General features: G+C 36.5%; 2 protein-coding genes across 3 annotated transcripts; one reads left to right on the top strand and one right to left on the bottom strand.

The window, feature by feature from the left end:
* Positions 1-60,261: 60,261 nt before the first annotated feature.
* On the top strand, positions 60,262-173,261 carry SERINC5 (serine incorporator 5). Of its 2 annotated transcripts, none has more exons than XM_031965963.1 (12): positions 60,262-60,432; positions 111,353-111,520; positions 127,402-127,580; positions 129,094-129,176; positions 130,238-130,331; positions 138,180-138,391; positions 141,175-141,270; positions 144,492-144,618; positions 161,123-161,189; positions 163,753-163,792; positions 165,589-165,736; positions 167,676-173,261. In XM_031965963.1, exons 1-12 carry the CDS (start codon positions 60,406-60,408, stop codon positions 167,821-167,823), a joined length of 1,389 nt encoding a protein of 462 aa, XP_031821823.1. In that variant the 5' UTR covers positions 60,262-60,405; the 3' UTR covers positions 167,824-173,261. The 2 variants fall into 2 exon arrangements, with proteins under 2 accessions (XP_031821823.1, XP_031821827.1); XM_031965967.1 differs by having other exon boundaries at positions 60,263-60,432; positions 165,592-165,736.
* A 28,868-nt stretch (positions 173,262-202,129) lies between these two features.
* On the bottom strand, positions 202,130-255,046 carry THBS4 (thrombospondin 4). The gene is made up of 22 exons (XM_003759415.3): positions 254,708-255,046; positions 250,832-251,035; positions 237,163-237,410; positions 234,386-234,494; positions 232,088-232,170; positions 231,529-231,580; positions 229,970-230,154; positions 228,145-228,282; positions 226,891-226,959; positions 223,664-223,816; positions 218,098-218,202; positions 217,384-217,491; positions 217,015-217,174; positions 214,776-214,894; positions 213,820-213,872; positions 210,369-210,562; positions 208,853-209,031; positions 207,296-207,344; positions 206,974-207,170; positions 204,983-205,155; positions 203,229-203,368; positions 202,130-202,356 (listed from the first exon to the last, which is right to left on the bottom strand). The coding sequence occupies exons 1-22, from the start codon at positions 254,793-254,795 to the stop codon at positions 202,295-202,297; spliced, it is 2,868 nt and encodes a 955-aa protein (XP_003759463.1). The 5' UTR covers positions 254,796-255,046; the 3' UTR covers positions 202,130-202,294.
* Positions 255,047-288,358: the final 33,312 nt, after the last annotated feature.

Genomic DNA, 288,358 nt, shown 5'->3' on the forward strand with positions numbered 1-288,358 from the left:
CTACTTTTAGCGTAGATTTAAAGTTCTTCATTTAAACACTTGCTTTAACCTTCATGATCTCCATTGTTCTAGCATCTCACAGTGAAAGAATGATTTGGCTACCTGGCATCTGGTAGGTATGTGAAAATATTGAACTTATTCTGGAAATAGATCTAATAATGAGAAGAAATGTGGAGGAGTGACTACAGAGCCATCTCAGAAGATAGAATGATCTGGATCCAAGCCTTATCTCCAAACATATACTGTATGATCCTAAGTCACTGCAATGCCTCAGTACTCTAAGCAATTCTCTTAAGATTATCAGTTGCACAGCAGTTACCAATTCATTAACAGAGGGAGTTTTTACAAGTTGATTTATCCTTCTAAACACTAGTCCTCTAACCCCATCCTCCAGAGTTAGCATCTGTTGTCCATCTAACCATGCTGTTTACAAGTGCTTTTGCAAGAGAATTTGGTCTTTATTATTATTATTATTTTTTTTTTTTTTTTTTGCTGAGGCAATTGGGGTTAAGTGACTTGCCCAGGGTCACACAGCTAGGCAGTATTAAATGTTTGAGGCCGCATTTGAACTCGGGTCCTCCTGACTTCAGGGCTGGTGCTCTGTCCACTGTGCCATCTAGCTATCCCAAGATTCGATCTTTAAAGACATGTCACTGGCTCTCCTCAACAATGAGGTGATTCAGGCCAGTTCCAATGGTCTTGTGATGAAGAGAAGCATCTGCACCCAGAGAGAGGACCACAACATAGTATTTTCACTCTTTTTGATGTTGTTGGCTTGCATTTTGTTTTCTTTCTCTTTTTCTCATTTTGATCTGATTTTTCTTGTGTAGCATGATATATGTGGAAATATATGTAGAAGAATTGCATGTGTTTAACACATATTGGATCACTTGCCATCTAGTGGAGGGAGTGGAAGGAAGGGAGGGAAAAGAATTAGAACATAAAGTTTTATAAGGGTGAATGTTGAAAATTATCCATGTATATATTTTGAAAATAAAAAGCTTTAATTTTTTAAAAAAGAGAATGTTCTTAATAAAAAAAAAATTAAGTGGATTTTCAGCCCCATTTGCCTTATTAAATAATTCAATAGAAAAAAAAGATATCACTTCATTGTCAAAAGCACATTCACATGTGAGTTTTCTGTTTGTTTTTATTCTATCCACAGCTACTAATTTTTATAAAAGTAACCACAAGTTAATTATAGCTTTTGAAAGTTTGGTTCCAAAGTGTACTTTAAAGTACTCTGAAGATACTGCTTTGTGGGGAAATGAACACCTCAAGTTTATAGTCTTAAGTCTTAAATTGATCAATCTTGAGCTTGGATCCCAAATTTAGCATTGAAAGGGTCCTTAGAGAACAGAGAAGCCAGCATTTTCATTTTACAGATAAGGAAAGCAAGATCCAAAGAAGCAGTTACTTGTTGATGGTGACACAGGAAGGAGCAGAATTAGGATTTGGACCATTGTCTGACTTCAAATCCAGCTTTCATTACACTGGATCACAGTTCCTCTAGAATTAGTCTACCATTTGTGATAGGAAATAGAACAAAAAGGCATTAGGAATTCCCATTCTGAAAGGGACCTGTATGTGCACGAATGTTTGTGGCAGCCCTTTTCGTAGTGGCTAAAAACTGGAAACTGAATGGATGTCCATCAGTTGGAGAATGGCTGAATAAATTGTGGTATATGAATATTATGGAATATTACTGTTCTGTAAGAAATGACCAACAGGATAATTTCAGAAAGGCCTGGAGAGACTTACACGAACTGATGCTGAGTGAAATGAGCAGGACCAGGAGATCATTATATACTTCAACAACAATACTATATGATGACCAGTTCTGATGGACCAGGCCATCCTCAGCAACGAGATCAACCAAATCATTTCCAATGGAGCAGTAATGAACTGAACCAGCTATGCCCAGAATAAGAACTCTGGGAGATGACTAAAAACCATTACATTGAATTCCCAATCCCTATATTTATGCACACCTGCATTTTTGATTTCCTTCACAAGCTAATTGTACAATATTTCAGAGTCTGATTCTTTTTGTACAGCAAAATAACGTTTTGGTCATGTATACTTATTGTGTATCTAATTTATATTTTAATATATTTAACATCTACTGGTCATCCTGCCATCTAGGGGAGGGGGTGGGGGGGTAAGGGGTGAAAAATTGGAACAAGAGGTTTGGCAGTTGTTGATGCTGTAAAGTTACCCATGTATATATGCTGTAAATAAAAGGCTATTAAATTTAAAAAAAAGGAATTCCCATTCTGCCACCACTCCTGAGTTCTGATAGCTGCTATAGAATATCACTCAAAAAGTATTGTTTAAAAGATGGACTTTTTTTTTCTTTAGAGCAGTTTAGGATTGTTGAAAATGGTATGTGATTTCTCAAATATGTTCCAGCCTACTGTCATCCTCATATTAATATCTAGACTCAGACATCTGAAGATAAGTGTACTAACAAATTAATTCAACTTTCTCCATCTTGGTGTTATGGTCTAGGTAAAAAGACAATTTTCATCCATTTGGTTTTAATGTATGAATAGTTAATGAATGATTGATTCTTTTGACTAAAATCTGTGTTGTGGAGCTTGATGTAAATAACATTTTTTACAAATATGAACATAGAACTCTCATAAATAGGGAATTCCTTTTCCCTATGGACTCTGCATATCTTTGACAAACATTTGTTTTATGTTTCCCTTGACGTTGATAATATGAATTTTTGGATTATGTTCTCTCTATGGTTATATTTGTGAAGGAATCTTGTAATGAGATATATTAATATATGCAGTGGTGATATTTTGTTGGAGAAATGCCATTGAGGCTGCATTTTGTTCTGACATCCATTTTTTTTGGTAACCAAGAACAATAAATAGTGAAAACTCTTTCAGTCAACTGTGACAGATTTTCAGCCCATGAAGAAACTAAATAGAATTTAGTAGCCACCCACCTCAGAGCTGCAGGCAGGAGCCACATGAAAGGAGATTGACCTATCAAGTTGAGTCAGCCATGTTAAGGTTAGATTTGACAAAATTCCACTAAACCTCCAAATAGAAGTCTTTAATGTTGGTAGAAGTTTTGTGGGGGAGGAGGAATAATCGGGAGAGGTGACCCCTTTCTACTGCCACTATATCTCTTTAGGGATGGGGAAGGATTTTTTTAAGACAAGTCCCTAGAGATTATTTAATAAATTTTTTTTTTTTCATTTTGTTTGGGGGAGAGACTCAAGGAGATATGGCAAGTACAGTTATGGTGCAGTTCACTCTAGTGTATGTAAAGAACTCAATACAATTCATTTTTTATTATAATAGAAATAAAAGAAAAACTAAGAAAGAAGGGAACAAAAGGAGCAAAATTAGAGCAGAACAAAGAGATAGGAAACTTTTATGATAAAGGTAAAACAAGGATTGGAGAAATAAAACAGTAGCCATGGGACTAGGTTAGGTAATACATATGAATTTGGGTTATTTGAATACTCCATTTACACATAAAAATGAAGTAGACTTAGATTTTTAGAAAAAAAACTCAAGTTTAAGACTCAATATTAGTGTTTTCATTTTCCCTCTACAAATTCTTATATTTTTTACCTGAGGATATCCAACACATTTTGGAAAAGATTTTTGTATTTTAGGAACAGTAGATTTAGAACTAGAAGGTGCATTAGAATTCATCTGATCCAAACTCATTTTCCAAAGGAGAGAACAGGCCACAAAAAGTTGATGTACTTGCCCAAGTAAAAGGCAAAACTAGAATTTCACTCAGGCTCTAGATATTTGGCCAATTACACTAGACAATACTTTACTCCCAAAGCATTGTGTGAGACAGCAACATAACCCCTGACTCAAAATGACTATTCAGAGATTTCTCAAACTGAAGATTAGAAGTTTTATTAGAATCTCTCGAGAAGTGGGCAATCTGCTCACTGAGTGCTCAGAGAGGAAGCTGATGGTTATAGAGTTAGAAACGACTAAATAGTCAAAACCATAGGAACCCATGATCCCCACCCCTTATCCGATTAACTTTTACTGCTCAAAGCTTGCTCAAGTGGAGGTAGCAAAGGTTTGCTAAATTCTAGTGGAGCAGATATGGTTGACTTGTTGCAGGTGTGTTTGCCTAAATTTATTATGGTAGCTTGTTATAATGTTTGCTCAAGCTTGCAAGTGTGTTTGCCTAAGTTTATTGCTTGTTACAATGTTTGCTAATGCTTGCTTGAAGTGATGTGAGCACTCTATTGTAATGCTTGTACAAAGAATTTCATTCTTCCCAAACCCTTCAGACCTTCATAAACTAAAATTTAGGCTATAGATTCAATCTACCTTCTTAATGATTTTATGAGCAATTATACTAATCGCTCACAGCATCATGAAATGGTTAGAGAACAGACCCAATATAAAGATGAAGAGCTATTAAGACAATATTGACAATGCAATAATTAATTTCTAAAAACTAGTTCTAACTACATGAACAAAATTTCAGAAGACTTTAAATGCCATCAATAATTAATCTTACTTTATTATTGATTTTTCTTGGCTATCCACTTTATTGCATAATTTCTGAAGATATGTCTGAGCCACTGGTAAAAAGATGTCTAGAAGAATCCATTAGTTCTATACTTTTGCATATATCTTGTTGTCCATCAAAGTTCTGGCTGTACTTAATCTGAATATCAAAAGGATTAACTTTTTCTGGGAATGGAAATAGCAAATTTTTATATCTTTTAAAATATATGTGTATGTATATGTATGTATAAGTTTATAAGTGTATGTCTACACTCATCTTATTATTCATATTTTGTATTCTTTTGGCAAGGTTTTGGGATTTTAAGAATAGTTATCATACTAAACTTCCAGTTTCACATTCCTTCTTCAGATCTTGTGATGCCCAAGTAAAGCTTTCAGAGAATAGAATGGCTTTCATATCCAATCGAACATCCTTGCCATTTTGAATGTCAGTTATTTAAAACTGAGTATGAGAATTAAATGCTCACATAGTTAGTCCCCAGTATGTTCCCCTTTCTCAGATAAAAGAATTGTGGGTGAATGAACGATTGAGTCTTGATGGTAGTTATACTGTATTTAAAGAAACAGAATTAACTCCAAATTTCTGGATAAAGTCTAAGATATGTATATATCTAGATCTATATCTATTTAGTTATCTATACCTATAGCTATAAATAGATATAGATATATCTCCAGTACAGTGGTCAATAATAGCAAAGTTTTCTGACTTTTGAACTTTCACTTTCTGCGTATTCTAATAATATTACTATGGATTTTTTTGCCTCATTTTTTCTGCCTCCTTTATTGAGGCTACAAGAACTAACAAACCACAACGTCCTAGTTAATAATCACCTTCCCTTTTTGTCATTACATAGGGCTTTGTTTTGAACCTCCCTAAATATTGCTGCAATGTGTTACAATAATCCACACTTAATTAAAATATGTTGTTGTGTATCATGCTAATATGGCATATTATCGTTGTCCAGTGTTTGTATTTTATTATCCTCCATGAGGGCTAGGATTATGTCACATCTAAACTTTGTACCACATCTAGCACCTAAGACTGCTTTTTTCACAGTACCTAATAAATCATCATATTTAGGATTATGGGATCCCTTCAAAACTACAATGACAAAATATTTATATATTATATGGAACAAAAAATCCTCATTATATGAAGAAAAAAAAATTTATACCTTATGTGAAACTGAAAAAAAAAGATGCCTATTTATCAAAATCCAGGTGCTATAAAGAAAAAGAGTATACATGGTAAAGAAAACTGTCTATCATTTACCACAAAAGATAAAGGAGTTATTTTCTGAATATAACCAATTTTACTAAATCAAAGACAATGTCCTGTCAGGCTAGACAAGGGAAGATGTTCCAAGTTCTCTGGAATCCCCCATCTTCAGCAAATAAGTCTTGTTTATACTGATAAGATGTTCAAAGACACGAGCTGCTGAAACTGGTCTTGTAATGAATAAAAGAGTCACACCAGAATGGGAGAAACAGAACACGATGGAGTTAGTTATGTTCTTCCCCAAAATTCACTTTCAATAGTAGTGACTATGATTCTGTATGAGGATGTATTCTGATGAAGTGGATTTCTTAGACAAAGACAAGATCTAACTCAGTTTCAATTGCTCAATGATGGACAGAAGCAGCTACACCCAAAGAAAGAACACTGGGAAATGAATGTAATCTGCTTGCATTTTTGTTTTTCTTCCCGGGTTATTTTTACCTTCTGAATCCAATTCACCATGAGCAACAAGAGAACTGTTCGGTCCTGCACACATATATTGTATCTAGGATATAACTGTAACCTCTTTAACATGTATAGGACTGCTTTCCATATGGGGGAGGGGGTGGAGGAAGGGAGGGGAAAAATCAGAACAGAAGTGAGTGCAAGGGATAATGTTGTAAAAAATTACCCTGGCATGGGTTCTGTCAATAAAAAGTTATAATTATTTTTAAAAATAAAATTAAATAGTAGTTACTAATGAGAATCTACATTATCTATTTATTATTATTAAGTGCTCAGTCCTTGAAATAAAATGTCAAAGCAGTTACTAAAGTGAAAAAATATTTTAGTTACAATGAAGAAACATTAAGAAAATTGGTATCTAAGTATAAACTCAAGTTAATTTTTTCTTCTATAGAAAAAAAATCAAAATAAAAAAACATGCCACACTATTTTATAAGAAAGCATTTTAGCAAAATATAGAATTATATTCTTATCATTAAGCAACCTATGTTTTAATAAAATATAGTAATAAATATGGATTATTAAAGCAAACTATAAGTGATTTACAGTATAGTCAAGTAGGATATAGATGATATATAACACAAGCAATTAATTACAGTTGAGAAATATCTATTCAAATAATATATAAGGCATAAATTTTTCAGAGGTAAGTATTGTTGCATTTCTTTTTTTTTTTTCTTTCTCAGCAAACTATAATAGTTCTGTAATTGCTCAAAGTAAAGACTGAGTTACTTAGGCTCAAAATTAGTTAAATGTTATTTCAGAAATCAAAAGTGATAGCAAACTACAGTAGTTGAATTATTGAGTAAATGATTAGGCTTTGGGGGGAAAAGATGAACAGAAGAGGACGGGGGTGGGGGATGAAATGAGAATAAGAGGACGGAGGTGGGGGAATGAAATGATAATAAGTTAACAAAGCATTTTGAATAAAGATGAAAGAAAAGACTTGAGTAATCAGGTAAAATTAAAGGTAACAAAGTAAATAGATGCCCATCAATTGGAGAGTGGCTAAACAATTTGTGATACGTGAAGGTTTCTCAAAGAAATAACAAATAAGATGAATGAAGAAAAGCACTGAAAGATTTATATGATGTGATACAGAATAAAGTTAGCAGAGCTAAGAAAACAATATACACATTGCTGCAATATAAATGGAAGAAAACAATCACAAGATAACCAAAAGTTCATGTTACAAAGTTATGAAAAACAAGCATTGCTTCAAAGAAGAGATATGAGAAAATATCTCTATCCCATTCCTTTGCAGAGGTGAGAATTCCATAGGGGTGGCACATTGCACATATTTTCAAACTTTTTCTATATTTTCATCAATTTTGCTGATTTTTTCCTCTTTTTCTTTAATAAACACTCTAGTTACCATTTAACTGCCTTTATCTTTCTGGGCAAAACAGCAATCATTTAACAAGTATAGAAGATAACTAAAATTAGACAAATGCAAATTAATTAGACTTACTATAAAAAGAAAATATTATGGAATTCATTTTTTTAAAAATTCACACAGAATCCAATACTATGTTGTCTCTGAGAAATACATTTAATGCAAAAAGACGGATATGTTTAAATGTAAAGGTTGCACTAAACTCTATTATTCCACAGCTTGGGAATTTATATTGATATCTAAGTTCATTTCAAATCTCAAAGCACTCACTCGTTCTTTCAGTGAATGCTTTATCTTAATGATAAACAAGAATGCTTTTTCCCAAACCACAGATCACAAACTATCCATGCAGTCTCATCCTATGAGATTTTTGTCCAGGTCCTGCCATAAAGCTTTTGTAGAGAAACTATCCAACATGCTAGAAGCTTTTTTTAGGTATTTTAATATTTGGTTGATAACAATGCAGGTTGGTAAATAGTCCCTTGCTCTTCAAGTATGGCCATCTCTCTTATCTTTCTTCTTTTTAAAAAAAATCATTTTTGTTTTCCTAATTACATGGAAAGATAGTTTTTAACATTCATTTTTGCATGATTTTGAATTCCAAATTTTTTCTCTCTCTCTTCCTCCCTTACCTCCCCAAGATAACAAGCATTATGATATAGGTTATATATGTACAATCTTTTTAAACATATTTCCATATTTCAGTTTTCTTTCTAATCATATAAGATTAGATTCTTGTTCCACAAGTCACCACTGGTAACATTCTGCACCTGACAATCCATGCTACTTTTTTTCTTCATATATGTGTGTTATACTATTTTATTTCATTGAATATTGTGTGTTCCATAATGCAAAGCCATAGGGCATCATCATCATCAAGAAACTAACCAAGCAAGCTATATGATGATTATTGACATAATTTTGACTCCATTTGACATGACTCCAGGCCTGGCACTTTATCCGCTGTGCCACCTAGCTGCCCTTTCCTGGCTCATGCTAGGTATTAAATTAATGTTTTTTGACTGATCTCTCCGAGCCTAACTTTCCACTTATAAAATAGGGATAACTCCTTTTCCTGCCTCACAGGATGGTTGAGAATAAAGTGCTATATTAATGTATTATTTTACACTTATAAAATGTTAGTATTATGATAGCAGTTTAAAAAGAAAAAGTCCATAGTTTGCCAGGAAAAATGGGTATAAAATTTGTAATAAAAGATGTTAAAATCTGTCAAAATATGTCACATCAAACAAACAAAATAAAAAAAAATAAAAAATAAAGATGAGCAGAATGTGGACAAACTGGATTTAGGAGATAAATCAGATAATCTACTGGAAAAAGCAAAGATGCACTTTTTTTCAGTAGTGCATATATTAGTCCAGTTAGTATCCTCAGGTAAAAGAGTCTCAGCTAATAAGGTTGTGATCATATTTGCTCAGATATTTATTATATGGAAGCTATAAAGCAGGAACAAGTACCTCCTCAGTCTCACTGTCACTGTGTCTCAGTTTCCCCCAATCTATTTGTCTTCTAGGGCCAAAAGTGGCAAGTGGAAATCTCTTTAAGACAGTTTTTAAAAGTACTGGAATACAAGCATCATGTTCTCCAGAGTTGTCTTTTTTCTAGGCAAAATGTACCCATTTCTTTCAATAGATGTTGTCAGAAAATTCACCAACCAAGAGATTGTTTGGGATAGCTCAAGATCAGCTGAGAAGTTGGCTGTGGGTTCTGGCTTGTTACTTAGCTTCAGACAAAATCAACAAAAATTACAAATCATATACAAATCACTTTTAGGCATTAAGGAATACTCCATTGAGGGATTATGCATTCCAATATGACCAGTTTTGGGGCCTAAGAATTGCATTGAAGCTTCCTAACTCCAAGACAGGAATTAGGCAGCATCTGATTAGAATTGTGCAAGAGTGTACCTGAGTCCTATTACATATTTCTTCAGGAAAACAAGCATCAATTGTCTTGGGCCAGAAGTCCTTATAGGGACTAGATGTTGGGTGTAGACATAAAAATAAATAATACTAGGAATATAAAGTGGAGTAGAGTAGATCAAAGCACAAGAGGATTGTTAGTCAAGACATAAACAATCTGTGACGAGCAAGTCCCTACAAAATGCAAGGAATGTTTGTCCAAAAAGATCTTGATCTCTGACATAGAGAATGTTAGGTAGGTAAATTTAGAATTTTATATGCTGTATAGCCCACAATGCAATGGAATATTAATTTGATAATATGACCTAAAAATGTTGCTCTGAACAGATTGAATAATAATTTAATTTTTAAAAAAAATTTATTGATATTATTTTGTTTTTACTTTGGCTAAATTTTTCCCTCCAGCTCTCTCCTTTGTCCTTCTCAGAGAACCATCCAATACTGCAAAAAATTAATTAATTGACTAATTAATTAATTACTTTGAAAACAGATTTTTATTTTCAAAATATATCCAAAGATTGTTTTAAACATTCACTCTTGAAAAACCCTGTATTTCAAATTTTTTCTCCCTCCCTTCTTCTACCCACTTCTCTAGACAGCAAGTAATCCAGCATATGTTAAATATATACAATTCTTCTATATATATTTCCCCATTTATCATGCTGCACAAGAAAAATCAGTTCAAAAAGGGGGAAATGAAAAAGAAAACAAAAAACAAGCAAACAAAAACAAAAAGGTGAAAAAACAAAGTTGTGATCCACATTCAGTTCCTATAGTCCTCTCTCTGCATGCATGTGGCTCTTTTCATCACAAGTCTATTGGAATTGGCCTGAATCATCTCATTATTGAAAAGAGCCATGTCCATCAGAATCGCTCATCGAATAATCTTGTTGTTACTGTGTATAATGTTCTCTTGGGGGGAAAATTAATTTAAAAGAAAAAAGAGAAGAAGAGAAAAAAGCCAATCATATAGTAATACACTCAAATTGGGGGAACCCACATCCCTTATGGCATCTTATTTGTTCATCCTAATTGTTTGGGAGTTCTTCCCGATATCAAGCCTAAATTTGTCTTTTGCAACTTCCATCCATTATATCTTGTTTTGTCTTTTAAGGCCAAAAAGGGCAAGTGAAATCTCTTTAAGACAGTTCTTTAAGTGCTTGAAGATAAGCATGATGTTCTCCAAGTTGTCTTTTTTCCAGGCTAAATGTGCCCATTTCTTTTAACTAGTTGTCAGGAGAAATAATCTATAGGGGCTTTTATCATTCTAGTTCCCCTCTTCTGTATACGCCTCATCTTATTAATGTCCACTTTGAACTGAACACAATACTACAGATGAGCTCTGAAAAGGGGAGAATAGAATGGAACTATTACCTCTTTATTTTTCAAATTTGGCTTCTCTTAATGCATCCTTGACCTGTTGTTGTTGCTCTATTACACTACTGACTCACTGAGCTTGCAGTCTACTAAAATCCCCAGTTTTCCCCAAAATTGTTTAACTATGCCTCCCCCAACTTGTACTTTTGCATTTGATCTTTTATGCCCAAGAATAAGACAAGACATTTAGCTTTATTGAATTTTCATTTTGTTAGATCAATCCAATGCATTAGCCTAGGGTCATTTTAGATCTTATCATCCATATCATTTAGCAGAGTATCTGCCACAAAGTAAGCACTTAATAAAAATGTTTATTGATTGACTGATTATGTTAGCTATCCATTCCAGCTTTATGATATCTGCAAATTTGATGAGCATGCTATCTGTGGCAGAGATCTCTACAGTCTTCCATTAGATATCTACCTCCTTCCATGAAGACACTGAATTATTATTATTTTTTTTATTTAATAGCCTTTTATTTACAGGATATATGCATGGGTAACTTTACAGCATTAACAATTGCCAAACCTCTTGTTCCAATTTTTCACCTCTTACCCCCCCACCCCCTCCCCTAGATGGCAGGATGACCAGTAGATGTTAAATATATTAAAATATAAATTAGATACACAATAAGTATACATGACCAAAACGTTATTTTGCTGTACAAAAAGAATCAGACTCTGAAATATTGTACAATTAGCTTGAAGACACTGAATTATTAACGATTATTCTCTCAATCTAGTCCATCCAGTCAATTCTGAATTCATGTAATTGCATGAACATAGTCCATGTCTTTCCATCTTCTTCACATATTGAAGGTTTTGCTAAAATCTAGGTAAATTATATTGAAGAATTTCACTCATCTACTAGTTTAGTTAGCCTATGAGAAATGGAAAAGTTCATGGAAATGACTTTTATTAATTAACTCATGCTGGTTTATTTTAAGCACCACTCCCTTTGTTAGCTGTTCACCAGTCATCTCTTTGGTCTTTTATGAAATTATCCCAGGAATTTAAGTCAAGTCCATGGAATTAACTTGAATTTTCAGGTTATTCTCTCCATCTTTTTTGAAAAGGGTACATTTGCCCTTAGTCATGTGATATGACTCCAATTTTCCATGATCTTTCAGTTTCATAGATAGTAGGCTCAGCAGTCACATGGGCCAATTCTTTCATCATATAAGGATGTGGTTTATCTGAACCAGATGACTTAAATTCATAAATAACCAGACACTTTCTTACTGTCACTCTACTTATCCCAATTGGGTGCCAAGTCTCTTTACATCATTTTTTGAATTTCAAGTATAAGGATTACTTTTGGTAGGGAAAGAATAAACTAAAGAAGAATGGAATAGTATTGCCCTCTATTGTCACTTGTCATCATCCCAACCACTCCTTGTAAAGATTCTCTTCTTTCTTTGATCCTTCTTTTTCATGTAATATATTTAAAAGAAAAATCCTTTTTTTATATATCCTTAATTTCAGACCCCAATCTCAGCACACTTAACTGTAGATTTCTTTTCTCTCTCTCTCTCTCTCTCTCTCTCTCTCTCTCTCTCTCTCTCTCTCTCTCTCTCTCTCTTTATATATATCACTATGCTGTACTCATATTCATTCTCGTTATCTGTCATCTTCTTTACAATTAAAAAAAAAACTAAATTGGTGAATTCCCTGAACATTAATACTAATTTCAAATCCCACTCTCTACTCTCTCTTGTGCTAACTTTTCCTGGAGCACTTCAATCCCTGGAATCCAACCAATATTTCCTATGAACCTGTTGAAGTTTACTTTCCAAAATTAAGGATGAATTTCTTTTTCTCTATCAAAAACTCTAGGGAGGGAGCCGTTACTTCCCCATGAATTCCCATCATTTCAGCCTCAGAAACCAGTTCCTTCTTGTTAGTGAGAAATTATATTCAGAATTGAATTTTTCCTTATTGGTTCCTCCTCCTTTAGAAAAACAAAATTATCACTATGGTAAGCCAAGAAATCACTGGTTGGAATAACCATTGTCAAAGAAGAAACAAAATTATTATTTCTTGCACAGGAAATGATGGTGTACTCAGAGAAATCTAGAAAATCAATTTAAAATGAAATAATAACTTTCATCAAAGTTGCATGATAAAAAATAAATCTATCTCAATCATTAGCCTTTTTACCAAGAAAAACGCAGAAGGGAATGTAAGAAAGAGAAATTCCACTCAAAATAATTACAGGAATTATCACACTTTAGAGACTGATTTATTCTGAAGTTGGATTTATATGAATCCAACTATGTGATACTCTGCAGAAATAAAGACACCTGATAACTAGAGAAACATTAATTGCTCATAAGTAAATCAAACCAACTTAATAAAAATGACATTATCAACAAAATTAACTTATTCAGTGCTATATCAATCAAACAACAAAATGAGCATTGTAGGTCTAGAAAAAAACAAATAAGTTCATATGGAAGAACAAAAATTTAACTATTTCTAGAAAAGGAGCAACTGGGTAATGAAGTGGAAAGAACACTGGAATCCAGAGGATCTGAATTCAAATCAGATTTCAGACATCAAATAGTTGTGTGACCCCAAGTCAATCATTTAACTCTAATTATGATCCCTTCTCCTCCTCCCTCCCCCCCAAAAAATAATCTGAAGGATAATAATGAGAAAGGTGGAAAGGAATGGGAGTATACCATTTCTAGATCTCAATTGTACTACAAAGCAATAATCAATAATTTTTTTTTAAAGGACCAGTAAATTAGTGGAACAGATCAGGTACTCAACATACAGAAGCAAACAAACACAGTAAGATAGTGTTTGATAAACTCAAAGACTCTAGTTACTAGGGGAAGGATTCATTATTTGGCAGAAAAATTCTGGGAAATCTAGATAGCAGATTTAGACCAAGATCACATACCATCTACCAAGATATATAAATATATGGGTATAAAAATAAAAGATCACATGATAAACATAGACAATTTTTAATTTTTTAAATTTTAAAGTTTTTGCAAAAATAAATCTAATACAACCAGTTAAAATTAGAAGGAAAACAATTAAGGGTGGGAGGAGAAATCTTTGCAGCGTGTTTCTGATAAAGATCTCATCTCTATGAAATCTAACGATCTACTTTCTGGAGGAGAAAATGAAGGTATTCAAAGAATACTTGTCTGGGTAATACTAATCTCCAGATTGTTAGCGAAAATGAAAGAATTCTGCCTGTCCCTTTTATCTTTCCTGTTTCTTCTGAATATGGTATGCCTATCCAGAATCAAGATCTAATCATGGGTTTCTTCCCACTAAGTCTCAGGAATACAGTTGAGGTTAAATTTGCCTTCCTGATTTAGAATTTCTATTTCTTCTTATATATTACCTAAAGCTTGGTCATTTGTACACACATAAAATTTGAAACCATGAGTTTTACTAGTGGCTCTTTTTTAGATTTGGTCTCCTGGAAACTTTCAGGTATCTCAACTCATCTTCTTTCTTTGTAAATACTCTCCATGGTATCTAAATTGAGATGTGCATAGTCAGTCTTCTCACTTCCTTATCCTTTTTAACTTAAAGCTCTTTTAATAAGATTTGTAAGACACCTGGAAAATACCTTCTTTCTGGCCTTTATTAGATACACTCCATCTCTGGCCAAGAATCTGTCATTCCTAAATTTAATATCGTCCTGAAGTCCAAATTCCATTCTCAGATAACATCTCATTTAAATATATATATATATATATATGCAAATGTTTTTTATTATTCATTAAAAAAATTCTTTGAATTTTAATTTTTTTCAGTCTTCCAACCCCATTCCCAGAATGCAAGAAATATGATATTGATTAAACATGTGTAGTCTTAAAAAACATTTCCTTATTGGACATGTTTCAAAAAAAAAAGCACATAAACTGAAAAATAAAGGTTTTTTTAAAAGTATGTTTCAATCTGTATTCAGAGTTCATCAGTTCTCCCTTTGGAGTTAGATAGCATTCATGGGGCCTTGGATCATTGTCTTGATTAGAGTAGCTAAATCTTTCACTTAATTACCTTTACAAGACTACAGTTGCTGTATACACTGATCTTACTTTGCATTAGTTCATTGGTTTTCTGAAAGCATTCCCCCTTGTTATTTCTCATAGCACAATAGTGTATTATCTCAGTTATATATCATATCTTGTTCAGCCATTCATTCCCCAATTAATGAACATTCCCTCAATTTCCATTTTTTCCACAACAAAAGAGATGATATAAATACTTTGTACATATAGGTCCTTTTCCTTTTCCTTTCATCTCTTTGAAATATAAATCTAGCAATGCTATTGTTGGGTCACAGGATATATACAAATTTTATAACACTTTGGACATAGTTCCTAATTATTCTCCCAAATGGTTGAACCAGTTCACAACTCCACCAGCAGTGCCTTAGTGTTTCAATTTTTCCATATCTCATCATTTGTCATACCATTTTCTTAGCCCTTCACTTCCCAAATTAATTTCTCTTCTACATTCCTTGCTTTCAGTAGACAGCAATGAAAAAGTACAACCTGTACTTCTAGTTTCTTTTCCAAATTTAGCAATATTTTAATAACACTTTAGCAATAAGTTCTTTATGCTCATGTAAATCACCAAAAGTGGGGTAGTTGTCACCTTTTGATAAATCTTATGAAGTTCCCTCTTGCATATTAAATATATACTCCAAGAAAATAATAGACCTCTCTCTTGTTATATGTCAGGTTGAAAAATAACTCCTTCAGTCATCCAGAGCAAGAAATCACCAATGAACCTCCCTTTTCTCTTCTTTTGGACTCTTATTGGGTGATTTTTTTTCTTTTTTTTTCTTTTATTAAAGTTTTTTATTTACAAAACATATGCACAGGTAATTTTTCAACACTGACCTTTGCAAAGACTTCTGTTCCAAATTATCCCCTCCTTCCCCCCCTACCCTACATGGCAGGTAGGGTTACATGTTAAATATGTTAAATCCAATATATGTATACATCTTTATGAAGTTATCTTGCTGCACAAGAAAAATTAGATCAAGAAGGAAGAGAAAAAATGAGAAAGAAAACAAAATTCAAGCATACAACCACAGAAAGAGTGAGAATGCTATGTTGTGGTCCACACTCAGTTCACACGCTTCTCATTGGATGAAGATAGCTCTCTTCATCACTGAACAATTGGAACTGATTCATATCCTCTCATTGTTGAAGAGTATTACATTCATCAGAATTGATCATTGTATAGTCTTGTTGTTGCCATGTATAATGATCTCCTGGTCCTGCTCATTTCACTCAGCATCAGTTCGTGTAAGTCTCTCCAGGCCTCTCTGAAATCTCCTGTTGGTCATTTCTTACAGAACAATAATATTCCATAATATTCATATACCACAATTTATTCAGCCATTCTCCAACTGATGGGCATCCACTCAGTTTCTAGTGTCTTACCACTACGAAAAGGGTTACCACAAACATTTTTGCACATGTGGGTCCCTTTCCCTCCTTTAAGATCTCTTTGGGATATATTACTGGGTGATTTCTTACTGAACAGGTTCTATGGCTCTACTATATCATCTATATCATTCTTTTTGGGGGGTATTAGGTGTCTTTGTTGAGGTTCAGAAGGGACCTCAAAAGGTTGGGGTCATAGACCAGTGCACAAGGTGTCTCAAAAGAATTTGCAGGCTTGAACCCACCTCCAAGTCAAGGGGTAAAGTTTATTGTAATTGTAATGTCAATTGAAGTGCACTAAGTTCCAAAGGAATTTTGCAAAGAACCAGGAGTAAGGAGACAAATTTGTCCAGTTCTTCGTGTCATTGATATGCTAATTTTAAGGCCTAGAGACAGAACTGAGGAATGGTCTTAAGAATTTGGTTATCACTGACCAGCAGACCTAGGACTATCCTAACACCAGAAGACTTTAGAATCATTGACAGATTATTAGAACAATAGCATTCTAAGGTCAGAGGGCCAGAGGATCCCTAATTTATCTTCCCTAAAGTCTAAAGGAAGAAATATTATTATATTCCTAGGCCAGAAGACTTTTACAATCATTGACTGCAGATTGCCAGAACAATAGCATTCCAAGGTGAGGGGGACCTTAGGTTCACCAATTCCAAAGCCAGAAGATTTTAGAATTACTGACAGATTGTTAGAACAGAAGCACCCCAAGGTCACAGGGACATCCCTGTTGCTATCTCCCCTAGAAGCTATTCTCCATCAACGCCATATCGTCTTGATCTCACTCAGGTAAAAATATAGTACTTGGTCTAGTACCCAACCTCACTGTGGAATAACATGGAAACTTTGATTTACTCCATTTCCTAACTGGGCCAATTCAGCTCTCCTTAGGTAGTCTAATAGTCTCCTGCTCTTGTCCCAGGGGTTCACCATATTTATGCCAGACAATCCAGACACCTTTCATCAATCTAGAACTCCTAACCTCAAGAGATCCAACTGCCTCAGCTTTCTCCAGTAGCAGGAATTACAAGAATGTGCTACCTTTTTTTATCATTCCTGAGAATTCCTGAGGAAGCTTCTTCCTCCTCAGAACATTCAGGTCTTTCATCTTCAGGAAAAACCTTGTCAGTTTTTAGACTCTATTTATATACCCGTTTATTTCATGTCCTTTAGATAATATTTTCCGTTCTCTTATATGTTGACAAGAATCAAATTTCTAGTTTACTTTAGATCCCCAGTTTTACATTGAAGTCTCACTAAAAACCTGGAGCATGAAGAGTCCTTTGAATCCTTCCATTTTCTTCTCCAGGAGAGAGATGATTGAGAAGGGGATGAAGAGGAAGGGAAAGAGCCTACTATGTACCAGGCACTGTGCTTAGAGCTTATACAATATTTCCTCATTTGATCTTCACAACGATCCTATAAAGCAGGTGCTTTTATTATCCCCATTTTACAGTGGCAGAGGTTAACTGACTTGCTCAGGATCACAGAGCTATGAAGTGTCTGAGGTTGGAATTAAATTCATCTTGTCTTCCTCCCAGTGCTCTGCTTTCTCTTCTGCTTAGCAATTACTCATCTGTGGCAGAAATACAAACACCATATTGTGGACGCAAGTCACTGCACAATTTCCTCTATTTTACATAAAGGTTAAGATTTTGAGCTTAAAAAAAATTACTTGGGGATATTTTTGCCTCAACCCTAAGCACCTGCTCAAATCTTTTAGCCAAACATCACCTCTTGATAACTTGACAACCCCATTCCACTTCCTTTCTTTAGTTTTAACAATCTGACAACCACTTCTTCAACTTTGCACCAACCTTCACCAGTGTGCCCCATTAACCAATCCCTTCCATCAGCTCCTTAATTGTCCCACTTGCCAAGTGATCCAGTTGCTGGGCCTGGACACAGGAAGACCTAAGAGTCCCAGGGGTCCTCAGACTTTTTAAATAGGGGGCCAGTTCACTGTCCCTCAGACTGTTCGGAGGGCTGGACTATAGTAAAAACTAAAACTTTGTTTTGTGAGCCTTTAAATAAAGAAACTTCATAGCCCTGGGTGAGGGGGATAATCATCCTCAGCTGCCACATCTGGCCCAGGGCCGTAGTTTGAGGACCCTGCCTAAGACAATTCCTTTTTTTTTTTTTTTTTTTTTTTAAATTTAATAGCCTTTTATTTACAGGATATATACATGGGTAACTTTACAGCATTAACAATTGCCAAACCTCTTGTTCCAATTTTTCACCTCTTACCCCCCCCCCACCCCCTCCCCTAAATGGCAGGATGACCAGTAGATGTTAAATATATTAAAATATAACTAAGACAATTCCTAATGGAGTAGGCCATGTAACATCTAGCTGCCTTCATTTCCTCCACTGGGAATAAAATGGGAATAATAACAATAACAATTATTCCTCTGCCTCTCAAGGTAAGGAAATCAGTGAGGTAATATTGCACCTCATGCAATGCCTGGCACTCAGTACGTGCTCAATAAATGCATTGTTTCCTTTCTTCTTCTTTATTTACTCTGGTCTTGTCAACTATCTTTTCTGTTTCCTTCTGGAGTCTTCCTTGGTTCCACTTCCTAAACCTTCTTGATGAATGGGACTAATTGGATGAAGAATTTCTCAGCGTTGAGACTGGGCCTGGGTCACATGATCCCTATTCCCAGAGCAGGAGGATGAGGTCTTGGGGCTCAGGTTTCTGGAAGGCACATGATCCCTATTCCCAGTCTTGAACCCTAGGTTTCAGGGAGTCACGCGGACTCTAAAGATCACACTCTCAAGTCACATCCATAGGAAGCAGACAACATTGGTCAAGGATGGTGACTTCCTTTTAGTCTATCCAATGAAAGGGCTTGGGGCGGCAAAGAACCAAGATGGTTGCAAGGACACACATTTCTTTCTGATCTTCTCCTACAACCCTCAGACTAATAAGCAAACCCAGCCTCTGAATTAGTTCTGGACCAGCAGAACCCACGAATATTGGGAGTGCAGCAGAAAATAATTTTGAAGATCGTCAGAAAAGTTCTGTTTCAATTGGAAACAGAGGGAGGCAACCAAGCACAAGCAGCTGAGCACAGATGTCAGAGCAGAGTCCCTGGGCAGTGCAGACTCTGAGGGAGGGAATATACGGGGAGGAATCTACCCCAGTGTTGGCCACTCTGCCCTGGCTGCAAGTCAGGGGATCAGCAGAGAAATTAGAAAACATCCAACACAAACACAAAAGGTAAAGAGTGAACCCTGGATATGCCCAGAGAAAGAACTCTGGGAGATGACTAAAAACCATTACATTGAATTCCCAATCCCTATATCTATGCCCACCTGCATTTTTGATTTCCTTGTAAAGTTACCCATGCATATAACCTGTAAATAAAAGGTTATTAAATTAAAAAAAAAAAAAAAAAAAGAGTGAACCCTGGAAGGCCAGAATCTCATGAGACCTGGCTATGCCCACTCAGCACCAAGAGTGAGCCAGCACTGACCCAGTGCAGCCGCAGCAGCTTGAAAAAGAAGCTTGGAAAACCTCCCGTGCCCTAAAAGCAGGCCTTAATATATATTTTTTAAAAATGAGTAAAAAAGTAAAGAGAACTCTGACAATAAACAGCTTTTATGGTGAAAGAGAAGAACAAATTTCACACCCTGAAGAAACTAAAAGCAGATTGTCTCCAGATGAAGCCCTAAAGGGTGATATAATCTGGTCCCCATCACACAAGGATCTCCTAGAAGAAATTTAAAAGTATCTCAAAAGAGAACTAGAAGAAAAATGGGGAAAGGAAAGGAAAACTTTGCAAGAGCATTTAGAAAAGACATATAATTCATTAAAAGATAGATTTGCATTTCCAATGGAGCAGTAATGAACTGAAACAGCTACGCCCAGAGAAAGAACTCTGGGAGATGACTAAAAACCATTACATTGAATTCCCAATCCCTATATTTATGCCCACCTGCATTTTTTATTTCCTTCACAAACTAATTGTACAATATTTCAGAGTCTGATTCTTTTTGTACAGCAAAATAACAGTTTGGTCATGTATACTTATTATGTATCTAATTTATATTTTAATATATTTAACATCTACTGGTCATCCTGCCATCTGGGGGAGAGGGTGGGGGGCGGTAAGAGGTGAAAAATTGGAACAAGAGGTTTGGCAATTGTTAATGCTGTAAAGTTACCCATACATATAACCTGTAAATAAAAGGCTATTAAATTAAAAAAAAAAAAAAAGAAAAGATAGATTTGAAAAAAATGGAAAAAGAAAACAACTCCCAGAAAACATAATTTGTGAAACAGAAAAAGAAAATAACTCCTGAAAAGGTTTGGGTCTTTTCCTATTTAACTGGCTGTTCTACTTCCTACTGACCAGGTTCAGGAGTACATGGTGGGAGTTGGAATGGCTCCTGGGTATGTCTGGGCTTCTCCCTGCAGGGTTTAAATAAATGCTTTCTCTTTGTATCTGATGATGTCTCTGATTAGTTAATTTGGGAAAGGGGGTCTAGCACCTGTCCCACACATTGATCCTTCTTAATTCTTTTGTGTCCTCCTTAATTGTTCTTTTCTTTCATCCTGGAAAGAGAATATAGACAAGTACTTGGACCTGGGGATTTTTCCTCTTCTAATATCCCTCAGTTTCTCCTAATTTCTAACAAATTTCTCTTCTCAAAAATCAACCCCTGACCTACTTCATTATCCTACACAATTTTCTTCACTTTCTTATGTAACATGTTTGACTCAGGATGTACTTTCTGAGGGCTATTTCTGTGACACACTGAGAGGATTCCAGAACCTCTATTCCCCCACCATTGGTTTGAGCCCCCTACTGATTGTTTTCCCTCACTTTAGGGGCCCAATGATTAACATCCCAATTCCAATTATTGTTCTGTAAGAAATGACCAGCAGAATGAATACAGAGAGGCTTGAAGAGACTTACATGAACTGAAACTAAGTGAAATGAGCAGAACCAGGAGATCATTATATACTACAACAATGATACTATATGAAGATGTATTCTAATGGAAGTGAATTTCTTTGACAAAGAGACCTAATTCAGTTTCAATTGCTCAATGATGGATAGAATCAGCTACACCCAAAGAAAGAACACTGGGAAATGAATGTAAACTGTTTGCATTTTTGTTTTTCTTCCCAGGTTATTTTAACCTTCTGAATCCAATTCTTCCTGTGCAACAAGAGAACTGTTTGGTTTTGCACACATATATTGTATCTAGGATATACTGCGACATATTCAACATATATAGGACTGCTTGCCATTTAGGGGAGGAGGTGGAGGGAGAGAGGGGAAAAATCGGAACAGAAGTGAGTGCAAGGGATAATGTTGTAAAAAATTATCCTGGCATGAATTCTGTGAATAAAAAGTTATTATAATAAAAAAAATAAAACTAAAAAAAACAAAAACAAAAACAAAAAACCCATCCCAATTCCATTTAGCCATTGAATATCAAACTAGCTTTTACATAAGAATATTTATCTCAGAGATAAAACATGAACAAACATAAAATCAATCTTCTAACACTTCAGTGCATAATTCTTCTTATACCACTTCTCTAGGAACTGAGGGGATTATACTCAAGGTTTAACTTAACCTACAAAACATCAGTCATATCACATTCAACTTCAATCCTTCCCTTTTTCCTTCCTCACCCTCACCCTAGCACCCTTTCCTCTTCAGGGCTTCATTGATGGACTGGCTGCAATATCTAGCCAATATTCTTGGGACTCTGAATCTCTATGGCTTAAGCTCCTAGGTTGGAAACTTCACTGCTTGCACCTAGAATTGAAAAGCTACAAATGAAACAAGGACTAAATCCCAAGCCTCTTTCTTGGGGCCACCTAACTCAAAGGGGCAAAAAAGGAAGAAAATGACCTGCAGTCCCACACCCTCATTGCCTGGTGCTACTTTCTGTGAGTGAAGAATGTGAATGAGGATGTGAATGCAGGAAAGAAGCCTCAGTTATGCCCAGAAGACAATTGTATTTGTGAATTGGAGTTTAGGAAGGGAAGTATTGTAGGCCTAGGCAACATCCAGTAACAAGACACAGAGATAGGAAATAGTAGTAGCTTAAAATATAGATGAATAGATCATGGAGGGCTTGGAGTAAAATGATTTAAAGGTTCTTTCCAGCCCCAAAAGACATAATCTTATAATAGGTTGAATAAATTAGAAAACCCAGAAATGAAATGAAATTTATACAATATAGGGGTGCCTGATAAACCCAAGAAGACAGTTTTGACTGATGGAAAAAGACAGCTGCCCAACCATTTGGTAAGGCAATGAAGCTGTCCAGGATTATGTCAGTTCTCTTGTCTCCCAGAAGTAGATCTACATCTTCCACAAGAGTGATGCCATTTTAGCTAGTTTAGACTTCTGCCAAATCTCTATTACACTTGTGTGGTTCAAGTCCTCTTAGTTCCCATGCCTTCTCCCACAATCTTCTGTCCCCAAAGCCCAAAGAAGAATAAGATTTCTCGATATTAACTTATAGCTTTTCGTATTAAAGCTTTTTATTTACAAAACATATGCATGGATAATTTTTCCAACAGTGACCCTTGCAAAACCTTTTGTTCCAAATTTTCCCCTTCTTCTCCCTATCCCCTCCCCTAGCTGGCATAACCTTTTATTTTAATAAAAGTTTGACAGAAATGAAATAAGAACTAAACACATTGAAAGGATAGTCTTTGCCTAGGATTAGGTCAAGCCAATAAAATGTCAGCATTCTCAAATTAATTTATAAATTTAATTAATGTAATGCCAATGAAAAATTAATATGCTATTGTATTTAACTCAAATATATATGAAAAACAAAAAAGTATAAATTGTAGGAATAAAACTTTGAATTTGAATTTATCTTACCTGATTTCAAAATATACTAAACAGTATTATTTATGAATTAACCAATCAACAAGCATTTATTACTTAGTATTGTTGTTGCTTGTCCTTTGTTTTCTTTAATAAATTTATTTATTTAATATTTTCCCCCAGTTAAATTTACAATGATTTTTTTACATTTGTTTTTAAAACTTTTGAGTTCCAGATTCTCTCCTTTATTCCCAATCTAGTCCCCATTAAGAAACCCCATATGAAGTTATAAAAAACATTTATCCTTTGTTTTCAAAGAGATCCAATGACACCACAGGTGTTGTCTTGACTAGCTTTTGAATTGGATTTAAGTGAGGAGAGTTGTACAAAGTCATCAGCTTCACTCTCTCTTCCAGAGTCTTAGAAGTCAATGGCAGGACAATAGTCAGGATAGCCAGTGATGACCTAGGATACAATGGATGACCTTGGCATTTTCCATGTCTGATCAAGCTCTGCATGTTCTACAGGACCTGCTTCAGCCTCCTTCATGGCCATTGTAACAAACTGTTCTCATCTGTCCATTCTGCTGGGGCAAGTCTTCACACGTTTGGAGTAGACACTCCTCCCACCAACTCATCAGTGGTTTCAATCCTGTAACCCTCAACCTGGTTTAACCCATCTGCTGAGACAATTTATCAGGGTGTAAATACTGTGCATACTACAGCTTTTTGGAGCTATAGTGAGAGTTGGGTGAATCAGATGGACACCATAGGTAGATGAGCAGCCCTGAAAAGGACTCAGCAAGCCCTCACAACAAAGTTAATATGAACACCACTACTTGGTACTTATACTCACCAACATTACAAAGAGAACAAACAGCTGCTTCTCTTAAGGAGTTGACATTTCAATGGGGAAAGCAATATGTATAAATCAGAACAAATTATATAAGGACAGAATAGATAAAAGGTAATAACCTCTGAGGATATCAGGTAAAGCCTCCTGGAAGAGGTGCATCTTAGCATCTTAAAAGAGCATTTTAAAAGAAGCTAGGAATTCTCAGAATTAAAAATTGGGAAAAAGAGCCTTCCAGGAAAAGGAAACAGCTAATTCAAAGACATGGAGATGATAGAGTATTATATTAAAAAGTGGGAAAATAGAACACAAAGTGATTATAGGAGGTGATCTTTTTGCTTCTCTTCAGCCCTAAATTATACAAACATATGATCATATCAATAAGCTAAAGAATTCAGAAATGGAACCAAATAGGTACAAGATAAGTAGTACTTGATAGACCCAAGTTTGGAAAATAATGTGAAAAGTTATTCAATAAAAAGGAACTGTATTCAATTATAAAACTATTTGGAAATTTTAAGTTAGGGGGATGAAGTGTTTAGTCGCTTCTTAAAAGACTTCACTACCATAAAATCCAACTGGATCAATAAAATAAAAATTAAAATAATAAACATAGCATGACCTATTTCCTTACCTCCATTTAGCATACCTTTCAACTATTCGAAGTGTATTTTAACATTTGGAGAAATCTACAGCTATGAACCTCCTAGAATTATATTTCATATTATGCTAGATGAATTCAGAGCAAATGGCCTTTTCTGAAACAATGGCATGGAACTTAATGAAGTAAAAGTTCTCTGTACCTGTGAGAAATGGATGTCAACTCCGACACTTCCAGAATAGGGGTAGTCATTTTCCACTTAATTCTGATGTCTCCCTAACATAGCAGGGACTATGTGTCCCTTGGGACACAGTTAAATTACTCATGGCAGGATGCTAAAGATTTACATTTGAAGCTATTCTGCTTAATCACTTCCTTTTCTTTCTAATACTCAGCATTGATTTTTCTCAGTATATCAGCCAAAGAGGCACCAAATGCTCAGTGAGACAGTCTGAAGACAGGCTGACTTCTCTTGTAGACCCAATTCTTTTCTACCATCATCTGTTTCTTTTCTCTATTTATATCTAGCTAATGTGTTGTTAACATGTGCAATCTTTTTCTTCCATTCAAAAAGGTCAATAAACATTTATTATGTACCTACCATTTGCCATCTATTGTGTTAAGTACAGGAGATGAAAAAAAAAGGTAAAACATGGTCTCTACTCTCAATGAGCTCGTAGTCTAAAAAGATTCTATAAAGAGGTCAGGGGAACAGTCAGCCAGAAAAGAGAAGTAATGAAATCCTGCAGCCAGATAGGAAATGGTGAGATACCTGCCCTGGGGAGATTCTCCTTAAACAGAGCATCTAAGAGGAATTCTAATGAGAGGAAGGGATGGGGAGGATACTTTTCCATCAGGCTGAAAGCATCTAGAAGGCACACTGTTCTGCGTCCTGGGTCTTCCTTCATTGGTTGGGTCATGGAACCTGTCCGAAAACCAGTCTGTTTGGAGAGGATTATCACCAGTTCGGCCACCAGATGGAGGTGTTGCAGCCATTGCAATTCATGAAAACCTCTTTCCACGTTGTAAGAGAAGTTGCTGCCTATGAATCAACAGACACAAAAATGAAATTAAAATTCTTTTGAAGCATTGAAATAAATAAAAGTGATAATTTTCTTTTTATACTACTTTAGGAAGAAAGAACCTATTAGCACAAAAATGATCATTGTTACTTTATTTGAAAATAATCTATATACTTAATGATTAGAGAATGACTAAATAAATATGTCAACATGGTGGGATATGTGCAAAAAGAAAGAAGAATTAAAGTATCACACATATAGCGAATACATTGTACTTTATTCAAGCTAATATTCTTATTATCATAACTTTTGTCTATACTTAGGATTTTATTCCTTTTTATTTCATTTGATGAACTATGTTGGGGGTTTATTGTAATACAAATGATTAATTTAAAAAGCAAAGGTCCTTTGAGCCTTTCTGATGTTCAGAAACTCAGCCCTTTGGGACTTTTGTTTTCTCTTCCCTTTGAAACTGGATTTTTGCTTTCTTTGCAGTTTGCCATGAAATCTGATCTTTTCCCCTTTATTTTCAGTGACTCTGGCTTGGGCACTGTTATTGGCATCCCTTGAGGTTAGCTTCTAGTGTGAGCATGCTTATCTAAAAATGTACATGAAAACACCATTATTGATTCACAAGATTTGAGAATTTGATCATCTCCCTGATCTTATGAATTAATTCTTCCACTAACCAAAAGGAAATCTTTTTCCTGTTCTGATTTATTTTGCATTTACTTTCTTAATCACCCAACCATGTTTATTCAGTGACTGTTCTAGAGTGGATGGAAATTCACAGATAAAGTCTTCACCAGATCTGGGAGAATATTCGAACATTCTTTGTTTGTTGTTCATTCCTTTCAGTCATGTCTGAGTCTTCATGACCCCATTTGGGGTTTTCTTGACAAAGATATTTTGCCATTTCTTTCTCCAGGTCATTTTATGAATGAGGAAACTGAGGCAAACAAATTTCTTGCCCAGGGTCATACAGCTAGTAAGTGTCTGAGGCCAGATTTGAACTCGAAGATGAATCTTCCTGACTTCAGACCTGACTCGCTGTGTAATATGACAGCACCTAGCTGCCCTTTGAATCTTTGATTTTTAGAATTTTTAAAAATTTCTGACTACTAATGTTTTAATAGAAATGTGTGGGATGTAGGAGACCCTTACCCAAAATGACTACTCAGAGATCACTCAAAATAGAAAGCAGAAAGGTCGTTTATTAAACCTCTGGAGGATGAGTCGTTCTATCACGAGATATAGAAAAAGAAAGCTCGAGGTAGGAGGGCTAAAATAGTAGTAAAGATACATAGCTTTTATACAAGAGATTACATCACAAGTAAGAGAGCACTGAGAAGGAAAGGGGGAGGCACCTAATTGGTTGTTGCTCTTCAGAGAGATTGGAATGGAAGGTTTCTGTTTCCTTAAAATCACCTGATTTCTAGGAAAGAGAAAATCAGGCCTTCAGGCTTTTAGATAATTAAACAGACAGTGGTCAAGCTAATAGACTAAATATCGATAAATGTCAAATACTGATAAATATCATCAGCTCAGGTTAAGTAAATATGTTTATAGCTGGCCAAGGCTCAAGTAAATATGGGCCTGCACATATTATACAGGTCATAGGGGAAACACAGAAATAATGAAAATAAAATACAGAAAAAGAATTCATACATTCCTGTAAGTTCTTCACCTTATCTCTCTATTCCACACAGAAAGACTACTGATTTGGGGGAAAGGAACATCAAGAGACTCTGACCTTCTGGGTGACCTCAACCAGTGAACTCAAGCTTCCTGTACTTTAGGTCTTCCTATTCATGTTTCTATGAAATGCTTAATAGAATATTTAAAATTTTCTAACATTAGCTCCACACAAAACTGAGTATGAGAAATAGAACCTCAGTTGCTTGAGGGCAGAGACTGAATCATTTTGTCCTTGAATTTTTAAAAATGTATTTATTTTTTATTTATGAAATAAAACAAGTATCAGTTTTGCAAGTTTTATAAATGAATGAAGAGAAAGAAAGATTGAATGAATCAAAAATTGTGAAGGCATTTTTATTTGGAAGAGGAAGCCTTTGGCTAAGTAGGGCAGAAACCTTTTTGACCTGATATAGACAATATCATATACACCAAGAGGAGAGCAGATAGTTACATTACCTAATTTCTTCTTTAAAATTAGGGTGAATTATGGACTTTTTGATTTATTGTAGATGAAAGACAGTTGTCCAGAACTCATTAGCTGCTTCAGAAATATTCTAGAGACTTATAAGTTAAGGACTTACCAATTCATGAAAGGAGGAACTGATTCTTCTATTCTTGTGGGATATTTTTGTTATTAATATATACTTTGCTAGTGGTTTACTATCATCAGTAGGGGTTTTCTTTTTAAATATACTAATTATTCCTGTAAGTAACTCTGGGAACTATACCTTTCAGGCCTTGGTTTAGTCAGTGCTACAATGAGGGGGTTGAACATTTGATCATCTCTACCATAATTATCTTCTCCATTAGAACATAAGTTCCTTCATTGATGCATTGTTGGTGGAGTTGTGAACGAATCCAACCATTCTGGAGAGTAGTTTGGAACTATGCTCAAAAAGTTATCAAACTGTGCATACCCTTTGATCCAGCAGTGTTACTACTGGGATTATATCCCAAAGAGATTATAAAGAAGGGAAAGGGACCTGTATGTGCACGAATGTTTGTGGCAGCCCTTTTTGTAGTGGCTAAAAACTGGAAACTGAGTGGATGCCCATCAGTTGGAGAATGGCTGAATAAATTGTGGTATATGAATATTATGGAATATTATTGTTCTGTAAGAAATGACCAACAGGAGGATTTCAGAAAGGCCTGGAGAGACTTACACGAACTGATGCTGAGTGAAACGAGCAGGACCAGGAGATCATTATATACTTCAACAACAATACTAGATGATGACCAGTTCTGATGGACCAGGCCATCCTCAGCAACGAGATCAACCAAATCATTTCTAATGGAGCAGTAATGAACTGAACTAGCTATGCCCAGAAAAAGAACTCTGGGAGATGACTAAAAACCATTACATTGAATTCCCAATCCCTATATTTATGCACACCTGCATTTTTGATTTCCTTCACAAGCTAATTGTACAATATTTCAGAGTCTGATTCTTTTTGTACAACAAAATAACGTTTTGGTCATGTATACTTATTGTGTATCTAATTTATATTTTAATATATTTAACATCTACTGGTCATCCTGCCATCTGGGGGAGGGGGTGGGGGGTAAGAGGTGAAAAATTGGAACAAGAGGTCTAGCAATTGTTAATGCTGTAAAGTTACCCATGCATATAACCTGTAAATAAAAAGCTATTAAATAAATAAAAAAAAGAACATAAGCTCCTTAAGAGTAGGAATTATTTTATTCTTTGCATTTATATCTCTAGCACTTAAAATGGGAAATGCCTGGAACATAATAGGTGTTTAATAAGTGCTTATTGATTGATTGACTGGTATCAATTGATTTTTGTTGAGTCCTGGCCCAGTGCAGGAGTGGTAAAAAGGGATCAGTCATTAAGGGCAAACAAGAGAGTCCCCAATCTTCTGAGGAAATGAGGCTTAGTTTAAATCATGGTTAGACAGAGTAAGCTCAGATTTGATGGACAGAATCAGAGTTCACCAGAACACCAAGTTGGTGTCAATATGGTCCCCTCTGCCTGTTTCTGCACTATGAATTTTATAGGATGCCTTTGAAGAAAGTCAAATTGATCCTCTAGTGCCCAGTTTCTTAAACTGTGGGTTGAGATCCCCTATGGGGGTATTTCTATGCCTATATGCCCAGGGTCACGTAAAAATTTCTCGGCCAAAAAAGGCTTGTCACAGGGGCAGCTGAATATCTACCTTCAAATCCAGTCTCAGACACTTAACATTTACTAGCTGTGTGACCCAGGGCATCACTTAACCCTAATTGCCTTGCCCTCCAATTCCCCCCAAAAGGAGGGGATAGTGAGTGGAAAAAGTTTAAGAAGCCCTATGTCTAAGACACTGAGACCATTGTGTAGATACTACATGGGATGCCTTATTTCCCATAAAAACAGCACTTAAAAAAAAAATTTCACATTTGTCACTTTCCAAATGCCCATCTCTGATCTCCCCCCAAAACAAAGACAAAGAATGAAACAAAAGCAATTAGCTCACTGACCATATGGGATGATATATGGCTCATTCTGCTCCTATGGTTGTTCGGTTTTGTACATGACCTGAGGACTATGGCTCAGCAGTGCTGTCTGTGGGGGTTTCTTGCAAAGAACCTGGAGTGGGTTTCCATAGTTCACTACCTCTCTTCTAAGGAGTAGTCTAATTTCTCCAAGGATAGTAAACCTTTCAGCCTATATTCTTGTCAAGGCCACAAATAGCATCTCTGTTTCTTAATGCTAACATCCCCTGCCTGTTTAAGCTTGCTCTCCGTCTTTCTCCTGAGAGAGGGGGATTGTAGCCATTGGTGAAGCAGGGCCTTGAGGAGTAAGTACTGGGGGAGAGCAGCTGCAGCAGGATTTGTGACATGAGGCTATCTCTGCAAGGGCACCCCCAGATCTGTCGGGCAAAAACAAAAAGAAAGCCGATATAAGATCCCGGCAGGGCTTTTCCAAGCACAGAAAATGATAAATATGTGCAAGATAAGCTCTTTGAAAGTGGGCCTAATCTAAAAAAATCTCCCAAAACTGAATGTTGTGTAGTTGATTATTAAGTGTGACCCTAGAGAAAAGCTGGGAAAATATTACCAGCCCTGTTTTTTGGCCCAAGTGGAAAAAACTGGATATGGGCCACTGGATATCCAGACTTCTTTAACTTTTTCCACTCACAACCTCTCTTTGCCTGAGAAATTTTTATGTGACCTTGGGTATATACAAATATAAAATAAGTATACAAATCAAACATTTGCTGATAATAAATCATAATTTCCCAACTTCCATATTCAATTATGCTAACCCATATGGGATTGAAACCTACAGTTTAAGAAGCTTTGTCTCATACTATAAAATCTCTTGATTTCACAACTATCCCCACTTTGGTGCTAATCATACTCATGGAGCAGCTCCATGATTAGACCTATGTGGATCCCTTATCCTCCAATGCCTCTTCTTAGTCTTGTCTGTTTGTAATTTGGGCCTTAGAAGTGATTTTGCACACTAGGGAAGACATCGTAAACATATACAGCAAACAATCCTTGTAAGGAAAAGTAATAAAAAACATACAAACGTACTGTTTCATAAAAAAAATAGGTGGCCATGATGTTAGCCACTCACAAGGAGATCAAGGCTCCTTCTTATCTGTCTAGAATTTATTTTAAGTCCTCAGCTTCTAGGTAGGTATGAAGGGATCAGGAGGGCAGCCAGGTAGAGCACTTCTGACCTATGAGGGAGCATACTTGCCCCTCTCTGCCAGGAGTAAGTCTATAGCCAGCCTATTTTGCAAGGAACTACTGAGTATCCCCTGCCACAACCAGCACTTAAGTTCATCCTCTTCAGGAAGGGTAGAATGCAGGCTGCCCCATTCTTGTATAGTAAGGTGCTAGAGGATTTGCACTCAGGTCTTCCTACCAAAAGAGATAAACCTAAAAAAAAAAGAGATTCTTTAGGTAATGTTATTAAGGTATGCAAGTGATAAGACAGAATTTAATGAAACATGCTAAAATCTAATCAAATTGACCTTCCAATAATTCATATGGTAAAAAGCAGCTCATATCTTATGGATCTAATTCAAATACTAAGAAAACTATAAGAACACCAAATTAGGAACCCATTATTCTCTTGAAACTTCAGAGAATTTCAGTTTTCATATAGATCTTGCTCTTTTAATCTTTACCTAGGCCCTGTATCTGATATGGACAATGCCATCAATGGGTTGAATGAAGAGTATTATAAGGATTGAATTAGAAAATGAATCCTTCCTTTAATATTTTCAGATATTTCAAAGATATTTTCACAATGAGTTAGCTAGGTTTGCTAAGCTTCCATTTCTTTTTTCTTTTTAATGGTTCTCTGGAGGGGTGTGTGTAGTAGAGAAATAGAAAAGAAGTTGACATAAAAACAAAAGGTATCTGTTAAAAAAGCTGTTTTAGAGTTGTTTACCCCTCTCCCAAATAGATGTGGTCAATGAAGCACTGAAATAACCTCGATAGAGAAGACCCTTTAAAAAGAAACCTAGAGTTACCAAGGTAGGAATTAAATCCCTACCAATTGGGCAGGAAATGAAATATTAGGAAGGATAAGGATGTAGGTAAATTTACTTCTGTGAGATGACAGTTTAAGAGAAGCGGCCTGCCCAGTAAGGAGCTAATAGAGGAAAAGTTTGGGAATTACTTTGATAACAATCACATATTTTACAAATAAATTCTTTTAAGAATTCATGTCAACTTCTATTGATATCAGAGTGGGAAGAGTGGAAGCATTGAAGGGAGGGAAGGAATTTAAAGCTCAAAATAATAATAATTTTTTTAAAAAAGAATGTTAACTTTTTTATATATAATTGAGAAATATTTAACCAAATAAATAAAATATATTATTAAGAACTCATATAAAAAACAAATAAATAAAAACACAATCTAGAGTTAACTACCCCAGCTCCTTTGAGAGATGGCTACTATATTCTATTTAATGAGTTGTTACTGAGTAGGAGGAACCAGGAAGGCATTCTGCCTCCACGATGACTAGTGATGAGGGTGGGAGAATATCTTTGTTTCTCCTTTTCCTTCTTTCCCAGTAGGAGAAAATGACAACTAAATTGAGCATGGCTGGTGAGCTGCCTACCCTTGTTCAGGTGGCCTGAAAAGAGAGTTCAAGGATTCTGAATTCTTGGCTGCCTTCTTGTGCCTATATTGTTGCCTTTTTTTTCCCCCTAAGAACAGATCATAAGCTACTTTGTAATTTTCTGCTTGAAATCTTGGTCTAAAAACTGAAAGAAATCTTTAAGCATTTTCAAAATCATGACCAACATTTGGTAACTAATGAAATGACATTTAATTACTGTTCAAATTTGCAAAGCACTCAAAATATATCATCTCCTTTGATCTTCATGATAACCCTTTGAAGAAGTCATTACTCCCATTTTACAGATGAGGAAACAGATAAGTTTCAGAGGTTAAATGACTTTCTCATAGTCAAATGGCTATTGTTAGAGGTGGGGGTTTGAACCCAGATATTCCCATCTCCACATCCTACAGGCTGCTCACTGTGCCATTGTAATGCCGGAGAAACTGATGCAGGATAAAGATTAGAGAGTATTTAATAATTTATTTGAAAGGGAGAGATTTACTGGGACCAAATGATCAATGGTTTGGTCCCAGGGCTGAATGAGACCATCATCTCCAAGAATTCAGCAAACAATCTGAGTTCTCAATGTCTCAGATACAGGGGTAGCCCGAGGCAGGGTCGGAGTCAGGGTGCTGAGAGCAGAAACAGGGTTGGGGGAGCCACCAGAGAGGGGGAGAGGCATCTTGATAAAACAGTATCTGATATTCTGATAGACTGGGATGGGGAGAGGCATTCTAATATTCTAAAATATAAGATCTTTTATCCTTATCAAATATTCTGATGATTAAGAGGGAGGAGTGGTTGAGCAGAACAATTAGGGGAAACCAAGGCAGGACAATTTAGGGAAACTGAGTCAGGACAATTAGAGAAACTGAGTCAGGAAAATAAAAGGTGTTGTGCCACAACACCATGCTGCCTCCCTAAAAATTCAAATGTTTCTATCAGTATTATATACATTTACCACGAGTAAGAATTCTGGAAAAGTTTATGCAATTCAAATCTGAAAAAAAAAAAAAAAAAGACAAATGTAGTCCTCTACATTACCCAATCAGATTGCCCATTTATTTTTAAATGCCTCTCCAGAGGTCAATCAAAAGAGACTTCATTCATTCATTAATTCAGGAGCTATTAACATATACTATGTGTTAGGCACAATAATAATGTCCTTACAAACAAGGTCATGTAATTCTGCTGGGGTTCAACGGAAACATAAAAATGTTGGGATCCAAACCAGCGCTGTGAGGTGTCTCAGTAGAATTTGCAGGCTCAGACCTATTTCCAAGTCAAAGGGCAAAATTTATTATAATTGTAATGCCAATTAAAGCAGGATAAATTCCAAAGAGGTTAGCAAAAAGTTAGGAGCAGGAAGATAAATTTATAGAGAAAAGGTAGAGAAACCAGGTGCTTCATGTCACCCACATGCTACTTTTATGGCTTAGAGGAGTGAAGAAGTGGTCTGGTTCTGACTCTGTGCGCAGGTGCAATAATACCTGTAGTGCCCTGGGCAGAACTGGTGAGGGTGGGGAGGGGACCTTTCAGAGGTATGTTTTTGGGCCTGAAACATCACTAGGTCAAGTGACAGACAGGCACCCAATTATGTTCTGCACTTGCATTAACTCTAAGTATCTCATTATTGTGGCTCCTTGTTCTCAGAAACCTGTTATCACTAACCAACAGGCTGTTATCTGACAACCAGCACGATCCGTGGGCTCAGCATCCTGGTCAGATAGAGGAAATTGGAGCAGGATAGCCCAAAGAAAGAAATACATCATTTCTAACTGTATCACTCCCAAGGCCTGTGGGCTTGGGGTTACTGATACATCCTTCCTAAGGGCTGTACCACATGAGCTTAATACCTCTAAACTCCTCAAGTCTCAGCTGGTGGTCTCAGAAGTCCTAGGAGCCTCTGTAGGGTATCTCCTTGTTGAGGATGAAAGACACCCCAACAAGGTTAGGGGGCCCAGGTCAGTGTCGCAGGTATGGTGAAAGAATTCTCAAACTTAGTTTGTTTCTGAGTTAAGGGGCAAAGATTTCTTACGCTGACAACAGCAGGGCTAAGTTTCAAAAAGTATTAGCAAAGAACCAGGAGCAAGAAGATAAATTTACAGGAAAAAGACAGAGATCTGGTGCTTCATGTCACTGATTTTATTTATTAATTTATTTATGCTCATTTTATTATGTACCTCAATATTGAATTTTATGGTTTAGAAAAGGGAAAAATTGGAAAGTAGTCTGGTGTGCATCTCACTATTTGTCTCAGAAACCCTGTTAGCACTGACTAACAGATCGTTATCTGGAAGCCAGCATTCATTGACCCACAGATTGTTATCTGTTATCTGTTGAACTAGAGCACTTCAAGGGCTCCGTGGCCTTAGGGCTACAGCCACATTTCCCTAGAAGTTGTATCCCATCATCCTTAGATCACAGAGGCCAGTTAGGCCAGTTAGGTCAGGCCAGTTAGTAGAGGGTGAAATGTTGTCACCTTAAGGTTTTTTTGCTCTACACAAGACTACTCTAGAGGTCCCACCTGCACTATTATCCATTTTACATATGAGGAGACTCAGTAAGGGGATTTTTCCATAATCCCAAGACTGATTAAATGAAGGTATTTCTGAATCCAGTCCAAATTGGCAAGCAGAATGAATGCCTCCTTTCTTTTCCCAACAAAAAAACAAAAGATAAAAAGTTTTTAAAAAGCTTTTGAAGCCCCCTCATTTCCAGCTGTAGTTCAGAACAAAACATTATTGTTTTTTTCCTCTTTGGGCCAAGTCTATACTGATTTTTTTTTTTTTTTTAACAACAAGATATCAGTGTTTTACATTCTCTTCTTTCAAAGGAGTTGCTGGAAATAGCTGATGGAGTGTATGTAGCATAAGCCCAAAACAGCTAGGAATCGTGACCTTAATAGTTGACAAATTTATAACGATCTTAGAGTGCTACAGAGAGGCTATTCTATATAAGCAATACCCTACTCCTCAGGATACACTAAATTATTTTGAAATTATAGGCTCAGGTCTTTGAGGCTGGCTCCAGAGGAAGCTGCTGGGGAATAAGGGACAGTTTTGGTTTCCAGAACCCCTCACATGACCAGATACTAAACAAGATGAGACATGAATGTTTCCAGCATTGTCAGATGTGAGCTGGCCAGGAATAATGCTTGACACATTGTCACAGATCTCTGGTCAAGAAACTAGCCTTGTTTCCTTGATTCTCCTAGATTTAAACTAGAGTTTTAAAACCAGCAGAGCTATCACTAGGAATTATGGATTCAAGGGGGTAAGAGGAGAGACAGGAACCAGAAGCCATAGTCGGAAAGGTCAACCTTGCTGCTTTTATTAGTGATCCTGTTATTCATCCCTGGAATATTATGTGACAAAGGTCCCCAAATCCCACACTGAAAGGCAGGTAGTGCAACCCAATTGGGTATGGATCTATTTGTCTCTGGTGGGAATGGGGGTCTCCCCAAGATAAAGGTGTGTTAGAGGGAGAACCTTTCAGAAAGGAGCCGCTGCCTGAGGTCAAGTGAGGGAGCATGTTATCAGGCTTTCTGGAGGACAGGCACAGGAAAAATAACAGGTCTCCCAGATGTTGATGTCCTAGGGCGAAAACCAAGCCAGTTACAGCTCTGCAAACAGGCTTAGGTGCTATATTTTCTATATTTTCCTTTTTTTTTTTTTTAAATTTCATTTTATTGGGAACATTTTAACAATGTCTTATACCAGTTTTGCCCTTTCTATCCTTCCACATAACCAAGAACATCCAAGCAGTTAAGCAAAACAGGACCAAATCAAATAAGACTCCATCCCATATTACTCTTAGTCCACAAAACGATCTACAAAGGGGAGGGAAATGTTTTCTAATTTGTTCTATGAAACCAAAATTGGTACTTGAAATTCACATGATTTCAAGTGCCTTTAAATGTTTAAAAAAAAAAAACCAAATATTATTGTAATCCTTTTTTATACCATTCTCTGTTTTCAGTCAGTGTCTACCACAGCCCTCCTTCACTTAAACCCAATTTATTTGTATATCATGGCATTGTCACCACCAGTCTTTCAGAACAAAGGACAAACAGATTCTGAGTTGCTCCACTGGGGACCCAACTGGAACTGGCCAGTTTGAACTTTCTTTGGTTAGTTTTTCTCTTCTTTTCTTTCTTTTTTCTCTTTCCTTCCCTCTGTCCATGTAGGGTATCATATTCTTCCTACAGGGCTTTGCCCCCCCAAAAGTTTAAATTTTGATTGCTGAAACCTCACAAGATATCTTGGGGTTTACAGGCTAGGACCATACCTTAAACCATATCATTCTGGCTCTCACTGATTGATCAAAAATGGTATCAGCCCAACCTCCAAGTGGTCATTGGGCTCTGATTGGCTTAGAGTGAGTGTAAAGACCAATTCTATCTGTTTTGGCAAAAAAAAAAAAAACAAAACTCTTCCCTTCTCAGAATAATTTTTTTTGAAAGTATGTACAAGAAGCCTTTCTCTGCCTCATTTTTCTTTTTCTTTTTCTTTTTTTTTTTTTTTTTGCTTAATAGATCTTTTTTTTATTTTATTTTATTTATTTATTTTTTAATTTAATAGCCTTTTATTTACAGGATATATGCATGGGTAACTTTACAGCATTAACAATTGCCAAACCTCTTGTTCCATTTTTTCACCCCTTACCCCCCACCCCTTCCCCCAGATGGCAGGATGACCAGTAGATGTTAAGTACATTAAAATATAAATTAGATACACAATAAGTATACATGACCAAAGCGTTATTTTGCTGTACAAAAATAATCAGACTCTGAAATATTGTACAATTAGCTTGTGAAGGAAATCAAAAATGCAGATGGGCATAAATATAGGGATTGGGAATTCAATATAATGGTTTTTAGTCATCTCCCAGAGTTCTTTTTCTGGGCATAGCTGGTTCAGTTCATTACTGCTCCATTGGAAATGATTTGGTTGATCTCGTTGCTGAGGATGGCCTGGTCCATCAGAACTGGTCATCATATAGTATTGTTGTTGAAGTATATAATGATCTCCTGGTCCTGCTTATTTCACTCAGCATCAGTTCGTGTAAGTCCCTCCAGGCCTTTCTGAAATCATCCTGTTGGTCATTTCTTACAGAACAATAATATTCCATAATATTCATATACCACAATTTATTCAGCCATTCTCCAACTGATGGACATCCATTCAGTTTCCAGTTTTTAGCCACTACAAAAAGGGCTTCTCTGCCTCTTTTTCACTTATCTTTAATCACTGACTGGACATTGCCCAGTCCAACTGAGACCTGTTAAAGATCTTAGCTTGAAAAGTCTCCCACTGCCTTCAGAGACATCTCCAGATTTACTAATCTATATCTTGCCATTGGACTCAGATGACTCTAGAGGAGAAAGTGAGATTGGTGATTTTTTACAACCTTCACTCACTTCATTCCAATTCACTTGCAAATCAAGCCATCACCTCCCAGATGTCAGGGTCCTTTTCAAGAAGGAAAGACAAATAACAACAAATTTTATTTTTTAATTAGCAAGCATTTAATCTCTCTATCTCACTTCCCTTTTTCATATTAAGAAGGGAAAAAAAAAGAAATTTTAACAAATTCACATAGTCACTGAAAGCAAATTCTTATATTGTACATATCTAAAAATATTTATCTTGTTTTTCAACTGGAGTCTTTCATCTTTTTGGCAAGAAGTAGTAGTATGTTTCATCTTTGGTTTTCTGGAACCGTGGTTGGTTTTTGTCTTGCTTAGATTCTCAAATCTTTCAAAGCTGTTTTTTCTCTATAATGTGATTGTTATTATATAAATATTCTTCTGATTCTTCTCGATTCATTCAGAGGTGCTGAATTATTTAATTACTTCTTAGGGTATTTGAAAAGGCTTAGAACTAGCACATTTTAACTTTTACCTTTCTCTTCCCTTTAAATCCAAGCATGCATATTAGCCAGTTACCAAATCTGACTTTGAAATGTAAGTATTACTAATAAATGCTTTTTTACTAACTGACTGACAGGATTATGTGAAGTGATCAAAGGAAAAAAAAAACACACACACATTTATTACAGCAATTAAAGACAATACTTCTAAAAGAAAAAAAAAGAAATATAAACCCTGTATCTTTGCTTTCATACTTAGAAATGGGGTTTTCCAGTAACTAGAATGAGAAAGAAGATGCAAGGGGTGGGGAATTTGTCAGTGTGATGCCAGCAAAGATGTTGGCAATAGCATCATGAAACAAATGATGGACACTGGTATCAGGAAATGGACTTTAGAGGTCCTAAGCCAACTTCTCTCTTATGGTGATGTTAGAGTCAGCACAACAAATGGGCTAGTAATGGTGGTTGAAAACAAAAAGATGTGGTTGCTGATAATTCAACAGATGTTTAAGAGAGAAATCATGTTGCTTATATATATCTTAAAACAATGTTTTTATGAAAAGCATTGTTCTGTAACCAACCTTGGTTTCTATTTTCTATGATCTAACTCTCTGAAGCGTGTTGTTAGTTTTTAGGGACTCAATCTTAAAGTTCACGATGTCCCAGTAATTGTGTCAGAACTTATGTTTTCTTATTATTTCAAGCTTAAATGCACTTTTGATTAATCTTAGGAGGAGGGGAACATTCCAGTTACTGAAGTTTCTAGCTTTCTGGGAGTTCTCTACAGAGAGATTTGAAAAAGTAGAATAATTTGGCCAAATGTACATTTTGTTAGTGGCAGAGTAGATCCCAGGTTTCCTGACTTCCTGACCAGTATTCTTTTTTTTTTTTTTTTTTTTTTTTCTGGGTAATTCTCTTTTTTTTTTTTTTTTATTTAATAGCCTTTTATTTACAGGATATATACATGGGTAACTTTACAGCATTAACAATTGCCAAACCTCTTGTTCCAATTTTTCACCTCTTACCCCCCACCCCTCCCTAAATGGCAGGATGACCAGTAGATGTTAAATATATTAAAATATAACTTAGATACACAATAAGTATACATGACCAAAACATTATTTTGCTGTACAAAAAGAATCAGACTCTGAATTATTGTACAATTAGCTTGTGAAGGAAGTCAAAAATGCAGGTGGGCATAAATATAGGGATTGGGAATTCAATGTAATGGTTTTAGTCATCTCCCAGAGTTCTTTTCTGGGTATAGCTAGTTCAGTTCATTACTGCTCCATTAGAAATGATTTGGTTGATCTCGTTGCTGAGGATGGCCTGATCCATCAGAACTGGTCATCATATAGTATTGTTGTTGAAGTATATAATGATCTCCTGGTCCTGCTCATTTCACTCAGCATCAGTTAGTGTAAGTCTCTCCAGGCCTTTCTGAAATCATCCTGTTGGTCATTTCTTACAGAACAGTAATATTCCTTAATTTTCATATACCACAATTTATTCAGCCATTCTCCAACTGATGGACATCCATTCAGTTTCCAGTTTCTAGCCACTACAAAAAGGGCTGCCACAAACATTCGTGCACATACAGGTCCCTTTCCCTTCTTTATAATCTCTTTGGGATATAATCCCAGTAGTAACACTGCTGGATCAAAGGGTATGCACAGTTTGATAACTTTTTGAGCATAGTTCCAAACTACTCTCCAAAATGGTTGGATTCGTTCACAACTCCACCAACAATGAATCAATGTCCCAGTTTTCCCACATCCCCTCCAACAATCATCATTATTTTTTCCTGTCATCTTAGCCAATCTGACAGGTGTGTAGTGGTATCTTAGAGTTGTCTTAATTTGCATTTCTCTGATTAATAATGACTTGGAGCATCTTTTCATATGACTAGAAATAGTTTCAATTTCTTCATCTGAGAATTCTGACCAGTATTCTTTAGAAAGGAGGAAAGTTGAGGATTGGATTTGACCATGGACTTCCATGCAAAAGTTCTGGGGAACAACAGGAGCCCTGGAAGGGAAGGGCTATTTTTCACCCTTTTGGAAGAATTGTAGAGGCAAAGAAAATGAGATCATAGGTTCATAGGATTTATAGTTGAAAAGGACCTTGGAAGTCATTTAGTCCGGATCTTTGTCTCTAGCTCTCTGTTTCTTTGTCTGTCTTTTGGATGGGGTGATCACCTTTTCAAATTTAAATTTTTTTAAAGTGATAACTTTTTTGTGGTGACAAAGAATTAAAAGTTGAGGGGATGCCCATCAGTTGGGGAATGGCTGAACATGTTGTGCTATATGATTATGATGGAATTATCGTGCTATAAGAAATGATGAGGGTGATGGTTTCAGAAAAAAAACTGGAAAGACTTACATAAACTGATGCAAAATGAAGTCAACAGAACAAGGAGAAATGATACAACAGCAACATTGTAAGATGATCAACTGTTAATGACTTCTCAGTAATAAAAAGATCTGACAATTCTGAAGGACTTATCATAAAAATGCTATCCACATCCAGAGAAAGAACTGATAAAAACTGAATGCAGATTGAAGCATATTAGTTTTTATTCTCTTTACTTTTTTCATGGGTTTGTTTGTTTTGTTTTGTTTGTGTTTTCTTTTATAACATGACTAATATCTTTTCTATGACTGCACAACTATAACCTGTGTCAAATTGCTTTGCCCTTTTAGGGAGAGGAGAGAGGAAGTAGGAGAGAGAAAATTTATAAGTAAAAATTTCTTTAAAAATGAATGTTAAAATTTGTTTTTATATGTGATTGGAAAAGATAAAATAAAATAAAATAAAATAAAATAATAAAAAAGATAAAAATAAAATAAAAAAAGATAAAAAAGTGCTATCTTTTTCTTTTACATCTTTTTCATTTCTCTACATCTCTCTCTCTTGCCTCTAACAAGTGAGCTTTCTCTTCTAAGAGAAAAAGAAAGAGAAGAAAAAAGTAGTTTAGTAAAACTAAGCAACACATTATCTGAATCTGGAAGTACAAATAATGTTCCAAATCCAGGAATAGTGACTGGTTTAAGGCATGGAGATGGAATATAAAATGTTATGTGTGAGGAACAAAGAAAAGGGCAATTTGAGTATGTGAGTACACTAAAAGATGTAATGTAAAAGATATTATGCATACTCAAGGCCCTAATTACTGGGGGAAAAGAGTCGTTATTTGACACAAATCCTGAAAAAGCAATCTGATAGAAATTAAGACTAGCATTTTACATCATATATACCATAATAAATTCTAAATGAATACACAATCTAGATATAAAAAGTCATATCATAAGCAAGAGGATTAGAGAAAGATATTACATTACTATCCTATGTCTGATCTTTGTTGTGTCCTGCTTTCTAGAGCCCCAAAGTTGGGGTGACAAAATGTACTGTGCTTTCTAGAGCCCCCATGTCAGGGTGATTAAAACATACCATGTTAGTGGAGGAGTAATGAGGCAAAACTCTGGAGGTTGGTTAAAATATGGACTCCATTTATTCTAAGGTCTCTTCCCCTTATATATCCTCATACCCTTATATAACCAAAACAACACTGCTCATGCACTAAGTATATACTGCCCACGTGGGACCACATAAACAACTTGCTATTGTATGTAGTTTGCCACCTGCTGTCACTCTGCCTCAATCTCCACACAGGTTGTCATTGCCCCCTGACTTTTCAGGAAGGCCTAGAGCCCTTAGGGGAGATGGGGAGCAGAACCAGACATTGTCAGCAGGTTCCCTCTGGGCTGAAGGGTCTTATACCTCACCCAGAGTTCCCCCACTATCTGTGGCCTTCTACAGTTCTTGACTAAACAAAAGAGAGATAGAGTCTCACAGTAGTTAAACAAGATAATTTTGATTAATTAAATTAAATTAAATAAAAAGGGTTTGCACAAACAAAATCAATCCAGCTAAAGTAGAAGAAAAACAGTTAACTGAAAAAAATCTCTAAGGCAAACTTTTCTGCTACACACCATCAGCCAAGATAATAGGGAACTGATTCAAACATAGAATAAGATCCTGTCTACAAGAGATAGGATATAAGCAGGCAGTTTTCAAAAGAAGATATACCAGCTACCAACAAATACATGAAAATGCAACAGATCACTAATATTAGAGAACATTAAATTAAAAAAACTCTAAGGTTCAAGTTCACACTGATCATATTGTTTAAAGATGACAAAAACAGAAAATGGCAATTGTTGGAGGGGTTATAGAAGAATAATGGAAAGTTCTTATGGGCCAACATACCATCTCAACAAGAGAAAACAAAAATTTAGGAGAGAGGCCCATTTCATTTGTAAGGTAAAACAAAAAAATAACTCTTTTCCCTTCATGACCAGCCATGAATCTATCTTCTCTTCTATTCCAGCATTACTTTCACCATTACCAATCAATTCTATTATTCTTTTGCTTATCTCTTCTTTCATTTCAAGACGACCCCTTCATCATAATCTGATTTATCTTATAACAAAAATGTGAAGGGAATTAAAAGGTGTGGGTGTAAGAGAAAAAACACACAACATTTATCCTAGCTCTGAATCCTACCCATTCCTGGGAATGGTCTTATTGTTATCTATCTTGCTTTGGAGATGAGAACTGGGTTTGTGATATGAAAGTCCCACTGGAGTCCCCATTTCTAATCCTCATGTCAGAAGATTTCTTTGGACATAAAGAGGCCAGGTAAACTTTGGAGGAGTTCTCACTTACCTTTACTCAATTGGAATTTCAGTATTTCATCCTTCCCCATCTCAGAATGTGATTACCAAGTCCTTTCAGAAGCACACAGGCTCTAAAAGGAACTTTTTTCTTTTACCTTATAAATGGGTCTCTCTCCTATAATTTTGTTGACTCACAATGACATAGAGTTTGTATCCTCACTATCTCAGGGATCTTTAGTGTACAACTTCTTCATGGGTCTAAGGGCTTGAAGGGATATTCCATTTTCATTTCTCTCTCAATTCACAGTTCCTACTAGGTAATTTGATGGGTTATTCAACTCACCCAGGCTCGTTTCTTCTAGCATCTGTTGCTTGTCCTTCATTCTTAAGAGGACCATGGATTGAACTGAGGGAGGCTGTGCAAAGTCACCAGTCTCACTTTCTCCTCTGAGCCATCTGAATCTGATGTGTTATCTCTTTCCCTATTTATTTAGAATTTATTGTGGCACATGGAGGGTGGTTTAAGGGAACAGTGGATAGATCATTGGCCTTAGAGTCAAGAGGATCTGAGTTCAAATCCAGTCTCAGATACTTAATACTAGCTAAGTCACCTCCATTGCCTCAACAACAACAGAGAGAGAGAGAGAGAGAGAGAGAGAGAGAGAGAGAGAGAGAGAGAGATTGCTCTAGCTTTAATTTCTGTTGGATCATTTGTTCAGAAATCTATCCTGCATTTAGATTCTTGTAGATATTGAGCAATGTGGTACTCTCTTTTCAGACTCAATGTATGTTATACTCCTTCATGCATTCTTTTTCTCTTTTTCTCACACATAGTACTTCATTTCAGATCTCCATGTCATACTATCCACTCCCTATTCTAAGAATACATTCTCTATTTACCTCTACCTCTTAGAAATCTTTTCTTTTAAGATAAAGCTCAAGTACAATATCCAAGTAATTCCCAGGGGATCAGTTATTAATAATTTATAATAAAATATAACATTATGTAATCAACCATTTTTATATTTCCTCCCCTTCCTTTTGGATTGAGAAACAAAATTCCCTGAAGGTTTTGTTTTTTTCTTCTGGGAAACTAATCTTTGTATATTTTTCTTTATTCCTAATGTTTTCAACTTTCTCCCTTTTTAATCATCTACTAGTGGTTGAAGTCATCTCTCCTTACTAAAATTCTATTATAAAGTAGATCAGTTTCTTCACTTGCCCACTCTAGGGAGTTCTTTCTTCACAGTCTTTCTGGCCTTTATAAAATAACATAATTTTTTTTTTAAATGGCATTTTTTAAAATTCAAACATGGAGTCTACTTATAGCCTATCACTACTACATTGAACCTATTTTAAATGCCATCAAATAAAAAAAAAATTATGAACGATAGAGACATCTTTAAATTGCAAGTTAAATCTATTTATATACATATGTGTACATATTTTTATAGCAATGTAATATGTTATATATATGTTTATGCTATACATACATACATATATGTATATTAAAAGATTTAGATTTTGAAAAAAATTATTGATATCTGTTGCTTTTACATCACTTTCTTTTTGAAAATATTCCTTTCTATCTTTTTGTGTGTGTATATAATCAGTGCTCTTTTATTGACCAAATATCAATCCTTTTTTTTTTTTTTTCTTTCTGCCAAGTAACTTTCAGGGAGAGGACAGTCTGCTGGAGCTTATAGGACTAGATTGCTTCAGGGAGTAAGCATGACAAAAGTTCTTTAGTCCCTTTTTGACTCCCTCTCCCCACAAAGTCAAATATATTTTAATTTGTTTACTTGAACTCAGGAAGATGACTTTTCAAGCCAAAGAAACAGGGGCAATTTTCAATGGTATGCCTTTGCAGAAGAGCCAGATTAGCTGTTTTTATACATGACTGTTTCTTTTCCTGGGAAGTTGAATATAGCAATTATTTCAATTACTGTTTGTCTAATGTGTCCAAAGATTTCTTTCATTGAAAAGGGTGGTAGAGTTTTATTTTCCATTCCTTCAAATCCTTAACAGACTTTCATTAAATTCAGACTACAGAAATGATTAAAACTCTCTGTTCAATATGACTTGGCTGAGAGGATATGATCTCTAATGAATGAACTTTAAAGTATGGCAGTTGAAGTAAGCTAGACACTAGATATTTCCCACTTCAATGTGCCTGAGCATACAGTTTATTTGGACTGCTTGTTTTTATTTTGTGATATTGTTGTGATTATAATTATCAGACATTGTTGGAACAAGATTCATTAATGGGGGTTGTTCAACACTTAAACTTTTTTTGGAGGGGGAGGTTTTTTATGATATTTTAAAATTTTTAATAGTATTTTATTTTTACAAATATATATAAAGTTAGTTTTCAAAACTCATTTTTGTAAGTCTTTGTGTTCCAAATTTTTCTCCCTCCCTTTTTTTTACCTTCCCTCTCCCTAAGACCAGAAGCAATCTGAAACAGATTAAATATGTGCAGTTCTTTTAAACATATTTCCATATTTGTCATGTTGTGAAAGGAAAATCAGAAGGGAAAAAAACCACGAGAAAGAAAAAAAATAAAGAAAAATATGAAAATACTATGTTTTGATTCACATTCAGTCTCCATAGTTCTCTCTCTGGTTGCAGATGGTATTTTCCATCCCAAATCTGTTGGAATTGTCTTGGCTCACCACATTATTGAGAAGAGCCAAATCCATCACAGTTGATTATCATACAATCTTGTTATTGTCTATGATATTCTCTTGATTCTGCTCTCTTCACTCTATCAGTTCATATAAGTCTTTTCAGACTTTTCCAAAATCAGTCTGCTCACCATTTCTTATAGAATAATAATATTCCATTACATTCATATACCATAACTTATCTGGCCATTCCCCATCTGACGGGCATCCACTCAATTTCCAGTTCCTTGCTACTACAAAAAGGGCACATTTTTGCACATGTGTTCCTTTCCCTCTTTTATGATCTCTTTGAGATATAGAGCCAGTAGTGAGACCGCTGAATCAGAAGATATGCATAGTTTGATAGCCTTTTGGGCACAATTCCAAATTACTTTCCAGAATGTCAACACTAAAACTTTATTCATATCTTTTGAACCCAGAAAATGGACCACTATGTATACATCCCCCAAAGACAGAAGGTAAAAGATAAAGCTATTCATAGCAGCATACAAAGAACTTGAAACAAAATAATTCTCCATTGGTTGGAAAATGGCTAAACAAATTGTGGTATGTAAATGTCATGGAATATTATTGTGGTATAAAAACTATGACTATAAAGCAGTCAAAGATGCATGAGAAGACATAACTCAATAGAGTAAAATGATGAAGAATCAGGAAAATAATATATACAATGACTACAAAATGGAAATTAAAATATAAGGGTAGGAGTTGCTTGAATAAATCATTGCAGTCACCTTCCCCTACTTAAAGGTAGTGAAAAGGTGCTAAGCCTGTTACATTTACACATCTAGATAAGAACATATCTAAATAGTTCACTGATGTTGCCATTGTTGCTGTTTGTCCATGACATCAAGGAAGTGATGTTATGACATATAAATTAATTGGATTTAAGTAAGGAAAGGCCGTGCAAGGTGACCTGCCTCACTTTTCCCTCCCTGGCCATCTGTAGATCAAGATAACTAGAGATGGATGCAATGGGAACAAGATCTGGATACTTAACTTCAGCTGAGTTAGCTAAGAGATCAGTTCTGATTGGTAAGAGACTTGTTAACACCATGTAAACCTATAATATCTAGAAAACCAGGTAGGTGGTTCAGAATTCAAGAAATCTGAAAAGTAGAAAAGAGAAAGCTTTCCAGCTAAACTTCTGAGAAATTGAGGGAGTGGGAAGGGAGGTATAGAATGCTAATTCTTGGTGTCAGTCTTAATTTCCCCACCACTTTTGATAAAAGTAGAATGCTGTAAACTTCAGAAATCTCTTTCTTTTCCTTAAAGTCCCAGCAGCACTCTCAGCTCAGCTGATGTTAGTCTGCATCAGAAGCCAAAAGTCTATTAAATGAAGTGAAGAAAATAGATTCAAGGGTCTACAAAGCATTCAGAAATATTGAAGGGGAACATTTTAAGGACACGAGCAAAAGAATTCCTAGGAAGTATGAGTTTTCCTTTTGATACATGGCATTTCTAAGCTTGAGTTCTAGTTGGACATCTAGTTTCTAGGACAATGTGCCAGGACTTTTGAAGCAGGATATTTTGTACCAATTGTTCTTCTCACACCACCTGAGTAAATTAGTTATTGTTCAATCGTTTCAGTTCCGTCAACTCTTTGTGACTTCATTTGGTGTTTTCTTGGCAAAGATTTGGGAGTGATTTGCCATTTTCTTCTTCAGCTCATTTTATAAATGATGAACTGAGGTATAGATGGTTAAGACTCATGCAGTGTCTGAGTTCGGATTTGAATTCAGGAAGATGAATCTTCCTGATTCCGATGCTCTATCCCATTTGTCACCTGCTTATTTGAGTAAATATCCACTTCTTAGAGCTAATTTAACGCATCAGACTAATTCATATTAACATAATCATGGTGGGAAGCATACCACTATAATTAACATTAACTGAGAATCATGGTAGAAAGCACAATAATGGGGCTCGTAAATTACAATACGGAAAGCCAAACTCCATCCTAAACCTTCAGGGTTAATCTCCTGAGGAGATATAGTAGACACACTCTAGTGACCTGTCTTGTCAATGAAATAGAAGCCAGAGAGTTGCTATATGTGTGTCCCAGAAAGAACAATAACAAAACAATCAAAACTGAATGCTGTGAAATTGCAATAAGTAAGAAGCATCATCCTATAGGAGAGATTAAAAAAAAAAAATCTCAGTCTTTTTTTTTTTTTTTGTAGAATTGGGGATTATGACTATGGAATAGTGCAGACCCTGTTTAAAGTGTTTATTTTTTGAAAATTTAAAAAATATCCTTTGTTTTTTACCTCATTTTTATTTGTTTCCCCTTTCCTACCTAACAAGACATTGTAACAAGGAATTTTTTTTTACAAAAGAAAGAAAGAACAAACAGTTCAGTTGATGTATCTGTTGGTTTTGCTGAACTCCTTTTTCTTTCTATTTTAAAAAAAATTCTTTGTTTCAAACAATGTCATATTGAGTAGGGGAGGAGAAGGAATAATTTCAAAATGAGGGCAAGGTAAAAACAGAAGATATCTACAAAAATTTAAAAAACAAATATTTTAAATTGAAGTTCAAAATAAAACATTTTGTTCAATGTCTACTCAATTGAAATTGTGATTCGTGGGATGTAAGGAAAATTATTAATTACTGAATTGTGGGGAATATTATTGTATTATTTGAATCTGGCCTTGCATAGCAAGAAATTAAACTTGCATTGTTTAAAGATCAGACTAGTTTGAAATGTAACTCAGGACATGCTGACCTTAGAAAACAACAGGGGATTCAAAGATTAATATTCAGAATTTCCAAGTTCCTGAGAAATAAATTTTAATTTATCTATGCACTTTATTTGAAAACACATTACACGTCAATCAGATGACTATTTCCTTGTCCCTTTGATTCCTACATAGTGTGTAACTTATCAAGGTTTGGGGGAGTGAAACACCTTTCAGCTCTGAACAATTTAATAAACTTCTTCCTAAATTTTTCTAGTTCTGAGTTTTATTTTCAGCCAAATGAAGAAAATATATATCTATCTTATAGGGAAAGTTTAACTAGATTATGTATGTGTGTATGTAAATAAAATATATCTATAACCCTTTATGTATGTTTTCTTCTCTCTCTTTCTCTTTTTCTTTCTCTCTCATATTTACTTTTTTCTTTTTCTTCTACAGGTTTCTTAAATTAATAATGTAAAGAAAATTGAACAATGAATATTAAAATGTCAAGGCCTTATTTGAAGCTTTCTGGGTCTACTCGACATTCTGATACTCTAATATCTGTGATGTCATTGATGTGATAGCCCCTCCATCCATGCAGGATACAATACATCTTGGCAGTTAAATGTTACAGTAGATTGAGCACTGAGAAGTGTAAGGAACAAGCTTTGTATGCCTCAGTTTCCTCTGCTTGTTTTTTTCCTCCTTTGAGGAACTGGGGTTAAGTGATTTGATCAGTCACACAAACTCAAGGCCAATGCTCTATCCAGTGCACCATCAAGCTCTCAATTCCTTTCAGCTCATTAGCTTCTAGATAGAGCATTGTGGGCACTTAATAACTGTTTATTGAGCTCAGGTTTAAAATGGGTATAATAATAACAAACATAAATAAAGCTTTGTAAATCTTAAAGCATTATAAAAACATAATTATTATTAACTTGCAAGCCTGGATGTCCACTCCAAAAGTTAGAGGTCTTCTTTGAGTTCCTTTAATATTTCCAGAATACCAATAGATACTGTTTATTTATAGTATTCACAAAAGAGTTGATAATGCTAATTACAAATCATTTAAAACTTTTTCACTAAAGGCATATTTCCTAAAAGTCGTGAAAATGTTTGATAATTCAGACTTATTCCTTTCAATTAATAGAAATTATACTCCTGTTTCCCATTTTACTCTATTGCCTATAAATACCAGCAGGGAGAAGGGCAATAAATTCGTTCCTACTCCTACATTAAGCTTACATTCTAGGAATTTAAACTCCATTTTATAAAAGAAGGCACAAAATACTGAAGTTTATTGACTTAGTGAAGTCCACACAGGGAACCAGTCTCAGAACAACAATTAGAAAACTGGAAAAAAAAAAATACTTAGTGTTCTACTATACAGTTAGAACTGCTTCAGTTCAAAATATTCCAATCCTTTTCCATATATTATGTCATGATTTGGAAAAGCAAAATTTTTTTTGCATCAAAAATTGTATAAGTAAATTTGAAAAAAAAATAATGTGACTCTTTATCAACTTCCTATATATTTGTTGAATTGAATTAGATTATTTTTCTTTTTCTTAAAATCAGCTAAAGAGTATCTATAATATTTCAGAAAATCATTTTGACAAGTGTTCTCAAATACATTTCAATATATTTAAAATTTCCTTTAGTCTCTAAGAAGTAAAAGAAAGAAAGAAAGAAACAATACAAAACTGCAATGTAATCATCTCCAAGTAGAGAGCAAGAATATGTCCATAGAAAGAATAATGTATAAAAAGCAATGAAAACACCAGTTACAAAGTTCCTAATTAAAAGAAGTGAAGGTCAGGGGAGGAAGCAATTTATCTGAATGAATGTTCCTAACCCTATCATGAACTACTCTCTCTATTATTGTTACTGAGTTTTTACAAAATAAAATGCAAGCTCACGTATAATTCACAAGAAAAGGACTGCTTTCTAAAATATTTCTTAAATTTGCTAGTCTTTAAGAGCTCAAGATTCTGGTAGAGGGCTCTTTTACTTGGAAGGATTGTAGTTTTTCTAAGAAGCATAATGATGCATGATGAATGGAGCGCTTACAGTCTGGAAGACTAGCTCTATTTCAGGCTTTTTATGTATTACCCTTTGTCACGATTCCGCAGTCCAGCCAAGATGGTATTCTTGGTGTTTCTCAGAAATAACATCCCTTCTCTATTCTCTCTGCCTTTGAGCCAGATTGTCCTCCATGTCCATTATCCATTCTCTTCCTACCTTCCCTAGCTGCTGCTAGCTCAGAAAGTCTAAGCCCAACCCCCCCTCCCCAATTCCTATTGTTTTACCCCAGCCCCGCCTCCTACTCCCCAGGAACAGCCTGTGAAGCACAGCCCAGCTTAATCTGGCTCTTATTAATTATTGACCACCCATGGGAAGCAGAACAAGACCCCTTGGCCATTGTTTGGGCCCTGATTAACTCAGAGTGAATATAAATAGCATTTTTTTTCCTGTTTTGGCCAGAAACGCTGAAGGTCTTCCTCTCCCATACTGGATTTTTCTTTTTGACGAGGTACTAGAAGGCTTATTTCTTAACTACTGATTGGATATTGCTTTAGTCAAACAGATCTGTTATCAACTTCAGCTTAAAAAATTCTCCCACTACATCCAGGGCCATCTCCAGGTGTCCTGATTTATATTTATAGTTTTATTTATGTGACTATGGAGGAAAAAGTGAGACTGGTGACTTTGCACAGCCCTCTCTCACATAAATCCAATTTACTTGCATGTCATGGTATCACCTCCCTGATGTCATGGTCATCTTCAAATAATGAAGAATAAACAATAACAATAATAATTTCACCACTTAAAATTCTTAATTTTCTTCAAAATTCAGCTCAAAGGTGATCTGTGATGGTAACCTTTTGGTCTTACAGTAGAACCTGGTATTGATTTGGTAGATTCCCTGTTCAAGAGGAGTCAAATTCAAAAATTCTAAAGTAATTGGGTATTTTTGTAAAGGCATCAGAAAGTTTCTGATAAAGTAGAAAAAGGAGCTCACTGCCTGGAATTCAATTGTTTGAATTTCTGATAACATTTGTAACTATATCTTTTCAAATTAGTAGACAATTCAGGTTAAAGTAGAAATTTCAAATTAGTAGACAATTCAGGTTAAAGTAGAATTTGAAAAGATATAGTTACAAATGTTATCAGAAACTTTCTGATGCCTTTACAAAAATACCCAGTTACTTTAGAATTTTTTACATCAGCTAAACCCTCAAAATTCTCAACGAAGATCAGATTGACTCCTTACTGACTTGCTTACTAGCCACATGTTTCATAAGAATGATTCAAGATACAAAGGTAAATATCAGAATTGGAGCTAGGGAAACAGGTTCTTCCAAGTGTTTCCTTAAGTATACATGTGGCCCAAGTAGGCTTCATGAGAGATCAGGGCTCTGGATCTGTTTATTTTGCACTTAATATGGGGTTAGGTATTCTTTCTAAAATCTGTGGTATGTTTTTGAAATACTGAGGAACTCTTATCAACCCAATGGTCAACAAGAACACATAATGAAACAGGCTACCCACCTTCAGATAAAGAGTTGGATGAATTCAGGATGCAGGTTGAAACATTTTTTTTCTGGGCAGGGAACACGACTGATTTAGGAATTTGTCTTGACTATCTATACATGTTTCAAATGGGTTGGAGGAGCAAGAGAAGTGGGAGTATGAAAACTTGGACCTGAAAATAAAATAAAGTTGAATTTAAAAATTCTTAATCCTGCCATTGAATCGTACTTTAATAATATTCATTTAACAACAACTAAGTGTTTATTTGTTTTTCAGAGTTATGTTGATGGAATCTTAGCTGCTGCCCCAGCTCCAATGTATACAGATTTTTCAAAAGTATCTTTTACCTTTTTCTAAGCATATCCTGAAATATATCCAATCATAGGAATTTTTCCCATGTCCATCTTATAGGTTGTCCAAATGTATCTGAGATTGCCCAATTTCCCTTTTTCCTATCCTTCTTTCTTTCTTCTCTATACAATCCTTCATCTTTCTGTGCTGCTGTACTGAGGTGCATCATCCCTCACTTCAAGTAAATGTTCAAATAAATGTCCTTACTTGATCTGGAGATGGTTTGAGCCTGAGTTCTTCCAGAGATGACACTGCAACATACCTCAGCACCCCAACATTTGGGGGTACCCTAACAATATGACTTTTTTTTTCAAAGTTATCTTTTAAAAGAACTTTTATGAATGTAACTTAAGTAACTTAATGAAATCTAAACAATTTGTATTTCTCCAGATCCCTCTCTTCTTCACTTTTTCTCACTTGACAATTATTTCTTATACACACACGATTTCATATTTCCATTTGAGAAGAGAGTCTATATAACTAATATCTTCAACAACTATGGGATATTCCATTTATATTTTCCCATTATAGTTGAGTTTTTGAGTTGTTTCTAAATTTTCAAAGAATTTCAAAAACTGAAAATCACCCAATAAACAATAAAGAGATGAATTGTGAGTGCCAGCACTATAAAGTGATACTCAAAAAAAGTAGTAAAAGGAAAAAATTGGAGAAATATATGACCACAAAACAAGGTGAGCCAGTCACATTAGGAAAGCAAATGATTAAGAATAATAACTAGCATTTATATAATGCCTTATGGTTTGCAAAATACAATTATGATCTTATCTGATTCCCACAACAATCCTATGAGGTGGATGGTTCTATTATTCCCATCTTACAGGTCAGGAAATAGAAATTCAAGGTTAACTGATTTGCCCAGGGACACATAGCTAAGGTAGGAAGTGTTTGAAGTTTTATTTGAACTCTGACATGAGTATGTTGGAGCAAACTTCCAAGAGCCATTTTGTTAAATTTTCAATATAAAATTTAACAGTCTGTAAATTCTACAAATTGGGGGTTGATTTATTGTTAATTTTCTAGATTTAAGTAGTGGAGAAAATGTTAATATAGATTAAAATTAAAAGTATGTCAAATGTACCATTTTTTCCTCCTAGAAAGCTGGTTGTTAAATATTTATTAGTGCATCACTGTATCTTCTTGACGCCAGACCCAGAGTTTACTACTCCATGCTCCAATGGTATCCACACTAAAAAAAATTCACAATTCTCCAGTAAGTTGGGTGGACCTCTTGGGGAGAATTTTGGTGGGGGAATGGATGAATTGCTTTATATGTAAGACTTCAGATCTGCCTTACTGGAGAGAATAGTCATCTTGTGTCATACAGAGAAAAAAATGCTGGATTTCATGAGCAGATGGATTTAACTTCTGCCTGTGATATGTACTGCCTGTGTGGTCCTGGACAAATCCCTCTGTGATCCTCATTCGTAAAATGAGGGGATTGGATTAAATGAGGGCCTTCAGTTCATCAAAGTATAAATGTTACTATCATGAACCTTTGTATTGGTTACTTTTTCCCTTCAGGGTAATTTCATTGAACTATAGATCCTAAAGTAGAACTGTTGAATAAGAGCATATAAAACGATTGTATAACTCTTGTTACATATTGGTCAATTGGTTTCCAGAAAGATGGATCCAATTTATACACACTAGAATAGAAGAGTGTATCTGTTCCTCAAAACTTGGCTGATCTTGGGTTTCCAAATTTCTATTCTTTATTTGGCTAATTTATGGTACCATAAAGTTGATTTATCTTTTTTTTTTTTTTTTGGAGAGGCAATTAGAGTTAAGTGACTTGCCCAGGGTCACACAGCAAGGAAGTGTTAAGTGTCTGAGACCATATTTGAATTCAGGTCCTCGTGATTTCAGGGCTGGTGTATTCTCACTGTTAATCTTATAGTGAAAATTAGATTGATTTCTAGTTTTGTATTATGTGACCTTCAGCATAGGAATAAATTATCTTAATCCAAATTATCTTAGTTTTGAGAGGGAATTTAAAAATATTAGCTTTTATTTCTTCTCAGCTACCATGCTAACAAGATCTGGAATTAATTAAAGTTGTCAAAGGGAAAGAAGTAGGTAGTAGGTGACTATTTTCTAATAATACACAAATCAATGTTTATTGACTTGTACAGTTTAATTTTTGTTTTTTTTTTTTAACTCAAGATTGTTCCCCTCCCTTCAAAAACACTCCAAATCTAGGAGTGAAAGCTGGATATTTATAATATTATGAATGTGTGCATGTATACACTAGAGTTATGATGTATAAAAGAAGCCAACTGAATTTTATTTCAGGAAAATTTTGTGGGGAAGAAAATCTTGGCCAACTTGCAAATAGACTGTTTCTTGAATCGGAGAAAAAACACACATCAAAAGATATCCATCCAAACTCTACCTACACCTCAGAACACTATGTTCAACTTTCTCCCTCAAAAAAGAAAAAGGTAGGGGCAAAGTCTATGAGGCTTTTTAAATTAAAAAAGAAGCAGCCTCTGTTGTTAAACAGTATTTTTTGAGTACTTTATAAGCAAGGAGGGTAGATGCTCATTAAATATTCCCACAGGATTTCTTTTTCTTTTTAATGTTTTGTTGATATCTTTAAAAAACATTTCTTGTTACTTTCTGATGAGTCCCTTACCCAGTTCTGAATCCTGAAACATATATAAAATATAATCAACATATTAATAATTTCTGACAATTGTAGAAATATATTAAGGCCTCTTTTTTACTTACGGAAAATATTAAGAAAAATTATTTTACTATAAGTCTTTAATGGACTTCCCTGAATGGAAAAAAAAATCACTCAATATTAACCTTATTATTAATACTTAACTTCCAAAGAAGTAAGGCCCTTTTGTTTCATGCCTATCAAAAATCTTATCAGTTTTATAATGGGAAACAAATCACAATTTTCTTGAAGTTAATCAGAAGAAACTCAAATTCTCTGAAATTAAATTAGGATGGTAAGATTAAAGGGACTCTTCTGATTGATGAAATCAAGAGTAACACCTCTTTTTTCACCCTTGAACAACAATACCATGGTAAAACCATCCCAGCAAATGTACTATATTGAGGGAAACCAACAGGCTTTAGCGAGTTAGGGGATGTTTATCCCAAGCAAATGGTGGAATGGACAGATAAAAACAATTTCTTCCAACAACCATGGAGGCAGTTGAAGCAGGCTGTGAAATGTGGAATGCTTAGAACTTTGTCAGACATGGAATAGACTCAGACAGTCATCCACTGCATCCCAAGATGTTGTTAGTCACACTGACTTTTATTTTGCCTTTGGACTTTAATGACTCATAAAGAGAGAGCAAGACTGATGAGTTTGTGAAACTCTTATCTCAGCTGATATGAAGATTAAGACATCATCTTGTCATTGGTTTTCTGAAAACAAAGAACAACATTTTATTACATGGATTTTTCTTCCTCTTTTTTAGGGATGGGGATAAATAAAAATAGATGAGAAGGAATGGGATGACTAGATTAGGCGCATTATCAATAGGATAGCACAAATTTTTTTTGAATTTTTAATAACTTTTTATTGACAGAACCCATGCCAGGGTAATTTTTTACAACATTATCCCTTGCACTCACTTCTGTTCCGATTTTTCCCCTCCCTCCCTCCACCCCCTCCCCCAGATGGGAAGCAGTTCTATACATGTTAAATAGGTTACAGTAGATCTTTGATACAATATATGTGTGCAGAACCGAACAGTTCTCTTGTTGCTCAGGGAGAGTTGGATTTAGAAGGTACAAATAACCCGGGAAGAACAAAAATGCAAGCAGTTTACATTCATTTCCCAGTGTTCTTTCTTTGGGTGTAGCTGTTTCTGTCCATCCTTTATCAATTGAAACTAAGTTAGAGCTTCTCTTTGTCGAAGAATTCCACTTCCATCAGAATACATCCTCATACAATATCGTTGTTGAAGTATATAATGATCTCCTGGTTCTGCTCATTTCACTCAGCATCAGTTCATGTAAGTCTCTCCAATCCTCTCTGTATTCATCCTGCTGGTCGTTTCTTACAGAACAATAATATTCCATAACATTCATATACCACAATTTACTCAACCATTCTCCAATTGATGGGCATCCATTCATTTTCCAGCTTCTAGCCACTACAAAGAGGGCTGCCACAGACATTTTGGCACATACAGGTCCCTTTCCCTTCTTTAGTATCTCTTTGGGGTATAAGCGCAGTAGAAACACTGCTGGATCAAAGGGTATGCACAGTTTAATAACTTTTTGAGCATAGTTCCAAATTGCTCTCCAGAATGGCTGGATGTGTTCACAATTCCACCAACAATGTATCAGTGTCCCTGTTTTCCCACATCCCCTCCAACATTCCGTGTTATCTTTCCCTGTCATTCTAGCCAAACTGACAGGTGTGTAGTGGTATCTCAGAGTTGTCTTAATTTGCATTTCTCTGATCAATAGTGATTTGGAACACTCTTTCATATGAGTGGTAATAGTTTCAATTTCATCATCTGAAAATTGTCTGTTCATATCCTTTGACCATTTATCAATTGGAGAATGGCTTGATTTCTTATAAATTAGAGTCAATTCTCTATATATTTTGGAAACGAGGCCTTTATCAGAACCTTTGACTGTAAAAATATTTTCCCAGTTTATTGTTTCCCTTCTAATCTTGCTTGCATTAGTTTTGTTTATACAAAAACTTTTCAATTTGATATAATCAAAATTTTCTATTTTGTAGTCAATGATCTCTAGTTCTTCTTTGATCATAAATTCCTTCCTCTTCCACAGGTCTGAGAGGTAAACTGGATAGCACAAATTTTTAAAAAGAAAAAGAAAAGGTCCAGGAGGCATCTTTAAAAAATGCACCAAAAACCCAGCCCAAAACCCAGGCAGACAGGACAGCTTTGAAAACTACAGGCTGAATTTACTTATTTTAAAAAGAAAATCAATCTAAACCTGTTTCACAGATCTACAATTTTCACATAAAATCTTTTTTTTCCTGTCCTAGCTAGATGAAAAATATTTGCTTTATGTTTTTTAATTTGGAATAAAAATGAATTTTAAAAAAAGTACTTGGCATTGAGTTATAGAAAAATCATACAAGAAGCTTTTTTTAGGCAGGGATTCTTTATAAGGATTATCAGTCAAAGCCAACTATATTGATTAGTACGCAAGACCCTAGCAAGGATTTGTGCTTGAGTAAAATATCTGGATCTTTTCCCAGATCCCCTAAAAAATGAAGGGGCCAGTAAGGGGCCAACAAACCCTGCCTTATACAAGGAAGAATGACTCCTACAGAGCTCTGCCTTTACCTCTTTTTTGATTTTGTTTTATTGTTTCTTGATATCTCATTGATTTAGTTTCTACTCCCCATTTCTAAATTTTTAAGGAATTATTTTCTTCAGAGAGCTTTTGTACCTTTCTTCCATCTGACTTTGCATAGTTCTGCCTCCCTTAAATCCAATTCACTTACAAGTCAAGATACCATAATCCTTTTGCCATTGATCCTCTTCAAGGATGAACAACAGCACCAATTGACCAATTCTATTTTTTAAAGGGTTCTTCTCTTTAGTGTTTTTTTTTTTTTTTGTGTGTGCCTCTTTTACATTTGGACTATTTTATTTTGTAAAGTGTTATTTTCTTCAGAATTTTTTTGTACCTCCTTTACCATGCTATTGACTGTTTTTTTTTTCATGATTTTCTTGCTTCATTCTCATTTCCTTCCCCAATTTTTATTCTACCTCTCTTATTTGATTTAAATCTTTTTTGAGCTCTTTTATGACCTGAAATCAATTGACAACTTTCTTTGAGGCTTTGGATTTAGCTTTTTTGACTTTTCTTTTGAGTTTTTATGTCTTTTCACTGTAGTAATTTCTAAGATCAGATTCTTTGTTGTTGTTGCTTGCTTGTTCATTTCCCCAACCTACCTCTTGACATTATGTTAAAGTTGGACTCTACTCTTCAGAAGGAGAGTATCCTTCACTACCCGAAGTTTCAGGGTTTGTGTGTGTGTGTGTGTGTGTGTGTGTGTGTGTGTGTGTGTGAGAGAGAGAGAGAGAGAGAGAGAGAGAGAGAGAGAGAGAGAGAGAGAGAAAGAGAGAGAGCGCAATTATTTTCAGAGTGGTCTGGGGGGGGGCATCTATAAATTTCAGTTTTTCCAAAATGGTAGAGATGAGATTGTAATCTCCAATTTGTTGTGTCTAAGAAACACTGTATCTTAGTTTATACTTTGGCTCAAAGTTGACTTGTCTTGGAAAAGCTGTATTTTTTAGATTGCTTTAGTTGATATTTTATCTTTAAGTTGTCTTGTTATAGGAATATTGTATCTTACTTTAAATTATTTTAGTTTATACTTTTATGGCCAGGATGCTGGCTATATTGACTTAGTTTGTGGCTGGGATTCTGGCTCTGAAAGGAAGATGCTTAACCCTTAACTCCCACTAATCTCTAAATCAAAATTAGTATATTAGTGGTATCCTAAAAGCTAATAAATCCAATCCATTAGCATATCAGCGATGAAATTAGTGAGTCTAAGCCATAAAATTAGCACCTTAAAATGAATGAACAATAATAGTGAAATACCTAACCTACACACCCCAATTCTACCTCTGTAAAAGTTTGTTGCCCACTTCTTAGCTAAACGTCCTTTTGGAACTTAGCCAGTCGCCAATAAATGAAATCTTTACTTATTGATTTGGAAATGATCTAAATCTACAAAATCATTTGAGACACCTCAGAGACCATCTTCCCCATGGGGATTCCCCATGGGGGATCCTCAATATTTTAAAGGTTCAGAGCATCTGTACCCCGGCAAAAGAATCTAAGGTATGATCTCTGATCTCCTGGTCTGTCCTCTAAGTCTGTGCAGGACCACAGGCACCCTTTCCACCTTGGATTGTGACTAGGTTCCCTACTGCTAACATTAGTTCTCGTTTTGGAACTAGGACTGTGACCTGCAATCTCTTATGGGCAATACAAGAGTCCTGAATTCCCAAGGTTCCTGTAATCTTCTGACCAGCTGCCTGACCCCCTTTACTATCTGTGGACTGAGGAGCCCCCAAAACTGTTGGTATGCTGACTTATCAGGTATGGCCTGGCATAGCCTTATGACCTTTAAGTTGTCTTGGGCTGGAAAATTGTTTTACTCCGTCCTTTTAAAAGTCATTTTGCCGGATAATTTTAAAGTTGTGTGGAGTGGAATTTGGGAGAGCTCAGGGGGGACTCTACCTAACTTACTTCACTGTCTTTGCCGTTTCCTAGCTAATGCCCATCATCTAGTTAATGGAACCCTCTGAAATAACTCCAAATTATATCTTAACGTTTTACGGAGCGCTCTTAAGTGGACAAAGCGCATGGCTCACAGGTCTGCAGGATATGTGGTGCAAGTATAATTATCCCCATTTTACAGAAGTGGAAATTGAACCAGAGAGAGAAAATGAGTTGCCCATGCTGCACAATGTAAGGCAAGATTTTAAAGCAGGTTCCCTGTTCTACGCTCTAGCCCCTCCAAAGAGCTGCCTTTTCTCTGGGATTTTGTTATTTCTAGATGATTTTTTCCCTTAGAGATCTGAGTAAAGAAAAGACCTAGGGAGAAAAGCCGCATTTCCTTTAATCCGTGCAATCAGCCACTGTTTGTTTCATCCCGGCCCCCTACCCCGTTCTCTATGTAAGCACCGGAGGAATGGGGAGCTCAAAGACCGCTCTTCTACAGGGATGTGTGGGGGAAAGGAGGCAAATTTGGGGAGCAACTACTTCTTCCCACCGGGAAGTAATTTGCCAGCCCAGGCTGTCCTGACGACAGCGGAAGTCAAGGGCAAAGCTAGAACCTATCACTCCCCGGCTCCAGAGAGGCAAGGGTGGGAGGGGGCGCATCGCGGCTCATTGTCTGTCCGGGGAGGGGGGGGGGGCGGAGCCGGGGGGCTGATAGAGGGGGCGGGGCTGACGGGCGTTTGTTTTTCCTGGGCTGCCCCGCGAGCTCGGAGCTGCTGTGATCGCTGGGAGTGGGAGGCGCGTGAGGTTTGGTGTGCACAGTGTTCCGGCCGCGGGAGCCCGGGAGCCGTCCGGGCTAGCGCTGCTCCTCCGCGGCCGCCGCGATGTCAGCCCCCTGCTGCGCAGGCCAGGTGAGCTGGGCCGGCTGGGACCGGGGGTGGCTGTCACCGAAGCCCCGCCGGAGCTCCGTGCTGGGAGAAGCGTCTCCCGATTCGTTTGCCCTGGGGGTTAGTGCGTGCGGGGCGACACCCTCCAGCCTCCCCGTCCTGTCCCGTCCCCTGGGAGCGGGGTGAGAGCTGCGGTGCAGTCCCTTCTCTCTGGGCCGGGGCTGCGCGCACGCGGGCCGTCGGAGGAACGGCCCGGCCTGGAGGTGCGCGCGTCCCTTGGTTCGGGTCCCACGGCCGGGCGGGGGGCAGATTGGAAGGGCTGAAACGCTCTTTGGAGAAGACCTTATTCGGGGCGGGTCTCCTGCCCTGCTTTTATGAGTATTTCGCTTTGGTATCTCTCCTGCTGACCTCATTGCAGCCTAGTTTCTGAGTGAATCATGGAATCCCAGACTGCGTGGGAGGGGCCACCCGGGGCGGGCTAGTGTATCCCCCACCTGTGAGGGAATCCCCGCCGCTGCCTCTCCGACAGGTGGTCTCCCGGCTGTAACTGGAAAGCTTTCGAGGACGGGAAAGCCCGGACAAGTTGCACTTTCCAGTCCTTTTTGGCCAAAAAACTGCTCGAGTTCACCCAGTGACCGTCCTCCGAAGAAGGAACTTGTGAGAGTACCCTTTGGGTATTTAGACTTTAAATATGCTATAAAGACTGGAGCTCTGGAGTGCGCAAGCTGATTTTTAAATTTATTTTCCTTAGTAGGACTTGCCTTAACTTGTTAATGTGAGCCCTTCCCCTTCGGTTCCTTTGGGATTGGTGCATTTCCAGCTCATTAGTTTTTTATTCCCGGGACACAGTGGATTGATTCGGGACTTGTTCTTTTCATTTTATTTCATGCCCAGCGGGCCTTTGGTCTTAAAGGATTTATCCTACCTTTTCTTTTTTTTTTTTCTGAAATTGTGTCCGCCTATCTTAATTCAATAACCTTAACCTTAACTCCTTAACCAGGAATTATCTTGGTTAGCGAATCCTGATTGATTTGGGGAGGCTACTTGGTGTATCCACATATAGTGTGTGTGTGTGGGAGGGGAGAGGTGACGTTAGCAAGACCTAGGTTCAAATTCTGTCAGACACTTAAAACTGCCTATTTTCAGCTTCCTCCTCTATTAAAGGGAAGAGATTGGGTGCAAGACCTCTGAGATCCCCAAATCCTTATCTGGACTTTGAGAGATACCCCTTCTAGAGTGAAGACTTCCCTCTTCTCCCTTTCCTCAACATCTACCAAAGCATAGGTGCTTAATAAATGCTTATGGCCAATGCAAGTTGTTAAAAATAACCCATTTGGGGAATATAGTTGTATAGTTTATTGTTAATAGGTGTAGTTCATATCCACAAATGAATTTGACGTTGGAATAATAATTGATTTGTTCACACTGGCCATATTTTAGATGATCTGCTAACTTCAAGAAGGTTCTGAAGTCATCACCTGTATCTTAGTTTTAACACCGTACTTAATATTCATTCAGCCAGGTCTTTTTACACATGAGAATTTTAAATCGAGGTTAAATAACTGCCCTGGGTCAGAACCAGGTTGACTAATGTATTTTGAGACCAAAGTAATGTTGTAAAACTTTACTTCTGGAGAGTTAAAGATTCCCAAGCTTGTAAAAGCAAACAAAAAATTTTTGATGGGAGGCATTGATGGTTTATTGGTACCAAAGAGTAGTAGCTAAGTTAATCGGTATTTTGGGTGAATTGTATTTTCATGTTTCTAAAACTCCCCCTTTTGATACCTTGGAAGGAACCAATTACTAAGATGTTCATCAGTCTGTGAACTTGTGTTTTGTCCCAGTGTATTTTCATGGCTGTGAGTGAATCACCACTGTGTCTTTTTTGGGTCTCAGCAGTAATGGGGGTGTATGTGGTGTATGTGTATAAAAATGTTTGTAAGGAGCAATGGGACTCATAGCAGTTACAGTGAACAGCATCGTACTGAAAACAGTATGATACTGTAAACAGTAGAAAGGAAACCTCATTTGAGAGTTCCCCAACACTAGCTTTACTGTACCAACCAGTCTTTTTTTTTTTTTTTTCCCATGAAGGCAAAGGAAGCTTGTGTTCTTAATAATGATATTAAAAGGCCACTTTATATAGTGATTTTCACTTTTCCCAACAGCAACTCTCTTCATGTTATCTCCATTTTATAGATGAGAAACTGGAGTTCAGAGAAATTAAATATCTTGTCCATAGGCATAAGGCAGAGTGGTATAGAGTGGCTGGCCTGGAATTTGGAAGACAAATTTTCATGAATTCAAATTTGGCCTCACACACTAGTTTTGTGGCCCTGGGCAAGTCACTTTACCTGTTTATCTCAGTTTCCTCATCTGTAAAATGACTTGGAGAAAGAAATTGCAAACTGCTGCAATGTATTTGCCAAGAAACTCCTAAATGTTGTCATGAATAGCAGCAACTATAACACAGTCACATAAATGTGGGGAGGAGAGTAAGCATCTTTCTCAGAGTTTGATACATAGTAATCAAGCAGGCAAGCAGCATTTATTAAGCATTTACTCTATGCCTTAATAAATGCCCAAATGACATAAGTGGCAGAGCCAGAACTTCAGCCTATGCTTTCCGAGTACCAGTCTTGTGTTGTTTCTATCACACTGGGACCAAGGTAGCAAATAATTCCTTTAAATTATCTGGAATTTGTCAGACATATGAGGTCCCCTTTTATTGCTTTGATCATATAATTATTTTGATTTTTTGTGTACACACATCCAGAATTGGAAGCTGTTCCCTCCCCCCCCCCCCTTTTTTTTGCTTGGTTTTTCTGCTGCCTTACAATAATCATGTTTTTCTCTCTGTTAGGCTAAAGTTTTGTGTCAAATGCACATCAAACCCCTATTTGGCTTAAAAATACATTTCTAGATCTAAAATTAAGCACACATTTTTCCCAGTATGAATTAATCAGATCACTGGAGAATTTGTAATTATGTGAATAATGTAACAATTTTGATGCCATTTGTCTTTTAATATATATCAAGTGCAAGTTTGAGATTTTAAAAATTGAACTTGGCACTTATTCAAAAGACATTTTTTTGAATAGCTACTTAATACATGGGTGCCCAGTACTTTGAAGGATCTAAAAGATATATTTCCTATTTCTCTCTTCTGTCTCTCCATTGAGATTTGTTCCTTTTTCCCCATCCCTCACCACCTGAAATTAAAAAAAAAGAATTTATTAGTAGAAAATTGGACTGCTAGGTGGAATTATATATATAACCATTAGTACTGGGTCTGGATTCAGGAAGATATTTTCCTGAATTCAAATGTGGCCTCAGGCAGTTACTACCTATGTGACCCTCAACAAGTCACTTAACCCTGTTTGCCTCAGTTTCTTCATCTGTCAAATGAGCTAGATAATGAAATGTCAAACCACTCCGGTATCTTTGCCAAAAAGCCCCAAATGGGCTCACTAAAAGACAGACGTGATTGAAATGACTCAATAAACAAATAGAAAACCAGAGGGAACCCTACCATATTCCATCTGTACCCCTTCTCATCTCTGCTGGATTTATTTCCTTTAATGATCTTTCCCCAGGCTGTTTGCCACTGTATTCCTGGAAGGAACACCAGCCTAAAGGAAAAGGGTGGAGAGAAAGGCCGTACATTCCACCTGGGAGCCCCAACTGTGTCTCTTCTCATTGAAATACTTTATCCTTTCTAGGTTTTATGGGAACTCTCATTGTTCGGTGTTTTTTCTGAGGATAAAGGAGGTGTAAGGTTATTGTCCCTTTGAGCATTCTCTTTGGCTGGAGAGATAGTAGTGTGGGTGTCAGTGGGAGGTATATGAATATTGCTTATAACCAGATGATCACTATTCTAGCACATCTTAGTTCTTATTCAACTAAGCTATTAGGGAGCTGCCCCAAGAATCCAGCTTAGTATTCAGAGCAATTTAAAAATATATACATATTTTTGTTGCATTTTGTAGATTTTGAATTATTCTAATGATTAGACTTTATTTTAAAGACCTTGCCACTTTTTTTTTTTTTTTTTTTTTTAAGTGCAGGTTTGTAGATTTGATCTGTTTTGTACAAGGTTCTCTTTGTTTTCCTTAGGCTTAGTAAGGTGGTGTGTGTGTGTGTGTGTGTTTGTGTGTGTGTGTGTGTGTGTGTTTTTAAAATTTCATTTTAAATCAAAGGCAACCAACTCCCAAGAGCTGATATCTGGCCAAGAGAATCAGACCTAAGCAAGGTCCCTCCCTCCTCCCCAGTGTTACAAAGAGGAGAAAACCACTTCTGATGTTTAGAGAAGATATATTCAATCCTTTCTTTAAGAGAGACAATAATAGCCCACATAGAGTTTATTAGGTCTAAAAGGGTAGATTAACTCTTTAGTTTTGCTCTCAATCACTTGGTATTTTAGTTAGTAACCTCAGGGTATTTGAAATTGAGTGAAGGAAGGCAGATATACTCTTGAAAAGACATTTTTTTTTTTTTTACCTTCCAAGTGACATTATCTTAACTCTTTTTATTCTTCATTAAACAATTTCATTTGCCATGGCAGCATTGGCAGCCATATTGCTCATTAACTATGTTCCTCCCCAGGAAATAACTAGGAAATATTTCCAGATTTTATATATATATCTATATGTATGTATTTTTGCTGAGGCAATTGGGGTTAAGTGACTTGCCCAGGGTCACACAGCTAGGACGTATTAAGTATCTGAGGTCACATTTGAACTCTGGTCCTCCTGACTTCAGGGCTGGTACTCTATCCACTATACCAACTAGCTGTCCCTCCAGATAATATTTAAGCAAATAAAAACCACTTTGTGAAATCCTTTGGGGATCAATTTTATTCTTTCTTTGCATCCTCAAGCACTTAGTAGGGTGCCTTAGCATGATCGCAGATTTAGAGTTCCTCTCTTTTTTTGCAGGTAAGGAAACTGAGTCCCAAAGATAGAAAGTGTCACAGAACCAGTATGTGTCAGAAACAGTACTTCAAAGACCAACTCTATATACTTCTGCCAAGCTGCTTCTCCATTCTCCCCAGTAGTAGGCACTTGAAACACAATTTGTTGGATTGGAAGGAAAAGGTCATTTTGTAATGGAGTCCTTGGGGAAGGAAGGTTTCATAAAATTGTATTCAGTTTTAATTCAATAAACATTTATGAAGTGCCAGGCATAGTGCTAAGCCTGGAGATAAAAATAAATCTTTGCCCTTTAAGGAACTTACAGTCTAAAGGGGGAAGACAATAAACAAAAGGAAACTGAAAAGAAGGGTAAAAGGCCTGGGATGATGTTCTGTACAATCAACCAAGCAAAACTGCTAGAGGAAAATGGAGAGTAATTTTATACTTGGAAAAAGATCATCTTAATCTAGTCTCTTGATTTTTTCATATAGGAAAACTGAGGCTTAAATAGAGTGGGCTAACTCGAGGTTAAGCAGGTGGTGGCTGAACCAGAACTAGAATCCATGTCCATCAATTTTTTTCATCTATATTGAATTAGTTGCCTCATCTGAGTCTTCAAGGAAATAGCTGTAGGATTGACTTGACCAAGAGGTGGGGTGATTGTGGGTTAGTATTGTTATTTATCTATTTATTTTTTGATGTTTCTCCAAATACATGCAAAAATAGTTTTCAACATTCACCTTTGCAAAACCTTGCGTTTCAACTTTTCTCCTTCTTTCCTCCCTCTTTTTCTCCCCAAGACATTAAACAGTCCAATATAGGTTAAACATGTGGAGTTCTTCTAAATATATTTCCATGTTTATCATGCTGTGCAAGAAAAATCAGATCAAAAAGGAAAAAAAAGAGAGAGACAAGCAAACAAACAATAACAAAAAAGTGAACATACTGTAGCATTGTTATTTGGAGCAGGACTTAATAAAACTTTTTTTTCCACTACTGACAATAAATCCTAAAGAAATTTATTTAAAACAATTCTTTGATATACATATAATTTTACCATTAAACAAAAACATTTGCTTACCAATAAGAGGGATGCGTTTGTGTTTACATAAAGAATTAAATCTTGCTAGAATATTAGATATTGCAGGACATAGAATATTCAGAAACCTTTTATTGTTGCCAAATGTGGGGTAACAATGTGAAGGTCACTCAATATTTGGCAACAATAACACTTTTTTGTTATTGTTTGTTTGCTTTAATTTTTAAATAGTTTTTTATTTACAAAACATATGCATGGGTAATTTTTCAACATTGACCCTTGCAAAATATTCTGTTCCAACTTTCCCCCTCTTTCCCTCTATCCCCTCCCCTAGATGGCAGGTAGTCCAATATATGGCATTTTAATTCTTTTGTTTACTTTCTGTATCTCTCCCTCTCCAGTCCAACCTTCATTTTGAAAGGGGGTGCAGTGTCTAGGAGAATACAGCAGTATTCTTGATCCTCCCCCCCCCCCCCCCCCAGACCTTAGGAGTGTTATTAACAATGATCCTAAAATCTCTTGGCTTTAGATAATAGTCCTAGAAGCTTTGATGACTGACAAATAACAGTCTGTTTGTCCATGATAATAGGGTTTTTGAGAAAAATGGCGAGGTGCATACAAGACCATTCTTCAGTTCTTTATGACCTTTGGGCCATAAAATGAGCATGTCATTGACATGAAGAACCAGATATCCTATCTTTTCCTATAAATTTTTCTTGCTCCTGGTTCTTTGCTAAATCCTTTTGGAACTTGGCCTGCTTCAATTGCTTTTACAATTTTAATAAACTTTGCCCCTTGACTTGGAGATGGGTTCAAGCCTGCAAATTCTTTTGAGATACCTCGAAACATCGGTCTGTGACCCCAACCTCTTGAGGGAGGGTCTCCTTTTGAACCTCAACAACTTAACTGCCACGTAATTTTTCTGGGAACTGGGACTATGTCACTTCTGGTTCAAAACCTAGAGTAGCTCATTCATTGTAGACTATAGAAAGAATATAAAATCTTAGAGTGGCTTTTAAGATTACCTTTCCTTCCACCTACTTTCCTAACTTGAAATAAACAAGATATAATATTTCTTTAAACTTTCTTTTCATTCCAGCTCAATTGGACCAGATGGGGTCACAGAACACTGCCCTCAGAGCTTACAATGTAATAAGGGAGACAGCAAACGTACAGGAAAGCTATAGATAGAATAAATAAGAATTAACAGGGAAAGCAATAGAATTAAGAAAGATTGAGAAAGACTTCCTGTAGGAGATGAGTAGAGATGAGGCTTCACCAGAATTAAGAACCTCCAGAAGTCTCTGAATTTTACCTGTAAGATTGGGAAGATGGGAGGGGGCTAGGTTAAGAATGGTTTTGGGTGCTAGAGGATTTCATATTTGATTCTGCAAGAGAAATGAGAAGCCTCTGAAGTTTGTTATTATTAGCAGAAGCTGTTTCTTCCTCACTCCCCACATCTGTGGCAGAACTGGGCCTTCATCTCTGCCTGGAAGAAAACCATTCCCTGTCTTTAGGGCCCAGCTCTGGTATCTGTTCCCTCCGGAGACTTTAGGATTGTTAATTTGGAGTTGGTGGGCAATTAAGAAACCCAACTAGTTCAGCCTTTTTTTAAAGAAGAGAAATTTAGTCTCTGTAAGATTTAAGTGGCTTGCCCAAGGACAAACAGCTAATGAGGGCTTCACCTCTGCTTTTGACTTTCCCTGGTGTTCTTTCCCTAGTACTGATGCTGTTTCCCTTCCTTTATATTTGTATTATTCTGAAATTTAATCTTTGTTCTCACGTTTTCTTTGTTTTTGAAGCTCTTTTTCTGAAGTCCAGACCTCTCCTTTTTTTCCCCTTACTATTTTCTTCTGAACATTTCCTCCTCTCTTTTCCCCCCCCTCCCTCTTTTTTTAGATTATAAACTCTTGGATTATTTCCATTTTTATACTCCAGCACCAGGACCTAGAGTCAGGAGAACTCATTGTAATGCCAGAGAAACTGAGGCAAGATAGAGATTAGAGCGTTTTTAATATTTATTTGGGTTTCTGAGAGGGTTTACTGGGACCAAAAAAATCCATTTTTGATCCCAGGGCTGAATAAAACTTTCATTCTCAAAGAATTCAGCAGTGAATGTGAGTTCTCAATGATATATATGGCTCTAGGCTCAGGTAGATAGACAAAGGCAGGGGAGATGGAGTCCAAACTCTGGTGAGCTGGAATCTCCAGGCAGCGACTGTCAATTTAGTTCTGACAAGTTGGTGGGGGGGAGTGTAGGACCATAAATTCCTACAAATTGGGAGGATTAAAAAGGTGTCCAACTAGAGCCAGGAAGTCTGAAATTTAGAGATAGAAGATGCCAATTAGGTATCTGAGATAGAACATCTGGAGTCTTATCTTTTGGAATGCCAGATCTCCACAGCCCTAATTATCTCAGTTCTAATGAGCAGAAAAGGGGCGTTGCAGCCATGGGGATTAAAGCAAAACAATTCAAGGAACTGAGGCAGGACAATTTAGGGTAATCGAGACAGGACAATTTAGGGAACTGTGGCACAACATCATCTGTTCTCAGACACTTATTAGCAGTGTGACCTGGGCAGGTCAAGGAACTTAATCTTTTTTGCCTTAGATTCCTCATTGTCAAATGAGTTGAAGAAAGTCAATATCCCTGCCAAGGAAACTCTAAATTGGATCACAAAAAGTCAAGACAGAACTGAACAACATCCTCAGTACTTCTAAGGGTACCCTCTACCAATGGGTCCTTATAGCATGTTTGTTGAACTTAAGATGCTAGAGCAATAGTAGTTTTTTGTTCAATACATTCACTTTGTGTACAGAGATTTATTCTTTCTGTGGCAGATTGTGGAAACTAGTGGTAAGCCTTTTATTGCTTGCATGATTTTTATATGTTTACATTGAGATGCTTTAAATTTCTTTTCCTTGCCTTAAATTCTAAGAAGGGGAAAGTACATGGTACTGGTTGACTTGTCATTTTGTATAAAGTTTATTTACTTAAGCTGTTTTTCTGAACTGACCTTAGTTGTCCTGCATGAAACTGGCAAATAAACTGAGACTGAAAAAATTATCTAGCGGAGTCCTTTGCTTCTGGAGGGAAGAATTTTGGGAGTGGCAGACCTGTAGAAATAGTAACTTTTGAATCATTTTAAATTTTGCTTCAATTTTTACTTTGTTCTGAACAAATATATGTTGACAAACAGTACTCACATATAGAGAACAGAAAAAGGATTGGATGTCTTTGCAAATCTATTATGTAAAGATTTCATTAAAAAATATTAGTTTCAAACTTACTCTGAATCTGTGTCTCCTTCTGAACCCTTATGAGCATTTTTAAACCTGTTTTTATCTCTCTCTCTTCCCCTCTTTCCCCTCTCAAATGACTTGCCCAAGATTACATAGTAAGAGTCCAGATGTGAATTTAGGTCTTCTTTAATACAGGCCTGATACTTTATTCATCATTCGACCCATTTTAAACAAATGCTGAAATAAGCTCCTTTCTTTTTGGTACCACAATTTCTAATCTTTTTTTCCCCCCAAACTCCTCCCTCCATTAAAAGTGAATAATAAATAAATATAGTCAACTAAAACAAATTCAGATATTTGCTATGTCCAAAATTTTTTTTATCTTAGGTATAGATTTAAGGGAGAACTATCAATCAGATGGTAGAGTAAAGTTATTTCTCAGGTGGCATAGTTGATTGTATTGGTTAGAATTCTGTTCTATCAACCAATGTTTTTCTTTACAGTGTTGGGGTTTTCGTACAAGTTCTTCTCCTGGTTCTGTTTATTTCACATTGAATCAGTTCATATAAAGCTTCTTAAGGTTCTTTGAATACATTTACAGCCCAGTAATATTCCATTATCTATATATGCCCTTAATTTAGTCAGCCATTCCTAACTTAGTTTTTGTGCATATGTGAAAAAGGTGCCTTTCTGCATTGGTAAATAAACACTTTCCTTTCCTGATAATTCCCTGAACTAGTGAGATCACAGACCTTTATCCCCATGAATTCTGACTCATTTTTGGTAATGGTCTTTTTTGCTAAAGGGTAAAATTCGGGACTGCTCCTTTATTATTATTTATTATTAATAATAATGATACATACTTCATAAATTCCTTTTATAGTTTTTTAGTTTGAGATATGAACCCAGAAAAAGTAAAAGGAGCTATCCTTAGACGCTTAATTATTCTTCAGCTCTTTCAGGCCTTCTAATCGAAAGCCCTGGTTTTACAAAAGAGAAAAACTAGGGTGGGGGAAAAGGGATGTATCTTGTCCAACATCACACAGTTGTTAAGTGGCAGGACTGAACCCAGATACTCCAAACCCAGTAGAGTCTTTTCTGCTGCATCAAGTTGCCTCCAAGATGCCCTGATCCATATTCCAAATAAGAAACCTCAATTGAAAACATTTACTTAGGTGTCAGACCAGTTACTAGCCCCATCTATCTCAGGTAATTTGGCCTCTAGAAGAAAATCCCCTAATAAGATAGGATGTCTAAAGAGTCTAGTCTGATGCTTATCTCGGTTTAGTAAAGCCCTATTGAATTGCCCTATTGAATAAGTCAGGGTCTCTTGAATTTGCTGCTGCTTGCATGCCTTAGTCAAATGAATACAGAACTGAGATTTGTTGTTGAGTAATATTTATGAAGTTATATCCTGTGCCTAGTCATCTTAATGATCCTATTTTAAAGACCATTTTTATTGGCGGGGATATCCCTATGACCTTTTGTTATTAGCATGTGGCTTATTCCTCTCTTCAGTTCTGCCCCTATCTTATAAAATAATACGGCGTACAGTAGATGGGGTGGAGCTTCACAATAGTGGTTTGATTACATAAAACATCTGTTTGAATTTTACAGGAAACAGGATTTTACATTTGGCTTTTCCTTAGTAGTGTGCCTCATGAGACGAAAATTGAGCTCGCATTGAAGGAAAACAGCTGTTGTGGAAAAACTTAGTTACACTGAACTTCTTATTGTAGAATAAAATTTACATGAAAAAAGAAAAGCTTTACTGTACAGTGTGATTAGATTCAGTCCTATCTCATCCCTCCCTCCCCCTCAATCAGGAATGCCTAGTCAAAACAAATTTTTTTTTAATGGTCATGTATATACAGAGATAATTAGGAGAGATTTAGCATAGCAGACTTCTGTTTGTGTCTTTAAACATTTTTTTTAAACATCATTGTAATTTTCTCCATGGTCTCTTTCTCTCCCCCTCAGAGAGCCATCCTGTATAACAGAATTTTTTTAAGACAAAAAAAAAAAAAAAGAAGAAAAATTAGCACTAGCAATCAATACATTGAAAAAGTGTTCATGCAGTTGCATAGTGTAGACCTTTTGACTCTGGGGTGGTCTCTCATCTTTTTTTTGAGTTTTGCTTGATATTTATAATTTTGCAACCCTCTCTTGATTTTTGAGTGTGTGATGGATTTACATTGTTGTAATTGTGTGTGTGTACATATATATATATTCCCCCCCCTCCCCTGGTTTTGCTTACTTCATTCTTTATCAGTTCCTTTGTATCTTTCCATGTTTTCATGTATCCATCACATTCATAGTTTCCCATAGCACAAATATTATTTGTGTACACTAGGGCATGTACATAGTGCAGTGGATGGTGTCCCAGATATAGAATCAGGAAGACTCATATCTCTGAGTTCAAATCTGGCATCAGACACCTGCCAGGTGATGCTGGGCAAATTCAAGGGCAACATCAGTTTGCCTCTGCGTTCTCTTCTGCAAAATGAGCTGGAGAAGGAAAAAATTATCTTTGCCAAGAAAAATCCAAATGGGTCATGAAAAGTCAACAATGATGAAATGAGTCTACTACCTTCACAGACCACAGTTTGTTTAGTTATTCTCCAATTGATGGGCATTGACTTACATAGCTTTTATAAACAAATCAGCTCTACTTTAAATTATAACCTACAGGGTTTTTGTTGAATTTACATGGTCTGGTCTGTTGCTTTTGTAGAATGTCTTCTCACAGATGGAAGAAATCTGCTGTAGGTATGAGTTTGGATTGGTGATCTGATTGTCCACATTGCCTTCATTCTTGGCTAGAGTTTGACTCTCATTAGGAGCATCAAGTGATATGCTGGTAGCCAATGGGAAGGTGGTATTTTGTCTGTTATATCTTGGTATTCATTGAATCATTCTAACAACTGTGCTTTCTAATAAAACTGGCAACAAGTAATAATAAAAATGCCAACAAGCATTTTATTAAGCAACCCCTGGGCTCTCTGCTTTGGGACATAAAGAAACAATTTTTGCTTTCAAGGAACTTACACTTTATTAGGAGAGTTATGTGCATAAGATATGACCAAAAGGTAACGGAAGGCGTAGTATGTGACTAGAAATAGTGGTATGTGAGCAGCTCTTTACCTTCTTTCACTACCAAATATTGAGTGTTTTTCATGATTTCTATACATTTCAATGACCTTTTAATAAAAAAAAAAATCATTAACTTAAAAATAGCAAAAACTTGACATCAGTATTAAGATGGGATCTTTTATTTTCCACAGTGGGGATTGATTTTTTTAAAAAATCATTCTTCATTCTGAATTTATTATTCTTTTTAAGCTATTCTTTATAACACAAGGAAAAAGAAGGAGTTAGTGGGGGGAAGATTGGAAGCAGTTTTAGTAAAATTAACCAATTGAGTCTATTAGTCATGTCATGTTCTGTACAAAGAAGGATATATTTTGTATAAAGTAGATAATTGTAAATATGAAATGTTTTTTTTTTTTTGGTTGATGTTGTAATAGTTCTTTTCATTTGCATTGTTGCCCTCACTTAATCTAAATCAAAGCTTCTTAAACTGTGGGTCAGGACCCCAAATGAGGTCAAGTAATTGAATGTGGGGGTTTTGAAATTATGATTTATTATCACTGAATGTTTGAGTTGTATGTCTATTTTATATACCTCCATACCCAGACTAGAGGAAAAATTTCTTGGACCAAAAAGGGATTGCGAGTGGAAAAAATTTAAGAGACCCTGGTCTAAATAATGTGCTTTGCTGGTTCAAGTCATAAGAGTGACTGTCAGGAACCTACATCAAGAATACTTTTGTAGGTGAAAAATGATGGGCCTCAAAAATTAGACCAAGGAATATGGAGAGGGATTTGGATGCCTACACCCAGTTTACCAGCCTAGATTTCAGTCATGAGTGATTTTTTTTTTTTCCTCCTCTTTGTGTCATTTTTTGCATGTAATACTTGTGCAAATATATTAGTATAGTTGAATTTTAATTGTGTATAGAAAGATACAGAAAAATAGGCAATTGAGTCGGTGATAATACTGGAAATAATTAACCAGGGCTTCTGACTCAGTGTTGAATGTGGGGTCACTAGATTGTCATTCTTTTATGTAAATTTAATCGCTAGAAAGAAGCTCTTTCTTGCCTAGGACAAATGATAAGAGAACTTGGTGAATGTGGAGGAACTTGGCGAATTTTTGGATCACCAGTACCAAAGGGAAATCTTTCAGAGGTGGAAGGAAGGAGAGATGGAATTAAATTTTCCCACAACTAGAATTAACAGAAAAAATCCTTACTTATTGATATCATGTGAAAATCCCTAAAATCCTTAAGTGTTCTTCATTGGGCACCAGAGAAAGAAGAGAAGCACTTCTGGTGACCCTATAGTTGTGGTTGGCAATCCTGAGAATCACTTATGGTGGTAACCAATGGAATTTTTTACAAAAATCAGGTGCTTTGCTGATGGAAACTGACATACTTTTATCTGATAAACCATAGGTAACCCTTGATTTACCTCAATAATAGAAGGAAGTAGAGGCTGATAATTATACAGAGGATTGGTCTTAGTATTAATTATACAGTGGAGGTAGCATAACTGAAATAAACAGAGGCTATGGCCCTATTTTTTTGTCATTCTACAAATTCATTAACTTTCTGTATCTAAGGCACTTCAGTTGGGGCTTCCCTAGCTCTAATGGAAAAGAAATGAAAAAATTATTTCTGTTTTTTACTTTTTGAGTTAATCAGGGTTAAGCCTGTGACTTTGCATATATAGTATAGAAAAAAAAGTTAATTATCCAGTTAATTGCAATCACAGAATCACAGAAACCCAGAGCCTTAAAGAACCATATAATCCATTTCTCTCATTCTGTTGATGAGAAAAATGAGCCCCAGAAGTGAAGTGACTTGGGATTTGTGCTCCTAGTCTGGTTCAGCAACCATGGCGTGAGTCTATGCCTAACTCTTTGCTCTCTAGATTTGACTTTTCCAGTCACCTACCAAAACCCTAAATTTTGAAGGCAAGACTTGGTTGTGATGTTCCCAACCATTCTTGGTGGGACATTTCTCCTAGGTAGCACAGAAGGGTAATACAATCTATTGTTAAGTCCAGGAAGACATAATGAGGACCCTGAGAAGTTACAGTATCATAAGATTTTAAAGGTGGAAGGGATACATAATTTAGATTCAATGCTAGAATGATGTATGAAAAAAGAAATTTAAGTACTTACAATATGCTAGGCTCTAGGGGTAAAAGTAGAAAAGTAAGATAGTTTGTTTGCCTTCAAGGACTTACATTCTTGATGGGGTGGGAATAATAAATATGGAAAGTTTCAGCTACCAGTCAGATAGAAAGGTCTTATGGACTTAGGATATAGTGGCAAAGCATTAATGCTTATTTTTAATGTCTTTTGCACCGATTAAAATCGCATCAGTTTCTATTGTTGAACTGGGAAGTCTTGAGTTTGAATTCCAACTCGGACCCTTACTAGATGTGTGATCTGGAGCCAAGTCCCTTACATTCTCTGAATTTCATTGTTGTCTTTTATAAAATGGGAATAATAGTACCTCTTAGGGTGAGTAAAAATGAAATGTAATGTTTGTAAAGCAAACTTTAAAGCACTAAACAAGCATCTGTGAAGTATCGTACAGTAAGAAATACCACGTTTCAAATATTCTACTACTTCTAATAAAAGCATTTGTCTGATATGATTTGAGTTTTGAAAAGCATTTACAAATATCTCACCTGATACGAAAACCCTGAGAGAAGAGAAGCACTCCATTATCACTTCAAAGGATACCTAGATGGCTCAGTGGATAGAACACCAGCCTGGATTCAGGAAGATTCATCTTCCTGAGTTAAAATCCAGTCTCAGACACTAGCTGTGTGACTCTGGGCAAATCACTTCATCTTGGGTGCCTCATTTTCCTTATCTGTAAAATGAGCTGGAGAAGTAAATGGCAAACCATTCTAGGATCATTGGCAAGAAAATCCCAACATATCACTGAAATAATCAACTGCAAACATCTCATGCCTGAATATTTTGCTCATCTCAAGTTCTTCAATCTAGTCATAAAGCCACTAAAATGATTTTCTTAAAGTGCAGGTCTGATCATGTGATCTTCCCTCCTCTTCCAATAAACTACATTGGTTCCTTGTTGCCTCCAAGCAGACACAAAATCCTGTTTGTTGTCCCAAACTCTATAATCTAGTTTTCTGCTGCCTTTCCGGGCCCATGAACAATGTACTCTATCTCTCAGCAGGGTTTTTTTTTTTCTCTGCCTGTTGTCCAGCCCTGGAGTATTGTCTGTGAGGGATTCATTGACTTCCTTCAAATCCCAGTTAAAATCCCATTTTTTACTAGAAGCCTTCCATAATGCCTCCTCTAGTACCTTTTCTCTTTTAGTTATTTCCTGTTTTTTCCTATTTATAGCTTATTTGTACATATTTGCTTGTCTTCCCCAGTGGATTATCAGCTTCTTAAAGGTAGAAATATGGGGACTTTTATCTCTTTTTGTATCCTTAGAGCTTAGCCTTCCACATAATAGACCCTTAAATATTTGTTGGCCTTTTTTTTTTTTTTTTTTGACTGAAGCAATTGGGGTTAAGTGACTTGCCCAGGGTCACACTGCTAGGAAGTGTTAAGTGTCTGAAGCTAGATTTGAACTGAGGTTCTCCTGACTTCAGGGCTGGTGCTGTATCCACTGCGCCACCTAGCTGTCCCTTGGCTATTTATACAGATGAGGAAACTGAGTCAGATGTCCAGTATCATGCAGCTGGGTATCTAAGTATTGAGATCTTCCTGACTCCAGGTCCAGGGCTCTAACCACTAGGATATTAAACCTCTCAATCATTTCACTTTTCTAGGCCCCAATTTCCTTAGTTATAAAATGAAAGAGTTGAAGTAGATGATGGATGGGGGCCCCTTTCAGCCCTAGATCTGAAATCCTATGCTTCCCTCACAAAGGCCCCTAGTTACTATTTGGGATTGTGTAGAGGGTAAAATTCTGGATCTCAGTAACTTGTCATCACACAGCTGGGTCTCTGGACTTCAGCTGAGGCTTCTGGATTGTCTTAGTTTGTTTTCTGACTTCAGTTACTTTCTTATGGTAATAGCTGGGAAAACAGCCACACATTTTTGAGCCCAAGTCTATGTAGCTTGGTGAACAAGAATCTGGGCTAAAAACGGAAGTATCTTAGGACACAAAGACCATTTGCACCCTGGGATGAAGGAGAAAGGAACTCTTACATTACCCTGAAGAAGGGGGCTCCTAAACCCTGGATGGAGTTTGCTATCCACTTTTGTAGCGTCTATAATGGTTCTGCCTTCTTTGGAATTAAGGCACTAGTTACCTAGCTTAATTAGATCATCAGCGGCAGGCCCAGCTGGCTAAAGCTGCTTTAAAATATCCCTGTTCTTAAATGAGTAACACTAGGAAATAATAAAATATCTTCCTCTAGGAAGTCTCCTTGGAGTCTCCTCTTATGGTTGAGAACCTGCCTTAGAAGTTGGGGTGTGGAAAGAGATTTAACTTCACACACAATATAAATATGTATACTGTATGTGTCCTGTATGTATATAGTGTGTGTGTATATATATACTGGCCAATAGTCTTTTTCTTTTTCTACTAGGGAAGCCTTCCACCATTTTGCTTTCTTGTAATTAGGACTGGGGTATTAAAAGTTCTTAGTCTGTGAGTGAGTACTACACTGATAGCCCCTTGTCTCTGCCCCCTTCCCAATTCCTTGGTAACTCCAGCAATTTAAAATGTTTTTTCCTAAACCTTTTCACATTTTGTGAGCTGAGTTTCCATTTGGATCCCCACCTGCATTGTTAAACTTAAAATGAGGCATATGTCACTTAAAGTATCTTAATTAAATTAATTTAAATCTCTAGGATGAGAGATCCAAATAATGGCTGACATTTTGTTCAGAATTTCGAGACTTTGAAAGGGAGCATCCTTTCTGAGATGCCTCTCCTTAAGGTGATTTTATAAAAGTTTCAAGTGGTTGATTATTTTTTGCTAGGACTACTTTGGGGAAGTGTGGTTAATGAATTGAGACCTGGGTTGCAAATTAGTTTAAACAAATTCTATCTAACCAAAAGTTTCAGCTACAAATAATTCATGGGGAGGGGTTGGGGGGAAGAAGTGCTTAGGAGGAGATAGAAAAAAAAAAAAGAATAAAAATCTCAGGGGTGTTTTGTGTACTTTGTAGTAAAGCGATCCTGTTCAACTTGTTCTTTCTCTTCTGTAGGTGTGGAGAAGGGAGGTAAGATTCTAATCAATGGGAAACCAAACAGGCTTTTAGCTTGTTGTCAATCCATTTTAGCAAGATGAGCAGAGAGACAAGATCATGTAGACATTTTTATGTGAAAGATTCTGAAACTCAGCCCATCAGCGTTTGAACTTTGTGTTTAAACTAGTAAAGACTGGTAAGAAGGAATGTTCTAATCTGTGCTCCTGAAATTACTAGCTTGAGATCCCCTTGTAGATTTTTTAAAAATTTAAATTAAATTTTATTTGCAAATTAGTATCAGCCATCTTTCCCCTTCTTCCTCTGTCATCTTGAGAAATTGAGGAAAAACAAAACTTGTAGTTAAAACAAATTTTTTTCATTGGCCATGTCTATACATACATATATGCATGCAAACCTATACATGTACATACATGCCAGTCTGTTTTCATTCTGAACCTATCAGGTGTTCCATCATGAGTCCTTAAAAATTATAGTTGGTCATTGTGTTATTGGAGTTCCAAATTTTTCTTTTTTTTTTAAATTTTGTTTTAATTACTTAAGATCTACCTTCACAGGTAGATCTATCCTATCCTATCATTTCTATCCTAACATTTGCATCCTATTATTATTTTAAAAATAGGAATCTAAGAGAATGCACATAAATCGGACAAAGCATGAACAAAGTGATCCCCCCCCGACAAAAAAAAGCCTTTTACAAAGCTGTAGTCAATCAAAACAAATTTCCATATTGGTCAGGTCCTAAAAAAATTTGTCATTCTATACTCTGAGCCCTTCATCTTTCTAATATGTAGTATCACATTTCCTCATTAGTGCTCTGCAATCCTGATGGATATAGTAATAGATTATATTTTATAGTATATATATATATATATAGTAATAATTATGATTAAGTGTTGAGTATACAACTATGATTGACTTAGCTCTTCTCATCAGTGCAGTAAACCAAGAGAATTTGAAGACTCAGTGGAAAATGCTACTTATATCCAGAGAACTGTGGAATTTGAATGCAGATCAGAGTATCCTATTTTACCTTTTTTGTCTTTTTGGATTTTCCCTTTTATTCTGTTTCTTTCACTATATGACTAATGTGAAAATATGTTTCCATAATTGCAAATGTATTAAAAAGACAAGTACAATAATACTCTATTCCATTTATATATCACTTTGTTCATGCTTTGTCCGATTTATGTGCATTCTCTTAGATTCCTATTTTTAAAATAATAATTAGATTTCTATTCTTTGCCACTTCAGAAAGAGCTAAATTTTTTTGTATGCCCTTAGAATTTTTTTCTTGGGACTTTTTTCTTATTCTTTCCCCTTTCCTTCTTTGATCCTATTTCACTGCTGAGAGAAATGTGTGTGTGTGTAGATTTCAAAGACTATTGCATTACCTCCTGCTACCAACCTGCATCACTCTCAAATTTGGATTTCCAGGGGAGAACAAAGCTGTGTTCCTATTTCTTCTTCTACTACACTGAAGGGTGCTAATCAATCAGCTATCAGGCAATCAACAAATATCTATTAGATTTCTGCTGTGTGCAGAGAAGCACAGTGCTCCCTGCTTGGGACACAGATGCTAAGAATAAAGTCATATTTTACTCAAGGGAGAAGGAGAAACAAGCATTTAAGTGCCTACTACTTGTCCCCATGGTGCTAAATTATGTTATTATATCCTCTCAACATCTGTGGGAGATAGGTGCTATTTTTGTATCTATTTTCTTTTGTAAGCAGTTGAGTAAACCAAGAGGGAGTTTTAGTATTTTGCTCAGGGTCACATATCTAGTATTTGAAACTGGGTTGGAACTCAGTTTTTCTTGATTTCAGGTTCAATAATCAATCCATCTAGCTACCTAGCCACTAAAGGGGAAGAGGAGAGAGCAAGTACTATTAAGAAGTAGAGCTTAAATATAAAGAGAATAGCAAAATACATAAAGTAGTTAAATATTAGGTAGTGGACAGAAAGGCACTAGAAACTGGCATGAGAAACTTTATGCCCAAGATGGTGTTGGATCACCTAGGTGTTAAAGAAAAGGGCCTTTAGGTGAAGGTAATACCAGGCTTAAGGAATGACCTAGATAGGAGTGTTAGTGTGAGGAACAAGAAAAAAGCCTGCAGGCCCTTCCTGGTGGAAAGGAAAAGTTAGGACTCCTGGTGTTCTCAACATCTGTGTGAAGTTAGGTTTAAAATATATGGTTCAGGGGAAGGTTAGCAGTGAGTCAGGCAGGCCATATCTTTAGTTTGGGTTCTGGAGCTAAGCTTCTTAAAACTGTGGCTCTCAACCTCATATGCAGTTGCTTAACTGAATATGGGGGTCATAGGAAATTTGGCAACAGTAAAAATGTTCTGAATGTTCCATGTCCTGCAGTATCTAATATTCTTCCAAGATTTAATTTTTATGTAAAAATAAACATCTCATTTAGTATGTAAATTTGCTTTCATCTTTAATAAATGGTAAGATTATATATATTATGTATGAAAGTTTTGCTTTAAAATAAATTTCTTTATGATTTGTTATCAATAAATATTTGATTTGTGTACCTGTTTTATATAACTATATACCTGGGGTCAAGTAAAAATTTCTTAGGTGAAAAGGGGTGGACAGTGGAAAAAGTCTTTGAAGCCCTACTCTAGAGCATCATTTTTAGAACTTGCTTTGGTTTACATTTAGCTATTATATTTTTATTTTACAAGGAAGGAAAATATTCTCATCCCTCTGTCAAATATACCCATAATTTATAGCTTAAACTGATGTTTTCCCATCTATGTTGTAGCCCAATGTAAATAGCATTGAAAACGTCAGTGCTGCTATTATTTTCTCTTTCAAAATATTATTTATGAAATCAAAGATTTAAAGCATATACTTCACCCCACATGCAGCAGTTTCTTAACAGTAGACTTATTTTCATCTTACCTTGCTCTTAAAGTTTCTTCACCTTCTTTTTAAGTGGTTTAAGAACTCAAAAACTTGGGGAGCTTTTGGACCCCTTGCAACACCATTTATGTGTTTGTTTTTTAATGTATTCAAGACCAAAAGTGTTGGATGGCCAAGTGAGTGGTAATTGAGCTTACTTTCCACCAAATTTACCAGTATCTTTTTGAAAAGTGAATGTGAAATTGGAAAACCTGGTTTTCTGAAGTAGTATTGACATCCTAAGAGTATCTCCCAGTATTTTCTCCCTTGAATCCTACCCTACTCCTCTTTGGGGGTGGAGGGAATGTCTATGACAACATATGGCATCGAATCTGAGAGGTTGCCTACTGTGGAAAAGTTGAGGCAATTGGCTTGCTTTTCTTTTTTTTCCATCTTCAAGACAATGCAGGGAATTTTTTAACCTCTCTTATCCTTAATTTACATATCAGCTGATTTATAGGAGAAAAGTTTTAAGATGAAGTGGGAACTGAAGAAAAACCATCCTTGCTCATAAAAATGGGGTGAAAGATTAAATTTAGCAAGAAAATCACAATCAGACGCAGTGGCTTAATTAGCTGCAGATGTCTTAGGGAAATTCTATTAAAAGAGTCTCCATGGACCAAAAACGAGGAAAATCCGTATTGGTGTGAAGTGGGGCTTTGAACTAAAACTTATTTATGTGAAATGGATAAGCTCCTAGGAAAACAAAATGTCCAAATCATAAAATACTATGGAAACTTTATGAAAGCATTTTACAGCAGAGTTGTAACTTCAGAAACAAATGAAAAATTATCTTAACTTATAAAATATAGGGGATTTGCCCCAGGGGGAGGATCTTTATTCCTTTATAAATAAGCAGGTGTACCAAAAAAAAAAAAAAATCCAACCAGAAAAGCTCCAAACATTTAGTCTTAAATTGTGGTTGGAGAAAATGTATTTTTTCCCATTAATTCTTATAGTTCAGAAACCTCAGCAGTTCTCTAGGTCTGGGATATCCTATAGCTGAAGAGATCCTCTCTTCTGTCCCCTCTAATAATGTCCCCCACAAATGATTTTCTAGTGTCTGACTGAAATATGAGACTGTCTCTCTCAAATGAGAGAGGCCGGCTTTTCTCAGGTTTTGCCCATGTACCATGCCTTTTTTTTTTTTTTTTGCTGAGGCAATTGGGGTTAAGTGACTTGCCCAGGGGTCACCCAGATAGGATGCGTTAAGTGTCTGAGGTCAGTTTTGAACTCAGGTCCTCTTGATGTCAGAGCTGGTGCTCTATCCACTGTGCCACCTAGCTGCCCTCCATGTACCATGTCTTAAATCAGCTTCTTTGCAACTTTCATCCTTTGTTTCCAGTTCTGATCTCCGGGGCTAAAGCAGACCCTTACAATCCTTGACTGATGCTCATGGGGTATGATGTTGATACCATCTGGATACTTCTCTGAAAACTCTTAAGTTATCAAGGTCCTTGCAAAAAACTGCCACGAAGAACGAAATAAGAAAGTACGAGTGGATCTGGATTGACCAGGGCAGAGCCGTTATATCATTAACCCCCTAATTGCTGGACATTATTCCTTTCAGTGCAGCTAGATACCTTATTAGGCTTCTTGGCTGCCATATGACAATATTGGCCTATATTTTAAACCACTAAAATCCCAGCTCTTTTTCAGATAGACTGATATCTACCCCTACCTTCTTTATCTTGTAGTTTCCTTTTTTTTAAAGCCATGTGAGACTTTACATTTATTTCTGTTACATTTTTATTGATATTGTTTGTTTTGCTATCACCTAGATTTCCTCCTGTAGCACTCCTTATGACATCTATAAAGAGCCATTCCTTATAACAAGAGTTTTAAAAAAGAATAAAAAAAGGCAGTGAAACAGATGAGTACTTACAGAAAAAAAATAAACTCCTGATATATGCAATATTACATACTTTTAGACCTCTGACTTCTTCAAAGGAGTGGGAAGAGGTATCTTATCTCTTCTTTGGGACCAGTTTTCTTTATATATGTTTTGTTGTTTTGTGGGGGCTTTCATTTACATTATTTTAGTCTTTGTATATATCGTTTTCATGTCTGTGTTTCACTTTGCATTTTTTCATGATTCTTTCCACACTTCTGAAGTCATCATGTTTGTTATTTCGTATATTATCCCATTATATTCACTTTTGATTTTTTTTTTTAAATGTGTGGTTGGTTGCTCTTTCCATTTACATTGTTTTAATAACTTTTATGTATTTATTTTTTGGTTCTACTTTCTTCCTTCTGCATCATCACTTCATGTAGATCTTTCCATATTTCTCTATATTCATCCCATCATTTCTTACAGCACACTAATAATCCTTTGCAAGCATATACCACCAGTTCATTTATTCTTTGTTCATCATTCCTCAGTTGATGGTCATCTCCATTGTTCCCATTTCTTTGCCATCACAAAAAAAAATACTGTTTTATTTTGGTTCAAATGAATGCTTTTTTTTTTTTGGTATGGTTTTGTTTTGTTTTGTTTTGTTTTTTGTTAATATCCTTGAGGGACATAGATATTACTCACATAATTCTAAATTGCTTCTCAGAATAATACCAGTTAGACCGGTAATGCATGAGTATGCATGTCTTTCTATAACTGCTCCAACATTGATTTTCATCTGTTTTCCATTTTGCGTGTGTGAAACAAAGCCTCAGATTTATTTTGAATCGGTTTCTCTTATCAGTGGTTTATAGCATTTTTAGCAGTATGTTTAATAGTATACAATTCTTTTACTCGTATTCACATTCCTTGAGTACTAATCAATTGGAAATAGCTTTTGGTTTTGCAGATTAAATTTTATCTTAATAGATTTGGTTGGACATTCCTGTCTTGCAGGACCCTTTTTTTGGACTGTTACCCTTTCATCCCTTGTATTAGCTCTCTCTCCAATTTTCATGGAATCTGCCAATTTGATGGGCATGTTTTTATCCAAACCATTGATCAAAATGTTTAGCACAGGGCAAATGACAGATTCCTGGGGTGCTCCACTGGAGTTCTTTTAAGTGAGCATGCAATGATTAATCACTGCCTTTTGGGTTTGACCATTCAGCCTGGTCAGTTTACCCAGTGGAATTTTTGTCTAATTTATCTCTCTTTTCACCTAGAATAACATGAGAGTCTTTTATCAAGTGCTTTTGTTAAAATCTAGCTCTATACATGTTAAGCATTTTTATGACTTGTCAGTCTAGTAACCCTGTCAAAAAAAGGAAATGCATTTAATCTGGCATGACCTGTTCTTGGGGAAGCCCACTTTGGGATTGCCACTTCCTTTTCTAGGTGTTCACTAATTTTTCCTTTAATAATAATATTTCTAGAAAAATCTTACAAGTCAAGTTTATTGACCTATAGTTGTAGTTTGCAAAAATCGGGGAAGACCTTCTCCAGGGACAATGAGGAGATCTTAATTTTCACAATCCTTAGATCCCAGAAGGTCCAACCCCTTCATTTTATAAATAAGTACAATGAGCGCTTATCTAAATTCTTGCAGGTAGAGCTTCTATTTTTAAAACTAGACTAGGGTTGGCCTTTAAAGAGATTACCAGGAATACCTAAGTATCTAGTTCTTTCAAGTTACCCCAGGATTTTAGTTTAGTGACTTGATGTCTTGAGAAGCTGGGTGAATTGTCTACTTACTATTCTATTATCTCAATTTTTAGTAATAGGGATCGTTTTTATTCTGTTCTTTCCAGTCCAAAAAAACCATTCTCTCCAACAACAGAAATGCAATACCCGGTACATAATGAAACTCTTACTAATCTATTTATCATCATTTCTTCCACATAGCCATTCAGGGCCATCTCTAGCCACTCAGATCTGTATCTTGCCACTAGAGTCAGGTGGTTCTGGAGGAAAAAGTGAGGCAGATGACCTTGCCCAGCTTTTCCTTACTGAAATCTAATTCACAAGAAGACTCTTAAAAGACCTATGTAATTATCTAAAAGCAATCCATTCCATTTTTATCTTATCCAATTCTGGGCATACTGTTGGATCGGATTGCCATTATTTGGACAATAGGCATTTTTCATTTATTTATTTTTCCTTGTGTTAACTAGGTTGAATTTTTGAATGATTGTGACTATCATTTAAGAAGCTCAAAAATGTTCCAAGTTTGATATAGTTAGCATGATATCATTAATATATCATAGCTTTTGAAGGACCTCTCCATCTTTAGGGAATTCTTTTTTTCCATTTGAACTCTGTAATAAACCTGCTCCAGGATGGTGGAAGACATCTTTGACAAGCATTTGCAAGCAGTTTTATGTCTCACTTAATATTTACCATTAATCAATTAAGTGGATTAAAAATCCACTGAATCCTACTCCTCTGCCTCATTCTAGTGCCATGTGCTCCAGGATGGTGGAAGACATCTTTGACAAACATTTGCCTTTCAGTTTTATGCTTCACTTAATATTTACCATTAATCAATTAAATGGATTAAAAATCCACTGAATCCTACTCCTCTGCCTCATTCTAGTGCCATTGTGCTATGGTGACCCAGATTCTTGGAGGGAGTGCCAGCAGAATACAGACTCTGACTCTCCCATGTTAGAAAGGCTTAGAATGAGATCCTAGCTACAGTATGCCTGGCTAAGTGGATTAGTGTATCCTAAGCACTGGCTGCTTGAGGATGAATTATTTGAGTGTGACAAACCCTGATACAGTGAAAAATGGAAAATGGCCTTTGGCTCTATCCTGCTGCCTTCCATTGTTGCAGAGATAATGTCATGGAGACAGAAAAAGGTAAGAGGAGGAGACCTAAGAACTACATTTTTAGACCATTTGTAAATATTACCTTGGGCAGCTGGTGGTACAGTGGGTAGAATATCAACCTTGGAACCAGAAGACCTTAGTTCAAATGTGTTTCAAATACTTCCTAGTTGTGTGACCCCAGGCAGCTTTCTTAACTGTGCTTGCCTCAGTATTCTAGATCTCACTCTTGTTGATCAACGTAATGGACTTAACAACTGGAGCAATTGAACCAGAAGGCAAAAAGGAGGTTGCCATTGCAGCTAATGGGAAGATGACCAGCTAGACCAAAAGATGAGAAATTGATATTTCTTGTCATTCTGTTTTCATTGATCACTGCTGAAATATTCTCGATATTTATTGTTGGTTGACTACTTCTACCTTACTTCTGGGGATTTTTTCACAAGTTTATCCTAATAATCTTTCTATTTACCCACAATTTGCTTTGAATAAGGTATATCTTTCCAGAGCTATACTGTAGTCATAAACTCATTCTATCAAGTCTCAGTGATAATCTTACATTTAGAATTTTTAAAATTCACATTTTTCTTTTTTTTTAATTGATATTAATAATAGCATTTTGTTGACCATATTCTGTGTGGTTATGTACCTTCCACATTATGAACCATAATGTGGTTTTGTGGTTTGTAATCATTGCCACTTTCTACCTCTTTTCTAAAGCAATTTTCTTAAGCAATTTTAGGCAACCAGTTTTGAGTCTTTCTACTTTGTAACTTTTGTTCATTTTTGTTCTATAAAATTAATTCCAAGACTGTTTCAAGATGATGTTTTATTTCAATATGTTTGAGTTTTTGTGATATCTTCTGGCATGATATTCACTTAAAAAAATTAAAGAGAATTAAATAATTTTATTTTGAGCTTTTGAGAGGATAACTCCTTAAGATAGTTAGACACGTCGAGGATAACTCCTTAAGATAGTTAGACACGTCAATGCTGCTAGATGGGAATTGTCAGCTATAGCAACAGAGTATAGATGATGCTTTCTTCTGTTAAGCTCATTGCTTTTCTCCAAGCATCAGTTTAAATTTCTATTGATAGAATATCTTCAGCACTAGATGTTTGGGGGATGGTAGTGCAGGCAATCATACAATACAAATAGTAACTTATTTTCTTCTTGATCCAAACCGGTAATTTCATTTGAGTGCCAGAGAAGAAATTCCCATTGGTAACTTGCTCTGCCTCTTAAAATCTTAGTAAGTGACTTGTGACATTGAAGATTTTCATGCTTGTCCAGGATCATATAGCTAACAAATATATCAAAGATAGGCCTTAACACCTTTGACTTTAGCTTAGGTCTGGCTGCCTTTTAGTAACCTGAGGTAAAATTCACATTTTGTAGTTGTGTTACCAGATAACAGAGCTGACACAAATGGACAAGCTTCTTAGCCAAGTAACATAACAGTTGCTTAGTTAACATTTTCATTTAGCTAAGTGGTAATTTGAGAGTAAAGTGAGGCTTTTTTTTTAACTTTCCAAATCAGTTATTTTTATAATCAGTTCTGTTTTCTTGTGACTTTCAAGTTTTCTCCTCTAAACTGTAATTTTTTAATCTTGGTCTGATAGGTTTTCTTAAGCTCCCCATTAAAAATACATCATTCCTCTTTTGTAAATAAAAAATTCACAAATATAGTATAATACAATAATAGTATTATTGTAATAGTAGCTTCTTGGTTATCATTTAAAACTTGCAAAACAAAAAGCCCAGTTTTTACTGCTATTCCAGTCTGTTAAACAGAAAGCAGGCTATAAGCAGGAAAATAGCCCATATTAAAAATTCAGGCAATACTTTGTTTAAAGGAAATATGCTCATAAGACACTTGAAATCTTCCTTGAGCTTATTATTATTGATATACTGAAGAAATAGCCATAGAAATATTGTTAATGTGTCTTCTATTTGGAGCCACAAATAAAAATTGGTTTTTCTTCCCTAAATTTTTATTGACCGAAAAGTCTTTTATTCTTTTCATGTAAACATATTCCTTCTTGAATGAGTAAGTAGGGAATTACTGTCATGACTTTCAATACAGATTCCTGTGGATGCTGTGTAATTTCTCTATTTGCATTTATAGTGGAAACTTCTATTTTTTTTTTTTTTTAAACTATCCTAGGTGGTAGGCCTGGAGTCAGGAAGATTTATCTTCTTGAAGATAACTCATTAGTTCTGTGACTCTAGAAAAGTCTCTCAACCCTGTTTGCATCAGTTTCCTCATCTGTAAAAAAGGAGTTGGAGAAGGAAATGGCAAAACCATTCTTGCATCTTGGCCAAGAAAACCCCATATGGAATCATGAAGAGTCAGACATAACTGAACACCAAAATCCCTTTTTAGAAATGTTCAGATTGTACATAGGGCAGGAGTGTGTGTGTGTGTGTATGTATGTATGAGAGAGAATCTATATAGTCTTCTGTGTGTTTTACTTGAAAAGACTTTCGAGTCAGGGGTTTGTAATCATTTGTAATCTTTTGGAAATTTGGTAAAGCCTGTCCTTCTCAGAGTAGTGGTTTAAGTGCTTAAAATACATAGAATTACAGGCAAGAAATAATGTTGAAATACAGGTCTCAAAAGGCTAAAAAAAAAAAAAAAAAAAAAATTCATGGAGCTCAGGTAAAGAACTTCTGTTCTGGCAGAGGGTGTGGGGGTGTGGGTATGGGTGTAGGTGTGACTGTGGATACTCTGATTCCCAGTCCTTGCAGTCCCACCCTTCTCTCAAAATATATTTTGAAAACCCAAACTGAATTCAAGTCAACAAACCTTTATGGAACATTTACTATTTGAAAGAACACTGGTTCTTTAATCCAACTTGGCTGAAATGTAGAACCACATGAAAGGGGAGTAACTAATGGGAAACAAGGCTGGAATAGTAGGTTTGAGCCAGATTATGAAGGGCCTCTAACATCAGGAGCTTTAATTTCAGTGAGAAGCAAGTGCAGGTTTTAGAGTAGATGAATGATATAATAATGGAATGGTTGAATTAGATGATCTTGTAGGCCCTTTTCAGTTCTGGATGTCTGATGTCTTTGATTACAGGATGACTATAAAGGGTTAGGCTGTGTGTAGAAACATCTGGGAGTCTAGATTAGACAGTACAGACCAATAACAGCAGCATTTTTCTTGATGAGCTACCTTTATTCTCTTAGGAGCCTCTCTTCCCCAAGTCAGGATTTTGGGAATTTAGAGCTGATAACTATATAGTCCAGACATTCTGTGGTCTAGAGGAGCCTTGGGGTTTCTTAGGAGCTTTTCAGTAGATCCATGAAGTCAACTTTTTATAATAATATTAATAGAAGTCAATTGATAGATATAAACCCATACAAACAAAAGTTCTTTGAGGACCTCGAATTGTCAATCAAGAAGTTATTAAATCCTATGTGTCAAGCATTTGCTATATCCTAGGAATACAAAAACAAAAACCATTATCTGGTCTCAGGGAATTTGTGTTTATCAAGAGAGACAGTACAAAAATAAGCAAATATAAAATCAATATAAATTACTTTTTTTTTGGTTGGGGGAAGACCCTAGCAAGTACAAAGATCAGAGGTTTCATTAGAAGTCTTCTTTTATGTAGGTAAACTAGATCATGTCTAAAATCTCTTTTTGATCTAATATTCTATGTCAGGATGGGAAAGGCAAGACTGGTTGGATGGAAGCTTATCTAAAAAAAAAACCCTGGAATTCAGAAATTTTTAAGAGTATAAAAAAGGCATCTCAAGACCAAAAGTGCTACTAATACTGTCCAACCTTTTGTTTCCAAGATGATGAAGTTAAGGTCCAGAGAATTTGTGATTTCCTCTAAATTTTATCATTGCAGAGGAGAATGATGGGTGCTGAGAGTTTATAAGTTTAGGGGTACAGAGATCCCTGCTGCTGCTAAACTCCTCTTCCCCTCTAGGAATTCCTGTGAGCACTGAGTGGGGTGTGCCAGGAATAAGCAGTCTCACATAGTTATTTATATATTTATATAGTCTTCTTGTTAGGGTAGCTTGGGACAGATGATATCTTTGCATCTTCATGTGACTTTACAGACTAATAGATTTTTTCCCCCTCTACATTTAGGAATCACATTTCTGGTATTTATTTGTCTAGACATCATTTCCCCTGTTTATTTAAGTCTTGTTTAATAGTGTAGGAGGAGGCTGATTTCCTGTTTATATTTGTTTGTAACTTTCCTGGTGTTGGGGACATCTAACCTTTAGATATCACAAACATTGTTGAAAAGCTGTTGTATCTGTGAACAATAGAGTGGTAGAATTGTTTGCTATAAAATAATCATGAGGAAAAAAGTTGACTATGATTGTCTTTCTGACATCTGAAATATTGTTTTTTGAGACCCAATGAAAATTTTTCCAAGATTGCTAAAAATTTTGTTTCAAGTCTAATATTTTACTTTTCCTTTTAGGAAAGGGTCAGCTTTTATTCCCCTCCTAATTCACTTTTGATCATTGTGCACCATCACCATCTACTGTGCTATCTCCCTTCTCCCATTCCATGAGTTCCTTCTGCTACCATTGACTCGTGTCTAAATTTTCTTTAAAAAGTCATTAGAAAGGTACTCATTAATATTCAAGGTGGGTTTAGTATAGAATGGCTAAGATTTAATCATTCATGGACATAAAGTTAAAACATAGAACAGTAACTTGTAACTTATGTTACTTTTCTGGGAGATTGGTACTTAAAACTTGTAACTTCTGTAACAGTAAAACCCCAAACCTTTAGTGGGTGTTTTGAAGAATCATTTCATCATCATTTCTGTCAAGCCAGAGCAGCCTTTAGTGTCTGGTGGGCATTTCCTTCTTTGAGAAAGAGAAGATGGTACCAAGGAAATTTTATCGCCTGCCACTCAGCCCCGGCCAAGGAATCCAAGAACTAAAAACTCCCGAGATGGTCAAGAGAATTCAGTTTGTTGCCTGAGTCCAGGCTCAAGCTTAGACAATCTGTAGCTGCAAGCAATCTTCATTGCTGAAGTAGGGATGGGTTAGGGATATCCAGCCATGGTGTCTGAAAGGTGGAAAGGAGGTGTCAGAGGGTGTAATAATTCCTTTTAAGATCTATATTGACTGGGCTGTTCTTCCTGGCCTTTGCCATCACGGAGATGAAGAAGTTTCTCTATTATTTCAAAGTACTTCAATATGAACCCAATTCTCTCATTAAGTAAATAATTATTAAATGTCTACTCTGTACCAGTTATTGAGCTAAATATGTGGATATTTATGTGGAGTTAAATCTGTGGATGTAAAGACAGTTGCTGCCTTCAGAATCTAATGGGGGAAATGGCATGCATAAACAAGCTATATATATAATAAATACTTAAATAAAGTGTCTGAGTTTGGATTTGAATTCAGGTCTTCCTGACTTCAGGACTGGTGCTCTATCTACTAGATAAAGTTATAAAATAAAATTAAGCTGTAACTTATGTTATGCTTGATAGGATTGGGGGTTGGGAAGCTAAACAAGTTTTATTCTTCATATTCATATTCCTCACTTTCTTGATTTTTTTCTGTAGTTCAGGAGACTGCCTATTTATTTTATTACAGATTGTGTTCAGCTTACAAATGGAATGTGGCTTTTTTTTTTTTTAAGTTCTTGTTAGATCTTGGGGTTTTTGAACCTTCAGATGCTAAATATGGATGCATACCCAAATAATGTTTTGTCTGGTTCCTGGTCCAAACCACAAATACTTTTATTTTTTTTAAAACCATAATATCCCAGAAATATATACTTTACTAATAATGTCTTAGGTATTAGTTAACCACCACACAACTGTATGACAATGTATTAAAAAAAAAAAAAATCTAAGCTAGCATCTTGTTCCTTCAACCCAGAATTTAACTGGATTCCCATGGACACATCTTAATTTGGCCAAATTCCCAGTCACTCAATTTTTTTTTTTTAAACTCCAGACTTTTGTCCCCTTCCTTCCCTTTCCACTCCCACCACCTGTTGCTTTGGACCTCTCCACCCTTCCACCCCCACTTTCTGGCAAACTGTCAGAACAGACCACTACTTTTGCTATTCTTTGCCCTGTTGTGCAGTAAGCACATGGCAATAAACCCCCCATTAAAAATGCTCCAAAGGGCTAACAGTAATAGGAAACAGATGTAGTGAAAATGATCATGCATGGAAAATGATCCCTTCTTTTTTCCTCCCTTTGTGGGAAAAAATAAAGGGATGTTCAACAAGTATTTATTAAGTATTAACTGTATCCCTTCTCCCCATTTAACTTGCTGATTAGATACAATACATAGTGATAACTAGAATACAAAATAATACATAAGAATATTAGAGGAATTTTAGTGCTGTCATCTAGTCTAATCTCTATAAATGGGAAAACTGAAGCCCAGAAATGTGACTGAACAACAATGTGGACATCACACTATTTATGGCTAGTTACTATTCATAACAGTAACCATTAAACATAGTAAATGTCAAATTTAAATTATTAAATGTTCTAAATTTTGTTGATTTATAATACTAAACTATTTATATGTACCCAGTCTTTATTTTGTAGTTTTGTTGCTCCAAAGCTTTAAAGTTTAGACCAAATGTTCTTAATAAATAGGAAATGTCAGGATAGGGGGGTGACTTTAAGCAACTCATTCAATGTCTCTGGGCCTCAAAATTATTATTATTCTTTTTATTGGGGAGGGGGAGAGAGTTTCATTTTCCTCAAAATTATTTATTATCTGGAAAATGATAGCATTGGACTAGATGCCTCAGGTCCCATTTAACTATAGTATAGCACTGTGATATTATATATGACGGGACTAAAGCATGAATGAATAAGCATGCTGAATGAGTGAATAAAACTGAGGGTTAATGAAGAAGAGGAGAGAATAATAGAAGTATCTCTTGAATATTCATTAGATATTGGCACACACAGTGATTATTTAATTTAGTTTTAGTTCAGTTCATTCTCTTTTGGGCTGTGCTAAGGTTTTATTTATTACTGGCTATTATCTCTTTCTTTCACTGCTCCCACCTCCCAATTAAACAAGAAATTCCACCTCCAATAAACTGTTACAACAAACAAGCCCAACTTATTGGCCCAATTTGTTTAACTTGATTTTGTACTTATTGTGAAGCTTTTAAAAATTTGTTCTGTGAGGGGAAGGGAATAGGAAAGACCTAATAAATTCTCATTAAAAAAACACCACTACTATTTTTATGAATTTTTTTTTTTTTAAACAGTGCTAGATTTAGTGTCAGAAGCGTGCTTGGTCCAAATCTTGATTCTGATATTTACATATTGTCAAACTGGATGAGTTACCTACCCTGTAACACCCTCCTTTTTCCCCCTGACAAATTCACATACTCCAGCAATTTTGCCATGTTCAAAATTTTTTTTTCTTATTTTGTATTTTCCAACTGTTTCCTTTCTGGTAGGAGAGATGGGTAGTGTGCTTCACTTTCAGTCCTAGACTCCTGATTTACTTTGATCAGGGTTCTGAAGTCTTACTTCCTCCTCCCCCCCTCCCCCCCTTATAATGTTGTCATTATGTGAATTATTCTTCTTAGCTCTGCATCATTTCATAAAAGATCTTTCTGGTTTCCTGTGAAACTGTCCATTTTTTAAGGCTCATGCCTTATCCGTTACATTCATATTTTAGCCATTTCCCAATAGGTGGGACACCTTATTTTCAACTTCTTGGCTACTACAAAAAAATTGCTGTAACATTTTGTACAAAGAGGTCCTTTGCCTCTTTCTTTGATCTCTTTGGATATAGGCTTATTAGAGATGCCAGTTGAATTTTAACAGCATTAACAAAAAAGATTTTATTTGTATACTTGATAAGTCTGGACAGGTAGCTGCCACCTAGGGCTGGGCTGCCCTTATCAGAAGGAAAATAACATATCTTCAAAGAGGTCCCAGTTAATATTCTTCATCTGGTAACTTCAGTGAGGTGTTAAACTAGAAGCAGCCCCACACCTTTAGGGGTTGCTGATAATAATCTATTTTATGGAACTAAACTTGCCCTAAACTTCCAGGTAAATGGGGATTGTCACTGCTCAGATTGAAAAGATTAGTAGCCATGGAAGCAGAGAGCCAGCAATAAAGTTAAGTAAGCCTAAAACTTAGGCTAAACCTAAACTATGGCTAGTTACTATTCATAACAGTAACCATTAAACATATTAAATGTCAAATTTAAATTATTAAATGTTCTAAGTTTTATTGATTATAATACTAAACAGTATTATTTTCTGTTAAACAGGGCTCTGTGGGTCTCTCTACAGGTGCCAAGGGCTGGACTATAAAGGGCAGATGAAGAAGCCAAGGGGATTATCCAATGGGAGCATATGTAATAATTCAAAGTATTTTAGTTGAAATTTAGTTCAACAGTAAACTAAGAACTCCTGACAAGGTGTCCAGTAAGAAGAGCCTGTGGAGAAAGTTGGAAGCATTTCTTCTCTTGATTTCCTCTTTCCAAGCTTGTCCCTGTGTAGAGATAAAGAGGGATATTGTGACCCTTCAAGGGTGTAAAGTAGGTGTCCAGTTTTTTATATATAGAAGGTAAAAGATGAAGATAAAACTGCCAATCAATTCGGCAGTGTTTTTTTTTTTTTTTTTCCTTTAGGACTGATTATATGTAAGGCATAGTGCCAGGCTGCTGGGAATATCAAGAAAGAAAAAGTTCACAAAATTAAAAAAAACATACTATTATATAAGAAAACTGAAGGGGAAGCCAGCTAACCCTAATATCAGCTGTGTGGATTTGGTCAAATCACTTTTAACTTTTTTTTTTTTGAGCCATCTTAGTTTCTTCATCTGTAAAATGTGGGGTGAGATTAGCAATGAGATCCCTTCCAGCTCTGCAGTTCTGATTCTTTGAAATGGAGCTTAGTCTAATCAGATGCTTTTGCCTCATTTATATATCAATGACTGCAGTCAACTTACTGTGTTTCAAACTATAGAGCTCCTTTATACCTTGCTTGATTGATCAGGACTAAACGTACTAAAGCACAAAACCTTTAGTAGCCTGCCAGGACTCGGAGAGTTGGGTTGAAATGGATACCTGATGGAAGGACTGGCCAGATCTCACTGTTGTAGTGGACTCCTTACTCACCACTATTATTCTCTAAGTCTTAGTGCTTCTCATTCTCATTTACAAGTCTAGAACAGTAAAAATAGCAATTTGTTTGGTCCCTTTCCTTTACCAGTAGTTGTTTTCTGTCCATTTAGTTCTTATTATACTTTGAACAACTGAGGAAAAAAAAGACTTGTCCCTTATTTCCTATATCAAAGGATTCTGGTTTTGTTATTTCTGTGTTGTTAAAGGCTTTTGATTATCAGGAGTGCTTTTTGTTTTGTCCTTCCTTCTTAAAAAGGACCATGACATTATTGGGGGATGAATTGGATTGAAGTAAGGGGGAGTTGTGCAAAGTCACCAGCCCTTTCTCCTCCAGAGCGAGGATCCTGTGGGAAGATATAGAGTAATATGACTGGATATGGTGCTGGATGCAGTGGGATACCTTGATCTTTTTAAGCCAAGGCCTTTTACAGGTCTTAGTTTGTCTAAGACAATTCCCATTCAGTAAAAGACTTTGTAAGAAATGAGGCAGAGAATGGACTTTTTTTTTTATCTACAATAAAAAACAAGTGAACAAAAAACTGAGGGGAAGTTTGTCCCCAGTTTGTCCCTCAATGTCTACCTTGCTAAAGGCCTTTTATTATCAGGAGTGCTTTATAGGTTCATAGGAAAAGAATTTGGGAAATACTTCCCCTTCACCCTCAGATTCATCTTAGGAAAGTCACGTTGTACTTTCCAAGATACTTAACTGTACTTCATGAGTGACTAGTAAATTCAGTGTTTTAAATTTTATTGACTGTCACTGATATGCTCCAGTTTGGAAGTCCTTATTACCTTTTTTTTGTTTGTTTGTTTGCCATACTTAAGATTCATTATTTTGGGTTTTTAAAAAATTTTCTTCCATTTTCAAAATTTTCTTTTTTGTTCAAAAAATTGAGTGCTTAGCTTTTGTGATTTTTTTTTCTTGTTTGCTTTTTGAGAGTTAGTTATATCCTATACTGTTTTAGATTTTGAGGCCTTTGGTACAAAAAATATTTTGACATTAGAAAGAGTTTAGTTACTACAGAAATTAAATAAAAAGAACTTTTCATTAGTGTTATATTTCTTGTTTTCACATCCTGAGTAGTCTTTGCTTTCTGCTATGCAGGAAGTGTTTTGATTTCATTAGACCAGCTCTCTCTAAAGTGCTATACTTTGAGCAGAAGAGGGAGGGCCGGGGTGAGGTAGAATGGGACAGAGCTCTGAATCCCAGAAGTCTTCTATTAATCTGAGAATCAAATGAGAACTAAATTGCTTTATAATCCTTAATGGGCTAGATAAATTTTAGTTATTGATTTTTTAAAATAATTTTTCTCTGCAGGAAAAAGAATAAAAAGAATATATGATTGTTAGCTTTAGTTTAGCAGTCAATAAATATTTCTTAAGGGCCTGTTATGTACCAGACACCCTATTTTGCTGAGTACTGGGGATACAAATAAGAAAAAGACAGCTCTTGACTTCAATGAATTTATAATCCTGGGGGGAAGACAATAAAGAAACTAAAGGAAACTAAAAAAAAGTTTGGAGTGGGAAAGAGAACATCAAGTTTGTGGGCCAAGCAGAGCACCTGATGAAGAATGAATAGTTAAGAACTTCAATTGTACCCCAACAAGAAGGAGTGGCTGAAAAGTCTGAACTGTTAATAAAGGGAAGGCTTTGGGAGGAATTTATTGCTCTGCCCTTCAACCCTTCAGTCTTTGGGAAGAGGTTATTATGGGTACTAAGATGTGTTGAGTATCAAAACTTCGTTAATCTCAGTGATGATAAGCTTTGGGTTGGGAAATGATGACCTTTCTTTCACTATTGATTTATATATATATAAAATGTAAATAATGTAATTTGTGTGTGTGTCAGAGAGAGAGAGAGAGAGAATGTGGCACAAGAATGATATAAAGTATAACCAATTTATCATATACACACACATGTATGTATACTATAGATTGAAGTTTTTCTGTGCTCTCCTGAAATACCAGAAATAGAATGGAGAATTTTTTTCTCAACCTTCTATATCCTGAAATTCTTTGATCCTGCTTTAGACTTAATTGAGACAGGCTTTATCATTAAGTGCAGTTTCAGGCAGGATGTTGACAATTTGAACAGCTCTTTAGATGGAAATATTTCAGTAGAAAGCAATATACTTGAATATGCAGTTGACCCTTACCTAGGAGATGACCTGTCACAAAAACATCCCATTATCTGAAGAACAGTGTGTGGGTGGTGATTCTTTTAAGGTAGTTTTATTACGTATCATACATACACATAGATTTTTAAATGGCAGAGTAGATCTGTTTAAGGGCTTGGTCAATTGTTAATGGTGAATAGTAACATTTCCTTAGAATAGCCATTACTGTGTAGAACGTGAAGCTTCACAACATGGTGTTTGTGCCTCTCCATTTTATTTTTCTTTTGGGACGGGTGACATGACTCAAAACCTAGGACAAGAGGAATGCTGTCTGACCTAGTTTCACACCTTTCCCCACTGTGTGGGACTTTACCTGAAAGAATCACTTAGGAAGTTTTGGGCTGAGAGGAATGATTCTTTTGAATCAGTGGAAATTTAAGTAAGTGCTATCTCATCTAAGCTGGGTTGCATTTGTTTAGTCTATTTGATTAGAAACAACTCAAAAGAACAAACCCCTGCTCAGATATTTGTGTGCGAGGCTTTTTTTTTTTTTTTTAAATCATTTAATATGCATTTAATTGTAGTCCCTGTAGTCACCCTGAACTCTTGAGCCACAATTCAGAGTTCTAAATCTTAATTGACTAACTTTTGCTCAGGATCTTGTTGCAGAAACAAAGTAACTAACTTCATAAATTAAAAGAGGAAAATAAGACCTTTTTTTGTTGTATTAGTTTTACCATATTCTATTCTATTCTCCCTTAAATTTCTGTTTTATTCCTTGTAGATATTTGTACTTTAGGAGAAAAATTTCTGGCTTTGGCAAAATGTTAATCTTTTCAGATTCTTCTTTAAAACAAATAGTTTCTGGGAAAATATTTTTACAGTCAAAGGTTCTGATAAAGGCCTCATTTCCAAAATATATAGAGAATTAACTCTAATTTATAAAAAATCAAGCCATTCTCCAATTGAAAAATGGTCAAAGGATATGAACAGACAATTCTCAGATGAAGAAATTGAAACTATTTCTAGTCATATGAAAAGATGCTCCAAGTCATTATTAATCAGAGAAATGCAAATTAAGACAACTCTAAGATACCACTACACACCTGTCAGATTGGCTAAGAAGACAGGAAAAAATAATGATGATTGTTGGAGGGGATGCGGGAAAACTGGGACATTGATGCATTGTTGGTGGAGTTGTGAACGAATCCAACCATTTTGGAGAGTAGTTTGGAACTATGCTCAAAAAGTTATCAAACTGTGCATACCCTTTGATCCAGCAGTGTTACTACTGGGATTATATCCCAAAGAGATTATAAAGAAGGGAAAGGGACCTGTATGTGCACGAATGTTTGTGGCAGCCCTTTTTGTAGTGGCTAAAAACTGGAAACTGAATGGATGTCCATCAGTTGGAGAATGGCTGAATAAATTGTGGTATATGAATATTATGGAATATTACTGTTCTGTAAGAAATGACCAACAGGATGATTTCAGAAAGGCCTGGAGAGACTTACACGAACTGATGCTGAGTGAAATGAGCAGGACCAGGAGATCATTATAAACTTCAACAACAATACTATATGATGACCAGTTCTGATGGACCAGGCCATCCTCAGCAACGAGATCAACCAAATCATTTCTAATGGAGCAGTAATGAACTGAACTAGCTATGCCCAGAAAAAGAACTCTGGGAGATGACTAAAAACCATTACATTGAATTCCCAATCCCTATATTTATGCACACCTGCATTTTTGATTTCCTTCACAAGCTAATTGTACAATATTTCAGAGTCTGATTCTTTTTGTACAGCAAAATAACGTTTTGGTCATGTATACTTATTGTGTATCTAATTTATATTTTAATATATTTAACATCTACTGGTCATCCTGCCATCTAGGGGAGGGGGTGGGGGGGGTAAGAGGTGAAAAATTGGAACAAGAGGTTTGGCAATTGTTAATGCTGTAAAGTTACCCATGCATATATCCTGTAAATAAAAGGCTATTAAATTAAAAAAAAATAGTTTCTGTGAGCCATTGGTACCTGCATAGTGGTGAGAATTAAAGGAATTCCTCAGGGACTTTGGGGAGGGCTAGAGAATTTGGGATGAGTTGCATATGGATGAGTGTGTATTGGAGGGTTTTTCACCTGCTTATTGGAGTGAGTACCACTTTGGTTGTTAATGTCCCTAGAAGTGCTTTCCCTGGCCAGGACAAAATTCAGTTTTCTTAGAGAAATTATGATTTCAAAGCTGGTTAGAAGTTAGTCGGGGGAGGGAGATTATTGGAGTAAAATATATATTTTTAAAGTTACTTTGGGACTGAGGAAAGAAAGAATAAGAAACATTTCAGAAGGAAAATATGATGAGTCAAGATATTTGTGTTCAGTACTTATTCTAGTATCGGCTTCTTTTTCACAAAATAAATTCTTAGATAATAAAGGTCGTTTCTCTGTTTACCAAAACTTTTGTTACAGCCTCTAAAATAGAGATTTTTAACCTGGAGGGTCTGAGAACTAAAATTATTTTTTATTAATAACTATTTCAATGTAATTGGTTTCCTTTTGGACCTACATATATTATGCATTTAAAAGTATGATTTTGAGAAAGAGTCTCTAGACTTTTGCCAGTTTGCTAAAGAGTACCATGATCAAAAAGATGAAGGAATTTTTTGCTCTGGGACTGGACTTCTTACCTTTTTTTATTTTATTATTATTATTTTTTTTTTTGCTGAGGCAATTGGGGTTAAATAACTTGCCCAGGGTCACACAACTAGGAAGTGTTAAGTGTCTTAACTTAATTTGAATTCAGGTCCTCCTAACTCACGACCTAGCTGCCCCTGGACTTCTTAAGTTTTTTACACACTTGACCCCTTTTCGCCTAAGAAATTTTTACGTGACCCTGGATAAAGGGATATAAAATAGACGTATAAATCAAATATTCATTATAATAAATCATAAAGAAATTTATTTTAAAATTATTTTTTGGTATACATATAATTTTACCATTTATTAAAGATGAAAGTAAATTTGTATACTAAGGATGGATGTGCTGTTTATTTTTACATAAAGGAATTAAATCTTGGAATATTTGGTACTGCAGGATGTAAAGAGCATTCAGAAACGGTTTACTGTTGCCTAATTTTTTTCAACTCCTCTCCCCCATATTGTTATGCAACTCTATATGGGGTTATGACCCACAATTTAAGAAGTTATGCTCTAGGAAAGGTAAGGCTTTAAATCAGGGTGGATCTTAATAGTATGTAAGAGTCAACATGAAGTCTAGCTTTTGGTTGATGATATGAAGGTGTAGTTCTAATCACTTTTTAAAAAATTTGTAAGGATGTTGAGTAACTTACTTGTAGTGAGCCCTTGTTCAGGGGATCATAACTGCAAAGGTGAAAGGCTATTGAGACTATTAAGCCTAACGCCTCCTTTTTGCTCCAGATGTCCAGTGATTTGCCCCGGAGGGGAAAACTGCTTGGTAAGCTTGGATCACCCAGGTAGTATGTTAATGAGGTAGGATTTGAATTCTTTTCTTTCTGACTGCACAGTGAAGAAGGCAGGGCAATTGAGTAGTGTGCCTACTCTCTCTTACACTGTGGGACTGCATGCCATGAGCTCATAACATTATCTGACAGCTAGCACTGGCGGCTTTTTGCTGACCAGCTGCTTAAGAGCTGTCAGGCTCAGGAGATATCCTTCTCTCCTACATCCCCAGTCCTTCCAGCCCAGCTCTCACAGACAATATCCTAGAAAGCAGCTCCACTGAGAAAGAAACTGTCCCCATCATCTGCCACACATAGGACAAGCAGAATTCCTCAGCTAAAACAGCAAGGGGAGAGAGAGAGAGAGGACCTCCCCTCAGACTCTGATGAAAACAGCCCAGAACCCTGAACCCAAGAGCATTGGGATAATTTCCATCCTAGAGAGCCCTGAGGAATGATCCGGGAAAGCCATCTCTAGGGGTGCAGCCTGCCGACTGCTCCTGCAGGGGCTATAGCCACATCGACAGCAGACTCATAAAAGAATGTTTTTGCTATCCTAATCCATGGCACTATCTATGATTCAACTTTATAAAATGATCATTTTATGATTGGAAATGAAAGCAAATAAGAGGCATCCTTTAGGGACCATGGGGGCTTTGTCTCTCCCATTAGAACATAAGCTCTTAGAGACTGGCTAATTGTATTCTCAGTTATTAGCACAGTATTTTGCCCAGAGCAAATACTTGATAAATTCATTCATTCATTCATGCATTTGTTAGTATTCATTCATTCATCAGAGTACCATTGTGAGAGTAGCATTTAGGTGTTTCTGGATATTCTCCCCATTCTCTCTGGAGTGTTGGACAAAGAGTTGGTGACAGCTGCTTCGTTCTGAACCATTTCTTTTTCCCTAAAGTGTGTTGGTGTTAGATATCAAGGGATCCTGCCAATAGTTTTTGGCTCCATAACCTGTTTCTGTGCATTTTTGAGGTCCAAAAGATTCTGTGCCGCTACTGCCTTAGACCTAGGGGAAACTGCTTGTTGAGTTTGGGGAGACTGGAAAATGTGTTTATGACAACATTATTGCTGCCTAGGTGTTTGCTTGGCTTTTGATTAGTTATCCCATTTTATTGCTGTAGTTTAAATAGTTACTTAGCCCTGGGCAAACAGAGATAACTCTAGCATCTACTCTCCTAAAGGAGAATTGGTTTAAAAACCTTGTGTGATTAAAATATAGCATGGAAAAGTGAAAAGGATGCTAGATTGGAGACAGAAGACCTGGCTTGTACCATTTACAACTTGTGTGTGTGTCTGTGTGTGTAAAACTGGACATTTCATTTTATTTTAAATAAAATATTTGATATGTAAGTAAAAGTATTTAATTTATTTAAAGGAGGTTGGACTCTATGGTGCCTCTCAAAAATTTTCAGTTTTGACATTTTTATTCCAAAGAACTGCCCAGATTCCCAGTTATGGAAAATATATATATAAGAGGAGGAATCCTGTATTTTTCAATTTTCCAGTGCTGGTGACAGGATAGCCTTCTGCTGCCACTCTGGGGATGATAATTACCTTCTCCAAGCAGGATTCCTCATTGACTTTTTTGCCAGATTTTGCATGCTGCTTTATTCTTGTGCTAATCTAAGCATGATTGTCTTGAGTATCTTCCAGCTGCTGACACATCTGGCTTTCATCTTGGCTCTTGCTTTCTGCTTTATAGCTATGGTGGAGATTGACACAAAATGGTAAGAAAGCGGTACTCTCTTTTGTTGGCCGCTTGCCTATTTTGAGAGTAGCTCAGGTGTTAATGGTAACAATAACAAAGGAAATGCTATGTTAATTTCCTCATGTAGTTATGTTTAGGTTTAGGTATAGTTGCCTTAAATTGGACAGTCTGGCAGGGGTTTATTTATAACTTTTCTGCAGGCTAGCAAGGAGGATAATGAATTCCAAGATTTTAAAGTACCGCCCCAATTTTGAAAAGTGTAATTGCTACATTTTTGCTAAACTATATGGAAAACACTAAAGAGATAACCAAAAGATAATCAAAACCCTCTATATTCTTTTAAGGTTTTGGTAGCAAAGTTTGAATCTGATTAAATTAGCCTAGCTTTCCTTTCAAATTTCCCACAATCACATTTCATTTGCCATGATTTGTCTGACTGCCAATAACCAATTAGGTACACATTCTATGCATTCATTTGTGTATCTGTTAATAATTGGGCCCAGATGCTCGGAAAATTGATTTAAATGTTGAAGCTACTGTGGGGCTGGTGAGAGCATGCATTAGCTTCCTTTAAAAATGTTTCTTCATAATGTGAGGTAAAATTACCTGTATTGATGTAGTAAAAGCTCCGGTGCAGATCCTGTCCTTCAGAAAAGAAGAATTGTTAAAAGTAGGAAGAGAAAAAGAAAAGCCAAAAATAAAGGAATAAGGAGAGGATGAGTTGAAACTGTGGAAGATACTTCTGAGAACAGGGTGGGGGGGGGGGTAAAGGGAGTCTTGGGGGGAAGAAATCTATTTCAAAGAGACTCTTCAATATATATTTTAGGATTGATAACTATGGTACATTATTATTATTATTATTTTGGCGAGGTAATTTGGGGTTAATTAACTTGTCCAAAATCACACAGCTAGTAAGTGTCTGATCTGGATTTGAACTCAGAGCCAGTGCTTTATTTACTACATCACTTTGCTGCCCGTTATCATTTTTTAAAATAGCTATTAATGTCCTTGAAACATATTTACCTTTGTTACTAAATTTGGATACATAGTACTTAGAGCTTCTATAACATAAAATTAGTGGTGTTCTTGCTGTTGTTTCTGAAACAGAATATTGTGAATGTATCTTTGTAAAGAAGAGGGGAGGAAAGGAAGGAAGCTAGTGGAAAGGCTGTTCTCATACAATATAGTGTGTTGAATAATTCCTTTTTTATCCACCGTTTTACCACAGGGTACTGAACCATTGGTTTGGCTTTTAGTGTTGAGGCAATTAGGGTTAAGTGACTTGCCTATATTCCCATAGCTAATAAGTGTCTGAGTTCGGATTTGAACTCAGGGTTCCCAATTTGGCTTTTAAAAGCTTTTATAATGTCTCTTATTTCCCCTTCTTTCTAAAACAAGTACTACCTCTGAAGTTCATTACGTCTCACCTGAAATGTTGGAATGACCTTCTATGGACTTTCTTTCCCCTACTAACCCTCAAGTATGCTGTTGTTTCTTTGAGCAGCAGCTGGATGAGGTGATCAAAAGTCATCAGTGATTCCATGGTGCCTACTGAAATTAAGTCTGAACTCCTCAGCCTGCTGCTCAAGGCTTCAGTTAATCTTTCTAATTTTCAGTTAATAGCCAGTCTGGAGTACTTCGCTGTCTCATGCTTTCCTGCCTGTGTTTCTTTGCTTATATCTTTGCTTATCTCTTTTTACTCATCAAAACCCAAACCATTTTTAAAAACCCCTAAATGCAACCTTCTTTCCTGATCCTAATCTTCCTGAACTTCCATATACTTTAGGTAGCTAGATAAAATATTACATTCTTATTATGAATCAGGTACTGTGCTAAATGCTGGGGATACAAATACAAGCAAATGAGATAATTCCTTCCCTTGAGTATATATTTTGTACATTTAAATGGGAGAAAACAGCCCTTAAAGGGAAGCTAGAAAAGGTAGGGTGGAGGGAGAGCCAATACAGAGACAAGGAATATCTATGAATAGCAAGGAGTGATTTACACACCTGTTTCTTGCCAAGATAAATATTAAAAGTGAATTTAAGGAAGAATGTAATTGACTCATCTTATTCTGTATTAATCGTTTGGCTGTGTATCACCCCTCATGAACTTCCAGACCAGACACAGCAGCTGGTTTCCTTCAGTTTTTCTTTCTTCTTATTGGTACAGAAAGACTTAAAGGTGGAGTATTCTGGAATCCTAGGAATGTTATCTTCCCTTGTCTGGCCCGATTTCCAGTTTGCTCTGAAACTTCAGAAAAGCTGTTAAGAAGATAATTTCCTTATCTATTTCCTAGAGCAAATGCTATAAATTTTCTTTTACCAAAAAATACTATTTTTATTTGTATGACCTACCTGCATTTTAATGATGTCATCTTTTTTTTTTTTTTTAATAATGTATAATTCTTGCTTGCTAAATCACAAATGGTGTATTCCCTATCAGTTGCTGGAAGGAGAATGACAGCTTCTTTCTGATTCTAAATTCTGACTTAGTAGCATCTTAGTAGCGGTAACTACTTAAACTGATAAATAAAGAATCCAACATAAAGGAAAAACTTGCCTATCAGAGCCCAGGGTGGTCCAGGTACAGAGACCATGGTTTTTGTTTGAAGGATGAGAGTAGATCACTGGCAGTGAGATGCTTTTGGCACATTTACTTGTGTGTCTGTCTACTTGTACACCTCATCTACATTGTAAGCTCTTCAGTATCTGGGACTTTTTTGTTGTTTATCTTCAGGTCTTTTTATCAACTAGCCTGCTATTTAAACAAATATACAGAAGGCAGGTAATAAAAGTGTGGCCTAATGGTACATGTGAGGAGAAGTCTTCTCATTAGGGTGAATTTGAAGAAATCCAGAAAAGAAACCACATTAGGACAAAGTCTTGTAATGATGGATGCTTTTTCCCTTCAGAAAACTTGGTAAAATAGAAGAGGCGTGGAAGTCAGTAGGGGGATTGAAGGGATACTAATGATACATGCATTGAAGAATGCTTTTGCTTTTAATCATTTGAAATGGACTGAGATTCCAGGGAGGAAGGTTAAATAACTTGAGAAAAGGCAGCTTGATAGTTTTCCTATATAAGTATTTTAATAGACAGTTATTGTATGCCTAAGTTATGTTAAGTCACAATTTATTTTTGTGCAACAAAGGCACAAGAACCTTTTTCAGGGATTTATTTAAGAAATCTATGTCTTATGATATAGTCAACCCATTTTCCTATACTTTTTTCCCTGAGGCAATTTGGGGTTAAGTGACTTGCCCAGGGTCACATAGCTAGGAAGTTTTAAGTGTCTGAGGCCAGATTTGAACTCCTCCTGACTTCAGGGCTGGTGCTCTGTCTACTGCTCCAGCTAGCTGCCCCTTTCCTGTAATTTTGATACAGTCAATGCTAGAGTTAATATATTGTTTATAGGATAATATATCGATGTTAAGGGACAAGTCAGTTCTCCACAGCTGTAGATCATAGCATCTGAAGGAGCTGCAAAACAGCCTTTGCTGACCCAGGTGTTGTGGACTGGGAATGAGATAAATTGGAGGCAGAGGGAAGAGGAGAGAGATCAGTTTCTCAGTCAGAGAGGTCAGAGAACAGCAGCTGTCTCTGTCTCTTTGTACAATTCTCTCATAAGAGGAGATCCATTCTAGGTTGGAATTCCAGCAGCCACTGTCAGGTGGCTCTCATATATTCCAACAACAGATTGAGAATTAGAAGGTACCCAGGAAGCCTTATAGACTAATATTAATTTTACAGATGAGCAAAGTTAGGCCCAGAGATTTTGCCCAAGATCTTTTGTACCTCAGAGGCTGTTTCCAGGTTCAGAGTAGCTGGCTCAGCTTTGGTGTCATGGCCACCTTGGGATTATGCTGGTTCTTCTAGGGAGATGATCTCTAGGGAGATCAATCAGCTCAGATGTTTTATGAGGGTGGCGGGAAAATCTGGTTAGTTTCCACCCTGAGATCACAGGCAAAGACACACCTGTCAGCTAGGTAGCTGGGATTTTTTGACTACAAAAGATCTAGCTATAAGGGTTTCAGAAAAGAAGATAGGGTGAGAGTAAGGACATTTCTGAAGGGAGAGGAGGAGAAGGAGGAGAGAGAGACCATTCTGGAAAAATTCCAATAGCTTTTCAGAAGTGGTAGAATGAATTGTAATTTATTCTCTTGGTGTGGAGAGCAGCAGAAAGGGAGAAGAGAGATGAAGGGAGATAGGTATGGCTTTATTTGTTTGAAAGGCTCTTCAGTCATCATAAATCCCCTTGCTAAATTTCAAATAATCTAGTATAACAAAAGAGGGTTTGACTTGGCTACTGGATGAAGTTCAAAATAACTTTTTTGCCATCTTGGGGCATAAAAAAGGAAGGTGATTTTTCTGGATCCTACCTTCTCTTCCTACTCTTTCCTTTTCCTTTCATAGTCCTTACTTCCACCTTGTTCACTATAATTTATCAAACATAGTTGGTTCTCAATGCAGGAATACATTTCATTTTTCTGTTTTTGTTCTGGAGTTGCAATTTCTTTGGTGTAAGATCTTCCTTGACCAATGCAAATTGGTAGCAATGCAGAGGGCTGATTGTCTTCCTGCTATCCCAATGCTGCTTCCCTCCATCCCTCCCCCTTTCTCCCTTCCCTTCCCTCCCTTTCTTTTTAAAACTATAGGGTGAGAGAATTTGGAAAAACGAATTACATAGAGTTGAGGTTTTTGCACCTATAACTTCACAATAGTTATAATCACAGAAGTTTAAAGCCCTGCACAACTTTTTGAATGTCTATTGCTGTCTTAGTCTCTTTTAGTTCAGAGGTTCTGACCTTTGGGGCTCAGGAACCTCAGACTTTATTTTCCATCTAGAGCTGCTAGAACATTCAAAGAACATTGAATTTGAAGTCAACACACCTGTGTTTGAACTTCCTGCCTTTGTGACTCTCAGCAAGTCATTTTACCTCTTGTGAACCTCAGTTTCTTTATCTTTGGTGTCTCAGAGGCAGGAAAATCTGACTTTAATTTGGCTTCAGACCCTTATTTAGCTCTCTGATTTCTAGGCAAGTCACTTAACCTTTGTGTGCCTCAGTTTCCTCATCCGTAACACAGGGATAACAGTTCCTATGTTACCTATTTCCTACTTTCCAGGATTGTGGTGAGGAACAAATGATATAATATTCATAAAACACTTCATAAACCTTAAAGTACTATGTAAATGCTATTGTTGTAACCAAGAGATTGGTTTCAGAAACTTGTAAGTCTTGTATAAACTAATCCAAAATGAAGTGAACAATACCAGAAGAACAATTTATATAATAGCAACAACATTGTAAAGAAAAACCAACTTTTAAAAACTCTAGGAATTCTAAGAGTTATAGAAGTACTAGGCTGCTAGTATTTATGCCACAGCTCTTTTATTGTCCTGACTCGGTTTCCCTAATTATCCTGATTCGGTTTCCCTACAGTTCTGCAAAACCTCCCCTCCCTCTTTTTCAGAGTACTTGATAGAATATCGGAATGCCTCTCCCCATCCCAAGCTATTAGAATATCAGATACTATCTTATCAAAGATGCATCTCCCCATGTTTTTGCCTTTAGTCCACTTAGTCTCTGGAATTTTAATGTCTTTTACTGCCTGCTTTGCACGTACCATCTGCTTCACTTTTAGCTAATATTTATCCCAAACACTGATAAGTACTTATTTTCATGTAGAGCCATCTGCCTTTACACCTGGCAGAAATGTAAAATTTAAAGGAGTCTGACCTCTTGGAATTCAAGAATGTATTTTTTATCTAAGATCTTTGTATTTCAGTTTTGGAACCTTGAAGGCTTCAGAAAGCTCTGTAGGAATTTTACAAAACTTTTCACACTGGGAATACTTATCACTCAATAACTAGTGCTATTTCCCCATCATGCTTACAAATAAATTTTGTTATTAATTTAGGTAAAATTGTCATTTTTACTACATTGGTCCAACCTATACATGAACAATTACTATTTCTTCAATTATTTAAATCTGATTTTATTTGTATAACATCTAAAAATTTTTTTTTGTTCACATAATTCCTAGATTTGTTTTGCCAACAAACTTTTATAAAATCTAGTTCCCAAAGAGACCATGTCTTTTTCAGTCTGATCTTTACAGTAATTTTTAAGGTGATTTGTACAAGTAGCATTCCCTTTTTACAGATAAACAAATTGGAATTTACAAAGGTTATGACTTGCTGTCACCAGCTAGTAGGGGAAAATATTCCATTTAACATCAGAGTTGTTTCCTCCATATGAATTGTTTAGACTTCACAGCCCAACTTAAGATTTTAACATTGTAACATCCTTCTTTTTCACATTTACTTTGGGGAAAGGTAATGGATTTTTTCATACTGTGTGGTACAGCATTTAATAAAAAAAAGCTGGAGAGATATCTAGAAGCAAAGCGAAGTTTATTATACGTTCTCGAGAATCGGGCGTCCTATGCATGGAGCAGAGAATCGAAGGGAGGAAGCACTGTAGGGGGCAGGGTCAACACTTTTTATCCCTAACGCAAATACCCCCTCCCACCACTGACCCTCATCCTTATTGGCTGAGGATCTTACATTCTAAACTCAGGAACTACCCAAGAAATTGAACTTGACCAATAAGTACATAGTTGCCCATATTTGACCTAACAGAAAGACACTGATGTCATAGGAGGATAACAAGGGGATTTAAGTATGCCCTTAGGGGATAGCAGGGAGGGAACTTAAGTATGCCCTTGACTTGAGGCTTAAAGTCCTTCAGGCCTACTCAAACTTTGAAATAGATGGAAGCCTTACTGGATTTTCACAACTGTCTTGAAAGATCTCACCTCATCTCGTTCAATACTGTGAATTAAGGTTTATCACGTGAACATTTTTGGATTATCAAAATACAGCAGGGTCATTTGGGAGATGTCTGTGAAATAATCTAGGGAGGTGTGTGGAAAACAGATGGAGATGACCTTCTTCACAGTTCTGCTAACTGTAGGCCTTTCTTTAACCCTGGCTATAGGGCCAGGATTAATTTAACTCCAGTTAGTTTGGTTAATTAGTCAGAATTTAATAAAGCAACCAAGGATCTAACCAGAGATTTCACCAAGAGGAACAAGTTCCTTAGGAAGAGTGAGGTGTCTGGGCTTTGTTTCCAAGTCTTTGTGAAATGTTACCTGACTTATTAGCAACTAACCCAATCTGAGGAGTGCCTTGGGCCCTGTGTGTGAAGGATGATGTCATTCTTGCCTCTTAAAGAAATCTGCTTCCAGTATAATGGCCATTAAGTCAGATTCTACATTATAAAATGCTTTCTCTTTCCAGCATATAATTATTTTTTAAAAAAATAATAGCTTTTTATTTTCAAAGTACATGCAAAGATAATTTTCAGCATTCATCCCTGCAAAACCCTTGTGTTCCAAATTTTTCTCCTTTCCTTACCCTACTCCCGAGACAGCAAGCAATCCAATATATATTAAATATGCAATTCTTCTATACATATTTCCACATTTATCATGCTGCACAAGAAAAATCAGATCAAAAAGGAAAAAAATGAGAAAGAAAAACAAAAGTAAGCAAATAGCAACAAAAAAGATGAAATTACTATGCTTTGATTCATACTCAGTCCCCATGATCCTCTTTGTGAATGCAGATGGTTCTCTCCCTCACAAGTCTATTGGAATTGGCCTGAATCACCTCATTGTTGTTGATCATCATATAATCTTTTTATTGTCATGTACAATGTTCTCCTGGTTCTGCTCACTTATAGTCTCTCCAGGCGTCTCTAAAATAATCCTGCTGATCATTTCTTATAGAACAATAATATTCCATAACATTCATAACTCATTCAGCCATTTTCCAGCTGATGGGCATCCATTCAGTTTCCAGTTCATTGCCATTACAAAAAGGGCTGCTATAAACATTTTTGCACACAGCGTATAATTCTTGTATGTGGTTCAGCTCTATTCTTTTTTTACACCATTCTCAGCCTTCTGTATTTCATTCTTATCTTTCCCAGACTCCCTTTGTTTCTTTCTCTTCTCTTAGACTTCTACTGTGTTCTAGGTGCACAATATCCTTACTTCTGATTTCCTAAAGCCTCCTATTGTATCTAAACCTGTGATCCAGGAAGTACTCCAGTATTCCAAAATGATCTACACCCAGCCTTCCTTCCTAGAATGTTAGCTTCTTATCAAAGTTACCTAGTCATTGCTCCTGTGTCTCTCCTGATATTTTTACCTAATTATCTTAAAGCCCAGTAACGGTGATGTCACTGTCTTTATTGTAAATGTTTATTTCCTACTGACATCTAGTCTTAAAGCTTTCTTGTATAGCATGTGCCCCAAATCAGAGGATTCGAGCAGACATTTAATCCAAAGCATCTGTGAAAGATACTCCCTTTATAACATATCTGACAAGTGGTCTTTCTTCCTCTGCTTGAAGATCTCCAAGGAAGAGGAACACAATAAGCCTTGAAACAGCTCATTTAATTTTTCAACAATTCTAATTGTTTTTCCTTATAACATTTGCCCTCTGTACTTCTGTTCTCTGGGATGAAACAGGACTAGCATTATCCCTATTCTAGGTGATAACCCTTTAGATAACTTGAAGACAAGCTCTCATGTCCCCTTTGAGGCTTCCTTTCTCCAGGATAAACATAGCCAGTTCCTTGAAATGATTTTCTGCCATGATTTCAAGACTTTTTAACCCTCCAGGTTGCCCTTATACAATTTCCAGCTTACTCCATCCCTAGCAATCATTTCATCCAGGAAAATAATTTCTGATGGCTCCTGGGATCCTTTGTTCAAATTGGATGATGACTCCAAAAACCTCCATTTAAAGAAATTCAAAACTAGCCATCTCTTTGTTTTCTGATATTGGTAGTCTTTTCCTCCTCCCCCGTTCCTTTCATGTCTTCCCCATTAGAGTGTAAGCTCCTTGAGGGCAAGGATTGTCTGTCTTTTTGCTTGTACATGTATTTCCAGTACTATGCAAGTGCTAGACTTATTGACTTAATTAAAGGCAGTGATTTAGTATAGTGAATAAAACTCTGGATAATGTTCTTCCTAAATTTGGGTGGCACCCAAATAGGAACATCGTGACTACAATAATTTTTTTTTAAAGCTTTTTATTTTCAAAACATATGCATGGATAATTTTTCAACATTGATCCTTGCATAGCTTTGTATTTCACATTGTCCCTTCCTTCCCTCACCCTCTTCCTTAAATAGCAAGGAATCCAATGTTATGCATGTTAAAATATATGTTAAATCCAATATGACTACAATAATTTAATTGAAAAGCTTGATAAGCTGAATGCACTTAGATTTACTACCAGAAGCTGTGGGTTCTCAATACCTGTACTTAAAGACATAAGAGCATTTTTGTGTGTATGTTTTTTCAGTTGGCTTGCTGCTGTGGATATGCTGGGTGTGCCTTGTGCTGCAAATGTTGCCCCCGGATCCGGCAGTCCAGGAGCACTCGCTTCATGTACGCACTCTACTTCATCCTCATCTCTATCATCTGCTGCATCATGATGTCCAGAACGGTAGCCACAGAAATGCGGAAACACGTAAGTCCATTTAGATATGGTGGATGCATTTTTAGTCCAGAGACCTGGGATATCGGGTTCTGCCTCCTTATTTGAATTGTTCAACCCAGGACAAGTTCCCTCACCTGTAGAATGAACGTAATACAAATATATTTAAGATGAGAAATGAATTTAGATTAGGGTTAGAGTCGATCAGTAGTTTTTGTCAGTAGAGCTGCCTATGGCTCTGATGTTGACTTAGAAAACCACATTACTATTATCTACTGTTATCTACATTTATTTTGTTCAATATTTCCCAATTATGTTTTAATCTGATTCTGGTTCATTGAAGTCTTATTTGATGATACTTCCGTAGTGGATAGAGAGTTGATCCTGGAGTCAGAGAGGCAGGGGTTTAAGTTCTGATTAAATTATTTAACATTTTTTGAGGGGCTTGTTTTGGAGGCAACCTGGGTTAAGTGATTTGAACTCAGGTTCTTCTGACTCCTGTGTCACTGCCCCCATTTAATCTCTTAATAATGGAACCTAAGATATACATGATTTGTCAGTTTTCCTCAATGATAACTATTTCTGTGATGGAAGTTTTCTGTATAGGTAAGAACATGGTTTTAGAGGGGAAAAAAAAAAGAAAGAAAAATGCTTTTATTATTTTCTTCAAAAGGTTGTCAGGAAACACACACAAAACCCTATTTATATTGATGCATTCAGTGTTCATGAGGGGTGCAAGAATCCCAACGGGTTGAATAGCAGCATTATTTGGAGTGGAAAGATGCTCCAGCTACTCTTTCTTATCTGTCTTGTTAAGGACAGGCTGTTGCTGGTGGGGTGGGGGGATCCTTTCCAGTTCTCTAGAACAGTAAATACAGAGCTAGGCATATTGCCATAAACTCAGCCTATTTCTGGGTTTCATTCTCCCTGCTTCAAATAGTGGGTTCTTTCCATATTGCAGTAATGCTGTGTTTAAATAGTCAGCCTGGGAAAATCATGTAATTTGGGATTCAGGAATAACAAAGGGGCCTGCACTCAAGTTTATAACGCCATTTTGTCTAGAAAGAAAGGGCAGAGTAAGCATAATAGAGATAAGATTTCAGGGAGAGTGCTTTAAAACTATGAAAACAACAGAGCCATTTCAAGCACTTAGGAAACATTGCTAATATCAAATTCTTACCTAATCAGTGATTTAAGTGATTGGATTTGAGGGGCTTTATTACAAAATACTCTATAATTGTGGTTGTACATAATGTAAGTACTATAAAGTAATGAAGTGGGCTTTCAAATATTCTATAATCCAGATTCTTCCCTCTCCCTTGGATGGACTTGTTAAACTGTTACTATATGCGTGCTTTTGCCATGACTTATTCTTCAATACTTGGGTTAGGAAATTATAGAGCAAACAAGATCCTCATGTCCTATTTGGGGTCAAGAGCTTTTCAGTAAGCATTTAGGGATCTACTATATGCCAGTCACAAAGCAAGCTATGTATTGGATAATTAGGAAATAAGTGATAGAGGAAAGGAAGTGGAATTAAGAGGTGGAGAAAGGCTTCCTGTAGAACATGGGATTTTTAGTTGGGAGTCAGCATGATTTGCAGGGAAATTCACATAGTTGACCAGCGCCCTTCTCACATGTATTAAAATTAGCTGAAGATTTTCAAGCATTTCTTTTTTTTAAATTTCTTTTTTTATATACAAAGCATATACATGGGTAATTTTTCCAACAATGATCCTTACAAAACTGTTCCAAATTTTCCCCTCCTTCCTTCACTCCCTCTCCTAGTTGGCAGGTAGTCCAATATATGTTAAATATGTTGAAATACATGTTAAATCCAATATATGTGTGCATATTTATATAGTTAACTTGCTGCACAAGAAAAATCAGATCAAGAAGGAAGGAAAAGAAATTGAGAAAGAAAACAAAATGCAAGCAAGGATCCTACACAACTTGGTGCATCTATGTTTAATATTGATAATGCTTCATTATCTATGGTACCCTTTAGCAAGATATAGTTTCTTTTCTTTTAATCTTTTAATCGGATCAATTTTTGCTTTTGCTTGATCTGAGGTCAGGATGGCTACCCCTGTTTGTTTGTTTTTTTTTTAACTTCACCTGAAACATAATAGATTCTGCTCCAGTCTTTTATCTTTCCTCTGTATGTATTGCTCTGCTTTAAACGTATTTCTTATAAACAATATATTGTTGGATTCTGGCTTTTAATCCAGTGGGCTATCTGCTTATGCTTTATGGTAGAGGTCACCCTATTCACATTTACAATTCTGTATTTCCTGCCATTAAACCCAAATTATACTTTTCTTTTTCCTTTTTCCTTTTCCCTCCTTCCCAATATTTTACTATGAGCACTACTTGCCTCAAGCAGTCCTCCCCCTTTAGTGATCCTCCCCCTTTCTTAAATCTTTCCCCTACTATTTCTGTTTTCCCTTCTATTTAGCCTACCCTTTCCCTTTTTGCCTTTCCCCTCACACTTTTCTATAAGGTGAGAGAAGTTTCTCGGTGAAACCAGATATCTAATATTCTTTTTTTGAGCCAAATCTGATGAGAGTAAGATTCACACAGTTATTCGTCACCCTCCCTTCTTTCCCTCAATTATAATAGGTTTTGTTTGCCTCTTCCTGAGATGTAATTTCCCTCATTTTACCTACACTTTCTCCCTTTTTTTTCTATTACAATCCCCTTTCCAACTCTAGTGGAATTTTAAATATTATTGTAACAGTAAAATCAGATCATACACGTATTCTTTATGTATACCCATAACAAAAATAGTTCTCAAGAACTATTTTTTTTCCTTTTTATCTTTTTATGCTTCTCTTGAGTTCTATATTTGGAGGTCAAATTTTTTGTTTAGCTCTGGTCTTTTCATCAAAAATGAATGGAATTCACCAGTTTCATTGAGTGTCCATCTTTTCAATCATTTCTTATTTAAGACAAGGAATCATACAGGAAAAAAAGAAATTTACATATCTTATGGGGCAGCTAGGTGGTACAGTGAGTAGAATGCTGGGTCTGGAGTTGGGAAGACTCATCTGGAGTTCAAATGTGGCCTTAGACATTTATTAGCTGTGTGACACTGGACAAGTCACTTTAACACTGCCTCAGTTTACTTATCTGTAAAAAGAGTGAAGGAAGTGACAAACTACTCCAGTATCTTTGCCAAAAAAAAAAAAACAAACCCAAATGGGGCCAAGAAGAGTTGGAGAGGACTGAAAAATGACTTGACAACAACAAGCTTTATAATCACCTTCCTCAAAAACTCCCAACAGATATTTTCTTTGTTTATTGTTGGATCCACCATCAGCTCCTAGCTGTGAAGTTATCTTTTGACAAATAACTTTTCCTCTCAATTAGCTCTTTGTAAACTCTCTAGATATAGCCTTGAAGTGTAAATCTTACAAGCTTAGCTTTGAAAGGGCTTAGCTTTGAAAGGTAATTCTCTTTTATCTTTTTAGGTCAAAGTATTTGTCTTTGTTTTTCCTATTCTTGGGTAAGAATCTATTTCCACTTTAACACAAATATAAGACAAATAAAAAAATTAATAATTATTAAAATTATTTAATTTAATATTTTTTCCATAGTTACATGTAAAGCATTTTTAACCACTTGGTTTTTTAAAACTTTTGAGCTTCAGATTCCCTTCTTTCTTGCCTTCTCACCCATTCCCTTGGAAAAGGAACATTTGAAGTTATGCAAAACAATTTATTACAATTATTAAAAATTATTTGTCTTTCTAATTAAATTTTATAATTAAAATTATATAAATCTTGTCAACTCTCTCTCCAAAGTTGACTAATTCTAGTTCTGAGCTTAACTTAAAAAGAAACAAAAAAAAAAAAACCCAAAAACTTTGGTTTTTCCTCTTGGCAACAAGAGTTATCAGCTGACTCCAGATGTATTTTCCTTTGATAGTAATAAGGCCCATTCCCTTTCTGTTAAAGTATGTTTCAGACATCTGGCTTATATAGTAGGTCCTATTTCCTATCTTTATACACAACTTCTGAAGCCTTGATTTAGTTCAGTGAGTGTTGATTTAACATCTTTGATGTATTCCAACATTGTCCTGGGCACCCTAGAGATCTATGGCACGGCCCCTCAGAAACCTTTCATTGTTTAGGGGTGAATGAAAGAATTAGAAGAAAATAAAAATATGCAAAACCTGTAAATTTAAATATAGTAATATATTTGTTTATGACAGATGCATTTGAACAACCCACTTCAATGTCAGATTTTGTTACCAGAAGTAAAAATAATAAAATAATCAATGTTAAGTTTCTTGCTTTCTGAATGGGGGAGGGGGAAGAATAGAGAATTTAGAACTCAGACTGTTAAAAGATTGTAAAAATCTTCTTTACATGAAATTGGGAAATATTTAGCAAAATAAATAAATAGATTAAAAAACAATATTGGAAACATAAGGTAGACCCTTCTCCTCCCATCTTTGGAGTGCTGACCTCTACTAGACTGGATTCTTATTTATCCTAGAATTTTTGCAAATTAGCATAACGGTCTTTTCCTCTTTGGTCAAACCACAGACCTAACCCTGAGGAACCAGAATTTTTTCCAATTGTCTCTGCATCCAGGCTGGATATGAATAGTAATTAGTCAGGCACCATTAGGTGCTGCCTAATGTGGACTGGCGGCCAAGATAGTTCATCTGCAAGCATTTATTAAGTGCTGTCTTTGTGTTGAGGTCTAGGGATACAAAGGAATGAAAAATGCCCTCAAGAAACCCCTTCTAATGGGGAGACAACATGTAAATAGCTAGATACATATGAAATAAGAGTAGATAAAAGATAATCTTAGAGCAGAAAATACTAGTTGGCCATTGGGGAGTGAGATGCAGTTTACCTGAAGGGAGATTTTTGAAGGAGGTGAGAATATTGCAGAAATAATCAGAGGCACTGAGTTGAGAGATGGAGTGTCATATATGAGGAACAGCAAGTGGGTCAGTGTGGCTGGATTATAGAATATATGTAGAGAAGTAAAGTGAAAGGCTTCCAAGATGATAGGAGAAAAGACCCAGGTGGAAGACTTTAAATATTGAAAAAAAAAATTTGATCCTGGAAGTAGTAGAGAGCCATGGAAGTTTGAGTGGTAGCAAATGGGGTGACATGGTCAGAGCTATGCTTTAGGATTTTGTTGAAGTTGGGAGAGACTTGAGGCATAGACTAAAATCTTGTTGTCAAAAGAAATATTAATTCACTGCCCAGATATATGATATGAGCTAAACACTATAAACTTGAAGAAAGAGATAGTTGGAAGTAGCATGAGATATAATGTTGTATTCTAGTGTCAGAGACCTTGTTTTGCAGCTTGCTTCCTGTATATCAAATTACTTTTTCTCTGATTCTCAATTCCTTCATCTACAAGAGGAGGGAGTTGGGCTAGATTACCACTAAGGTCCCTTGTAGCCCTAGGCCTTTGATCCGTTGATAATTAGAAATAGAATTATCTGGTTAGCTTCAGGAGTAAGGTAATTTTTGAGATAGGCTTTGAAGGATTGGATTGTAAGATTGAGATTGGTGGGGAAATGGAGAAAAGGAAGGAGAGTATTCCAGATTGGTTGGGTAGATGGAAATGACATGGGAGCAGCCAACTTGACTGATCTCAGAGAGATGAGTCTTGCTGACTCAGCTTCAGCCTTCTATATCCATTTTGTAACCTAGTTGCCCAGAATGTTCCCTATACTTAAATATTAAATTCCATTGGAGAATTCTCTCCCAAATCCTTCATTTGATGGGTCAATGCCTTAACTGACTGGTCAGTTTTACCAAAATAAATATTGCAATATGCCATGTAGACTATAGAAAATAGAATTAGACTTTTTTTGTTTTAGGCAGCAGGAGCTATTTCAAATTCTTAAGAGAGAAAGGAAGGGAAGCAAATTTTGGAAGCCATTTGCAGGATAGATTGAATGTTAGACTGGCAAGATCAAGAGAATTAAAAGAAAAGGTGATAATAATGAAAATTTCTGAACATTTTTTACTGATTATAAATATGACTCTATTAAAATTCTTAAGGGTTCTTTATCCCCTTCTTGAGCTTTTCCCTGGAGCAACAACTAGAGTATTATGGAGATTTTCCAGCATGCTAACCTTGGCCCACAGTCACTTTTGTCTCATTGGCATTTTCTCCAAGTTTAGAATAAGAGCTATCATCATCATCATCATCATCATCATCATCATCATCCCCTCATTATTCCTTCTGAATGGGAAGGCTCTCAATGGTTCAGAAGTGAAAGAACTCCTTGTGGAGACTTAACTGTGAGCCTTTGCTTTGCTTGACCCTGCTTTGAGAGCCTATGGAAATTTAGGACCATGTCTGAGAAAAGAAGAATGAAAATTGTGAAATTGCCATTGCTGGGAAGAAAAACTTCTTTCACACCCACACTAGCATTCTTTCCTTTCTGTTAACTGTATGCATGCTCTGTCTATAGTCACATGGACCTCTGGTGTGTGGGAGTGATCAACAAAAGTACAGTCCTTTAGCTTGATTTATTTAGAGCATATTTAGCTTGAAGAAGTCATAGAGGGGAAAAGAACAGGAGAGATCATCTAGTCCAGGAATTTTTCATTTTTGGGGCTCACTGGCCCCTTGGACAGTTAGTTCATTGAAAGCTATGACTTCTCAGAATAATATTTTTAATGCATAAAAGGATTATAAGAGAAACTAACTCTTCTGATGTACAGTTTTCAAAATATTTTTTAAAAAAGCTCATATACTTCAATCTAGTCCAATTATATAAACAAGAAAATTAAGGCCTGAGGAACTGTGGTGCTCTCCCAAACTACCGAATTCTGAAATGACACTTAAAGGATTTTTTTGTATAATTTGTCATACCTGGATATCTTGATTCTAGGTAAATTCGGTATTGGAAAGAGCTCTGTATTTGGAATCAGGAGTCCAGATTTCAAATCCTAATATTTCTATTTACTAATGTAAATAGAATTGTAGGATCCCTAGTGTTTTCATTTATAAAATGAGAATGAAAAATAGGTGTGCTACACTAAGATGTAAGATGATAGATGCCTCTATCAAATAAGGCAGTAAAAATAAATTGCTATATAGCTGACTGCTGTTATTTTTCAGTAATAGTTTGTGTCTTTTTACTTTTTTACACATGCTCTTCTATTAGTTATTTGTGCATAATTCTTGGTCTATCTTTCCTCTCTTAGATTACAAAAATCTAATGTAGTACGTCAAAAATGTTTGTTCAATTGAATTGAATTTACAATCAAGCACTGCAGAGAGCTGTAGTGGTTTCTCATACCTTCTTCCCCTTTCATTTTAATAATAATATTTATATAGTTCTTTACTATGTTCGAGGTGTGCTTATAGATATCTCATTTGATTCTCATAACCACCCTGGCTTGTAGGTTATTATCCTCATTTTACAAATGAGAAAACTGAGGCAAAGAAAGATTAAACAGCCTGTCCAGAGTCATACATCTAATTAGTGTTTGAACTAATTGAACTCAGTGCTCTGACTCCAAACTAGGTGCTCTAAACACTAGCTGCCACTAAAGAGTAATGTGTATACTTTTTAAAATTTGCAATTTTTAAATTAAATTATTTTAAATTTTCAATGTAAAAATATTTTTTAAAATTCAGAAATGAGAAATTCACTTTGGTAGTTGATCATTTCTTTTGTGATTTTCTTCCAAATCTTAATCTGTACCTTTCCCTTTTTTTCAGGCCTGACTTTGCCAGAAATCATTGCTGGCATCTTCTTGGATGATGGTTCTTTGTGTGCCTTTTCCTCTCTTCTTCCTTTTGGTTCTCACTAATTTGTGAATTTCTTGGGAGTAATGTCATTTTGGCTCCCTTTGCTGTCCTTTACCACGTGATATCTCCTTTTAGGAATGAAGTTATTTTGATAATGACTTGCTGAGGCTGAAAGGGAGGGTACATGACTGCATACTATCCATAGCACATAGTTATTTGGCCATGGGAGATAAAATATACTCTTTGCTCTTAAGATTAATGAGTATAACGAGATGAGACATATTCACTTTATAAGGATGTTATATCAGGTTCTTTGTAAGTCTTTGTAAGTGTCATATAATAAATGTCAATTATATAACTTATTTGTACAATATATAGTATGTTTTAAAAATTCAAGTGATTGTTAAGACATGATTATAATGATAACTAACCTTAATATTTGAAATTACTTTCATCACATATCTTACAGTATATATTTGGACAGTTCAACCTGAGTCTAAGAAATAGTTCCCTGAAAAACCCATATCCCAGACTGCTCCTTTTTACTAATGTGGTCTAGGTTTCTGAAAATGTTTCAGAATTTTTTGAGACCCTCATTCTTCCTGAAACATCTCTTGGTCCTAATGCAGCCTTCTGTAGCCAGCTAATGCCCCCTTTTCCATCCCTCTGGTTGAGTATTTGTGGAGAGGCTGTCTTTAAAGCATGGTTGTTTTATTAGGAAGGAGGAGGGATGAAACTGTCACCTTCAGTCTGTATTTGGTGGCTTTCTATGTGAAATAGGACTTGCCTTAAAGTTGCTCTGAAAACAAAGAAATTCTTCATTGGCAAATAATATTCAACTTTAACCCAGTATTCCCTGTACCTCCCCCAAAACCAAGCAAACCAGATCTGTCTGCTGAATGTGTTAATTTGGACTCTGGTTTGAATGGAAGACCCTTGCCAATTTAAGTGAATTTTGTACTTGAGACTGAGTGACCATAGATGCTAATGGGAATGTTGAAACCCCTGGTGGAAATGGGTATTCTTAGGCCAGTTTCCATGTAAAATATGAGAGCCAGACCAGCTTCAAAAAAGAGTTGTTAACCCACTGGATTCTTTTGTCTCAAATTTTTTGAAGATTTCTTTTATTCCCCTTCATTATATGCTTTTCAAAAATTTTCTTAATGAATTCAGAGAGGAAAGTATCCTCAGAGATGAACATGTTGAGGTTCAAGTTGCCAAGGGTAGAAGGGGATTTATGCTTTTTGCTGGGGAACATCAAAGATGGGGCGGAAGATTAAGGGGAAACTCATTAGGGATGTGTGTGTGTGTGTGTGTGTGTGTGTGTGTGTGTCTGTCTGTCTGTCTGTCTGTTGGCAGGCATCTGGGGGGGACCTCTGTTCCTTCCCTCCTTGTCTAGTTAATTGTGAGAAAACTGGTTTCTAAACAACTTTCTCTCTCATCCAGATATCATCCAGACATAACACTGTGTGAGAAAGCAATAGTTTCCCATAAAGAAACTTGAATAACTTGAAAGGGTTTCTTTTAACCTCTTCCCCATCCTCCCTCCCCCTACTTTCTTGCCTCAAGGGATATCCTTGTCCCCTCTTCCCCACCTTCCACCCCGGACCCACAGAAATGCCTGCTGGGAGAACAGCAGTGGAGAATGAGTTCTGTACTAGATGCACCAAAGTGAACTAATGCTATCCTGCTGAGATTCTTTTTGAATCTGAACCAAGGACAATGAGGTTTGATTCCTATCCAGTAATTAATAAGGTTGCCAGGAAGTAGAAGAAAAGAAACAATACTTATTGTCATGAGCTGATGAAGATAATTTGTCTTTTTTTTGGTGTCAGATGTTAGCTAGATCTCTGCTTCACAATTGGCTTATATTGTGGCTTTGTTTGGGGGAAGAAGAGGAAAAAAAGATGGTCAGAAATTGTCTTCCTAAGACTTTCCCTCCTCCTCCCCCCAAATTAAAGATGCTTTTTGCTCAATGCTAGCATGTGACAAGGAAAACAGGCCCAATTGTCAGGCTTTTGTGACTTCTTACAATTTGTATCAGAAAGTATTATCATTTCTTATAGATCTTTTGTGTAGCAAGAAGAGCAAGAAGGTGACATTAAAGAGCAAAAATGAAGACCTGTGAATTTTAATATATATTTGATTGTGTCATACTTTTGATCACTCATATTCTGGTAGAATGCTGGGCTTAGGAATCCAGATCATTTAGGTTCTACTTCGGCTTCTGACACTCTTCCCCTTTCTCAATTTGTCTTTTTTGTTTCCCCAGCTTTTACTATTGATATTAGTTTCTGGCCTTTTTTTTTTTTAAAGTCTGTTCTAAGACCAGGTTCCCCTTCCAGCCCTAAAATTCTCTAATATATAATGATTTCATTTATATTCACTAATACCAGTTGGCAAGTCACTTAAATCCACTTGTCACAGCTTCATCATCTGTCAAAAGAATTGGAGAAGGAAATGGCAAAACCATTCCAGTATTTTTGCTATGAAAGTATCCCAAAAGGACTACATAGAGTTAAGTATGACTGAAAACCAACTGAACAATAACAATACAGTCAAGGATAGGGTTCAGTTTTGTGTTGCTGCCTCCCAGGATGCCCTCTGTGATAAGATGTACTATTTACTTCAAGTTGGAAATTTAAAATCAGAAGGGGTTCTGAGAATTGATCTAGCTCAGACAAACAGTATTTTAAAGGTGGATTTAAAAAGGGTATATAGATTTTAGGACTCGGAAGTGCTGAGGGAGGATTGGCTTATACTGCAGTGTTTGAGGGAAAGGAGGAGAAAAGATGATCAGAACTTACCTTTAGAATGGTCAAGAGATCTAGTTAACATCCAAATACCTCTCCCCTCCAAAAAAAAAAAAAGATATAAAAAGAAAAAAAATTATCTTCACCAGCTTAGGACAATAACTATTGTTTCTTTTCTTCTATTTCCTGGCAACTTTATTACTTTGACTGGACAGAAATCAAGCCTCTTTGTCCTTGGTTCAGATTCAAAAAGATTCTCAGCAGGATAGCCATTAGTTCACATTGGTGCCTGTGGTGGGAGGCTGGGAAAAAGTAGATTTGGAGGCAGTGATGAAGATTCCTGAAAGTGGGGCCATAGGTTCCAGTTACCAAAGGCTAGGATATCAGGAAATATGTCTGGTTTATCTCTCTCTAGTAGTATGTCTAAGGATTATCATTTTCCTTCATTTGTTGCTTCTGACCTCTCTCCTAAATAGTCAGGCTAGAATTCACCCAAAATGAAAATGTCATATAACAAAACCCAACCCAGTCAGGTGAGAATCCCAACTTTGAAGGGTGCCAGAAAAATAGCTTTTATAGTTTTGATTGGCCATCCTCATCACTGTTGAACAATTTTGAATTGCTAGGGAATAAATCTTTATGTTTAATCTAATTCCCTCTCCTTGCAACTTGAGCCAGTTTTCTCTTACTCTATTTTTGGTGGAGATTAAATTCAGATGAGCACCATCTTGGGTGAGAGAGCTCTTCATATGCTTCACATACTTGAGTATTACTATTCAGCCCTTTCTTATTCATGTTGAATAATTGAAAAGACTGAGGTCTCTTAGTTTTAACTCTTTAATTTGTTTGTTGAGAGCCCTGGTATCTCATTCTTTTAAAAAATTGATAAACATGTGCATGTATATGTTTATATATATGTCTATAAATATGTATATCACTTTGATTTCTAAATAAAATCATTGATTCCTTGTAACCAACAATTTTAAAAAGAAAATGATAAAATGAATAGCAGTTTAGCAAATATAACCAATGCTTCAACTAAATCTGATATTAAGCACTGTTCTACTCCCCTATCCTTTTATCTCAGTAATGAAGGCACAGAGAGGTACATTTTCTTCTCTCTTTTTTCATGGCCAGTCTTGATCATTATAATCAAAACAGCATTCAGTTTCTTTCTTTCTCTCTCTCTCTCTCTCCCATTTACATTGTTGTGATTGTTTTCTGATTTCTTTTTTGACTGTGTATCATTTTATGGAAGTCTTTGAGTCTTCATTTTTAATATTCTTATTGTACAATACTATTCCATTACCTTCATATACCACTATTTGTTTCTGCATTTGCCACTCCATTAACATCTATTTTCTTTACAGTTTTTATTGCTACTGCAAAATTCCTTCTGTCTTTGATCTCCTTGGGTGTGTGTGTGTGTAATATATAATATATGCACAGGAGTAGGATTTTTAGGTTAAATGATATGAAATAATAAAATATCATATGATACAAAATAAGTTTAATTCCAAATTCTTTTCCAAAATAATTGGACCAATTTGTAGTCACACCAACGGTGAATTAATGTACCCATTTTTAAAAAGCTTATTTGTATTCCTGTTCTTATAGCATTAACTTTAACATTGCAGGTTAAACCATAGCAGATAATTTTGCAGAATTTCAGTTCCCCTTTGGCTGTCAGCTGAAGCTAGCAATGTAAGGGTCCTGTCACATTAATGAAATCTGTCCTAGGAAAACATCTTTGTTCAGCCCTGATATCCCAGGAGGATCTTTTTGCCTATTAGTGTGGGAAGAAATGTTATACAGAAACCAGTTTTGATATACGGAAACCAGATATAAGTTCTAAGCCGGTTGAGGACAGAGACTATTTCATTTTTCATTTTTGTATGTCTTGTGCCTTAATCTCGGTGAATTTAAGGTCAAATTTATGTTGTGACTAATCCAAAGTGCTAGGAGTTCAGTGACATCTATTTATCCTGTCCCAACAAAAATGTACATAACTGGGAGAACTACAAATACAAACTCTTAAAATTAAAAAGGATCTCAGAGGTTATTTATGGCAATTCTTATCTGATTAGGAATTCCTTCTACCAATAGATACCTTGTTTCAACTTCAAGATTTCCAGTCTTCTTTTGGATAAGAATATCCCTAAGTCATTTAGCCTATTTCTATATGACTTGGTTTCACTTTGCTCTTTCTATTGCCTGTTAATATGGCACCCAGATCTGAACATTCCAGATTCTGAGGAGACTGGGGCTATTTATTACTTTTGAAGATCCTGCTTTTGGAAATGGGAAGGGTAGCAGCTCTGATATAATATCTATGTGTAGTACATAGTAGGTACCTATTGCTTATTGACTATATGCTTATTGACTTCTGTTAATAGCCTAATGTAGAATTGCAACAATATAGAATTATTATTGTTTTTTGGCTTCGTTGTCAAATTAGTGATTTCTATTGATCTTATTACCTGTTAAAACTCCCAGGTTCTCTTCATGTAAACTCAGATGCATTTGGGGAAATTTTAATTAACATTTACACATAAATAGAATAGTTTAATTAAAGATGAAATAGATTTTGCTTATATATCATTTTAAGGTTTTACATGGTATTGATATTAAAGAGCTACAGCATTTCTAGAATAATTTCTCTAGAAAAAATTTCTAGAGAAAACTCCCATCTTTCTTCCCTTTCTGCTGCTTTTCAATCTTTATATGACTTTTGTTCTTAAAGTCTCCTTTCAAAAGCTATCTAAATAGCTGGCTCTCTCTCTCTTTCATGTCCCCCCCCAAAAAACAAAACAAAACAAAACAAAACAAAACAGTATAGTATCCACAACTATATTTGCTGTTTGACCAGTATGCTTTTTCTCTATTTCTTGGCCTATCTATCCACTTTTTTCTCACTGGAATGCCAGAGATCCTAGAAATTAAGAACAGAAAGAGATGTTTGAAATTTAGTCTTGCCCTTTACTTGTTAGGCATGAAAAAATGAGGACCTAGAAATAGTAAGTGATTGGTCCAAATTATAGGTAATAGAGCCAAGGATTTAAAGCCAGATCTTTGGATTATTTGGGACAGTTGATCTCATAGGTGCACATATACGCTTTTTTCCAGGTATCATCTCCCTTTCACAATCTATAGTGTTTCAGTTCACAATACAAAAACTTTTCTATTAATAAAATACTTGTCTATAGGCATAACTTAAAACTTTTCATGGACTCCTTTGTATACAAATTTGCTTTTATTGTAAAACCAAATGGAGTTTCAATGTACTTATAAAAAACATCTTATGCTAAATTAATATGTAAAGTGAATATCTCCTAATTTGTTGTGTGAGCCTGAAGTAGTTTTACATTTGTTTAAAGTGAGGTATGCTTGTAGAGGTCTAGAATTGGTTATTTTCTGCTGGATGGACAGAGACCAGCTATATTATTTTGAACTGAGTATTATTTTTTAAAACAATTTTTGACCTTGAATTTGTTTCACCCAACCTTCCATGTGGTCATCTTGCTTGCAGAGAAGTTGATACAAGGCCAGACAAATCAGACAGATCAGTGACCTTGATGTTCAGGAGAGGTTTCTTCTGAATGTTTGGTCAGTCTAAGAAAGTAACACCCTTTGGCCTGAGATATATTTATCTTTAGTATAGAATATGTGTGTAGCCTGTGTTTTCTTTGTTAAAAATCAGGAAAGGGCTTGGAACAACAAATACTTGACCAGAGCAAATTATCCTTGTTAAACTTTAGCCTTCTTTCTCCTGTATAAATTTAGCTTTTTATTTAAGACTAATACTGTATTAAGTCATGTCTAGAATGTATAGAAGGTTTGGGTAAGTATTTGGGGGTGGGGTTGTCTTTATTTTGGCTGAGATGTGTGAATGACCCATTGATTCAGTGTGGTGGAGGCAGAGTCCACTTTCACTGCTAGTTCTCTTAGAGCTTTCATCCATCTCCATGTTAGACGTACATACTCATAGTCCCCCACCTCCTCTGTTCTTTCCTTTCTATTGTGACAGCCCTTGCTCTCAAACTCCCTTTCCATGTTACTTCTACTCTTGTGCTGTTTCCATCTTTTTGCAATCTTGGAAACTTACTCTTCTATGGAAGCATCTTTTTCTTGTCACTTCTGTGACTTCTGCTCCTTCACTTCTGCTCTTAGATACACAAGAGTCAGAAAATAGTTACCTTATTCCTTGTTCCTTACTTCCCTCTGCTACTGTCCCTCAGGACCCTTGCCTTCCTTAAGGCCGACAGAAACAAAGCTCAAAAGTAAACTGGAGGAGGAGGGATAGGATACCCCTCCAGCCCTAACTTAGGTACCCATGCTGTAGATGAACTTAGATATTTACCTGGATGCTGTGGGAAATAGAACACCTTTTGTCTTTATCTCAGGGTCGGACTCAATTAATGAATGCACTTAATGATTTGTTCATTGATTTGAACAGTGGGATAGATAAGTAATCAGGAACACTATAAAGTTGAAATGATCTCAGGGGGTCAAGAAGGGGAAGGGCATGAAGCAGGAACAGAAAAAGGGATGATGGAGGTGTTTCTCTGTGTGAAGGATAACTGTAGGAGGAATGAGTCACAGGGAGAACTGGAGGGACAGGAGCCCATGTTCAGTGACAGGAATTTCAGTCTTGTCAAGGATAAAGCTTTCTTTCCTTGTCTTGTGACATTTGGATGGCATTACTGACCTAATGATATGAAACTTGTAATAATCTGATACTTAAGCATTTGCTTATTGGACTGAACAAAGAAAAGATGTTTTCCTAGAACAGATTTCATTTTGTGTTAGGACTGTCTACAATTGCAGACCTCAGCTGACAGCTAGAAGAGGAAGTGAAATTCTGCAAAACTCTGTGGTGTGGTTTGACATGCTGTGTCTCAAATCAAGAAGTATTTCCCAAAACAGTATCAGCATTTAATAATAATTCTCTGTAATCTCAAAGTTAATGCTATAAAAACAGTAGTACAAAAGAGGCTATGAATTTGTCCAATTATTTTGAAAAGGAATTTGGAATTAAGCTTATTTGATATAATATGAGAGGAAATGACTTTTTTTTTTATCTTCTGCCTGCCTCAGTTTTCTCCACTGTAAAATGGAGATAATAATAGTACTTACCCTCTGGGGTGATTGTGAGAATAAAATGAAACATTAGTAAAGTGCTTTGTACCTCGCACTGAGTAGGCTCTTAATCAGTTCTTGTTTTCTTCTCCCATTCCATCCCCCTAAAGAATTTAAAATCTTTCAGAGGAAAAAAAAAGTTCTTGGAAAATAATTTTGTTTACCTTAAACCTTGTTTCTCCATGCCTTTTCCCCCTTAGTCCTACCCCGTGGCTTTGATGTGGAAGCATCTATGTTGCCTAATTTTAAAAATTATTTCTTCTCCTTTCCATTCAGATTCCTTTTTTTGAAGACATTTGTAAAGGCATTAAAGCAGGGGACACTTGTGAGAAGCTGGTGGGCTATTCTGCGGTTTACAGAGTGTGTTTTGGAATGGCCTGTTTCTTTTTTGTCTTCTGCTTATTTACAATCAAGATCAACAACAGCAAGAGTTGCCGGGCCTACATTCACAATGGGTAAGTGGCTGTTATATGGGTTCCTGTTTCCTTTTGTTATTAAAGTTTAGTCATTTTAGTCGTAACCATTTTACAGATGGGAAGACAAGGGCAAGCAGGGTCAAGTGATGTGCCCAGGGTTACATGGTTGCTAAATGTTTGTGGCTGGATTTGAATTCAAATCATCTTGACTCTGGACTAGACGTTGTCCCATCTAATTGTCCCATTTCCTTACCTTGCTAATTTCTCTACAGTTCTGAAGAATCTTTTTGATTCACTTTGAAAACACTTTCTCCCTGTTTTTTCAGCTGAAATATAGCTAGAAGGTAGTATGTCATGGGGGCTATCAGGGCATCATGAGGTCTTGAGAAATTTAAGTCTGAAGGTGCTGAAATCTTCTTTGTATAGGGTGAAAAACACCAAGTTCATTTCAGGTATCAGGAGTTTTATACAGCTTCTCTTTTTTTTTCTTTCTTTCTTTCTCAGTAGTATTTTGTTTTTCCAAATTCCTGTAAAGATCTACATTTTTGGAACATTTTGTGTTCCAAATTTTTTTTCCCTCCTTCCCTCCTTTACCTTTTCTTCTCCCCAAGACAGCAAGCAATCTGATACAGGTTATTCATTATGTAGCTTATCTTTCTCTCTGTTGAGTTGTGGTATTTTTGTTTCCTGTAAGACTCCAAAGCCTATATCTCTATCATCACAGCTATGATCATATATTTAGTTTCAAGAGGCTATTAAAATTTTTTTTATTTTATTTTAAATTATGGAATAAAATAAGCATTTTCATAATGTAATATTTTTAAATTTATTTTTTATTATAGCTTTTTATTTACATTATGTATGCATGGGTAATTTTTTAGCATTGACCCTTGCAAAATCTTCTGCTCCAACTTTTCCCCTCCTTCTCCTTCCCTAGATGGCAGGTAAACCAATTCATGTTAAATATGTTAAAGTAAACACAATATATGTATACATGTCCATACAGTTATTTTGCTGCACAAGAAAAATTGAACTTAGAAATAAGGTAAAAATAACCTGAAAAGGAAAACAAAAATGCAAGTGGATAAAAACAGAGGAAGTGGAAATGCTTTCATAATGTAATAGTAAAAAATTATACATGAAACTGCAATTCTATTATGTATACAACTTGCTGTTCCCTTTAAATATATTATAATCATGTCGATTTTTTTTTTCCTTTATGTCCCACTTGCTCTGCCCTAGAGATAGTTACCATTAGACATAAATATGTATATATGTGTGTGTTTATGTAAATGTATGTAAAAATCATTCTGAACTTCTATTAATCAGTTTTTCCTCTGGATGCAGATAGTGTCTTTTCTATACCTTTTCTAGTTAATTTGAGAGACTAATTTTTTCAAAGAACAAGGTTGAAAGTATCCCTAAAGTGAATTGTTGCTCACTTTCTTTTAGAATATTTCTTTTGTAAGCAAGTTACCTGTCTTTTTTCAAAATATTTAAATTGTATTTTTATTTTATACTTAACATTTAAATTCCTTTTCCTCCCTGGCAGATTCTGGTTCATTAAACTTTTACTTTTGGTGGCTATGTGCTCAGGAGCATTCTTCATCCCAGACCAGGACACATTTCTGAAAGGTAATAATAGGCAGTTTGGCGTCTCCATTTTGTCTTGTATAATTAACCACTGGTGCAAGCTAAAGGGAGTTTATTGATCAAAATGATCGTTTTCTTGGATCTTTTTCGGAAAGTACTTGCTTCTTTCCTTTGTTTCTTTGTTTCCACCCAATCTATATATTTTGCTCCTATTTTCATATTATTTACGTTCTTGCTCCTTGACTGTATATATCCTGTTAGTTCTGGGGTAATTAGTAAATACTATGAAACTATAACTAAGAAACTCCCAGAAAGTAGTTTAAGAAGTATTTATTTTCTTTTTCCTCTCTCCTCTGAGTTCTCAGCTTCCTGGGGAAAAAAAAGACAAAATCCTTTTTAACAAACATGATAGTGAAGAAAAGCAAATTCTCTCATTGCTCATATTTTAAAATGTATATCTCGGTGAGCAGGCTGATTTCAGAAAAGCCTGGAAAAACTACATGAACTGATGCCAACTGAGAAGAATCAGGAGACCATTGTACCAGCAAGATTATATGATTATCAACTATGACAAACATGGTTCCTCTCAACAATACAATGATCTAAGACAATTCTATATACTTGGGATAGAAAATGACATCTGAATCTAGAGAGAGAACTATAGAGATTAAATGCAGATCAAAACGTAATATTTTTGCCTTTTTTTTGGTTGTTGTTTGCCTTTTTTTTCTTGTGGTTTTTCCCTTTTGTTCTTATTTTTCTTTCACAACATGAATAATGTGGAAATATGTTTAAAATGATTATACATATATAACATATATCAGATTTTTTGCTGTTTTGGGGAGGGAGGAGCTACGGAAGAGAGGAAGAAAAAAATTGGAATTCAAAATCTTACAAAAACGAATGTTGGAAACTATCTTTCCATGTAATTGGAAAAATAAAGTACTATTGAAATTTTAAAAATTGTATATCATTCAGAAATGTAGCATAATAAGCTATGAAATTTATTAATTTATAAGTCCTAAAATGCAATTAATAATATATAGATGAGTTAATCTTAATAATTTATTGATTTTGTGTATGTGTTGGTTTCTGCTTTGCAGCATGGCGCTATGTGGGGGCTACTGGAGCATTTCTTTTTATAGGAATACAGCTCATTCTACTTGTGGAGTTTGCACATAAATGGAATAAAAACTGGTATGTATTATTATAGTAAAACATTATAATGGTACTTGTCAAAGTCAATTTATCTTACGCAGAAATGCTTCTTTTTTCTTTTGAGAGGTTTCTTAGTCTAGTTATTATGTTCTTTTAACTTAAATTTTTTTTTCTCATGTGCTCTGACAAAAAGTTCAAAATCAATTTATGATCTCCTGAATATTAAATATATTTAGGTTCTATTAAGTAGTTATGGAAGCACTTAAGATCCTCATGGTGGAAAGCTGAGTAAATGTATATGCTGGGTGTAATAAATAGATATACATTCATGTGTATAATATATATGTATATAATATCCACATATACACATACATGTTTGTAATGTTGGATCTTTCAGCTATACTGCTGACTACCTCTTTCTTTAATTATCTCTATTCCAGATTCTGACTCTTTAGTTAAAATTATTTCATGTCACTCTATTTAGAGTTCAGTCTTCCTACCTGTCTTGGTAGTTCTTTATCACATTTAGTGGTTTCTGTAAAAAAAGAAGTAGTATGCTTAAGTGGAAAGAGGTATGTATTTAGAGTAAAAGAACCCAAGTTCAAATTCAGGTTGTGCCTCTTATATAAATGACCTTGATCATCAAGACAGTTAACATTTCTCAGCCTTCATGTCTTCAATTGTATAAAATGAGACAGTTGGAGTCAGTTGGCATCCTTTCCAGTCCACTTAGGACTGTGATCCCAAGTCATTTATGTGCATTTATTATACAGTTTTCACAAGACGTCATTAATTTTTTTTCCTTGCAAACTGTTTTTTCCCTCAGAAATTAGGTACATATTTCAAAGAGGGAACTTAACAATAAAAACCTAGTGTCCTTGGCAAAGTATCATTTATTTGTCTATAAAATAAATAGTGTTCTCTTGAGACTGCCTGTTGGTTTTTTGGCTCTGTTATGTTCTGATTACTTCTGAAGCTATTTTTTTCTGGACCTGCAATATCCATGCTGTTTTGTTGGCTGGCACTTCTGAAAATGGTTGGTTTATTTTAAAACTTTTTAGAAATCATCATGTGAGTAGTTTAAGCCTATATATGCCACTTGTGCCTTTCCTGACCTTGCAACTGATATCTCAATGAAAATCCTGTATTAGCATCTTATTAATAAAATTTATACTTAAGTTTTTAAAATAAAGAATTAACTATCTGAGCCAGTAATAATGTTCCCTATAGTGATCCGGTTTAGTAGGATTTTTCTCAGCTCATGCTGCAGGAAATGGGTTTGGTTCTTTCTTCCATACATTTCTTTCTTTCTTTTAAAAGTGATTTTGAGAAAGAAGATTTCACATAATGCAGTGCTATATAAACTTTTGTTTTAAAACTAGAATGTAGAGATCATGAAGATTTTTCCCTCCCTCTAATGAGAACAGTCTTCTGGATTTTCAGTTAAGATTCAAGTACTCCCTAACTGATTTTCCCAGTCCTGCTCACTGCCCAGCCAGCCCTTTATATGTCCAGTTTCAGTTTGCCAGCACTCTGGTGCTGTCTGCTTCTGGACCAGCCCCTTTCCTGGCCCTTCTTCCACCGGGCTTGCCTATTCATAGAAGAACAGCGAAGCAAATATATTTCAGAAATCTTAAAAGACACTATCCTGACAGGTTTCTTGAAATGTGTGATATTCAAAAAAAAAAAAAAATTTTTTTTTCCCCCTCTACTTGTGAATTGAGAACACCAGGGTAGACATAGAATCAACAAGGCCTGAATTCTTATCCAGCCTCAGAAATTTGGTAGCTTTATGACCCTGTTGGGCAAGTAAGTTAACCTCTGTTTGCCTTAGTTTCCTCAACTGAAAATGAGGGTAATAATAACACTCACCTCTCAAGACTGTTTTGAGAATCAGATGAGAAAATGTTTGTAAAAAGTACTTAACATAGTGCCTTCCAGCATAGTAGTTCTATAAATGCATATTCCCTTTCCTTTATCATCATCAACATTATTTTATTTTTTATTTTAGTTTTTGATAGGGAAAAACTCAAAACAATTACACTTCCAGGAAATGTTAATTCGAATTGGGGGAAGTGGGAAGGTGAGGTCCTTGATAATATTCATAAGTCCTTTTGGCTGTTTATCATTTTAAAGCCTGGAAAACTCCACCATCACCCCCTCAGACCTTACTTTAATGCATTGAGGTGACCCTGAGTTCTCAAAAGGTATGACAATAGACTATAAGCAGTGAGCAGAGGAAAGATCACTGCTTTCTAGACTCAGAGGACTTGAGTTCAGATCTCTCTCTTTTTTTTTTTTTCTTCCAAATCTTACTTCTGACACTACCTGGTAAAATTGAAGAAGTCACTTCATTATTACTGGGTCTCCGTTTCTTTGTCTGTAAAGTAAAATTAGACTAAATAGTCCCTGAAATCTCTTCTTATCATCTTAAATTCTCCCAACCCAGAAAGATTTCATGAACATTTGTCTTAGAGTCATTATCTGAATTCAGATCCTCTCAGAAATACTAATTGAGTGACTCTGGTCTCTCCATTTTCTCATCCATAAAAAGAAGGTGTTGGGCTCTATAGCCTGTAAGATCCCTTTCAGCTCTGAATAGAAATCTTTCACCTTATGAATATAATCCTAGTGATACAACTTGGCAGTTAAAGATCTAATGATCTAAGCTTTGAGGAAGCTTATCACCATAAATTGCCCACTGATTTGTGTGTGTGTATGTGTGTCTGTGATAATTTATTTTAAAAAAAAAGATCAATATGGAATCCCATTCAATTTGTGACTCCTTCCCTTCTCTAGTGATGGTGGGAGAAGGGGTGAAGATTTTTTTTAAGTTTTAAGACATCATTTTCTACTCTTAATGTATGATTGTTGTCTGGTAACCAGTGAATAATTTTCGTATGCTACTGTGGAACCAAACAACATCCTTAACATCACTTTATATTGTATTGAGATTGTTAGTCACTTTCCTGTCGTGCAGTACATTAGCTGACATTTACAGTTTCATGTCATCTGCAGATCTGACTGTGTGCCTTCTATGACTTTAATCATTAAAAACTAATTAAATTAAATAAAATTTCATAATCTAATGTACAGTGTATATATATATATATATATATATATATATATATATATAATACATGCATATACAAGTCAAAGTAAAGATCAAATTAGAAAAAAAGGTTGTAATAAGATTATAATTAGAGTAGCTCCAATCCAACCTGTTAAAATGTCCCAAAACTCTGAATAATGAATAGAAGCAAGAACTATTGTTTCTCTTACCATTCTGTCATGACCACAAGGAGTCTGAAAGAACCCAGAAGCCTCAGTCAGCCAATATTTAATCTCCTTATCCAAGTTCGAGATTGATATACTTTATAGCTTAATTTGCAAAAACATCTTAGGGGATGATGGAAAATTAAGCTGTGTTGCCTCATAAAACAAACCCAAGATGATAACTTGACATGAGATTCAATTGAGTCATTATCACAAAGACATTCATAGATGAAACTGGGAAGGGCCCCGGATATATTAGCATTTTAATAGCAATTTTATAGTCATCTGTTTTCATTACAGTGATGGGGAAACGATAATATTAGCACTCTCTTACCTCCCCACTTAAAATGCTACGTGTGGAAATGGAAATGACTGTGATGAAATTGGGAAGAGCATCTGGTTCTGACCAAATACATAGAAAGGAAACAAGCAGTTCAGGCACCACACTTCTAAGAGCACCAAGAATCTTTTCTTTGTCTTTGAGATACCTCAGAGCATATTCTAAAAGAATGGGAAAAAGCCTTAGCCATTGCTCCTGCTCTGCTCCAAGTCCTTTGTACAACAACCGCAACAGTGAGACAATAGCAATTATTGTTGATACCTACTTTATTATCTTGCAAATTTTAGTTCTTCATGAATGCATGAGGTTAATTATTTTATAGAGTAAATAAATTCCATTTCAAGGGTCATGTAACTCAGAGGTTTAGAAAATATGAAAATTTCATTGTGTTATTTTTTTGTTTATTAAAAAAAAAAAAAAGAATTGGTAGCAGGGCAACTAGGTAGCATAGTGGGATAAAGCACTGGCCTGGAGTCAGGAGGCACCTGAGTTTAAATTCAGCTTTAGGCATTTGACACTTACCAGCTGTGTGATCCTAGGCAAATCACTTAGCCCCAATTGCCTTGCTTTCACAACCAAAAAAAGAAAAAAAAAATCTGGTAGCTTGGTGCAGTGGAAAGAAGATTGCCTGAAGAATATTGAATTGAGACTTCTAATTTTGTCTCTATTTTTTATTATCTGTAGGCCTTCATGTCCTGCTCTGTAAAATGAAGTGAGACTAGATTACCTCTGGGAGGTCCCATACTCAGCTTCCTAAACATATGACTGGACAAAACAGAATATAAGCTTGGAGATCTTCTCCAATAAAGGGTCTTCCATACATACATATGAGACTCTAGGGTATATGTAACCACAAAGGCAACCTTATTTATTTATTTTATTTATTAATTTTTTTTAAGCAATATGTTGAATCAATGGAGGTGCAAAGTGCAGAAATAAGTGTTTTCCTATGCTGTTTTATATTGTCACAGAAGATGATCTGTGCAAAGTTTAAACAAAGTGTGCATTCCCTATTAATGGCAAAGCTGTCTAAATTCTCCTATTTGCATATAGTAATAACAAGCCCCAGAATAGCCTGGGAATACCTATTTCCAGAATAGTTTGGAAAGCTTTAGTGAAATCCATACCTAATGTGAAAAATGTTGATGTAAGCCATCCTTGTTGGAAAAACAAAGTGGATGAAAAATTCAAATAGTGACATAGCTGAACTGATAGCTGAATGAATTAGTTAATGTGTCTTAAACAGATCTTGATATATAAATTGAGTAGGAAGAGATTGGGTTGAATTTCTTTTGTAAATTGTCCTGTGCTTTCAGTGATCCCTACACAACAGCACATTTCTTTACCTTCAGTGTCTTTTAGGGATAAGGCATAACTTTCTATCACAGAAGACCACTGTTTGAGAACTATCAAAATTATAAAAAAGCCAAAAGGGCAGTGGAAAGACTGTTGTAGAACACAGTAGTATGTTCCTACATTAAAATTTTTCTTTTCCCTCATTTGTATCTCTAGCACTTAACAGAGTACTTGACCTAGGTGCTTAATAAATGCTTATTGACTAACAGACCATTAATTTCATATGAATTGTAGTATAAAAGACATAATCAAGTTATTTTTTTTTCTAGGCAGTAGCCACGAGTTGGTCATGAAGCAAGAATTCTAATCAAAAGATGGGTGATTGAGGGTGTTATAATAATATTCCTTAAATATGGAAGGAGCCATAATAAAAACATTGGTTTTCCTTTCTGGAAAATATATGGAAAGACGAAATAAGAATTTTATAGGATAAGAAGGTGCCTGAGGGGTTGTAAGGGGTATCTTTAATGGTTAAGAGTGGGTTATGCCAGAACCCTGTTAGTTTACTTTTGAGATCTCAAAATCATTGAACAGTTAACAAGAGATTTTACCTAGATAGGGCCAAGAAACTGTATCAATGTAGATACACTAGCACTTAGAAGCCTCTTTGTGGAACTTGTCTCGTCATCTGGACAGTGTTAGTGACTGGTGGTCTGAAAGCACTGAACTCCATGTAAGTGGGATACTAGAATGGGGTTGGTATGTTGAGGGGGGCAGAGAGGAGGCAATTTAACCTAGTAAATATTTATTCTGTCTCAAATGTAGATTACAAATCACAGGTCCATCAAAGTAGTGAGTATAAAAGACTGGAAAATATAGCATAATAGACCAGGAGAAAAAAGGGGTGAACTCAATAAAATATTATCTTAATACAAGTCATTTTCTCTCACTTTTTTTTTTTATTGTTCATCTGATAGCACAGTAAATAGATCAGAGTATTTACTCTAGTGTCTGACATATAGTAAACACTTAAATGTAAATGTTTTCATCCTTGTCAAATTTTTTCCTACTTTCTTGTTTCTTCTTTTAATTGGGGATAATTTTGTGGTCGGTAGTTTGAATCATTGTAATGTTATTTACCACAGAGTGATTGCCATCTCATCCTTTCCCGTTTTCATTTATCTTTGGTTACGGTAACTTTTTTTTATCATGGGCTTCCTTGAATGCTTTCCAATTTTGTCAAAACAGTAAGAAAATTCTTATTCTCTTTCTCTTTCTGTATTCTTTGAGATTGAGGTTGCAAGAAGCAACCTAATTTTAAAAGTCAGAGGATAATGATTCATGAGATGTTTTTCTTCCTTTTGTTTCTCTCTCTTCAGTTTTAAAGGTTTGGAATCATGTCTTTTCCCCTTCTCTCTCCCACCAACATTACTTTTTTTGGTGCACAAGTTTTTTTTTTTTTCCCTATCAACATTTTTATTGAGAAACAACAGTTAGTGCCACTTTGCTTTTTCTTTGCCCGATGTTCTCTCCTTGGTTTTTTTTATGTAAAAATTCTCCTTGCTTCCTCTTCTAATTTTCCCAGGCCTATCTTTGTCTTCATTATTATAATTTGAGTTGTCCTGCTGTCCCTCTTACCTGTAGTCAGTAGTAAGGTGTAGAAAACATGACTTTGTGTGATGGTAATTTGGTCACAACCCTGAAGAGAGTAATGCTGTCCAACAGAGCTTCCAAGGCAATTCTGGAATCAATTTGGTTCACCTAGCATTTCTTAATGTGCCTGCTCTGTGCCAAAAACTGTGGAAGATGTAAGGAATACAAAAACCAAAAATGAGACAGTTCTTGCTCTTAGCAAACATAAGAGTCCTTTGGAGGGAAGTGACACCTGTACAGATAAATAAATAGAAAATACATACAAAGTAATTGGAGAGGGCAGGTTTCTTATCTAGGGGATTCAGGAAAAGGTCTCATGAAGGAAATTGAAATTTGATGAGATCAGTGAGCTCCTAGAGACAGAAATGATGAGGACTTTCAAGTACACAGGATGATGTGTGCAAGAGAAAGATGCAAAGAGAAAGACCAGTGTGAAAGTGGAGTGTGTAAAGGGGAGTAATGTGTAATCTACTTGGAAGTTAGCTTGTGAAGGGTCTTAAAAGCCAAGGGGACTTTGTTTAGGTATTACAGTGGATAGAGCTGAGTCAGGAGATCCAACTCCAAATCTGGTCTCAGATACTTTCTAACTTGGACAATCACTTAACTTCAATTTCCACATCTTTAAATAAGTAGAATAATAGCGCCCACTTTACAGACTTCTTGTAAGGATCAAATGAGATAGCACTTAGCACAGCGCCTGGCCCATAGTAATCACTACATAAATGTTATCTATTGTTTGTCCCAGAGGCAATAGGAAGCCAACCATTGAAGCTTTTAGAGCAGGGGAATGATATGGTAGAACCTAATAAAATCACTAACGTACTAGAATAATAAGGAAAGCTTCTTTGAACAGAGCTTGGAGAAGAAATGCTGTAAGTAGTACTAGAACTCTACTGTATCATGTAATCATGCCATTGTTATTAATGGTTTCCTTTTAGGGCTTCGTGAAGATGTCCCAGAGTAAAAATATAAAAATATCTTATGTTTCTAAATCTCAAAAGTTCTAAATACAAGTATCCCTTTAAGGCGATGGGGATGATAGTGGTGGGGCTGACTGTCCAACTTGGACCTGGTCAGAAGTAGAAGGCCGAAGCAGTTTCCAGTGGACATTTATAAATCCCTTAGACCAAATGGGTCAAATATTTCCCAGCCATCTAGCATTGTCATGGGGTGCATTCATTTCAGAAAGCCTTTTGTAAGACTCGTTACATCATCCTGGGGGCTGAATACAAGGGATTTATTACTTCAAGAGTATTATAAGACAAATGATCCTCTGACTAATCTTCCTCCCTCCTTCTCTCTTCTCCCCTTCTTGGCAATAGGACTGCAGGCACAGTTCATAACAAAATGTGGTATGCCTTTCTGGCCCTGGTGACTCTTCTCATGTATACGATTGCGGTGGGAGCGCTGATCCTGATGGCTTGGTTTTACACCTGGGAGGAAGGCTGCTTGCAGAACAAAATTTTCCTTGGTGTGAGTGGTGGCCTCTGCTTACTTATTTCCCTGGTAGCCATCTCACCCTGTGTACAAAACCGTAAGTATGGGGACAACTTCCTTCCCCTCCTTCTGCCTCATTGTCTTGAAAGTCCTAGAACAGCAGTCTCAAACTCAAATATTGACGCAGACAACCATCAATTAGCATTATCTGTTTTGCATTTTTGTCCATTTTGTTAAATATTTCCCAATTACATTTTAATCTGTTTCCAGCATCAGAAAATAGCTATGTTTAGCACTTCTGCTCTAGAAGCTTGTGGCTTTCTATTTGAAAATATTGTCATTTATTCTCCAATGCGGTTAGATTGATGATAATAGGAGAATTGGAAATCCTACCTGAAATTCCATAAGGGATCCTATCTTTAGGTTGCATCCCCTATATTCAGACTAAATAAGATACACGTACAAATATGTGGCAGTTAAATATTGTTAAACTGAATTTGCAAAAATCATTAAATTAGTGGATTATTCAAATACATATTCCTTATCTTCAAGGAATTTGGAGGGCATAGAGATATGGAAAGGCACGTATGAATTGTTAACTAACAAATGTTCACATGTTCTTCTAGTCACCTATAGCCATGAGGTTCTGGTAGTTTCTCCTGTAGGAAACTGATAATATTTTAAAAAAATTTTTATATGAAGCTTTTTATTTTCAAAACACATGTATAGATAATTTTTAATATTCAACATTACAAAACCTTATGTTCCATCTCTTTTCTCCATCTCTTTCCCCCACTCCCCCATGGCAAATAAGACAATATGTTAAACATGTACGATTCTTATTCATACATTTCAACAATTATCATGCTGCAATGAAAAAGAAAAGAAAATGTAAGTATACATCAACAACAAAAAAGTGAAAATACTATGTTGTAAGCTGCACTCGGGGAAACTGATAATATTTTGTTCCTATTTCAGAAATAATATATTGGAAGGACATGGTTAAATTTACTTTAGTCCTAAAACTCCCCTCATATTTTTATGATCCAAGCCAGTATTTTTATCTTTGGGGTAAAGAAAAATAGGGTGGATTCCCATGATGACATGACCTTTTTGTCATGTTCACTCATAACTGCCTTGCCTAACAGTTTCAAGAGGGTGGAGAAGAATGTTGTTAGGTTAATAAACTTGTACCTTGAGTGTCTTAGAGGCTAATACATTGTTAGGATTGATTTATTAGCTAATCTACAAAGTTTTGGGGACTAAGAGAAGTTTGGATTATTATAATTGAAAGTGTTTTTCTTAACGGCTTGAACAAGGCCTATTGTGATTTCAGCTTGTAAGTAAATTAAAATATATGCCAGGTTAAATATTCCTTTCCATTCTTTTCCCCATCACTACTTGATAATTTTGGCCACTAAGTAGGACCATCCCCTATGTCACAAAGAGACCATATCTATTATGAACATTTTGTTTGAATTTTTTATGCAGGAGTCTATAGAGTTTGTGATCCATGAGTAAACTTCAGAGAATCCCATGGAATTGGATGGGAAAAGAAATACATTTTTATTTTCACTAACCTCTAACTAATTTTAGCATTTTCTTTCATCGTGAATTTTTTAAAAATACATAACATTCTGGAAAAGATCCATGGACTTCAGCAGGCTACCAGCGTAGTCTGTGACTTAAAAAAATAAAAAAACTTCGACTTTAAACATATTCAATGGAGGTTCTAAATCATGATGACTTTATCTGAGAAGGGCACATGTGAGAGTTGGCTTCCGTGACTGGCAGCACATTTTTCATTTTCGTTTTAAAGATTCAGTAGCATGATGAGTAATTTGTGAACCCCTTGTCATAATTGTACTGTCATTATAAATCCAAAAAAATGAAAACAAAAATGATTAGTCATGAAACAAGTTTAATGTTCCTATGCAGGAGCTAAATACTCTAAATTGTAGCTGAATCAGTCTGTTCGTTTAAAATCCAGCATCTTAGAAGCCAAGGAGACCTTTCTTTTTTGGAGCCTGGGTCCCAACAAATTTCTTCCTTAATTGGCACTTGTTCTGTTCTTCACTTAGAACTCCATCAAGCATTGGTACCTTTGCTCTTTACAGATGAAGAAACGGAGATGTCTTTGCTGTACTTTTCCAGGGGGATGATGTGCATATAGCTGTGGAATAGAGTTTGTAGTGCTTTGTTTATTCCACTGAGCTACTGGGGATCTCTAACAATAATTGGAGTGACACTTTACTTCTACTGTGCTTAGGAATCAGATTAGCTTTCAGGATGTCCCTGGAGTTGGTTACATCTTCAGGTGTTGGCAAAAAAACTCCATAGTAGTATGGGCCAGGGTTCTGCTTTTCATTTACGCAGGTTCCCCTTAAAAAAAAAAAGCATAGTAATATATTACAATGTATAATAAATAATATAATAAGTAAAATATGTAATGCATAAATATATAAATACACATAAAAAAGTTTTAAAAACTTAATTATTTTGGAAAATTCTCAATAGTAACAGAAAGTACCTTTTGTGTGAGAGCATTTGTAATTTCTTTCTTTCCAGTTCCTTATAAACTGTGACAGGCCTCTAATTTCAGAATCAGGAAGTTAAGAGTCAAATTCAGAGGATATCCACTGGGAAAAAAATGATGTTTCCCCTTTCTTGATGTTTGTACCATCTTTATAAGAGCATAGTACAACATAAAGTATTGGAATTTGGAATTGGAGATCCTTGGGTTGGAATTTTGGCTTTTCTCTTGACTTAAGTTTGGGAACTTGGCCCTTAATTTCTATTTAAAAAAAAAAAAAAAAAGGCGGTCAGGCCCCTTCTGGTGTCCTAGAATTCTCTGACCATGCATTTCTTCTCCATTTTCAGGGCAGCCTCACTCAGGCTTACTGCAATCAGGCCTCATTAGCTGTTACGTCACTTATCTCACCTTCTCAGCTCTCTCCAGCAAACCTGTGGAGACAAGTGAGTGATTCTTTGACTTATTACTTGTGTTGAGTACATGTCTTTGTGGGGGAAGGATGTTCTTTCACATTTAGAAGTTGTCGTTTGAAAACATAAAAACTCAAATGAATTGTTACTTGGAGGTCTTTTAACTTAAGGAAATCCTTATTTAATTGTGAATGCAAAAATGGCAGCTACTTGTGTGTGCTGAAGCAAAAGTATCCATTTGGAAGCTTCCTTTAATATGAATTCATTTTTATTTTTAAGTGTCTGACTTAGCCAAAAGTTTCTGTAAGAACATTAGAAAGGACAGGTAGGTAGACTTGAATTAAAGTCTGGCTTCAGACATTTACTACCTTAAGTCATTTAATCCTGTTTGCCTGGGTTTTCCTCATCTGTCAAATGAACTAGAGACTGAAATTGCAAATTACCTGGTATCTTTGCCAAGAATACCCCAAATGGGGACATGACTAATAGATTAAACAACAAAAGTCTTGCTGTGATTGAACCCTGCAAATAAAGTTCTAAGTTTTTTTTCTTGCTTTGAATATCAAGCCATTCCCTTTTCCTTTTAGACAAAGTAGTGATTCATTTTTATTAAAGCTATCTTCATAGTATTCATAGTAGCTTGAGCATGGCTGCTGGATTGTGTATAATAAAACAGACAAATCTCCTGTTGTATGGAACTTTAAATTCAATACCAATCACATAGTCTACATCTTCCCTCTTGGAATGAGAAAATTTTGGAGGCTCAGTATGCACCATACCTTATTTTTTTCTCTATGTATCTGTTCAAAAGAGGAAGAGTTGTAGATTTGAGTTTGTAGATTATGGCATTAAAGCACTTACTCTCATTTAAAAAAATAAAGAGAACAAGCTGGATGTTTTTGCTTTAAGTTTAATTTCTTTCATGGCTTTTCACAGATGCAAGATTTTGACTGTTGTGCTACTTGGTTATGGCAAAATCCTTGAAGTATTGCACCAGCCCTGGGTGCACAATTATTTTAATTTCAAATGGCTCTACTTAGACAGAATAATGCCTGTTTGTGGCTGAGATCAGACTGCTATTTAGAAAACGATTTTTTCCACTGGACTGAAAACCAACACCCTTCAAACCACTGTGTGCATAGCTATTTTTAAAGTGCAATTGCTAATAATAATTTTAGTGCAACTTCAGATACCTAGAATTTGCATGTTTGTGAAATGGTTTCTAGGGTGTTTCAAATCTGTGCTAATTATATATGGTCAGAGCTAGTAATTAAGCCCAACTTATTTATTCAGAATTGGTGTCTATGTGCGCTAGGACATTGGGTAGTATTAAGTAAGTTATTTGTTATGGTAAAGTAGATGATAAAACTTTTTTGATAAGTTTTTATTTTTAAAGGGCCTCTTTTAAGTATTTTCTTTAAATATCCTGCCTCCTTTTTAGGAGGTATAAGAGTACAGAATGAAATAAAGGCACCTGTTTTACAAGGTATTTACAGGGAAGTAGCCTCCAAAATGACGCCAAGGTTTTTTAGTATGATTGTCTAATACAGAGCTAATTGAAAATATATGCATCTCCTCATCTTTTTTGGAAGAGATGGGCCTCCAAAATTTATAAAGAGATAAGGGAATGGGATAAAGTGAGGTATAGAAGGACGTGTAGATTTATCGCCTGTGGGATATGGTGTGTAGATTAATGGGAATTGGGATAAAGAGGGAGGGGAAAGGTAGTTGAAGAAAATAAGGGAAGGATTTATGGGTGAGGGGAGGTTAAGCAATAACAAGGCAAGTTAAGGAGTAGAAAATTAAGCAGGAATAAGAAATAAGAGATATGTACAAACATAATAATAAAGATCAGGAATAGAATTTATTAGAACAAAAAGTAGAGCTAGTAATCATTGGTCTTAAAAAGTCACATTTAAAGTTTCAATCAAGAGAAATCTACATTATATGTCAAGCCATATTAATATTGTTTTAGATGCATGTGTATGTATTTGTAAATATGTATTTATATATGTGTGTATATATGCTTGTGGGCATATGTGTATGTGTGTGTGTGTGTGTGTGTATGTATTTAAACCCACCCACCCACATACACACATAAATATATCTGTGCTTAACTGTAGCCTTCTTGGGAGACGTGGTGGGTGGGGGAATAAGAGAAGAGAAAGAATAAAGTAAAAAGTGCACAGCAAAGAGCAAAAGAGTAATTTACAAGGAAGCAAAGAAAAGATGGATAGTCAAGAATATAATATCTTCTATTTTGTGCTTTCTTGAAATCGAAATTTATTGTTACATATTTTGAATCCACCCTGATGTTCTGCTAGGCATTTGACAATGTGGTGTTTTTTTCCTTTTTGACTTTATTTTCCTATTTGTTTTTTTCTTATTTTGTCTTTAGTTTTAAACAAATAAAATTTAATAAATTTTACAAAACGAAGAGATGAGAACCAGAGTTTCTGGAATGGTAGGATTCATGGTCACTTGAGCCTGTTTTTAGGGCAGACCCAGCCAGAATGGAGTTCAAGGACTTGTTCCAAATGGGAATGTAGATCTCTTGCATGCCAGCTCCTCTTGGTGAACCCTCAGTAAGGAAGTGGGGTAGGGTTGACATTCTTTAGAGAAATACTGTAAAGTCAATCCTGTACAATGTTAGACTTTGAGGAACAAAGCCACACCCTTTGCTCAGTCTTTGGGATTCTGAGGGAAAGCAAAAGTTAGGTTTTGTTGTTTTTCAATCGTTTCCAAATCTTCATGACCCCATAGACCACTGCATGTCAGATTCTTTTATTCTCCACCAAAGTCTATTCAAGCTCATGTTTACTGCTTCCATGACATCTGTCCATCTTCTTCTCTGCTGTCCCCTTTTCCTTTATCTTTTCCAAAATTGGGGTCTTTTCCAATGAATCCTGTCTTATTACACGGCCAAAGTATTTTAGCTTCAGTATCTTTTTAGTGAATAGACTGAATTAATATTTTTTTAAAAAATTTATCAATATAATTTTATTTTCCCCCCAAATATACATAAAGTTTTCAACATTCATTTTTGTGAAACTTTGTGTTTCAAATTTTTTTCCTTTCTTCTCCCCAAGACAGCAGGCAATCTGATATAAGTTAAAAAATGATTGATTTGATTTCCTTGCTGTCCAAGAGATTCTCAAATTAGGTTAGCTTTTCCTGAATGTTATCATCTTCTTCTGTGAGTTGATGATAGATTCCTCCCCACTCACTGTGGTTACTCTGTTTTTCCTTTCAAGTTTTGGATAAAAACCAGAAGAATATAACAATTTGCTCACCTAACTTTGGCCAGGAATTCCATAGAGATGAAAATCTGGTTACAGGTCTGGGTACCACGCTCCTGTTTGCTTGCATCTTATACTCTTGGTAAGTACTTGATCCTATGAGCAGCTTTGAGGAATTAAACAGAGGTGCTGGAGGGGAATATTTGGATCAGAAGAAAGGAAGTATCAATTTGGTTGATGATACTGGAAATTAAAAGAGAATGCTAGAGTGAGATAGTTTCTTCTTTGAGCTTTTTTTTCATGAATCAAAGAGAGGAAACTTGATGTTTATTGCTTCCATTGACTTACACCTTTGGTCAAAGACTCCTAATTGGCTCCATTTGAAGTTCCATGTTCATTGAGTTGGGGAATACAAGGGAAATATTAACAACTTTCTTATCCAAAGACATTCCTTTGGCTGCCATCATTTTGTAAGCTGTCCAGAAAAGATGGGAAATTTTCTTAGTGCAAAAACCCATGATGCAGTCCCCTCCAGTAGTTTTGGCAAGATATAGCAAACACAGTACTTCTCTGCTGTGAATTGTGAAATTGGTTTGTGTGTATTGGTTTGAGTTGTTCTGTCTTTTAAAAAAAAAATAACCTGAGAGAAGAAATCTGGATCAGAAAAGGGGAGTGGAAAAAAAGGTAAGTTTTCAAGATACAAATTTCCTTTAGCATGGCATTAGCCTGTCTACTGTTGTGTTTTGCGCCACATATTTGTTTTCTGCATGAAATTCAGTTTTTCCAGTGAGCTATTATAACCCTCCCATTTACAGAATTCAAATAATCATGATGGTAATGGTGTATTGATGGAATCCTTTTTCCTTTTAAAAAATTAATATTTTAAATATTCTTTTCTTTTAAAATTTTGGGTTCCAAATTTTCTCCCAATCCTCTCTCACCCACTGAGAAGGCAAGCAATGTCATATCAATTATGCATATGAAATCATTAGCCATATTGCAAAAGAGCAGTAAAAATAAAGTGAGAAAATTATATTTCAATTTGCACTCAGTTCATTTCTCTCTCTGGAAGTGGATAAGTATTTTTTCATTATGACTCTTTTGGAATTATCTTGGATCACTGTATTGATCAAAGTAGCTAAGTCTTTCAAAGTTGATCTGATCATTTTCTTTATTTTCTCTCAGAGAATACTAATGATAGATAGCTCATATTTACATAGCCCTTTAAGGCTTGCAAAGTGCTTCATATAAATGAACTTCATTTAATTTTCACATCAGTCCTATGCATTAGGCCAGTATTTTTAACCCCATTTTATTTATTTATTTTTATAATAGCCTTTTATTTTCAAAATACATGCAAAGATAGTTTTTAACATGCCTTTGTATTCCATATTTTTCTCCCTCCCTCCATCCCCTCCCCTAGAGAAAAAGTAATCCAATATAGGTTAAACATGTGCAGTTCTTCTATACATATTTCCCCATTTATCATGGTGCGCAAGAAAAATTCAGATGAAAGAGAAAAAAAAAAACAGAAAAAAAGCAAGCAAACAACAACAAAAATAGTGAAAATACTATGTCGTGATACGCATTCAGTCCCCACAGTCCTTTCTCTGGATACAGACGGTTCTCTCCATCACAAGTCTTGGAATTGGCCTGAATCATCTCATTGTTGAAAAGAACCAAGTCCATCAGAATTAATCGACACATAATCTTCTTGTTGCTGTGTACAATGTACATTCTTAGTTCTATTCACTTAGCATCAGTTCAAGTCTCTCCAGACATTTTTGAAATCATTTTGCTGATCGTTTCATTCATATACCATAATTTATTCAGCCATTCTCCAATTGATGGGCATCCATTCAGTTTCCAGTTCCTTGCCATTACAAAAAGGTCTGCCAGAAATATTTTTGCACATGTGAGTCCTTTTACCTCCATTAAGATCTCTTTGGGATATAGACCCAGTAGAAATACTGCTGAATAAAAAGGTATGCACAGTTTTATAGCCCTTTGGGCCTAGTTCCATATTGCTCTCCAGAATGGTTGTATCCCTTCACAATTCCACCAACAATGTATTAGTGTCCCAGTTTTTCCACATCCCCTCCAATATTTATCATTATCTTCTCCTGTCATCTTAGCCAATCTGAGAGATATATAGTGATGTCTCAGAGTTGTCTTAATTTGCATTTCTCTAATCCGGAGTGATTTAGAACATTTTTTCATTTGACTAAAAATGATTTTAATTTCTTCATGTGAAAAATTATCTGTTCATATCATTTGACCATTTATCAATTGGAGAATGGCTTATATTCTTATAAATTTGAGTCAGTTCTCTATATTTTAGAAATGAGGCCTTTATCAGAGCCCTTAGATGTAAATTTTTTCCCCCAGTTTTATGTTTCCCTTCTAATCTTGACTGCATTGGTTTTGTTTGTACAAAAACATTTTAATTTAATATAATCAGAATTATCCATTTTGCATTTGCATTTTATAATGTTGTCTAGTTCTTCTCTCTTCACAGATTTGAGAGGTAGACTATTCCTTGATCTGAGAGGTAGACTATCCCTTGTTCTCTTAATTTGCTTATAGTGTCACCCTTTATGTCTAAATCATGAACTCAGTTCGAGTTTATCTTGGTACAGGGTGTTAAGTGTTGGTTAGTGCCTAATGTCTGCCACATTATTTTCCAATTTTCCCAGCAATTTTGTCAGATATTGAGTTCTTATCCCAGAAATTGGAGTCTTTGGACTTATCAAACACTAGATTACCATAATCATTGATTATTTTGTCTTGTGGATCTAACCTGTTTCACTGATCAATTACTTTAATTTCTTAGTATCAAATGGTTTTAATGACCACTGCTTTATAATATAGTTTTAAAATCTGGTACAACTAGGTCTTCTTTATTTGCATTTTTTCCCACAAATTGTACGAAATTTTTGACTTTTTGTTCTTCCAGAGGAATTTTTTTTATTATTTTTTTTCTAGCTCTGTAATTTGGCAGTTTGATTGGTATGACGCTGAATAAGTAGATTAATTTAGGTAGAATTATCATTTTAATTATATTAGCCCAGCCTAACCATGAACACTTGCTATTCTTCGAGTTGTTTAGATCTAACTTTATTTGTGTTAAAAGACTCTTATAACTATGTTCATATAGTTCCTTGTGTTGTCTTGACAGTTACATTCCCAAATATTTTTGTATTATTTATAGTTATTTTAAATGGAATTTTTCTTTGTATATCTTAGTGCTGGTAATATAGAAATGCTAATGATTTATGTGAATTTATTTTGCATCCTACAATTTTGCTAAAATTTATTGTTTCTAGTAGTTTTTTAGTTGACAATCCATCATATTACTTCAAAGACATTTTTTGTTTTCTCATATCTACTCTAATATCTCTAATTTCTTTTTCTTTTCTTATTACTAAAGCTAACATTTTTGAATGGTGATAGTGGGCATCCTTGTTTCACCCCCGATCTTATTGTTAACCCTATTTTATAAATTAGGTAACTGAAGTTCCAAGAATATGAAATAACTTGTTCAAAGTTACTTAGGTCTTATATAAAGCAGGATTCAAAGTGATGTCATGTCCAGCTCCTTCTCTAATCTGCTGCTTTGCTCCTTGTGATCTTTTCCCCTGTTGAAGTAATGAGAGGGAACGGAGCTTAAAAGATTTATAGTAGAAGAGAACATTAAAAGTTACATAATATATACCCTCTCATTTTAGGGGTGGGGTAGAATACAGGTTTAGAGAAATCAATAGACATGATCACATATCTAGTAAATTGAAGACCTGGTGAATGAAGACTTGAGTCATTTGAATGTGAATTCTAGGGTTTCAGTTTTTTATTTTTAATAAGGAGACTTGGTTATCTCTCCTACCTATTTCAGCTTGTATTTGGCAACAAAGACCTCTCTAAAAGAAAGGTTAAGTGGTAAGTCAAAATCCCATTAAGGAAGGAAAAAGGAGAAAAATGTGTGTACAAGAATTAGATTTTCCAGTAGGTCTTATTAGAAGATATTTTCTACAACCAACAACTTCAGGAGGGTTGGAATTGGGAGGAAGGCCTGTAATTGAGATTATGGTGTGATATACTTCAAGATTTGCAGAATGCTTTTTATATGTTTATCTCATTTTGTCTTTACAACAACCATATAGGGGCTGTCATTATCCCCATTCTATAATGGCTTCCTAGCTTTCCCCTTTTGCTTAGGAAAAGTCCCTTCTCTAATGCATATTAGAAATGACCTCTTTGTTTTCTGGAATTGTGGTATGATGGTTGGTAGTGAACAAGACACTATTTGTTATTATTACTTTGAGAGCCACACTTTGGGATTTGGGGACATTATAGTTGGTTGAAGGGGATGAGAGGCATAGTATTAAATTGCCCGCTTTGACCATCTGCTTGAGAGCTACTAAAGGTAGTAAGTAGAGAATGGATCTCAAGTGCTATGAGGCTGTTTGGGCTCAATTGAACAATTATCTCTAAAAAGACTGAAAGGTTTTAGGGGTGACAGCAAAGGAGAGTGAAAAACAAAACTATAGAGCTAGGGTTTCAGGGTAGTAACCACTTACTATGGAAAGGATTGGGAAAGGCAACTAGTGGTTCAGTAAGTAAAGTACCAGGCTTAGAATCAGGAAGACTCATCTTCCTGAGGTAAAATCTGGCCTCAAACACTTACTAGCTGCATGAACTTGGGCAAGTCATTTCACCCTGTTTGCCTCAGTTTCCTCCTCTGTTAAATAAGCTGAAGGAGAATATGGCAAACCAGCCCAGTATCTTTGCAAAGGAATCCTTAAATAAGGTCATGAAGAGTTATTTACAGTTAAAATAGTTGGACAACAGTGAAATAACAACATATATGCACAGGAGCTTTCCTAGAAAGTTCTGTCTCTAAATTGCTTGGCCATGGTCAGTATGAGTGCCCTGGGTTTGAAATCTGAGAAAGTCTTTCCTACTCTATTTGTCTTGAGGTCATTTGGTGACCTGGATTTTTGATTAAACTCTCATGAACTGTTCCTCAAGTTCTAATCTAATCAACCTACTCTAACCTACCATAGGAATGATGAACAAGTTTAATGTTCATTCAAGGCCTTGGGTTCATTAGTTTATATATCGGGGTGTTTTGCATCTCTGAGATGGCTCAGAAGGCTGTTTTGTGGGTCTAGGATAGATTTTAACACAGGATCTCTAGTTCTAAATCCAACCCACTTTCCACTGTAGTATGTGCACATATAATTAATACATAACATGTCATTAAGGCAGTCATGTAAGTTACTATTAAGGCAATTTTTGTTTGCAGTTCTAACTTTGAGTCTGTATATGACATAGAGACTACTTCAAAAATGTTAATGACTAGTTTTCCAGGTTGAACTATAATCATCATAGTGGCTATCATTTATTTACACTTCAAAGTTTGCCAAGTGATTTTTTATATGTTATCTCATTTTATCCTCACAAGAACTCTATCGGTGCTCTCATGATTCCCCTTCTATAAATGAGGAAATCGGTGTCCCAGGCAGGATTCGTACTGGGGTCTTCCAGTCTCTCCATTTAGCCCTCCATTCACTATATCACCTAATCCATAAAAGGAAGGGGTGGGGAGGGGGAAGATGATGAGCAAGAATTATGAGTGCTACCAAAGATAAGGGAGTAGTACAGGTTCTAACCATGAACCCCTGGGCCTGTGTGAAGCTGACTTTTAGCCAGAGAAAAAGGCAGGGCTTATGTTGACTTTAATGTTTAGTGAGTGAGGGTCCCTATAGGGTGGGAACTGATGATTCATTAGAGACAACTCCCCAAAAAAGGATCCAGGACTAAATAAAATTCTTGATCTCAAATGCCTGTACATAGAGGCCCAAATTTAGCTAGTAAGCTAGAAGCATTAGAAGCCTTATTAACACAAGGGGACAAAGTCTCGTAGGAATTACTGAGTCATAGAACCCAGGTTTTATAGACATCTTGACTAGGGTAGACCCAAGTTCAAATCCTGCCTCAGACTATTAACTAGTGATGTGAGTCAGTCTTTTAACCTCCCTTCATCAGTTTCTTATCTATAAAATGGAATAATAGGGCTTACCTCACAGGTTTGTTGTAAGGATCATGTAAAATGCTTTGCAAGCCTTAAAGCTCTTTAGAAAGGTGAGTTATGGGACTGCTAGTTGGTGCAGTGAATAGTTCAAATCTAGTGTCAGACACTTAACACTTCCTAGCTGTGTGACCTTAAGTCACTTAATCCCAATTGCCTCAGCAAAAAAAAAAAAAAAAAAATATTATGGTGAGGATGATAATAGCTGAGATGTATTTCTGAATGAAGGAAAGTCTTAATCTAAAAGAAATAGGATAAAAAAGGGATGATTGGGGGGAAGGAGGGTTTGGTTGATTTTGTTCACTCAGGTGAGGAGGTCCAGAACCTAAATAGGGGAGCAGAATAGAAAATATTTGGGTGAAGAGCAGTAGAAGCAGAAACAATTTTTTTTTCTCTCACTCTACTACAGAGTGGGCAGAGGTGTCGTATAGTAGTAGTGGGACACCCCAATTATCCAAACGTCTACTGAATACTTTTCTCTAGACATGTATTAACCAGTAAAGAGGAAGCAGTGATTTGGAGTTAGGACTTGGAATCCAGTCTCTAGTGACTTTGGGCAGTCCCTTAATGTTTATGGACTTTTCCTCATCTTTAAAATGGTGTTGTGCAAAATTTGACTCCAAATGTACAGATCACTTTGAGGTTCCTTCTCGTTGGAATGGTCCTACAAACAAATTTCATTCCACAAATGGTGGAGGAAGCAGCAGGGGAAATCTATACTAGATCTGATTACCCCTGATTATTGGGATGGAAATAATGGGAACCTTGGGGAGAAGTGACCCTTTCCTCCTATAACTGATGATAAAAAACAAGAAGAAAACCAAGTACATTCTGATTTAATAATTTAGATTTGAGGAGATCAGATTTCAAAGGGTTTGGAGGGAAGAAAGGTGTAGGGTTCCTTGTCAACTAAATTTCTACATGGAAAGTCAACTGACTTGGATTTGAATGGAAAAACTCATCATATATAAATACCAAATGTTACCAGATGTTCTGTTTGGCATTCAAAGCCCTTCATAACCTAGTACTCTCTTACCTTTCCAGTTTCCTTACACATTATGCCCCAAAATGCACTCTTCAGTCCTGTGACATTAGTTTTCTGGTTGTTTCATGAAAAAAAAAACACTCCTAGCATATTCTCTCTGACTGTCTCCCATGTCTGGAATGTTCCCTGTCCTCCTGGGATTTCTTTAAGTTCTAACTAAAATCCCACCTCCTACAGAAAGCTTATCCCACCACCTCTTTATTCCAGTGCCTTTTCTCTGTTAATTATTATGCTATATATAGCTTGCTTTGTAAATGTTTGTTTATTGTGACCCCTATTAGACGGTAAGCTTTGGGGGCAGGAATTATCTTTTGCTCTTTTGTAAAGAGCACATAAAATCTTTGGCACATAAAATGAATGTTTATTGAATTGAATATAGAATTTTCCCTATGCTCTTAATAATGTGAAGAAGCAGTTTGGATTTTTCTCTCTTTTAAAAAATCTACAAATTTTTCTTCTATAGAAGGTTTAAAAAAATTGCTCATTGACATTTATTTTAGTGACAATTTTTGTCCCTTCCAAAACTTAGAACCAAACAGTGGGATATAGGAAAATCTAATGTGGTCTTCTCAGAAGTTGTCAATTTTTAATGCTGACACCTGATATCTGCAGATGCTGAAGTGTTAACAGTAAATCTATAAAAGCTGTATTAGCAGAAGGAAGAGAGGAGGCAGAAGCAGCCACATGTAGCAGTGGTGGAAATTATAAGAATCATGAATTTAGAGCTGGAATGAAGTTCAGTTTCTTCTTTATTGGTGAACTAAGGAATATTTTCTAGAATAAGTGACATGCTCAAGGTCACCTAACTAAGAAATATCTGAGGATGAGATTCAAATATAAGTCTTTAGGACTGCAAATCCAGTTTTCTTTCCCCAATGGTAAACTGCTTCTCTGAGAAGGACGATTTTTCTCTGTGGAATGCTAACATTTCCCATGAGTGTATCGCTTGTTGGAAGTTGGCGAATTCTCTTGGCAAGAGAGAGAAGCAGCTTGTCAGAGAGGTCAGTGATTAATATTTAGAGTAATAGCAACCTCCTGCAGATCTGCATAGACTTCCAGAAACTTTACTAAGCAAATAGTTTTTCAAGTTTGTGGAAGGAAAGGATGAGATGGAATGGAATTTAGGTTTGGAGTGGGACATGGTAGAAAGGGCACAGTAAATCAGGCCCAGAGGGAGAGGATGGAAATCAGACTGATTGGGGAGGCCTCCAATTATGAGTGTTTTACAGTTCATTTTTACTTGCCTTATTCCCACAAGTGATTAAAAAAAAAAGTTTTAAACAATAGGTTAAAGGATGGGGAAGAAGGGGTCTCTGTTAAACTCTAATGTTTGAAAATTATATCTTTAAGATTTAGAAAATACTCATAGAAAAGCCTTAACTTAAAAACCAGGAAGCTTAATGACTTTTTTTGGAAGGCGGGAGAGAGGGGAGGCTATCCCTCCTTCCTTGGAGTGTTTTGGAAAGTTATATTTTTGACTCATATCTTTTGGGTCCTGACATTGAACTTTCTATTTTTTTTAAAAAAAAGCATATATATAATCTTTCATATTACTGGTATATAAATATACTATTTGCTCTTGGATTAGAAAAGTCTTCCTGCTTTTTTATTTAAGTGGTGATACCAAAGAAACTTCTAGCTCCTCATTTCCAGCCTGTTCACTATGCCTTTCTTTGGGGCCTGCTTTTCTCCTCTCCCGTCTGCTCTAATCTTCATACATACTATGGAGAAATACTTGATGTGTAGCACTTTTATCCTGGCACCTTGTTCTTTGATCATACTTTAGTCCAGACTACAAAATTGTGCTTCATTCTTCTTGCTCATTCACATTTATATTACCAGTATTTCATAATGATCTGTTTGGGGTAAATAGTGCAATACTAAAAATGATGACAATATTGTGTATTGTTCGTGTTCCCCTTCTCACTTTTAGATTGTAAGCTCCTTTTAGTTATATCCCAAATGTTTAGGACTGTGCCTAGAATGCAATAGGCAATAAATGCTTATTGACTGAGTGATTAATAATTAGTGGCGTGGGGATTTCTCATTCTCAGCCGCCACTTTGTCCAGTATGGTTCTGTACTGTTTCCTGCTATCATTTGATCCAAATATGATGCAAAAAATATACTAGCCAAAAGTTCTCAACTTCCTGTTTAACCTTTTTTAAAACATTCTTGTACACCAGAGCTTCTTGACCTGGAGTTCCTTGACTCTTGACTTTTTGTTTTTGCTATTTTAATGCAATTAGCTTCTTCTTCTTTCTTCTTTCTTCTTTCTTCTTTCTTCTTCGCATTTTATTTTATATATTATTGTGAGAAGGGGGGACATAGATTTTCTTAACTGGCCAAAGGGATCCACTTAATTTTATGATAACTTTTTGTGGAAATTTTGCCATAAATACTGATGTATCAGTATGGCCAGCCAGCTTGCTTCAGCCCCCTGCCTCCATCATCATGCAGTATCTATCTCTACTCTTTTGAGAGACCTCATAGGGAAAGGTAAACACTGTTTTTCGGTGATGGTTTGAAGTTCAGACTTAGAGACAGGAAGGTGAACTGACCTAAATGGCTTCTGTGCTTAAGCACACACAATTCTATAATTAGAAAACAATGAGCTACAGGAAATATTTCTGTAACACTTTGAGCTTTAACTTGGGTTAAGGAAAATGCTCATTTGCTGTTCTGCTACTTTTTGGGGGCACTGTCATTATAGGTATCAAATTGGTGTCTGTACAGGAGTCTGTATATCAAAATTCTAAATGGCATTTTTTGGTGTTTGGGGTAGAAAATCAGCTGTAGAAAAAGAACGGGAATGTGTTGGGTTTGGAATGGAGTATGATTGGAAGAAAGGAAATAGTCAGGAGAAGAGATTACAGGAGCCAGTGGTATGTGGTGGAAATGGGGTGGAAATGTGAGGAAATGGAAATAGATAGACCTCTCCTGGATCACTTATTATTTGTGTGACTTTAAGCCAGCCAGTCCAGGCCTCAGTTTCCTATTTGTAAAATGGGCTGATTGGATTGGATGATTCCCAAAAGTCCTTCCCAGCTCTTGAAGACAGAAAACCTGGATTCTAATCACGCCTCAGTTATTTACTAGTGTGATTATGAATAAATTGCTTACCCTTTTATCTGAGCTCATTTTTCTCAATTGTAAGAGAGAGAGATTATTTACACAACCTATCTCACAGGATTGTTAAAAGGAAAGTCCTTTGCAAACCTCAAAGTGCTGTCTAAATGTGAGTAGTTGTTTTTTCGGGGCAGTTAGGTAGGACAGTGAGTAAAATGCCAGATCTGAAGTTAGAAAGACTCATCCATCTTCCCAAGTTCAAATTTGGTCTCAGACACTTAACTAGTTGCTTGACTGCAGTAAGTTACTTAATCCTATTTGCCTCAGTTTTCCTGTCTTTAAAATGAGGTAGAAAAGGAAAATAGCAAATCAGTTCAGTATCTTTGCCAAGAAAATCTCAGAAAGAGTCAAACACAACTAATTAGCAAAATAACAAGAAACCACTTCAGTATCTTTACAAAGAAAAACCACACGGGGTCATAAAGTACAAGATATGTTATAATTGTGCATGCTTATTAATACTTCTATTTTTGGTGAAATTTGGCTCACTTGATCTTATCACCGTAAATCTCTACACTTAGAAGAGAATTCTAGTCTCTCCTTCCTCTCTTTCTTGCCTCTCTTCCCTTCTTCCCCTTTCCCTTTCTTTTCTCTCTCTTCCCTTCTTTCACCTCCTTCTTAGACACATCTACCTTCTCTCTCTTTTTTTGCTTGCCTGCTTGCATATTCATTCATTTATCTATCCATCCATCCATCCATCTATCTGTCCATCCATATCTGTTTATTTAATGAGACAATTGGGGTTAAGTGACTTGCCTAGGGTCAAACACCTAGGAAGTGTTAAGTGTCTGAGGCTGGATTTGTACTCAAGTCCTCCTGACTTCAGGACCAGTGCTCTGTCCACTGTGCCATCTTGCTTCTCCCTTCTTTCTTTTTGGTAGTGTGATTCTGGCCACCTTCAGCACAAATGAACTTCTCTTAACCAATAATACCAGGTTATGGACAACAGTATTAGAGAGTCTTAATACGTCCACATCACTTCTGGACAGACTTCTATTCATTAAGGAGATTAAACTTTATAGACTTGGAAGGGCTCTTAGAAGTCTTAAGTCTAACCCAGACCCGAACAGGACTTCCCTCTGTAACATCCCTGCCAAAAGTAGTCGTTGGGCCTCTCTGTTACAGAATTCCAATGAAGTGGAACCCATCATTTCCCAAGGCACTCAGTTCTACTTGTGGATATATCTAACAGCCAGGAAGTCTTTCCTCACATCAAATTGAAATTTGCTTCTTTGAAACTTCCATCTCAAACACTTAAAGTCCCATCCGCATTTGATGCTATGTGATCCTTTAACTTTTTATTTTTTATAATAGGTTTTTATTTTCAAAATACATGCAAAGATAGTTTCAGCATTCACCCTTGCAAAATCTTGTGTTCAATTTTTCTCCCTTCCTTTCCCTGACCCCCCTCCCCATAGACAGCAAGTAATACAATATAGGTTAAACATGTGCAATTAAAAAAAAACCACATTTCTATATTTATCATGCTGCACAGAAAAAATCAGATTAAAAAGGGGAAAATATGAGGAAAAAAAAACAAGTGAACAACAAAAAAGGTGAAAATACTATGTTGTGATCCATATTCAGTACCTTAGTCCTCTCTCTGGATGCTGATGGGTTTCTGCATCACAAGTCTATTATGGAATTGGCCTGAATCATTTCATTGTTATAAAGAGTAAAACTCATAACAGTTGATCATCACATAGTGTTGTTGCTGTGTACAGTGATCTCCTGGTTCTGCTCACTTCACTCAGCACCAGCTCATATAAGTCTTCCCCAGGTCTTTCTGTCATCCTGCTGGCCATTTCTTACAGGACAATAATATTTCGTTATATTCACATACCACAATTTATTCAGCCATTCCTCACTTGAGAGGCAGCCACTCGGTTTCCAGCTGTTTGTTGCGACCCTTTAACTTTTTAAGAAAAAGAAGTACAAGTGTCAAATTACACATGTGTCCAGCACTAGTATCAGGATCACCATTGGGTTCTTGGGGAGATTGCAGGTTGCAGGGTGTACCAAAGCCTCTGTTAGAAAAAGGTTAGTTTTAGATGTAATTTTTCACCATCCCTCTCTAGTCTTCTGAAGATCTTTAGAAAGGTTGAAGCAAGCAGGTTATTTTTGGGTGGAAGGAGCAGTAAACGGACCTTGGGTAGCAAACCTGCCCTATTATATATACCCAACAAGTCATTCTGCCTCCAGTGAAGAGGTCTAGGGAGGCTTGAAAGGCTGCAGGCAGAATTGTTGAGTTCCCACCTACATTGCTATAAGAAAGCTGACAAGTCTTAGGAGAAGCTGGAGTGCTACAGGTGAAAATTTCCTGGGTTATAGTCATTGCAAGTAATAACTACGCCTACCCTTAAATTCTGTGTTAGTCAAAGTTAGAATGCTGTAACTAACTTTATTTAAAAATAAAAAAATCTTTATCATAAAACCAATTAATTGCCCCAAGTTATATTCCACTAATACTTATCTAAAAATGTTTTCTAAGAAAAAAGAAATTAGTATTATCTTGTACTTGAGAGTACAGGCCCAGAAAAACAAGTAGAAAATTTGGAGGGAGAAGGGGCAGGCAGAACTCTTACTCAATTTTCCCAAAGATGTTTTTTATTTTGAACAATTTCTGGGTGATGGTGAGGGGAAAGCAGGGTAGGGATGGGATGGGGAAAGGAAGGATAGGAGAAATAAATTTTTTTAAATTTTTATTTTTTTACAAAATTTAAATTGATGAAGGAAATAGGTCACATATGACTGGTTCTGTCACTAATTTGATCTTGCATCAATCATTATATTTCGTTGGGCCTCAGTTTCTTTATCTGTAAAACAATGAGGTAAGCTTTATAAGGTTTCTTTCAGCCTCCACATACTAAATTTTATATTTGTCTATTGCTATCAAGTCTTAAATCTCCCCTTTTCCATCAAATGACTTCTAAAAACTGGGTAATAGGGAGTTTTTACATAGAAGAGTTGTTCCTGTTAGATCTCTTTCCTTTTTTGTTCATCATGGACAAACAGAAATAAAAGGGTGAGAAGAGGCATTTCTTTCTGCCCTCAGAGGCGTTACTATTTTAAAAGGAAAGGAATCTATGCCTTCTTTGCTCATGGATTTCCTTTTCATGATTTAATTCTAAAGGTTTTTTATATCATAGACCTTTTGGTAGTCTTATGAATCTTTTAGAACTTTCTCAGAAAAATAATTTTAAATGCATAAAATTAAAGACATAGGGTTCCAAAGGGAACCAATTATATTGAAATGCACTTAGCACATTAAAAACATATTAGGCATTTGTGATCTACTTAAGAGTGGGCAGAGGTATACTGCAATTATTCCCCTCGCCACACCCAGACTCCCTCCAGGAAGAAATACAAGGGATGATAACATTTGGTAATATTTTCAAGCAAGCAGCACCCCTAAAACCTGAGGCTGGGAAGTTACTTCTCAGTATTATAATATACAGAACACCTTCAATGCTAGGTGCCAGAAGGTAAGCTATGATTCTTTCTACTGTCTCACCCCTGCAATGCAAAGTGTGACACAAGCTCCTTAGTTCCTTTGGCCAGGTTCATATTCTGCCATCTTTTACATACCATGAAAGAAATTAATCTAGGTTGGGAAATGTTTGTACCCAGGTTAAAAATACCATACCAGGGGAAAAGGTAGAAAACTTTAGACCAATCCAGGTGAAGCTTTATTTTTCAGAAAGTTTTCAAGTTAACTGTGACCCATTGGTATTCAGGGCCCACTGATAATCAGAACTCAGAAGATACTAGTGTCATTAAAATCAGTATTTTCCTACTTCTTTTCCTGAAAATAAGTGATACTTTCTATATCTTTAAATACTTAAATTCAATGCCCATGTTTAAATTCTCCTTGTCTTTTTTTTTTTTTTATTTTTAAACTTTAGGGGTGAATTTTCCTTCCAATGGCTTAAAATTTTCTAGGAATATTTTTATATTCCTAGAATATTTATATATTCTTGAGACTATGGAGGACATATGGAGACAGGAAACAGCAACTTTCTCATTGCTGATATTTTCTTGTCAGCCCAAGTTTTAATCTGCTTCTTATAAATTCAAGAATCTGATATCTGAGATTTTTATTTAGATTTTGGTAGCATGCCTTGGTAACATAATTTAAAATATTTAAAGCCAAATTCACTTAGTAAGCTTGTAATTCTATGAATAAACACTACTTTTAAATTAAGTATCATAATTTGGTTTGCCAGATTAGACACAGATAGTGTTTCAGTTAAAGTAGGGTTTAGAGTCAGGAAGACGTGAGCTCAAAATTAGGGAGTTGGAATAGATGACTTCTGCTTTTCCTTCATTCTCTGAAACTATTGAATAAATCCTTGCCTATCACATGTGTAAGCCATTTATGAACATGGCCAAGTCACTTAATTTTTCTTGTCTCAAGCAACTCTCAGAGACATCTACTGATCTTCACTGATGAAGGGGGTTTCTATACCAGGAATCCCCTTCACCAATGAAACTGAGAAATAAGAATCTTGAACTACATAATCTCTGAAGGCTCTTCCAGGTGTAGGTAACATATCTTTTTGTTCTTAAGTCAGCAGTGGTTTTTAGAACTACTACAAAGGTTATTGCCTGATCTGTTCATATATTCTTTTCTTCACATGTTCTTTATTTTTAAACATTCATTTAAAAATTATTTTTGAGTCTAAATTCTCTCCCTTCTTCCTGCTCCATCCTTACCCATTGGGAAGGCAAGCAATATAAAATTAATTCTACAGCATGTATATCTTATTAAAAATAGCTTGCATTTCTATAATAGCCTACAAATTCTGAATTGATTTCAACAGTCTTTGGAAATGATGATGATGATGATGTTGGTTCCTTTTTTATGGTTGAGGGACTTGAGGCTGGTGGAGCCAGGATATTAACTCAGGATTCTTAGTTTATCATTCTCATTTTTTTAAAAAACCAAAGCAATTTTATTCATTTGTTTTTGATGGATGTTGCTTTATGAATCATGTTGGGAGAGAAAAATCAGAACAAAAGGGAAAAACCATGGGAAAGAAAAAAAAAACTGAAGTGAATATTCAGCCTCCATGGTTCTTTTTCTGGATGCAGATGGCATTTTTCCATCCAAAATCTATTGGGATTGCCTTGGATTAGTTTATCATTCTTGATACCACCTCTTAAACATGCACCTTATATGTTTGCTTTTGATAATAACTGAGAAACCTTAATATTCTTCTACTAGCTAATTCCTATTATTTGCATCCCCTCATGATGGGTTTCTTAGGACTCAGATTTCTTATGATTAAATCTGTAGCTCAGACATGCATTTCCTTTCTTGAATACCAGGTTTTGTTTAAAAGATTTCCTCTTCTCCCAAGTGTATAGCTTCTACCTTTTCTGTCCCCAAACTTAGTTGTCCATATTTAAATTCTTAAGATGTTTTCGCCACCTCCCTCACCAGAACTTTGCTGAGGTGGAGGTAAAGTTTATTTTCTCCCAACAGCTAAAAATTTTCTAGGAACACACACACACACACACACACACACACACACACACACCAGTTAAAAATTTTGTAGGAACGAACACACACACACACACACACACACACACACCCCTCTCCACCCTGAGAAAAATCACAGAATTTTTTCCACCTTACTTGCTATTATTTGCCAGATTCTGAAAGGAAAACTAAATATGGGTGTGTCAGTTATGCATCCACCTTGTGAATTATGTAGGCATTTGTTTCTGTGCCGTTTGTAAATCTGGTTTGCCCTTTCTTCTAGCACCTCTCTCTAGCAAAAGGAAAATGAAAAAATTGCAACCCAGACAGAACTTAGATGATCACTATATGAAGGGGCAGAAAAACCAAACCAATGTAGGCTGATGATGGAGGAGAGGTTTAGCCAAGAGTGGCTATTCTTTAAAAATGCCTCAAACAGTGGATGCTTATGAACAAATGAAATCTTACTACCAACCAATCAACTTCCCTCCTCCTCAAAAAACTCACCAAAAAAAAAAAAAACCCCCCAAAAAACCCCTTTCTGTTTCTTAGTTTCTTCATCTGTAAAATGTAACAGTACCGACCTCACAGAATGGTCGTAAGGCTCAAATAAGTGAATGTAGGCAAAGCACTTTGCAGGCCTTAATACATTATAAAATGCCTTAGAATTTAATACACTTAATAGTATTCTTAATTATTCTCTTTTTGTATGAAGTAGAAATTTAGGGTGATCCATGCTTTGACCTAGGTGTTAGCCCTCCAGATGACAAGATAACCTTTGTGACATTAGGAAACCTTCACCAAACAGGTCCCACTGGAAGAGATGTTTCTTAATGACTTTTGTATTGACAAAATGATTTATATTGGTGACTCTCCCTTCTTTTTCTGTCTTCCCAGTCTAACATCAACAACACGGTCCAGTTCAGAGGCTCTTAGGGGAAGATACGCTGCTCCTGAACTGGAAGTAAGTTTATTTCTTTCCTCTGTTTTTGCAACTTCTTTGCAAACTTTTTTTCCAGGAATGCATTTAGTCATTTTAAATCTTATTTATCTACCCACGTGTTTATTTAGCTGTGCATTTTGTATGTTGCATCCCTGTTGGTTTGTATTCGTCATCCACTCCTCTCCCTGGGAAAGAATAAGAAGATTAAAGACAGCGCTAGTTGGCACTTTCCCATGTGTGCTGTGGGGGCGAAGTTGTTTAAACAGTTTTGAGGCTCCCACCACCAAAGCTGGCTCTCTGAGCACAGCTCCTGCTGCATGGGCCCCCGAGCAGATGTTTGATTAACTGCTCCATGCTGTGCTCTTGAAACTCTCTGCTGCTTCCCTCAGCGAACAGCCTGCTTCTGGAGGCTCCGAGCTCCTCGAGCTGTAGTGCAATGTTTGATTCTTACATCCCTATTGTCCTGGGTGAAGAGCTGAGGGCTTGGGACAAGTAAATGAAAGAGTGGAACACCTTGGGCTGCAGGGAAAATACCTAGGCAGGTGAAGGGGAAATAATGGTGCAACAGGGCGATAGCCTTCATCTTAGGTCTGGGCCCTGAAACCCTCTGGTTCTAGGCTTCCCAGTTCTGGTATTTTGCTTTGATAAGTCCATTTCCTCTTCCCTACAAAATAGTTTTCCAGTCCATCCAGAAACAAGCCCTGCAAGAAAAAACAAACAAAAACCTGAGCTCACAATACCACCACATTTGGAAGGAATTTTGACAGTATAGAGAGGAACAGTGATAGCAAAGCCTAGCTGCCAGCCCCGTAGAAATGCAAACTTTTATAAAGTAGGGCTAGCCTGGACTCTGGCCCCGGGTCAAAAGCATGAGGCCCATTTTGACCTTTGGCCGTTCGATAATTTTTCCTGCACTTAAGCTGAGATGGTTGAGGTTGTTTCCCAGCCAGTACATCCAATTGGATCTTTCTGGCACAGAACTGATTACATAATTGCCCATCCTTTATGAAAAGAAAAGCCTCCCTTCTTGCCACTGAGTGGGTGACCACCTGCTGAGACCATCCTGTCACATTTTCAATATCTTGATTGTGTTTAGGGTTTAAACAAAAAGCAGCAGCCAACCTCCTGATAGATTTTTTTTTTCCCCTTCTGTACACAACATAGGGGAAAAAACCTATTATTTTCTTCTTTCTGAACTAGTGAATATATGATGTGCTGTTTTCTTACCAGGGACATTTATTTTATGAATGCGTGCTTTTTGGGGACAATAATAATTTATGTTAAAGCTCTGAAAGGGACTTGAGGCACTGCTGGATTAAACCCAGGTCTGAATCCTGCTTCATATATACTTATTTATATGTCCACAGACTAGTCATTTACACCCTCTGCACATTCGTTTCCTCATCTGTGTAATGAGAATAATAAAAATGTCCATCTCTCAATGTTAACTGAGGCTCAAGTGAGGTGTTTGGAAACAGTTAATGCACTTCATAAACGTGGTCTATTGCTGTTTTAATTAGGAGTGGGATTTAAAATGCACTGACATCATTGGACCTCTAAGAGAAATGAATGTTATTTAGCTTTGGAAGAGTGCATCTTGTTTTCATTAGGGATAATGACTAGAATCTTCAGGAGAGCTTTCCATTTCTCAACTAAAAGCGGAAAAAGTTGGGTTTCTGGGGAGGCTATGAACCCGGCTGCCTGTGTTTTACTTTGACATTCTTTGTTCATTAGTTCACCATGACAATCTGGGTCATTGTGATGCAAATAACAGCCTTGGCTGGATCCATCTTGAAAGCTGTTAGGATCCCAGCCCAGATCCAGTCAGGAGGACCCGAGTTCAAATTTGGTCTCAGACACTTAACATTTCCTGGCTGTGTGACCCTGGGCAAGTCATTTAACCCCAATTGCCTCAGCAAAAAAAAAAAAAAAAAAAAAAAAAAGGCTATTAGGATGAATATAACTTTGCTCCCTTTGAGCATCTTTCATTGAAAAAAATTTCATTGGACTGCTGGGACAAAAGCAGAATCTTTCACATGCACGCTGGAGATGGTGTTATATATTGGGAACACTGAATTTAGAAACGGGGACCTGAGGTTTCTTTTGTTTGTTTGTTTTCTTTTTGGACGGGGAGGTAATTAGGGCTGGTAAGTCTGAGGCTGGATTTGAACTCCTGACTATGGGGCTCGTACTCTAAGGGACTCTGCTACCTCTAACTTTGATCAAATTAAATTACCTCCTCAAGTCTTAATTTCTCACCTTTAAAAATAAAGGAATTGGACTTAGAAGCATAGTAGATAAAGTGCTGGGCCTGGAATCAGGAAGGTCTGTCTTCAGGTCCTGCCTCAGATAATTTACTAGCTTTGTGATCCTTGACTTCGAATCCTGTTAACTTTTCCCAAGCCTCAATTTCTTCCTCTTTAAAATGGGGATAATTATGGTACTTTCATAGAGTTGTTTGTTGTGAGAATCAAATCTGTAGTTAACATATAACTTTGTTAGCCTTAAACCACTATGTCTTACCTTAAACCACTGCTGATCTTATAACAACTCTCTGTTCTGAAAGTTTTATTTTGTCTTATAGGTAGCTCGTTGCTGTTTTTGCTTTGCTCCTGATGGAGAAGGTAAGTGGGAAATTGGGTTTATTTGTTCCTAAGTCTGTCTCACCCACAAGACCTGATATGTGGACACTTTAACTTTGGGTAGAATAATTTTGTCAATGGTAGAAGTGTTTGATATGTTTGCGTTCTCTCTCTCTCTCTCTCTCTCTCTCTCTCTCTCTCTCTCTCTCTCTCACACACACACACACACACACAAACACAATTTCCCCATTTCTCTCCCCTTGGGGATTATATTAATTTCTCTTATTCTTTGCCAGGGCTTTTGTTTACATTAAAACAGTTGGGGGGATTTGGAGGAATTGCAAGCCACTTTAAAAAAAAAAAAGGTTTGAAAATAAAAATGTCAGCAGTTCTTAAAGTCTTAGGTTTTTTTTCTCACTTCCTTTCTTTCTCTAGAGATTTTCCTTTTCCTGTAGAGTTCTGTAGTGCAATGGCAGGATACGTACTGGACTTGTGATTGCATTGGTAGAAGGAATTCCTAGATGAGGGAATTCTTTCCACCAATGCAGGTCAGCACTTTGTCTGGAATTTGGTCCTGGAGAGAAGCCTTAAGTGCCTTGCTCAAAATCGACATAAATCCAGGGCTAGACTCCCTGGCTCTTAGACCTGCTCTCTGTCCACTGTGTAATATTGTCTCTCCTTAGATAGCTAGAGCACAAGGCCTGATCTAGAGACAAGAAGACTGGAGTTCAAATCCAGTCCCAGGCTCTTTCTATATCAGTCCTCCTGGGCAAGTCACTTAAACTCTGCCTCAGTTTCCTCATCTGTAAAATGGAGAGCATAATAATAGCATCTACTCCCAGGGTTGTTGTAAAGATCAAATCACAGCACAGTAGCTAGCACATTGTAAGTGCTATATGTTATTATTGTTGCTGTTATTGTTTTTGTTATTATAATTGAGAGGGACACTAGTTTAACAGGAAGGATATTGGCCTTTGGCGTTAGACATTTTACCTTGACCATTTTATTAGCTCTATGATCATTAGTAAGTCATCCCCATTTTTGAATCTTGGATTTCTTCATATGTTATATGAAGAAAATAATAATACTTAGATTGTTCATTTTATAGATTATTGGGAGAATCAGCGGGCTCCTCCCCATTCTTTTCCCTTCCCTCTTTGTCTTTCCATTCATTCCTCTCTCCCCTCCCTCCTTTTCTTCCTCTTTCCTTTCCTCTCTTCCTCCTTTTCTCTCTCTCGTCTTCCTTACTTTCCTTCATTCTCTCCCTTCTTCTCCTTTATCCTCCCCCTCCCTTTTTCTTTTCCTCTTTCCATCTCTCCCTTTGTCCCTCCCTCTTTCTCTCTCTCCTTCTCTTCTCTTTCTCCTGTCTTCCCTCTTCCTCCTCTTCTTTTCCTCTCTCCTTTCCCCCTTTTCCTTTCTCCCTCTCCTTCCTCCTTCATTCTCTCCCTGCCTTTCTCCTTTACTCTTTTTTTCTCTCTCTTTTCCTTTCTTACTCCCTCTCCTTCTCTTCTCTACTTTCCCTCTCTTCCTCCCTTTCCCTTTTCTTCCTTCATATTCTCCCTCTTTCTCTCCCTCTCTCTCTTCCTCCCCTGGGAAGTTGTACCAAAATGAATAGGGCTCTTGAGTGAATCTCTTTTCAGCCAGAAAGTGCTAAGGACAGTCACCCTTTAGTAAGGGCATTTGAGCCAGGCTGAAACTTGCACTAAGGGCCCATGGAGCTTCCTTCCGCATTTCTTCCACGGTTAGAATCAGGACAACCTGGGGGGCCAAAGACAAGGAGCTGGGGGTAGGAGCTGCCCCATAGCAGCACAGCCCTTCACTTCTTCCCTTATTTCCAGCAGATGTTGACGAATCTGATGGTCGGAGGGGAGGACAGCAGGTCATCTATGATGAAAAGAAAGGCACTGTCTACAGCTATACCTACTTTCATTTTGTCTTTTTCTTGGCTTCCCTTTATGTGATGATGACAGTCACCAACTGGTTCAAGTAAGTACCCTTAGGGGTTTTTCCTTAGAGGTTCAAGGTGGGTGGAGGAAAGGTTGCAGGAGCAATTTTGAATGATGTAATAATAATAAATAATTAATGACACACTGTAATAACAGTATTACACAGTAGCTAATTATGGCAGGGATGGGGGGAGGAACAGATTCTGGAGAAGGAAGAATTTTCTTGAACGTTCCTAGGATATATGTTTCTTTGAGGGCAGCACTGTACTGTGTCACCTATATGTAATAGGTGTAAGTTTATTATTTATGGTGTAAGTGAATTAATATAGCTTTGAGATGTAGTTTCTGGGTGATTAATCATTTTATTAATGGGGCCAGCACATTTATTAATAAAAAAGAAGTCATTTGTCCATCTCAGACCAAAGACAATCATGGTGGAAAGCTTACAATTTATATATCCTTTCAAGAGCAGGTGTTCCTCAGGATAGGAATCAACTCTGAGTGATTAGCAATTAATGAGGGAATATTGAAATGAAGGGAGCTGAGAGAGATATCATGTCACCCTAGGACTAAAAGATTATTTCTTTTCTTTCTTTCTTTTTTTTTTTTTAAATTATTAAAGCTTTTTATTTTTCAAAACATATGTGTGGACAATTCTTCAACATTAGCTCTTGCAAAACCCTGTGTTCCAATTTTCCCCCTTCCTCCATGCCCTCCCTTAGATGGCAAGGAGTTTAATATATGTTAAACATAGTAAAAATATATGTTAAATCCAATATATGCATACATATTTATACAATTATTGTGCCACACAAGAAAAAAAGGGAACCAAAATAAAATGCAAGCAAACAACAACAAAAAAGAGTGAAAATACTATGTGTGTCCACACTTAGTTCCCATAGTCCTCTCTCAGGGTGTAGATGGTTCTCTTTATCACTGAACAATTGGAACTGTTTTGAATCATCTCATTGTTGAAGAGAGCCATGTCCAATCAGAATTGATTATTGTATAATCTTGCAGTTGCTGTGTGCAATATTCTCCTGGTTCTGCTCATCTCACTTAGCATCAGTTCATGTAAGTGAGACTATTTCTATACCCAGACCACCCCATCCATGGGCAGTTTATTCAGAGAATTTATTCTCCACCCAAACCTGAGTAGAACACAAAGCTACTCCATCTGAGTGGAGTTTGAGCGAGAAAGTTAGTCCAGTGTCATTATTAGCAATATCCCTAAACTTTTAAAAATTGGGACTTTAGGGGAAAAAAAAAGAGTAGCCTTGGATTTCCCTAAGTCATTGGTTATTAATAATCATTTTTCTCAGTTGCCAAACTATACACACTCTTAAGAAATCTTGAGAGAAAAGGGGCAGAGCCAGGGTGGTAGAAAGCATGAAAAAAAGAGGTAGGGCTGTGGAAGACCCAGACTTGGGTCATATCTCTGACACACAAACTATTTAACCTTGATCAAGTCCCCTACTTTCCAAGTCACTAAGAACGTGCAAATCTGCCTTCTCTCCGGGGCTTGCTTTCTTATAATAAAATTACAGATGGAGTTTTTAAAAAGATGGCTTTAAAAAAAGCCACAAATTGAAAGTAAGGGATAAAACGTAGGAGCTCCACATGGCTCTGTTGGTACCCACACAATGTCAAGAGAATGAGAAGACCCTTCCCACGCTGCTGGACCCCATGGGGGCTGATTTAGGGGAGGATATCAGGAGTCACATGGGATGAGTAGACATAGAGGGAGTCTGAGCATCAAAGTTGGAAAGGATGCTGACATCTTTCTGTAGAATACCAAGGATGTATTAAGCTCCTATAATGTGACCTTCTGTTCTAAGTACAGGGATACCAAGCTGCCATTTTAATTATGAGATTGAGGATGGCTTGGAGCATGATTTTTACAACAAAGAGAGTTAAGAGGAAAAGAACTAACTTTCAAGAAGGCTTAGTCTGTTTATCTTTTTTTTTTCCCCCAATAGCTATGAAGGTGCTCACATTGAAAAATTCTTCAGCGGAAGCATATCTTTCTTCTGGGTCAAAATGGCATCTTGTTGGATGTGTGTTTTAATCTATCTGTGGACCCTCTTAGCTCCTCTCTGCTGTCCTACTAGAGAATTCTCCGTTTGAAAGATCTGCAAGCCCTTATCAACAACCATCATTCAGTTTGACCAGTTTGCCAACTAAAAGATTGTATTTTTTTAAAGGATTTTTTTTTTTTTTTTTTTAATAATAATGTCAGTAATGATTGGAATCCTAAAAAACTCTGTGAAGTTGCTATAGCACCAGATTGGCTCAACAGGGGTCAGGGGAAAAAAAGCATTCGATAAGGATGTTTGGGTTATATTGAGTTTTTTCCCTGTGAAATTGTGAAAGAAGCTACCATTCACTATGGGAAACAGTCGATTTTTTTTTTTAAATCTCAGAAGAAAGAATTGTTTGGATTCACACTGATCGTACATATGCTTTTGACTTTCATAACCTTTTATAATAAGATGATGCCATTAAGTTCAAATTCAACAAATATTTATCAAGTGCCTACAATGTGCAGAGCACTATATTAAGATTTTGGTAGAAGTGTTGTAAAGATAAGTAAGACGTGGTCCCTGCTTTTGTGAATTGAATAGTTTACTAGGTCTCACTTGACATACACAAGTAACTGGCTGTAATATAACTTTCAGAAAGCAGGATATCAAAAGATTTAGTGGTCTTTTTACATTTATTTTTAGTTTCTTTTTTTTTTTCCTTAGAAATCAGGCTGGTAAATCTGAAAGTTATTATTGTTGTAGCAAATTTCTCTCCCTCCCCAAAAATAGAGATCAAGGGTTAAGGATATTTTTGTAGAGGAAAGTAGTCCGAAATCTGTTTTCCACATACAAAAACATTTTAAGCAGTCTGAAGCTCAGTCTTTGGTCTTCTCTATAACACTAAGATGATTTTTGTCCTTTGTTTCTGGGATGAAGTATGTTTGAAGCATGGAGTTCTGGTCATATTCTTCATAGTACTCAACTTCCTAATATTTAGGGATTGAAGGAGGGAGTACTTACTTTCAAGGCAGGTGAAATCTATCTTTCAACACAGGTGAAATGTAGTGATTTTAATCCTTTAAACAAATCCCAGAGATTTTGTTTAAACATTTTTTTCAGTCTTGTTTCCCTGTGGACATGTACATGTCTTTCCCTGAACTTGTGATGCTGGAAATCACAGGTATCATTTATTGTCTTCCTTGTTTTCCTGGGTCCCCTAACCTATTGTCTGCCACTTCTTTATTATAATGTGAATAAGCACAATTTATTGACAATGTGGTCTCACCTTTTTGTTATTACTTGATCAAGGTATTGCAGTAATCACAACTATTATTTGTGCTGTTGCATACATAATTTCAGGATAACTACAAGTTGTCTTTTCTCCTACCTAAACTATGGATAGATGCTTAGATAAGGTATTTAAAAAAAAACAAAAACATGTAAGTACTTTAATAATATTCTTAAAAGGGCTTAGATCCCAAAATTGCTTTTTTGGCTGAAACCTGCTAGGCATATGACTATTTTTTTCTGTCCTTTCCAATAAATCTGATGTTTTTGTGCCTAAGAAACAGCTTTGATTATGTCCCCTAAACTATTAGCACCTTTGTTATTTCTATGGGATATATTATGTCCCAAGAGAACTTTGGGACCAGAGTCAAGTAGGTCTGTTGTGAATGTGACCCTTAGATTCAAGAAATTTGTATTATGAGAAAGTATAGTATTTGTCCAGTTTACATACAGCATCCTTGGGCATTTAACTAGATCAATGCTTTAAGTTATTTCCTGTAAGAAATTGGATTTCTAGCCATTCACAAGAAAGACATTAAAATCGGCTGAAACAGGTAACGTGATCTGCTGGATTACTCTGGGTGCTTTATGCTAAATCATTCTTGCCCTAGAAATGAGAGTTGGGGCAAGTATAGGGCAGTGTTCAGAATAGCTTCAGGCTCAATCTAGGAGCTCTTTTTTCTCTCCTGTAAATTGAGAGGGCATTCTAAACCACGAGATTTCTTAATGATGCTCTCAACCTTCCGAATGAAAGCAGTTTTTTTTGTGTAAAAGACCTAGAAAATTGAAGTAACCTAAAACATGCTAAATGCCAGTGTTAGAAGTAAGCAGCCAGATAATTAATCTAATGGGAGCATATATATTCCATTTCTTCTCTCTCCTCCATCCATATTATTCTCCTCTTCCCCCTCTCCCTCAACCCCATTCCCCAGACTATAATAAAAAATAGATACTTCTAGAAGTATTTGTATCACACACATAACATACATATATGTACATGTATGACACACATATGATACATATAATATATGTGTTATACACAGTTATGCATGTGTTTATATTGGCCACAGTATTCAGTTTTTAAACAGTCATGTTAATTTTTTCCCCTGTGAAATGATGATAGAAACAATTATCAGTCACCATGGAAAGCACTTTTTTTCATCTTAGAAGAAAGGTTTTTAATCCATAATAATTATGGATAACAATTATGGATAACGTATGTTATCCATATGTATGTTTGTTAATTCTGTTACATTTTATAATTATGAAGTATCACAGGAGCAGAGTAAAAAGGGGGAAAAATTAACACTGAATGATCACCATGTTTCTTGGATCCATTTGGGGTCATAACTTGAAGCAATTAGATTTATACTAACTCCGGAAGCCTCTGCTTGCATGCAGCTTGGTAGCTTTGCAAAGAATCCATAATCATGGTCATTATTTATTGCCTCTAGGGCACGGTGTTGTCTGAGAGTCAGGTAGTTCATCAGTTTAGGACCTAGATTGGATAAGGCTTAGAAGCAGCCTGCAATAGAAGTTAAAAGGAATAACTTGAACCTTTTTTGGAGAAGACATGAGTAAGTTTTTGTTATTGATGGTGGTGGTAGTTTTATTCTGTGAGGAGAATATTTCTTAGCTTTCCCTCACATTCTTCCTTTCTCTGGGCAATAAAGACCCTATAATCTAAAACAGACAAAACCAAAATTCAAGCAGTATCTTGAAACCCTTCAATTATTGGGTCTTGCTCACTTGAGAGAGTGGCCCTTTTCCTCCAAGAACATCCCTTGGCAAAAGTTCAGGGTACTCTTGGCGAAGGACCAGTTCAGAGGGACCATGACCTCAATTTGGATATTCCATTGTCAATCAGTCTTGTTCTATTCCTGAGTGTAACTTATGAAGATTTGGTATGTGGTACATGACTTTTAAAATCTGAGGTGCTCAAGTGGGGAGATTCACACGCTGCTGCTTTGGCCACTGTTTAATTTTTTCCCTCTTTTAAAATTTTAAATATTTGCATTGATGCTATAAACATGAGGTTGATGTGCAAAGTACTGGTGGCCTAGGGGACATTTGTAGAAATCTACCTTATTGTAGTACTTAGATGAGTCAATATGTATGTATACTTGTCTTTTTTGTGCTATGGGATGTTGTGATTCTGGTGATAAAGAAACTGGAAAAAAAATCTGTGCCAATATTAGTTACCTAGTCTACTTTCAGTGGTTTGAACTCAATCATCTCACTAGCCTTTATTTAAAAAAAAAAAAATGAAGCTTCTTATGACTATTTAAAGACCATTACTTTTAGGTTATCTATTTTGCAAGATTTTCTCACTTGTAGAAGCTAGAAAATTTCCTCACTGCAAAATCCCTACATTCTTTTCTCACTTGATGTTCAGATTGTTGAAGAATAACCCTTATTTTTTTTTTTCTGCCTGTTTTTTATGATACAAACACTAAGATGGAAGGTCTTTGGGGATTATTGTATATAACATATAAGAATATTACATCTGATGACCATATGTCCTTGTAGAAACCAGCCTATAACATATAAGCTATTAAAGGATCTTACTTTATAGATCATACTCTGTGCCACATCCAGCATTGCCTGACACAAATTTTTCATGTCAGATTTTGGAAATACAGATTTTCTTTCTTTTTTTGGGGGGTGGGGTGGGGCAGGGTGGGATAGGGGGAAAAGCTTGAGGAAACTTTTGCAGAAGAATTGGGAACCATCCTTTTTGGAGAAGTTAGGCAAAGGGTTATGCAATATAGATGGATTGGGGGGGTGGGATTTTGAGGATCTTAGTTTCTGTGCCTATGAATAGGTTTACTAGCCAGAGGTTTCCATTTCTTTCTTCCTAGTCTCTTAGTGGGATTTGTAAAGTGAGCAGCCATGAACTTTGGGATAGAATCTCCCAAAGACTATCTTTACCCTATGTTAGTAAATAGTCACATGTTTTTTCTCCCATGAGTTAACTACACTGGTGCTTCATGCTATCCTAAGAAAGGAAATTCCAGGGATTGTATTTAAACTGCTGTGGCTACTCCCTTTTCCCCTTTCCTTCTCTCTAAATAATGTCAATTTGATGCATACTTGAATATATATGTTCTTTTCAAATCAAAGAATGTTCTTTTGTGAAAGGAAAAGATACAGTTTCAGGAACATCAAGCCCAGGAAGAAAGCTGGGTGGTAGGACCTTAGATTGGAAGGACAGGGACAACTTGGGATTAGAACCTTAGTTTATAGTCCACGTCCTGAATTTAACCTTCCTGTAGTATTGTTTGTTTTCTTTCCATTGTCTTGTAATCATTAAGCTTTCAGCAGCTTTAAACTTAGTGCTATATTTTGGGTGCAATTGGGATCTTCTCTGGGCCTTTCATAACATGAGACCCTAGGAGAGCTATTCACATAAATTATGGGAAATATTGTCCAGTCTGAAGTTTTCTTATCAGCTCTCCCAAACTCCTCCCCAAATGGGTGCTTAATCAGAACCACAGAGGCAGTCATTTTGGAAGAGGGGGGGTAGTATTTTATTTTTAACCAAAGAGTCCCCTTTAAGAATTTTTTTAAACTCAGTCATTTTGATAAATAACTTAAAGGAGAGAAACAAAGTGGGGTAAGAATTCAAATGTAGATGAAGTTGGATCTTATTTATATGAGCAAAGTTTAATGAAAGTAAGTCAATAAGGTGATCCTTTCTGGTGAAGGAGCCGTGGAAATTCTTGCAGGGGAAGCTTGTGGCAGATTTATAATATATGTCTTTAGAGGATATTTATAAGAAATTTAAGAGGATGCTTTTTTTTCTTCTTCAATAAAGATTGAAATTTAACTTTATTTACAAAAATGGCTGCAAAAAAGTTTTTGCAATTTTTAAACTTTGGTGATAAGTTTTACAAGAAATTTTTTATAAATGTTTTTACTTTCCTGAAACAGAGACTTTTTTTAAAATGTAGTTTTTGGAATGTTTTTACTTAGCTGTAGTCAAATAATGTGGACATGTTTGCTAGATTAGAGTTTGAGGAATAATTTGTATGCTAAATGTACCACTGTTTTGAAGTTTGTATTGGCCTCTACTCAGGTGAGGGTTTTAGCTTCTTACTGACAATTGGATTTGTATGTGTTAGTTTCTTTTTTCTTTTCTTTTTTTTAAGCCAAAAAAACCTCCCTGTTTTTTATAGTGTCTAAAGCAGTCTTTTATGTATAATACTTAGAAATTACTATGTACAAAATTGAATAAAGTTTAAAATGTAAAAATTTGTGTTTTTTTCCCCCCTCTATCAGGTACAATTTATAAAGTTATCGCCTTGGTGGTGAATTGTTTTCTGGTATAGAAAAGCAATATTTTGTTGAGCGCAAAGGTTGCCAACCTTTTTGGTTTGCTGCTTTTTTGCCTTGTCCTTGTGATTTTTGTGAAATAGTTTAAGAGGGGAAGAAGAGAGTGAGAAATTTACTTCACCCTGGTTCTTTTCAGGGTTGCTAAGTAGAACCCTTGGGAATGATTTGCCAAACCCAGGGAATGATATGGTTTGAAAATTCTTTTTAATCCTTAACTTGGGGGGGAGGGTAGGAAAGAAGGAAGAAGGGAGAGAGAGACAGGGAAAGAAAGGAGGAATAGGAGGAGGAGGAGGGGAGAGAGAGTGTGTATTTCTGCATCACAAAAGATCTTGTGCTATAAACTAATAAGGAGTTGGTAGATGTCCTACTGCTTTGTTCCCTGTCCCCCTTTCTCACAGAAGAAACCACAATGCATTTGAAGACCACCCAATGGCAGTCAGCTAGCATTTATTAGGCACCTACTATTTGCTAAGCACTGTAATTATAAATGCTGAGACTAAAAAAATGGCAAATAATAATAATTCTTCCCTTCACAGAGCTCAGTCTAATTTGGGAGACAACATACAAACAAGACATAAGATAAATTGGAGATAACCTCAGAGGGAAGCACTTGGATTTGAGGACTGGGAAAGGCTTCTCAATGAAAGTGGGATTTTAGGTGAGTCCTAGTTAGGGAAGCTAGGAAGCAGAAATGAAGAGGAAAGGATTCCAGGTGTGGGGAGGTGAGGACAATTAGTCTTAGGGAACAGATAGAGGCACCTGTCACTGAATCACAAAGTCTATGTAAGAGAGTGAGGTGTTAGAAGATTAGAAAGGTTTTGAAAAGAACAAAACAAAAAATACAGGCTTGAGGGATTTAAGCCAAATGTGGAATTTTACAGTTGATGCTGGAGATAGCAAGGAGCCACTGGAGTTTATTGAGTGAATAATTAAGTGATTAGAATTGTGCTTTTTAAGGAAGATCGCTTTGACAGCTGGGGACATGTTAAAAAAATTATTTTTATTTGTTTTCCCCAGTTATATGTAAAAAAGCTTTTTTTTTTTTTTTTTTTTTTTTTTACACATTTTTCCTTATGAATCATGTTGGGAGAGAAAAGGAAGAAACGACAAGAGAAAGAAAAAGGAAAAGAAAGTGAACATAACATGTTGATTTACTTTGTCTCCATAGTTCTTTTTCTGAATGAAAATGATGTTTTTCATCCAAAGTTTATTGGGATTGCCTTGAATCACTGAATTGAAGAGAAGAACCAAGTCTCTTGTAGTTGATCATTACACAGTTTTGCAGTTGTTGTCTACAATGTATCCCTGATTCCATTTGTTTTGTTCAGTATCTTTCATGTGAATCTTTCGGGGATTCTTAAAAATCAGCCTGTTCATTATTTTTTCAATAGAATGATAATATTCCATTACTTTCATGTACTATCACTTATTTAGCTATTTCCCAATTGATGAGCAACTACTCAATTCTTTGTCAGCACAAAAAGAGCTGCTACAAACATTTTTGTGCATGTGGATCCTTTTCCCTTTTTTATGATTTCTTTGGGTTACAGAAGCAATAGTGGTGCTGCTGGCTCAAAGGGTATGTAGTTTGATAAATAAAAGATAAGTATATAAATATATATATATATATATAAGATATATAAAGATAAGATAAATAAAGATAAATAAAAGGGATTTCAGTCCTCTTAGACTTTACTTGCCTCCCATATATTTTGTGATCCAGAGAATATGGCTCCCTTTCTGTTCTTCAAATAAAATATTTCATCTGACTCTAGACCTCCTCACTGACTATTTCTCTTGCCTGGAATGCTCTGCCTCCTGCCTTGCCTGGATTCTTTCAAGTCTCAGCAAAAATCCCTCCTTTTAAGGGAAAGGGACCTGTATGTGCACGCATGTTTGTGGCAGCCCTTTTTGTAGTGGCTAGAAACTGGAAACTGAATGGATGTCCTTCAGTTGGAGAATGGCTGAATAAATTGTGGTATATGAAAATTATGGAATATTACTGTTCTGTAAGAAATGACCAACAGGATGATTTCAGAAAGGCCTGGAGAGACTTACACGAACTGATGCTGAGTGAAATGAGCAGGACCAGGAGATCATTATATACTTCAACAACAATACTAGATGATGACCAGTTCTGATGGACCAGGCCATCCTCAGCAACGAGATCAACCAAATCATTTCTAATGGAGCAGTAATGAACTGAACTAGCTATACCCAGAAAAAGAACTCTGGGAGATGACTAAAAACCATTACATTGAATTCCCAATCCCTATATTTATGCCCACCTGCATTTTTGATTTCCTTCACAAGCTAATTGTACAATAATTCAGAGTCTGATTCTTTTTGTACAGCAAAATAACGGTTTGGTCATGTATACTTATTGTGTATCTAAGATATATTTTAATATATTTTAACATCTACTGGTCATCCTGCCATTTAGGGGAGGGGGGGGTAAGAGGTGAAAAATTGGAACAAGAGGTTTGGCAATTGTTAATGCTGTAAAGTTACCCATGTATATATCCTGTAAATAAAAGGCTATTAAATTAAAATAAAAAATAAAAAAAAATCCCTCCTTTTATGGGATGCTTTCCCCAATTTTCCTGCATCTAGTGATTTCCCTTTATTTTTTTTATCGACAGAACATATACATGGGAGATTTTTCAACATTGTCCCTTGCAATCACTTCTGTTCCAACTTTTCCCTTCCTTCCCTTCACCCTCTCCCCTAGGTGGCAGGCAGACTAATACATGTTAAACATGTTAAAATATATCTTAAATATAATATATGTGTACATATATGTGTAACATATCTCTTGTTGCACAAGAAAAATCAGATTTAGAAAGGTAAAAATAACCTGGGAAGAAAAACAAAAATGCAAGCTAGTGACTTCCCTTTATTATTTTCAAGTTATCTTCTATATAATTTATTTGTACATAGCTGACTACCTGTTGTTTCCCTAAATTAAGAGTAGATTGTTTTTTTTTTTTGTTTTGTTTTTTTTTTTTTTTGCTTTACTTGAGGGGGACGGGGATCCTTAGGATTTAGCACAGTGCCTGGCACATAGGAGGCACTTAAATGCTCTCTGATTATGTGGATGATCCTGAATGTATAAGATATTAGACCTGGAAGTATCCTTAATCATTCAAGTACATCTCCCCCACCCTCTCCATCTACATGATAGGAAACAAAGCCTTATAAAAATCATTAGGACCCTCATTTTCTCCCCTTCCCTTTTCTTCTTTAACCCAATACACATTTCTAGCTTAAGTCTTTCTTCCATCCTCCACTCAGCTGTCAGTGATCTTCCTAAAGTACATGCCTGATACATCACTTCCCTGCTCTATAAATTCCAGTGTTTCCCCATTGTCTCTCTCTTTGAGATTTAAATCCCCTTCTTGCCTTTCCTTTCTTTCCTAACTTAACAATCTTATCCTTTATTCTCTTCCATGTTCTATAGTTTTTACACTGGCCACCTTGCTGTTCCTTCCTGATCAGAGTGTATCTCCTGACTCACTCCCTCTTTTCCTTCCCTGCTCCCCTCTCTCTGTCTGTTTCTGTCTTTCTGTCTTTCCTACCCCCATCTTTCTTGCCTTCTCTCTCCTGACTTCCTTCAAGATAAATGCTTACATCCCATCTTCCCCTGAAGGTCTTCTCCCCCTCCTACCCACTCCCAATCCCTTCAGAAGTTTCCTTCCATTTACACTGAACACATCTTATTTGTACATAGTTACTTAGATGTTTTCTGCCCCATTATAACATTAGCTCCTTTTGCCTTTCTTGATAATACCCAGGTTTTAGCACCGTGCCTGTTATGTGGTAAGCATTTAATAAACGCTTCTTGACTGACATGTATTTGGCAGATAGATACCTCATGGGAGGATAATGAATGGGGATAGCATTCCTCTGGAAGGGGTGGGGTGTGGAGAGGTTTGCTTTGGGTGGGCCCCTTAAAGAAACTTGATTCCAGAGAGCATCTGCCCCATTCATGCTAATCCTTCTTGCTGAACTTATGGGAGGCCCCTTAATTATAGCTTCTCAGCCAGTTGTCTTTTCTAATGTCTGATAATTTGTATTAAGCTGGAGAATATCCTTTGCCAGGTATCCCACCGGGTATGAAGGATTCAGAGAGATTCAGGAGATCATCCTTTATTTGGGGAGGCAGGATAAACTCCTAAGAAAATAACAAAAGAAAGTATGTGATGGGAAGTACTATAGCTAGTGCTTCATGCTAACATGATCGCTGAGCACTGGGGTTGCCAAGAAAGATTTTGTGGCTTGTGAAAAATGAAATGACTGAGGAAACAAAGATTTGATCTTCTGATAATATTAAAAGTAAAGCATGGCAATTGCCCAGCAAACTAGGACTCAGATCTCTTCAGCATAGTTAATACAGGGGGACACTGACTTTTGTAAATTAAAACAATCAAATAAAACCAATTAATTAAAAGGAAACTATATAGCTATGTGTAATCTGAATTCTAATTGGATGAAAGACGTCCAAATTGGGAGGGGGAGAGTGAACAGGTAACTTCCTGAATTCAGAAAAAATGTCCTATTCTCCTTACATATCTATAAACAATCAATGAAAATGATAACTGATTAATCAGTATGGGACTACTTTTTAGATAAAGAATATAGTTTGTTTGAAATGTACAATTGTGACAAAACTCTGCATCATTCTTTAGATTTGACTGGGTTTCTGGTCAGCATAGACAGCCTTTGTCAAGGATCTCTAAGCAGTAGTAAGGGTGGTCCAGCTTCCCAGCTAAGCTCAAACAATACACTAAGATTTTCTCCCAATTCCTACAACTGAATAAAGTTTTCTTACAAGGAAAAACATTGGCTAGACCCATAATTGAATAGAAAGGGAACTGAGCTAGCTCTAGAATTGACTCATAAGATAGAGTCATCAGATAGAGTTCATTCAGTTCCTATGATTAACCACTTGCTGTCTTCATCTTCTCAATTTAATGATAAGGTACAGCTTCTAGGGGAAATATAGCAGTAATCCTGAGGTGCTCTGACCTAGAATGCTTTGTTCTAATGATCTGTGTGTCAATGATTCTAAAGTTTTCCAATCTTAGGATAGTTGTGTAAACATTGCTGACTGTGGGGTAGATAATCTGCTGGTCAGTGGTATCCAAATTCCTGATTCCATAGTGAATAGACTACTCTTTGGTTCTCTTTGAATCACAAACAATTATCTTTTTGCGCTTGGTTCTTTGCTAAATCTTTTTGGAACTGAGCTTGCTTCAATTGGGTGTTAAAATTACAATAAACTTTGCCCCTTGACTTGGAGATGGGTTCAAGCCTGCAAATTATTTTGAGACACCTTGTGGACACTGGTCTACAACCTTCCACCTTTTATAGTCTCCTTTGAACCTCAACATTCAGTTAGATTCTGATATGAGTCTTGAGGAGACTTCAACAATGGATAGCATTTGCACAGGTAGGAAAAAGAGGGCACTTGGAAGCAGGAATCAGTCTTCTACATTATCTCAAAACTAGCCGTTTCCCCAATGCAGAAATCATCTCTATAACAGCCTGCACATGTTTATATCCTCCTGGGGACAGGTAGCTCACTACTTTGTAGAGTAGTGTATTTTATTTTGGGATAGCACTCGTTATTTGAAAGCCCATTCCTTTTATAAGACTGTGTTACAAATGTTTCTCTTTCCTTCCCTCTCCCCAAGACAAATAATCTGATATGAGTTAAATATATACAGTCCGTTTTAACATTACCATATTTGTCATATTATACAAGAAAAATCAGGCCAAAAATGGGAAAAAACCTAGGAAGAGAAAACCAACCAACTAACCAAACAACAACAAAAAAAGGTGAAAACACTATGCTTTGATCCACATTCAGTCTCCATAGTTCTCCCTCTGGATGTGGATGGCATTTTCCATCCCAAGTCTATTGAAATTGCTTTGGATGACCACATTGTTGAGATCATCACAATTGATCAACATCTTGTTACTATGTACAGTGTTCTCTTAGTTCTGCTTACTTTACTCACCATCAGTTCTTATAGGTCTGAAAGCCCATTCTTTTAATGATCTGAGATCAGGCATTTCTACAGTGGTGCCCATTGGTTCTAATTTTCCTCCTAGAGCAACAGAACATTTGTTCTCTCTCCCCCACATAATGGGTAACTATAATGGTATCTTCCCCTGGATCCTTCCTGCTGAGTACTTTCTCCAGGGTCCAGATGCTTCACCATCCTAATGACCACCTTGTGGACAGTGCTCCTCTTACAAACGAGTGCCCAGAGCAGGACCCTGAATATTCAGGACTTTTTTTTTATGGAATGACCTATAAACAAATGTGATTGGAGGGGAGAGTTCATGTGGGGGAATAATGGAAAACAGGACTGGAGGGTAGGCGTAGGGTAAGATTTTGGAGATCCTTAAATGTTTAGTTAAATTCCTTAATTTTAGAGAGGAGCTATTGAAGACATCAGAAGGTTAAGCTTCAGGATCAGTTTTAACTCCTCTTTGGCATAATCCCATCATTTGAGTATTTTTAAATGCCTACTATATTCCAGTGCTATGCTAAATGGTAGGGATATAAGAAAATGATAGGGATATATAATCTGGTGAGGTCACTTTGGTATTGTTCAAGAATGAAGAACAACCTCTGTCATAGTGTAGTTGGCTTTGAAAATTTTTGTGTGTGTGGAATATAAAGCAAAAGAAAACCTTTTGGCCTCCTCCCTTGTACATCTCATTGCATTCTTTTGTGCTGATTTTGCTGATGTGATGGAATCTTGACCTTCAGCAACAGGAAAAATTGATTTTCTTCTTGGCATGAATCTTCAAACCCAGCACAGTTTAGATTGTTCTGCATGTTGTTTCTCTGTAGAACAAAATGCTTAATGACCTTATGGTTTGGGAAAACCCTTCACACAAAATATTAATAGGATTTTAGAGCCATCTTAGAAATTATCCTGTCTGACCACTCCATTTTCTTTTATGGAGGAAGAAATCGATACCTTGAGATAGGAAATGACCTTTTTTACAGTCATATGGGTGACAACTGGAATTCAAATTCAAATCCTGGCTTTAAATATAATGTTCTTTTCATTATACCCATTTGTCTTTTGTTTTGTCTTTTTAAGGCAATCGAGATTTAAACTCGGGTCTTCCTGACTCCAAGCCCAGTGCATTATCCCTGTACCACCTATCTACCCCATACCCTTGCATCTTTTCTCTTGCTTTCTTAGTTCTAGTCTATATCAGTTGTTAGCAGGCTAGAGTGCTTATGAAAAGCATCGGAGACTTTGTTCTAGATTCTTTGTGATCCCGTTGGAGATTGTCTTGGCAGAGACACTGGAGTGGCTTGCCATTTTATTATCCAATTAATTTTACAGATGAGGAAACTGAGGCAAATAGGGTGATTTGCTCAGGGTCACAACTAATAAGTGTTTGAGATGAAATTTGAACTCAGGAAGATGATTCTTCTTGACTCTGAGCCCAACACTATTCACTGCACCACCTAGATGCTCTAATGGCTAAAGATTGCATCTAAATACTGAACCTATCTCATGTTAGGTTCATGAATCAGTGAGAAGGATTGAAAAAACAGCCATATGGAGATGGCGTTTGGACTTTTCTGAAGAAAAGGGAAACTCGTAGACCTGGTTTAACCCCTTGGTTAGTATTAGTACTTGAAACTTGACTAGTGAAGGCTACAGGGCATAAGAAATGGGCTCCTGGATTTACATTTAGGAAGGCTTGAGTTCTGATTTCACCAAGGATGCTTATTAAGATCTTTGCACCTTTACATTTAGGAAGGCCCAAGTTCTAATTTCACCAAGGATGCTTATTAAGATCTTTGTACCTCTCTGAGATTTAAATAATGTTCATCCTTTGAAGAGGACCAATGATATCACAAGGGTGATATTTTGACTCACACATGAAATGGATTTTATTGAGGATTTTATTTTATTTTATTGTACAAAATCATCAGACTCACTCTCTCTTCCTGATCTTCAAAATTCAGTGGCAGGACAAAAGTCAAGATGACTAGTGATGGCCTGGGATGTATTCACTACATCCCAGCCTTGGTGTCCTTGATGTCTGACCCAGCTCTAAGTGCTCCAACTACTTCTTAAGCAGCTTTCATGGCCCTTGGAACAAATGGTTCTCATCTACCCGTTCCACCTGGGGAAGTCTTCACAAGCCTGGGGTGGACATTGCAGTGTATGCTCACAGATCATCAGCAGAAGCCTGGGTGAGAGGCATCCAGAAAGTACAAGGGAGACCCTGGAAAAGAGGGGATGATTTGTTTGATTTCAGTCCCGAGTGCAGTTTACAAAGCTTTTTGATCCTGTTCTTTCTCCCACTGAACAGAAACTGTCCGTTTGGGATTCCTTTGAGATGGAATTTAATGTTCTTTTTTCCCCGACCACTCCTCTTCAGCTCTTGGTAAAGTTACAGACCCAGAAGGAAAGTCAGGGGGGAAAGTACTCAGAGGAGAGAGGGGGAAAAAAACCATTTTTGGCCCCCAAACCTGGCAGGAAAACTTGGTTTTAGGATCAAAAACTTGATTTCACATGTCTTGCTTTTCTCTGAAGAGGAGAGACAGGTCCAAGTATGAGAGAAGCCAAATGTCGGGGGCCTATTTTCAGATGACTGTAGAAAAGGAAGGACTTCTTTCTCTCTTTTGCCAAGGCAACAGCCTCAGCCTTCCCCGTCAGATTTCCCAGATGTGGTCCCAGATGTAGGTTTCGGAGTCTAGTGTGGAATGAATTTGGATATTCCTTTATGATACTAATTTCTTCATATTTTTAGTTTGTTAAGGACCAACTAAATAATGTTAGCTTAGGTTCATCTTCATTCCCAGGGCTGGATGAGTTCCTGTATTTTCCCTTTGAAGGAGCAAGTATATTATATTGATGGCATAGGGAGTATTTCCAGCCCTTTCTTCAATCTGAGGTGCTATTTTTTCCTGTTTTACTTTTAGCTTAAAATCAAGGAACTAATAATAATAATCAGCATTTATATAATACTTCTAAATATGTGAAGCACTTTGTATATGTTATCTTATTTGTTCTTCATAACAATCCTATAAGTGGGTGTTATTATTATCTTTATTTTACTGATAAGGAAACTAACAGCTGGAATAAAAATAAAATTAACATCTAGATAGCAATATGTGCCAGATCTTATGCTAAGAACTTTACAATTATCTCATTTCATCTTCACAATAATCTTGGGAGGTGGATGATTATTATTGTTTTATTTTTTTCTGGTTATACATGTATATTAACTTTTTAAATACATGTTTCTTTATGAATCATGTTGGGAGAGAAAAATCAGATCAAAAAGGAAAAACCATGAGAGAAAAAAAAACAACAAACAAGATGAAAGTGAACATAACATGTGTTCATTTATATTCCATTTCCATAGTTCTCTTTCTGGATGCAGATGGTGTTTTTGATCCAAATTTTATTGGGTTTGCCTTGAATCACTTAACTTCTGAGAAGAATCAAGTTTTTCATAATTGATCATCACACAATCTCACTGTTACTGTGTACAATGTATTCTTGATTTTTATTTTGCTCAGCATCAGTTCATATAAATCTTTTCAGGCCTTTTTAAAATCAACATTTATTATAGAAAAATAATATTCCAGTACTTTCATAAACCATAATTTATTTAGCCATTTCCCAATTGATGAGCATCTAAATAGGTGATTATTATGATCCCTATTTTATAGGTGAAGAAACAGGCAAACAAAGGTTAAACGACTTGGCCAGGATCACACATCTAGTAAATGTCTGAAGCTGGATTTGAATTTAGATATTCCTGATTCTAGGCCTGGCACTCTATCTAGTTTGTCACTTAGATGACTAGCAATTTGTCTAGCCACAAAGTTAAGAAGTGTGGGAAGCAGGACTAAAATTACATATTCTGGACATCAAGTTCAGTGCTCTGTCCAATGTGTCATTTATGTGTCTATTTAAACAATATCTCTTTTAGAGAGAGGAATTTACTTTGGCATACCCAATAACTGGAATAAAGACTTTACCTTTTCTCCCGTTTTTTCTTTCCATAAGGAAGATTTTTCTGTTCACAGAGTCTTGGCTAAAATTTCTCTTCAAAAAGAGTTTCTTTGCTCTAAAAACCAAGCTCTTTGAAACACAGAACACTCTAGCTCTTTAATGCTCATAGGCTTATCTCTATTTATATTTTTATTTTACTTATATTTTATTTTATATTTTTAGATTTCCATTTCCTATTCATTAAGAGCAAGATCAGAAGCCATACTTCCTTTTGGTTCTCTGATTAATTATGTTAACTAAACTGCAGCTAGTCAACATCTGTTTGGAAGCTGCTCTTCCAACAAATTGTGAAGGGATCTCTGGCTCAAGAGTCCATCAGTTTTTAAGCTTTCAAACTGGACTCCCATACAATAAATAATAAAGGAAAAGGCACAGAAGTAAAGACCACTAAAAAACTTGGGACCAAGTTTCTTGTCTTCCTCTGTTAATGGTACATTTAATTCCCTTACACCTTCATTTCCTTTTCCTTGACCTGGCCATAGTGCTGTATGTAATAGTCCTTCTGAAGTTTTGTAAAAGCCACTGTAGAGTGTAAATGATTCTATCTTGTTAAGAGAATCAAGTATGTTAATAATCACCTTTATAAACAATGAGATCAGCAGCTGGTACTCTAAATCTACAAGGGAGTCAGCATGGCCCCAAGGAAACAACAAAGGCTTCTGATCCTTGTGCTTCTCATGCATGGTTGGCCATATGTAATGAAAATATTTCCCTTGACTTTTTCCTCTAAGAAAAAATAACCAAAAACCCTGCCATCGGCGTAGCATTTCAGAAATATTTGGAAACAGGTGAAAGGTTGTAAAATGGTGCCACAGGAATAGTGCTGGATTATTTGGAGTTGGAAGACCTGACTTTGAAACTTAATTCTGTTGATTTTGTTGTCTTTGTGGGACGAGAGGGGGGTGTTTATGAGTGTCTTTGTTTATGGCTTAGTAGGCCAGAATCACGTAACAAAGATTTTGGTTGAGACATTTCACTTCTGTAGTCCTTAATTTTTTTCCATTTGTATTTGAGTAGGGATTCTTAATTTTTGTGTGTGTCATATACTCCTTTGGCAGTCTGTTGAAGCTTATGGACCTCTTTTCAGTAACATTTTTAAGTCACTTAAAGGAATGCTAAATTGTAGTTAGAAGTTAGAAAATATTAATTTTTTCCCCTCTTTCTTATCCAAGTTCACAGATTCACAGAAATTGTTTGACTTTTGGCTAAAAACTTATAGATTAGATCAGAGGTTCAGAGATGTAGTCAGCAACCTTACTGAGGGCCTCCAGAGTACCCTTGAAGCAGATTAAAATGTAATTGAAAACCATTTCACAAATTTAAAAAATATAATAGAATCTATTTTTCAATTTTTAAAAAAAATTCATTTTTTAAAAATTTGAGTTGCAAAAAAATTTTTTTTTCAGTTCATAATTTTTTTCCCTTCCTCCAGCTCCTTTTTCACTCATTGAGAAGGCAAGCAATACATTAATTATACATGTAAAACATATTTCTGTATTAGCCAGAACATATATAATGCTAATATGTGGTTTTCTAAGTCAATATTCAGCCCACAGGGATCCTTTTGCACAGTCTAATGGCCCTCACTTCAATTTCAATTTAATAGCATTGGGCTAGATGATTTCTGGGGACTGTTCTAATAAATCCTATAATCCAAAGAAACAGAATAGCGAGCACTGTAATCACTCTTTTCTTACAGTTTCTGGCATCCCAAAGGTGGAGTATAGGAGCAGCTTAGTTCCAGAGGTCACTTCAGGCTCCAGTAATAGATTGCTCTCTTATCACTATGGTGGAGCTACACAAAATGTGGGGGTAGCATCCTAAGGTCCAAGGCACTTGTTACAGAGTAGACTCGCAGATCATAGATTTAGAGTTAGTAGGAATGCCAGAGGCCGTCTAGTTCCACCCTTCTTTTTACAGGTGAGGAAACTGAGACCTACATAAGTATAGTGACTTCCCCTAGCACTCCCTCCCTTGTACTCTGCTACCTTCCTAGCTCTCACCTTGATCTTTGAGGACCTCAAAGAGAGCCTGGCTCAGAAATTGAGTGCATGTGGAGCTATTAGTGGCTCTGAATGGCCTGGCTCTTCTTTGACCAGTCCCTGGGTTCAGGGAGAAGAGAGTAGGGTGACATCTTGGACGGGGACCCCACTGCTGGCTCTCTACCACCCTTCTCCAGCCAGTGTCCACCCGTCTCCCCCTCTCCAGTCTTTACTTGCTTCCAGCTCAGGCAGAGACTCAAGGCTTCCATGCAGTCAGCACATTCCTTTCCAGAATTATCGCACCAGGGAAACACTGGGGGCCCTGTTTGCTGCATTTTGTGGAGATTTTAGCTCTGCAGGGTTCTCTCAGAGGACATTAAAGCTTTCTTTTCAGTATTTCCAGAAGAAAAAGTGCCTACTTCTGGGATGTGGCTTCTCCAACTTTCCAGGGGTACTCACTGACATTGGAGGAGGGGAAGATGCTCTGGCTACTCCCAAGCATTAAGGCCCTTTCTTCACTGCCCATATGGATACTTCTCTCTGGTTGAGAGGATGATAAGGGTAACTAGCCATCCCTAATATGCCCGTTGGTATTTCTTTCAGGCATTCAGTGACTTCTTTCAGATCTGTTTTCAGGGTCCCAGCAAATGGCTCAGGAAAAGAAACTCCAGAAGTTCACGGCTACCTGAATGAAGTGAGTAAGGAATTTTTCTTTTTGAGTTGTATTTTAAAGAAATCTGAGAATAGAAAGCTTGTGGGGTTTAGGTAAAATTCTAGAGTTTTAAATAAATGGTTAAAAAAATCATTTGGAAAAGAGTATGATGATCATTTAAGATCAGCAGCAGAAATTACTAGGAATCCATCCCTGACATAGTGTGAGGTGCACAAGGGTGCAGCTATGTCGGGGAGGGGCCAGAAATGGGAGGGCAGGACCCAGAAATATCCTGGGGCCATCTTGCTCATTTTACACTGATTCTGACCATTCTTTCTGGTTCCTCAAATTAGGGATAAACAGATTGGTTCAGGCTGCTGTTGTTAAGGGAACCCCTGACCAACAACCACAAAGCCATGGGAGAGGGGTGGCAGCCCAGTGGGCTTCGTGGTTAGGGGAGAAGTCCACTTTCTCTCTGATCCTCCATTTTGGTCCTCCACTGTAACCTGTCTCCTTCCCTTCCTCTCTCACCCCTGACTGCCTTGGGGAGGAAGTATAACTCCAAAAACCAGCAACTTTCAAAGAGGAAGCTCTTCCCCTCTTACCCTGTGGCAAAGCTCCTGGCAATCCTTTGGTTGGTTACAGCTCCGTGCCAGACTGGTCTTATTCCCTTTGTCAATCAGGTCATTAGCTCATGATTTTACCAAAAGCATTTGATTAAGTTTTCCACGTAATCTTGTGGAAAAGGCATTGAATTGTGGGCTGTGGGAGAAGGATGTCAAGTCGATTGATTCACAATGGAGTAACCATTGGTTTCTAATAAATGCTGGTTCTTCTGTCTTAACCAAAAAAGAGATCTTTAGAGGAATGATGTATGGCCCTGTTCTTGGCACTTGTCTATTCAGTGATTTTATCAAATGCTTGGTTGAGAAACACTTATCAAATTTGCACATTGTGCAAAGCTGGGAGGGATGGTGAATACCGTTAGTGAGTAGCTTAACATTCAATTTGATTGGATGTAATGTGGGAACCAGATCAACAAGAGGATATCTAACAGGGACAGCTATGAAGTCCTGTAATTAAGTTTTAAAAATTAATTGAATAAATGCAAGATGGGGGATACCTGACTTGGCAGGGAGCACTTGTGGAAAAGAAGCTGAGGCTTTTTATTTTTAGTCCAAAGTCATACTACAGGCACTGGGAAAACACAAAAAAACAAGAGATCTCCTGCCCTCTTGGGCTTTCATTCTACCCAAAGATTCAATTTTTGTGAAATACATTTTACCTTCTACAGGTGGTAAGTGGACTTGTGGGGTTTCAGCCATTGACTACCTGATTTTTCCACTGAGAATTTTATGGCTAAAATAAAAAGATAATCTGTACTGGTTCCAGCCAGACCTTCCCAGGAATACTTAGAAGGGCACTGCCCTGTCCCCTCCATGTAGGCTGGGGTCTCATAGATCAAGAGGGACTCTTAGGGTCATCTGTTCTACTCATGCTCCCGCTTTACAAATAAGAAAACTGCCTCCTTCTCTCTCTCTCTCTCTCTCTCTCTCTCTCTCTCTCTCTCTCTCTCTCTCTCTCTCTCCCTCCCTCCCTCCCTCCCTTTCTCTTCCTCTTCTTCCCTCTCTCTTTTCTCTTCTTTTTCTCTCTCTCTTTTTCTTTCTCTTCTCTTCCTTTTTATCTCTCCCCCTCTCTTTTTCTCTTCCTGTTTATCTGCTCCCATATACATACTATATCTATCTATCTATCTATACATATATATGTGCAGTATTAGAAGCACAATTTGAACCCAGGTCCTCTGACTCCTCTGTAAACATTCCTTGTACTGTGCTACTTCAGTGAGAATGAGATTGAGCATTCTGCTTTGAGCAGCAGCCCTCTCAGTAGGCTCTGCATTAGCACTTGGCAGAAGTGAAATGTGTTTATCCTCAAGCAGGCTGGCTAAATCTCCTGAGGATGAAGGACTTCCTCCATAAGAGAAAGATGTTTTGCAAAAACTGTAGGATATTTCTTCAGTGATTTTTCAAGAAAACCAATTTCGTCCAGGATGTCTGTGAAGAAAAACCTGTAAACATAGGGAGCATGGTGAATGTCCAATTCACACAAAAGAGGGAGAGGGAAACAGAAGAGAAGGAGGGTAGAGGCAGCCCTGAGGCTGAAAAGGGTCTGTGGGGTAGGGGCTCACTCCCCATTCTCTATTCCCTCTCTACAGTGTTACCATGGATAGTGATTTTGTGAGCCTTATGTAGAAAACTCATAGAAATGTGTGTGAATATAAGGCATGCTCACAGTCACCTGTGTGATGTGGGGCTTAATTAGAAACTGAGGGGGACCAGAAATGATGGGCTGATAATGAACAAGGGTCAGTCAGTCAGCAAGTGTATTGTTATTCAGGTAATATGCTAAGTGCTGGGGATATGAAAAAGGTAAAAAATTACCCCTCCCTTCAAGGAGTTCACATTTTAAATGGGGAGACTATACAAAGTGAGATGAAGCATCATGTGAGGAAAAAAAATGAGTAGTCTAGAGTGTTTCGACTCTAGAATGTGTGGAGAGAAGTGTAGAAAAGACTGAAGATGTAATGAAGGGCTCTGAATGTCAAAGAAAGCACTGTTCAATTTATTCCTGGAAGCATCAGGGAGCCACTGGCATTGTGAGGATCATGTGAGATAATATTTGCAAAGCACTCAGCCCAGTGCCAGCACCGATTAGGTACTTAATAAATGCTCATTTCTTCTTCCACTCCCATCTATTGTACCAAGAATTTTGCTCATGACAGACAACACTGTGAGGTAGGTCAATACACATATTATTATACCCATTTTATACCTTAGGAAATGGTCTCAAAGAAAATTTAGATGAAGTACTGAAGATTATATAGTAAACTAAAGCTTAAGAGTTAGAATAAGGACTCGTGTCTTGATTTCATGTCCAATGTACTTTTTTTTTTCTGAACACATTTTTATTTTCAAAACATATGCAAGGATAATTTTCATCACTGACCTTTGCAAAAACCCTGTATTCTAATTTCCTCCCCTTCTCTCCACCCCCTTTCCTAGATGGCAAGTAATCCAATATATATTAGACATGGTAAAAATATATATAAATCCAATATAGGCATCTGTAGTTATACAATGATCTTGCTGCACAAGAAAAATCTGATCAAAAAGGAAGAAAAATGAGAAAGAAAATAAAATTCAAGCAAACAACAACAAAAGAAATGAAAATGCTATGTTGTGAACCACGCTCAGTTCCCACACTCTGGATGTAGATGGCTCTCTTCATCACAAGATCACTGGAACTGACCTGAATCATCTCCCAATTTCATTATCTCTATTCTAATCAAGATCACTAGAATTCTTTTGAAGTAGAGAGGAAGCTGTAAACTGGATAATTTTGTAAACTTTTTGAGATTGAATATAACTAGCAACTTTAAAGACTATCCTACTTTTTCAGTTCCTTGCATTCTTCCCCAAGGTAGGATATTGTACTTTAAACCAAGTGCAATTTGTATATCTTTGTGTTTCTCATAGTGTCCATGAGTCTCTGTGTGGGAGCAAGCACAGTTAAGTGACTTGCCCAGGGTCACACAGCTGGTTACTATCTGAGGCAGGATTTGAACTCAGGTCCTCCTGACTCTGGGACCAGTGCTACTGCCCTTAGCACAAATATCAGGTATGTAGCGAGTACTTTGTATTTGTTGAATGACTGAAAGTATCTCTAGGTGGCCCATGGCTTTAGCCCTTTTTAATTTCTGGGATGATCTTCCTCTTTGTAATCTTTAAACAATACCTTATATTTACTTAGATGATGTATTCATTTTGTATAGATACTTAAATGTGTACCTGTCCCCTCCTTCAGTGGTTCCCTGGATTACTGACTAGGTAGAACATGAACTTGGACAGACTTTGAGAGATAGGAGAGAGTAGAAGAGCCTGGCTTTCTATGGTCCATGAGGTCCTGAAGAATTGGACACAACTGAATGACTAAACAACTCTCCTTCAATAGAATGTAAGCTCCTTGAGGGCAAGAACTGCTTCATTTTTATCTTTACGGCTCCATTTTTTAGCACAGTACCTGAAATACAGTAGTCACTTAACAAATTATTGATTTAGAAAAAGAGCAAAACTTTAGTATTCACTGGAAGCTTAATAATAGCTAAAGATCAAAGTCCAAGTTTCCCTCCACTCTAATCAAAACCAAGGGCAAGTTATTTTACTTTTCTGCGTCTTGGTTGTTCCATTTGTCAAATGGTGGAAATAAGATTTGAATTAACTAACTTTAGTTGTGAGCATCCAAAGAGATGTTGATAGAGCTGTGTAAGCTGTAAAGTGTTGTAGAATTGTGAATTACTATTGTCTTTAAAAATAATTCTCATTTATTGAATCCTTCATTCCATATTCCTACATTTCCTTTGTCTTATGACAAGTGAACTCCCACCTCCTGCTCACCCACTCCCTGTGATTCACTTTTTGTCTCTCAAAGTAGAAATCCCCTTCTCTTATGAACTTTCTTCCTTGCACTGTCATTTCTAGCTCAATTCTTCTCTTCCCATACCCTTCTTTGTTCTCCATCTATTTTCCCTTTCTGTACTTCCCTCTGAATTGTATTGCTCAGTTACTCCAGTTTATCCTAATATTTTTTCTTTCAGATTCTTCTATAGTTCATGGAAATTTGGGTTTTTCTGGAAGACATCTCTTCTTTGGCCAACCTTTCCAACAACTGGAGTTCCTTTTTTTAGGGCTTTAACACATAGAACCAGGAGGGGCAAGGTGATTCTCTCCTCACTGCCTCTGCCAAACCCTGGACCTCTCTACCATAATAAGCATTCACTTGACATTCAGTTCATCCACTTAAATGCAATAATATTGCATTACTTTAATATACCACAATTTGTTTAGTCATTTTGTTTAACTGGCATTTACTTTGTTTTCATTTTTTTGTTACCACAAAAAAAAGAGCTGTAATAAATATTTTGGTGTATATGGGGGCCTTCCTTTTATCGATGATCTCCTTAGAATATGTCTAGTAGAGCAACCTCTGGGTCAAAGGGCATAGATATTTTAGTCACTTTATTTGTGTAATTCCAAATTGCTTTCCAAAATGGTTGCACTGATTCAAATAGCTTCACCAACGATGAACTAGTCTATCTATTTTCCCATAAATCCTTCAAATATTATTTCCTTCTTTTGTAATCTTTGCCAAATCTCAGTATTTTTTGATTTGTATTTTTCTTCTTATTAATGATTTATAACATTCTTTCATATAGTTATTAACAATGGTTTACAATTTTTCTTTTGAGAACTGCTCATATTCTTTGACCACTTATCCATTGGGGAATTGCTTTTGGTCATATCTCTCTCTCTCTCTCTGTCACTCTCATACATACACACACAAACACACACACATATATATGTATGCATCTTGGATATCAAATCTGTCTGAGAAATTTGATACAAATAAACAATTATTTCTATTTCACAACATCAAAGATAAAATCTTGCTTTTGTAATTGCTTCTAAGAATACTGTGAAAAGTATGTAATCTACTTATCTTCTATATTTTTATGGTATGATCTTGAATATTAAGACCACATATACATTTCTTATTTATTGTGAAAATAGTATAAGTCTAATTTTTGCCAGACTTCTTTTCAGTTTTTTCAGCATTTTTTCTTGTCTAAATGATTTGTTTTCTGGTTTATTGAACACTAGAATATTTATGTTGTTTCATTACTGCATGGCAATTCTTTTATTTTTTTCCTGATTATTTCTCTAACAAGTTCCATATAGCAATAACTGTTCCAAACCTTCTGCAACTCCCTAACACTAAAAGCCCATCCTCCTCTCTGTTTGTAGATGCCATTGCCTTTTCCTTTACTCAATAAAATTGAGGCCATTTGAGCTGAGATTCTTGTCTTCTTTTACTCTCTACCTCAGACTTTCTATATTTTCCCTTGTTTTTAGCTCTTCTCCATATCAAGGTCAACCCTTTTATATTTCCTTGATCCTAATCCTTCCTTTTCCATCTCCTCTGGGAAACTTGCTTTGCCAATCATTCTGTCTCTTTCTCTCACCTTCAATTTTTCTTTACTTATTGGCTCATTTGTAGCTGCTCACAGACATGTTGAAGTCTTTCTCATCTATAAAGAAAAACCTTCACTGAGCTTTGCCATGTCTCCAAGTAATTATTACATATTTCTTTTTCCTTTTATTGCTAACCAGCATTGCTCATACATATATGATGTCTCAACTTCCTCAGCACCCACTTCTTAGCCCCTTGCAACACAACTTTCAGTCCTACCACTCTACTGAAACTTCCCTGTCAAAGTTTGCCAGAGATCTTTTATAATCTTTTCTTAACTCTTGTCCTGTTTATTAGAATAGAAGCTTCTTGGGAGTAGGGATTGTTTCCCTTTTTGAACTTGTTTTCCTATATCTAGATGGCTGCCTGTCGCATGGTAGTCATTTAATAAATATGTATTGCTTGGCTTATTGAACTTTCTGCATTAACAAATTTCTCTTTTTGGATACTCTTTCTTGCCTTGGTTTTTATTATCATTGTTCTCTCTCCTGATTCATCTTCCTCTTTTCATTACTTTTCAGACTTCTTTGTTGTATTATTATTCATACCCAACCACTAAGTATGGAGTTTCCCCAGGATTCTGTCCTGTGCCGCCTTCTTTCTCTTTAGGGTTTCTTCCTCGGTGATCTCAGCTACTACCATTGGTTCACCCATCATTTTTATGTGGATCAATCCCAAATCTCTCAGTGCAGACAACCCAAGTCAGTATCCTCAACTCCACTTTCATATCTATCCGAAGACCTGCCTTCTGCACATCTTCCTTATATAATCCAATTGGCCTATGAAACCTAACATGTTCAATATATAAGAAGTCATCTTTCTTCCTTAATCTGTGTCACCTTCAGACTTCTTGTTCCCTGAGGAGGATGACATTATCCTATCAATCACCATATTTTATAATCATAAAGTCATCCTTGATTTTCTCCCCTTTCCCCTTTTTCTGTCCTATACTCCACTAATTGTCAAGTACTATTGATTCAATCTCCACCCCATCTTTTCTACCCATTTCTTTTCCATTAACAGGTTACCCTATTTTAGATTCTCATTATCTCTCACTTAGACAACTGTAAATGTTTTCTGCTTGGTTTCCCTGACACTGGCCTTTCTCTTTCCCACTCTCTGCTTCACACAATTGCCAACACATCTTCCTTGAGGTGCTTTTCATATCATTCCTCCACTCAAAACCCTTCAGTCATTCCGGATTCCTTCTAGAATGAAAATACAAATCAATCTGCCATTCAAAACTCTCTATAATCTGTCTTCAACCTACTTTTCCAGTTTTTTCATAAGACTCCTCAGTTAGATACTCCAAATTCCAGCCAAAGTGAGCTACTGATTGTTCCCCAAACTTGAAATGCCATCTCTTGTTTTAGTATATTGGTGCATACATACCTAGAATCCAGGCCTCCTTTATCTTCCCAAAGGCTCAGTTGTGCTCTCTTTCAATTCCTCCAGTAATTAGTATTTTTTCTCTCTTCAAATATACTATTGCTCTTTGTTGATCTGTTCTTTGACCCTTTTATTCCATACCTTGTATTGTACCTGTCTGCATATCCGTCATATCCCAGTAGAATATAAGCTCCTTCAGCAAAGGGACTTTTGTCTGTAACTCTATGCTTTAAAATGGTAGGTGCCTCCTAATTGTTGATTGAATGAATTTTTTCAGTTGTGTCCAACCCTTCCAATCCCAAATGACCCCATTTGGGATTATTCTTGGCAAGAATACTGGAATGATTTGCCATTTCTTTCTCCAGGTCATTGTACACATTGGGAAACTGAGGCAGACAGGTGAAGTGACCTGTTTGGCATCACACAGCTAGTCAGTGTCTGAGGCCAAATTTGAACTCAGGAAGATGAGTCCTCCTTATTTTAAGCCTGACACTCTTATCAGCTGCATCACCTAATCCTTTCTATTTAATTATTTATAAAATTATTTATTAAGTTATTAATTTATTTCTACTTTAATGACAAATGAAGAATTCCATGATGGTGCCTTTGCATTCCCTTTGGAAGATAGCATGTCACTTTGCACACACACACAATATTCATTGAATATTTGAACACTTTTTAATCTCGCTGTAGAATGAGCAATAGAAATTATGGGGGACTGTTGCCATCTAGAGGAAACATAGACAATTATTTGAATTAGTTTCTGGGTCCTAGATCTAGGAAAGGAACTTTATTGATTTACCAGAAAATAGTTATTCGAAGCATCCTTAGTCTTAGAGAAATTTTGGAAAGGACAGCCACAAGAAGTCTTCAGCACACTGTCTCTATCAGGGAGTTCAGGTCCATCCTTAGAAGCCCATTTTTGTTAATAGAAGCTATCAAACCAGAAAGAACAGGATAATCCATACTTTGATAATCAAAAATGAAACACAGGTAATATAATGTCACATGGGAGGTATAAAAATAACAACGACCATGTCTGACTGGTAGTAGCAACAATATGCGAAGGTCTTAGCCCCTGTAACAGGATAGGCTAGTTTTTCCTTTGTGGGTATTGAATCTGTACTTGGCTCAGGAAGCTGAAACTCAAACCAGTGACATAACTTCTTGGTGAACTAAATACAAAAGTCAGTGCAGAAAAGTCAGGAGCCAACCTGGTTAACATGGAGACGGGCAGGGAAGCTAGGTCCATCTGTGTATTGATGATTTATCTTTTCTGAATGTCTTTTTCTTCTCATAGTTAAGTAAACTTTTCTTTGTTCACTGATATCTATCTAACCAGCATCACGTTTCCTTCTAATTTTAAACCTAAACCATTATATTAGCCTAGATTAGACCTGGTTTACAATAGCTGATCTCCCATTTCCAAAAGCTTGCTGAAAAAAAAAGGTATATTTAATTAGATAATTTCAATTTAAATGCAATTTGATTTTGGTTTAGGGAGATGTCATCTCTTCCTGAGGACTCTGCTTCACCTTTTCTCTGAGCTCAATACCTTGTGATGATCTTTTTAATTTATTTTTTTAATGAACCATTCATTTTATTTTATTTTTTTAGTTAAAGCTTTTATTTTCAAAACATATGCATAATTTTCAGTATTTACTCTTGTCAAATCTTGTGTTCCAATTTTTTTCTCCCTCTTTCCTCCCCTCCCCTAGATGACAAGTATATATTAAACATATGCAGTTCTTTCATACATATTTCCACAATTATCATGCTGCACAAGAAAAATCAGGGAAAAATGAAAAAGAAAACAAAATACAAGCAAAAACCAAAAAAAGTCAAAATACTATGTTGTGATCCACATTCAGTCCCCACAGTCCTCTCTGGGTACCTGTGGTTCTCTTCGTCCTTGTGATGGTTTTAAAAAGAATTGTATTTTTAATTTATGGAATAAAACAAGTATTTCTATAACATAGGACAATAAAAAGATGATTGCATACGAAATTATAAATCTACTATGTACAACCTGCTATTCATTTCAACAAAATTATCATGTAAATTTCTTTTTTTTTTTTCTTTTCTTTCCTTTCCCTCCCCCTGCTCCCAGTAGATATAGTTACTATTAGACACAAATAGAAATATATAGGCTTTTCTTCATGTCCTCATCCTCAGGACTTATATTACCTCATTGCCCTCTGTCTTCCTACAAAAGCATCAGTCATTTTCCTCTTTGATGTATGATATTAGAACCATCACTCCTTCTTCCCAATTGTATCTTTTGAAAATAGTTGCTTGGGGCAGGTAGGTGGTACAATGGATAGATCACCAGCTCTGAAGTCAGGATGACCTGAGTTCAAATCTGGCCTCAGACACTTAACACGTCCTAGTTGTGTGACTCTGGGCAAGTCACTTAACCCCAAATGCCTCAGGGGAAAAAAAAGACAAAATGGTTGCTTGATTTTAGTTTCCATCTCATATTATACATAAAAACAAACAAACAAAAAAAAAACTTCAGTTTTTAAAACTATAGAATCCACTTTCTCCCTATGTACTTCCAAGACTGAGTAAGGACATCTTGTGTACCTTTCTGTAATAAGTAGAAAATTCTGTAACCAGCTCTTGCTATCAGCAGTCAGGACCTTAACATACCACTGTGACTCAACCGCGCCACCTTCCATTGTTACTTTTTCCAAGCTCTTATTTTGTGCATTTCTAGGAATAGGATTTGTTCAGTTCCTGGATCCCATTCCAGTCATCCAATCAAGCATCTTATGATCTTCCAGCCTTTACAATATGCTGTGTGTCAACAGGCAATCACAGTGTCACAGGACTTGTATGAAAAACAAGTTTATTGCAAGAGAAATGAACCCAAAGAGTTCACAATGCTTACAGAAGTTTGTATATTTAGGATAATATGATAAAAGGAGGAGGAGAAAATATGAAGAGATGTGGTGTGGGAGGGGACAAGAGCACTAGTGGTGGGAGAAATAACAAAATCACTCTTGAAGGGGAGGAACTTTTGCCTTTACAAAAGTTTTTGTCATTACAAAAGCTAAATTCTTTCCCCTTGGGAACTGCTAGACTGTGAAGATAGGAAGAAGGACCCCAACTACACAAGCATTTTCCCAACCTGGAACAGACTAACTGGCACCTGTCTTGCCTCCCAAGAACACACAGGGAATCCATAACAAATTATGTCATCTGAGGGACTTTATCCTTGACACATTCAGGGTCTATTGCATACTCTGGGTCCAGTTTTTCTGAAAAATTGGCAACTCAAAAGTATGAGTTCAGGGCACGCCTTAAAATATCAGTCTCAAACTTCTGTGCAAAGAATGATTATTTTATTTAGCAGCTTAATTGTATTATACATATACATAATGAAAAGTAGAAGAATCAATTGAATATAACATGACAGATTGCAAATTCTGTTCCTTCTGACCCTTTAGGCAGTTGAGTTGGCATCTGCTGGAATAGCTGCAGCTTTTCCAGATGAAGTCTGGTTTATAACTCCAAAAGAAAGTCGGTCCAGAAGCTATCATCTTGCTAGCTTGGTAAAAGTAGAGCTGTACAGAAACTCCCAACTAAATTTTTTGTATCAAGATTAGAGACTACTATAGAAATTTTCAATGATTCTGCTTGTTGGAGGTACATGAACAAACAGGTACCAGGATTTCCTGGTCTCAAGAAGTCCTGTTTGTGCTTCTGGCTATCCATGAGGTCAGTGTTACCAAAATGCCCTGGAAACTTATACTGATGTGTTCCAGCTTTATTATAGGTAGACAATGCTCCTGTAGCTCTTGTGTCCCTCTGATTTTCTATTGGTTTCCAATTCAAAATCTGCAAGCAGTTCTTGTGTCTGACGTCAGTCTCCTCCCTCCATAGGAGCCTTAGAAACCCAAAGGACAATAGAAACCATTTGGGCACATTTTCACACTGCAAAAGGGCAAACTGCCTCTGTTACACTTCTAAGGCTCAGAGATCAGAAAATGTTTTCCCTGCCAAACATCTCTAAAGTCCAGGTTAGAAAAATGGGAAGTAGCACCTCCCTTCCCCTAATTTTGAGGGCTGTGGAGAGTTTTTGGTTTAACAAGTATATGAAGCCAGTCTTTTGCCTGGCAACCAGCAGCCTAGTGACCATGGAAAGGGGAAATCTTGTCTTTGTCTGCATCAAATAATTTAGCCTTTTTGTATTCGCAGTTTTGTTCTCAAATCGCTTCACTAATGTGTATCTTACCTCTATAGGACAAGGAATAAATTGACTAGACACTATTTTTCTTTTATCCCTATAGTAAACTAGAAGAGCTTTAGGTCATATTATGGATTGGTTGGAAGTGACTTTCATTACATCATGGACCTATTCCTTTCTCTTCTCTAGCAGTTTTGTGGTTGTCTGCGGGAGAAAATTTCCTCCTCCATCAGACTTCATATGTAATCATGAAAGGGAGAATCAGGATCAGTTGAAGGGTTTTTGGCTTGTAGTATATAGTATAGACTGCATCTATGGTTTCATTGAAGGGAGGGACTCCCAGAAGAGGGAACTCTCTCAATGAAGGTGCTGATGAATTCTATCTATACTAGTACTTATTTAGCTGTCTTATACAGATTACATTACTCTCAAAGGAAGGGAGTGCCTGGATCTGTACTATTCTCAGTAGGTCTGGGAAAACCCTCCAGGGTTTAAGTAAATATAATTGAAACATAAAAAGGCAGCATATGATTTCTTTGTAGGCAGAAAGACCCACCAAACTGACCACCGTTTGGCAAGATTTGGCCCAACTCCACTGTTAGGTACCCATCTCCAAATACGAGGAAGAAGAAATTAGATTACCCTCTAGGATTCAAGTAGGCAACTCCAGCTAAGCTCTGACTATAGTTTTCACGATCATTTACTGCTCCAGTTTTGGTGTGTGATGGCCTCTGGAACAATACCAACTCTCCAGACATTCATGGACCATTTATTGCAAAGACAACAAAAAGAGAGAGGTCCCTGCTCAACTGTCAAGAATGCTTTGGGTGCCTCAGTCTCTCCCCTGCACTCTTTCAGTTATTTGCTCTTTGTTTTTGTCAAGTAAAGGGCATTTTGTCCTTCCCTAGGATCTGGCTCTCCTTGGTGGAAATGCCAGTGCAATAAAATGCTTTTCAACTTAGTTCTAACTTACTTCCTCTCAGAAGTCTTTGTTCTGTGAGAGCATCCCAGTGGAATCAACTCTGTGCAGAATAATGAAGCTTCTGGGATTCCCTCCCCCTCTCTAGTCTGATTGTTCTCCATCTAAGGACCATCCAACTCAGAGAGGAGAGGGTGTACCTTGTTCTTTCTTCCTGCCCCAGGGAAGGGCCTGATTGGACTACCTTCCTCCTTAGTCCACTAAATAATTGCTTTTCTGCTTTTTTCTTGTCAGTTGGTAGGCCCTTATAACTTTTAGTGGTACTTTTCTGTCTAATTCTAAATCTTCTTCCTGTGGATTTTTCTTGTTTTGAAGGCTGGATTTGTGTTGAAGGCTACTACTAATATTCCCTCCTCCTTTATTGTGCCTTCAGAGATTTGGCTAGAAGTAAAATGCAATAACTCCTTTTCTTTTCTTTGTTTTTTAATTTTTCTAACTAGAGGCAGAAGCCTGAATTATAAGTTCTTAGCCATTCTTTCTCTCTCAACTCCCCTATACAAAACTTTTTGGACAGAATGCTGTCCAACATTTCTAACACTGGCACTCATCTTGGCACCTGGGCACTCACCACGGGGACTCATCTGACCCACCCATCCCTCCAGTGACCATGAACTTGGGCTCTTCTTTGCAAGGATAGAAACATGGGAAGAATCTAAAACCCACCTCATCTGAGCCAGGATTGGGCCAAATTTTCCTCCACAGTCCCCAGAAGAGGGCAGGGTTTCAATCATGACTCTGCCAGCTTCCTTTGGCAAGTTATTCTGATCTTAGTTTCCTGATTTGTGAATGAGACCAGACGATCTCTAAGGTTTATGCCCATAACAAATGGAGGATCATATGAAATCAGGTATAAGCTCTGTGGGTAACATTTTTATAGGTAGGTCTCCGTTTCATTATCCACAATACTTCAAATTTCTGGTAATGGAGCATGCATGAATGATGGACACCTGTGACTGCCAGAACCAAACAACACTACATATGAGTCTGTATCTTTGTGAGTTCGCTCTATCTCTTGTAGCCTCAATTATTCTCTTTTGTAGCAGGGTTCATTAGGAGACCCTTGATAAGTCACCCTCAATCCACTTAATGAGATGGTATATGTCTTTCAAATGGGAATACTTTCCATTGATCTAGGCATGTATCCCCTGATCCCTTATAGTCATCACCAAACAGTTACCCTACTCTTTGCTTGGAGAATTTTGGGAACTTTTCTTTCTTTTTTTCTTTCTTTGGCAATTGGAGTTAAGTGACTTACTCAGGGTCACACAGCTAGGAAGTGTTAAGTGTCTGAAACCAGATTTGAACTCAGGTCCTCCTGACTTTAGGGCTGGTGCTCTATCCACTGTGCCAACTAGCTGCCCCAAATTTTGGGAAATTCTGATGGATGCCTGGTACATAGGGTTGTTTTGAGGAGGAAAAGACCTTCTCTGGATATAGACTTTTTAGTTTATAAAAATGAACTATGGAAAAGGTTTTAAGCACTTAAGGACTTTTTTCCCTTCTATTTTCTCTCCCTTGTGGATTTTTAGACTGGAATATAAGGCAAAGGAGAGGGAGAAGATTTTTCCTCTGCTCCCCTTCACTCACCATCAACAGCAACTTCCAGCAGAAAAAGCACATGGCAGTGAGAGATATATGTTTGCTCAAAGTTAAAGTTTGTTGGACTTTGAGACCCTAATTGTCTTCTTTTGCCTTTTCTAAGCAAAGTGATCCTGAGAAATACAGGCTTGGGTTCTACCTTACGAGTAATCCTGATTTGAGAGTTCTTGATTTTGACCATCAGATATCAGCTGCCCAGAGGGAGGTTTTGTAGAGAGTTTGTCAGAGAAGACTATCCCTAGAAGTATTCTGCAGAATAGAGGACTAAAGTCAAGAAATGAGGGACCAGAAGATCTGGACCTTGCTAATCCTCCAGGATAATTACTGTGAATTGTTCTGACAGTGCAGGTCCAAAGTGAATGGGGAATAACTATTCAGCAGTACCACAAAAGGTCTTTCCCTTTCAAGATTGTGAAATAAATTCAGTGGGCTACTTGAAAGCTTTATGTTTATGTATATGTTCATAAATACCTAGGCATCTTTTAAGTCTTATAAAGCTCTATGGTAGAAGAAATAAAAAGATGCCCCATCCCTATTACTCATGTTGTATATCTCTGTTATCTATTTAGGGAATCAGGGATATTGTTATTCAGTTTTGGGGAAATCCTGGACATAAGCATCAGTCATAAACTTTGCCTTAGAGATTTCCCTGGAGAAATCCAGGAAAGGTTATTAATGAACTCCAGCATGAAACTCAGTTCCATGTAAGCCCAGAATCTCCTGGACCATGGAATACATTTTTCTTCAATCTATTCGGATTTTTCTCTTACCTTCATGTTTTGGACTGTTTCCACCCAAAAGGCACCAGCCTTTTCTCTTTGTTTTCTCCAAATACCTTGGTGGGAGTGCCAAGTTAATTCATTAGCACTCAATTTAATGTTTCTTTCAGCCTCAGAAGTATTCCAGATTAATCTCCTACATAGAGTACATGGCAACCATATCCTTATGGTGTCTTGTTTTACTTACTATTTAATTTCCCTGACAGTAAGCATTTTTTTCTTCAAGTAGAGGTGAGGGAGTTCATGTGGAATCATCCATACTTTTTTTGTCTGGTTTCCTTGGGCAAGGGCTCTTAACTTGTGCTCCATGAACTTATTATGTTTTTTAAAAAATCCATATATTTTGATAATTATATTTCAGCATAATTCATTTCCTTTATAATACTTTGCATTTAAAAAAGGTTATTCCTAAATGGGATCTATAGATTTCATAAGATTTTCAAAAGGAGTCCATGATACATAAAAAGCCGAAGAACTCTTGTACATGAGCCTATTGGAATACTTTTCAGAGATGATAGATCTGAGATAGGAGATACTCTGTTGTTTTGGAATAGTTTTATTCTCTGTAAATCTAAGTGGACTGGAATAAGGATCTGATCTGTGATTTAGATCTTAGATATCACACTCTGCTCAGTCTGTCCAACAGAGTCAATTTGTTTAAAAAAAAAAAATATATATATATATAAGGAGGGGGGTCTAGGTGGCCCAGTGGATGGAGCAGTGGGCTTGGAATCAGGAAAGCTTATCTTCATTAGTTCAAATCTGGTCTCAGACATTTACTAGCTGTGTAACCCTGGGCAAGTCAATTCACTGTTTGCCTCAGTTTCCTCATTTTTCAAATGAATTGGAGAAGAAAGTGACAAACAATGCTAGCATCTTTGCCAAGAAAATCCCAAATGGGGTTATGAAAAGATAGACACAATTAAACAACTCAACACAATGAAAGGAGAAACCACTGAGATTTGAACTTAGATTCCTAGATTCAAAGTCCAAAGTACTAGTCAGAGCACCATAAAATAGCTGAGCAGCTCCTAAATTATGTCTGGGTCACAAGATGTTTAGAGATGACTTAATCTCCTTTTTATTGTCACATTCATAAGAAAAGTCTTGACATATTTGCAGCAGTGAGAAAAAGCTGTGACAGGCACTGAGATATGTAAAGTTTAAAAATATATTGCTTTAGTCTTTAAAAAAAGAAATTGTAGTTTGTTCTCTCTCACTCAATTATCTATACGATCAAAATTCTGAGTCTGAAATTCTTGAAAGTCTTCGGGGATGGTATCTGCAGGAAGAAAATAAATGGAAGGTTATTGGGGCTCCTACAATTCTGTCACTAGAACGCTTGAGGGAATCTGTAGAGATCACCGTTGAGCATATGGAGAGGGAGCTAAGCCATTTCTGCAATTAATTGTTACTTTAAGGCATATCATGAATTGCTCAGGCAGGTTTCCTTCACCTCTCTGGGTTTCAGTTTTTTTATTTTTAAAATGAGGCAGTTGAAATGATGCTCTATGATCCCTTCCTGTTCTCTAGTTATTAGACTATTAGCAACTAGATAGGTTTTAGTTGACATAGGAAGAGGAAGAAGAAGGTGAGACTGAAAATTAATCATATGAGACTAAGAGCCAAGATCCATATATCCTCAAATCTAAATATGATTGAATTCTTCATTAGTTCTTGGGCTAAAGAAGTCTTATCAAGATGCCCATTGGTTCTCAAAGCTACCTGAGGCCCCTTTGGGATTCCTGATATCCTTTCAGGGGGTCTGTGAGGTTAAACTTATTTTCTTAATAATACTAGATTTCTAATATGGTAAATATTAATAGATTTAATCCATATATACAAAAGTTCTTTGGGGAAGTGGTCCTTAAAAATTTAAGAATTCAACGGGGTCCTGACTAAAATATGTTTGAGAACAATTGTCATACCTAACAAAATCTTAGATGAAATCCATTCATTTTCATGGGCCTTAATTTCCTCATCAGTAAAATGTGAAAAGTGAGATTAAGATTTGCTTCCCTTACAATGGGGTTGTGAGATTACTGTGAATTTGCATTAAGTGAATATTTTGAGCTTGCTGGAGGAAGGTACAGTATAAAAATAAGTCAAGGGTCACTTGGGATAAGAAAAAAAATAATTTGGTAATAAATTTACCATTGCAGCGGTATTTGAGATTGGACCAGATGATGTTCTCTTGAGAGAAGCAGAAGACTCCCAGTCTTCCTCCACGCATGGTAGTGTCAATGGTTACTCCTGAGTCAGCCACAAGCTCAGAGCCTTCAAAGAAACGAACCCTGCAGAGAATAGAGTCATTAGGATCTTTCAGGAGGTTCCAGAAGTGGGGAAGAGTAGCTCTGACCTCTGACCAACAATGGGATGCTGGCAGACACAAAAACAGTTATGGGCAGGGAATTATGGAAACAAATTTGGAAGGGGCTTGCCACCTGAGGCTAGCATCTCTCATCCCTGCAATGGTCTCCCTCCAGATTTCCAGTCTTTCATAGTTCTTTTCCAGGCTCAGGTCAAAAGGCATTTCCTTCAAGTCAGGTCATTCAAGAGACCCTTCAAGAGATCATTCTTGACTTACTGAATGATTAATGGTTTGCCCCTACCTTCCTCTACCCCATCCCTGTGTATTTATTTTATGTATATCTTATATTTTCTAGGGTACATAATGGATGAGGTCCTGGGGAATCAAATTAAATAATTTGAATCCTCACTCAGATATTTAGTAGCTGTATGATTTTGATGGATTATTGTGACGATCACATGAAATAATACATGTAAAGTATTTTAAAGATTTTAAAGTACTACATCAGTGTTAACTATTATTATTATTATATACATTTTGTATTTCTTTGATACAATATAAGCTTCTTGAGGGTAGGGAGGGGTTGGTTCACTGTTGTATTTGTATCCCTTGCATCTATCAGATGCCTGACACATAGCAGATGCTTAATGAATGTTTCCCTACCAAAATGAATGGCTTTGATCACTTCATTTGATGATTGATCAATCAATCAATCAATAAGCATTCATTAACTACACTGAAGCAGGTGGACCGTCAGTCCACACTTAACCCCAGTCTGCCATCTAGCACCATCTTACTTTTAATTATTTTGGTTAATTAGGTGCTAAACTCATTGTTTTTATGTTGTTGAAGGAGAGAGATGGTTTCAGTATCCTATAAATTTGATACCTTGGGACAAAGCTCCGGTTATAGCATTGCCCTAGTTATAGTACTGGGACCAGTGCTTTCAATTGCCATGGTTTGGCTATGGGTTCAGGACATTGGAGAAATAGGAAGACATATAAATTTCAAAAAATAAGGTCCTCTACCATCTTCTCTTGATATAAAATCTTGTGTTGTGTTTATCTATATGATATAATTATAAAATGATGATGGAATCACTTGTTATCCTATAAATATTGTCTAGGGTCTTCTATTTTCTCATGCCCTTTTTAACAATATTGTAGAAATATTATCTCAAGTCCAAAACACCAAGACTAGGATCAACCGAGAAGTTTAACCCGTACCCATATTGGCCTAAGATTCAGAGTGCAGGGTCTGAGTAGAGACTAGCAGAACTTCCCATTTGTTTCTTAGAAGCTTGTGTGAGAACTCATAACGTCACAACTAATTTGGATATGGACAGACTCTGAGAAAGGAAGATACTGGAAGTGCATAAGAGCATCTCAACTTACTTTTAATTGCACAAACATTTATTAAACACCTACTATGTGCAAGGAACTTGTTAGATACTGGGATATAAAGACATATCCCACAATAGTCTCTACCCTCAAGGAGCTTACATTCTACCAGAAGGCATTTGAAGACAAGGAAGAGAAAGCCAGATACTGGAATTACAGCCCTCTCTCCAAAAGCTTCCTATGGTTCTTCTTCCTACCTGATGTAGCCAACCTGGGGCCGGTGCTGCAGGAACCATCGGTAGGACACCTTGTCTTTCCAGCCGACATTTCTAGAGTCTTTCCACAGCAGCCTCACCTGGTCACTGGTGTCCCCAGTGTGCCACAGGGAGTTCCTGAGGTGTTCCCCTGGTCCTGTCTTTGACTTGACGGCCTGATTATAGACATAATAAAGTTACAAGATAGAAGACCATGGCATACTTTCTCATTTTCACTTGAGTCCTGAGTAAGGAGATGGACATAGGCTTAAGGAGTCAAGTTTATAATCAAACTACTTTGTTATTTAGAAAACAACAAAACATATATATACACACACACTCCCCCCCCCCCCCCCCCCAACTCAAGCTACATAAATACTATTTGTGCCATATAGTGGATAGAGAGGCTTTAGCCTTAGAGTCAGGAAAATCTGACTAATTCATAATCTCATTCATACTAGTCTAAACAAGTCATTCAATCTCTCCTAAGACCATAAGCTCTGGAGGAGAAGGAGTTGTTGAGTTGCATCAGTGGAGGGAGTTTCCATACTGGGAGTTCTATGATATCAATGAAATCATAGAAAGGAGAGAAAAAAAATTTAAATGCTGTTTTGTCTCAGTTTGTTCCAGTCCTTTTGCTATAAACATTGGGCAATTCTAATCTATCCCACTGGGAAAGTGAGAGGGTGCCGTGGCTAGAGCACCAGGCTTGGAGGCAGAAAGACCCAAGTTCAAATTCAGCCTCAGGCACTTCCTAGCTATATCACTTCACCTTGTTTGCCTAAGTTTCCACAATCTGTAAAAATAATAGCACCTATTTTCTAGAGTTGTTGTGAGGCTAAATGAGATTATAATTATAAAGCATTTAGCCCATAGTAATCAATATAAAGATATTAGCTAATATCATTCCATTACATTCTTCTCTGACTATTAATCACACACATAATGAACTAAGGATCTTATGATAAAAAAACTTGGTTAAATGGCAGCAGTGTCACTTTGTTTATATTTATTTTCATACCTGTTTGTTCCCTCTGTAGAGTGGAAGCCCCTTGAGAGCATAGGCTGTTTTTGCTTTTGTCTTTCTAGCCCTAGTACATAGTATGGTGGTAGCACGCAGGAGGTACTTAATAAAATGCCTAATGAATAACTTAATTGAATGGCAGGTGATCTGGAAATCTTTTGAATTGATGCTAAATGAGTTCAATTCAATTTAATCAGTAATTATTTAATAATTACTTAGTACAAAAGTATTTTACTAACAAGAACTAGCAATACAAAAGACTAATACAATACAGACAGTTCTCACTTTACCTTACATGGACTGGTTCTCTATTTAAAATGATTTTTCCAATATGAATTTACCCAGGGAAGGAGACTGGTACATAATGGAAGGACACATTGGAGGCCCCAGACAATCCATCTGGGGTTCTGGCCAGAATAGAGAAGAACAGGTTGGGGGAGACACCTGAGACTGGACATAAACCCAGAGAAGATGGGTGACATATGGGGCTGCAGTTGGATTAAGGACAGACATGAGTGCAGTGGGACAAAGGTTTCCTTTTTCTATGGAGAAGGTCTTAAGCCAAGACTCATTTCCTTTGTAGAGGTAGTGATCTTTCCACATCCAGGTTCATCTGATTTCACTTTTTTTTAGGATTATTTTGCATGGAGGGTAAGAGACCATGAGTGCAGGAGCTGAGAGAGACATAATACTGAACAGTAAAGTTAACATAGATTTTCCTTCCCCCAGAATATGGATTTTTTTCAGAATTATTCATGCAAAGTCAAATTTGCAATGCTAATTTATAAAAAGCCAGAACTGTCTGTACAATTCTTTTTACTTAAGGTACTCCTAATCTAGGAGAGGAAAGGCATGTACACAAATAACTGTGGAAAGAAGGGGACGGGCCAAGTGTGTGTGTCTGGTGAGAGGACAAGAGGTCCAGGTCCAGATTCCCAGCCTGGGGAGGGGGTTGGGTGGGGGGTGGTACCTTGAGCTGAATGCCTGGCTCTGCTACAGCCCGGAATGGCGTGGCTTGCCAATAGGTCTGTTCTGTCTGCTTCCACATGACCACATAGAAGCTGGAGCTATCTTGGTAACCGAAGATAAAGCCAGCATAATCGTCATCTGTTTGAGTATTCACATGGAAGGTGCCTTCAAAGTCAACGCCATTGAAAGCTGTGTACCCTGAAGAGAGAAGAAACGTGGTTTTAGGAAAGGCTTGAGAGGAGAAGGGAAAATACAAATGTCTACTCAAGTGTCATTAGGGGACTTTACTAGAGCACCTGGTGACCACTGCCCCCCAGACTTACCAACTGCCAGGCCAGGGTCGCTGTTCATCGTCTGCACAATTTCCATGCCCTGCAAAGGAAGAGTCAGCTAGTTGAAAGGAATCCTAGAATTGGTGGAACGAGTTCATGGTTGTTGAATTGGCACATTGAGATTTAAACACTATCTGCCATTGAGCTCATCCATAAAATCAGTTCAATAATCTCATTAAGGACTCTGCTTTACCTCAAAGAGAATGGCTAATAACATGTAAAAATTTCATACAAAAAGCATTAAGGATTCCGCAGGACTACTGATAAAGAAAGCTGCCCACCTCCTGCAAAAAGATAGATGATGGATTAATATGCAGAAGGAGATATGTTTTTGGACATGGTCAGATAGGGAATTTATTTTGATTGACTATATATATTAATTTCAAGGATTTTGGTTTTTTAATTTTTTTTCACATGGGGGAGAATTAGGAAAAATGTTTGCTCATTGAAAAAATAAATTTTTATTTAAAAAACAATAAAAATGTGCATTTTTGGGGGGATCCAGACTTGTTGTTTCAATGGTGCAGATGGGAATGAGAAAAATACATGAACAAAAATAAACACACATACACATATGTAAATGTATGCACACATATGTATGATGTATGTACACACATGCACATATGTGTATGTTTATACACACATATAAATCTGTGATTGCTCAATTAAAGAAGTGGGTGGGGACAAGGAAATATTAAATGACTTGCCAAGGTCTCAGCCAATATGGGACAGATGTGAGAGACACTGCAAAGACAAAACAAAAATATGCTGGCCTTCAAACAGTTTATATGCACTCTACATGTATGTGTGTTCTTGGAGAAGGGCAGTTTACAACACAAAGTATAAGGAAAATTGAGGAGAGGGAAGAGCCCTAACAAATAGCAAGGGGCATTATGTATGCTGCGGCACTGAATTGAACCTTGTTATATCAGAGGTGAGAAGAGAGCTCTTTCTAGGCATAGGGGAGTGAGTGTGGCCCATGTGAAGGCATGATGGGAGATAGGAAATAGAAAACAGTTTGGAAAGGAGCTAGAAAACCCCAAAAGGAGTTAAAAAAGTTGGACGTGGCTGAAACTGACTGAACAACAACCACCACAACAAAGATAGAAGTTAAATTATTTGCTAATAATATTTGCTAATTTCAGATAATTTGCTAATAATTTCAGATTATTCAGATAATTCAGACACTAATAAGTGTCTGAAATAATATTTAAATTCCTATTTTCCTGGTCCAGTGCTCTACCTACTTAGCTATTTGCAGGTAGAAAAGTGGAAAACTATTGTGTGACTGGGCATTTTACTCCACCTCTCTGTTTTTCATCTTATTTATTTGTTCATTGGGAAGATCCTGCCATTTAAAATTTTGTTTTTGTTTTTTTTTTGGAGGAGGGGGAGAATCATAATTGCAGTAACATTAATAATAGTAAGAGTGGACACCTCCTACCATGGAAACATAACTTAAGTCAAAGTAGTAAATACTCTTAGAGGAGAGAGACAAGTATGACTTATGTGCATCATACTCTCTCAGTAAATGAAACACAAACTCACCTGGTTCAGAACCACCCAGTTAGGATCAATCTGGGCATCACCTTCAGGGTCCAGGACAACAGTCTGATAGGCTCTGAAATCTGTCAGAGTGACCTCGGCGTTCTCAGGGCAGACATCAATTCGGTCAATGACCTGATCTTGGTCAAAGTCTGCTTCACAGATGTCCCCGACACCATCACCTGGATGCATCAGGAGAATAGGATAAAGGTGACACTAGTACCCACGTGTCTTTCCCAGATAGGGATAAAGATTAAGTTAGGCAAAAAGAACAGAAAGCCCTTCCTAAAACTCTATTGTACTGTATCCAAAAAAACTGTTCAGACCAAGGACAAGTCCTTCAGCAGGAACTGTCCCAGGTGGCAGGTGGCCCCCCCAGTGAGGAATTAGCTATTTTAGCTCTTGGAACAGAGATGGGGATCATGGGGAGATTCAGCTAAACATTCATGACTCATTCTTTATTCAGGGTTTTCCTCAAACTGGAAAGGAGGAAACACAAGTATGACATCTTGCAACCTTAGCTGGTATATCTCAAAGTTTCTTGGGGCCATATTTCCTCTCCCCATTCACTCTTTAGCTTGGGTTTGGGATCTTCTCAACAGAGAAGATGACAGAGTTCTTCGTGAACTCTCTTTGAGGCTGTCATCTCTGATGTCCTCAAGGACTTTACTGTCAACCCTGCCCCATCTTCACTTCTACCCTCATCTCCCTCCATCAAAATCTTGCAATTACCAAACATTTTTTCCCTTTGTGGATGCTTCACACAATATTCTGTTCAAGTTTTTTTTTTCCTGCACACTATAGTCTGGACTCTGGATTCTTCTCTCCTCTTTTTACTGACCTTTGTGGCTCAATTCATAAAGAGTCAAATGCAGGTCACAACAATACTGAGAAATAAATTTAGGTATGAAAGCAGCATATCTGAGATGAAAAAGCTACGACCACTTTGGACTGGGTATCCTTGGAAGAGTGAGCACGCTATTTTGAACAATAGAAAAAATTATAAAGTAGGTGACTATTGAGTAGACAATTAGACTACAGTGGAATACCTTTGCTCTAAAACAGACAACAAAGATGAGAAATTCCTAGAAATAGGGGGAAAATGGATAAAGATTAGGAAGAACCTGATATAAGAAGTAAGAATTTGGAGAATAATATATATAGTGATCAAAAAAGAAAAAATGAAATTAAGGCTATAATGGATGCTGTCTATTGTAATTACCAATCCTGGCTCTGGAGAAAAAACAAGGAAATGTCCCACTGTCCTTTGTTAGTTTGGGGCAGGGATTATAGGTGAAAGCTTATGCCATCAAATGTGGTTGGTTTGGCTTAAATATTATTTCTTTGTTAGAATCCAAGGCTCACTGAGTGTTGTAGATTGGTTTGTGTTTAAAAAATTATATTGATGGTATCAATGAGACTTCATTTTGAAAAACAAAGCGATGTGCTGAGGTGTGATTGTGCCCCTATGTCTGGGTATTTCCTTATGTCATAGTGGCTGTGGGTTCTGTTGTCTTACGGTTGACATCTTCCTGGGTTGGGTTGGGGACCAGTCTGCAGTTATCAGGTCCTGGAGGGATGACGTCTGGGATTCCATCATTGTCATCATCATCATCACATTCATCCCCCAGCCCATCCTTATCTGTGTCCAGCTGGGAACTATTAATGACGGTGGGGCAGTTATCAGTGCTGTCCTGGTGTCCGTCTCCATCACTGCAGGGAGAGATGACAGGGATGGAGGGGAAGAGAATAAACCTTTTTGGCCACTTGTGCCTCAACTTCCTGACTTGTTTTGAACATGTTATCTTGAGAATGTTCTCTCAGGGAGGGGTTGAAGGCCAACTGTCAGGGCTGAAAAAGTGATATGACAGAGATTTTTGGCATTTGCCTTTTTCACCCATTAAGACAAAAACTTCTTTTTTACTAGGATATAAATCACTGTTATTTCCTTTTTGGAATCTCTACTTCTTGCCTTGAAAAAAGATCCTAGAAATATCATTTTAAAACTAAGAGAGATCTGAGAGGCTGTATAATCCAAACATCTCATTTTACCAATGAAAAAAACAGGCTCAGAGAGATTAAGGAGCTTGTAGAAGGTTACACATATATTTAAATGGCAGAATTTAAACATATATTCCCTCTGTGCCTTTGGACTCTTCAAAGCCACTCGTATCACTCTTATTTTTGTTACCAGACTTTTATTAGCAGCATTTTTTGAATGTATGCACAGTCAAGAAAAAACACTGGATTCAGAATCAGATTCTCGGGGAAGGAAGCTCTGCTATTGACAATCTATTTTGATTTTGGTAAGCCTCAGTGTCCACAGTAAAATTAGTCCATCAGACTATATGTGCTAGGAGTCGGTGTTGTACAGTGGAGAAAGCTCTCACTGCTTCTGCAGGCAGCTTGCATTCAGATACTGCCTTGGTGACCTTGAATAAACCAATTTGCTTCCTTCAGCTTAAGTTCCCTCATCTACAGAGTGAGAGCTTTCAACTAGATGACCGCTAAGTTCTTGGCCAGCTCTGGAAATCAGCTTCTACATGTCCATACTGCAATTCTAGCTTTGATTTTATGCTAGACTGAGAGAAGATAAGATCTTTGGCATAATGGAAAGAGTGCTGGAACTGAGGTCAGGAAAACCTGAATTCAAATTTGTCCCCCAGTTGTGTGATTCTGGGCAAGTCATTTAACCTCTATCTGCCTCAATTTTCTCATTTGTAAAATGAGTTGATAATAATAGCACTTACTTTCCAGGGTTATTTTGAGAATCAAATTAGATAACATAATCAAAGCACTTTGCAAACTTAAAAGTGTTTTATATGTATGTATAACTAATGTAATATATAAATATAGGTATATTTTATAGGTATATGTATATATACATGTACATATATATTATATATACACATATGCATATATATGTATACAAGTAAATTATATACACAGACATATATTATATACATATATGCATATATTAGCTATGTATCCAATAGGAATTAGGAGAGGAATATTATGGGGAGAAAAATGACAAGGTGAATGACGACCCTGTGCCCTCCAAGGTCACTTTAATTCTGAAGAGGCAGATATGGGTTAGCCCTGGTCTAAAGAATTTCTTCTTAATTGCACATATTTAACATCTATCAGATTGCTTGTTATCTTGGAGAGGGGGAAGGAGAGAGGGGAAGAAAAATTTGCAATACAAGGTTCTGTAAAGGTGAATGTTGAAAAGTGTGTTTGTAGATATTTGGAAAAATAAAATACTATTAATAAAAAAAGAATTTCTTCTTTCCAAGGATTGATTCCCAGGTTTCAGGTCCACAGCAAAATAAGTCTGAGCTTCCTCTTTCATTAAAGAAATCATAAAATTGACCTTATATTCTAGGGAGTTTCCCCAACTGGGCCTGATCTGAGACAGCTACTCCCCATTTTGTTCCTATATTTCTACCTTGATTCTAAACCAACCTCCAGTGGTAGAGGAAAGGCAGGGGAGGAGAGGGAGGCAAGGAGCCACTAAAACCAAGATGAAGCTGCCAGCTCCACTTAGTGGGTGAGGAGCAGATACATTGATCTGGAGAAGGGAAAACCATTTTAAATAAGCATAAAAACATATAGCCTAAGAGATGGAATTTCCTGTCCTGAAGTTGTTTTTAAAAAATCATTAGGTTAGGCTATTTCTATTGGCAACCCTTCTATATCTTTGAATGGTTTTATGCAAAAATAAGGGATTTAATTTTTTCCAGGTTTGGGGATTTGTTGGAATTAGAGTATAACTGGATGTGTCACATTCACAATGCTCAGAGGCTAGTGCAAAAAAAAAATGCTTTAGGAATTCAGAAAATAAATGACTTGATAGTTTGCAGTAGCTAATGATGGTAATTTATTTTATATATTTCTTTATGTCTGACAAAGTGTATTCCTTCCACAGTTATAGTGCAAGCTGTTCTAAAAATGATAGTTTTTGATAAAAGGTTTTCTGGCCATCAACCCTGACCCTAATCAACCTGAGTCTCCTGTGTGGTCCCAGAAAGGGAGACAGGGCGGCTCCATTTATGAGTCTCTCTCACTGATTGCCCTTCTTCACTGGGTAGACTCAATGGGAGTAAAGAATGACACACAAATGCAGAATGCTATTATGGTCTGGCAGGGAATGTAGGGAATTTACTCTCTCTCTTGTTTCCTTACTGGCTTCTGAAAAGATTTCCCAAGGAGGTAGAAAGGCTAGGACTAGTTAAATGATTTTAAATTCCTCTAGGGAAGAGACTGTGATATTTCTGTCTTTATTTTTCTTTCTCTGCCTCTCTTTCTGCTCCCCTCCCCTGCATCTCTCTTCTCCCTCTATCTTTGTCTTTCTTTCTCTCTGAATCTGTTTATCTCCTGGTCTATCTCTGTCTCTGAATCTGTCTGTATCTCTGTCTTTCTCCGTATCTTCAAGTCCTGCCTCCCTCCCTCCCTCCTTTTTTGTTCCCTTTCATCTGTCTCCCACTTCCCACCGCCTTCTCTCTTCCTCCTCCCTTTTCTCTCTTCCTCCTTGTTTCTCGCGCTCCCCTACCCCATCCCTTTCCTTTTCTTCCTTTCCTCAGTCAAAAAAAAAAGCACCTCCTCATCAAATCCCTTTAATGAAATCCTGAGGTTAATGAAACAGCAAATCAGACGCATTCTGCACTGTTTATGGTACACTGAGATTTTCCCTGAGCAAAGAAAACCGTCTCTAAATTTCTGCACTAGCATTTCTTCTGTTCACCTGGTTTATGGCACATCATGACAGGAGCCAAGCTTGCCTCAGAATTTTTAGGGCTGCTTATGAGGCATACATAGATACTGACTTTGAGCTGAGTCCAGTCTCATTGCCAGGTCCCTGCCGCCAGGAAGGATCTCAAAGCTGGTTGGTAGGAGAAGGCTTGGAAAGTTAATCTATTCTTCCTGATTTTTCATTTCAGCTATTCTTCTAGCTGGGAGGTGTACTGTACCTGTCCTGATTGGTGTCACAGGAGTCCCCGACCAGGTCATTATCTATATCAGACTGCAAATAAAACAAAACACTGTTAGCAAAACCAGGGGTATTCCATCAAGACTGTTCCCCCAGATCCACGCCTGGCCCGGGATTAAGTTTGGGGAATGATAATATCCGGAATTGATACTCTGTAAAACTGCAAAAGGACAATGCCATATTGGTGTAGACACATTGTTGGATTTTTAAAAAAATCTTTTAAAATATCAAGCTATGTGGTTGGGCTACCCACACACCAGATGAGCTAATTATAAAAGGGCTGAGAGGTATCTGGGTGGCTGGGGGTGCTGAGGAACCAGCTACCAGCCCTGGCAAGGGAGGAGAGGGCCAATAGACTTTTTGTATTTTGGAAGGGATCCAAGGTGATGAGTCAATGTTCGCCTATGGCTCCCTCCTTTCAAAGCTTTAAAAATAAAATGCTGCATCGTCCCAAATTATCTAGTCAAAGAGGAGGAGTGAAAAGAGAAACTTAACAAGTAAGCCATGATGGTGCTTAATCAGAAAGATCCAAGTGTGGGATCTGCTGGGGAGGAAAGGAACCTGGAGAGGTGGAGGGGGGCTGTATGTGTGAAATTTTGCATCTTATTTTCTTTCCATCCAAAGGGATTCTGGTTGAGGAGTAGGAAGGTCACTTTCTTGAATGAATAGACCATTTACAGCCTTCCTCTTAGGGAGAGAGTAATAAGGAAAAATCCCAGAAGGATGCAGAGCTAGCTAGCCCACTTTTCCTCCTTTGAAACATATATGTTTCATTGGTCAGAGTCTCCAGGAAATCGATGAAGGGAACAGTGTCAAATGCACTCTTGGGTTTTTTCTTTGATGCTGATCCAAAATGAATCTCTGTACAGAGAAGTTACACATAGAATCCTGGATTCCCTACAACTGTTCACACTCAGGCATTGGCATCCTACCGACCTGGTTAGGGTTGCTGACATCAGGGCAGCTGTCACAGGCATCCCCGACACCATCATTATCTTTGTCCCTTTGGTCCCGGTTGGGAACTTTTTGGCAGTTGTCTAAAATGTTCTTAATTCCTGGAAAAAGAAAGTCTCTGTGTATTAGCAGGAATTACCTTAGGGTTTCATAGGTCACCACTAGAGCAGAAAGAAACCCTGGGGGTGATCTAGCCCAACCCCTTTATCTTACAGCTGGAGAAACTGTGGCCAGAAGAAATTATGTAACTTGCCAAAAGTCACAGAAAGAAAGGGGCAAAGCTAGGATTCAAACCTAGGTTCTCTGGCCACTGTCCCACAATGCTTTTTGGTACTTTATAAACTACTAAAGAGGTATGTCATATGACGATGACATTTAGATCTCACATTGAAAATTCCAGGGTTTAAGGTTTCTGTAAGTGTTCTTATGAGGTTATCTAGGACTACTTAAGGATCTAAAGGATTCTGGGCTTTGAACAACTTTTTCTAGATTATGTGATGCTGTATTCTTGGGGAATAAAGAGCAGACTATATTATACATAATAATTTTTACATTAATGATTTACATTCTAGGCTTGTAATAAAAAAATTATTCAGGGGCAGATTACTTCCTCCACTGCTCATGAAAATGGGCTATGTAGAAGAATGTCCACAAATGAGAGGTCCATGCTATAATATTAATATATTCTATAATATTTCCTTTCTATAATATTAATATAATTTATCCTTCATTGGTATTTACAAAACATTTTTCTCTCCAATAACCTTAGGAGCTGGGCGACAGAAATGTTATGATCCTATCATTACAATGGCAAAAGCCAAGGACAGAGGTCACTGGCTTGCCTAATATCACAGGTGATAGGTGGTGGACTTGGGACTGCTCCTCAGCCTTTGATTACAAACCAAAGGCTCTTTCTAATATACTCTATCGCATCTCTATGTGGCTTCCAGGGCACCTGAAAGTTGCCTAATTGTCTTCTGAGGTAGTTTAAACTCAGATATTGCATTAACATTATGACCCCATTTTTGCCCAAGGAACTTAATGTTAAGCCTTTTTCTTTAGCTCCTTGAGATAAATACCTACCTTATTTATTTTATACATCAGTATAGAAGGTCAATACCATCTGTTGACAAATGCTTGGAACATTTCTTACAGTATCTCAAGGATATAAATACAATGAAGGGTTTTAAATAGAAGGATATAATATGAAGTTTCCTTCTTTAAAAGCATAATAAAATAATAGGATTATTGGATGTCAAAGGGCTACTTTCTACATGAAAAATTTCCTGATTTCACCAGCTCTTAGCATCTTCCCTCCCACCAACAAATTATTTTGTACCTACTTTGTCTCTGGACAGTTAGGTGGTGCAGTGAATATAGTTCTAGGTATGGAGTTAGGAAGACACATCTTGAATTCAAATCTGGCTTCAGACACTTACTAGTTGTGTAATCCTGGGAAAATCACTTAACCCTGTTTACCTCAATTTACTTATCTGAAAACGAGCTGGAAAAGGAAATAGAAAACCACTCTAGTGTCTTTGTCAAGAAAACCCCAAATAGGATTATGAAGACTTGGAAACAAATGAACAACAACCTATAAACTTGTCATAGACCCAAAAAGGGTTCATGAAGAGTTGGACATAACTAATCATCACTCTCCAATCTCCATCACTCTCACAATCACCAATAACAACACTTTGTCTCTATTTTGTAGAAGCTTATATATGTATACAAATATTGAATATATATATATATGAATATTGTCTCCCCTGGTTAGATTGTAAGCTCCTTGAAAGTAGGGCTTATTTTATTTGTGTCTTTATTTTTGTAAGAGCTAGCAGATAGTAGGCTTTTAATAAATGATTGTTATTATTGATTGATATATGACCCTACTGAGGCATAATAATAATTGCTAGCATTTACAAAGTGCTTAAAGATTTATAAATTGCTTTACAAATATTATCTCATTTTATGCTCACAACAATCCTGAAAGATAGGTACTGTTATTACCCTCATTTTTACAGATGAAGAAACTGAGCTGGAGGGTAAGAGATTTACTAAGCGTTACATAGCTAGTAAATGTCTGAGGTTGTATGTGAACTCAGGATTTTCTGTCCCCGGGGTCAGAGTTCTATCTACTGTTCCACCTAACTGCCAGTAGGGGCTCTAAAAGCAATAATATGTATAAGGTAAAATCAAGGAACAGATAAGAATAACTAACCATCTCCATCCATGTCATCATCACAGGCGTCTCCTTTTCCATCCCCATCAGTGTCTTTCTGGTCATTATTTAAGACAGTTCGACAGTTATCACAAGCATCTCCAAAGATATCTTGGTCACTGTTTCTCTGGTCAACATTGTGAGTCAGGACACAGTTATCCTAAAAAAAAATCAAATGCAAATCTTCTTGGCCTTGTTATATGTATTGGGACTTTCTGAATGTCACAAAAGGTATTTTTATATCATGAACACTCTAACTCGAGTTGCAGTTCTATGTATGAATCTTCCAAAATACTGCTATAAAACTGCCATCTCTCCATCGCTATTGGGTACTTGCAAACATGCATTCCCCTGGAAGAAAACTCTCACCTGTTCATTGTTGATTCCATCGCCATCAGCATCTTCATCACAAGCATCTCCAATGCCATCTCTATCTGCATCTTCTTGACCAGAGTTTGGTACATATTTACAGTTATCCTAAACAGAGAAACATGGTCTAAAATTACACCGAAGATCAAAACTGTCAGTGGTTCTAGCACTTGGGTCAAATCATACCTGAGGCATTGAAAACTAAGTTTTTAAAGACAAATATAGCCCACAAGGAAGAGGGAGGACCACAAGACTTGGACCTCAGGATCGAAGATCCCGTATGTGAAGAGACTTTAGGAAATCCAGACCCCATTGCTGAGAAAGTCACCTCAAAGAAAGTAATCAGGGTAGGATGTCATTGCAAAGGAGCTTGCTTTGGGTTGTAAAGTGCCCTATGATATCCCTATGCTGATAAAAATCACAGGCCCAGTTAAAAAAAAATATTTCTAACTATGTGCTAATACTTTCTGCTTGCTATAGGAGTTCACATGTATCAGCGCCTTGAGGCAAATTGCACTAGCTGTTTGACATCAGTCTGAAGGACAGACATAATGTCTATGGAACTTTGTTATTAATGGCACATTTGCTTCATTCAAGATGGATTTCTCTGGGGGAGTATGAGGGACAGGAAGGCTCTGTTGAGATCCTTCCTACCCAAAACATGTTTTTGGTTGTGTGAAAGCCACAGGTATTTTTCCCTCCCATCTTTCTTACCTTTTTGCAATTTCTTCCAGAGCACGGCAGTTCCTCATCGGGGTAACTATCAATGTCAATGTCCTTTCCACAGATAAATCCATCACCAGCCCAACCAACACCACACTGTGAAGAGAAACTCCATTAGGGATGGAAGGCTGAGTCAGGCACTGATGCTTGGTGCCAGTTGGCAAACATTTCAGCTCCTGGTTAACCCAACCCTGAAACACGAGGAATCCAAACAGCTTTACTGTGTGGGCTTCTCACTCCATTCCTGACTGCTCTTCTAACAGCCCTCCTCTGGGCCTTAAGTCAGTGATCCTTAGAAAGGAACAATCATTTACACTGACTTTTACCAGAGGTAAAACCTTCTGAAGCCCAAGTACTGCCTCAGTTTCTTACATTTAGTATCAAGTAAACAAGCAACAAGCATTTAAAATTTTTAAAACATTATTTTCTTTTCCAAATACAAGTAAAAATAGTTTCCAACATTTGTTTTTGTTAGACTTCGTGTTCTGAAATTTTCTTCCTCTCTCCCTTACTTCCTCCTCCCCAACACAGAGAGTAATCTGATATAGGTTAAATATGTGCAAATTTTTTTTTTTTTTTGGCTGAAGCAATTGGGGTTAAGTGACTTGCCCAGGGTCACACAGCTAGGAAGTGTTAAGTGTCTGAGGCCAGATTTGAACTCAGGTCCTCCTGACTTCAGGGTTGGTGTTCTAACCACTGTACCACCTAACTGCCCTCCTGTGCAATTCTTTTAAACATATTTCCATATTTGTCACATTGTGTAAGAAAAATCAGACCAAAAAGGAAAAAAAAAACCTATAAGAAAGAAAAACAAACAAATAAAAAGTGAAAATATTATGCTTCAATCCATATTCAGTCTCCATAGTTCTCTCTCTGGATGTAAATGGCATTTTCCATACAAATCTTTTGGAATTGCCTTGAATCACCACATTACAATAAGCATTTATTAAGCACCTACTATCTTCTTGCTACTGGGGTATGCGCTGAGGATACAGGCACAAAGAATGAAATAATCTTCCCAAGAACCTTAAATTCTATAAAGAAAGACAACTAAAATGTATATGTATATAAGGTAGTTAGATAGTACAGTGGAAAGAGTGCCAGTCATGAATTAGGAGAACTCCATTTTCCTGTGTTCATATCTGGCCTCAGACCCTTTACCAACTCTGTAATCCTGTGAAAGTCACTTAGCCTCAGTTTTCTCATCTGTAAAATGAGCTGGTGAAGCAAATAGCTCCATTATCTTTGTCAAGAAAACCCCATATGGGATCATGAAGAATTGGAAAACTATTCAACAACAACACTAATTATATATAATAATAATAATAAATATATATACACCCATGTATTCAAATGTATAGATGTATATATGTGTGGATATATGCATATATATATACATATATTCGCAGAGAAAAAATTAATTTAATCTTGAACTTTTATGGAAATATTTTGCATAGTTTCACATATGGTTTCTTAATTGTGGTTAGGGATATGTGAGAGAACATAGAACTCAAAAAATTTAAAAACAAATGAACAAAATTGCTTTGGATATAATTAGGGAAAAACATTAAATAAAGAAATCAAATAAAAATTAAATCAATAAATGTAAATATAATAAAATAAATATAAATATAAATTAAATTAATAAATATAAATATAAATAAATAAATAAAAATATAAATAAAAAATGTTCTGGGAGGAAATATAATAGCACTTGGGGTAAGGGTAGGGTCTGAAAGATGTCCACAAGAAGATGCTTGAGATGCATCTTGAGGAGAAGGGTTCTAAGGAGTAAGGAGGGAGAACATTTTAGGCATGGGGGAGTCCAGTGCAAAGATGGGAACTAGGAAGTGGAATATCCATGTGAAGAACAGAGAGTTTGGACCAAGAGTATGGGACAAAGGAATAAAAAAAATCAAGGAACCTGGAAAGATTTTTACTCTGAATTCACCTGCTTCCTTGAACTAACTATGGAATCACTGAGTTAGTGTAATGGTATTGCCTGTTCTGGATATCTATCTGCCTGTTCAGGGATTTCCTCCCCTAGTTTTCTAACATTCTAATTAGCACAGACAAAAAATGACAGTCAAAGGAAGAGAGAAGATATCATCAGCTTTGACAGCCAAGTTCTGGAGAGTCAAGGGGTCTAGTTAGGATTTGGAAGGAGATCCCTGGGATGAATCAGAGAAGTGTGAGAGTATAAGATGGAAGGCAAGGAAGGAGACAGGAGAAAAGGGCAAGTAGAAAGAAAATAGTAAAGCTAAGAGGAAAAAAAGAAGTGTTGAAAGAGAGGGGTCAAAGGAGAGAGTTGTAGGTCAGAGGAAAAATAGAGCCCAATGAAATGGAAGTGAAAGGAAACAATTAGCATTTGGTATTCATTTTTATGGTTCTTATTCAAATCCAGAGAAGTCGATTTGAGACCAAAGCCTCTACTTGCTGGGGGAACTGTTCCTTCTCAGTCCCCAGAGATGGCTGTTTGAAACTAGGGGATTTTGAGGTATTGGATTCTAAGAGTGACACTGCTCCCCTTTCCCCTTATCTGTACTTAGCTCCAGCTTGGAATATTCCCCAGAGAGGGCCCCGAACTCTCAATGGTGCTGTACGGTTGCTGATTTGCTTTAATGAAGAAAGAGCCCTCTAGGAACAAATACATTTTTAATGAGCCATTTTTTGGCAGATTAAATTATTTTAGTAGTCACATGAAGCTTATTAATCTTTTACCATCTGCTGCTGCCTCTCATTACAAATTCAAAAACACATTAAAAGTCCCACCACCCACCGTCCCAGTGCATCCTCAAATAGGGCAAGGGAAAATGATTTAGCTAGAGAGGCAGGCTGCCTATCCGGCCATTCTTTTTTAGAGAGAAGGCAGCACGGTGAATTAGGGATTTTTTTTCTCCTAAGGCACTGACTCCCCCAGTGCCATGGTGCTTTTCATAAGACTTCAAGATGAGCTGCCTTTGCTCACCGTTCTGGTGAAAATCACTGCCCGCATCTCTCGGAAAGAGTATGTCAGGGAGGAGGAGGATGCTGGAAGGTGAGCCGTTTAAGAAAGATGCTGCTTTAGTGCTGAGAGACCCGGAAGTCTCGGAAGCCAGGGATCTGGAGAACTCTGAGCAAGGAGTCTGCCTACATGAGTCCACCCTGTCACTGCCTGGGTTATTTTCAGTCTTTTCCCTTCTGCTGGGTAGGCTTTGTCAGATTGGAATACTGTCAATCCAGGAGACTTTTCAGCTAGAAGTCATGTAGGAGGAGTATGGGGGAGGTGGCAAAGGGGAAAGGGGATGTTTCTAAGGCATGAGACAGCAGAAAATATACTTGATTTGTAGTCCTAAGATAGGTTCAAATCCTGACTGTACCACTTGTGATTTGAGTGACATCACTTTACCTGTAATGAAGCTCGGTTCTTTGGCTGTAAAGTGAGAGGATTAGACCAGATGACCTCTAAGGATTCCTGCCAGCTCTAAATCTATATGCCAACTGGCCCTGGCATAGGGAGTCCGGCTTTTTCCTAGGATGCTGGGGAGGATGCATTTCCAAGGGTTAGCCAGAAGGTGGTACTGTGATCCTGCAAATAACTCTCTGGTCCAAGGCAGGTCCTACTCATTACAGCCAGAGTCCTCCTACTTAGCACTTCAAGGCCCTTATCAGATTTATATCTGTATCTATATCCATAGATATGTATCTACATATGGAGATATCGATCTATATTTATATAGATACAGATAGATGTATAGATATAAATCTATGTATATAAATAGATATAATTTCTTTTTTTCTCATTAGTATTTTATTTTTCCAATTACCTGTGAAATAGGTTTCAACTTTCATTTTTGTAAGATTTTTAAGTTCCAATTTTTTCTCCCTCATTCTCTTACGTCTCTCCTCTCCAAGACAGCAAGCAATCTGATAGAGGTTATACAGGTATGATCATTTTAAACACATTTCCATACTAGTCATGCATTAGCAGATAGTTTTTAAAAAAATTAATGGGTGAATGAAGTCTTCTCCCTTGATACTGGGAGTCACTCAGGGAATTTTAGAAGACTCTCAGTGTGTGTCTGTGTGTGTGTACTTGTTGTACCAGGCATTCTCCTAAGCAATTTATAAACATTATCTCATTTGATCCTCACAATAACTGAGAAGATGGGTAATCCTCATTTGACAGATAAGGAAAATGTGGTAGATAATGCTTAAGTGACTTGCCTAGGATCACACAGCTAGGACCTCAGGCAGAATTTGAACTCAGGTCTTCCTAACTCCAGCTTAGTTTTCCTGATAGATAGATTTTATGTAATGGCAGACCTGCTTTGAGGAACCAGTACAAAAAGGATTGACTTTCCCTCCAAGTGAATCGGGTCCTTGACCACATAAGGTCTCTCCAATTTCCTTCTGCCAATCAGTTGCCAAGTTAATTTATAATTATGACATATATGTCATATGACATATGACAACTTTCTCCTAACTCCACTTATTCACAATGGCGACTGCTCAGGCTCACAGCACTTCTCATCTGGATGCTTGCAGCAGCCTGCAAGGTAGCCTCCCTACCCCTAGTCTCAGACCACATACCTGCCAAATGAATATTTTCAGAGCAAGTTCTGACCATGTCACTCACCTGCTTGAGAAACTCCAAGTTTCCCTATTGCCTTTGTGAAAACACAAACTTCTCTGTTTGATCTTTAAAGTTTTTCATCATCTAACTTATTTTTTTTTTAAATAGCTTTTTATTTACAAGATATATTCATGGGTAATTTTTCAGCACTGACAATTGCAAATCCTTTTGTTCCAATTCTTCCCCTCCTTCCCCCCACCCTCTCCCCCAGATGGCAGGTTGACCAATACATGTTAAATATGTTAAAGTATATATCATCTAGCTTTTAACCTATCATTCCAGGCTCATTCTACCTTTCCTTTCCTTGCCTTTCTACACACTCTGTCTTCTGTGCCTGGGAAACAGATCTCGCCTCTCCCTCTTATGATTGAGGTTTGGCTTAGATGCATCCTGCTGGGGTACCTTCCCTGACTTGCCACCCTCACCTCAGCGATTGCTGCCATTCTTCCATAATTGCCCTGCATTTACTTTTTATATTCTCATAAGCTTCCCTCATTAGAATGTGAGCTCTTTGAGAGCAGGGGTTGCTACATTACTGAATTTATATCCCTAGTATCCAATACATGGAAGGGGCTTAGAAATGCATCTTGATGAATTAGTTGCAAGCCTGATTATCCACAGAGGAGTTTTAGGTAGATCTAGTTACATATATGAGAAGCAAAAGGTCTGAAATTTGAGGACGATAGAGAGACATTTTTTATTTTTGCTGATTTATTCACCCTTTTCCATAATTTATCTCAGCTGATATTTTAGTCAACTGGCTTTCTCAAATGGGGTAATTTCTTAAAGACCTGATTTTAAGAACTATCATTTATTTGTCTTAATGATTGTGATTTCACATTTCACACACTTTGATTAATGCTTTGTTCTTGAGTACTTGAACTCAGAAGGAGCTGGGTAAAAGAACGATCTCAGAAGTTGAAAAGCAAAGTGATAACTTACCACGCAGGTCACACCTCCTTGCCTTTCCTCAATACACTGGGCATTCACACTACACGGATTAAGTTCTGGGTTTCTGCAGTTTTGTTCAGTTTTGCATCCTCTGATCTGATCTCCAGTGAAACCGGACTTACATGGGCCACACTGATAAGATCCCTGTAAGGGAACCAATCACACAATCAATCAATCAGTAAGCATTTATTAGGTACCTATTTTTTTTTCTTTTAACATTTAAATAACAAAATTTATTTTGGACATTCTTAACATTTTGAGCTCCAAAATTCTTTCCAGTTCCTCTGACACCCAAAGACAAAACAAGAAATATATCAGTTATACATGGAAATAATATGGGAAAAAATGTCAATAATAATCATGTAGCAAAATCATTAAAAATTTTTAAAAATTATATTTCTATTTACATTGAATTCATCAATTTGCTTTTTAGATGTGGATAATATGTTTCGTTTGGAATTAATTTGATCAGAGTAGCTAAATCTTTGATAGTTGATCATCATTAAAATATTGCTGTTACTAGGTACAAAGGCCATATGGTTTTGCACACTTCATTCTATCTCATTTCATATAGGTCTTCGTACATTTTTCTGAAACTATCCCCTTCATGTTATTGTTGTTATTTATTGGTTCAGTGGGGTCCCTGATCCCACTATGGGGATTGTCTTGGTAAACACAATAGAGTGATTGTATAAGTTCTTTCTCCAACAGATTAGAGCAAATAGAGCTTACATGACTTGTCCAAAGTGACAAAGGTATTAAGTACTTGAAGTCACATTTGAATTCACACTGTGCTCCAGACACAGTATTTTATCCACTGAACTACTGTCAATCAAATAATATTCCACCAAAACCATAAATCACAACTTATCTAGCCATTTCCCAAATGGTGAGTATCCCCTCAATTTCCAATACTTAGCTACCTCATAAAAGACCTATGAGAAATATTTTTGTACACATAGGTCTATTTCCTTTTGCTTTGATCTCTTTGACATACAGTCATACTTATTATGTACCAAGCATTGTGCCATGTACTGGGAATAGGTAGAAAAATAAATAAAACACTCTCTGCCCTTTACTTTCTAAAAAGAAGCTTATATTGGCCAGGATCTCACCTTGGATTCTTACTTTCTTTGGGGGGAGACAACTGGGGTTAAGTGATTTATCCAAAGTCACATAGTTAATAAGTATCTGAGGTCAAATTTGAATTCAGACCCTTCTGATTCCAGAGCTGGACTGTACCACTTAGTTGTCTCTGAAACCTTAGTTTTTAAAATGAAAACAATTCCCTTAACAAGGGTATTATTATCATCATTACTAGCACTGTTTTGTATGTTTCATAATAATAATGGCTATCATTTATATATAGATTTAAAAGTTGTTTTAAATATATTTTCATTTGATTTTCTTAGTAGGAAGATTAAATTAATTGCTACTCTATTGAGTAGCATCCTTGCTGTTTCATGCAGGTTCCTCAGACCAGCAGTCTGCCTCCTAAGACAATATCTGTGAAAATATCATCCATTTGTAAGGTGTCACAGGTCAGAAAGATTGCTATGGGAGATGGGAGAGAGAATGATAGGGGATTGTCTGAAGCTATTTGTGTGACTCTTTGCTCCATCTACTTTCCTTTTTATCTCACAGTGGGCAGAGTATAAGGAAAATAAACAATTCTGAGGTCTCTGTGGAAAGAACACTGGATGTGGAATTTGGTGCCCAAACCTCAACTCTGCTATTTATCTCCTGTGAGACTAAACAAATCACTTGTCTCTTGCGGTCATAGTTTCCTCAATTGAGAAATAGCATCCCTGAACTCTTAGAAGGGGCTGAGATTTTCAATGGAGCTAGTAGGCTTCCCTCCAGGGACACGATAAAAAATAGAATTTCTTTGTCTACCAGACACATCCAGGCATTAAAAGAAACATCTGCATCTCTGAGGAGAGATTCTGTGTGTTTTTAGTTAAAATGAAATGAGAAGGGCTGAATGTGATAAAAAAAAATCTTAAGATTCACAAAATGCTTTCTATACTGATCTTCAAAATAATCCCATAAAATAAGAATTATGTCTACCATATAATAATGATGGGGAACCTGAGGCACAGAGAGTGAATTATCCATGGTCACATAGCTAGTAAATGTCTGAGGTAGGATTTGAACTCAGGCCTCTGGTGACTCCAGCTCTTTCCACTGTACCCCGTACGACTGCCTATCTTCCTGACAATGTAGTGAACAAGTGATAAAGGCAGGATAGGAAAGAAAACTCTTAGTTCACAGTCACTTTATTTCATCTCCTTATAAACAACATGTCAGGATGGAGGTAGGTCCCGGGGGCTATTGTGCTCCCATTAACTCTCCATTTTTGCCAACTGTTTCCCATTTATTTTTATTGCTTTTCCACAAAACCGTGTATCCTTAGGCTGACTTCACATGCAAGGAAGCTGCGGAAGGGAGAGCTCGCCTGGGGACCACATGGTTCAGACAATGGCTCCTCCATCCCTAGCCCACTGTCTGGCTTGCTGACCTTACTCCCATCCATTTCTTGCTTAGAAATAGCTGACAGGAATTTTCAGAAATGTGCTGGTAAGGAGTGAAATGATTAAATCATCGCCACTGGATGCATTTCAGAAAGTACCCCGGCATGCCAAGTATATGCAGGGATTCTGAAGAGTCTCCCAGAGGAGTTAGAGGGGGACACATTCTTGTCTGGGCCCCCTCAAAAGCACTGGGCTGTGTGCATTCCAAACAGGACGTGCCTTTTAAATATTGTGATCTTTACAGAATAAGTATCTTAAAGATAATTCCATCATATGCTTGTATTTAAAAGCACATTGATGAAACTTAAGTGGAAGCAAGAAGACATGGGTGGCTTGTTAATTCTATGTATAAACTTTAATTCTTACTTGGTCGGTCACATATATTATTACATCCATGTGTTATATTTGAGTTTTGTGGTTACAGCTTATACACACACACACACATACACACACAATCACTTTGGCAAATTATTATGCTTTAAAAATTATGGGTTAAAACAAGCATTTCCATAATAGTATAATAAAAAAGATAATTGTACCTAAAATTGTAAATTAATTATGTACAACTTGCGATTCCTTTGAAATATATAGTAAAGTTCATGTAAATTTCTTACTTTCCTTTTTTTATTCTTCCCTCTCCCGCCAAAATTATTGTGCTTTAAAAACAGTCACAAAAATACTTACCACAGTGTTAATACAAATAGAATTGGGGACACAGGCTCCATTTCTACACTCATCAATATCAGAGCAGATCTAGTATAGAAACATAAAAGAAAAATCTAGTTTAGAAACATAAACCCCCCCACACACAAACCATTCTTAGTGGTCTCAATAGCTTTCTGTGACAGGAAGTAATCCAGAATTGTGGATAGGAAGGCCATCTGGACCACCCCCACCTTTTAGCAGGATGAGACTCCAATTTTCAATGGACAGCTGTCCTTGGTTTAAAATAGTCAGAGAGGACTCTCTAACCTCCTTTGGTAATTCCATCTCCTGTCCTGCAACCTCTATAAGCAGGAAGTTCTTTCTGAAGGCTAGACTCAGATGCTTCCTATGGCAATTTAAGCCCATTTTATTTTGTTTTGTCCTCACTGGAGGTAAAGAAAAGCTTCTCACCATCACTCACTCATCCATCTGATGACTGTAATTCAGCCTTATTACCTTTTGTCTCTCTCTGCTCTCTGTCCCAACACTCCCTACTCTTCTCTGGTCTAACAAATGGCTCCCACTGGAAATGAAGGATGGGATAACTAAGAAATAATGATGCTTCGTGCTCTGCTTCATACTTAATGATTTCCCCAAGGTAGTAAAAACCTATCTGAAGAAGATCAACCATCTAAAAAATGCTGAAAACATCCCTCCCAAAGTTTCACAGTCAGTCAGTTTAATAATGACCTGGATATTCTAGTATATTTGGAAACAAGTGGAGGATGTCATAGAATGCGCTAATATTTTACTGCAGTAAATGCTATTGAAGAGGATGTGACTATTCTTTTACATCCTCTCTAGCTGCAGTAAACAGTACATAAATACAAGTTTATCTTCTCTTTTTAAAGTTCTTCTGTTGCTTCTGTTCTTTTACTCTTTAATGCCCAAGGGATGGATCTGAATATCAAAATGTTCTACTGGTGTAAACCCAGTGAGACTCCAGTCATTCCTCAAACTCAGTATCACCAGGTTGCCGTTGCTGAACAGCTGCTTCCTCCCTCCCTTCCATCTTCCCTCCCAGAAATCCATGAATCAGAGAGGAGTGAAAAAAATAATACAGATGTGCCTTGGTGTGCATTATTTATCTTCAACATGTGATAATCACCCAAGCAGGCCAAATTAATATTTTCTGAAAGAGATGTGAAAGAGCCAGATTCCTTCCTATTTTTTACCAAGTGAGAAGGGGAAAATATAAAAGGGAAGACGCCCATCTTTGGAGTCATAGCTCACCTGCTTATGTGTCTTGGCAAAGGTGACCCCTACCCCCTGAACCATTGGTCCTGTGAAACCAACTGGGCAAGAATCACATCTGAAACCTGGACTCAGATTCAAGCAGCGTACTCCACGGAAGCAGGGGTTGAAGGTGCACTAGTAAGAAAAACAAATTCAAAATATTTAGTCAAATGGGTGCTCCCATTGAAATTGAAATTGGAACTTTGAAACCTGGAACTCTATCCAAATGAACAATTGTATCCTGGTTATCCTTATCACTAACTCCAATACCTAAGGACTGTGTCTTGCAATGAGTAATAAATGTTTGTCAAAAGAAGAAGGGAAGAAAGGAAGGAAGGAAGGAAGAGAGAAGAAAAGAAGTAAGGAAGGAAGGTAAGCATTCAAGGAAAGGATAGAGAGAAATGAATTAATTTATGATTCATTCAATAAACCTTTGTTAAACACCATCAGGCTATCTAAAGACCAAAAGGTCTTTGGTTAGTTACTAGGGGAGAAACACGATTAAAGATATTGTTCTTGCTCTCAAAAACCTGCCAGTCTAGTGGAGAAAAGGAAATAACTATTAAAACCCCAAAAACATATTAAAAAACTATTAAAAAACAACAGAAATGTGAACAAGGAATCACCTCAGTTGGGAGAAGGATCAGGAAAGACATTACTGAAAGGATGGTTTTGCATGGAGCCCTGAAGATTGGAGGGTGGAGGTGTTAGGCGGGTGGTGGATGATGTCCTAGGCTTAGGGGTCTATTTAACATCAACTCTGCTGAATCCCATTTCTTCACACAAACTGTGCCTGTGGCATTATAATAATTATGATAACAACTCCCATTTATACAATGCTTTAAGGCTGAAAAAACACTATCCTTTGACAACTCTATGGAGGGGGGTGGACAAGAAATAATTTCAAAATAACTGCCCTTGAGTTAAGAAATTTGTCCTGTTTGGTGATGGTCAAGATTGGCCAAATGGTTGTTCTCAAACTTGCCACCAGGTGAGAAAACCAGCCAACTCCTCTGATTTTAAAGGTACAAAGATGAAAAGACATCATGGAGATAGAATGGAGATAAAAAGTTCCAAAGTCAGACCTAGTTCTTTCCTCTGATTGGGCAAAAAGACCAGAAGGTCTTTTTAGGCTCCTTTTTATTACTCCTTCAATTAAAGTAAAAAAATCTATAAAATTATATGTAGATGTTTATTAAAATGAATATGTAGATGTTTATTATTAGATATTATCTTAACACCTCAATTTTTGGAGGTGGAAAAGAAGAAATATTTTTTATTTCAGACTTTCTATTACTCAGCCCAGTGAGATTGGCTATCCTGAAACTTCAGTTGCCCTCATGGTCTTTCTGCAAGCTTTGAATAATAATGACAACTAGCACTTTAAGATTTGCAAAGTGCTTCACAAATATTTTCTTATTTGATCTTTATAATAACTCTGGGAAGTAGGTACTATTATTATCCCTGTTTTGTAGATGAGGAAAGTAAGGTAGACTGAGGCTATGATACTTGGCCAGGGTCACAAAGCTAGCAAATATCTGAGGCAGAATTTGAATCATCTGGTAATTTTCAATTCCAGCACTCTATCCACTGTGTCATGCCCTGACACAGTGAGGACCATATGCTTTCATTGGAACATGTTAAAAGTTAGGAAGAGTGACTAGCCTGTGCAAAGTACTCTTTAATATTCTCCTTCTGAGGACCTGTGGAGGCCATAGCTGTCATTCACTAAAACTATCCCACCATTGTGTTGTGTTTGAGAGAGCTAATAGGATAGTAGTAAAGGAATTGCTTTTCTATATTCTATCAGTCTATTCTTTACCTCATCAATATCAGAGCAGGTAACCCCATTTCCTGTGTATCCCTCTGGGCAGGGACCACATTGAAATCCATCTCTGGTGTCTGTGCATCTGACTCCTCGGAAACAGGGGTTGGAGTCGCACCTGTGAAGCAGGGTTGCTGGAGTTGGAATGGTGTTCGGAGTTGGAGAGTGGAGGCTGAGAGGGCCTGAAAAATAAAAGATAAAAACATCCAGAGCTGTTCTGTGACCCAACGGATCAGTATTCAAATGATGCTACCATGATTGTTAGTCTTGTAAAATCGCAGTCTCCAAAGCACACAAACTGTGGCTGACCTAAGGGGCAATGGACAGATGTACAACATGCATGAGTAATTCACAACATATTTCCAGTGATGCCTTTGGCACAAGAAGTGACATAAAGATTCGGGATTTGGGACTGATGCTGTGATTTCATTGGTGTAGGGCATTGAATTCAAACTCAGATAGAAAGGGGGCCTCTAAACCATACACAAGTATCCCTGTGTGCCATATTTTGATTCAGAAAACCACATATTAACATTATTTATTTCTATTGTATTTTGGTTTATTTCATTATTTCCCTATTCCATTTTAATCTGTGTTGGCTGTTCTAAAGGTGTTGCGGGTGACAATGCTTGCCTCTGTGTGTTTGATACCTCTGGTGTGGGGGACTCTGAGAAGAATGTTTCTACCAATGCAAATTAACACTCTTTGCCTTATTCTTGATGTCAGACTATCTGCAAAAGAAATTCAGGATGTCACAGATGCTGCAATATGCCTTATGCGGATGTTTAATGAAATGCAAAACCAAATCTGGCTTTCCCAGTGGAATTTCTATCCCAGAGTACATTGAAAGACCCCCAGTCTGAGAGTTGTCTGGGGACATTTAGAGTTTAAGTGTCTTGTGTCAAAAGTGAAATTTAAACCTAAGTATTTCTGACTCTGAGACCCCATCTTTCTATCTACTATACCATGTTGCCTCAAGAAATACATGACTGGAAAAGGAGGTGAGCTGGTTATATAATAAGAACAGATAAAACTTGTGCATCACTGGTGAAAGCTTTTACTACATCTAGAAGAGAAAATGGAAGAATTACAGAAGATGAGAAGCCATATATGGGTTGCTATTGGTACATTTGAAGGGAATATCCATGTAGGATCATAGATATGTTGAAGAATTTAAGTAAGTATGGTCCTTTTTTTGGTTGTTTAGACCTGTGATTTCATCAGTGTAAGGAAATTCTCTTCATGTGATAAAAACTTCTGAAATTCTGTTTCCTTGGATTGTCTTGGGAACTAGTTGTCCCATCCAAACTGTTTTTCAAGTAAAATCTTTGACTCTTCATTCTTTTGGATAATGAAGAATTTTATTCTACTTGCAAAAGAGAGTTTTTCTCTCAATTAACTCTTCTCCTGGATTATGTGCCAAGCCCTGGAGGTCCAGATCAATGAAGACTCCCCCAATCTCCAACAACAAATTCAACAAACATTTTCACTAATTGGCTCCTAGGATGCATCTTAGTTATCTCATTAAATTAGCCAATTATGAGAAAAGCACTTACCACATGCCTGACACTCAGCGATGGTGTTTCGCAAAAAAGAGGTTTCTTTGACCTTTAGAAATAGAAAGATGATTGGAAAACATTATGTATCATGCAGTTGAGGGATTGAAGGATCTTGGGGGAGGAGTAGTAAAGATCTTGGCATTGGCTAAGCTGTCGCCTGTGAGATTTATCTTCCTGTGTCTGATGCTTTGTTGCCCAATGTCAAGAACCATTTCATAGGGTTATAGATTTAAAGATGGAAGAGACCTTCAAGGCTGTTGAGTCCAACTCCTTCATTTTACAGATGAGGAAACTGAGGCACAGAGAGCCTAAGTGATTTTTACAGTCACACAGTGGGTAAATGTCTGAGGCAAAATTTGAACTGAGACCTTCCTGGATTCCAGTCCAGCTCTTTGTTCAATATGCTACTTGGTTGCTTAGAATCCTATAATGATGAGGCTTTAAGGGGACATCATTTAACCTGGGGGCAATAATGTGCCTTGACCATCCAGACAAATATAAATGGTATTCACTTATATTATTAGGAATGTGTCCTGTTCAATGATCCATACCATACCTGCTGCCTCAAGAGGTCTTTTACTTCTCCCAGTAACTTGTTGAGTTGTGTCATCTGGCCCAAGATTTGCCAATTTACGTCTCCTGTGGAATACCAAAGAGAAAACCAACAAGGTAGATTAACAACAGTCTTTTCATTGATCCCCATAGGCTTGACCTAGACTAGCTGGCTCCCCAGAGAAATGGCAAAAGGCCAAAGATTATAATACAAGGGGTCTTCGCCAATTTTCTGACTTACTTAAGTAATTGTAATGAAGAGGATGATGATGTCAATTATAACAATGAGTTTGTACAAAATTTATCCAGGTTATAGAAATAAACCAAACACTATTCACAATGCAAATTCAATATTTAGACTGTCAAAAATAATGTCACCCACATTGATCTCACAGAGAACTTTCATCGAATCTCCAGATATTATTTCAGAGATGTAGTCCTTCAATTAAAAAGCATTTATTATGAACCTACTATATGCCAGGTATGGTGCTAGGTATTGGAGATGCAATCACAACGATCAGAATTGGGGTTTACAGGCATATTAATAACCTAGATGGGAGGTGATAAGGGTCTGAATTTAATTGGTAGCTGTGTGGAGAGAAGGGGGCAGATTCAAGAGATGTCTGGAGGAGGAAATGGCAAGATTTGACAACTGGTTGTTTATGTAGTGGTTTGGTAGAATAAAGGATTGGAGTAACTTGATCTGTGAAGGTGTGTTTGGACTGGAACACCTTTGGGCATCTTTCAATCCCTGATTAGAGGGAGTACACAGACTGGGAAGGAGGCTTACCTGTGCTTGATGAGGGCACATGGTCACTTTACCCAAGGAAGCATTCTAAACAAATTATGGTGCGTGAATATAATCAAATACTATAATGGCATAAGTAATATGAAAAAAAATGTTTATAAATAGCTATGGAAAGATTCGTATGAACTGGCAGAGTGAAGTGAACAGAATGAAAACAATTTATCCTATAAATAACATCAATATTATAAAAATGAACAGTTTTGGGGCAGCTGGGTGGCAGAGTGGATGGAACACCAACCTTTAAGTCAGAAGGACCTAAGTTCAAATATGACCTCAGACACTTAACACTTCTTGGCTGTGTGATCCTGGGCAAGTCACTTAATCCCAATTGCCTCAGCCAAAACAAACAAACAAAACAGTTTTGAAGGTTTGTATGAATGGATAAAGAGTCAGATAGCTAGTAAGTGTCTGAGGGGCAGAGTTTGATTTCAGGTTTTCTTGTCATTAAACCCAGAACTCTATTTACTGTGATACCTAGATACTTCTGGCAGCAATTTAAAACATATGCAGCATAAACACAAAGTGAACAAATGCAAAGAAGATAATTATAAGATGATTTGGCTCGATGTCCTACAGCAAAGAAATGGAGGTAGGAGATGGAGTATTGTGTATGAAGTACAGAGTGAAGGTCATTTGGACTCGATTAAAGCATCCAGGAGGAGGAGTCATGCCCAGTGATCCTATAAAGCTAATTTGGAGCAATAAGGATAAACAGAAGAGTTTATATTTTATACTCGAGGCAATAGGAAACTGGTGGAACTCACTGAACAGGAGAGGTTCATGATCAGATGTATGATTGAGGCAAATTAAGTGTGAAGGATGGTAAAAGCCTTGAGGCAGGGAGTCCAATTAGGAGGCTGTTTTTGTTGTTTATTTGTTGTTGTTTATTCTTCCTTTTCTAAGAGGACCATTAATATTTGGAGGGGGATGTTTTGATTTTCAAGTGAATTAAATATAAATGAAAAGAGGCTGGGCAAGTGGTGATGGAGACTTTGATCTTTTTAAACGAAGGTCTTTCCCAGATTTCAGTTGCTCTGAGGCAACACCCATTCAGTGATTTAAGATGAAGTAAGAATTGAGGCAAAAAAAGGACCTAGCTTGCCTTCATAAAAGAAACACTCTGGGAGGGCAAGACCCACAGGATTTCAGGCCAGACCACAAACAGTTGCTATTTACACTCACTCTGAGCCAACAAAACCTGCAAATACTGAGTGAGGCAAATGACTGAGGCTATTATTGACCAATTGGTGAGTCAGTGGGAGGTGATAAGGGCCTGATTTTAACTGATAGTTGTGAGTAGAGAGAAGGGGACAGATTCAAGAGAGGTCTGCAGGAAGAAATGGCAAGATTTGACAATTGATTCTCTCTGTAGTGCTGTGGGAGAATAAGGAATTAGAGTAGCTTGCTTTGTGAAGCTGTGATTGGATTGGAACATCTTTGGGCATCTTTCATATCATGATTAGAGTGAATACACAGCCCGAGAAGGAGGTATACCTGTGCTTGATGTGGGCACATGGTCACTTTGCTGGAAGAAGCATTCTTGGAGGCTGGCGACCTGGAACAGCGAACCTCTCACAACCAGCTTTAGTTCTTCCAAAGTATCCTGGCAGGAAAAACCATCCATGTCATTGATTTTTGGCACAATTCTGAGCAAAGCTGCACTCAGTCACGATGTGGTAGCCCAGTGACCACAGTGAGGTTTACAGGCTGTGATTAAAACTTCATACAGTGGGCAGGAGAAGTGTTTTAGAGAATATGCTACTATTTCACTGTCTTACCAGAGAAAATTCCTGAGGTTTCCTGTCCAATGAAAGAGAAGGCTTTAAGGATTTGGACCCATGCCCAAAAGATAGTTGTGTCCAAGTGAGTGAGAGCCCCAAACCATAATCTTTTCAGGGAACTAAGGGGGACATCCTTCTAGGGAAGTTAGTGTCGTGGAAAGAGCAGTGGAGTCGGAGTCTGGAGCATCTGGGTTCATTTACTAGTTGTGTGATCCTGAACATGTTTCCTAATCATGCTGAATCTCAGTTTTCTCATCAGTAAAATGGGGATAAGAATAGTATCTACTTAACTGGACTTTGGTAAGGATTAGCTAAGTGACCTTCATTTCCTCTTATATCTTCCTAACCTCACCTAGGGAGCAATCCCTGGTAGCAAAGAATACCAAAATCACTTTGTAAAACAATTAAGAACTATAGAAACATCAGTTACTATTAAAGCAATGGGAACCAAATTACAGTGTGGAAGGAACTCTGATTAAGAAGAATATTGTACAATGAAAACATTTGGGACTATGGGATCTGGGTTCAAAATCCTCTCTGCCATCCACTTGCTGTGTGACTTTGACTATCACTTAGCTTCTCTGGGCCTCAATTTTTTCATCTAGAAAATGAGGGGGATTGGTCTAAATGACCTCTAAGTTTCCTTCTAGTTTTAGATACTATGTTAGGTACACCTTGGGGACTATGTTATTTGATTATTTCAATCATGTCTCATTCTTTGTGACCCAAATTAGGATTTCTTGGCAAAGATACTGGGGTGGTTTACATTTCCTTCTTCACTTCATTTTACAGATAAGGAAACTGAGACTTGTCCAAGATCACACAGCTAGTAAGGGTCTGTCACATTTTACTCATCTTTCTGACTTCGGGCCCAGGACTCTACTGTATCATCTAGCTGTCCTGATGGGATCTTCAGGGAACTGCAAAAGAAAAACCTGAGTAACACAACAAACTATGGCTAAAAACTCTGAGTGAAAGAAATCTGTGTATTACGGACTGCAACTGACTAAGAATTTGAAATGGATTTTTGTGAGAGAGTTATTCAACAGGCACTTTCCTTTCATTTCCCAAAGATTCCTTTTTTCCCTTCTGCATTAATTTCCCAAGTTTTCTAGGTGGGTTTATGAGCCAGAGATGAAAAGAATCATCCAAAGTGTACTTGGGTCTTTCATGCTCTGAGTGTCTCAAGGGTTACATTAATTTTATTCTTTTATGTTGCCTACATGCTTAATGGAGGAGGTTTATAGAATATCAGACAGAGGCATTATTGTACTTCTACTAAGAGACAAAGATACTCTGGTAGTTTGGAGGATTTCTTCAGAATGCAGTTGGATAAAGAAATCTTGTAGAAATTTAGTTTTCTAGGAAGAATATTCATGAGGGTCTTTCTTTCCACTCTTAATTACTGATGTCACAGAATATTAATATCTTTAGGCTGATGGACATTGATCTCCGATTTCTTCCATGAAATAATTATTGACTTCCAGGTTAAATGATTTAGCTCATCATGGGATTTTGAATGAGGGTTAATTTCCTACCATCCCTATCTTCCTGAGCTTCTTCATATAGTTAGGCATTTTCTGTTCAGAAGAGTTTTCCCTGAAAGTTGTCTTCTATTGTTCAAGAATATATTTGACCCCAGAGTAAGAGGAATCATTTTTATCTTGGTTCATTGGATTAAAGGACTATAAGTTTATAGGAAATCATCTAATCTTACCACCTTATTTTACAAATGCATAAACTGAGGCATAAAGAAAATAACTGAATTTTATCCAGGATAGCTAGACAGATAAATAGCTAGAACATATATTAAATGTTTAGTATGTGTCAATTACTGTGCAAAACCCACACAGTTACTATGGGGTACTATAAGTGGCAGAATTGGAATTTGAAGTTAATATTTTTGTTGTCTTCACATATGGACAACTTAAAAGATGAAAAAAATCACGAAAAACAGTAGAGAGATGCAAAGCACCTCAGAGGCCATGGTGTCTCTATTTCTACCCCATATTTAATGCAAGAAAAAATTACTCAAAGTAAAGTTGCAGGGTAAGAAATGTGAGATTATTTCATTCTCTCTGTCTCTGTCTTTGTCTCTGTCTCTCAAAAATGCCCTATACATAGAACTATTTGTGGTTATGTGGTTATGGTTAAATGAAGAAATTAAGGCCCACAGAGATTAGATGGCTTGATCACAGATAGTAAATGGCAGACCAGATTTGAATTCAGATCCTGGATTCAAATCCAGTACTATGCATGATACAAAGGTTATGTAGTTGACTGGTAAAGATATTGTAAAGTAGACCTTGGAAGTTTCTTGCTTGTTAGAAATTAGAATCTCAATTATTACTACATTTACTAAGTTTTTTTCCCTCAGCTCTTTACTTTTAGTTGGTCATACATTTTATGTATGTATTTATTGAACAAATCACTGTGGTGTGACTTCAGTTTATGAATCTCCCTTGAAGGAACAGATGCTGTTCTACTTACCTGTGCTTTCCTTTGAAATGTCCTCAGTTCAACGGGCTCAGAACTGTGAGAGAGCCCAGAGAATGCCCTGGGGAGATCCTGGATGGTGTCCACCTGGTTACAGTCCAGGTAGAGCTCCACAGAGCTGGATCCTCGCTGAAAATTGCTCAAGCGAAGGAGCAGCCTGTGGCGTTTGCCATCAGCCAGCTGGATGTTGTTGAAGACCACCAGGTGTATCTTCCCATCAGCCTTTAGGTAACGGAGGATGGCTGGAACAAAACACAAGTTAATTATAAGGAAGAGAATTATTCAAGGGAATACTCCTGCATCAATCAGAGATGGAGGGATCATAGGTATGTTGGTTATCCTCTTATATTCAATGAAGACACCCTCTCTTTTTCAACTAAAAACTCCATCCACAAGCCAATGATCTGTAAAGTCTAATGAAACTGTATTTTTCTTGATAGCTCTTGTTTTTACATCATTTTCATTTTCTTTTTAAGAAATTACACTGGGGCAACTAGATGGCACATTGGATAGAACAATAGCCCTGAATGTCAGGACGACCCGAATTAAAATACGACCTCAAATATTTAACACTTACTAGCTGTGTGACCCCAGGCAAGTCTTAACCCCAATTGCCTTGCCCCTCCCCCCAAAATTACATTTTTTTTTTATTGTGAGCTTAGCAAACATAAATTATATTTCAATATTCAGAAAAAAGCCAGAAAGGAAGATTACATAAGAAACAGAACTTTTGATGTATAGTTTGTTTTTAGAGAAATAGACATAATAAATTTTACAAGGTAGTAACAAAATTGCTTTATTTATTTGTGTGCCCTTCTGTACTTTTTTTGTTTTCTTCTGGGTACTCCCTCTGTCCATACTTGATAATTCACCCATTGTAACACAGAATTAAAAGAAAAGAGGGAATAAAAGGTAATTCAGCAAAACTAACATTTCAGTCAACTCTAACATTTCATACAGTGTTCCATACACATTGTCTACCATCTCTCTGAAGAAGGAAGTATATATTCTCATGTATTCTTCAGATAAAACTATGTCATTATGACTGCTCAGCTTTTAGTTTTGGCTTTTTTCTCTCTCTCCAGTTGGTTCTTGTAGCCACTGGGCATTGTTTTCTTGGTTCTGCTTCTTTCACCTTGTATCAGTTCAGATAAGACTGACTGACAAAGTTTTGACTAGGGAATTTAATCTCAAAATTTTTTCCAAAGATGCCAAAGTTCTGTTTTAAAATTGCCTCAAGAGCAGCTGTCCCTAAATGTTCTAGTGTTGCTTCAAACTCAAGAGGTTTAGAAATGAAAATTTTATCTCCACTCCCCAAATCTATCTAGTTTCAAACTGCCTTATTTGTATTAAGGGTACCACCCTCCTTGCAGTCACCTAGGCTAAAAACCTTAGTGTCATCTTGGTGTCTTTCCTTTCCCTCACATTTCATTGTAAATAAGCTGCCATGTCTTGTGGATTCTACCTCCACATTTCCTCGTTTTTCTGCTGTCTATTCATGCTGGTATATATTTTTTAATATCCTGGCTCAGGTTCATGTTCTTATCTTCTGGACAACAGAAATAATCTGCTGACTGGTTTTTGTACCTCCAGGCTCTCTTCTGTCCATCTTACTTTTCATACTATTTCCTAAGTAATCTTTGTTATGCACAAAATTGATCAGGTTAGTCTGTCATTAAAAAAAAAAAGTTGGTGGTTCTTCATGCTGAAAATTTTGGTTTGTATCCTCCAGCTCCGCTGTTTAAAGTCTCAGTGACCTTGAATAAATCATTTTGCTTCCTCTGGACCTCAGTTTTCTTCTTTGTATAATTAAGGGGCAGAACAGATTGACTTCTAAGTTCCCTTTCAGCTTTCATTATGTGATTCTATTATTTAAAGCAGTGGTTCTCAAAATATGGTCTAGAGAATCCTGGGGATCTCTGAAATCCTTTTAGAGGATCTACAAATTCAAAAATAGTTTTTATTTCCAATATGGTAAGTGTCTATAAGTATAATCCAGATAAACAAAAATGCTTTGGCGATATCCTCAATAATTTTTAATAGGATAAAGATACTGAAAACAAAAGTTTGAGAACCACTGACTTAAAGGATAAACTTCATTCTGGTATTCAATGCTTTCTACAATTTGGCTTCAATCTGCTTTTGTAACTTTCTTTCCTCCTTTATTCTTCATTCTGTCAGTCAGTCACATTGAGCTTCAGTTTGCTGGTCAAGTCCTCCCTCCTCCAACCTCAGTGCAATTGTAGCATGATTTTTCTCAAATTGTGCATGGACTCTCCACACATGTCCAGTTATTAAGATTCAATGGCCTTTCCCATAAACCCATATCTGATTTTTCTTCTGCTACAGGTGAAGCTTCCCTCCTCAAATCTCTTTTGAACTCATCTGTTCATTTTCTTGTATGATAATTGCATTACTGCCTGGTTCCCCCATCTCCTCGCACCTAGCATAATAATCATGGCTAACAGTGATATAACATTTAAAGTTTGCAAAATGTCTTATTTTTGTAGTTATAACATCTTATATTTATAGATAAAATATTTATAATTGTATTTTATCCTTGCAACAGTGCTGGGAAGTAAAAATACTATTATCATTCCCATTTTATAGATAAGGAACCTGAGGCAGACAGAAATTAAATCACACAGTCAGCAAGTTTCTGAGACTGATATTTGAATTGAGGCCTTCCTAACTTTAAGTACAGTATTCTATTTATTCAGCTGCTTAGCTGCCTATAAATTATACACAGAAAACCCTTAATGAAGGTTTGAATTGAGTTATTCTTTGACATTTGCCACATTTGTTCACTTTTGATTTTTCTTAAAAAGTTCATTCAAGGGGGCTTTAAGTGCCTGGTATGGACAGAGAATTATATTATGTGCTGGAGTAGAAACTCAGTTTAAATAAAGCAGTCTCAGCCCTCAGACCTTTAATAGCAAGCTGCAAGGTCTTCAGATTTGGGGCCCAGCTAATGTGGACTTGAGACCACATTATGGGCCCAGAGAGAACAGACACCACTAAGAGACTATGACATATGGTGGTAATAAAAATAATCAACACATGCGATTTGAGTCTGCACCAGGAACTCCTGTGTGGCAACATTGCTGAGTACTTAAACTCGGTTTAAGCTGTAATGCCTTTTCCCAAGGAATAATAGGCATCCATTGGCTGGCTCTGCACCTTCCAGCCATCCAGTGAGACTCAAGGAAGGTCACTTTCCATTCTCAGGACTGCCAGACACATTGCTTAGAATAGCTCTATGCTGAGGTCGGACAATATAGCTGAAGAATAGTATCTACTCTCATAGAGGCAATTTTTGACTATGGTGAGAGTCCAAATCTTGTCTGGCCAGATTGACTGTGACCAGCACAGAAGCTACAGTCCTGTGGGAATCTTTTTTATTTTTATTTTGTTGCTATGTGATTTTTTAATTTAAAAATAATTTCCATTAATATTTATGTTTCATATTAAAATATGTTAAGAATATTCCTTGAGAATTCCTTGAGAAAGGAATTCTGTTACAAATTCATATGCATAGTTGAACTAAAAAAAGTTGCCAATATAATAGAATATTTTTTTCCAAATGTCTTTTTTTTTCTCTTTTTGCAACTACTGGGCATGATTTTTGGCACACTCTTACGTTGCAACCCATTTCAGAAGGTCACTCATATTCACATTCTTTGCAGAACTCCATTCCAAAAATTCCAAAGGAAATGTGCTGAGTTTTTATATAATATGGGTAACATGAGCTCAGCATCAGACAGTTAAATCAAATGCATTGACACCAAGAAAATCCTTCATAGGGTCACTTTATCCTCTCCAGGCCTAGATGATGGCTAGAAGCTGCCAAGATTTTGTCCCTGTGGTAGTTCTTGAAAAAACAACCAGAGGGAAGGGTTCGCCTGGCTCTCCACTCTTTAGACTGAAGCTCTGGTGCTATCCTGGGAGGGCTTGGAATAGTAAATAAGCCAGTTTGACTGGGAGAAAGAGTAATATATAAAAAGGCTGAAAAGGCAGGGTAGGTCCAGCTTGTGAAAGGTTTTAAATGTCATACAGAAAAATTTATATTTCATCCTAGAGGCAACAGGGAGCCACTAGAGAAACCTTTACAGACTCGATACAGCCTATGTTAATATTAGTTTATGTCATTTAATTTGTAGAGCACTTCTACAGTCTTTCAGAACTGGTTTCAGAGTATAAAAACTCAGGTTTATAACCTGGACAGCTTCCTGAAAGTGGAAGAGACAATTCATAACTACATACTTTTCTTGACTACACCACAGAGCCAATCTATCTTCACATGCTCTCAATGGGTAGTGGACCTCTTCCTATCCCAGGGGTAAAACAGTATCTTTTGTGATAGACACTCAGCAAAATGACTCACTTCATCACTTATGCTTGATTTTGCATTTTGATCAAGAATATACATTTATTTCTTTAAAAAAATTTCTGACAGTCCTTGCCATCAAAGAACTTATATTCTATTAAACAGGTATAACCTATTTATGGCTAAGATAATTGACTGCCTGCCTTAGGACATGAGTTTTCCATGATTGGATTAAGTCTTTGGGGAGATAGTGTAAATAAAATTCAAGCTTTGGTAGATTTTGTATTGCTTAATTCAGAGATCCCTTTTAGTCATGAAACTAAAATATGGTCTTTCTTTGAGAGATATTAATAATTGATTTTATTATATTATTAATAGTAATTCATAATCATCACTTTCATTTGATCTTACAACAATAATGCAAGGCCATTAGGGTAAACATTATTTAAATTTTATAAATGAATAAACTGAGGCTCAGGGAAGTAAAATGATTTGCTCATGGTCATATGTACATACATACATAATACATACAATGGTAGAACCAGCATTTAAATTCTTATCTTCTGACACTAAATACAATTTTTTTGATACCAAAATAGATTAAGACTGATTTTAAAGGGAAAATTGTTTGTTTCTGTGTATATAAATCCATAGAAAACAATGTGTAGGCCTGTTCAATCAGTTCCTTTCAAATAACACAAATTCATCAGTAAGAAACTCCCCTAATTAACCATTTAAAAAACCTTACCCCAGAAGATTTACTTAGAATTAATGCAAAGGAAAGTAGGCAGAACCAGGAAACCAGATACATAATGCCTCCAACCACCCAAGTAAAAAGAATAATAACACATCAAAACCAAACACTATGTTATTATAATGACCTGCATGGTTCCAAAGAAGGTTTATGAGACTACATCTTCTCTTCTTTGCAGAGCTGGGGGACTCCAGTGTGGAACATAATGCATATTTTTAGATTCAGTTAATATATTGATTAGTTAGTTTGGCTAAACTTTTAAAAAATTCTTCTTTATAAAGGAGTCATCAAGGATGGTTATAAAGGACTCATCCAGAGTCATCAATCATAGTAGTGGGGGGGGGGGGGAAGAAAAATAATAATTATTCTTCCTTTTCTTTTCTCCCCCTAAGAATAATTATTCTCCCTCTTTTCTTCTCCATCTTTCTAATTTTATATTTCATCTCAGCACATATCCATGGGCTCCTGTAAGAAATCTGAGCAGGAAATAAGATTTCCTTAATTTGAATCCTTACAATTCATTGCTCTCTGCTTATCTGGGACATTAGGCCTTATAATAGATGGATCAATTCTTTTAGAGGGGTAAATCAATGGGGAAAATCAACAGAAGGTGAACCCGAATGGTTTCTACCCCTTTGGAAGTAAGGGAACTAAATGAAAGCTGTCCAAAGAACTGGGAGCACTCTCTTTGCTCCACCCCACCCCAAACCCGGGTCTTCACTCAAGGGAGCACCATGCTTTGGAAAACAGGTACTGGGTACAAGTGTGTTTCTTCAGCTGTGAGTTAGTCAGCTCTCATTTCCTTTGTTTTGTTCCTTACAAACCAAAGGAGATTTGCGCAGCAATTTTACAGCTGCTCACCCTCAGCTAGAAGGAAGATGCAGTTTGCAGGTTCATAAGCACAAAGATCAGATAAAAAAAATAAGGAAAATCACTTTAAAAATCTTAAGTGCTATATAAATTGTGGTTATAATAATAATAATACATTTTAATTACATATTATAAAATATGTATGTGTATATCATAAGGATACCACAGAGATATTCTTTTAAAACTGGATGTCAGGAAGTAGAACTTTGGAAAGAGTATTGAGTTTGGGGTCAAACAGTGTGAGTTTTAATTCTGGTTCTGCCACTAATTACCCATGTTCTTTTTGCTAAGTTGCTTAATGACTCTGGACCTCTGTTTCCTCATATGTAAAATTAGATAGTTGTACCATAATAAATCATACAGTTCTAAATTTATCATCCAGTAGTTATATAGTCATAACTGTAGACTAGAGAATTAGTTTATCAGTTCTGATTTATCAGATGAGAAAATATAAACTACTTTGCAAATCTTAAATTACTATATAAATATTAGCTGTTATTATCATTATTATTTTTAAATGCCTACCACTTGGCTAGATTTTACTTTTTCTATGCATTTTTCTACCATTGTTAGATTCTAGAGGAAAAAAAGGAAATGTGGAGCTGAATTACCTGGGATAGTTAACCTAAAATTAATTGCCTAAGGTTATTGAATTGTGAGGAAAGAAATCTAGAGGAGTCCTGAGGTTGTGAGAGGTTGTGGGAAGAGAGGGTTTTAAGCATAGGATAGTTTTTTGACTTTGGGGTATAGTCCCTTTTTTGGGGGCTTGTTTGGGGGCACCTTGATCTTCAGTCTTGCAGCAATCCTTAGGAGAAGCCAGAGACTGCATCCAACCTTGGAATCTTTGGTGATGATACAGTGAAAACATCTGGTGATCAGCCAAGGGCTAGAGATGAATTTTTCCTTGATTTACCAGACAGGAGTAAGATAACTGCGGGGTGAGTCCCACCCCTTTCTCCATTGGACTTTGAGACTAGAATACTGAAAGTTTTTTTCACTAAAAAGGCATTAGTTTGGACCTAGGAAACAAGATCAAAGGCTGTGAGGGTGAGGTAAGATTTCAGATCCACCGGGAGTTATGGTTGTCTGCCATTCCATCATTTAAAAACTAGCATTGTTAATTTCATTATCACTGTAGTCATGAATCTGGGAAATTTCAGTTTCTGCCAAGGTATGGCACTACTTCCCTAGACTCCAAACTCTATATTTCATTAGTTTTAATTCTCTTTTATAAAAATAGACTCTGATTTATATAGGGCTTTTATGTAATCCTTCAAGTCACTTTAAGTTGGAAAGATTAGAATCTCCATGGGATGGGGGCTGAGCCATGAGAGACTAATATATTATTATATTTATTCATATCTCTAAGCAGAAATTCAAGCTGCATTAAAAGGAACTGTGGGATTCAGAATCAGACATGTGCAAAGAGAGTCAGAACCTATTGTGCCATTTCAGTTACTTGGAGTATTAGCTCACAGCTTGGAAAGCTTATCTGGTGACTTATCCAGATAGAGTTCTCTGAATAGATAATCCAGAAAACCTTTTAGTGCCAATGTAAAGTAAAAGTTTCTGTGGATAAGAGCATGCCCTCCTACATTCTTATAATTATTACATATAAATATAAATAAAACATAACTTTAAAAGTTTCAATTGACTTAATTATTTAACATCTTTCAATGCTTAAAAATTTAGTATCTATACATACCTGCTAATTCTGGGACTAATTTCATAAAAACAGTTCAAATCAACAAATATTTATGAAGCTTTTACCCTGTTCAGGACATGATGCTAGACCCTGGGGATTTGACAATGAAAAATTACAGGGTGTGTAAACTCCTTAAGGAGCTTACAATCTATTGGGGGTGGGGGTTAAGACATATATGAAGATCATTAGGAATTAGAAAGTGGCTAAATGAATATATTATGAAGAGTGTACCAAAAGTCCCTCTAAGAAATTATTGAAAAGATATAGAATGTGCATAGCAAGTAAATAGTACGGACCAACTCCAGGGAACCAGCTGCATTATGAAAGGATAATGTTTTGTCTGTTTGAAGAGTCAATCAATTTACCCAGCATTTTTGAGCAACTACTATACTCCTGGTGTGATATAGTCTACAAGGCTATGAACAGTCCGACATGGCTTAATGACCCTTTTTTGGCACTGGGCTAAGTACTGAGAGTACAAAGAAAAGCAAAAAGGAATTTAAAAAGCCCTGGTTTTTAGATAGCAAGTTCTGGGTACGTGTTTGGTATTCCACTTGACATCTGATGCAATAATGATTGCACCATTATCTACATTTATCATCACTGTATACTTGCCTTCTTCCTTATTTAGGACCAATGTGTGTTTTAAATAGGATAGCTAGGTGACACAGCCCTGGAATCAGGCAGACCTGAGTTCAAATTTCACCTTAGACACTTATTAGCTGTGTAGCAGGCAAGTCACTTAACCCTGTTTGCCTCAGTTTCCTCATCTGTCAAATGAGCTGGAGAAAGAAATGGGAAACCACTCCTGTATCTTTGCCAACAAAACCCCAGTCATGGAGAGTCAAACATGACTGAAATGACTCAACAACATGTTTTTAAAAGGTACTTTCTTGCTTTTTTCACCCATTGCAATGGTTTTCCTTGTTTGAATTTGTTAATTGATATTTCTACATCCCCTGTGCTTTGCCTTGGCAATTTTTATGCCTTCTACACAAACATAAGTGGAAAATCACCAAATTTATATTCCTGAAAGTTCTGTTAGTTTTCCAACTACATTAAATTACAAAATCTGGTGTGTTTAAAAAAAATCACTTAGAGTGGTTTGAACAGATGTAAATGCAACATAATATAAATATGTATAATCAAAATAAAACATATGGAAAGGAAATATGTGAAGTAGTATTTAAGATAAGAACAATGCTTTATGTTTGTGATGACTAATTAATGCATTTTACACGGCATGTAAATGAGGCTTATCATAATCATTTTGTTTTCTAAGGCTTACAAACTAGGTGAAGATTATAATAAAGGATGGATATAAAGTTAGAATTGGAAATGGAGTTTTCTGGAGCATGTACAAAGCTCATTAAGCAAGGGCAGAGTAAATAGAATCACAGAAGAGATGAATATTAAAGATTCTGCAGACCTCAGAGGTAGATTATCTACATTGGTGGTTCTAAACATCAGGGTCTTGAACTCCCCAGATATTTTGAATAGATTTTAGGGGATCTTGAAGGTAGAGTTTTTAATTGTTTGATAAATTATATTTCAATATAATTGACTTCTTTTGAAAATATATGTACAAATATACATACATAAGTATTTTATTAGCTTGAACCAAAATCTGCTCTCCCACTATCACCTATTACTCTCTTTTTGTTTTATAAAATCACATCGACTAAATGTCTTTCATATGAGAACCCTTTATATATTTGACAGATAACTGTACTAGATTCCATCCAAATTTTTTTTCTCTAGGCTAAATATTTCTAGTTCCACAAATGGTTATCCAAATTCCATCATTTCCAGACAGAGGAACTATGATATAATAGAGAAAAAGACATCCTTGAGACTGAGAATCTGAATTTAAGTCCTACATGCAACATGGGCTATATGTCTGGGATGGTTGAGATACACCATAGGTCTTTCATAAGAACTTTGATATCAATTGTGAGAAATGGGAGACTAGTTCAAGACTATCTAGCACAGCATTTCTGCATCAAAGAAGCTGTACTCTATAAGCAAAGCAGAATCGCAACAGTTCAAAAGCAATGTAAAATGTGCAGAAACATCTCTTTTCCAAATGTTCATATGGACTATTTGTGCTCATCCTGTGGTAAAGCCTTCTGAGCTTATGTTGGCTTGAACAGCTCCATTGGACATACTGTACATTGACTCTGACATCATGATGTCACTTTGGTCCCCTTTGATTGAGGATGAAAACAAAGGAATGTGAATCTGGAACAGCCACTTAACCTGTCTCTCAGTGCTCTGGGTAATTCTAAAACTATGAGTTGCAGAGAAAGTACTGACTTTCACTGGTAATGGGAGCTCCCTGTTCTTGGAAATTTCCTGTGCCAGTGAGATTATAGGTCCTATTCCTACACAGACATTTTGCCATGGTAGTTATTCTCTTTTAGAGTCCTTCAATTTTGTCAATGTCTTTCTTTAAAAGTGTTCAGAAACAACTGGGAGTAAAGTCAGTGCCCATCAACTGGGAAATGGTTAAATGAATTGTATTATATCAATATAATGGAACATTTCTGGGACATAAGAAACAATATTTGTGAAGAATTCAGAAAAAGTATGGGAAGATACATAAACTAATGCAAAGTAAAATCAACAGAACTAGAAAAACTAAAAAAACTAGAAAAAACTAGGCAAAGCACAGGGGATGTAGGAAACATATACCATGACTAAAACAATGTAAATAGAAAAAAAAAGACAAAACCAAATACTATTTAATTAAAATGATCAAATTTGAACTTAAAGAAGAATTAGGAAATTTATATTGACCTCAATTTTTTTTCTTACATGCATGAAGAATGATGTAACTTTGCAAGATGATCTAGTGCCTATATTAGTTACTTTTACTGAACTATTCTCTCTTTCTCTTTCTCTCAGTATTATTGTACCCATCATGTGTCAGGCCCAGATCCTTTCAGTAAACATTTTAACATAAATAGTACATGGAAACTTCCCCAAAATAATGTTAAATATTTAACATCTCTTATGCTATATTTATTTTGGGGTTCTTAGAACACAGGTGACAATATTCACAAGCCTATAATATGATTTTATTTTGAAAAAAAAATCTGAGATTGTGTCTAAATATACTAATCCAGGTGTTTCATTTAAGGGTTTCCTAATCATATCCTGTTTGATTTCACTCAATTAAATCTTGAACATTCCTCAAATGTAACTCATTCCAATAGCCATCACAATGCTTCTGACTCTACTCCATGCTTATAGCTACTTTAATCTGACAAGGGCAAAATGTTTATATGAATAATAGTCACTTGATTTTTCAGAGGAAAAGATTGAGAAAAGACATGATAGTTTTCTTCTTAGAATCATAACTGAAGTCATTCTTCTTAAAACTTTGGAATAGGAACCACGGAGGAAGGAATAAAAGGAAGGGCAGGAAGGAGAGAACTCAGGAAAGAAAGAATGAGGAAAGAAAACAAACATTTATTAAGTGCCTGCTGCAAACCAGGGACTATGCTAAGTCATAGAGGACCAGTGGTGGCCATTCAGGACTTCTCTCTATCCATGTCACTAAAAATCTCAAGGGTTAATGTGAAGGTCTCATATAACTTAAGAGAATGAAATATGTGTATTCCAAGTCTCATGTAAATCAGATTTATTGTGATTTTTTTCTTAAGAAAATCCTAGTTTAGCTCTATGGAATATAATTCAGTCTGGAATGGTACAGAAGATAAATTGTCACTTTTGTACTTATAGGTAGCCCATAACTGGAAGGGGGGGACAGAATGTGGGACCAAGGAGAAAATCTCATCTTCTACTATAGAAACCTCTGTCTGCCTATCAGGCTCATAAATTCAGGACTGGAAAGGACATTAGTAATGATTTAGTCCAACCACTTGATTACAAATGAGGAAGCTGAAGCACTCCTCATCCCCCCCTCCAAAAAAAAAAAAGATGAAACAACTTGTTTAAGTTCATACAAGGATTAACAGAGCTGATATTTGAACTCAAGATCTGTGATTTCTGTTCCCCAGACTCCACTTTTCTTATTGCCCCTTTAGGCTATATGTATGCAATGTGAAAAAAAGTTCTTTCATGCCTTCACAAGATGATAGCTGAAAAACTGGAAATATTCTGAGAGCTCAGCTCATTTAATCTACTCCTTTTATAGATGGGGAAACTGAGACCTAGAAGGATAATGTGCTTGGCTTAAGGCCACAGAGTCAAAAATCGAACTTGGGTCTCCTTCCAATTTCAGCATTCTTTTCTCTATCCAAGTAATGAAAGTGTAGTTACTCTATCAGGGCTCACCTTACTTGATTGAAGCCCTCACAATCTTATGTTGGTTTGAGGCAAGGGAATGAACTAAATAAGGCTTTAGTTGCTACTTAAGATGGAGAAAAAAAGAACTGGAATGGTTCCTGACCACTAATTATGACCATGTTCCTCAGTTTCCTGTTCTCCCCTTATATTCTTCCCTATTTCCATTAACAATTTTACCAAAATTGGGGTTTAAAAGAAAAGAGGAGGAAGGAAAAATCATTTTGGTATACTATATGTGAAGGAGTGTGTGAGTACATATGTGTACCCTTACCAATGGAACCAAAAATCTGATGGTTATTTAATTATTTTACTTTCTCAAGTTTAGGGAATAAATCACTCAGCCATGAATAATTCTCTAAGAGAGTTTATAATACTGGTAATGTCTCTGTTATAAGAATAAATTGAAATAAAGTGTCAGATCTCATTAGGGTCAACCAGTCAAATTTTGCTTTTATTTATTATATATAAGGTAGAGCATATATGTATTTGTCATGTTCCCTAGTAACCAGAAACATGTGTAGTACTAAGGGGTGAGGTGGGGGAAGAAAAAAGAGATCAGATTCCTTCTTTCTTTGGGACCATTCAGGAATGCTTGGAGTATCTCCCTCTGATAGCAAAAAACAAAAGGAGAAAATTGTTGCCTGATTGGGAGCATTTGGGTCTTGAGACAATCTGTACAAATCCTTGGATTCAGATTTGCTTTCTCCTTCAAGCCTAGGAAGGTGCTTTTAACTCATTTATAAGGATGAGGAGGAGGAGAAAGGGAGAAGCTTCCTTAGTGTGGAGGTGGAAAGTGGGAAGTACACACACACACACACACACACACACACCCCACACGCTTGGAGAGGATGCTGTTTCCAGATTACTAGAACTTCTTAGCTCTTGGGAGAGAAGGACTTGTTAAATCATTCATTTTTAGGTGAACACAAAATCCCTCTTCTGAGTAGCCTTGTGTATTACCCACTAACACTCTCTGTGCTTTGTCCCTTTGATAATCCTTTCAGAACTGAGGCCCCAGGGCAACAATTGAGTGTAATTTAGTCACACAGCATCTTTGTATAATGGAAAACATTTCTGCCTTCCTCCTTTTCATCTCCTGCCAAAGAGAGGGAGGAAACATAGTAAAGAGGATTTGGAGTCAGAAGTTGTTCAGTTATTTTTCAGTCATGTCTGACTCTTCATGACCCCATTTTATGTGCGTGTATGTTTGTGTATACACAAAAATAATGGAGTAGTTTGCCATTTGCTCCTCTAGCTCATTTTATAGATAAAGAAACTGAGACAAATAAGGCTAAATGACTTGCTTAAGGTCACACAACTAGTAAGTGTCTGAGGTAGAATTTGAACTCATTCCTTCTATCTACTGCACTGCCTAGCTATTTCCTATTTCTGTGATCGACCTTAAGTCCTTCACTAACTTACCTCCCTAGACTTCATTTTCTCATTCCGAAATGAGGGAATTAAACCAGAGAAAATCTCTGAGGTCCTTTCCAGGTTTATATCTATGGACCCATGTCCTACAAATGTGCACTTGGAAAAACTGGACTCAATGAATAGACAGTGCTTTGGAAAGGAAATGAACCTTGAGTGAAAAGAAAATTGTGAGGAATACAATCTCTTCTCTAGGACATGGAATATAAGATCACAACACTGGAAAATTTTTGAAGGAGTGATTTCTCCATCCCATGCTTACCTTTGTTTAGACGTCCCATCACTGTAAATTCAAAATACTTGCTGTTATCTGTTGAAGAATAAAGGCCAAATATGGTGGCAGAACTTTTTGTATGCAGCTTAAAGGTTGACATCACGTAGACTTCATTCAGGGTGGGATCCATTAAGATTGGTTTCAGGAAACTTGTAACCAGTTTTTGGTTTGAAGATGAAAGAAGATCGAAGACTGTAAAGAAGCAACAGTGGAAAGTTAAACAGTCAATTAACACACAAGCAGTAATACTTCTACAGAATGAAACCTAACCTTTCACTACTGAGCTTTGAGGCCAGATACCAGGTGACCCTGTAACAATTAGCCCTTTGCTTACTTACTCAGAGTAAACAAAGACTCCTGTTACAAGGCTGAATCACTAGCATTGTTTTATAAAATAATGGTATGGTAATTTAATTCATTGGTCTAGTCCTGTAATCCCACTTCTCCCACCTGAAAAATTCTCATAGATCCTTCCTGCCCATATCAGTGTTATAGCAACAGTGCCCTAAGAGGGATTTAAGGAAGTGTGAGCCAGTGGTTGCATGGGATCAGCAGGAAATAGCTGAGACAGTACTGAACTGAGAAACACTCCTGCTTAGGAAACAGAAATGAAAAGGAAAAAAAGAATGACTATGGGTAGAACATCATTTTTTTAAAACTGATCATTCCTGTGACCCAAAGAATGCAAGCGTTGCTGTGGGGTTCCTTACACGTGCTGGGTACAAAGGAATTAATTTAATGTTCACACTGACTGACCCTTCCCTAAAGCCTTTAATGCCTCCTTGGAATGGAGGTGGCTCTAGGATCTCATGCTAGAGAAGTGAAAACTTTGATGGGAAGGAAAAAGCTTGGAATTTAATTCTAGGGCTAAGTTTAGCCCCATCACTACCTAGTTGGAGAGAAGACAGCAACTCATGATGACTGTTTAAGGGATGGAGGAGGTTGGGAACTGTATTGGTGAAGGGACTACCCATCCTGATGAGATCACAGTTCTAGCTCAAATTTGAGTTCAAGATCGGAAAGGAACCAACCTAGGGACCTGGGATATAGAGCAGAGAAGTAAAAAGGGCTCTAGGTTTGGGTTTGAACACTTACTGTGCTACTTAATATCAGTGTGACCCTGAACATATGTCTTCACTTCATTAGTCCTTAGTCTGTCTATAAAATGAGAGAGTTGGATTAAATGCCTTTTAAGGTCCTTTTTGGCTCAAAAATTTATGATCTTTAAGGTATCGAAGAAAAATAGCCCAGTCATATAGTGAAGCAGCAGAGACTACAGATGGATTGCACCAAAGGTAAGCCAGTAGTTGTCTCTAATTCTGAGTATGCCTTACCTTAAATGGAACCAAACAGTCACACTTACTTTCAAAGACTGAGCTGTGTCATTGAGCCAAGTATGTTCATGGACTATCTAGCAGGGGGAAACAGCATAAGTTGCAGCTCTAGTAGCCTGTATGTAGCATTGGAGAACTTCTTTTGGTCTCTTAAAAAAAAAACAAAAAAAAAACTACTCTCTTTGAGAATTAAGAGGCCCATTATTTTTTAAGAGACAAAAAAATTAGATTTTAAATTTGGTTGATTGGATATGTGCTGAAAACCAACAGTGCTTTGAGAGGGCAAGGAAACACACTGTGTAGTGCGTGAGTGGCAGTTCACATCCAGAGCCATTGCCTAGAATTTGTTCTCTGTGTGGTGTGAGGGAATCTTGGCCAGAACATGAAGGCTGCTAACTAATGTGTTTCAGAAAAAGGGAATGGAATCTTTAAACCTGGGGAGGAATGGAATTTTGAGACTTCCACCTGTAGAGGAGAGGGAGAACAAGGCAACACTGTTTAAAACTTCACTACAGGAGGTTCCACTCTCCAAAGAGAGTCTCTGTAATCTTAAAATTCAAGGATCACTCTCAAAACTAAACACATTTGATTTATGTTCTTGCTTTTTACCAGGATCCCTTCTGTGATTTACTATGGGCAAAAATCTCAGTTCCTTTCATCTGCACCATTGAGTTTTCTTCTCTTATGGAGTCATGGTGGAGATTAATTACTGCTGAGCTGCCCAAGTGTTTTGAAGAGGAAATGAGCCCTCTGTACATTTATTCCATTGCTGAGGTTAGCCCTCAAGGTAAGCATTACCTCCTGGGTTAGAGGCAAAATTTCTGTTCCCAAATGAATTCAACTAGTACATTGTGTATTTCTAGAAAGTTCAGAGGAGAAAGGAACTCTGTAGTTTCATATTTTCATTGTTTTCAGAACTGGAAGGAACCTGATAAATTTGTTCAACTGTAAATAGGAAATTTCAGATAAATAGATATATTTGACACGAGAAGTCTACACTGATCAAATCAAGCAGTAATTATCAATTTTTCATTTTATGTTGCATAGATTGTGTATAAGTGTATACAAGATAATCCTACCCTTATTCTGTCCAAAGGAGTAGGGACAATCCCTATTCAGACAGAATTTACAAAATTTATCAAACAAGAAATCTATAAATGCAATTCAAAATATTGCTTGTGACCTGCCAAATGACTTCTGCAGTAATGAAATCTCTTTTGAGTTATGTAAGGAGGAGAGTTTCCTTACTCCGAAGTTCAAGTCACAAAGAATTCAAGTTGCAGAGCATTTCAAATAGGTTTTCCAAACACTAAGGCAGAGGTCCAGTGCACCCTTAAACCACTCTTCTGATTGCTTGGGCTAGAATCGAGCAGGGCAATTTGCTAAAACCCTACAGGAATACCGAGATTATTGGAGAGCTAAAGATCTCTGAATGTAGATGTGACTGACTTCATTTTGGAAATATTAATATTCTGAGATCTTCTGAGGAATAAAGAAGCTTCTAACTATTTGTGTGTTTTTTTTTCTTGTTTTATTTCCCCAGCATACTAATGATCTAAGTCTGCCATCAACTTTAAACAAACAAAGGCTATGGCTGAATAACACATAACACTTGCTATTAGCTCTTCTTACTTAAGTAATGCTATCTTTTTTGAGGTTTACATTAATTTTCTGAAAGGGCTCTTCATATATTTCATACTTAAATAACCAAAAGGTTTGAGGTCTGACTTTTCAGAGTGGGTAATATCTCTCCATGAGAAGAAAAGAGGAGGGATTACTCAGTTCCTCTCAAATCCCAGGTGAGCTTAGGGTTCCCTTTGCTTGTGCAGGGGAGGAGACAGAAAAGCTGCAGTGGAAATAGGAGAGGACACTTTGGAGAGGTTAATGGGTATGGCCAACCTGGAGAGTATTTCTCAGAGGCATACCATATCTCAGAAGATTTACAGTCTTTATTTATAAGGGTGTCCAACACATTATAGGAAAAAGCTAGGGGAAAGGGAAGTCAGGAATACTCAAACTTCTCTCTGAGGAGAAAAACTGATTTTAATAAGTATAAGAAAGGCTATTTTCCAGACTCTTATTTTTTAAAGAAAAATCTTGTGGAAAATGCCAGGTGTTTTCACACTCTCCTCTTCCCCAAAATTTTAATATTCCTATCTCTGCGCCTCACCCCTTACCATGAAACAAACACCTTCCCATTGCAGGAATGTGATTATTTCACAGTCAGGTTTTGAGACAGAATTTTCAAGATGCACGGGACCTTAGTGATTTTAGACATAATTTTTGATTACATGATTGTTACTGTTAGTATCCTGTTCTTAAACTTTGACCTATGGGAGATAGAAGAGATGGAGAATCAGGAATTAAGAAGAACAAGAGCTACCTTGCCTGGGTCATTTGCACCCAGGGCAAGCTTCAGACTAGCATGATTTGATTTTTAAATCTGCCTGTCCATTGGAATCCCACTCCTAGTTCAGTGGCAAGCTCTCAGCCCAATCCCAGCCCAGGGACAATCCCTGAATCTACTTACCTTGAGGTGCAGCCTGGGCTCCAAAGCCTGGCCAGGACTGAAGGAATATGTGCAGGAAGAGGAAGGCAGCTTTGAGTGTGGGCCACATAGCGCCTTTTCCTTATTCTGTTGGCTAGTGAGGAGAGCAGAGGGCACAGCAGCCCAGATGTTTGTTCTGTCTGTATGTGTATGTGCGTGTGGCGGTCTTGGAGCAGCTCAGGTGGACGATGCTCAGAACTGGGTTGTCCGGGCCAGACCTGTTCCCTCTGCAGTTCAGCCCCTCCAGTGGAGGAGACAGAAGCTCAGCAGTGGCACGTCTAGGGCCAGCCAGACGGGAGCTCTCTGAGTGGGGCTCAGCATCTAACGGGGCTGTTTATGCTCGAGGCTGCCCCTGGCCAGGCGCTGGGGGAGGGACCGAAGCCGGTTGCAGCCCCCTTGGCCAGGACTCTCTCTTCACGGGTTGGGAGGCGCCGGGGCGGGGTGGGCGGGCGGGTCGGGTCTGGATGGACCCCAGGAGGAGCCCAGAGGAAAAAATGGGGGCCCGAAAAAGGATGGGGCCAGAGACCTGGAAGGGCATAGAGCAGGAAAGTAAAGGAGTCAGACGGTTTCTGGGAAATAGGAGAGAATGGAAGTGGGACGTAAAGAGCGGGAGAACTGACAGACGGGATATGAATGAAGAAACGGGGCATGAGGAGGGTGATGTCAGGGAAGGAGAGCGAGAGAAAGAGGAAATTAAGTGAAAAAATAGTACGAAGAAGAAAGCAGGGAACGAGAGACTAGGGAAAGGAAGACTGGGGGGGAGGGAGGAGTGGTGGAGGGGAGGAAAAAAGAGGAAAGGAGAGAAAATAAGGGAGGAGAGACAAACTGACATACCCAATAGACTGACCAGCCTAGGCTCTCTCCTTGACTCTCTCCACACTTGATACTTTCTTTGTGCCTGTCCCGTTGATTTTCTAATTGTTCTTTCCCACTATAAAAGGATGAATAGGAAGCTGATCGGCCTGAAACCGCCCTTCTGATTTCTAAGTTCAGGAAATTTCTTTTCAGGTAATTCCACCTAAGCACAGAGCTGAATTCCATTTCTTTTGGTATGGTCATTAAAAGGAAAGATCATTGCTATATTAATTTAAAAAAAAAAACTCAACGATTGAATGTATTGAATAGCACTCTAAAATAAAAGTCAAACCACATATAGCAAAAAATGTATCAAGATAGTTCCCTTTAGGAACTGGTATAGATATGGGCTTTTATGTTGATTAGAAAGAAAGATGCCTGTTCTAACAATAGAGGTGACCCTGAGTTCTCAAAGACGGTCACAGATGACAAACTCCATCAGGTTCCATCTAGATGGAAAGACAAAGGATTCCAGTATGACCCCTCGCCCCCCAATAATGAACAATGTGCTGTCCGGGGACCTGCCTAGGAGATGCTTTGCATCTGAAGGTTGGGCAGAAGGGCAGGAAACTTTGGCATGGGTGCCCCATGTATAAACCCTTTGATCTGTGCTTCCACATTCATAGAAATCACACACAAATCATTAATACTTACACACCCACTGGAAACAGGCTATTTGATGTCATGTCACCTATTAAGTGATTGACAGAAACAGTCTTACAATGAATTTTTTAGATGTATTTGATGGGCATGTGCACTTCTAAGATGAATTCTATTTCATGGAGTCACAGAATCTCAAAGTTTTAAGAGATTTCAGAACTGATCTTGTTCAGCAATATCCTCTAAAATATTCTTGACCAGTAGTCATCCAACCTTATCTTGAAGACCTCTAAGATGTGTAACCAATTCTTTCCTGAAACAGACCCACTTTAGTATGACTAATTATTATAAAGTTTCTTCTTATATCAAGCCTAAATCAACTTCCTTTTGTAGTAAAAGGCTAATGATCCATTGGAACTAAAAAAAAAATGACCCATTGATCCTTCCCTCTGTCTCTTCTTCCTTAAGAAGAATTCTGTTCTATGGTATAACAAACCTAAAACCTTCTTCCACATATCTTCAGATAGTTGGACAGTATGCTGTCCCTTCTAAGTTTTCCCTTCTGCAGATAAAGACTTCCAGTTCCTCCCAATCATAATATGGCATAGTCTCTCGGATTTTCACCATTTTGGTCACATTTTCTGTATGTGCTCTAATTTGGCTAAATCTTTCACAAATTATGGGATCCAGAAATGAACCCAGTATTTTAGATGTTGCCTCATTAGGAAAAAATATAGTAGAATTATCTATCAGTTTGTTCTTTCTGAATATTATGCTTTTTTTTTTTTTTTACGCGGTCCAGTAATTTTAGGTGGCACAGTGTATAGAGTGTCTGGACCAAAGACAGAAAGACTCATCTTCCTGAGTTTAAATCTGATCTCAGACACTTAGCTGTGTGACCCTGGGCAAGTCACTTTATCTTGTTTGCCTCAGTTTCCTTATCTGTAAAATTAACTGGAAAAGGAAATGCCAAACTCCAGTCCCTTTGCCAAAAGAATTCCAAATGGAGTCAGGAGGAGTCAGACATTAGTGAAAAATTATATTGCTACAACAGCTCTTTTTGGTTGCCATGTCATATTATTGATGCATATTGAGATTCCATTCATTATAGCCCTAAAGAATTTCTGTCTAGTCATATCTTCTCCATTCTATAATTTTTGAGCTGATTTCATATCATGAAATTTGCTCCATTTTCCTAGTCTATAAACATCTTTTTGGATTCTGTAATATACATTCATTAGCTCTCTCACTTTGTGTCATATGCAAGTTTGATAAGGATGCTTCTATGGATTCATTCAAGTCAATGATAAAAAGGTCAAACAGCATAAGATCAAGGACAGATCTCAAGGAAACTTCACCAGAGATGCCCCTCCAAGTTGATATTGAATCTTTAATGACAACTCTTTTGGATCTGGTCGCTCAACCAATTCTAAATACACTGAACTGTACTTGCATCTATCCCATATCTCTTCATCTTGTCCTTAGGGATAGCATGAGAGATGATTTAAAATGCTTTCCTAAAATCTAAGTATACTGTATTTACAGCATTTCCCAGTCTAATAATTATCACTTTAATAAGGCCTTCCAGAATTTTACTAGGAATAAAATAACATGGAAGGTTCAAGAAAGGAAAAACAGAAGGGAAGGAGGGAAGGAATGAAGAAAATAAGTGAGGAAAGGAGGAAAAAAGAAGGAAGAGATTCAGAAGAGGAAGGATAGAAGAAAGAAAGCAGGCAAAGAAGGGAGAAAGAAAGAAAGGAGGAAAGGGAAGAAAGGGAGAAAAGTAGTTATTAGATTCAACTATGCCACTTGAATTCTGGCCATCTTCTTCTTCCTTCTCTTCCAACCATAGGGGCTTAAGCTTTTCCTCTGACACTTGGAATATTATAGGAGAGGTTTTACCTTATGTTGTGTGGAATGAAGCCACTACACCATTTCCTGATCATTTCTTGTAGCATGTTGCTACTTGCATATCCACCTCACTCAATTTGAATGTAAGCTCATTGAGGACAGAAGCTGTTCTGCTTACTTATATTTGTATCTCAGCAATTAGCTTAGAAAGTCTTATCATTGCTAATATCTTCTAGATTCCCCCTTGTTAGCCAGCCTTTAGTAAATCAAGGATCATTCCATTTACATATAGTTATTCTCCTTTATCAATTACTATACACAAAAATCCCAAAGCACAACTCAGAAAGTGAAGGTAGTACATAGTATACTATTTTTTACCAATCCCTGTCCAGGAATTCTTTCTCCTAAAAAAGAAGGGACCATCCCTAACACATTTACCTCTTCAAAAAAGGGAGCATCATTGGAACTATCAAACCACTATCTTAAATAGGATGCAGATTTGGAGGACTATAGCATGATCGTCTTATCTCTAGCACTTTTGAAGCATTGGTTGCTCTATAGAATATCCTTAAATAAATTTACTCTGGAAGTCTAATGCCCATGCTTCCTCTTACTTTACCTAGTGCAGATTCTTGGGTTAGCACATAATCTCCTTAGGAGAACCATTCACCACCAAATTAAGGCATTTATATATGTAGGAGAAAATGATCAAGCTTCCTCCTTGTTTCAAAATTTCTCAAACTTGAAGAGCCCTACTTCCAATAATTTCAATGAAAAGCTCTAGGTTATTTGGGTTAACTTCTGGGACTCAGGAATTTGACTGGATGACCTCAAAAATCCCTTCCAAATTAAGGATTCTGTGTAAATGATGGACACTACAATGTTTCTTAATGATACTGATAAACATGCAAAGGAGATTCAATTCAAATTTTCAAATATTGATTACTTATCTTTTATGTGTCAGGCACTATGCCAAGCATTGGGCATACAATAACAAAGACTAATTCCTCTTGTCCTCAAGGGGCCCCAGTTTTACCAAGGATATAAAACTCATACCCAGACAAGTGTAAATCAGGTAATTTGAGGATGGAGAAAACACTAATAATTTGGGCCACCTTTAAAGGTTTTGCCTAAGAGGTGGGACCTGAATTAAGCTTTGAAATAAGCTAAAGATTCTAAGAGGCAGAGCTGAGGACGAAGTGCATTCTAGGCAGGAGCCTCAACCCATGAGACATTATAGGGAACACCAAGTTCAGGGAAAAGCTATTGGGCTAGATTGGCTGGTACATAGAGTACAGGAAGAGTAATGGGAAATACATCTGGAAAGGTAGTTTGGAATTGAGTTGTGGAAGGCTTTAAATGCCAGACTGAGAAGTGCAGACTTTAATCTTTTTTGCAACAGGAAGCCCCTGGAGATTTTTGGTCAGGGAAATAATATTCTTAGATTTGACTTAGTAGCTAGATCAGTGGATAGATTGAAGAGGAGAGAAAATGGAGGCAGGGAGGCCAATTAGGAGCATATTATAGTAATGAGAGGTAGCAGGCTGGGAAAGTCATGTGGACAGAGGAGGATGGAAGTGAGAGGCATTGGGAAGGTAAAAATCAATATGACTTGGTAACTCATTAGAAAAGGAGGCTAATTGGGCAGCTAGGTGGTGTTGTGATAGAGTACTGGCCCTGAAGTCAGGAGGACCTGAGTTCAAATCTGCCCTCAGACAATTTATATCTTCTAGCTGTGTGACCCTGGGCAAGTTACTTTACCCCAATTGCCTCAGCAAAAACAAATAAAAAAATAGAAAAGGGGTAAGCAAAAGAAAAGGTGAGGGGCAATTTCAGGATTGTTTATCTGAGGGTCTGTAAGCATAATGTGTTCAAAAGAAATAGAGGAGGGAAATAGTTGGAAGGAAGATAATTAATTTTTGTTTTGATATGTTGAATTTGAGATATTGAAGAGATACCCAGGTAAAGATGTTGAACAAGAAATTGGCAATGTGGCAGCTGAGATCAGGGGAGAAATTATGATTGCAAATTAGCTGTGGGAGTCATCTATTTAGAGAGATTTAGAGAAGATGATGAATTCTCTCTCTCTCTTTATATATATATAATGAGATAGGGACAAAGGAAAAAGTATTGGTGGAATACCCATGTTAAGGAGTGGGAATAGTTAAAAGATTGAGAAGCCATAGACTGGTGTGAGAAGAACCAGGAGTATACAATATTCTTGGAAGCCAAGAGGGGAGAGTATATCTAGGGAAGGTAGTTAAATGTCAAAAGCTACAGAGGTCAAATAGAAAGAGGAATGAAAAATATGCCAGTAGTAATTAAGTGATTGTTAGTAGCCTTGGAGTATGTGTAAGAAATTTCAGTCAAATAGTAGGGTTGAAAGTCAGATTTCAAGAGGCTGAGAAGTCAATGACAGATGACAAAGTGGAGACAATGAGTGCCTTTTCTAGAAGTTTGGCTATAAAAAGAAGAGATATAATACAACAGGCTCAAGAGAAAGTTTTTAAAGGGTAGGAAAGATTTTGGTGTTTGTAAAGCATCAGGAAAAGAAACATTAAATTGGGGTTCTTAATTTTTTGTGTGTGTCATGCATTGCACCCCTTGGCTAATGCTTGACTGCTTCCAGACGGGTATTTGTGACTCAGTGCTGAAGGACTTGGGCATTCTGGGGATAATAAAGTAGCCCTTTTATTAACTATTGAGCAGGAAGAGCCTATGATCCAGTGGATCATTTAAAAATGAGTAACTCTCCCTTAGATTGCTTCTGAGACAATTGGGGAAAAGATGAATAAATTGTAGCATGTAAATATAATGGAATATCATAGTTCTGAAAGAAATAATGAAAGAGAGAATTTCAAGATAACCCATTTAGTATACCTTTATACAGAGTAAAATGAGCAGACCCAGGACAACACCATAAGGGAAAACAAAAAAACAGAAAACAAAAAAAAACCCCACTTTTGAAAGACAAGAACTCTGATCAAAGCAATGTTTCTGTGGGGCCTAGAATTGTTACTCACTTTGATAGAGAAACAGTCCAGATACAAAGTCTAGAGATGCGTTTTTGGTTATGATCACGATGTGGGTTCATTTTGCTCTACTGTGCTTGTTACAAAGGACTTTCCCTCCCCTTTCATTTTTCTTTTTATGGTTAATTGGAGGGTTAAGGAGGAAAGGGAAAGGTTAGTAAAAGTGATACCACACACAAAAAGAAGATACTGATTAATTTTTTAAAGCACAGAATTAGAACAGAAGGAAGTATCCACAAGCAGGATAGTTTTGAAAGCAACATTGCATCCATCATATGCTTTGAAAAAGTAATCAGTATGAAATGGAACTTTATACTTTCAATTTTTTTTGTATATTGTACAGTGTATAGAAGTGCTTTCTTACGTTCTTTTCTGCTTTTCAGTTTAGAATTTTTTAGAAGTTGTTTTTTAAAAGAATGACTCGAGACTTGTCTCCCTTCCACCCAGCAGGTGGCATCCTGTAACTTTGGAACTTCCCATGAGAATAGAAGAAGCCTGGTCTCCTTCTCTGCCCTGGAAGCCTGTTGACTGCTCCTATGTGGTAGTTGGATCAAAAGGTCTCCTTTAGATGAGCTTGTACTGGCCTCTGGCTGCTTTTTCACTTTATACTTCTTGGTCTGTCCTAGTAACTAATCACTGATCTGGAGATGGACAACAGGCTTAGAGGTGACCTGATGAGTTTGAGAGGTCCAGTGATGCTGGTCCTTCCTGCTCTTTGTCAGTCCCTGGCATCCACTCCAGCTCTCATGGAAAAGATGGTCTACTGACCAGAGAATGATCCAATCACAAACGTGGCTTCCTAAAATGCTTTGGGGATAAGGGTATGGAGAAAGGACCATGAAAAATGGCAGGTAAAATGCCTATTCAGCAATCATAGCAGATGTTTCATATTTTGGCTTTTTTTATGAAAAAGTTAGGAGTAATATTTATTTTTATTTTTTTCAAATAACAATGATATCTTGCACTTTAAGGTTGTAAAGAAAAGCACTTTTAAAATATTAATTGCTAAATACTATTATTATTTCTGTTTTATAAATGAAGAAATTGAGACAGACAGAGGTTAAGGGATTTACCTAGGGATACAAAATAATTATTTAAGGCTAGATTTGAGCTCAGGACTTCTGACTCCAGACTCAGTATGTTATCCACTACCCAAACAGGGTAACAACAGTTTTTAATTGCTGTTTGTGCTCTATGAAGTTTGTGAGGGTTTTCTGTGTTTAAAAATATCTTTTGTGTGTAGGAAACTAATACTCTTCCAACACCTGATTTGCATTCTATGTTGAATATCTTTTTATTTCTCTTTTGGGGAAGACTATACAGGGACATGAAGCACAAATTAGCCTTTACATTAATTTTTCCTGAGGCACTGGAGTAACAATATAATGACACTTAGATATTTAGTTCAATGTGTAGAGCACCAGGCCTGAAGTTAAGAAGAACTCTTCCTGAGTTCAAATGAGACCTCAGATACTTCTTAGTTAATCTTGGCAAATCCCTTAATTCTGCTTACCTCAGTTTCCAAATCTGTTCAATAAAACTGGAAAAGGAAATGGCAAATTATTTCAGTCAGTATCTTTGCTAAGAAAACCTCAAAATAGGATTATGAAGAGTCAGATATAACTGAAAAATGAAACATGTATGTATCATTATAGAAATACACACATAATTATATGCAGAATACCTACTTTTGAGCTTCAGAGGCTGTAGCTCTGTACTCTCTCCATCTCTACCAAATGCATGGTCTGGAGTTTCGGTCCTGGAGGAATCTCATCATTTATAGTAAGGTTCAGACTCCTTTTTTCACACTCTAGTTCATTACCTCAACTAATAAAATGAAGCGACTAGACCTAGTTACCGCTAAGATCCCTTTCAGCCCAAACTCTAAGATCCTATGATTTATACCCATAAGGAAAGAACTAGGAACAATAGGTAAAAAAAAATAGGTTAAAAATATGAATTATAGAAAGTAACATGCAGGTTTAAGCAATCATTAGTATTTAGATAATGCTTTTAGATTTACAAAACACTTTACAAATTTTATTTTATATTTGCAGCAGCTCTAGGTGGTAATGCTGTTATTATCCCCATTTTAGAGATGAGGAAACTGAGGTAGAGAAGTTAAGTGACTTTCTCAGGATCACACTGCTAATACATGTCCAAGGCCAAATTTGAATTTTAATCTTCATGACTACAGGTCTTGCACTCTATTCACTTACTGCCTAACTATGGAAAAACTTCTAAATAATTAAAACTATGCAAAAGTGGAATAGGATTCTTCAGGAAAGAGGGAATTTCCCCTCAAAAGGGATTCTTGTGCTGGTATGAGCTGGACCAGATTGCTTCTGAGATCCCTTCCAATTCCATGATTTTGTCATACTTCAGACTGCCTGACTAGCTAGGGAATCTAGATAATGAATTGTGATGCAAATCAATGAAGCTAGCTAATACTATGGGTAGAATCCTTTACTCAGGAAGATCTGAGTTCAAATTCTGCCTCAGATACTTACTAGTCTGAGTAAGTCACTCCATTTCTGTCTGCCTTAGTTTCCTCATCTCTAAATTGAGGGAAATAATAGATGGCACCTACCATCCAGGATCACTGGAAAGATCAAGTGAGAGTATATTTGCAAAATGCTTTGCAAAGTGTTATACAAATTATAGCTAACTCAATGCTAAGTGCAATACCTGTCACATAGTAGCTGCCTAACAGATGCTTATTGACTCGAAATGTGACAATGAGGCAATATAGAGCAATGATGGAGGACTTCAACTATCTGGATATTTGCTGAAAGTCTCTTTGTACTGAAAGCAGAACATTTCACACATTCCTGATCTGCTCACTATGTGATGTCTTGGAAATTAGAGGAAATAACCAGAGGACCTACTCTTTTGGTTCTAATTCTCACCACCAAGGGGAAAATATCAGTAAAATCAAAGTTACAAGAATTTTAGGGCACAGTGAATTAAGTATTCAGTCAGTATTCAATCAACAAACATTTTTTAAAGTACTTGCAATGTACTATTCTCTGTGCTAAATACTAGGAATAGAAAGACAAAAGTGAAACAATTCCTGCCCTCAAGTGTGACGACCGTGCTAGCACCCAGGATACTTTAGAATCAGCCGGAGTCAGGATAAGCAAAAGTCCTTAGTCTTTATTCTTGGTCTTTAGGGGTAGAAGTGAAGGGGATGGAAGTAGGATCTCCACAACCTTTTTTCCTCAACCACCACCAAAGTGATCCTGGCTAGTTTTACTCCACCCCCTAGTCCCTCCTACAATTCTCTGTGTACACCAATCATCAAGCCAGCACAGGATAGTGGGAAGGGCCATTTTCCAAGCATATGCCCATAGAATATTGTCCAATCGGTAATTAGCCCTAAGTGCTTGAACCAACCTCAGTGCAACGACTCAAGAGTTTCAGTCCTCTACACTCAAGGAGCTTACATTTGATTGGGAGAACAAATGGAATATATATATATATTTCACATATATATATTTGTATGCATGTAAATGGATAAAATGTATAAATAAATACTATGTATAAATTATATAGTATTTATAAAAATAAATATTTATAGTTGGGGAGGAAGTATGCTAGCAATTATGGAGAGAGGATGAATAAAGAAAGGCTTCAATCAGAAGGTGACCTTTCAGCTTAGGTGTGAAGGGAATTAGGGATTCCAAGAGATGGAGGTGAAGAAGGAATGAATTCTAGGCATAAGGGACACACAGTGTAACATAGACATGGAGATGGGGGATAAGGTGCCTTGCATGTGATAAGCCTTGATGATTCCCCATCATCCCTGGCTGGGGGATAATGTTGTATTCAGTCAAGCATCTGATAGACATTCTGATGAATATTATTTTCTTCTTTTGCTGTACTTTTTTCCTTAGATCTATTCATGAAAGAAATTTCCTGACACGAGAGTCTTCCATGTCATATTAACTCCATCCAAGTCCCCAGTTTGTTTTTCATTTCTGCATTTGTGACCCTTCAAGGAAAAAAACTCAACTTTCCTTGGTTTATCACTTATCTTCAGTCTTCTAAGCAGAGAACAAGAGGAATGGGCCATCCTACTTTACACCATATTTTGTCCTAACAATCCAGTTTTGAAAATTTAGAATTTTGTCAACAGTGGTTTCCACCTTTGGTTCTTCTGCCCATTGAGTTCTTGCAAACAGTGATTAAATGGAGGAGATAGGAATTATGTTATTCTGACTTTTGGCATATCTTACAAGTTGCCAAGGTGGCCAAAAGGCAGAGAGGGTAACCACCATCTTGTCTTCAGGCAATGCTTAAGCATCAAGGATCAGATCTGGCAACTCTTCCTTGATATCTATCTTCCCTAGAAACTGATAGTATCATTTAGGTGTGGAATCCTATCAGTCATTAGGCATCAGGTAAGATTAGTAATTTTATTCCATATTCATTCTGTATACAATTGGTTCTTATTAAAGTGCTTCTTATTAAGGTGCTCAACCCTGGATTCTGACCCATAGACTAAATGATCCAGAAGATTCTTAATTCATTGAGATGATAAAATAATATCAAGTGAATTGGCTTGAAGGGAAACATGTAGAGTATTGCACAATGTGTGTGTCCCAAAATGATCAAAACCTATCATCAATGTGATTCCACCATCCTAATAACTGTCAGGGATAAAAAGATAGTTTAGAAGAGTGAGATAGTATTCAAAGGCATGGCTTCCCTTGCATAGTTTAAATAGGACGGAACATGGCATATTCAAGGACCATTGACTATGCTGACATATCAGTATAAAATGTGAATAAGAAACACATATTGTCTCCATAAAGGGGTGAAAATGAGGAGGCAAATTGAGTCAGATGCAAATATGCACAGAATGTGAATCATATATACTGACAGATAATAAGAAAGCATTCCCAAAGGCCTCTTCTTTGAGGGGAAGGGTAGGGTCAATGGAACAGCTTCCTTGGGAGGGGCTAGCACATTGCTCAATGTAAAAGTGAGCAGTAAGAAAATAAAGTGTGCACACCCTTCTGGTAGAGTTTCTCCTGATCTCTATGACTTGAAACTAGCTTTTAGTTTCTCTCTGGCCTCTAAATTTAATGATCTCAAGAAATTCTTATTCCTGACCTGGCATGACTTCTAATTCACATTCTAAACTCATCTCTTTCTTCCTGGGGGTTGGGAGGTAGCCAGCCTTCTGGTGATGAACTCCTAATTTAGCTAGATGTCTTATTTTTATAGACACCAGGTTATGAAATTTTTCACATTTGGTAAGACCTTCCAGAATTCTGTGGGCAAAATCTTTAAGGCCTTAAAATGAAGACCACCCAACAAGATGCAGCTTTGACATAGGAATTTAGTAGGCATTGATTAAGGTTATAAAATTGATGAACAAAATTTAAATTCTTTTTTATTTAAGTACAAAGGGATATCATAGATGTAAAATCATTATCAACATTAAAAGGTGATTTAAAGAGAAACATTAATATTAAATAGTGTGACAATATTTCAGACTTGATCTTGAGAAATATGGATTTTCACCTTCAATTAATTTTCTTCTTTTTTAAAAATTAATTTTCTTCTTGATAATAAAAAACATTGCTTGATTCAGAATTAGGAAAAAGGTACAGGGAGACACTATTCTAGGTCTTAATAAATTAAGGGAAGAACAGTTTTTGAGCAGCATGTAATTGTGAATCTAAATCTTTTTTTTTTCATAATTTGGAAGATATTTTGTCTTTGCAATTAGTTACTTAAGTAAAAGAAGCAAGCAAATGAACTGTATAATCTTTTGTTTTAAATTGTACCAAGGAATTAGAGAAACCCCATGAAAAGGTACTTATTAGGGTACTTGAATACACTTTGATAAGAGCAACAGATATTTCTATAGCACTTTAAAATATGCAGAGTACTTTGCATATATTATCTCTTTTGAGCCTTACTAAAAATTCTTTAAGGTAAGTATCATGAGACTGAGTTACCAAGCACTTCACAATTAATCAATGTTTCAGGATGATGGCCTCAGTTCTTCTGCCTTATTGGCCATTGTTATAGGACCAAGGTTCTCCCATTTCTCCTGGAATATGGTTTAACTTTCTTTAAAGAGAGACCTGAATAGCCCTTGTCTTCCCACCTCAGCTTTTTGGTTACTTAAAGTTACAAAAAGTCCTAATCACATGAATTTCTTGCTCTCTGACTTGGTGGATGTCTGAAAACCACCATATATGTTGCCTTACTGAAGAATGTTCTCTATGGAAAAGTCACCATATGCTGGTTGCATATCCTTGCTATGTTAGAACAAAGTAAATCTACTTTGGTGACTTGTGAGTTACTTCACTTCATGAAGACCAGAACTAGATGCTGAAGTTAGGTCTACTGCAATAGCCACAAAAATAAGTCTGGTCCCTTTTCAGTTTGACAGACCTTCAGTCTAGATTCATTCCCCCTCTGTTTTATTGCTTTCTCTTTTCTAGTGTCAATTATCTTTTTGAATCCTAAACAATTCTGCCAAACCGAACTGTCTTCTCACTGAGTTCTATAAAATACAAAGGAAAGAATTCACAGTCAAATGTTCATAACTATGGTCTATCCAACAGGAAGCCCAGTTAGTGTTTGATAACAAATATTTATTACAGCCACTGTTCCATTCTATTAAACAAAGAATTAATCCATCCACATGGGCGGTTCCTGCAGTGTCTATTGATAGCAATGAATTTGATGCCAGGAAAATCACATATTTGATGCCAAATATCTGAAAATATTTTCTAAGAAAATATGATGAACACAGTAAGAGGATAAGAAATTGGACAAAATTATGAAGTCCAGTAAGAATCCATTAGGATAGACTTCACTAGGTGGTGCAAATAGATAGAGCACTGGGCCTGGAATCTAAAAAAGACCTGAGTTCAAATTGAGCCTTAGAGAGTTACTGGATGTGTGAGATCATTTATCCTATTTGTCTCAGTTTACTCATCTGTAAAATGGGGATAATAAGAGCACCTATTTCCCAGGATTGTTGTGAGAATCAAACAAGATAATATAAAGCACTTAGCCCAGTGCCTGCCACATAGTAAGGACTTTAGAAATGTTAGCTGTTATTGTTATGTTTAGTTTGGAATCTCAAATAATTTGCCTTGGGCTACAGGGAAGAAAGATTGGAAAAGACTTTAGAACTCTTGTAGTCCTCATTTGATAGGTGGAGAAACACGTTTAGAAAAGTTAAAGTGATGTTCTTAAGATCATATACCTCCTAAGTCAGAGAGCCAAGATTTGAATGCTGGTAATGTGACTCCAGAACTATCAGTCTTTCCCCTGTACAACACTGCTTCTCGCTTATGATTACCTTTGTGCTATCTATGAAAAAAAAAGTTTTTCAAATCAAATGATAAATGGTAACAAATATTAGAGGCATGTTTAACTTATGAGAATGAATCTGTTAAGGAGGTTAGAGAAATGACTTAAGAAACTGGTTGTTAAAAAAAAAGAAATGATAGAAATTCGGGGGGAAGTGACAATTTTTTAATTTTAGTATTTTATTTTAGTATTATTTAATATTTTAGTATTTAATATATATATAGTATTAGTATTTAGTGCTTAGTATTTATTTAGCATTTTAGTACTTAGTATTTAGTATTTATTTAGTAATTTAGTATAGTTAGTAATTATTTTTATTTAATAGAGGAGAGAAAAGCAAGCATAGTTTAACAAATATATAGCAAGTATGCTCTGGCCTCCTCTCCCTGAGCCAGGATGCTATATCTTCTCCTTGGGATTCTGGGGTATTCTGTGGGGTCACTTTTCTTCACTGTTATCAGATTGTCATCAGCTGTGTTCTCTCTATTATTAAGCTCCAGAAATTAGCCTTAGTTCCATTTAACCACTTAAGATCAATTTTCTTTTACAAAAGAATATTTTGATTCAAAAATATAGCAAGAAAAAAGTATCCTCATTATCTTGAGGAACTCTCCCCGATACCACTAAGATCAAATGCAGAAGCCAAGGACCAACCACATGGCATTGGAGAGGAGGAAGCCCCAAAGCCTTTGCCTTTCTAACATGGTCTCTCACCAGACTCTGTGGGCCAAAGAGGCTAGTGAAAAAGAGCCAAAAAGATTGAAGCAATAGAGAGACATAGAGGATGTCCACTAAGGACTTTTGAATGCCTCTGCAGCCAAAGAACCACTCCTTTCATCATGTGGTTAGCAGCTGGAATCAGCTACAGAATGTTTCTGCATGTTCAACAATCTCCTCAAGGCACTTCCTTTATACATCATCTTGATTCTTCCCCAAACAGGCTTCTGTTCTCACCCCATGGAGAGATGCCATTGGCGACGCTCGGTGCATACACCAGACCCCTATTAAATGTGCATTTTAGATTTTTTTAAAGAACAAATTTCAAAGGGTTTGGAAGATAGAATGTGGGATCTGACAGCAAAAATTCCATAGGAAAATTGGCCTAGAGCAAAAGGAACCTCTCTAAAATGTAATTCTATCAATATAAACACATATGATTCCAATGAAGAAGAAAAGAGTGGGTAAACTAAAAGAGCCGGCTGTGACACATCAACCAGCTCAGATTTTATAAAGATATGCAAAAAGACATGGAAGGTAATGAAGGATGAATATAAAAGTGCTAAGACTGTCTTGTAAGAATGCCAGGAGGGAATCTAAATGTTGGATAGGATAGTGTGAGAGTTTGAAACTATGCCATAAATCAACTGGTTAAAATAAAAAATGTTTAACATTGAAAAGAAAAGACTTAGAACACCCTACTTTCCAAATACTCGAAGGATGGTTATGTAAAAGAGTGATTACATTGGTTCTGCTTGGTCTCAGAGGTCAGAATAAGGACCAGTAGGTAAAAGTTTCATGGAGCCACCTTTTGGTTTCACCCAATACAGAGGTTTAAAATCAATAAATAATTGGGCTAAATCAGGAGATAGTTCCAAATTTATATATTCAATCTTAACCTTTCTCCTGAGCCCCAGTATTGCTTTTGGGACATCTCAAGCTTGTTGTCCCTACATGTAGAAAACCTTCCCCCTCAACTCCATGTCTTATGAAAGCAGCATTTCTAAATTTATACAACCTCGTGTCATTCTCAAACCTGCCTCCTTTACTCAACTCCACTTATCAATCTGTGTATCAAGACATTGCCATTTCATCTTCAATAACTTTGTGGTATATAACCAACCACGAGTTCATTCCTCATCACTTCCTAGCTGGATCTCTGTACTCAACTCCATCTCTATCTCATAATCTATCTTCACTCAAATTGCCAAGATTTCTAAATTCAATTTGTCATTCACTCTTCTCTTACTCAATATAACTCCAGAGTTACTCCTCTATTCATAATCTAACATAAAATTCTTGTGCATTTAATAACTCTGTTTCTTAAACTACCCTTGCTACCTTTTCCTAATACTCCTTAATTGATATTTCCTAAAGTTACACTTTGGATTCATTCTATACCTCCTCCTCTTACTCCTACAAACTCCGTGACTTCCTCTTATACTCTTCTTCTCACTGAATATTACTACACAGTTTCAAAATTAATAGTGCAAATTAAGACATTTAAAACCTATTTTTTAAGAACAACCCTTTAGCAAGTCATTTTGACTATCTCTTACATTTTAAGTTTAATTTACAAAATATGTGAAGATTCAGCTTATACCAATCCATGAAATACTAAATCTCATAACTTGTTTACATATATCACTTTAATGTACTCTATACATCAGATATTCTGAATATTATGCTAACCACATTGTTCTATTGTACATGTCTAAGAGAAGTAAGAGAGAGAAATTAAGAATTACCTATAGCTAATATTAGTATTTAAAGAATCAACATTTGATAATAATAGTATTTGACTATTCATGAAATTATTTTTATTTATAATTGAATATATGGAATGCATGTTATCTAATCCAATGAATAGAAATTAAATAAATAACAATTAAAATGATTAAATATACTTAGCTCAAATCTATTCTATACATAGATATTTAGTTGTAGCTTTTAACTTACACTTAGTGTCTTCTATAGCATGTCTAGAGAGGTAAGGGGAGGGAAGAAAAAAAGAAATTTACCTGATAGCTTTATTATATATTTAAAGGGAATAGCACATTTATATATAATAGATTTGCAATTTCATGGACAATTATTTTTTTATTTATATTGTATTATGGAATGCTTGTTTTATTCCACAAATTAAAAATTAAATAAATAACAATTAAAAAAAAAACCTTAGCTCAAATCTCACATTCTATCTTTTTTGGGTCTGTAGCTTTCCCTACCCTTACACCTTAGTGTCTTCTAAGATTATCTTCTATGTACACACACACACACACACACACACACACAAATATATTTTTATCTAATTATCTATCTATTGTATTACAGTTATTTACATATTGTTTCAACTACTGGAATGTGAGCTGCTTGAAAGAAGAGACTATTTGCCTTCTTTGTATCCCAGACTTTTAGCATGATGCCTGCCACATTTAAGGCATTTAACAAATGCTTTTTGATTAATTGATTGACTGGACTCATCAAAGGTATTTTAGGAAAAGCTGATTGATTCTCTATTGGTGATTTACATAGGATTAAAAATTTGATAACTGTTGGATTAGATGATTTCTAAGTTTCTTTCCATACTGAAGATTCTATGATTCTAAAATCTATGGACTGGAAAGGATAGAACAGAAAAAATTAACAGGAAATTAAAACTTAATGTAAATAAAGAGATAGTGAAAGAATGTGAGACAGTAAGAGTAGCTGCCTTCACTAAGTTAAAGTCACTAGGTCTGCATGAACTAATCTCAGGGTACCAATGAAGGAATTGCCAGATATGATTACAGAGCAGCTGTCAATGATCCTTGAAAAATAATGGAGATAGGAGAAGAACCTGGAAATAGACAAATGTCTTGATTTTTAAAAAGGAAGAAAGTATAGTCAGCAAACTAGAAGCTGGTGATTGACGGATTCCTGGCAGATCTGGGACCTGTTGTTAAAGGAAAGTCTGTGAGCAGTCTGTCTTTATCAAGAATAGGTCATGTTTAATTAACCTCATATCCCTTTTTAACGGTTACTAGTCTGGAAGACCAGGGGAACCTGGAAGCCAAGTGGTTTCTCATCTTTTTGAATCTGAGTACCCTTTTTCAACATAAAAACTTTTTACAATTCCTTTCCCTCCATAATAATAATTGGATTATGAATATTGAATGTTGAATGAATATTAACTCATTGATTATTATGTAATTATAAAAAGGTATTATGAAGTTAGCAAAGTCTTTAAATGAATTGTTTTATGGATCACAACAGTATGTGTGTACATCTGAAAAAAATAGTACATAGGTACAAGATATTCATTTAGCTTATACAAATTATGCTTGCTTATTCATGAATCACCATATGTATTTGGAAGCCTCTTGTGAAAATTCTATAGTCCCTAAGAGCGCTATTGTGCTCAAACTACGATCCGTTTATGTACCCTTATAATATTAACGTTTCAGCAAAGTATCTGACAAAATCTCTTCTTCTTTCCTCATGGGCTAGCTAGAAGAATGAGAGAAGTTGAGAGATTCACAATTGATTTAATGATTAGATGCAAAGAATAATCATTAATGGATCAATGCCAACTTGGAGGGAGATCCTCAGTGGAATTCTCCAGGGAACTTTTCTTGATCCTGTGATGTTCCACATGTTTAGGAGTGACTCAGATGAAGATCTAGGATGGCTACTCATCCCATTCATACAATGTGGAGAGAGAGGCCATGCATCAGATGTATTACAAGGTTAATAAGTTAGAATAATAGGCCAACGCTAATAAGATGAAAATTGGCAGGAATAAAAGTAAAGTAAGGTTGGGATCAAAAATGTCAATTTTATGAGTACAGAATGGGAGAGGATCTGTTCCTATAAAAAAGGTTTAAGGGATTTAAAAGACTGCACTCAAATAACTCAATAAGGTGATGAGACAGCCAAAAATATCTAACTCATTTAGACTGCATTAAAAGAGGTAGAGTGTCCAGGATGAAGTATTCTGCCATTGGATAAAATTTGGAGAATTGAGTTTTGTCCTAGGCATTGCATCTTGGGAAAGATATTGAGGAGCTGATGTGCATTCATTTGAGTAGGAGGAATATAGGAATTACTGTAGTATAGTAGAAAGAACACTGATATTTGAATAAGAAACTCTGAGTTCAAATTCTGCTTTTGATGCTCATTGAGTGACCTTGAACAAAGTTACTTAAACTCTATGGCTCTCAGTTTATAAAATTGGGGCTCTGGGGTTCTTTCCACTTCTAGGTCTGTGACTCATGTTACAGGAGGAGTGATTAAAAGATGTGTGTATGTAGCACATGCAGATTCTGGGAATCTACGCTGTTGAGTCAGACCCGAAATAAAACTGGCTACATTTCTCCTCTGGGTTCCAAGGATAGTTCTGAAGAGTTGAGTGTTGTCTCTCTCTGATAGTTCATGAACCTCCATCAATGACCTTCATCTATGATTATCAATTGATAAAGTCAGCTAGCTTCAGTTACATTCTAGAAAGGAGATATTTATTAATTTACTATAAAATGTTCTCTGGGACCCATTGTCTCCCTAGTAGAAACAGAGTCTAGGAAAATAATACATTCAATCTTGTATAAAAAGTATCATAAAGCTCTTGGAGGTCTCTTTATCATGGATCTCAAAAAGTTCATGTATGGAATAGAGTTTTTCTTTTGGATTCTTTATAGAATCTTGCATTTGTATTCAGTATGTCTTTGCCTCTTGCTGTAAGTACTACTGTTTTGGGGATTCTCCTAGGATGACAATGGGAAGTACAAAATTCTCCTACCCTTCATAGCTAACAATATTCTTCTCCAATCAAGGTGTAAGAAATATTTCCATCCATATTCCCAAAATTCCTTCTTAGGGGAAGTCCCTTTTTTCTTTACCACCAGGCACTCAAATCTCTTCTGTTCTGAGATACTTCTCTGATTGTATTCTGAGGGTGTTACTGAGTTATACCTAGTTGAAATGTCTTTGATTGATTTAAGGAGGTGTTTAGGTCTTACACCTAGTTTTATCTAACTGATTCAACCAATAAATGTTCTTGTCAGACCAAAGTAATTATTTTGAAGTCATTAAAATTGAGCCTATCCTGCACTTAGCAAGGAGAAGTGAGAACCTGGGTTGGGGTCTTCCAGAGTTTGAAAAGCTCTCATTTAGAAGAGACATTAGAATTGTTCTATTTGTCTTCAGACAACAGAATTAGGAGCAATGGGTATAATCTTCAGAGAAGATTTAAGTTTGATTAAAAGGAAAAAATCTAAATAATTACAGCCCTTCAAAAATGCAATGGGCTGCTTCTGGAGTAGGTAACTTTCAAGGGAAGGTTGGGTGGCTATTTGCCAGAGAATGTTCTAGAGGCAACTCCCTGTTCAAGTATTAGTTGATCTAGATAACTTGTGAGATTCCTTTCACTTTTGAGACTGATTCTTTGACATATAAATGGATATTCTTCATTATGAATTAGACTTAATGTATTTCAGAAGCAACACTGGATTTAGAGTTGGAGATCCTGGGTTTGAATTCTGACTTTTAATTCCACTCAGTCAACAAATTGAAAATTAGAGAATCTGGATTTCAAATTCTATTTTTGTCATTTAGCTCTTTTGTGTAATATTGGACAAGATACTTACCCACTCTTTCTCATCTGTAAAAAGTAAGATGTAAACTCGATGGTGATTAAGATCTCTTCTATCTCTAAATGTGCAATCTTGTGGTTATGAGTAAATCTATTAATCCCTCTGGGTCATCCATAAGATGCAGAAGTTGGGCTTTGTTGTTATTCAGTTGTGTCTGACTCTTTGTGACCCCATTTGGGATTTTTTTGGTGAAGAGACTGAAGTGGTTTGCTATCTTCTTCTTCAGTTCATTTTATACATTAGGAAACCAAAGTTAAAGGGCTTGCCTTGGGTCACACAGACAGTAAGTGTCTGAGACCAGATTTGAATTTATGAAAATAAGTCTTTCTGACTTCAGATATGGCATTCTATCTACTGCACCACCTACCTGCCCTTAGAAATCAGAATAGCTGTTCTTAAGGTTTTCTGCACCACTAAATGCTATATGCAGAAATCTGTGCATATGATCTGCAGACAATTGCTCTACCCTAAGAAAGAACAAATAACCAGTTGGACCTATTCTGTTAGTACTATAACTCTTCCTTAAACTAAGCAGAATAAGGAACAATGAGAACCAAATGAGATAACTTATGTACGTGCTTTGCAAAACTCAAAGATCTATAGAAAATACTATTATTATTATTATTATTAAGCTATTGCTTGCTCTCCCAGCTTTTTTTGTTATTTAGCAGTTAAAGTTACTGAATATACTTGTAAGAAATAAAGTTGCATTTCTTTTTTTTTTGAGTTAGTCAACAAGCATTTAATAATTACTACATGTTTATCAGATTTAGAACAGCTAGATGTTGCATTGAACAGAGCACTGGGCTTGGAATCAGAAAGACTCATCTTGAGTTCAAATCCAATCTTAGACACTTCCTAGCTGCATGACCTTGAGCAAGATACTTAACCCTATTTATCTCAATTTCCTTATCAGTACAATGAGTTAGAGAAGGAAATGGCAAGCCACTTCAGTATCTTTGTCAAGAAAACCCCAAATGGAATCAAGAAGATTTGGACACAATTGAAAAACGACTGAACAATGACAACAAAATGTATCAGGCACTGTGGCAAACTAGAACCATACCATATTCTTATCACTGATTCTGAATTGTGTGTTCCTCTATAATCAGAGAACCATCAAACCTGGGTTCCTTTACTTTATCACTGTTTGCCCTTCAAAGTCATGGGAATGGACAAAATATCATGAAGTATCAGAGATGGACTGCAAACTGAGATCTCTTCTGATTCCATGCCCAGGGCTCTTGAAAGCTCCCAAATGACTTCTCCTCCTTCCCCTCCTTCTTCTCCTCCTCCTTCTCCTTCTCCTTCTCTTTCTTCTTCCTTTTCCCCTTCTCCTTCTCTTTCTTCTTTCTTTTCCCCTTCTCCTTCCCCTTCTTCTTCCCTTTCTCCTTCCCCTCCCCTTTCCTTTCTTTCTCTTTATCCTCCTTTTCCTTCTCCTTCTCCCTCTTCCTCCTCCTCCTCCTCTTCCTCCTCCTCCTCCTCCTCCTCCTCCTCTTCCTCCTCTTCCTCCTCTTCTTCTTCTTCTTCTTCTTCTTCTTCTTCTTTCTTCTTCTTCTTCTTCTTCTTCTTCTTCTTCTTCTTCTTCTTCTTCTTCTTCTTCTTCTCCTTCTCCTTCTCCTTCTCCTTCTCCTTCTCCTTCTCCTTCTTCTTCTCCTTCTTCTTCCTCCTCCTCCTCCTCCTCCTATTGTGGGCTCTGTATATTCTTTCCTGAACATCCTAAACGAAATTCTTTCCAGAAAAATTCCAGAAGCCATTTTCACATTATCAGTCTAGAAATCTATTTAACACCTTTCTCTGTGCAGTTTTGGTGACTGGATAAGCTCTTTTCTTTTTCTCTCTTCTGCACAATTATCAAGTTGCTAACAATTCTGAACTCCAAAAGGGACAGATGTTCCCAAGGAGGAACTTTTCTTCTTTGCTCTGTAGTGGGGGGGCAAGTAAAGAGAGGGTGTTAGAGGGAATGTCACTCACTAATGCAAGGAGGGAAAGAAAAAAGAAAATCCTTTCTAAAGAGATCTTTTCTTGCTACGAGCTAACCATCCTTTAGAAAAAGTTCAGAATAGAACTTCCCAGAATCCCAGATTTGGAAGGAACCAAAGATCCCCCTGAACAGAAATTCCTTCTTAGAGATATCTGGAAAGTAGTCATCTAGGTAGATCTGAAGTGATGTGGTACTCACTGTTTATTGATAAAATTGAAAATGGTTTAAAAAATAGTAATTATTAGTATCATGTCATTATTATTACACTATTGCTTGTCCACCCAACTTGTTTTATTGCCTTTCAAAATTTCCCAAAATCTGAATATCTTTCACAGGTTTTTGAATGCACTCATTGCTTTATTTATTCTGCTTATGTCAGAAAAAAACTATCTATTCAATATCTTGATGTGTTGGTTTTGAATAGTTCTAAATTGTTCCTTGAATCTGGGCCAGACCACCTGACTCTTGTTTCTTCTCTGTGGCAAACCTGGCAGGATATTTTTTTGAAACACTTATTTAGCAGCTAAAGTTACTGAATGTACTTGGAAGAAATAAAATTGCATTTCTTAAAAAAATTCTAGAATTCAGGTTTTTCATAAATATAGACAAATCTTTTCCCAGTGTGCATAGATTATCAAAACTTTGCTAAATTAAGATTTTTAAAAGTTAAACTGTGTTTAAATTCATGTTCAATGCACAAAAAACAAAATATCATTTTATATTTTGGAATCCGCATAGTTTTAAATTTGTTTGATTGGGAGTTTATAATAGAGTGAATCAGTCTTAAATGCTGAGTGTTTTTAATGTCTTTTTTCAGAAAATTCTTCTCTGACGTGAAGTTTCTTTTCTTCTCAAATTAGACAAATATAAGAAAAGTTCTCATTCTTTATGTTCATATATTTTCTAAACTTTCTCTTCTTTTCTGTCAAGATTAATTTTGAACAAAAATTGGTGATATAATGGGAAAAGCATAGACTTTTGTGTTAGAAATTTTTGGTTCAAATTCTATGTCTAATACTTGACCAAGCTACTTCCCTGAGCCTCAGTTTTTTCATCTGTAAAATGAGAGAATTAGGCTAGATAGAGGACTCTGAGGTCCTTCTGAGCTCTCAATCCATAAATTTAATAATTTTATAAAATTAAAATTAATTTATATTATAAATATATTATTTTTTATAAATGCATAATATAACATTGGGATATATTTTATTTTACTATATTATATAATAAAATATAATTTTATATAAATATATTATAAATGATTAAATAAATTTACCAATTTCATGACATTTTATAGAAAAACTAGTAAGCATTTAACACAGTCCTTCAAATAGAATTATTTCTTATTTAATAGAAAGATGTTGATCTTAGAAAACCTTTTTTCTCTCTTTCTAATAGAGAGTTGATAGTGTGACAATTGAGACATATTTTTTTGTTAATGACCAATGCTGAATTTTTTTTTGCTTGATTACAAACATTACATTATATGTTTGTAATAAAAGTTTTGTTTTTCTTGCTTCTTATGGGTAGAGGGAGGAAAAGTGGGAGAGAGAGAATGTAGATGTTCCCCCCAAATAAAATAAAATTGAATTAAAAAAAAGAAAAATGTGGTTCTTCTTAACTTAAGCAAGTACAATTTGAAAACTGCAACTTTAAGAATCAAAGGTGAACCAGGCCTATGAAATTAGTGCTGGTGTCTCAGTCATTCCTTGAAGCTGTGCTAGCACATCAGGTTAACTCTGACAGGGACTCCAGTTTCCCAGCTTCTGATGGCTCTTCCAACTTTTCCCAACTCACCAGAATTAAGGAAAGATAGGGAAGGTAGGAAACAAAAGGAAAGACAACAGGGAAAGAGTAAAGAACAGAAACATGTGGTTATGATCTAGGCAGGGTAGTCTGCTAGAGCTAATTTTCTCTCTCTCTCCCCATTGGAGACTTACAGCAGTCCTTGACTCCCACTTGGAATGCAGTCAGACAAGGAAGAAAAAGTAAGGCACTGGTTATTTAATGCCTTTTCAATGTTCACCCACTTTTAGCACAGCACTTAATTAACAGTCCATTTCTTTATCATTTGCTAAACAGACATGAAGTGGTTGAATATATGCAGCATACTACATACTGAACATATAGGCTCTGAAGTGCTCTCCATTACACATCTGTCTTCTAAAAGTAGATTCATGGAGGCCTCTGCCATGGATCAACAGTAAAAGGAACATGCTGTATTTGCTCTGAGGATGGAACTTCCTTTGTCTAATCCTCTATTACTATTTCAAGTGAGAGCTCTTTGTTAGGAGAGTGGGAGAAGTCAGAAGGAAAGTGAACATTATTTTTTTTAAGCATCGATAACATGTTAAAAAAGTATTCATGCATTTTGATGCTCTTGTAGAGGAGGCTGACTTGACCTGTATAGGTCATTCCATATCCTACAGAACATGTTCAAAACCAACATTCCTCATTCTATTCAAACATGTAAGAGCTTTGAGGCAACCTTCTGATGATATGGTGATTCAGCCATAAGTGACATGATGTTGTAAGCCCTCAGCTCTCTCTTGGATTCCCCCAGCCCTGTGACTGCAGCATGGGGCAAGGCATTGTATTAGTTAAAAGAAGAAACATGTTCTGCCTCAGTCTTTTCTTTTAGCTCTCCTGATAGAAGACATTTCCAGTGATGCAAGAGGAGGACTTCACCCCATCAAAATGGGGATCATACCCACATGGTAGCCAGTGCAGGGGAGACTCAAAAAGATGAGATTGCCTGGGTTATTGGCTGATATTTCCCCATCCAGTGTTTGTTCGTCCCTGATCATAGGAAAACAAGTATCTTGAGATGGATATATTCAGGCTTGGTAGCAACTTTTTGAGTTGAATAGATTTGAAGGACCCATTGACATCAAACTGAATGGCAGCAGGGGCAGAGTCCTTAGCAACTATTCCAGTATTTTTGGAGAACAAGAAACCAACAAGAGGCTGGACCCAAATCTTGTGATTTCATCAGAAGACATTTATGTAGAATTGTTTGGACAATGAAAAGCAGAAGTGAAATGTAAAACACCTAATTAAGAGACCCATGAAATGCTTTCCGTACTTCTAAAATATAAAAATCAGCCACCCTCTACCCTTTTTTATATTATTGTCTTGTCATGGTGGAGAGGCTTATGTAACTCAATGAAACTATGAGCTATGCCATGCAGGGATACCCAAGCTGGACAAGTCATAGTGGAGAGTTCTGATCCATTGGAGAGGGATGTGGCAAATCACTTCAGTATCTTTGCCAAGAAAATCCCATGGACAGGTGCATGGATTGAAGAAGGATCAGACACAATTGAACAACAAAATCAGCCTCCCAGCATAAAGTCAGTAGTACTATAACCAGATAGGGACCTGAACTTGGAGTCAGAAAGACCTGAATTCAAATCCCACCTTAAAATCCTGGCTATGTAATCCTGGTCATTTAACTTCTCAAAACCTCAGTGACTCCATTTGTGAAAAGGGAGTAGTAATAGGATCTACTCATAGAATTATCATGAGACTCAAATGAGAAATAATACAAACATACAACATTTTGTAAGCCTTAAAGCACCAAAGAAATACTAATTCGTATTAATTCAAATTGCTGAATTTCATCTTAAGTTTTATGGAGTGCATCCTGGGAATCTTATACTTCTTTTGAGTCCAGAAAGAAGTCATATGTCCTGCACCTGATTCATCCTTTCCATTGGTTTCCTTTTTATTTTCCTCTTTTTGAGGAAACTTTAAACAAAAGCTATAATTCAAGCTATAGTCCCTATGTAGAAGTTCAATGACCTGAAGAGTATAATGACAAAGACTCCAACTGGGTCTCAGGTCTGAACCAGGTCCAGATCACCTAGTTTATTACAGAAAAAGAAGTTGATGCAGTCCCTGTGGACACATTCCTTAAGGTTAGATTACATTCACATTAAACCCTTTTTTCCAGCTTTTATCATGTTAGTTTTCATAACATTCAGCCTATTTTTCTTTTTGTAACTAACTTGATTCACTCTTGTGTTATAATACACTTCTCATTCTTCCCCATTAACCAATTCATATATTTTCCACATTCTCCCTCCTAAACTCTAAGCATTCTTTCTTGCCATTTCCTAAGACCATCAACAAGAAGAAATATTCATTAAGTACTTATTGTATCCTGGGAGTTGATAGATAATGGAAACCATGATATGGATTGGCTTATAAATTTGTATCATGTAAATGTCAAAGAAGGAATGGTTGCTGGGGAAGGTGACTGAGGAAGCATGTGGAAGTAGAAATGGTGAGGAATAGTTTGACTTGTGCACCCCAATCAGTGAGGTATGGAATATGAGAATAAGGATAGTCAATATTAGTAAGAATGAGGAGAAAAACAGTATCTTCAAGAGAGAGAGCTATGTACAATGAGGGCAAGAAGATAGAAGGAATGAGAAAGATGTTTAAGATGAAAAAATCTCGTTAATTATGGAGCAAGCATTTCAGACGGCACAGTGGGAGAGATGGGCAAATTTGGAGTAGGATGTGATGGAAGGGAGTATTGAGATAGTTAGTTCTAAGTTAAACCAGATAAGAATGGGTTTATATATGTTGGCTATCAGAGGTTCAGAATCACTCAAATAGTATGAGTATAAGGAAATAGTAGCATACTAATTAACCAATGAGTCTAGTAAAAAGCATCAATAGTGGAAGAGAAATTTGTTGAAAGACTTATGAGATTAGATTATTTGAAGGCCTTTTTTGGAGTACAGCCTCTCAAAAATGGAGATACTCAAGGAGGCCCATCACACAATAAACAGGAGAAGAGGACACATGAGGAGAGAACTGAGTAGACCTTAAGGAAAAAAATATAGAAGATAGGGCAGTCCTGAGTTAGAGATGGTCCTAGAGCAACAGTTTAAAAATATATTGAAATGCTTTGTTTTGCTTACTGTAATCTTTATAGATTATAAAGATAAATAAAGGTAAAGATAGACAAAGAAGACAGAAAGTAAGAGGAAAAGGTAGGAAAACTTAAGATTAGCAAACATGGGTATAAAGGGGATTTGCAGTTAGATTGAAGATGGGGCAGATTCAATGAACAATTAGAAGAATAACTGTCTTGATGTTCATCAAATCTTCTTTCTTACTCTGAAGTTTTTTTTTGGTTACCATTAGCCTTTTTGTCCCTTTCATATCTTTTAATAACAGCTAACGAAGAATTCAGGTCACAAATCCAGCAGATCATAAAAAGGGAACAGGAAAAAAAGACACTGACTCCAGCACTTTGCCTTTTACACAGGCAAATCTAAACAAATGAAAAGGAATATAAAAAGGGAATTTACTGCACCTGTCAGCTGAGCCATTCCCAGGTTATTACAGAAAGTATTTATGACTTACTGAGGATAAGTATTGCCACAATCCAGCTTTTCTTGCTACCTTGTACGGAATGTATAGAATTACATCTTTACTGCAGACTGAGTCTATAGGCTTCATAAATCAGAAAAGAAGACTAGTTTGAGTGATCACTTGTTTAATGTAGAAACAACTCAGAGAAAAACACAGAGCAGTTGAAATGTAAATACTAAAAATTTATGCTTTAATACTAAGATCATTTGGTGAAGTGTTGGGTTTTTCCTCCCAAATATGCTTGGGGCTATTGCCAACATTTGGATTTCCTGCAAATGCAGCAGTTGGTCAATACTTGCAATGGATTTTCTTCTTTAATATTCTATGAAGCTGGTTGTGATGATAGTGGATGGAAGAAGGGATAAAATGACATTTTTTCCTTCCAGCTGCATGTTTCTAAGAGCCAACTGGGTAGGAGCAGGCAGTCTAGTCTGAGCCACTCCCCTTGGAAGTGCTGAACATTAGCAGCTTTCAGGAAAGCTCTTTCTGCCTAGATTTTGAAGCTCCATCTTCTGCCCCTAAAAACACATAGGGAGTCGACTGCATTATTAATGGGAAGGAAGCCAGAGGCCCTGGCAGGACTCAGTGTCATGGAAGCTAAGGTGTATGTCTCTTTCCCTTGACTCCAGATGGAAGGGAGAAACAGGCTATTTCCCAAATGCCCATCTTAAGATGGGATAAACAAACATGCCTTCAGCCAACAGGAATCTCTCATGGAAGGCATGATGATTTGGGGTTGAAGGCTGTGATCCCACATTCTCAAGTCATTTCTTCAGATAATAATGTTGAATTTTTACTCCTGGAAATCACAGCAAACATTCGGGTTATCTAATGTGACCAATACCTATTGTTTGTAGAGTAGTTATTTTTGTATGCATTTTATTTCCCTACAAAACTACATGAAGTTCCATGAAAGGAATGTATCTTATTTAAATTTTCTATACTGCCACTCCTCCTCTCTCAGTCTAGCATTGTACTCAGCACACAGTAGTAACTTAAAAAATGTTTGTTGAATTTATTTCTTTCCTTTCTTGAAAATAACAGCAACAGCAACAACAAAACTTGCAAAGGTCAGAAGCTCAAAATCAAGAATTCATCAAATGTTTGCTTGTGTAAACCACTTTGGCACAGTGGATAGAGTGATGTACAAGGAGTCTGGAGAATTAGGTTCAAATGCTGTCTCAATTGTAAAATCCTGGCAAGTCACTTAAATTTAGCTTCTTTCTTTCTCGGGTTCCTTAAAAAAGTGGGGATAACTCCTAACTCCCAGGGTTGTTTGAGCAAAAAATAAGATATTTACAAACCTTTATATAGCTATATACATATGTATGTAGATATACATGCACATGATATATGTATATATACATATGTGTATATATATGGATGTATAGGGCCATCTAGGTGATGCAGTGAATGAATAATTGGCCTGGAATCAGGAAGACCTGAAATCAAATGCAGTCAAAGATACTTACTAGCTGTGTGACACTGAGTAAGTGTAAGTCACTTAATCCTGTTTGCCTCAGTTTCCTCATCTGTAAAATGAGCTGGAGAAGAAAATGGTAAACCACTCCAGTACTTTTGCCAAGAAAATCCCAAGTAGTTGGCTATGACTTAAATAGCTGAACAACTATATAACTAGGTGTATGTATACATACATGTACACTTACAGACACATATATGGGTATATGGGTGTACATATAAACACATATATATACAGTATATGCATATATGCATATATTTATATATCTCACATTGTAGATATAAATATACAAACAAATCCATTCCTCTCCTCAGGGAGCTGACACTCCACTCAAGGAAAATCATGTAGAGAAGTAAATCCAAAATATATGCAGATATTTTTGTGATAATAACAAAATATCCAGTCAATTCTATTTTATGTAGAATTGAATTTCACAGAGTGTTAAAGGTTAAAATCTATTTAGTTCTTATGCTTCTACAGTTCCATGAGAGCAGACCTGTACTAAGTTAATCATCAATCTCTGTATCTCTGAGATAACTTGATTATGTGAAATGTCTAACTAATACCAGGAAAAAATGATAAATATGAATCCATTGTATTTTGTTCAAATACTATTGCTTCATTCTTAGTAGGGACAAGACCAAATGTGTTTACTGCATTATGTACAAAGGAGGAAACTAAATCAAACATTAATGACTTTTCCAGATACATGGGAACACTTGGATTAGTATATAGTTTTTTCATTCTGTCTATGGTTTGAAGGGAAAAAAGGAATTTGGACAATTTTCCCCATCAAGTTTATCGGTGTCCCCTACAATTCTGCCCATGTTACCCCTTCTTTTTCTGTTGTCTCTAAAAAAAACGTAGCTTACATTATAGTCAACAAGGCTCAATGTTATAGTTCACATAGTACTTTGACCTTTACAAAGAGTGAAAGTGAGCACCCAGAAGTCTCTTCTACTAGAACTCTTGATTCTAATCTTTGTCCCAAGTGGAATCAGCTGGGATGTTCCCACCACTGCTTAAAAGAGGACCAGATAGGCAACTGCCTACCCCTGCCCTCCTTCTCTACTTGAAGATCTTATACTGGCAATATATTCAGGGAGTGACTGGTCAGGAATTCATTTATGTAATGCTCCCACCTCCATAATGGAATCTCAGAATTGCAAGTTAGAAGGGTCTCAGTTGTATAATCCTTTCTAAATCATGAATCCTATCTGTAACATCTCCCAATGAGACTTCAATAATCAGTCAAACAAAACCAAAAAAAAGAAAAAAAAAGAGGAAAATATATAAATATAAAATACCTCGTTGGGAAAATAACTGACCTGGAAAATAAATTCAGGAGAAACAATCTAAGAATTATTGCACTACCTGAAAACCAAGATGAAAAAAAAGAGCCTAGACAACATTTTTCAGGAAATCATCAAGGAAAGCTGCCCTGATGTCTTAGAACTAGAGGGTAAAATAGCCATTGAAAGAATTCACTAATCACCTCCTGAAAGAGACACCAAAATGAACACTTCAAGAAATATTGTAGATAAGTTTCATAATTATCAGATCAAGGAGAAAATATTGCAAGCAGCCAGAAAGAAACAATCCAAATATCAAGGAGCTACAATCAGAATTACCCAGGACCTAGCAACTTTCACTTTAAATGATCAAAGGGCCTGGAATATGATACTCCAAAGGGCAAAGGAACTTGAATTGCAGCCAGGAATCAACTAATTAACCAGCAAAATTAAGCATTATCTTTCAGGGGGAAAGATGAACATTTGATTAAATAGTGAATTTCATTTATTTCTGATGAAAAGAACAGAGCTGAACAGAAAATTTGATTTTCAAATACAGAACTCAAGAGATACATAAAAAAGTAAAAAGGAAAGAAAAAAATAGAAATTTCTTTTAAAAGTTAAAAAGTTTACATCCCTATATGGGAAGATGATATATTTAACTCTTGAGAACTATATTTCTGTTGTGGGTATACTTAGAGGGTACAGGTATAATTTGATTGACAATATAGTTGTGATGATATATAAAAGAAACTAGAAGTGGAACAGGAGTTGTACTGGAAGAAGAGAAAAATAAGGCAAAATGGGGTAAATTATATCTCACAAAAAAGACAAAAAATGCTATCACAATTGAGGGGAAGAAGAGAGGGGAATGAGCTTTGTGTGAACTTTACTCTCATTGGATTTGACTTAAAGAGAACATCAGACCTATTTAGCTTCACATAGAAACTTGTCTCACCCTATAGGGAAGTAGAAGAGGAAAGGGGAAAGCAAAGGAGCAGGCTAATAGAAGGGAGAACAGAAGTAGAGAGGAAAAGGGATAAGAAAGGGGAGAGGCTGTAAAAGGGAAGGGCTGTTTGAGGGAAATGATGGGCAAAAGCAAAACACTGGGGAAGAGGAAAGGGAGCAAGGACAGAGAAAAATATAACTTGGGAAAAATAAGATGGTGGGAAATGCAGAATTAGTAATTTTAACTGTGAAGGGTATGAATTCTCCCATAAAACAGAAGCCGATAGCAGACCGGATTAAAAGCCAGAATCCTACACTATGTTGTTTACAAGAAATACATTTACAGCAGAGTGATACATACAGAGTAAAGATAAAAGGCTGGAGCAGAATCTATTATGCTTCAGCTGAAGTAAAAAAAAAAACAGGGGTAATTATCTTGATATTAGATCAATTAAAAGCAAAAAATAGATCTAATTAAAAGAGATAGAGAAAGAAACTACATTTTGCTAAAGGGTTCTATAGATAATGAAATAATATCAATACTAAACATATATGCACCAAATGATATAGCATCTAAATTCCTAGAGGAGAAGTTAGGAGAGCTGCAAGAAGAATCAGAAAGAAAAACTATACTAGTTGGGGATCTTTATTCTCTCAGAACTAGATAAATTGAACCACAAAATAAATAAAAAAGAAGTTAAGGAGGTAAATAGAATTTTAGAAAAGTTAGATATGATAGATCTTTGGAGAAAATTGAATAGAGACAGAAAGGAATATGCTTTTTTCTTGGTAGTACATGAAATCTACACAAAAATTGACCATGTATTAGGGCATAAAACCCTCAAAATCAAATGCAAAAAGGCATACATAGTAAGTGCATCTTTTTCAGATCATGATGCAATAAAAATTACATGTAATAAGGGCCAGGGAAAAATAGACCAAAAATTAATTGAAAACTAAATAATCTAATCCTAAACAAATCATAAACATAATTGATAATTTCATCTAAGAGAATGAAAATAATGAGACAACATACCAAAATTTATGAGATGCAACCAAAGGAGTTCTTAAGAAAAATTTGATATCTCTAGACGCTTATTTACATAAAACAGAGAAAGAGAAAAACCAGTGAATTGGACATGTAACTTAAAAAGCTAGGAAAAAAATAAAAAACCCCCAATTAAAATCCAGAATTGAAATTCTGAAAATAAAAGGGGAGATTAATAAAATTGAAAGAAAATTATTAAACTAATAAACAAAACTAAGAGTTGGTTAATGAAAAAACCAACAAAATAGATAAACCTTTAATTAATTTGATTAGAAAAAGGAAACAAGAAAATCACATTGGTAGTGTAAAAAATGAAAAGGGTGAACTTTTCACCAATGAAGAGGAAATTTGAGCAATAATTAGGACTTATTTTGCCCAATTGTATGCCAATAAGTCTGATAATATAAGTGAAATGGATGAGCACTTAGAAAAAATATAGATTGTCCAGATTTCAAGAAGGAAATATATTACTTAAAAGTCCTATTTTAGAAAAAGGAATTGAAAGCTATTAATCAACTCCCCAAGAAAAAATTTCCAGGATCAGATGGATTTACATGTGAATTCTGCCAAACATTTAAAGAACCATTAATTTCAATACTGTGCAAACTATTTAGAAAAATAGAGAAAGAAGGGAGTCCTACCAAATTCCTTTTATGACCCATATATGGTGCTGATACCTAAATCAAGTAGGGTCAAAACAGAGAAAGAAAATTATAGACCAATTTTCCTTTTTTCTTTCCAAGTTTTCTTTCTCTGTTCCATATTGATGGAAAATAAATAAAATATTAGCAAAGAGATTATAGCAAGTTATCCCCAGGATAATACACCATGACCATGTAGGATTTATACCAGGAATGCAGGGCTAGTTCAACATTAGCATAATTAACTATATCAAGAATCAAACTAACAAAAAATCATATAATTATCTCAATAGATGCAAAAAAAACCCTATTTGACAAAACCCAACATCCATTCCTATTAAAACCATTAGAGAGTATAGGAATGAATGGAGTTTTCCTTAAAACAATCAGTAGCATCTATTTAAAACCATCAGCAAGCATCATATGTAATGGAAATAAACTAGAACTATTCCCCATAAGATCAGGGGTGAAAAAAGCTTGCATACTATCACTATTACTCTTCAATATTGTTTTTAAAATGTTAGCTTTAGCAATAAAAGAAGAAAAAGAAATTAAAGGGATTAAAGTAATGAGGAAACCAAATTATCACTTTGCAGATGATATGACAGCATTCTTAGAGAACCCTACAGAATCAACTAATAAACTATTAGAAACAATTCACAACTTTAGCGAAGTTGCATGATACAAAATAAATCCACATAAATCAGCATTTTTATATGCTACTAACAAAGTCCAACAGCAAGAGATACAAAGAGAAATTCCATTTGAAATAATTGTTGATAATATAAAATATTTGGGAATCTGCCAAGCAAAGTCAGGA

This window comes from Sarcophilus harrisii, chromosome 1 (assembly GCF_902635505.1).
Source record: "Sarcophilus harrisii chromosome 1, mSarHar1.11, whole genome shotgun sequence".
In the NCBI taxonomy this organism is placed as follows: Eukaryota; Metazoa; Chordata; class Mammalia; order Dasyuromorphia; family Dasyuridae; genus Sarcophilus; species Sarcophilus harrisii.

Coding starts and splice junctions, on each gene's coding strand:
- SERINC5 (XM_031965963.1), top strand. CDS start 60,406: ATGTCAGCCCCCTGCTGCGCAGGCCAG. Junction 141,271..144,491: donor CAGCAAACCTGTGGAGACAA/GTGAGTGATTCT, acceptor TTTCCTTTCAAG/TTTTGGATAAAAACCAGAAG. Junction 165,737..167,675: donor ACAGTCACCAACTGGTTCAA/GTAAGTACCCTT, acceptor TTCCCCCAATAG/CTATGAAGGTGCTCACATTG.
- THBS4 (XM_003759415.3), bottom strand. CDS start 254,795: ATGTGGCCCACACTCAAAGCTGCCTTCCTCTTCCTGCACATATTCCTT. Junction 207,171..207,295: donor CGACCCTGGCCTGGCAGTTG/GTAAGTCTGGGG, acceptor TTCTCTCTTCAG/GGTACACAGCTTTCAATGGC. Junction 202,357..203,228: donor TCTCAAATACCGCTGCAATG/GTAAATTTATTA, acceptor TTCTTCCTGCAG/ATACCATCCCCGAAGACTTT.